General features: G+C 41.0%; 3 protein-coding genes and 1 long non-coding RNA gene across 7 annotated transcripts; 1 reads left to right on the top strand and 3 right to left on the bottom strand.

Moving 5' to 3' along the window:
• Nucleotides 1-17,413: 17,413 nt before the first annotated feature.
• CDCA7L (cell division cycle associated 7 like) lies at nt 17,414-37,708 on the top strand. Of its 3 annotated transcripts, none has more exons than XM_056336902.1 (10): nt 17,414-17,584; nt 24,216-24,365; nt 28,040-28,177; nt 28,620-28,979; nt 30,864-30,938; nt 32,360-32,545; nt 33,922-34,053; nt 34,898-35,047; nt 36,207-36,343; nt 36,705-37,708. In XM_056336902.1, the coding sequence occupies exons 1-10, from the start codon at nt 17,501-17,503 to the stop codon at nt 36,733-36,735; spliced, it is 1,443 nt and encodes a 480-aa protein (XP_056192877.1). In that variant the 5' UTR covers nt 17,414-17,500; the 3' UTR covers nt 36,736-37,708. The 3 variants fall into 3 exon arrangements, with proteins under 3 accessions (XP_056192877.1, XP_056192878.1, XP_056192876.1); XM_056336903.1 differs by having other exon boundaries at nt 17,417-17,584; nt 28,040-28,171; nt 33,919-34,053; XM_056336901.1 differs by having other exon boundaries at nt 17,421-17,584; nt 33,919-34,053.
• A 4,488-nt stretch (nt 37,709-42,196) lies between these two features.
• On the bottom strand, nt 42,197-174,441 carry DNAH11 (dynein axonemal heavy chain 11). The gene is given in 79 exon segments (XM_056338457.1): nt 42,197-42,434; nt 43,853-43,916; nt 43,918-44,093; nt 47,711-47,860; nt 51,697-51,876; nt 54,200-54,444; nt 57,092-57,127; nt 57,130-57,187; nt 57,189-57,226; nt 58,292-58,389; nt 58,833-58,883; nt 59,852-59,925; nt 59,927-60,048; nt 60,582-60,703; nt 62,554-62,653; nt 62,656-62,710; nt 63,301-63,359; nt 63,362-63,440; nt 63,938-64,040; nt 64,042-64,100; nt 65,379-65,583; nt 72,968-73,069; nt 74,303-74,568; nt 77,088-77,173; nt 77,176-77,269; nt 81,400-81,534; nt 90,651-90,755; nt 91,538-91,722; nt 92,190-92,298; nt 92,457-92,587; nt 99,688-99,838; nt 100,537-100,551; nt 101,823-101,982; nt 118,335-118,476; nt 119,295-119,418; nt 120,987-121,149; nt 123,638-123,659; nt 123,662-123,828; nt 125,250-125,410; nt 126,420-126,438; nt 126,440-126,521; nt 128,805-128,920; nt 128,922-128,964; nt 133,450-133,506; nt 133,509-133,544; nt 133,547-133,657; nt 134,768-134,776; nt 135,008-135,177; nt 137,117-137,141; nt 137,144-137,231; nt 141,209-141,279; nt 143,055-143,102; nt 143,105-143,195; nt 143,862-143,936; nt 145,372-145,506; nt 145,509-145,554; nt 145,681-145,751; nt 148,682-148,815; nt 152,137-152,252; nt 153,047-153,195; nt 153,312-153,470; nt 154,234-154,321; nt 154,323-154,390; nt 155,433-155,488; nt 155,491-155,560; nt 157,792-157,911; nt 157,913-157,999; nt 159,166-159,258; nt 160,918-161,044; nt 162,154-162,225; nt 163,407-163,650; nt 164,061-164,096; nt 164,487-164,595; nt 171,615-171,655; nt 171,658-171,769; nt 171,858-171,946; nt 171,949-172,105; nt 172,736-173,020; nt 174,334-174,441. Coding segments are annotated over 79 exon segments (8,373 nt in total). The 3' UTR covers nt 42,197-42,266.
• Nucleotides 174,442-205,078: 30,637 nt separating this feature from the next.
• On the bottom strand, nt 205,079-232,228 carry SP4 (Sp4 transcription factor). Of its 2 annotated transcripts, none has more exons than XM_056336128.1 (6): nt 231,623-232,228; nt 230,849-230,949; nt 228,797-230,354; nt 210,770-210,998; nt 210,350-210,549; nt 205,079-209,248 (listed from the first exon to the last, which is right to left on the bottom strand). In XM_056336128.1, the coding sequence occupies exons 1-6, from the start codon at nt 231,627-231,629 to the stop codon at nt 209,001-209,003; spliced, it is 2,343 nt and encodes a 780-aa protein (XP_056192103.1). In that variant the 5' UTR covers nt 231,630-232,228; the 3' UTR covers nt 205,079-209,000. The 2 variants fall into 2 exon arrangements, with proteins under 2 accessions (XP_056192103.1, XP_056192104.1); XM_056336129.1 differs by lacking the exon at nt 231,623-232,228 and adding an exon at nt 231,052-231,177.
• A 5,193-nt stretch (nt 232,229-237,421) lies between these two features.
• On the bottom strand, nt 237,422-245,804 carry LOC130148028 (uncharacterized). The gene is made up of 3 exons (XR_008821446.1): nt 245,392-245,804; nt 240,710-240,840; nt 237,422-238,903 (listed from the first exon to the last, which is right to left on the bottom strand). It is a non-coding gene; the product is annotated as an uncharacterized LOC130148028 (long non-coding RNA).
• Nucleotides 245,805-260,574: the final 14,770 nt, after the last annotated feature.

Here is a 260,574-nt window from a genome sequence, read left to right as displayed (position 1 = left end):
CCGAGAATGGCCTTTAGCTCGGGGCCAGCGCAGTGAGCATGCAGCTTGGCTGGTCCTGGCCCCGTGCTGGTGCTGTGCCTCTCTGCCTGAGCCCAGAAAGCATGAGCTGTATGGGAGAGCATGAGAAGCATACCCAAGTTGGCACAGCAGCGGCACAGCTCTGTTGTATTATCCAGGCTACCCGACCTTTCTCTCTCCCTCCGTTTCCCAAAGAGGTAGCACCAAGTTAACCTGAGCAAGCTGAGATGCTGCTCTCTGGGCTGCTCATTTGCCCCAGTCCTCCTATCCTTCTTTTTTCCCCTTCTGCTGACTGGTTGCTCAAATAAAGGAGTCTTTGCTGAAGCCAGCTTTGAAAAGCTAGTGCCAACCTGTTTTCACTTTGAGCCTAAATGAGCAAATGAATAATATGGTTACACAAGGCTGGCTGGGTGCCATCAGTCACACACAGTAGCACCGTTGTCTGGCATGCTGCAGAATTGGCAACGGTGCCTGGAAAAAATAATAAAGACATTTATATTTTTATTATGGAGAGATTGGGTGAATAACATCCTGGTGATGTACCATAATGCCTTGGCTGTCAGAGAAACTCAGAAAAGTCTAGACTGATGAAAAAGAGTTAAAGGGCATTATTATTCAGCAGCCAGGAAGATACTGAAGCAAGCAAACAAAAGCTATTTAGACCTTTAAGATACAACCCTTTCCTCCCTCTCTTTTTTCAATATTAATTTCTTCCTTGCTTGTCCCAGCTGTTACCTGCAGCAATAGCGGAGCACTCCTGGTTTTACTTTGGTCACTTGCAGTGCTGAATTCTTTGTCATATACCAAGAGCTAACATGGTATATGCACACAAAGCATGAAGTTATGTCCTATTCTGAGCCACAGTATTCAAACTGGACATACTTCAGGCTCAGGTTTTTAAAAACAAATCTCGTTAAATTAAATTAACGGTAAAATTAATTCAAGGTAAATTAATTAAGGTGAAATTAATTCAAAAAGGCTCTGAAGCTCCTTGGAGTGGAATGATGTGTAGCCCCAGATGAGCTGTGAGAGCCCTTAGCAGAGCCAGAAGTCAGATTTATGAATCCCTCATCAGCAAGAGCCCCCTGGGCTTTCCAGGCTGAAGGGCCAGGGCTGCGACTGCTGCTTCCCCCAGACAGTGCACTGTGGTCCACCTGGACCCATGTCAGCTGCCTCCCCTCTCCCGTACTAATGAAGAGAGGGATGGTGGCAGAGGCAGGTTCCTTTTTATCATTCCCCAGCTTCATCCTTTTTTTCAACAGTTTGAAGTGGAGGCGAAACTCCACTCTCCAAAGCATGGATAGGGAAGGGGGGGGAGCTGCTTCTTGGTCATCTCTGCCCAAGGAGATGCGACCTGCACCACACCTTCCTCCTAAAGGCCCTAGTCTTGGTGCACACCTCAATATTCAGAGATCTTACAGTTTGGGTGGTGTGTGGGTGGGCCACCAGCTGCCTGAATCCATTATTCCTCTCGATGAGGTGCCTGTAAGGTGAGATACAAGGTCGGGCAGAGGGAATGAAATGAAAGGTGAGGAGAGAATAGTAACAAACAAACTTTGTATATTTACTATGTCGTGCAGATGTTGCTCTTTGTCTTCTTAAACTGCAGATTCTTCAAAGTGGGGCTTATTATTCATTCTTTGTCAGTGAAGGGGATACATATTGCATCTAAACAGCATACAAAGGAATACAAAGACTTTTTAGAAGTATCGGTCTTCCATGCCTCCAGATTATCTATGTTTCCATGAAACAGAATGATGTCCATTCCTTGTCCTAAGCTGTAGATTTGTCCTGCACATTTTGTTCCAGGACTTACCCTAGGTATCACTGCATTTGCGTGTAACAAATATTTTGCAGATTACAAAATGCCAGCTTCTGCCTTTCTAAAATCTCTCATGGGAAGTCAAATTTCCCTGTGCTATGTGGAAATGCACAGAAACCTCTACCTTGGGCCCCAAGAAATAGAATTAAGCTTGCTATTTAAAAACTGAAAAGTGCATGGGGAAATCTAAATCAGAACTGACAGGAAGAAAGGGTTAATTGCCACAAAGACCGGCGTAATCCTGACCACATTGATTGTAGTAAGGTTTTCATTAGCAAACAATTAGCAACACCTACACCAAATAAAATGAATTTCTAAACAACAGGTAGTAATAACAAAATATGCTCCTTAGCCAAGAGTCATTAGAAGGTAGAGAAGGTCTATCCATAAAGAGAGGATTAGAAAAAAAAGAGAAACCCCTGATGTAGCAAAGGGAGCCCCAGCAGGCCAGCTGGCTAGATTGAGGTAATAATCCTGCATTTCTTCAAAGAAATAATAAAAGGAAAAAGAAAGATCAAAGCCAATAAAAGGAGCCCTTCATATGATACAGTGTGCTATGGATAAATGCATGTGCTTTTTTAACAATAGTTTGTAACGGGCAAACAAAGAAGAACCAGCAGTAGGGTTCAGTCATATTTAGAGACCCAGGAACCGATAATGCTGGAACACCACCGGCTTCTCGACGTACACCCATGTATTGGGGGGGGGGGGGACCGGGACCCACACGGTACGGCACAGGGTGCTGCAGGGCAGATGTTGCTCACGGCTTCTCCGACTGCCGGGGGCAGCTGCACCAAACTAACGGGCCTCTTCGGTGTTCTGGGATTGGTATTTTTTTCTCAGCAATGTTTTAGATCCCGGTTGTTTCCTTACTTCAGTGCTAATCGTCGTTCCGTCTGCTCTGCGCTGGGAAGAACAGCACGGCAGTTTGACTGGGCTGACCCTCACCCGGAGGTTGCCCACGCTGCTATGGGGCAGGTCGCTCGGGGCAGGGAGAAGGTCAGGGACAGAGGGCAGGAACGAGGGGCCTCTTCTCCCCGTGGCCAAAGCCCTCAGCCCGGCTGGGATGGCTCAGCCCGATTTTCACCGGGATAAGTTAGGCTCCGGTGGTCTGCTCCGGGTCCAGCTCGCCTCTCGGCTGCACGGGGCCCGCGCAGCGAGCCGCAGGGAGCCCCGCAGCGCACGGCGGGGGAGCTCGGCCGTGCGGGTGCCTCGGCCGAGCATCTCCCACCCGAGGCATCCCCGCAGGGGTCGCAGCAGTCTCGCTCAGCCTGGCGCACCCAGCCCGCTCGCCCCGGCGTCTGCCTCGCCTGCCGGGTTCCGCCAGCCGCCGGCCCTGCCCCGCTGCCGCCTCCGGCGCCGCCAAGCCCCGGGACGTGCCCCTGCCCTCCCCCTTCCCCCCCGGCTGGCCGGCGCTCCGCGCACCGGGTGCCACGGCAGCGAGGACAGCCCCGCGGCCCGCTCGCCCGGCCCCTCCGGCCCTGCGGCCGGGCCCTGCGCCTCGGCGTCCCGCCAGCAGGTGGCAGCATTGCAGCGCCCAGCGCCCGCAGCCCAACGGACGGCGGCGGCCCCGCCCGCAGGCAGAGCGCGGGAGCTCCCTCCCGCCGGCCCGGCTCGGCGCCCGCTCCCCCCCGCCGGCCCGGCTCGGCGCCCGCTCCCCCCCGCCGGCCCGGCTCGGCGCCCCCCTCCTCCCCCGGTGTTTTTTGTTTCCAGGTGGGTCTGAAGACCGAGGCGGCGAAGCAAATCCGAAGGTAGGTGCCAGGAAATTTCGAAGGCAAGTGCACCTGTGTGTACCTGAGAGGGAGGTTTCACGGGAAAAGGCTAAGGAATGTCTGTGGGAAAAGTACTGAATCTTCTGGGGTTTGTACCACACCTCCCACACGTGGCTTTGATCGAGAAGAGCAGGTTTGCATCTGATATAGGTGGCTCCACAAGGTGTGAGGAGGATGTATGGATTATCTCCCCCTACCCCACCATGACACCCTCTCGCTAACCCCGGCTTTGCCTGCATCTGCTTCCCATGCTGTCCCGAGGCCCGGAGCGGCATCTGAGACAACAGGAGCTTAAGACATTATTGTCTCTGCTTGCTTGTCGCTGTGCTGCTGCTGGAGGTTGTCACCCTGGCAGACAGTCACTGAACCTGTGTGTGCTCCTGCCGTCCCTGTAGGCTGCAGCTGCTGCAGCATCTCATCTGTGGGGAAACAACCTCTGGGCCGAAGGTGGGAAATGAAGAGCTCCCAACAAAGCCTCTCAAAGCGCTCCCCGGCAAGCCAGTCTGGCCTTGCTGCACTCTGTCTTCCACTCATAGCTCTAACTCTGCGTATGCTCGGAATTAGGAAGACATCTCAGATTCCTTCAGCTTCCACCATACCAAAATTTCAGGCTTTGAGCTTCACTTGCCCTCACAGCTCTAGTTTATGATGAGGGACTAAATTAACATGAAGCGCTAGTGAGAACAAGTCAACGGAGTTGACCTGTGGCATAGAGAACTGCAAAACTGTGCTGCAGAAGTGGACAGTAAAGTCAAAACTGGCTCCTGTCCTACCACAGCGCTTGGGCCACAGCCCCAGAGCCAAGAGGATGCGCTGCACGGCTGTCGAACCCCCCCACGCCCGGGAAGAAGGACAGGCACTGCTGTAGCAGTGATGCTGTGCTTCAGGCTTGACATTTCTGCGTGCCCAGCGAGCCACAAGCACAACAGCCGTGACAAGAAGAGCCCACATCTGCTCTGCTGGCCCTCCTGAGATGACACCCTCACCAAAATCTCCTCCAGGTGGAGCGTGCTTTTACACCCCCATTCACAGGCATGGGAGGAGAAGGCAGCCTGGGGGATGAGCATCTCCACCCTCAGGCAAAAGCTTAGGCACAGTCTCGAGGAGGCAAAACTTCCTGGAGAATTCCTCCCACTCTGCTCCCTCCTGTGTTTCTCCTGGAGGAGGGGGCAGCCAGGCCCATTATTTATTTAACACCAGATTGCTCAAAAAGAGGTTTGAGCTGACTGTATAAAGAAAAGTAGGTTTCACTACCTATAGTGCTTCACATTTCACAGGAACTTGTATTGTTACACAGTTTGAATTGTTTGACAACATAATTATTATTATTAGTCCATAATGTACACTAACAGGTCTGGTGGTGAAAGGCTGTATATTAACGCACAGTAACTATGTCTCTCTGGAGGGGGTTAAACAAAACTGTAACTAGGGTCAAAGCTATGCCTTTGCCTCCATCTGCTAGAAACCAAACATCCTTGCTTAAATTTTAATTACAAATTAATCAAACAAAAATATGGTACATTTTGCACTGGAGGAGTAAGTGCTAATTTTGCAGCTAACCAAGAAATATCTAATATGGGAACATGCTAATGCTAAAGGTTACTGTAGTTTGCTTTTGCAAATACACCTGATAAGATCCTTGAATTGGAACTGAACACTAAAAATCAGGAAAGAACGGCATAGCCAAGTGAACAAATTTTTACACCTTCTCTCTTTTTGAAGGTTCAGATAATTTCTTGGCAAGGGCTGTTAAACCAATATGTTTTTCTTAGTAAAGACTGACAAGTTTCTGGAGCTCTTCTATAGCTGCGCTAGTTTCTGGGAAGGAGAGATAAGCTCTTTCCTATTTGCCAAACAATGATGGCAAACAAAGCGGTATTCTACAGAAAGCAAAAGGCTTTTTAAAAAATGTGTTTTATTTGTTTGCCTCAAGGTAGTTGCCTGCTAGACTGAACAAGCGAATACATTTTGCTTGTATTTCTCTATAACCCATGTTCCAGTGCAATGTATAGGCAGTAAAATACAGGTACAGAACTGGTTTCAGGGTGACTGGTCTGGTTTTTCAAAGTAAAAGGTTTGTGTGGTAATAACGCTGGAGATACAGCACCCTAATAAGAGCCTTGAAGGTATTTTTCCTGCCTAGTCCCCTGCCAAGGGAGCAGCTTACAAAATGGCCATCTCTTGGGAGATGCAACAGCTGGTGGTCATTACTGCAATGCGCCATCCCTCCTTCTGGGCATCAAAAGCACACAAAACATGATGCTTCCTGAAAAGAAGCGGTACCCTTCAACAAATTTGTGAAACTCACCCAAAAATGGGCAGGAGGTGGAGGATGGAGGTGGTGGCTAGAGTATGTGAGTCCAAGAGATGGCCGGTCAGATAGGCTTTTGAAGGATCTCCATCAAAATACTAGTGAAACTTTATTTTTAGCAACAGGCTTAGGTTTAGGCCAATACAAATCTTCACGCCTCCTAATTTATTCAATATCCCACTAAAAGAACCTTTTGTTTCCCTGCATTTGGCAGGGTGCACACACACAGCCCAAGTTATTCAGCTTCTGCGGAGCTGGAACTCATGTTGCTTTGGCCTGTGCTGAACATCTCAGGCACCCATGACATGCTTTGCCATTGGAGACCGCCTTGTGCCCTCACTGCTCAGCGAGCTTCGCTGTATCAAATGCACCTTAGCACTGCACAGACCAGAGTGAAAACACATGCACTAGCGGCAGTTGCGCCATCACCCAGTTATCTTGAAGGAATCTTCCTTCCTGACAGGCTCTCCTGCGAGTGAGGACAACCCCAGCAGACAAATCTGAGTTTCCTCAAATCACAGTTTACTGGTGCCAAGCCATTCTGAGGAGATGTATTACTTCTGCTGTGGCTGTCACCGCCCCCTCTTTGCTGGGATGTGAGAACTCAGCTTCTTCCCGGTCTGCCAAAGTCCCACTTTCTCGGTCCAGCTGTTACCCTCCTGATGATGGAAGGAGAATTGCTGCCAAGAATCGATGAGAGAAGAAGGGGAAGGGGCACATGGCTGATGCCTTGCTGCAGGGGGGCAGGTGATCAGTGGAGAGAGGAAGGAAAAACCAGCTAGACTGGGCCAGCCCCCACTGCCTTCACGTCCTGCCAAGGCAGAGAGCTAGTGCCCTGCCAGCCACGCTAGCAGTCTGGTGGGACCAAAGCTGTGTGAGGAAAGGAGGGTAAGGCAGAGAGCTAGTGCTCATGCAAACCTGCCCCCATTCCTGCATTCCCTGTGTGACTACAGGGAAATAGCGAGTCTTTCTTTTCCTTGTGTTCCTGCCTGTTTCCAAGGGAGGTAGTATTTGAGAATAAATATTTGATGTCAGCCAAGGGTTTGGGTTTCAGAAAGACGGTAGAAGTGTTTGTTCCTCAGCCATCACCTGGATCCTTACTTTCTTTGAGCACAGTAGGAGCAGAGCCTGTCCTGGAGATCGGCCAAGCCAGCCATTAACACTCTTCTCATGGCATGCTTCCCCATGGAAAAATCCCAGGCTTTCGTTGCCGTTCGGTGTGGCAGGTTAGCAAAGGGTTCATCTTCTGACCTGAGGGATTTGGCGGATTTGGTGACTGATTTGCCACTTTTGTAACAGGAGCTTCCCAAAAGAAATCTAAGCACAGTGATCTGTCTCTCTACATTCTGTCAATCAAGCTGGATATAGGGTTTTTAACCATGTTGCCAGTTGCCTGGAGGCCTTACCTTGTTAGGCTCTGTCTAAACACGTGAGATACTGTCCCTGTCATGATGAGCTCTCTAACTAACCTGATGTATGTAGTGCTGTAACATGTAGGCAAAGCATGACCCAACCACCAAGGATACGTAAATGTTCTCTTGGATTTTTGCTGGTGTTTTAATTTCTGTGAAACTGTTCTCCTTCCCGTCTGTTCCTCTCTACGCTAGGCTCCAGCAGTACCTGCTGCCTTACGAATTGCTCAAAAGTAGATTCAGTATAATGTGCGTGCATATGGGGCAGGGCTCACTGGGGGCTACCGAGCATTATTAATGTTGGAAAAAGGTAGGCAGGATCAACAGGCTTCCCTGTTCTGCCCATCCATCTTTGACGCCTCTCGGGGAAAAGTTTGTGGTTTGGGAGCATAAAGGAGGTCAAGACCCCTCTTGAATATGCAAATCTTGCAGATTGCATCCCTTACTGCATCTCTTCCAGAGAAGGGGATGTATTCTTCTTTCAGTCAGTGGGTAATAGCTACTTAGCAGGAGACACAGCAGGAAGGGGAGATGCTAGAACAACACAGGGAGTCCTGGAATGGAGGCTTTGCTGCCCAGCAGAGTGTAGAAGCTTCTGTCTGTTTGTGGGGAGTGTGACCTTTCCCTCACCAATCCTTTGAACTCTGCTTTTGCTGAGGGCAGGTGAGAAGTGTGTGCAATTCACCTAATTACTACCTTACCCTCCTCTGAAGTGTGGAGCAAGCTTTACTTGTAATGAGTCTATAACAACTATTTAAAAGAAAAAAAGAGAGATCTTCACAAATGACATAAAGACTCTTAAATATAGAATATGCTCCTAATTGTAAACCTCTCTAATAGATATGCCCATAAGGCTTATGGATTACCTTTATTAAAGATAGGGTCTGATCCAGAGAGGCTTTGCACTGATACAGTAGAGAGGATAATTCTAGTTATCTATACATAAAAATAAAAAGAAAGAAGAGGGGCTGTTCCTATACTAGACTCTATTTTTACATTCTTGACTTCCTTGAGCCACAGTGCAATACTGATTGGCTAGGAAGATTTTTTAAACAGAACAAATTATGATTTTGTGCTTTAGAAGACAAGGTGGAGAATCTTATTGCACTCCTTTGTTTTAGTCAAAGAAAGCACTCACAATTTTTTCCACAAGATCCTGCTGACCTTACCGGTTACCTTACTGGTACCCCAGGTTAGGTACCTAGTGTTCAGGATCAAAAGAAAGTCAGATGCAATGTGATAGATGTGTCAAAAGATTCCCCTTGAACCATCCCATTGTGTGCACCATTTTTGTCCCAGAAAAGGAAATTGTGGTGGTTTGGGACCACAAATACCATTGGGACATGTCTTGAATTTGTGACTCTTCTTCTCATTCTCACTTATTGATCATTGCATCTACATATTCCTTCTCTTACACTGTGAGGGACAGAGAATTACTCCCTGGCAGCCAGCACCAGGTACTGATTAGGTACCGTGTGGGCTCTTGCTGGGGTTTGGCCTTCTTGCATTCAATGCTGCTAACGCCTTTCAAAACGTACGCCTAAAACATTGTTCTTAGAATATCAAAGAACCTTGATGTGTTTTCATAAGAGCTTTTTGATTTCACTTTAAAGTGATTTGAAGTGACCACTGGAGGCTCTATGGGCTGGATTTAATCCAGATTTAAATTAACTTGCCTAGTAGACAACATTTTCCAAGTTTTCTGCAGTAGAACAGAAATTCTCTTGACTTGAGCAACTTTTAAATGCAGATATTAAAATACTCAATACCTGCTTTCCAGAAGCATGTTACCTTCCTATGAAACCTATGAGATTCTGAAACTATTCTAGCAAGACAGTGTCGAAAAATCCCTTCATGATGGAGTTCTAATGAAATGCACTGCTAGTTGATTATTTTTCCCATGTGTTGTGAGAAGACTTACCTGCTCCTTTAGAAGCTGAAGGGTGGATGAAGCCAGGGGAAAAAAAGTTCATTCAAATAAGCTAATTCCACCGGGGCACTCTCCAGCCCTGTGTTTGCAATCTGTGCTCCAGCCAATGACAAAACATAGACAGATCCAACACAGGCAGTTGTGTCTACCAGGTGCTGAGCACTGGCTCACATTTCATTCTCTCCAGTGATAAGGCACAAGAGGATGGTGGTGAACAGTTTTTCACAGCTATGGCTCTAGATAACTCTTCCTGAGGGAGGGTGTATTGTTCCTTGGTGAGCTGGAGATGTAGGCAACACTCCTCACTGATGGGAAAGCCCATCTCACTGCAGTCACAGACTGCACCCTCGGCAAGACATGGAACACCTGACAGCCTATACGTTTCGCATGAGTAGACGGTACCTCTGGAGCTGTGTGAGGAGCTTGTTTTGACCCCACAGTTCTGACAGACTCGGGTGGAAAGAGGTAGAAGATGCTGGGCTGGATTGTTACAAGTGCCTGGCTAATCAGTTAGGAAGTGGCGAGTCACCCACTAACCCCATAGTTAGAGGTGCTTGCTGAAGGCAGGTAGTGCTTTGGTTCATTTGCAGGTGGCGAAAGAAGGGCAGTGTTCCCAAAGTAAGTGCAGGCTTTCAGTGAGCAGGGCCACTGAGGGCACATGGGAGGCCCTTATCTGCTTCCCTCTGGAGGAAGCCTACGGACACTTACCCACCAGCAGCTTCCAAGTGCCAAGAAATGATACCTGACAGGCAGCATGCTGGTAGTCTTCTACCATCTAATTCTTTGGGGCATGATGATCAGCTTGAATTTCAGACATCCAGCTGAAGGTTTTATGATGCCCTGAGCAGATGTGTGGTGCTGGCAGATTATCACTCAATGATCCTGCCCAGCCTATGGGAGGAAAAGGAGAAAGTGTTAGCAATGCTGGTTTTGGGGGTTTTTGGTTTTTTGTTTTTTTTAATGAGTACCAGGAGGCTGTTGAATGCACCTTGAGAATTTAGACTACATCCAGGAGAACTGGGAAATAACGCTGTTCCCACAAGAGTGGGCTGCGAGGAGAAGGTGCCTTAACATAAGTACCACTTTTGTGCTCTGTGTAAATTAATTTAGGAGGTATATGGAAAGTTGTGTGAGAGCCAGAGTTTCTGACTACTGAATGTAGTCACCTTAGTCCCACTTGCTAGAATTAAATGTGAGCCAGTAACAAAAAAACTCCTCTAAGAGGCTCTCTCTCTCCCACAGAGGCATTTATCAAGGCGTAGTGCAGCTGCCAGAAAATAAAGTACAGGCAAATAGGCAACAGTGATGCATTACCTAAGCCATCCGAGACCTGGGACAGCAGAGTGCCATGGCCCGTGGGGGAGTATTACAGACTGTCAGTATACTGGTCACAAGCTGGGGGTCCTGGGAACCTCTCATCTCATGCCATTCCCTCTGAGACAGGGCAGCTCAGCCTCTGGTGTGAGTTTCCAGCTGGCTGCCATAGCAAGGTAGAAAGGTGGTGGCATGGTCAGGACTAGGCTTGAATCCTCAAGGGATGTGTTGCACTGGCGGCCAGAGAAGAGGACAAGCAAAGACTGCAGGAGCCTATTCTCTGCCTCTGCACTTCCATCTCCCAGTTCTCCTCACCTCCAGATCCAGACCTGTGCTGCTGTGGCCTGATTTTCCAGCTTCACTTTGCACTTTGTTCAATCCACTCTGGCATGTTTTCTTGGCTCCTTTTCCTCCTGCTGCAAAGATTTAGTAAATGGTGCGCTGGTAGCAACTCCTGGTAATAAGGTAGTTCCACTTTCAGTTTAGTGGCTGTGGAAAGCAGTAGGACACTATATGATTTGGATTGTGGGGAGAATCCAGGTGGCACAATGCTCTGGATCACAGCAAGGCGAAATCTGACACTTTAACTTCATAGCACATTATACTTTGGTTTTGCATCCTCTACCCATGTCGCACTGGACACCGATGATATACCTGTTTATTATACGTTATTTAACGTGCAGTGCCATTCATAATATTACACTACTGCTTGCATACTTTACTGTGTGAGCTCCCAGAGGGCACCAGAAGGAAAGGGGAAGATTGCAGAATGAAGACACCACCTCCTTCACCTGAAATTTAAACTACCTGGACAGCAAAAACATTCTTCCTCCCTCCTTTCACTATACTCTCAGCCCTAATGTAGAGATGGGATATTCACAGGCAAACCCACATGGCAAGTGACAGTATGTGTGATGCTGAAACATACTGTTAGCTGCTAATGAGTGTGTCTAATACAGGTTGAATCTGATGGGTCCAGCAGCTGGATTCTAGGCATGCCATGTAAAAGAAGTGATTAAGCTTTTTATGGATTAAATGAGCTAGTGTATCAGAGACCACCTGCCAAAGCGTTGGCCATATGAAATGCCAGTGCAAAAATTCTCTCAGAGGAAAGAAGGGAGGCTTTCGCAGGAGTGTGAATACAAACACAGGACTGAGATATTGAGTGGTTTCAGAAGTAGAAAGCAGTGAGGGCACATGGCCTGAACAGACGCTAATAGAAAGTGAACTCTAGTTTTGGGTAGACAACTGGATGGGATGAAAGGGCTGGAACTATCCAGAATAAAACACTCTATTTTTTTTTTCTGTTTCCTGTTTGATTGCAGAGAAGGGTTTTTAAGCACACTGTAAGTAAAATGGAATGCACTGAAGAAGTACCTAGCACTTATCTTCATTTTCTACTTCTAAATGAAACAAGCTGTGATTTTCTGTGCTTTCAACTCATTGCTTAAATCATGCAGATGATTTTTAGGGGAGATGCAGAAGCCCAGGAGAAAACCCCATTGATTCAAGATGTAACTGAGCTGAAGAAACTCTTCTGTCAGGTGGTGGAAGTACTTGGAAAACTCAAATACTGACTAATATATTTGAAATTCAAACTGAACTTGCCAAAATCCATGAAAATAACAGCCTGAAGCATCCCAAGAAGTTGTGAACAGTGACCTTTCATACCAGAGAAGAGCTCTGATGCAAAGGCTTTGTTGGGTACGAGAAATCAGAGTGCACTGCCCTCCCAGCTTCAGATGTCAAAGTGGACTGGCAGTTGGTAGGGACATAGCAGATTTTTTGGAGGAAATTTATGCCAGGCAACTAACGACGATGATCTTCAGCAGGATTTACAGAACCGACAGATCAGCCTCAGAAAGAAATTAAAGGATGATGCAGGAGAAAGAATATGGATGGCATGGGGCATTGCCATATGGTCCTAGCCTTTTTTTCAACCCATGGAAAGCGGGGGGAGAAAGATCAGATGATCGTAGCTCATGAGATACAAAATGACACTTTCTCCAAAGGGAAAAGCCAAACCTCATTTCTCTGAAACAGTAAGACTCGTTTGTCCCAGATGAATGGCTGGGAAGGTAGGGGAGAGAAAGGGCATTTCCCATATCCAAGTGCAATGGACCAGCTCTGCTGATGCTGCAGAATTTACCCAAGGAAGAATTTGCTAAAGTTAACACAGCCCCCTCACAGACAGTTTGGAAGCATCCGTCCATCCGAGTTGTCCAAAATACAGCTAAGAATTAATAAAAACACATGGCGCCTCCAAATATCATCAAGGAATTTCAGGATGAATTAGCAAAGGACATGGCTGTTCAGCTTGACCCGAGACTTGCAGAATTAGATCAAGGAAAGGATGCCACGGATCCTCTTATAAATTTGGAGTGTGGATTTTTTGCTGCAGCAGTAGTGTACTGGAAAGGAAAATACGTCCTGTGAGGAAGGTAAAAGCTGGTGTTCGTCCACCTTGTAAGTACAGCTTGCTGCCTAGTAAGTGCAATGGAAAGGCTGAGGGGACACTAATCTTGGTTCATCTACTTTATGAATGACTGGAAACAAAATACTGGTTTGCAATATGAAACAAGAAAATGAAATTTCCAGCAATGCAAGCTTTATTGGTAACCCCCCCTGACACTGCAGCTCCTTTAAGGGCAATATGAGTGTATGCGAAGTCTCTCCTAGACAGCATCCATGCGACTATTGTAAGAGAATAAATAACCTGAGGCTTCATTTTCGGTTGGTGGCATAACATCACCCAGACTGCTGTCAGACTCACCCACAAGCCAATTTGTTGCAACAGCAACCACATGTGAGGAAAGGTTTTGAGATGGGTGGGTGGAAATCAACGTAGCAGGAACATTTGTGCTTTTGTTGTGCCAGGTATTGCTGGCCCCACTCTTGGAGCACAAACCTGCAGCAGCAGCAGCAGCATCTTTGGAGCCAGCTTTTGAAAATACTCTCAAAATTGACCTTAGGAAGATTGAAAAAACAGAGTGGTTTTTTTTTTATATAAGTTAAAAGTATGTTTCTGGGGTTTGTTAACAGAATATGTAATATTAAAAACTGGGTTCAAGTTAAGGCAATTCTGTATCTAGCTCTTTGTAGATACCTTTGAGAGAAGCATTTTGTCCTGAGCACCATTCCCATAGCCATTGTGCATGTATTCATACAGCTGTTAGAAACTAAAACAGAAAATATCAAAGCACCAAAAACAGTGATGGAAGATGCCAATGAGTTAATAGTCAGGGACACAGCTCCTGGACAAGCGTGACCACAAGTAAATCTTAGATTTGTTGTTTTCTTCTATACCTTCTGAGATGGTGATTTGCTCTGCACAGCAGAACAGATCTTGGCCTTTCTTTTTCACTTACTAGAGGATTTGCAGAGCAGGAAAAGAGGATTACAATTCCTCTCAGCAGAAAGTAATCCTTTTAAGTTAGGTATGTCAGCATTCATTGAGAAGTGTGGGAAAGTGCGTGCTACTTAAAATGCTTGACAGGTCTCAGAGAAACGTGGTGGCAGCAAGATGGGGGCAAAGCCCCCAGTTGTGATTACAATGGCCCCCAAATTAGAAACTGTTGGACGGAGCAGTGAAAAGAGAGCTCAGGAGCAAGGACTGATTTTAACGTTGATCCAGCTTGGTAAATTTACAGCACTAAAGCCCACAGTTATAACCTAGAGTGGTATTTGTTCATTTCAAACTAGTGGCAAATGAATTTTGTGTTTACAAGGCCACTTCAGAGAGATGGTGGTCCTGTCCTGTGATTTTAGTGTGCATCAGCACATTAGCGAGGTGGTCGCCATAAACCAATGGGTCTGCTATACATGATACGTATTCTGAGCGGGTCATAATTCCTTCAGTACCCATTTGTTCTGTTTGGAAAGTTATAGTCTGATTATAGTGGTCACACCGATCACAAAACAGAACTTACTGTTATGAGTTTCATTGTATATAGTTAGGAGTCTGAAGACCTGGACTGAGACGTAAGAAATGCTCTCACGGAATGATGAGCCAGGTCAGAACCTATTCTGGACCCAGCTGTCACAAAATAATTCAGGCTTAATATATAAGACTGAAGCTGAAGAGTACCCAGAATCCAGCTGAACTTCATCTGAGCAGCTGATGAGATCCTACTGACAAGGCAGTAATACAAAAACTATTGGGGGTTAGAAAAACAAACTGAAGTAGCATGAAAAAGAGGTAAAGAAAATGGGCAGGAATTCAGTGATGGAAAATCCACACTAAGAAGTATTTGAGGTACAGCTGCAGACAAATCAAACTAACAAAATTAAAAAAAAATACACTTCTAACGGAGCAACATAAAAAGCAATTGCTCACACGAAGGGCTTGAAAATGCTGGGAAGGAGAGTGATTGTGAAAGTACAAAACTAAGGAAAAAGTTAACAGGAAAAAAAGAGAAACCAACAAATTGCATAAAATAGCTGAAGACATTCTCAGGCAGTTCATAATGTATTTGTAACAGCATAATAGCTTCACATCTCTATTGTAACGGAATGCAATTTTATTCACTCTAATTTAGCACAGGACAGTCAACACAGCCACTTCAAATCTGTTGTTCGCAATCCAAGATAGCATCTTGACAGCTTTTAACAAACGAAGTGCTTCATAACATAGCCTGCTGGGGACAAGTGAAAGAACCAAATCCAGGGTCAGCAGTGGAATACGTAAAATGCACGTCTTTTAGGAACGTATCGCATAAGAGATCTTTATTCTTTCATGTTTTAAGAAGTCTGCATTTCAATTTTGCTGATATTACACATAATTCCCCATTTTGTCTTCCACTGAATTCCCTCCTCCCCACCTCATCCCCAAAGCTTCTTATTTCTGCAGCCTGAGTGACAACGGCAGGTGCCTCTATAGTGGATGCAATGCAAACCAGTATTTAAATGGCCTCCTTTGGCTAAACGGTTCTTTGTTTGCATGTAACTACTTTCCTCACATTCCCTCCTAACAAATACTCTCCGTGTGGCTGGAATAGAAAGGCTTGGAAGTACTTAAATGGGTAGTTAGTCCACTATGTGTTACACTGGGGATCAGATACCATGGCGCAAGGAGAGGCTTTTCTGCATTTTAGGGTGGCTGTTCAGAGAGGGGCAGAACATGGCCATTTCTCATCTGTCCTCCACTTTCCTACAAAAACATTACTTTTCTGTGACTTTTATTTTAACTTCGTATTTACAGTGCAGTATTTAAAATACCCAGTCAGGCCTGGGAACTCACAGTAGGCAGGCTCCATAACGCATTTTGGAGCGCTCTCCTAAATTAAAATATAACATTCAATTCAATGGCATCCAGAAAGTATTAAAATAGTCAAAACAATCTGAACATATTTTTGTTAGCATGGCAACTCACTATTGGGTTTGAAGGCAAGTTACAGTGGGCTGAAGTTGGCTCATCTGATTTGCTTTTATCAATGCAAGAACTATAAAGAACTATAAAGGCAGTTATCATGGGTTTATTTCAACCAGGTTATGTGGGCAAGTGAGTTTCTTGCTGTCTTGGTCCAACCATCCAGACTGGAGGGCTTGTGGAAGCTCACCCACGTGCTGCTAGACAGACACCTGAGTGTGGAACATGCCTGCAGACCTTACCCCTACAGCCCCCGGTTCAGAGCGAGCCGTTGAGCGTTCTGTTTTCTGGAATCCTAGCCAGAGAACGGTAAAGGCACATTGATTTCATGGCACTGCAAACACTGAAGGGGCTTCACCGCCGTCCCCGAGAGGGCTCTTTAGCTGTGAGCCGCCCGCAGAGGCCATCCTGCTGAGACGGATGGTGGCAGAGGCAGAGGGTGCTTCTCAGGCCCACCAAGGGAGAAATGTTTAGGCGCAAGAATGGGAAAAGGGAAGGGAACTTTATAAAATGTGCCCTAATTGCAGGCATTAACTTAATGACAACCATATTGGAAAGTGCACCGTTCTGTTACCAAAGCTGCAGGTGGGAAAATACCATCTCGAGATGTTCCTGCCTGGAGTGCTTCACCTTGCGTGCGACAAGCGAAGGCTCACGGTGTCAGCAGGACCGGGGGAGCTGGGCACCAACCTCCTTCTGCCGCCAGCCACCTTCGGGAGCGGGGCTAGCCTTCTCACTCATTCACCAAGTAATTGTAAGGTAAAGTGCCTTATCTAGTGCCACCCCCTTGATTAATAAAGCAATGCATATAATGGAAGTTAAAAAAAACCACAAACAAAACCCTGTTCATTCAGGAATACAGGTTATTCAGAGGAAACTAGTTTGCATGTCTTTGTGTTCATTTTTCTTTCTGCTAGCTGAAGCGTGGAAGAATACACTAAACCAGTAGGTTTATTGGAGGGAAAAATGCTTTTAAAATTGACACAGCCCCGGTTTTTTTCCCCAATTTAATTTCTCTGATCTGATTGACTTTCCACCATTTGTGATATTTTGAAATTTGAACTCTCCAGGTGCCGTTGAAAGGCATCAGCTCCGCTCCCCGTGGCTTTCACCTGGTACATTCGCTTGCCCAGTTCGGGGCAGTTGGCGGGGGGCACTGGGGAACGCTGGCACAAAGCGCTTAAACTCACGTCATCGCTACCCCCACCCCCGCTTCTTTTTGTTGTTGTTGTTGTTTTTTAGACTTTCGCAGAAGGCTCGCACTTCACACCCGGACCACCTAAATGAAGGTTGGTTTTTTTTTTTTTAATTATTCGGCGGAGGAAAGCGTACCCCCCCCAGGCAACACCGCTCCTTCCGGGCTCGCTGCCGTGCTGAGGGAAGCCACGAGGCCGCCCCCAGCGCCAGCTGCCCCCGCCAGGCCGCGAAGGCCCCGCACGGCCTTCCCCGGCCCCATCGCGCCTTTCCCGCCGCCGCCGCCCGGCTCCACCCCGCCGCCGCCCCCCGCTCCTCCTCCTCCCCCTCCCCCGGCAGCGCGGCCGCTTCCTTGCGCCATGGCGCGGCGCGGCCGGCGGCGGCGGCGGGCGGCGGGAGCGGCAGCGGCCCCGGCGGCGGCGGCAGCGGGGAGCCGCGGCGAGGTGAGGCGGCCTGAGGGCTGCGCGGGGCGGGCGGGCCTAGGCCGGGCCGCAGCGGTAAGGCGGCGGCCCGGCCGCTTTGCGCCTTGCCGGGGTAGCGGAGGCCTTTGTCCGCCGTCCCGCGGCGCGGGGGCCGCAAGCGTTGCCCGCCGCTGGCGGCGGCGCCGACCCCGGCGCCGCCGCCAGCGGCGGGCAACGCTTGCGGCCCCCGCGCCGCCGCCACACACGGTCCCGGTGAAGGCGGCGGCCCGCGGTCCCGCCGGGCGCCTTCCACGTGGCGCGGCGGCTCCGGGGCTGCGGAGAGGGGGTGGAAGCCGCCCGGAGGCGTTCGGCCCCGGCGCCCTGCAGCGTCCCGGAGAAAGGCAGCTGGGCTGCGCGTTGCTTGTGGTGGAGGAACTTTGTTAATTAACGAGTCTGTTGTCAGCCTGGGCGTGCCGGTTTTGAAATAGCTGATTAATTTTTTAAAATTTTTTTTTGTCGTTTTGGCCCATCATCTGTGTGGTGGGTTTTTTTTTTTTTGTTGTTGTTGTTGTTGAAATGCCGCCGTCACGTTGCTTGAGTCACCTGGTTATGGGTAAGGCTGGAGGGTTGGGGACAAAACGCCTGGTGGGTCAGTGCAACCAGCAGGTCCGAGCCTGACACACGTTTGGATACATCCACGAGTGCACCCACCTCGCTTCTCGTGGTGGGTGTCCCAGGTGGTGGGACGGAGCGAGGAGAAGCCCAGCGACTCAGGTCTTGCTGATGGAAGGGCCTGAGGTGGGTTTCTGTGGGACCCGGAGGGTTGTAGATGCGCTGTTAGGATCCCTGTCCTCTTGGGGACTTTGTGACCCTTCCACTCAGGCTCTCCATTGGCAGCGTGGAGATAAAGGTGCTGTAAAACCCTTGGGGAGAAACCCGATGGACATGATACACTAGAAGCAAATAGCACACGGTTCACACCTCTGGTGCTGTAAGGACATGCTTCCTGTCTGCTGGTCACCTCTGCCACACAGCTAAAAGGGCACACGTCATGTTCCTTGTAAGGCTCGGCAGAGGGGAGAAGGAAGCAGTCTGCTCTCGGTGCCCTCGTTTTTCTCATGGGAGCTCGTTTTTGGCAGAGCAAGGCCTTCTGCAGGCTCTTGCTTCTCCCTGTGAGGAGTGGGTTCAGCCCCGGCTGAGCCAGAAGGATGTGGTGGTGAAGGTTTCCATGTGTCTGAAGTCACCGGTCGTCTGCTGACAAACTGGCTGGTAAGTGGGTACGTGCCCCCATTGACAGCAGCTGCCAGGGAAGGCAGTGGTACGGAATTGTCCTCAACTGTAGGACCTTCGGTTCCATTTCCCATCCTAGAGTCTAATTTAACAGGTTCTTGGCACCACCGTTTCAGTACATGGGTTTCATTAAAGGGGTGCTGGCTGACAAAGCACCCAGAATGCTTGGCCGCTAGCGGTCCAGACACGAGCAGGGGATGCGTTGCATGCCTATGGTGGCGTACAGAAGTGTTTTCCTTGGAATGCCGGGGCTTGGAAAGTAATTAGGCACCGCCACAAATGAAAGGGATGCTCTTGAATTACACAGAATTAATTCGGAAATAACAGTGTGGATCAGTGAGGGATTAGATACTACAAAAGAAGAGATGGTAGTGGTTGACAGAGTGTTTGGACTGTGCTCATATGCCAGCATGCTGTTACTGACATTATTATCAGCGTTGTTGAAAAGTGGGGGTAGTTTCCAGGTAGATATTGCCTATGGAAGGTAACGTTTTAAATGACTTGCCGTGTGATTATGATAGTTGGGCATTCTTTACTTTATCAGTAGCTTACGTAATTGGGTTTTAGCTTATTTAATTATCATTTTTAAAAAAGCAACAATGTAGAAACCGTCCTCTACTGTTCTGAAAAGAGATGAATTTACTATAATTTCATGGAGTGCTTGGGTTTAGCAGCAGGTTGACTGAGGTAGAAATTACCGTAACTTTTTGCAGGGGCAGGGGAAACTACCCTGAAAGTCCCAGGAGTTGTTGCTGTGACAGATGTACAGGCTCAGGTACAATCTACTTTCACCTTTGGTGGAATCTAAGTACCCCTGCAAAGATCATGAAACTGTGTGATGACTGCGTATTTTATCACTTGTTCCTTCTTTTCTCTGAACACTCACTTGCCTTTCACCCTGCTGCCGCTTGTGCCAGGAATTGTCCAGAAGGTTTCAGGTTTTTGTGCTGTGAAGCTGTTGAGAAATTGCAGAGATCACCTGGGATCTTCCTTGCCTTCCTAGATTTAGTTGCGGCTTTTGAATCTCAGGCAGGTTGGATGGTGTTGACAGTCCTATTGACTCTGCATCTAGTTGTGTGGTCCTTTTGCACTGTAATACGACTTCGCCTCTCTTTGCCTTCCACATCCTTCAGGCGTTCGTATGATGTGTAAAATTAAGCTTCCGCACAATGCTGTTTGTCTTTGACTCCAGTGGAAACACCGAGATCTTGGCTTGTGAATAGTTGTGGGGTTTTGGTTTGGCACCTATCGGCATTCTGACTGGGGCCCTCTATTCTTGTGCTGCCCGTAATTGTCAGCCTTGGAGTGCTTCCCTCTTCGGTTGAGCCAAATCCAGTGCCTGTAACCCCTGAGAGACCTGCCCGGGGCTTGCCGCTGTACGGAGCCCGGGACAAGTCAAGAGGTTTTCCAGCGCACGTTGAAGGTGTGACTTTGGACAAGTTTGGTTTGTTGGGAGTATGTGTTTGGGATTCAGCTGGGATTATTTCAGTCTGACTGAGCCTGAACGTTAGAAATTATCTGTCCTCTGCTTCAAATAGCAGTGTCTATACATTGTGCAATTTTGAATGAGGGGAACACAGCCCAACTAATTTTTTTTCATGGTAGTTGCGAAAATAAAGAATTACATCTAGTCGTGCTTTTTCACACAGTATGTACTCACGATATATTGTCAGAGAAGAGTGTGCTGTTGTGACAATTGGCAGTATGTACAAATGCCTCTTTAAAAAAATCAAATATGTTTGACAGTGGTGTAGAAATAACTCTGATGCTTCCCCCCAAAGCTGCAGGTGTGCATGCAGGCAAGCATTCCGTCCTCACCGCCTGCCAGGGCACTGCCTGGCAGAAGGGCAAGTTGCACCTGTTTCGGCTTTGGTATCCAGAAAGTTGGTTTTTTGCTTGAGACACAAGAATTCTTCCTGTTGATGTGGAAAGTAAAACAGCTCACCGCAGGCTTTTCTTTCCTTGCCTCACAAGACAGGTGGAATTTGTGGGGATGGCACTTGGAACAATGTTGGTTTGACATTTGGTGGGCACCTCAGGTGCTTTACTTTTTCCATCACTCGTGGGGAGTATGGGAGCGTTGCCAAAACAGGTCTGACATCCCTGCCAGCCTTGCTTTCAGTCTCTGTCACCCTTGGTGACAGATCTGCCAGCCCCCGTGGGCACACACGAGCTGCCTGCTCTTGGTTCTGTGGGAACGGGAACTCTCCTCCATGCAGCCCGACGGATCCGGGTGCGCTCCTGGGTGTACTGCGGTGTTTTGTCAGCTTTAGCGAAGGGGAGACAGAGATGGGGCCATCTTGAACTTTGATCTTTTGTTGAAAGGAAATAGTTAGGGTTGGTTGTTGGCAATTGTTGGATTTGTATGCTGTTTGTAGTGGGGAATGTTTTCTGCTGCTTTTCAAAAGTACCTTGTGAGTGTTTTAAACAAGTAAGTGTATTTTATGTGCAAACATAACTGACCTCAGTAGGTGTAAAATTTCCTGCTAGAAATAAGACTTTGACTTTTTCAGCAGCTGTGATTTTATTTCAGCTTTTACTAGATTTTCAGTACTTTCAGTACTTGGCTTCTTGTAGCTGGTATCTTCAAAAGACAGTATTACTCACATCTCTGCAGCGTTTCTGCAAACCATTGTGTCTGGACCTGTGATCTGTTCATGTTGAAATGTTTTCCCTGGGCAAGCTTGAAATGTTAATCACCTCTCTGCCTTCCTGCCTTTTTCAGGGGTCCTTTCCTGAAGTGTGGGCATCTTTCAAGTGCTTAGAATAGATTAATATTTTGACATTTGTGTTCAGGCAAAAAGGTATTTTCTTTCTTGGCGTATGCTACTTTGTTGACAGAGTTTAAAATGCTGGACTCAGATGCTGATTATAAATTAGTTTCTGAATGTATCTTAATTGAGAGTTAAAAATGGAAATGTCTGTGGCTGCCAGGACTGCACAGGAGATAACAGCGAACCAACCCATCACAGCAGAGGTGTTTGGTGCAGGCGCGTCTTTGATGTCTGTCTGCTGCTGGCAGTGGGCTTCTCCTGGGAATAAACGTGACTTGTGATTTCAGGTGTAGAAATGCTGGATTTCAGGTGTAGAAACCCTGGCGATGAGCAAGCTTGGTCATGAGGGTGCTTTTTTTTAAACTCCTGGGCTACGCCCACGGTGAATGTGTCCGGTGTTACCTGCTATTAACCTAAGCCTTTTTGGTGAAATGGGGACTCGTCAGCGACGGAATGGGATTCTTTCATGGTCAGCCTGCGGGGAGCAAGTCACAAACTAAAAATCTTTGACGTTTTGCAGTAAGTTACTTAAATCCATACCTTAGTATTCAGGAACGCATGAAGATCAAAAGAGGTCTTCTACTTGGGAAGGAATTTTTTGTTTGTTTGTTTTTTGTTCAAAATCAGTAATTGCATGCCCATAATGGCTCCTCTGGTGCAGATGCAGAAATAATAGATGATGAAGAACAAGAAATTAGTTAGCCACTGCTGTGATTACTCTGTGCCTAACTTGGCTGTACAGTAGCACAAGAACTAACGCAGTGGTTCCTGGAAGCAATATATTCATAGCAACGAGGCTTAAAGCTCCTTGTATGTTTTCCCATTAAAATGCCTAATGCTTCATTTTTAACGCTGCTCTGTGCTGGGTGGATTCCGTCACAGCCATGGAGGCAGACTCTGGCTGCTCGTTGTGAGACGTGGGGGTGAGGGAATGTCCAAAGGGGTTCAAATGTAGACAGCATGCCTTCTGCAGCAGCGCTTGGGTCATGCTGTTTTACGCCTGTGAGGGTCAGTTGTTCAGAGGTGAGTTCTGCTCTTACTCAAGCAACAGGAGACCAGTTTTGCATCAGTCTACAGCAGCTTTATAAAAGCAGAGCAAGAATAAAATTAAGCCCAGGTATGCCCACTGCTGTAGCTTATTTCAGAGAGTGAAGCTTTGGTCAAGGTGCTGCTTGCTCTTTTAACGGAACTGGAATTTTGTCAGCAACATTATTTTTGGAGACTGAGCTGTTTAGGGCTATTCACCTTGGCACAAATAATAAAAAGGTAAAATAATAATAAAAATAATCATATGTGGCCCTGTGTGAGCAACCTTGGTTGTCTATGGCAGTGGACAAGGGCATGCTGCTCTCGGTTCTGGAGTTCGTCTTGGGGATGTTCTCCTGAATGTTCAGGGCTGGAGACTTTCTCCTTCAGAACTTTCTCCTTCAGATGAGGAACTGGCCCCTCCCACCAGGCAGCTGTTGATCTCATGTTCCTGTGAGTTAATGAGAGGAGTGGGAAGTCCACATGCAGATTTAGAAGCTGCAGAGAGGCTTGCTTCAGGTAGGAATAGTATACATGATGTGTACGTGTCCTGGGGATGTGGGAGAAATGTCAAGCTGGTGGTGAGTGATGCGGACACTCTTCTCCCCCAGCGTTTTTGTGAACGGCAGAATGGTTTTGTAAATGATACTGGGATGTGTAAAACCGTGTTCTGAAACTTGGCAAACTGCCTTCTGCCTCAGTTTTCAAGGATGGGTCTGTTCATCCCATCCTTCCACACACCAAATCCTGAAGCAGCCTAGGTGGGAGCTGTCTGAAGGCTTCCTTACTGGCCCATTACATGGAGAGGCTTATCCAAAGTGCTTGGTGCAGTGTGTGGCTGGGGGAATGGTTGGATGTGGTAGTATAAGTCCGCTTCCATGCCGTAACTGGACTTAGCAAACTCTGAAGTTGTGACCTTGGTCACCTCAGAAAGTGCCGCTGCCTGCCCTTGGCAGTGCATCTTCCTGGCAGGCTACATCACGGGCTTCTAGCAAACAAGAAATGTTCTCGGTTACAGTGGGTTTTCACTGTCTTGCCGATGGTCACAGAAAAAGCTCTGCAGCAGTACTGATGGAGGAGAATGAGTTGCATTGGTTTTATTTTTGGAGTTAGTTAAGCACCTGCTAAAACATGTAACAGTACTGGTACCGGATCTCCTGATAAGGTTTCTCTGTACTTGTTTAGCATATGTTATATTTGAAGGTGTACTCCCCACCGCTGAGCCATCCTTGCTCTGTGAGAGGAGGAGCAGTGGTGGATTTCACTAGGCATAAAGGGTGCCCTGAGCACGTGCTTGCAAAGATGAGGCAGACACGTTTTTATGTCCGAGAAGTACTGTTCTGTGGAGTTAAACACCACGCATGTCGTAGCCCCTTCCTAGCCCCACATCTGCAGTCTGTATTTAGGGATTGAAACTGTACGGAATTTTCCTGGAGTTTAGCTAAATGAGGTGCAGTTCACGCATAGCATGTTTGGTGATACAGATTTGCACCTGCATAGGAGTACAGAAATAAGTTGTACCGTTGAGTGTTGCTATTAAGTTGGCATGTCTGACTTGTATTCTCTGTCTCATTTTGGACCAGAAACAGATACCCAAGGACGTGACTGACATTTTTAATGCCCCCAGTGACACTGAAGATTTTCTGGGATTCCAAGATGATGCTTCCAGACAGAGGTGGCTGTCGTCAAAGGACGGCTATGCTAGTATTGATTCCGTGGACTCAGGAAAAAAGGTAGGAACAGATTGCCATGGCCTAGTTACACTGTTTGGGTGCAGTAGTACTCTAGCCTGTGTCAAGGCTGTGCGAGCCGTAACTCGCAGCAAAACCCATGATCTGTAGTCCTCGTGTTAAAAATAAATGTATAGAAACTGGCTGTCCTTTTTAGGGTTTGTATAAAAGGTAAGTGTAGCCAGCAGGAAAGAGAATTGCCATCCTGGACTGCTGCACCCTGGCCACATAAGACAGTGGAAATGCATAGTAATAGATGGGCATTTGTGAGCACGCAGATTCAAGGTATTTTTTCCAGAAATTTATCTCAGTGCTGTTTCTACACTAATTTGTCAGTGCTGTTTCTGCACGAAAATCATGTTTTAGTGGTGGTCACCAACAGAAACCATCAGCTTCTGGCTTTGGTCCTGAGACTTGCTGGTTGTCTGCTCTCTTAATGGTGAAGCAGCTTAGATCAGCATAATTATTTGGTATTTTTAATTCTCTGATTTGGTAGCTGGAGTTACCAGCTGAATTCGCAAGAAAGGAAGACACCTGGTGTGCTGTCTTGGCTGCCAGAAACTTTAGTTTTCAGTCTTTCAGAAGCTTATAATTATATACTTGGTAGATATGGGCTGATGTGCTAAAATATACCTTTGTCAGCTGTGCTCTTTAAAAGGTCCCGCCACTCCATTAATAACAACATTGAAAATTACTTTTTTTTTCTTTTTTTTCCTTTTTTTCTTTTCCCTTTTCCTAGTCCCTCAGGTCAGTACCTGGTAAAGAGGTGCTGAAGACAAGGAAGATGACTAGTGTTAGCAAAGGAAACAGACAGAGTGAGGCTTGTACAAGTGTGTACTATTCTTGAGCCTTTGGAGACGAATGGCCTCAGGAGGGTGCAGAAGCCATTTGGGGGTAGAGACACAGTCTGTCCTATGGAGAAAGGTGGTGGCTAAAATGTAGTGAAATAGACTGGGCTCTAAATTGCTTTGTAACCTTATTGTTAGATGGTACTGGTAACTTCAGAAAGCCAGGAGGTGGCTTGCCCTTACATTTGTGTGGAGCATGAAGAAGGATCAATGAGAAGTAGTGGTGGTGATGGCAGAGGGGGAGCCTTGTACGGGAGCCTGAGCTTCTGCCGCCTGCTTGGAGCCTGCAGGCACCTTCCTTTACTTCTCTGTGTCTTGGTTTCCCAACTTGTGAAATGGAGATACGATAATGATCTTTGCTGCAAAGCATTTTAAAATCCTGTGATGAAAAATGCTATGGGAGAGCTAGGTACTGTTACTTTAGCATGCGTTACTGGGAATCCCAGTGAGACTTGTTCCAAATTTACAGCTGGCACTGGAGCCTTTCTCACCATTCCTGTGTTTCCCTTGGCCTGAGAATTATTTTAAATCTCCGTCAGTATTGAGTTTAACTCCTTTACCACTAAATGGTACAATAAGCCCACCATTTTTCTTTATCCTGAGCTCCATCCATTTATGATGCCAAACACTACTGTCATTGAGAAAGACCATAGGTACCTGTTGTGCAGGAAACTAGAAGGTTTTGGTGTGAAGTGCATGATGGGAAGTTCAGTTCCAATTTGGAGTAAAGACACGCATTTAATCTTATACTTTAAACAAAATGTACATCTTAGAGCAGGCACTTGATGCAAATGGGACTTATGTATGCAACCAACCCCATTAATGGCTTTTGAGACTAGACCCAAGGAGCATAAAATTATTCTGGGATGATAAAGGGCTTGTGAGTGACTAACCCTGGTCCTGCCTGTGATGGATACTGCCATCACAGCTGGGAAGTGGGGAATTGTGGCTAGCGGATGCTGTGATTTGAGTACTTTTATCAGACTTGCTGGACGACCCAAAGCAAGAATTACTTTGTATGATTCAGTTTGCTCATCCATAAAAGTGCTCGTAATATGTACTTGCAGGAACATGAGAAAAGTGATGTTATTTTTGAATGCTTTGAGTTTCTTCAATACGGGGTGTTATGGGCATATTTCTGCAGCAGAAAAATTCCTGGGAGAAGAACAAGGCAGCTGCCCTACCAGGGTGGCAAATGGGATGTTAGTGCATCAGGTGTTCCCTTGGATGCTGAGGCGCAAATGCCTCATTTTTACATCCAGGCTGTTACCTCTGCATGTCTGCTTTTCCTCAGACCTTTCTGCAGTCCTGCTCCCATAATCTCTGCACTTCTGCTAAGTTTCAGCCATTTCTATAGGTATCCTGGATGTATATTTTACCTTGTGTAGAGCATTCTTCATAGGTGTAACAGCATAGCTCTAGCTGTCTTGGTTTTAGTCACTTCAGCTAACAAACAGCTTATTTCCGCCCCCTAACCTTCGCTCTGGAATTTCATGAAAACACAGCATGCATAAAAACTTCAGTTTTCTTCCAAGAAATGCAATTTTAACTTTAAGTAACTTTATGTTTGTTCCTTTCTGAAGCAGCTGCACTGCACCTATCAACAAAAGAATAAAGTAATTTTGCTCAGAGAAAACTCATTCCAATTACCCATAATAAGTTGTAGGAGATGTTTAAGTGTAAAGAAACAGCACATGCAGTAGTTCCCCCCTCCCATTCCCATATAAGTTTTTCCACTCATCTATTGTCTCTGTTTTTCACCAGATATTGTGTAATTAAAGTCAGGGAAGGGAGGGAATTGAAAGGAAGAATTGGCAAGTGCATTGTATGAGGTCTCTTCTCTTTTTTTTTTTTTTTTTGTTTTTTGTTTTTTTGTCTCGTGGGAGTTAAAAATAGCACAGGAAAATTGGGGAAATAAACATGAGTGTTGCTGACTTTGAAGAGGCAGATGTGGTGTGAACATGGGTTGTGTTCCTACCATAAACAGATCTTTCAGGACACTAAAGGGGACGAGTTGACAGATGGTCTTCTACTAATTCTGATTGGAAGTATGGAAATACATTTCTGATTTAGTAAGTGATTGGTATGTAACATGCGTATCATGAAGAGCGTTTTAACGAGATGTTAGTTTTTTTCATGGGCTGACTTTTTACTTCCTAGTCTGTAGGCAGAAATTTGTGATCTGTCTACCCTAGAACTTGTTTCAATTACAAACTGCACCATTAAAAAAGAGCTGGGCAGTTGGAAGGTGGAGGGATGTTAGTCAGGCTGTTCAAAGCTCCGTGGTTTTATGTTGGTGTCTGTCACTTCAATGATGGTGTAACAGCATGAGAAGGAGCAGAATCCATCTCGGAGCCCCGAGTCCTGCTGCAGCAAGCCCAGAGGACAGTGTTGTTTCTACTGCTAAGTGAAAAAAAGGAGGGCTCCTTTTTGCTGCAGTTGTGGTTTGTATTTTCTTCCGTTCAAGGCCTGTTTTTTTACATCCAGAAAAAAACACAAACCAACATAATTTACATGTAAGAAAACTGATAGTTTATTTTTATTGGGTAGTAGTGAAGAAGAGGAGAAAGGGATGAAGAAGAAATTTTCCCCAGCATCTCAGTGAAAGCCTTCAGCTCAACATGAGGAAAAAAACGCTGCCAACTTAAAATAACTCAGTCCTGACACTGTGAAAGTCTTCTGCTTTTTTCTTTTGATGGGCTTTGCCTTGAAAAGTGCTTTCACAGTATGTTGCCATCTAGTTGGTACCTGCTTGAACCTCCGAACTTGTTTATTGTGACTGCTCTGCATCTGACTGTCTCTAACAGCTACTGGCTGGTGTTTTTACAGGGGCGTCGATACCAGTCCAGGTACCTCACTGAAGAGCTGCAGAGGATTTTCACTGAAGACACTGACTCTGAAACAGAAGCGTTTGAAGGCTTCAATTCAAGTGAGGTGGATGTGAACAAGAAAGGAGTTCCGGTAAAGGTAGTTGCCTATGTGTGAATGTATATGTTGACTTCCTTTTTCTCTGTCTCTTCTTCGTAAACCTCATGTTCTGATACACTGTGATGTTTGTTCTTATGCTGAAGAAAAATGTGTTATCTTAAAAAGAGAAAGTAAGCTTTATTTAATGTAACATCACATATGAGAAGGGAGAACTTCTTCCCCAACTTCTACAGACTAACTGTGCTGGGCAAGATTGTTCCTCTGAAGACACTATGTCTGTATCCCAGACAATATGTAGATGTTGTGTTGGGCTCTGCACAAGGAGAAGGTGCGTACCCTGAACTTTTAAAAATCTGTTGATTTAGGTGCGTTTATGACAGTGTCTTTGGGTGGTGACACTGCTGCCTAGAATTAGTTTTTTTAAAAACGACATTTCTTGTGTCACAGCTAATAATGTAACATGGGATTCTTCTGCTTCTAGGCAATGGAGTCAGACTTGAGTGATGAAGAACGCGCTAATTTATTGGGTAGTGAGGAAGAAGAGGAGGAAGGGATGAAGAAGAAGGTTTCCCCCAAGAGAAGAAGCTTTGGCCTTCGTGTTGCCTTGCAGTTTCCCACCAGAAAGTCATCTGAGAAAAAAGTGCCTGAACAGGTTTTTTCTAACTTACCCCTAAAGGACAGTGAATCCCTTGTACCTCTTTCAGAAGAAATAAGTTGCAAGCGGTGGGACAAACTAGAGGGCTCTGCTTCAGAATCTGAAGAAGACGTTAAAGAAACACAGGAGGAAAGCTCCAGTGCTCTCCTTAAGAGAGCCATGAATATTAAAGAAAATAAAGCCATGGTAAGACTTACGAGCAGTGCTTTGCTCTCTGACGCTTACATCCAAGTACTTAGCTTCAGCATGCTTGAATTTTGGGGTCCCTGCGGGTGCTGTGCTGGCACTTTGGGAAAATCTCATAGTGGTTTGTGCTTGAATTTTCCTACCTGGGAAAACACTAGAGGACCATCAACACTCAGACATTTACCCTAAAATAGTCTCTATTTTTTTTTTTTTTAAAAAAAGTATTTTTAAAAAAGTAGGACTAGATAGCTCAAGTTTAAAACCAGAGCTGAACCAAGCATTTTGTATGTGGATGTCAACAAAGTGACAGATGCCCAAGTTGCAGTCATATCCAGAACGTGTCAGAAAACTGGCTGTTCCATTCAGGTGGCTGGTGGTAACATTTGCACAAGAGTTTGTACTTTTCATTTGTGTCTGACAGATCTGCGGTTACTGGTTGGAAAGCCAGCTAAAAACTGCTAAGGATGGTAAATGTACCTTTCCAGTTTTACGGGATATGAAGTTTACAGTTAACGCTTTGCTACTGAAAGCATGTGTGTGTGTGTGTGTAGGTGTGTAAGAGAGAGACACATTATTCCTTAGCACTTCTGCTGTCCAGTGTGACACCAGCTGCTGTGCAAATTTAATTATCACGCTGCTGTGCAAATCTGAGTTGATGTCGGATCCTCAGTGGCTCCTTCAGTTTTACTGTTTTCCATGAAAAATGGCAGCTTCCAAGCAGTCTTGGGTGTATACCTCTTGGGTGTGTGGGCTTGCAGCTCCCACATAAAAACGTGCTTTAGTTTTGTACCTGTGTATCTAATCTGTCTTGTACCCTCAGTGCTATTGTGTTGGTCTTGTCACCCTTCCACCCTTCCCACCTTTCACTTTTCCTTCTAGTTTCAACCGTTGTAAAATTCATTAGCATACTAATTGCAGTACTGTAATGATGTTAAATAGCTTTTAATAAATGCCACACTGAATTATTTACTGAGAAATGCTGTATCCAGCTTTTATTCTCGTGACTGGTATGGCGGTCTCGGAGACAGCCAGCAGCTTGGCTCATCCCTGCTGTTGCTGGCTTTTCAGAAGATAGCCTCATCCTGGCCTTCCAGAACAGGTCAGTATTTTTTTGGACCTGTCAGCCACTGCTTCTGTTGAAAGGTACCTCCAGGACATCTACACAGTGCATCAGGTCATCCTGCTGAAGCAGCTTCTGATGCTGCATACGCCATGGTTAGGGGAGCCGTCAGTGGGCCTTCGGTGGTTTATGACTTTGTAAATGAGCGTGTACCCATGTTGCTGTGTGTATCTGCACAAAGCAGTGCCATGTAGCATTACTGGCTGTGGTTTGCAGCATTTGTGAAATCAGCACTAGAGCTGTCATGACTGAAAACGGAATGTTTCTAGGCATTGCTACTAAGGACCAGTGGAAAAACAATGAGCAAAGTTTCCCTGCTGCAACGTCACTGCGGAAGGGGACGGTCTGAGTTCCCTGGCAGAAAGCAACATCTTACAGCCTTCTGACCAAGGGCACCTTGTCTTCCTTTTCTCCCTCATATGAACTATGCATTTCTTATCAGTCACAGATATTTTAACCATGTTGTAATGTGCTGCTTCAGTGCTGTTTCAACAAGATTGGACGTAATTCTAGCCAATTCTAATTCTCAGTAAGAATTAATGGGAGCTGTGAAGTCAGCACTGCCTACAGAGTTTTGCTCATTCAAGAGTAAATGAACCCTTTTTATGAGCCCCACTTAGATAAAATGCCTCCAGAAGGGTTTCATGCACTGAAACTTTATGTGTTTAGATATAATTTGGAGTGCATGTGAAGAGTGGATGGTAAGTGTTGCTTATTTGCAAGTTTGCAGTGAATTTTCAATGCAGCATCACTGTTGATTTCAGCTTGCCCAGCTGCTGGCAGAACTGAATTCCATACCCGACCTGTTCCCAGTGAAAACACCCACCTTGGCTCCTTCGGTAAGTCTCTGGTACTGGCTAGAAGTGACAGGCGTTTTTGCTAGACTGAGGATTAACGTGTGTTTCCTGGTGAAACGCTTTCACCAAGCTTGTTCTGATTTTCTTTGGGTTTGGTCGCTTTATTTGTATAGATTTGCTATTGGTCAGTATTGAAGTATCAGAGGTTATTTGAGGAAGTGGAATTTTATAAGATAATTTATGAAGAAATACAGAGACCAAGGTGAGATGATGTTATCATTTTTGCCCCAGAAATACTGTTGGGATGCTAGACAAATGTCTGTATGTGGGAATAAGGAAGAGTAGTTGCTTTCCTTTGGGTTTAGATCCTGTTAATTCCCCTCTTGCAGGCTTTTCTTATTGGTGAAATTGAACCACTTCAGCATGAATCTGGAATGATACTGACTTTTCTTGTCTAGAAGCAGGGAACTGTCAGCTTCTTTAGGTTCTTTATAATGTTCTTCCACATATATTATAAACTGAAGAGATCTGAGGAAAAACTGAAGGGCCGTGTCTTTGGGAAGCCCATGTGGAAATGCTGGTGTGGTGCTCAGGTGGAAAGGTGAAGCCAACTTACACTGTCTTTGAAAGGCTGGAACCTTGCTAGCTCTAGTTAAATGCTATAGAAATGTAAACATAATTTTAATACATAAGCCTGCTACTTTTATTTAGTATCTTTACTTGAGGAAGGGGGAGGGCATCAGAAGTATTTGTTACCTCATCTGCTTGGTTTTGACTTCCAGCCTGTCTCCTTGTAATGTGCCTTTCACTTCTTTTGACAGAAATAACTGAAGTGTGCGGTAGCAGGCAGACTTGCTTCCTACATCTTGTTTATATTGTCAGACTTAGTAGCTGCCTTTATGGAAAGTGTCCGTACAGGACTTCTGTAGCATGAATTCAGTCATGCAGTAGTGGGCAGGTGTGACAATGTGAAGAGGGTATCTTGTGCCTCATAGTAATTTCCAGGTCTTAGGAAACTGGAAGTAGGAGAAGCAGTTTGTTAATGCCCTTTCAATTTACAAGATACAAAAGAAAATAACCTAGAATTGGGATTATTCTTTGGAGTTATATTCAGATTGTGGGAAAATCTGAACATTTAGCTACTGGAGAACAGTGAGAGCTAGCTTCTACCTTAATATTCCGTACATAAAATTTTGATATAGTTCTGTGATGTTGATTGTAATAGAATTTTAACTGTGAAGGTGTGGTGTTTTAAAAGGAGCAAAAATGTATAGCATGTAGGGGGAACACTTAAAGAGTGCCAGAAATTGGTGAGGTTTGGCTTTACAAATAAGGGATGGGAGCAGAGCAGATTAATTCATGATAGTACAAGTGTGGTACAGACATTTTCAGATTATTTCTGGTGTTTTAATACAACAGACATAACTGCAAGGACAGTTACTGGAATCTTCTTCTCTTTCTAGAAACAGAAGAGAATCCCAAGGAGGACATTTTCTGAAGGCCAGATAGCACGTCGCATGAACCCAACCAGAAATGCTCGTCCACCAGAAAATTTTGCCTTGGAAAAATTTACTGTGCCGGCTGTCAAATTTGCAGAACAACTCCGTAGCTGTAGACAGCAAAACATCTTGAAGAAGAGACTCAGTGTGGTACTTGCCAGACTTGATCTCCCAGTCAGGGATTAGGAAACATTTGAATTGTTGGCCAGCTCTTAGAGCAGACATCACATCCTACAGGAAGTTAATGAGATTAGCTCATTAGTTAATGAGATTAGCTACAAAAGGAGTTATCTTCAGGCCTTTCTGCCTCCTATTTCACCCATTAACTGGGCTGTATTTGTGATCTCTGTTATCCAAACATAACAAGACAGTTTACTTATGATCTATTTATTACCTGAAAATTACTAGAGGGCACAATGCAGAAGGCCTCCGAGTGGCAAGGCAGTGGGGCTGGTGGAGGTGACAAAGCAGATCAACTCTATCTTCAGACTGAGAAAAAGATAGGAGTTATATAGCTGAACTGAAAACAAATGAAGGGAATCTGCACCCACGAACTGCTGACGTACTAGCTAGCCATTCAAAAGTTGCAGTTTTATTCTTCCCCACTTTTTTAAAATCTGGTTTTTTCCTCCCTTAGCTTATGGTAGTCATTTGTCTCGGTTATATTTACTATATGGTCTTTCTGAGGAAGACTCTTAAGTTTGCATCTGCACAGGCTGGATCCCAGTTCTGCTTGTGGGAGCGGGTGCTGGGTATAGTTGAAACTGTAGAGGAATTTGGCTATTAAAATAGGTGGAGTACCACTGAATGAGAACCCGGGCGGGTAAATGACTATTTTGAAGAGAACAGAGCTGATCTAGGGTGAAAAACAAATGAGGTGCTGAGAGTGGGGTAGGGGGAAGGCTAAGGATCAGGTGAGACTTGTACATGAAAAAGGGATCAAACAGAAAGATATTTGGAGGCAAAAACAAGAGCGCTCACTAGAGTGGAGGACTCTTCCAAAAACACAAGCAGGGAAAGGGCTGAGTATGACAGGACAAACCTAACTTCAGTGAAGGTTTTTTGCAGGACATTAGAGACTGTCACTGGAGAAGGCAATTGGAAAGTATGCTAGGAGATGGAAGAGGCAAACCATGGGAAGGCAAATGGTCATAGTTCCTTATTTTGAGAGGGAAGAAATGGAGTATGAAGTGTTACAGTGGAGGTGCGCAGGGAATGCAAAGAAAAGGAGGTAGCAGAAAAACATGTTAGGGATTGTGGAAATAGAGGTAGCAACGATGGGAAGGAAGAACATATAAAGAGAATGAATAATAAATGGAGTAGAGAAAAGATTAGGGAGGAGAGGGAGAGAAAGAGGTGGTGATAATTTGGGAACCATTCCCTTTTTTTTTTCTAGTGGTCCATGAGCCTGTAGTCCACCCTGTTTAGCTTGCATTGCATTATAAGTGAAAGAATTTGTCACCCAAGTGTGGTGACAGAGTCTTCATGACACCAGAAAAAGGTGTTGAGATGAGTTTGTTTAGCAGGGGGATTGTGGAGCACGCAAAAGAAGGAGATCATCGAAGTATTCATCTTACCGTTCAGTAGAGGATATTACTGAGGAGGACTTGGACAACATTGCAATCACTGTTAAAGACAAAATCTATGACAAAGTTCTGGTAAGTAGCTGCTGTATTTTTTAGTGTGTCCATGCGCTTGAAATTGAAAGTCTCTGAATAGTTCACGGGTGTTTGCTAAAAGGTAGGCTTTCCTGTCGCTCTGGAGGGTGCAGCTTGGCATTGTATTATACAAGCACAACTTTGAAAGTTTTGCCAGACTTCTGTGGGCTTGCCTGTGCTGGTTGATATGCCCCACCAACTTTCTGCCTCTGCAAAGTGCTTTCTTGTCATAGGGCTATTAAATGGAATTTGCTATAGCTATGACTCATCTCTGATAAGAGCTGACATCCCTTTTATTCTCACTTTAAATAAATGTGATGGTGGTGGTGGTTGTACCATTAAGTAGTAGTGATCCCGGCTGTTCTTTGTACCTCCTGGAAATGATGTTTCTGTAAGGGTTGGGTAGTTTCTGAAGGTTTTGGTGAAAGTCCTTCCTTTCCATCACTGGATCTGGCTGTTATTGTGAGGAAGATAGAGATGATCAAATTATGATATATTTTATGCTTCATTGTATGATGAGTCACAAGGTCATTTTCTGAATAGTTCTAGCTTTTTCCTAGACAGAAGAAAGAACCAGAACTATGACATGAGGTTAGTGTAGTTTGAAACTCCCAGTGCAACCGAGGCTGGGCACTGTCTCTGTAAAATTCCTGCCATCTCTCTAAATAACTGTATGATTTACCACAGCAACAGAACTTACGGTTCTTACTAAGATTTTCATTGCTGAATTTGAGTTTGGTTTGAAGTTTGTGCTTTGCTATCGGCAGATATATGAAGAAAGTTTGGTAACAAGCATTTAAGATGTCCTTCATACAGAGGTGTTTCTCCTCCTTTCCAACTTTAGGGCAGTACTTGCCACCAGTGTCGACAAAAGACAACTGATACAAAGACAATCTGTCGCAAGCAGGGCTGTGGAGGAGTAAGGGGGCAGTTTTGTGGACCATGTCTTCGAAATCGATATGGGGAAGATGTTAAATCAGCACTGCTTGATCCAGTAAGTATAATTACTTGGGCTTAGGAAGAAGGTGTAATGATTATGGTTTTGTTTGTAAGTTGTGATGAGTATACGCTCATGGTAACATGGTGTTCAAAGCTTTTTGCCATAAGAAGTTCTGTAGTACTGTTACAACTGACACTGATCTTAGAACTCAAGTGGAAGGTTCTGGACCTGGGTTATAATCCACCCGTCTTTGTACTTTGAAGCTCCATGTGCTTACCAGATAGTGGAGGGAAAGCATGACAGCTTTTAAGAAAAGGAATCTCTTAACTTCCAGAAAAATCAGAAAAATGCCAATTTTTTTTTTATTTTTAAGCGCTCTCAGTAATGTGGCATGCCAAGCACGTTCCTTGGTTTAGATCCTAATTTTTAGATATGAGAAAAAAGGAGAAAGATACCTAAAATTCTTGGGGTTGGTTCCCTTTTCTCTGTTGTCCCCAGAGGCCCTGAGCAAGGAGAGACCGCAGGCAGCTGCCAGGGAATGAGGTGCGTGGAAGGACCTCTCAGCAGAATAGTGTGCTCTGTGTTCAGCTTGTTCTGGGACCTCCTCTCCCCCACCTCTGCTGTAGAGCTGGGCTTCTGGGCTGTTCTGAAGGACAGTGGAGAACTAACAGCTCTGATGTGCTGGCCCAGTGTGGCAGTGGCTGCTATACTGTAATGCAGGCTGATAGCACCTGCCTGTCTATGTTTAGAAGCTGCGTCCTGGGCAGCTGGGAGATGCCTGACTTCACCTACTCGCTGGGTAATTCAGTCCCAGGCATCATGCTATACCAGCAGACAGAGACTTGTCACAGTGGGTACCCATCTTTTTCTAGGGAGTGTGCTATGGTCACCCTAGCAGGATGAGTTATCGTTAGGCATTACAGATGCCTTCATTTGAAAATTAATACTGAGCATGTCAGCGAACCAGAGTCTTCAGAGTAAGAAGTATTCAAGCCAACAGTGTAGTACTTAACAATTTCTTTAATCCCACAGCATTTGGGAAGTGTTAGGGTTGGTTGGCTGGCTGGCTGATGTGAGCTTTTCAAACCTTGCTCTGAAGAGTCGGTCACACAGAGGGAAGCCATAGCTGTGTGTGTCTGAGCCATGGGAAGGCAAATACAGCCTTACTCATGGCGTGCCGTTACCATCCCCTCCCACATTCTCCTCTTTGCAGGCCTGGATCTGTCCTCCTTGTCGTGGGGTGTGCAACTGCAGCTACTGCCGCCGGCGGGATGGGCGCTGTGCCACGGGCATGCTTATCCACCTGGCCAAGTTCTACGGCTACAACAACGTCAAGGAGTACCTGGAAAGGTGAGGGCCCTGCCCTGTGGTTATTCCTTTTTAAACCCTTGTAGCCCTTATTAATACTTGACTTCTGTGGCCTGGGGCAGATCCTGGACCTATGCAAAAAAAAAGTCTCTTGGACTTCAGGTTTTTCCTAGGCAGAAATCAGCTTCATTAAAGTGAGTTATACTGTCTATGTAAACAACTAATTTGCATAAGGATTTGAAATGCTTTTGCCTCTTTTGAACTCTGTATTGATTGCTTGAAGCATACAGAAGTGCGATTTTGGAAGCTGTCATCTTCAGCAATGGAAATTGTCTGAGTTTCCTAAATGGAACCTGAGTTTCCTAAAAAGCACTTTAACATTGTTTTCTCACATGTCTTCTAGTTTACAAAAACAACTGGCGGACGACAATTGAGAACACCGAACTCAAGCTGTGCCTGCGATTGGTTAATACGTTGACAAATTTTAACTTCAAAAGGTTATTACTATGTTTTATATAAGTTAGAATTGTAGAGTATAGTATATGCATTTCAGTGTTGGGAACTTCTTAATTGATGTGGTCTTATGCAAAAGATCTCTCAGGAAAACGTTTTGGTAGAGAAATCTACGTGCACAGACCTATACATTAAGTGAAATGGCACTCAAGCCTTGAGTGGTTAATTTCTAATAGAGCTACACAACCACATGTTAGAGAACTTCATCAGTTGGAGCAATATTTTTATTTATATAATTATCCAAGTTTGCAGAAAGGATGTTTTAATAACTACCTGTAAAGCATACCTTGCCTTTAAAGAAACAACACCCCCCTTCTTTTGAAACTTGACCATAAAGATCAAACTTGACCATAAAGATTCATTTTTTCAGCCGTCACTTTCTGAACCTACTCCTTCACCTGTAGTTTATGGAACTTGCCTCTGCAAGGACTGGAAGGCTACTTTCAGCCGAATGCCATTATATTCCAGCCAAAGCTGACGCAACCTGCCAGTGGGAGGATGACTTTTATTGCAAAGTGCAATTCATCACTGAAACATGAAAGTGGAAGACTGTTTTGTAAAAAAAAAAAAATTAAAAAAAAAAAATAATTAACTTTTAAACATCTTCACAATAAAGAAAAAGAATTGCTTACCAGCGTTTTTTGTGTGATGCACCTGCTGCCTGAACTAACTACCTTCCAGCAGTCATAACTGGTTACCTGGTTTAAATCGGAGTTCAGGATTATTTTTTTCACATACAGTTCATACTTAATGTTTTTTCATGTGTACACCCAAGTTTTCAAACAACATTGTTTAAATGCAACATGTTTGTATCGCAGTATGATTATGTTAAAATTCTGTTAAGATATATGTTTCCTTTTATGTAGAGAGAATAAAGAATAATCAAGAGGAGTATCCTGTGAGTCAAACTGCACCCCCATGCTGATGTTTCCCATTTACTTTCCTGTAGCTGGTGTAATAAAGGAATGCTTGCAGGCCAATAATCATTATGTGGAGAAACACATGAACACAACGCTGACGAATGAGGAAATAACAACACAGAGCACATAAGTGTTACACTAAGGATTGTAGTTTTGTGAGGCAAACCTCCTGCTCCAGCTGACTGAAAAATACTTACCTCCTTTTCTGTTAACTGCAAGGTAGATTGAGAAAGCAGCATGTATTAGTGAATGCTTTGTGCTAAAGCGCCAAGAGTAAAACTACTCCTGCCAGAACCCATTTAGCTGGCTTCTCCTTGCTTTTGTAAGTCGGCCCTCTGCTTTTGATAAACTTTTTTTATAAACTAGACATTCATAAACTTCCTTAGTTTCCTTTCGATCCACTGGAAGAAGCCTTACAAAAATGAGTGGCGTTGCTGGAGTCAGTTCCTTGAGCTGGGCTTCAACTGTGGTCTCCAGTTGGATGTCCCACTTGGGGCCTGGATTTGTTGTGTCTTTAACATAAACTATGTATATAAAATGTTGCAGATGTTTGTGGATTTTAGGAGTGTTTATGTAGCAACAGGAAAGTTCGTATTTGCAAATACCAACACTAAACACAGAAACTGCAGCTCACAAGGTTCCTTGATACCTTCCTCATATCCAGAGGAGGAATGAACAGTATTGCCCTTTGAGTGACAGATACCTTTAAAAAAATCTCTGGAAAATTTGGGCTACCATTTCTAAAAGCAACAGGCAAATGACATGTTCATCCTTGCTTCAGTCCCCCACCCTGACTTTCCCCTTGGGACTTACCTGCTACTGTAGCAGCAGGTTAGTTACTTCCAGAATAGTTAGTTACTTTTTATTATATTCAGGTCTGGTGAAGAGTACAAGTAAAAACAATGTTTCTCTAATTGCCTGTTGGAGTCCCTCGCCTGTCCCCTAATGAGCTGTAACTTAGTTGACAGCCTTTCTAAGTTAAAACTAAAATCTCATTTTGACTGCAGGTCTTAATTGTCATTCCTAAACTAGATGCTTCCATCTCAGGAAAACACAATTCCAAGAGCAAGGTACAATGTTTATCCTCTGAAAGTTGTTAAAAAGAGGGGTTGCAGCTCAAAAGATGACCATGATTTTCCTTCAGGGACAGCCTACAACCACGTTACAGCTGCTACAAAACCTGACTGCTTGGAAACCCTGATGAAAAAACCTACTCCTGTCATACTTGCGCATCAGACGCTCGGGTGTATCGTTACACCTCATGCTAATACAGGGGTTCTTGAGTATTTCCCTGCTGCTTGGTATGTCTCCCCAACAGCCTGTAACTATTATGGCCTAGCAAATGAAAAACTCAAGAGTTCTTTATATTTGTTTATTTAGAACTGCTGACTTCCTGCCAAGGTGGAAAGAAAAACAGGAGAAAGATTATTTTGAAAATAGCTTTTTTGAGGGTGGGTGGGTGGTGGTGTTTGTTTTGGCTGGGGTTTGGTTTGGGTTGGGTTTTATTTTTTTAAAAAATGCAACTGTGTAGATGGTTTGATCCAGGTTACCAACATCTGGTAACTCCTAACACTATTCTGCACCTCGGTAAGAGCTGCAGAAAATTTCTAGGTGATCAGTATCAGGGTGAAGTTTACAGTCTCTGGAAGAGTCTTTAAGCTTCTGAACCTCAACTACTTTACAGCAGCTGTTTTCCTACAATGCAGAGCTTGTTCAGACTCAGTTATTTAAATGCATGAAATACAGTTGGTGATTAGAACACCAAGCTGGTAGAAATTTAAGCTTGCAACAAACACCAATAATTCACCACCAATTTCTAAACTTCCTTGGTGCTGTTCATAGGATCACAACACTTCAATCCAACTCCTGATGGAACTTACCTACCTAACAAAGGGAGCTAGAGTCCCTGAACTAGGTTACTGAGATCACGTAATTCAAGTTTATTTCTTACCTTCCATGAAAAGCCTACGGAGCCCACCTCGTTCCCATGGTGGGTGGCCATAATCTGTGGTCTTTTTGGTAACATCTGCAGTCAAGCATATCTTGTCCAAAGGCCAGCTGTTCTGGCGTGCCATGCTCTGCATTACACATTTAAAAAACAAACAAACAAACCCCAACTTTTCAGTAATTCAATACCCAGACTAATTTTCATGTCAGAACTGTTAACATGGCCCTCTTGGGCCAGTTGTGCTCAAGGCTGAGACGAGGGTTTGTTTTGGTTTGGTTTTGATTTTTTTTTCCTTTGGCCATTATTGAAATAAGGCAAAAAAGGTGCATGAATGCAATTGTTTGGAAACAAAACCATTCTGCGCAGTACAGAACAAACCACGCACCCCTCCCCCCCCCCCCTCAGCAGGGGAGCCAGACTGCATTGCCTTCTGTGCTCAGAGACACTGCTGCTCCAGCCGAGTCCCTGCGCAGAACACGCCTGTGCTAACCTGTGGTCCTTACATCCCCCCAGCCTTCGGCAGGAACAAGTGCCCAGAGGAGATGGCTTGGGGAGAGGCAGTGAAAGGAATGAGAAATTCGGTGGCGTGTCTCTGCCTGTGGCACAGAGTGAGCACCATTTGGGGACCTTGACGTGAGCGGGAGAGGGAAGAAGTGCGTGCCAGCCCTCGTGTGCCAGCCCTCTTGCTGCCCATACCCTTCTGCTTCCGAGGACAGGGAGAGGCTTTTCAGTGTCGGGGCTGCAAATGCTCCCTGGGCCCCCATCTTCTCCAGGGAACAGTGGCAGCCCGGCCAAATTCCCCTGTGAGGACCTCCTGGCCACCTTTCTGCTAGGCCAGCAAAGGATTATCTCAGTGCCATTGGTGCTGTGCGGAGTATGAGATCCGCTGTTACGGGGGTGTCATGCGCCTTCGCTGTGGTCTTCAGAATAAATACACGGGTATGTGCTGTGATCCTGGCGAGAAGTGAGACATCGATACGCTGTTGAAGATTTTTCATCCCTTACGTGGCAACAGCTACACAAAGAAGATGGGGGGACTGATTTTTTTTTTTCACTTAGCCTGGTAACTGCACTAATACTAAGGAATAAACCAGAATAGTACTATTGATATATGCACTGAATTGGTTAAATAGTAACAGTAGGAAACGTTGCACTCTTTTAACTTTTTTTAAACTGAAATTCAAGCTTTTATTTCCTTAGTTGCCAAGTCTTCACACTTCTGAGTAGCCTGAAGATGAGTTTGGATTGTTCCCCCTGAGTTCAGGAGATGATAGTTACTCTGATACTTGGCTGATTTTTATCTTTTTATTTAAACTGTGCTTAACTCTTCAAACAGCATCATAACATAGCTAAGGCTAACGGTAAAAACTAAATGGCATTGAAAGCATACACCTGGCTCCTTACAGCCACCACTGCTCACCTGTCAGGACTGAGGATTAAACAAGCCAGAAAGCCACCAGCTGGCAGCACAAGGTCCTGTGTCCAGATGTCGCGTTCTCTGTGCTGCATGAGAAGATCAGCAACCCTAAAAGAGAAGAGGCAATAGCTTCTGCCTTATATGTACTACATTTTTAGACAAAATAAATTGCAGACTTCAGGAAGTGTAAGAGTCCTTTTGTCGACAGAGAAAGTACATGGTTGAAGTAACCAGAAAGTATATGCTTACGTAAGCATAAGGTAATCGTTTTACTGAAATTTGTTCTTTCCCTGATTTAGGTACGTCTGAAATCAATTGTAGGAGGTGATCAGCATGAGACAGGTTGCTGGCAGAGAATGTGGGTATGCTCAGTCCTGTAAAACTTGTTGTCTTGGGGAGAAACCTGAACATCACTGTAAGTCATGTTAAGACACCTTCAGAAACCTCCCAAAATTGGTTATGACAAATGCTGGTTTCTTAAAGTGCAAACTGATGCCATGTTCAGTGCTGCGTTTAAACTTCCAATAAGCCAGAGCAAGGTACAAATCGGGAGCACAAGAGAGTCTGGCAGAGATTGAACAATGTCATACTGCAGCATACATTGCCATGAAATACCAGAGGAATTTCCAAAACCACTTTGTATTTTATCCATATCTAACTGCCTGCGAGTGGATATTGCTGGTGGCAGGGTAGGGGAAAAGAAATCCTGCAAGATGCTGAGTACCCCTAGTACTTGTGGCAAAGGGAGGTGATGGAGCCTTTGCTTTAGCAAAGTGCTTAGCGATTTCTGCAAAACTCACTTCAAAGTAAAGCTGCCTTGCATTAAGACAAAAAAATAAATGGAATAAACCTGCTCGTTTTAGATGACTGGAATATCTCAGTGCGTAGCAGCTATGCCCGGCTGCTGCAGGGTACTTTAACAGTGGGCAGGGCTGTATGTAGATGGATATCCTAGTTCAGTCCACGTGTCTGGCACAGCATCATAGAAGAGTGTGGATTGCAGCACTTCCATGTGAGGAGAAAACATCAACTCCCCCTTTGTTTGGAGAAAAATACAAAGCGTACTGGCGTAAAGAATAGCTATTCTTTCATTTAAAAAAAAAAAGCAACAAAAAGCCTCAAAATACATAGAAGAGCAACAGTACTATTAAAAAAAGACACTTGCTTTCAGACTGAGGTCCAGCTATGGATCTCTGCAAGGAGAAGGTTCATCCTCTCACGATCTTGAGGGCAAACAAGAGCACAGGGGCTGCAGGCAGTAGTCTTCTGCATGATTTCTGCTACATTAAACTCCTCAGGAAGCATCTCAAGAATATCATCCAGAATATTCTTAACCTGTCCAGGCCAATACAGAGCCATTAGAAATCACTGCAATCAACTTTTTGCCTCTTAAGTCTGATTTCTTTTCCAGGAGAGTGCAAACATTCTTAGGCAGATGACAGATGCTCCTCCACCTTTGGCAGCAGTATTGAGAGAAATGACTGCAAACCAATTAACACTTAGGAACTTCTATTTGGCTTTACCATTTCCAAGTAACATTGACGCCCCAAATCTCACCAGCGTGTCGTCCCTGGGCTTGGGATGACTGCTCTTACAAGGATGTTCCCTGAGATTGCCTTGGGTTGTAGTCAAGTGTGATTAGTAGTTTATATTTCTATAGCACCTAACAGCTTCCATCACCCCCTCCACCACCCACAGCCCTTACTGTCTTGGCATTAGGGAAAACACAGCGCAGGCAGAGGCGCACGCAGTCTCACCCCCCCAAAAGTGCCTCTCTTCCTCCCTGCCCGCCTGCTCTGGAACTGAGACAACGTAAATGAAGAAAATTCCTAACAGTAATAATGAGCAGGAATGAAATCACAACATCAGTGCAGCTCAGTCTCCATTTCAGCCCTAGCTCTGGCAGAATTAATGATGAATGCCATATATAATTGTCCACATTCCCTAAAGTGGATGGTAACTGATGGTGAAGAGCACAAGCTCCCCCGGGGAAATGCAGCGTTGTTTGGCTACTTGTATGCAGAGCTGTCGCGTTCCCCCCTGCAAAACCTTCATGATCTGATGGTGGTAAGAGGGGGGCCGGGGGCAGGAGGGGCAGGGAAAAGGGTGCCCAGAGGAAAGGGAGAAAGGGATGGAGAGCTGCATAACAAAAGTGGCAGTCACAGAGGAATTTAACTCTCGTAAAGATGAGGAGCTGAAGGCTCAGTCCCATGATGTGCCAGCTTTTGGGGCATTTGGACATAGTTTCTCAGGTCTAAAAGGAAAGTGCAGAAGACAGCAGGGTCTGATAACAGAACTAGCTGAGATACATTCTCCTTTCCTGCTCATCCTTTATTAATTTAATCTAGTAAGTACAGCACCAGTGCTGTCCCATGCTTAAAAACCAGTCCTTTGCATTCTTCTGCAATCAGTTTGGCTTTACTAAGGTATCTGGGTGTCTGAGATACCTGGACTATGAACAGAACCACAGCGCCCCAGTTAACTCCCTATTAAGTGACAAAGCTTATCTTTATATTAGGGTTGGTCCCTTCAACCCAGCATCTGACAGTTTATAAGGTATTAACGTTACTGTTCTGCTAAACCTCAGATTTGGTACGAGAGAGGTGCTTTGGCTAAGAGATGGTCAGCCAGCCAGCCTCCTTGCCCAGATTTCACCTCTTCATACTACCAGAAAACAAAATCCCATAGAAATGAAGTCTCTTGCTGAAATAATAGTTGTTAACAGCGCTGACAACACACCAGATGAACTTTACCTTTTCCTCTGCAGACTGGCCTGATCTGTCTCCTGTGGATGAACTCATGGGTTGCATTTCCAAGAGTTTTGAAGAGATTATCTGGCGTTGCTGTCAAGTATCCCATCTCAGCATTGGGGTGCAGTCCGTACAGTACAGCGCTTTCAGATGGTAGCATTTCATCTGTGTATTCATGGTATCCAGCATAATCCAGATTTGATGGGGTGAAGAAACCTGGTGCCACAGCCAGTTCCCCTAAAAGCTTCAGTAAAAGAATCGATAATGTTATTGATAATGCTGTCACCAGTTCTCAAAACATTCTTCTGCACCTACAAAGTTTCAGAAATCTGTCTGGAGTTTATCAACATGACACCTGTATGTTCTGATACAGCAAAACAGGGTTACCAAACTATTTTTAGCAGTTATTATTTGCACACTTTTTAGACATTCCCATTTTCTGTAGTACTGAAATACTGTTGCTGCTTCCTTCATGAGGACGCGCTGAGTTTAAGGACTGTCATTACTGAGGCAAGCGTATTTTAAGTATTTCTGCATCCCCATAGCAGATAAGCAGGGGTTATCAGCCATTCTGCAGACCAGAGACTGACAGACACAGACAGTCACACAGGACACCTGTGCAAGAGGCACGACTGGAGCCTCAACTCACCTGAACCGCCATCCTAATACATGAGCCACAACATTAATTCTATTTAGTGTGTTGTTAACTAGGGGCTTTGCAGAAACACACTGCACTCACAAAAAAACCCAACAAAAACCCACAAAACCAAACCATTAAAGAGGTCACAGGGAGAGACAGGTAAGTGGAGTGTGGAAATGGGATAGCACACACCAGTATAAGAGCAATCTCAGCTTGTCAGGAACCGTGACCCCAATCCACTTTCCACAGAAATGGTTGCCACTTGGAGCACTTCTTTATGTGTTGATGTTCCCTTCCTTTCTCTTCTACCTTCTGTTAACACCCAGGAGCTGGACAAGAAAAGAAAAACAACCTACTCTCTCTCCGAAGAAAAACATCTCTCCGAAGGCAGAAGTCTTGCGCAGGGTTTTGTACTGCTGCTTGGCCTCAGTAAGATAGACAGTGGCAATCATTTTCACAGCAGAAAAAATTAAGGTCTTAATCAGCTTAATATTGAACCAAACACTATTAACTGCACCATTTCTGTAGAACAGGCAGGCCCCACCCCTGTCAGGATATTAAAGATAAGGCTCGGAACTTTGGAGCCGGTAAAGAATTAAGTAGGTAGAGAGGAGTTTGGAGAGATGTCCTCTTGGTGGGCTGCCCTCCTACCGACGACAGGACAGAATAAAAGCTGTAGCAATCACATTTATTTTCCAGGCTCCCCCAGCTCCTGCACTGCGAGGACCTCACTGGATTCAAAGAGTTTCTCTGAACTTACTGTCACAGAGCTGCCTGGGATTTAAAGCAGACTTGCAAGTTGTTTCTGCTGAAAAATATTTCTGGCTCTAAGTGGTACTTCTCACATGAGCTATTTCTTCCTAATGCAGGGTCCACTCCACAAAATCACAATAAAATTTAACGGCCTCTGGCATTTAGAACAGTCAACAACAAGCTGCTGCTCACAATAACACCAGTAAGCACTTATTTCTGAAGTAATTTTGGTTCTGCAACCAGCGATTTACCTGCGCCTGAACCTGCACCACTGACCTTACCCACAATAAGCTGCGTCTTAAGACACCACTTTGAAGTAGCGCTGAGGTTCTGACAAAAGCCCTGTTATCCACCTCGAGTGGAAGATCAATTCTGTCAGACAATCTGTACTCACCAGTCGCTCCGTTGGCACTTCAACTGGGTTTTACTGTATTCATGGGAGTCACGTACGCAGAGGGAGGCTGCAGGTTATGGGGGCTCAGAGCAGGAACTCACCATCCTTCTGTCCTTACAACAGATCCCAGATGAGGTACAGCAAAGGTGATGTATAGTGGTTTATTCTAACGCACCTTGTGGAATTAATTTATAGCTAGAAGAACTCATTGGTAATGCGAATAAGTAAAAGAGAAGGTGAAGTCCCCAGTGAACACAAAGCACCAGCGCTGACGAAAGGCATTGCCATCCTGTTTGCATTCATTTGGCTACCAGTCAATGAATAATTTTCTGGTTTTGCTTGTACTTCAGAGCTCTAACATTTTCCAGTTACAGCAAAAAGCCTGGAAAGCTATCTTACTGTTTAAAACACCAGTGGATCCACACTCAGGGTTGGGTCCCTAAACTTTCCGAAGGCCATACAAATAGCAGTGATTCTGCTCAGGTTTCACTACCTATACTTATTTTACAATTATTTGAATGAAAGTTCAGGCTTGTGAAGGTTAATGGACTGCCTAAACTGGAAGTAGTAATTCTTTACTTATCCACAGGCTAGAGGTAGAGCCGAAGCCGGCGGGATGAGCTTCCCACCATACCCTCCTGACCCCAGCTGTCATTTGGAGAAATCAGCCTCCGCTAAGGTCAGGAGCACAGTGGTGTTTAGCCTTTCCATCTCCATGGCAACTTACTCTGGGCATCTTCTTCTGAGCAGTTACTTCCAATTGCCTTCATCTGAGTGTGGCTCCTTGACATATGGACACCCGCGCGCTGGGGACCGGGGAGGCACCAGCAGGCTCCCCTTGCTTGCAGCTGAAAGGCCGGCTTCAGCCAAGGGTGAAAAGTGCACTTTGCCCAAGTTAGCCCGGCTCCGCAAATGACCTGCTCACGCGTAACATGTTGATTTTTTTTTTTTTTTCTTTTTTCTCCCAGCTAAGCTTTTTACGTTTGGACAATGAACTATAACAAGTCTTGGAAAGGGCCCTTGAAAAATCTCTTGGCTGTTTTTAGCAAATTGTGTACAATCAGTTCTCTAAAGTGACTAGTTCAGCAGCTTAGGAGAAGCAGCCAGTTGCTTTTTTCTTTATTATATATATATTTACTGACACACACACATATAAATCTATGTATGCAATACACATTTTATATAAATGTGTGTATATAGAAACAGATTAGTAGTTTACATGCAAGACTTTCGAGAGCTAAAGTTAAAGCAAGATTTTCTTTTTGTAGCCTCAAAAGTTCTAACGTTTGTTTCTGATTAGAAGCAACTTTGGCAATCTTGCACCTTGGACTCATGGATGCTCCACATACACTCCTGTCCAGGACGAAAACCCAGCCGTGAAATTTGAATAATTCAGTATATATCAACTGGTGATCATCTGATAAAGCTACAAAAACAGATATATGAGAGAGCGGTGGGAAAGGAGAAACAATTTTACAAGCTGTTTTCCACATTTTGGCATCAGGAAAACAGAAGGAAATGTATAGCATTTCCATTCTGTTATTTTTCTGGAGAAGAAAACATACGGACAGTAAATGTAAGGTTTGAGGATAGCACCATTCTGGATTGCTGTAATTGGTGAGTTAACTATCAGTCACGTTGATTAAAAAGCAGTTCCATAAAATATAGTCTCCTGTGTCCACCCAGACCCCTCCAAATGGAAGCACCTTAAAAGAGAATAGTTTTGTTAGGAAAATGGAAACCTAGAGGTACTACCTTCTAACGTCATTAAGCTGGCTATACAAGCAGTGTCACAAAACACTTAACTCGAGCTGCCAAGTAAGGGTGCTTCCAAAAGTATCTAACCAAGTCATAGGCCAAGTCAGAAACCCTCACAGTCAAAATCTGCTCATGATGAATCATTGCACTAATTACAAGTTGGAGAACATTTTCCCCCCACAGCCTGACAAGGGCTGCATAGATGAGAAAGTTTGTGGTCTCCTCCACAAGGGTCCCATTCTGAAAGATGACCTTCTCTTGGGCTGAACATACTATATACATGTTCGGAGCTTTAGGCATATATGAAAGTTCTTACCGCAGGTGGGCTGATGAGTTCTTGCAGATACATACAGCAGAGCCTGCGATTCCAGGCATCGGTGATGTGGCCAACATACATGATCTCGCTAAAGAGGTAACACAAGTCTTCCCGTGGAACCCACCCAGGGGAACAGAACGCATCACTGAATAAAACAGGTCAGCTTTCTAAAGGACAAACCAAAGCTGCTCAGAATAAAAGCTGTTAAAAGAAACAAAAGAAATTCAAATACTTCCTTCCAGAAAGCTTCATGGTTATGTATTCGTATTGCCAGGGTTTGCTTGTTTAGCAAATAATTACACTGAAACAGATTTGTTTCAGTCTGGTGAGAGGTATCTATAAATACCTGAGTAAAAATACCAAGTTTGCGACTAAAATTCAATAACGGTGTAAAGTGTGTCATCTGGGCCTTATGTCATGTTTTCTACCTTATCCCTTATAAAAAGCTTTTAAGTGAAAAGTACATTTTCAAAACACCACATGATATAAGAGAATATAACTCATTAACAAGTGCATGTATTTTCCCATACAGATCTTTAAAATCATAATCCTCTTGAGTGACAGGAAGGTAACCTACTGTGCCTTTCTTAGGGAAAAATAAAAAACTCGTATCTGATTGCAGTCTTTTATGTCTCCTCACTAGGAAACACTCAGTAACTGAAATTCTACGTTATTTGAATTTGGGATGTATTCAAGAACTTCAGAAAAAAATGAATTAATATTAATCCCATTACTACCACATCACATAAGCATTATGTTTATTGTAGAACTCTATTCATAATGCCACTGTTATAGCGTGTGATTAACAGTGGTAAAACATTTTATTCAAGGAACTACTGTCTCTGTTTTATTTGGCTTCACAGAGTTTGAAGCTTCTTTTTGATAGATACTCTTTGGTTTGCAAAATATGCCAGTCTGTGATGAAGCCTTTCCAGACAGGAACCTTTACACCCTTGAGGGCAGTATTTGCTTCCCAACAATTCAAAGAAAACTTAATTATAGGCTTTAAATATTGCATGATGTGACAGAACAGAACAAGTAAAATAGCTGCAGCTATTCCAGCCTGCTTGCTACAAGTTTATTTGAATTTGAATATGTGAAACACTAATCCATTTTTCTTTTAAACAGGTTTGAAGAGAATGGTAAAAGAAGGAAAAAAAAGGCCACTGGAACATAATATGCAATGCTGCGTGCTGGTGATGAGAAGCCTCAGCAGAGAATCCCCGTGAAAACGCCAACAACTTGGATTTAGAATGAAGCGTTCTTGTAGTTAGAATAAACCTGCTTTTCTCTTTGTTGGCAACTGAAACATGTTTCAAGTTTTCCTAATTCCATATATATTTATCTAAAGAAATGGCTTTTTCCTTTGTCTTTTAAAAAAGTATATCAATATTCTAACTCGGTACAAGCTCATTCAGCTGCACACTCTTGGGACATTGATTACACTGGGATAGTCAAATCTGGTGATCCAAAAGGGACACTTTTGCTAGCGTGAGAAAACTGAGGGGTTTGCATTAGAAATATTTCAGGCTCTCAGGTTTGCATAATTGCCATTGTACTCTATAGGAAACTGGTCTGTTGTACTCAAAAACCCACTGAGCCGTTGCTCAATGTATGGATATGGTGAGAATGGGGTCCATATCCCCCTCCCACATTGAATGATAGAACCCGTGTATGGGGATCAGAAGGCAGAGTGGGAAGAGCGGGACAACGAGGCAGGATCAGGCATTCTGCACTTCACCTGAGGGGACCTTAACTATCAGAGGTTGGTGTGGTGGAGCTTCTCTGGCAACAGGAAAATGGGTTAAGTCAGACTGAGGTGCAAGAAGATGAAATACTCACAGGGAAGCACCACGAACAAGTGATGAGGGAGTCAGAGCAATTTTCAGCAGCTGACGGGCTGACGGGCTGGCTCAGGTTTCCCAGTTTATGCTTTCTGGTCAATCCCTAATTGTCTTAAACAAAACTGTCCCCAAAAGATACTCAACTGGGAGATGTTTTTATATATATATATATACACACACACAAAAATACACACATACAGAGTCATATACATGTATATATACAGAAAAAGTCATGTTTTTTAAAAACTATTACCTCTTTTCTCTCTCCAATACCTATGTTAAACATGCTTACAAAGCCACAGGGTCATGAATCACTAACCAATGCAATGAGAAGGGCCAATAAGCAATATTACCAAGAGGAGAGAAGAAATAATTCTCACTCTTACAAGACCTTTCTAGTACTCCCTGTCATCAGAATTCTCCCTCTCATTAATTAGCAAAATTAATTACCCAGCTTATGAATTGTGGTTTGAAAAGAACAGAGCTTAAAGCAGCAAGATTTATTAGCAAAGAACACTACGGGCTGGAATAAGCTGATTTTATAGACTTGTTTTCTAAATGGGGCACATTATTAAATCATCACTATAAAATTAAGCAATTATTTCACTGACACCAAGTACCACAGAAAGGAAATACAATTTCATGTCCTGTTAGCTAAATAAAGGTCAGTAAGGGTAAGAAGAAAAAAAAGGAAAACTAATTTCTAAGACTAAATACAAGATGGGAGATATGGAAAAAATATCATCAAGGGGTGACATTTCTATCTCTTTTTTCTTTATAAATACCTCTTAAATGTCTTTAAATTACTAAAATGGGAGGACCTATTCAGTAATATCCTACATCATTCAGTAATAAATAATTATTGCTTTTATTTAAGCATTTCATATACAGAACTTACACAAATGACCTCAACTGAGTATTTAAACTATACAAGTGTGAAATATGCTGTAGCTTAGAAATAAAATCACTCATCTACCCTTAACTTTGACTCAAGGGGAACATTACTGAGAAAGTCACAACAAGGTGGCATCCTTAATACATAATAATGACACATGCAGGAAATGCACCATTATTTATACATGTGACGTGCTGTAAATTGCTTCCATCATCAGAACTAATTGTAGTGATTATTAATGTAGTGTTATGAACTGTCAGAATTGCTGTATGTAATTACATTTGTGCAAATGCTTCATTACCTGCCTAATGAATTTGGCATACATGCACATGTAAACCACTGTTTTTGTTAACATAATGAAGGGCATTTTTTTCCCCTTAGCTACCGATGTGGAACTGGTTTGACCTATATTACAAAGTTCAAGCATCCGCTGCCAGAACATAACCCACAATCCCACCCACCCCCTCCCCCTCTGATCTGGAGTATTTTCAACCTGTCCTGGTGTTGGCTGGGATAGAGTTAATTTTCTTCCTACTAGCTGGCATAGCACTGTGGTTTGGATTTAGGATGAGAATAATGTTGATTATACACTGATGTTTTAATTGTTGCTAAGCAGTCTTTAGACTAAGTCAGGGACTTTTCAGCTTCTCATAGTACCCCACCGGTGAGCAGGCTGGGGGGCACAAGAAGCTGGGAGCAAACACAGCCGGGACAGCTGACACATGCCCAGTGCACAAACTGGGGGAAAAGCGGGCTGGGGGCCCCTGCTTGGGAACTGGCTGGGCATCGGTCAGCAGGTGCTGAGCAATTGCATTGTGCATCGTTTGGTTTGTATATTCCAATCCTTTGCATTGTGCATCACTTGGTTTGTGTATTCCAGTTCTTTGCATTGTGCATCACTTGTTTTGTATATTCCAATTCTTTTATCATTATTATTATTTTCCCTTCCTTTTCTCTCCCATTAAACTGTCTTTATCTCAACCCATGGATTTTACATTTTTTACCAATTCTCTCCCCAGTCCCACCATGTGTGTGGGGAGTGACAGAACGGCTGTGTGGTGGTTAACTGCCCGTCGGGCTAAACCACGACACATACTTGGCGGCAGCATCCTGCAATGCCAGCTGCTTACACAGCAGCTTCAGAGGAAGAATCCTGTCCCCCTTATTCAGTATAAACAGCTGATTGAGTTGAAATGACCTTGGTGGGGGGTTACCCGACTACTTCTTACCTTTGTATGGGTCCTCTAAATAGCGGCAGAGGGCAGCGATACAGACGGCGGGCAAGATCTGCAGCACCGAACAGGATCCCTTCTATTCCAGCCCTGAAGGTCAAGCTTCAGAATCCCAGCAAGGCAAGTGTGAAAACAGCACAGAGGAAAAAGCACGCTTTCAAATTCCCCTTCTCCGGTGCACAGTTCAAGGGTATCCTGCCGAAGAAGACAGGAATGTATTTACCGAGTCAGCCAGCGGCAGCGTTACCGTTACCGATGGCGTGCCTGCCTCAGCTGCCCACAGCAGCACTCACAGGCCTGGGGTTTGAAAGAGAATGAGAAATGGGTTTCCTAGTGATCAGTGACTATTAGACTGTATTTTCTGGAGTGATCCCCAGATGCAGACGTGTTGATGGTTATCTTTTTATTTCCAGATGTCCCTTAGGAAAGGAGAGCCGTTTTGCTACTGAAACCAATAAAAATAGAGACTTGAACTAAGACTCTATAAATACTACTCAGGTAACTGCTATAGTTTCTTAGCATAAATCATCCACAGACTTTATCCCATGCAGAAAATTTGCCAGGTTAACATTCATTAAAACTACTCCTTCAAATTTTACATTGTTTTCCAAAGAGTCATGTCTGAAATTGAAGTTCAGGATATTTTCTTTTTGCCTCCTTTGCCTTTTTTTTTGCCTAGTAGAGAATCTTGGCAAGATGAGATCCTGCACAGGGCTTCAACTGGTTTTTAAATTACTGAGACAAACTATTTGGCATTTGCCTATAAAACCTGCAGGAATGCATTCTTAGCTTTCTTAATATTTTTCTACCTTTTAGTTTAAGAAGTAATCGACATCAAAAAATGACTTTTGATACCCCTAAAAACATAAATGTGTGGAATGAACTTCAGAGGGATAAACCCTTGCCTATCAAAAGGAAATAGGTCATCCTGAACTGAACAACATATAACGAAGTCTGAGCAAAGGTGAAGGATTTTATGTCTGACCAAAAGTCAGAATCCTGAGTTTAACCACAAAAAATACAACACAAGCTTCTATCCTGAAGAAAACCACAAAACATGAAATTCATTCCACCTGGATTAGATACAGTTTGATTATGACATATGTTTTTGTCATATGAAAAATATGACATATTTTTTTCCCCAAAAAATTAAAATACCTGAACTAGAAATATATTAAAGGCAGTGTCTGCACAGGAATTTGTAGTAAGCCACAAACACCCATGGCTCAAAATAATGGGGGAGAAAAGAGAGTTTTCTGAAGTATCAAATTTAGAAATTAGCTAATTAAAATACATACACATATATATTTTTCTTGAACTGAACACTGCCCGAAGTAGGATGACAATGTGTATGAATTGCCTTTATCTAGCTTCTTCTGCTTTCTTTCAAAAATATTATTATAATAAGTTATAAAAAAAAGAAAAACATGGCTGTATTAATTGCTGCCTGTTTAGCTACAAACCCACAGCCATTCTTCCTTCTCACGAGTGTATTTCTGAATCATCTCATACCATCAAAATCAATTAATTTGTAGCCAAGGTAGCTCTGACGTGGATCTTTTAGCGCACAGCTCTTTTTTCTAGGCATCGGTTAGCAGAGTTCCCTTTAACAGAAACGTAGCCTTTTCACATCCAGGCTCTGCCTTTATGTGCTCTGTGCTCAAATAAATGCATGTTGATGCGTTGCCGGAAGGCTGAAGTGTACAGTTATGGTTGCCTTTACCATGGTCTGCTTTGCTGACACGAATAAGCTCGCTGCCTCCAGCGCTTCCACTGCTGCAGGGAAGCTGACTTGCGCTGAGCCTGAAGATCTGCACACGCTCCCGGGGGGTAACAGGCAGGGAGCGTGTGCAGGGGGACCCAGGGGGAAGGAAGCCACGCACGTCCAGTGACACCCCTGTTCTCCACATTCTCACGTCTTCTTTCTCCTAGTTCTGCCCACCCACCCAGCAGCTCCACAGAAACTCATGCAGGAGAAGAGTGAAAGACAAAGCAACAAACGGTGCGTAACCCTTGCTCATTAATTTCTTTCTTTATGCCTGACTACAGGAACCCACACACAGGGTCCTCAGCCATGGCCCAAACATCCAGGTCCATCAATCCACTCTGCAAAGGGACACGGTCAGACCGAATTTAGAGCGGAGCAAAGTCTGCTAGTACCACCGAGTGAAAGAGCTCTGACTTCACAGCATAGACAGCTTTTTTGACGAGACTGAAAGCTGGTGTGATAAATGCACCTCTACCTTTGTAAGCATACCTATGCATGCCTATACTGGAGAACACAAACATATGCATCACTGTAATGCCCTTCCTCCTGCTCAACACTGACGGGCAACACGGAGGCAGCACGAGGCACAGAGGGTTGGCACCCTGCAGCTGTCAGGTTAGCTCGGAAGCACAAAGATCCAAAAGTTCTGGTCTCCTAGAAAGTGGTCATCAACGTTATCGCTTCTCCCCATGGGGAAAGGAGTAATTAAAACGACTGGGAAAAACAAAGAAAAGTACCTCATACTTTTACCTGGTCAGAACTGTAGAGCGCAGCATGTAAATTAGCCAGCATCCCTACAGGAGGCTCACTGGTAATTGTAATCGAGTTTCCTATTGTTCCTTGAGGAATAACGTGCTCTTCTGGGGTTGGAGCTGGTTCAGCACTAACACAGACATGGAGATCAGGATGACTTTTTTCACTGTATTGCTCAAGGAGTTTTTCCAAGGTTCCTAGCCACTTGGCTACTAGATGAATATTGTGTTGAAAAACAGCCACTATGGTTATTGTGAGAAAAATAATAAATGTGTTATCCTTAAGACATAGTTACTATGACTTTACTTTATAATGGAATATTGTTAATTAATTCAAAGCATCCTTTTATTATTAAATAAATTGATAATACAAAGAAACCCGAAGATTCTTAGCTACTGCCACTTCTTGATATGTGTTAAAATAGCAGAAGTTTCACCACTAGCCTCTGAAGTTTCAGGCCTTGATGCTGAAGCTAAAGAAAGTATTATAAACTCGGGTTTAAGTGATCTGGGGGCGTAGGTGATACCACATGTAAAGGTAAGCATAACTCAGCAGACACGTAGACTACTTAAATTTCCTGTAGAACTGGGACCTAGAACAAAACATGTTGAATGCACACCAGGAACAAGACTGAAGAAGTGCTAGACAAGGAAAAATGTTTACAGCTATCCTGCTACTTAAAAAATATGTTTCATACCACTTCAGAGCCTGATAGTCTTTAAGGTTCTTAATATATGAAGAGAGTGGAAAGTCATCGATAGATCAGAGTAGCGAGGTATAATGGAAAAGTATCTGCCTGCAAAGCATCTACTGGTGAAATATGGGAATATCAAGAGAAAGGTTTAAAATGTGGCTGGGCTACAGCTGTGTTCACCCTTCCATCAGCCCAGAGTCCACTTTCTTTCGTTACAACACTAGCATTTCAACTCAAATTGCAGCTCAGCCATTCAGCTTCTCTCCAGCTCTTCACTGCTGTGCCAGAACCTGCCGATGGCACTGGCCTCCACCTCTGTACACTGCAAGAGAAATTACAGTTCCATACACCAGCCAAGGAATACGATGTGTCCATCACACTGGCTCCTGCATCACTTTATGATGAGACCTGCTGAGGGAATGTTCCCAAATTGTCCCTTGATGCGTGGAAAAAGGAACAGGGGAATGGCAAGAGAGGAAAACTTCTATATCACATCACAAGATAGCAGCCTGGCAGCACCTGCGTTTTTCTATAGGCCACATCCATCCACTGCAAAGTGGAAATGATTCAAGCCTTAATATAATAACCATTCGATACATCAGATGCCTGAGTCTGAGAAATCAATTAAGTGTAACAGAAGAGTTTTACCAAAAAATTTCAAGCCAGTCTTTCTTCTGCCAGTTTACCAACCACTGTGCCAACTGTGTTTGCTAGGTTTGAAGCTACAGCAATTTTTAAAGTATTTTCTAGGTCACTCAGAACTTTTTAAATATCTTAATTATACACACCCTAGTCTCCAACAAAATGCATACTAAAATACTTCAACTTTTTGCTCCAGGATATTTTTTTAAACATAAACTTATAGGGTCTTGGGGCCAAAACCCAGAAGACTGAAGCTTGAGAAGCACTGAGTACATCCAAATCCCACTAGCTCTAGCTAGATTAGCACCATTTGGGATTTGGTCTAACATCTTTATGTAGTCTCCTTTTGGACTTTCCCCAGTCCTTCACTATCAAAAATCTTCACAGCAAAACTGTCACCTCTCTCCTCCCTCAGAAGCCAGGCACGAAGGGCTGGAAGATGCAGGAGGTCTGTAACACTCAAAGCCCCCCCGATGTTCCCCATTTATCCCTGTGGCTTCAGATACACAACACTGCTGATTTCCCATTTACCTGTCCCCAGGGCAGCTGAGAACTCTGAAATTCCCCTGAAAAACCAACTCTGCTCTTTCCTTCGTAACAACATTTCTATACTCCCTAGCAGAAAAGCAGGGTTATTTTCAGACTAGCGTGACTAGCTTACTTGTGCGAAACCCAGGTCGAGAATTCTTCCAGTTTCACTGTTGATGAAGGAGTCAGTTTGTACAGGTTCGCACAGTGCCAAGCACGCCAAAGTCCCGCCCCCCCCCAATCTCACAGTGATTTTATTTCAGCCGGCAGACAGCACTGAACCTAACCCATCTCCTCATTTGTTGCAGGCAACCCGGCTGGCAGCCAAACACTGCTGGGGTTAAAGCAGAGGAGGAGGGAATCCCCCCATCCCCACGACCTCCTGAATATCAAGGCCTGGAACATGCATTTCTTGTTTGGCTTCAGGGAAAAGGGGTTCCTACAAATATCCATTGGCTATTTAGCGTCAAATGGTGGGAGGGGAGCACCTTTCAGTAGCACTAACGATTGCAGTGCTCCTGTCTGCTGTCACTGCGCTGGGAACTGCAGCTCGCCAGGGCACTGCACACGGCTTTGTCCACTGCAGAGAGGTTCTCAGTCCACGCAATGCTGGCCAAAGCTGCGGCTGCTATCTCAGCAAAGCAGCACTCCAGGGCTAATTACACAGCTTCCTAAGGGGGAGTCAGACCCATTTTCATTAGAGTCTCCATTCTGGCCCACTGAATGAAACAGGAGCTCTTAATTACACGGGGGAAGCATACGCCCAAGGGCAGTCCTACCTACCCACCAGAGGCTTTCTGGTTTATTTCTCCTGTTCCTCCTGGGAGGGTGAGGACAACGTTCAGTGAAACATATCATACACTCTATTTATATGATGTTTATCTTGTTACAATCAAAAGCGAAAGCAAAAAGGAACAAGATTATTACCTCTTTAAAACTTTTTCCGTAATCCACTGCATCTTCTGCTTGCATTCTGGGAACATTCCATCAACTGGGAATTCCCCACCAAAGGGGCCGTTTGACACTCACTTGGAGAAGAACCCAATGGCCATGCCTGGCACCTTTTCAATTGCCTCCTCTGTGACCATCCCCTGCCCTTATCCTAGAGAGATGTTATGTATGAAATCTTCCAGAGTCTATAGCGAACCCAAGCTTTTTGCCTGTAAAAGAAGTAATTGGGGAAGGGTGAGTGACAGAGGGGGAGGGGAAAGGAAAATTAGCAGAGCAGAAAAGAAACAGAACGATAATGCCCCCATTAATTTCACTATCACTCGTGCAATGTATATTACTTCTTCTGAAGCACTTCACTAAATCCTTACAATTTCAACAAGCAAAATTGCAAGCTCTCAACAGTAGCCTTATTGCTGGTATTAGAAAAAGCCTGCAGAAATCTGTTCCCTTGGTTTTAAGATAATGAACCTTTTGACGTTTTGATAGATGCTCGGCATTGTTACTGAGCTTTAGAAACTCTTACAGGGGGTACAGAGCAATTCCCTTATGAAAAAGGGAGCAACATGTGGTAGATATCACATCAGTTTTTTAACTGATTGGTTCAGTGGGTAAATGCACAAGCCTCTCACCTTGTGAGGCCTGAGTTTAAATTGAGCACAGTGAGGTCACAGCTGTATTAACCTGGTATTCTCACCATTGTCTGTGGGGAATAGTAATCCTAAGTATAAAGCCACAGAGCCCTATACAATTGAATATAGTTTGTATAATGACCATTATTTAGTCACAGGGGGCACAAGATTACATGAGCATGGAGAAAATTGCCCTCTGGCCCTCATCTAGTCAAAAGGTAGAAAACAGTACAAAGGAAACCTGCATTATGCCAAGCAGAGGAATGCTCGGTCTAAAATTTTCTTCATACTGTAGTGCTTATGGCCTTACACTTTTCATCCACCCCATTTACCATGAATACGGTGGGGGTGAAGAAACTTCAGAACTTGAATCTTCTGCTGAAAATAAACTGTGCCCAACTTTCCCATAGTAATGCGTACTCCATCGTACTGACAGATGATTCCAGAAGGCTTTGTTCCTTTTCGTTAAAACGTACCCATACGCGTATGTATGTACAGACACCTACACATGAGCATATAACCATATATTGATTTATCTATGTTTCTAGCCCTGCATGCTCCATTTCACTTTTGAGCTCAATTTTTCTTTCTTTAATGGGAAGACGGTTGAGCGATCCTTACACCAGAGGCAAGTAGGAGGCTTACACAGTGTCTCAGTATCTTCAAGTGGGTCTGCTCCTGCAGATAGAACAAAAGACAAAGGAGTGGCTGGACTGCTCTACTCATAGACTTTTGCTAAATCTGTAGAGGAATTATAGAGGACTGTATGAAAAGTTTATTTGTTAAAAGGTTATGATGATTGTTAAATACCTAAGGGATGAAATGTTAAAAAGGAAAAGAAAAAAGAAAAGAAAAAAAAATGGGGGGGGGGGGGGGAGGGAATTGTAGAGGAATGAAGCTGGGTTAATTAGCATTGATAATATACAGCTGTGGGCTGGCTTCAGGGGCGGTGGGTTGGCCGATGTAGACAAGGTGCAGCTGTGGCTGGTTCTGGTAAGGGGTTGGGCAGCCAAGGAAGAGGGAGCAGCAGAGGAAGAGATGAGGAAGAAGCAGAAAGAGTGTGCATCCTGGATGAGGAGAGACTAGGAGAAGGCAGCAGAGCGACTGGCATGAACAGTATGTCAGTATGTGATGGTAAAAGACCTTGTTGCAGCTTGATAGTTTTGAGAGTGCTGCGACAAAATCCATCCTTGTTCTTTCCACATATCTTGAGCCAAGCTTTTTCTTCACGAAGTTCCTATACATATAAAAAACTATGCACTAAACACCCAAAACGTTTCCTGATAAAGGCTTCAAGTGTGCACTGTTCTTGGACTTGAGCAGCTGAGTGATGGGCTAACAGTTGCTTCATCAAAGAACTTGTCAGGGAAGTGAACTGAAGGCAAGAAGGGGAGGCAGGTGGTGAAATGAGAGAAGACTATCATTCTCATTTCTCATTTCTCTGTGGGATAGGAGCCACGCAACAAAACAGAAAGTTCTGAATGAAAAGGACCTCTTCAGTAACTGAATGCAAGAAGTCATTATAACACAGGCAATGCTGTCATGTCAAGTCAGGGCAGCTGGGCAAAATAAAAATCCAGGACACAAAACCTGCATTCTCAGGAGGCATGTAAATGGGTAAAAGCTGTGACTGTGGGATCAGAAGATCACTTGGGATCAGAAGATTAAAACAGTACAACTGGAAAACAGCTGGGAGAAGATCGCTAAGTATCCACAACTGAATCTTTCTTGGTATCACAGAATTTTAAAGAAGGGAGATCTGAAAAATTGTCATCTTGTGGGGCTAGCTACCAGCCCCAATACTATAATGAGAACTAACATTGAGAAATAAACTGTTAGCTATTAACAGCATAGCCTACTACATTTCCATTTATTAATGAGCGCTCCCCTCAGGGTACCTATACGTAATCTAAAAGGAATCGCAAGCACAGCTCACCAAACACGCTGCGACTCACGTCTCGCCACACTACCTCTCCAGAAACTCTTCGCCAGCAGAACAGGCGGGGAAGGACACAGTCACTGATTTCAAATTCTGGTTGATCACTCACTTTTATGTTATTTGCTTGGGAAAAACCCAAGTTTTCTCCACGCTGACACATACAAGCTACGCCCGCCCCCCCCCCCCCCCCCCACTTGCCCCGAAAGACGAAAAACAAGGATGGATTTTGTCACAGCACTCTCAAAAAAACCCCTCAGGTTTCATACCTGACAGCGTACGTTGTTCTGTCCAGACGGAGTGCCCCCAGTATGACCATTCTCTGAAGAGTTTCTTTTGTTTGTCCATTCCTGGGGAAGCTTTTCCTTTTCTGGACATTCTCAGTCCACCCATTTCTTCCACCTCTTGGTAGATCTTTCAATATATTTGTCTAACCCCCTGAATGCATCCACAACTGCCATGGCCTGGAAGCACACCAAAGACACACAGATGAGGTACCTTCGTGTGAAGACAGAAATGGGAAGACAAATACCGATACTTTTGGGGGTACGTAAAAAAAACCCATAGCTTAAACAATTACAAGGGACTTAGGACTTACTTTAGAATATTAAATTACATATATATAGACACACACATATAAAAATGCTGATAAAAGTTTACTTACTGTCTGCTCACTGTTAAACATCAAGATACAACAAACTGGAAACCTTGTATGGGACATTTATTCTAGTAAGGAGTGGTACGAAAATGAAAACTGTATTTCTAAGGGACTGGACAAATTATGGTAAAACAGAATTGCCTCACAAGGCACAGTACATGATGTCTAAGGAAAAATACACTCAAAAAGGTAAAGACAGCTCCTCTTTGAAAGCATCATTAATTCTACTAAAACTTAGGGTTGAATGTATGATTTTATCTGAAATTGTCTAGTTGTAGCATGCCTCCAGAAATAACATCAAAAAAGATTTAGAACTGAAAAGCAATTTTCCCAGTCTAGCCTAATGGCACTCCATGACCGAGCAGTTAAGAAGTCAACAGGACTCTTGTAAGTGTGTTCAACTCTGAATTGAAGAAGGAAATCCAATTCAAGGAGTTCCATCTCTTTACTTCTCAGAAGAATCCTGACAGCACACCAAATTGAAAAAGGTCATCAGACTTGCTTTAGAGCCACTTCTGCCTTAAAGTATTCACCGCTCCAAGTATTACTGCGTAGGGAGCTCAAAGCAACAAGAATTCCTACGACTGTATTTTTTTTTACTTCTAAGAATTTACATCTTGTTTTAAAAATATTTCAAAATATCTGAAATCTACTGCAAGTGGAATTATATTCTTTGATATTATTCACTAAAGGGTGTGACAGATTTTTTCAAAACCAGTCCTACCCACAGCAAGAACTGAACTTTCCTTTACCTGTTAAAAAAGACACCACGAAAACCAAATGCAACCCGTCAGTCGAAACTTTCTGCACAAAATAACTGCATTTTTCTATATACATAACATATATATTTTTAATATATATTACATATTTAGGTATTGAAAGATAAATTCACCCAGATTTTAAGATGAACTAACAAGAGCAGTTATTTTTCTTGAGCTTGTGGGAACATAAACAAATGTAACAATGTTAGCCTTGCACACTGAAGTTAACCTTAGATAAACTTGACCACAAATTACTTTACACTAATTCCTCCAAAAAAGTACAGATTTCTGAACTCCATCTAATTAACTCTATGTACCCTCTTAATGCCTAAGAAGATACAGAGAAGAACCAACAGTGCGTAGCTGTTTCCACCGCCATTCTAAACCCCCTTCAGACTGCAAGCTGTCACAAAGCTTTGGGAAATTTGCAGATCCTGAGTGGCTTCTCTCTGGGTTTTTTTTTGGGGTGCTGTTTTACACTCAACCAGTTCTGGCACATGAGCTGTATGTATGCTGAAGAAAACTCCTCAGGTTCAACAAGGGGGTTTTCTAGTTCTTTTATCACTTTAACCACATACAGTGGGAAAAAGAGACACCCTTGCCATGATACCATATATTCTCTCTCCTTTCTGATACAAATATGTTTCTCTTGCTGTATTAAAAGCCCTCTCTTTCCACCTAAAAATGTATCTAATAAACCAGAATTTTATTGTGGCTTTTACTCTGCTCTCTATCTGTTCTGTAATTATGATTGAATTTATTTTTAATTGCCATACAGATTGCCATTCTTCATGATCCATCCCAGCACCACTGCTACAAAAAAGATAAAAGTTAAGCAACACAGTGCTACAAACCTAGGTGATACGAATAAATCCATTGGCACCATGATGCAGAGACAACATCACTCGTTTTCATTCTTCCCTTTTTTCCTCCTTTCTCTTCCAGACATTTCCGTCTGCTATTTATACCCATTTATACACTGTGTAGAGTGATTTCTTTTTTCCTCTTCCTCCTCAAATCAGATTCCTCAATTTATAATTTTTTCCCTTCTTCCCAAATTGTTGGTGTCTAGTTTAATTCCTGCTTCTGTTACGGACCAGCCCTACAATACAACCTAAAGAGCTTGCTCTTCAGGGCAAAATCTGCCACCCAGAACAACTGAGCCCCGACTCTTTCTGGGGCATGCAGACACTAAAATTAAAAGGAAAAATTAGATCCTGAATGTGATATGGATATGTATTATTTCCTGAATTCTTACTTTACACACCACATAAATTTGAACCCTAATTATTCAACCAGAAGCAGCTAAGTCACGCTATTTATCCTCAGTGTAGCTTCACAAAGTCATTGCAACATTTTAAATGAAAAGAATTACATAAAAGCGTCTCTGGAATTTCTGCAATTATTATTGATACTGAAGCATCAGTCACACCATGTAAGAAACCGTACGGCCACAAGGTAACTAGATGACTTGTTTGGGCAGAGGCATCTAGTGAAGAAATAGCAAGTCCAGTAAATATCAGCATCACTGAGGTCAGAATTTTTCCTCACCTGAAAAGCTGTTTGGGCCAATAAAATGAGCTTATCCTTTTCAAAAGGTCCTTGGCTTGTGAAAAGAAAGGTTGAATATGTGACAGGTTGAAACAACACTATATATCCCTCGATTTTTCAGCCTGCTTAATTGCTTTGTGGAAGACTGTGCTGAAGGACTGAAAATAAGTACAATTATCTGAATTCTGCTTTTTTGCTTTTCTACTCATAAGATAAATGGTTTCTGACTGCAGGCTTCTAAGAAGAGCTGGCCTAAGCAATCTAAAAGCATTTCTGCCAAGCCAAAGAGGCTTTTGAGGAAACTTTCAGCAAATGGCAGCACTATTCTGCTTCCTCATTTAACTCAGCAGGTAGAACCTCTCACTTAAGCAAGCTGATCATTTTGTAGAGGGTGATCTCCCTTCCACACAGCGTTAGATCATGTGGTAAATTTGCCACAATTAAGTGTTTATACGGAACCCCCAAAACTCTTTCCACCTGACCCTGTGGGATGGCTTAACACAAGGACAGTAAACTTTGCATGCACAGTCAGAAAATGCCGTCAGAATGGAGACAGCCCACAAAGAGACCTGTGGGAATGTGCCGTTAGGGACCAGCAGGAGATGACACGGTGTCCTCCTTTCTCAGACACACAGCCCTGCGTATGTAAACATCTGCTACGCCAGTAACTAATACATCAGGCATCGCTGCTGCAGGCAGAATTCTGCTCATTGCACTTTGAAACCAAATCAGCAAGACACGTTTTTACCTTCTATGAAATCTGGTAGAGGGGGTTGAAGCCGCCCAGACTGTTACCAATGAAATAAGAATGGACACCCTTACGGCCGTTGGTCTGTAATGCTCTCTTGTCATATTAATCTGAGCTTAATTTTCTTTGGCTTCAGCTATCTATAGGATGACAGTTGTCTCATTTATTTTTTTTATATGCCTAGATAATCCAACACAGTTACCAAAACATTCCTGTCCATACAAAAAAGAACATGGAAACAGCCTAAAAAACTGACTTTACTTCAGACAGTAGCAAATATCCAAGGTAAGCAAGCTTCTTATCACAGACAAACGTTAGGGAATGACTGACCTCTGCAGCAATATGCCTGTTCACCTGTGAAAACACAGCAATTATATATGAATACATTTATTCGTATTGCATGCTGATACTTCTTTTATGCGTACTAACTCAAGCACCTGAGTCAAAAGGAAAAAAAATGAGTATGTGACAACTACACACCGTAGATACAAAACTGTGAATATGTGGGTGGACAGCCCTTGCTGGGCAGACAGGAATTTGACTATTCCTAGCTCATAGAAATGTTTTGCTAAAAATAATATAATAATACAAATTTTCCAGGTTTTAAGCTGTAAAAAAATAGTTCAAATATTATTACCTTGTGCTGTATTTCTGCTGCAGTTGGCTTCGCGGATTCCAGTTCCTCTGCAAGTTCACTGTCATCTAAGAAACTGCCCTGGGCAGCTGGCAGGCTGAGCAGCATCATCCTCCAGCTGCCTGAGCTCAGCCGTGAAACGGTTCTGCTGCTTGGCCAGGGCTGACTAGCAGAGGGAATGAAAAATCTGTATTTAACAATCACGGCAAGAAATAGTTTTATAACATTTGTGAGCTGTACTTTCTGTTTAATTACATCAGTTGATTTAATTTAATTTCTGAATGAGAAAGTTTATCTTCTGTCCCAGTACACTAGAATTAAGGTTCTGGGACACCCAAAGCGAGGTCAAGGTGACCAGGGACCAGAACTTTCTCTCTCTCCCAGCCTCCTTTCTCCTCAGACTACACAAAAGGACTTGGGATCTTGCCAGAGATGGCAAGTGGTAATCTACATGGCAGCTGAGAAAAGCAACAATAACACAAGGCTGGAGACCCCCACGTTGGCAGTAAGCAGTGTGGGAAAGCATGGTCATCATCTGCTCTGCCGGACTGACCTTCTGACGGTGAAAGAGCTTGACTAGCCTTACGGGGGGCTCTCCACCAGAATCTGACCCTCGGACCAGAACACCCGAGGTGATACAGACGTAAGCATACGGCCCCACATGGAACAATGTGCAGATGCAGAGGAAAATGGCCAGCTGTTCTCAGATCATGTTCCCAAGTTCTTCAAGGGGTAATTAAACTCTCTGACCCAGTTTGCCCTTGCACGAAGCAGCACTACCTCAAAGAGTTGTAGCAGATCTTTGCGGACGAAGTTAGTAAATTACATGAGATAACTGAAAAGACACACTGGAGAAATAGGAAGTATTCTTATTATTCATTTCACACCCCTAAGTATTTTTTCATTTTTTAGCTCATAGATCACAGTCTACTCAAAGTCTTTTCTATAACACCTATAAAAGCATTTCCCTTATATGCTACTATACATTGGTACGACCGCAGCAGCCACGGAACTGCAACTTTGCAGGAATAAATTATGATTAATTACCCAAATGCTCCAGGTCCTAACAGCGCCATCGTATCCTCTTATGGACTGGCACGAAATTTTATTCACACTTATTGGCTCAAGATCACCGAAGCACAAAGCACTGCAGAGGGCTTTAGTCCTGCACTGTAAATTAAATGTAATGCACAGAGCAAACTAAGCAGTACGGAGAAGCGTGGGAATGAGATCACAATAAATTTAACTTCTAGCAGAGCTTTAGGTCAAGTCCAGCCCTCTGGGAGCACAGATTTGAGCAAATCAGAAGTACTTTCTAGACTTTGCAGAATCTTTCTATTTTATGGGTTACTAACAAACATTGTATGGCCGATTCAAACAGATATATTAATGCTAGCCTTAAATCTCAGAAGGGGCAACGTACAGATCTAATGATAGTCTTTACCTTACGTTTTTCTACATTTGGCCTTTCAGCACTAATAACCTCAGCCAACAGCTGGTCCTCCAGCTCATCCCTGGTGACAGGGAAATTAATGAGGGTGGTCTGAGTCTGCAGTTCTGGCTTGAAGTGAGGGTTAGCCAGTTTAGTGTGAAGGATGACATGGAAATTCTTGTTGAATTCACATTCTTTGTCTTCAATCTTAATATATACGGGAAGGAATAAAATGCACAAGAATAGAGATCTCACTGAATTAAAAAAACATAAATACCTTAGATTGCAGAAGATGGGTACTGCATGATCTTGGCAGCATACAAAATGGATACAAACCAAAGTCTAGGTGCCTGCAGCTTAAGAAATAAAATGAGGATGATTGAACACACCAAAATTATATAAAGAATACACAGACCATTTCTTAATTGGCATAGTTTAATTTGCACATAGAGCAGACACCGGTAGGTTATTCACTGCTGTATTGAACGGGTAAATGTCTATCTTCGATACTTACCACAAACTTAGGAAAGTTTTAAAATAACCCTTAATGAGATAACTGTTAGTTCTTACAATAATTTCCTTAAATATAGCTCGCTTTTCCATCTTTTGAAAATAGCTTAGCAGTAAATCCTAAAAAATAAGCAGATGCGTATATTTATAACAAACTAATAGTGACCAAAGGAAAGAGAACGGCTGGTGAGTGAAATAATAAAAATATTTTTTTAAGGCAACCTACTGAATGTTCTGTTCCAAATAAATTGTTTACTGGGTGAAATAATATTTCACACTAGGTTTAAGTATAGGTATAAGATCCCTTACTTAAGAGGTGTCATTTCCTGACCCCTTGTCTTCAACAATTGGTGCCAGCCTGTCCCATACAACAACACTACTAAAGCTAAAGTACATTCTGGAGTCCAGCAGTGAGGCAACATTAAGTTCACCTTCTTACTTCTATGGCACAGCACCAAAAAAAATTGAAAGACTGCTTATAGACTACAGTGTGTGCTGTGCATCTGGTCTGGTGTGAGCAGGTGCCACAACTTTGTGGCACAGTGAGCAGTATGACAATCTTCAGCTATCACCTGCTACACACAAGCACAAGTACGGTATTTTCTGTACAGCAATGGCTTTGAATGTTCTCTGCCAAGAAAGGAGATCCAAACATTAGCAACAAAATTCTGTTTAAAAAAGGTCAGTAGAACATTTATAGAATAGAACATAGGCAGACACAAACCCTTTTCGCAAAATTCAAATTGACATTTGTTGAGTCAAATCAATTTCAAAGTGATTGCAACAATACAGGTACGAAACACTTAAGATGCAATTCATGAAAGTCACATCAGAACATGAATAAAACAAGTATTTTCTGTACAAATTTTAACATTGCTTTCTTTCTAGGATATAGGGCTTTCCAGAGTCAGGATCAACATATTATTGTTGTTGTAAGTCTCTCTACAGTGTAAGTATTAGTATTTTGCTATCTTGGGAATCAGATACAGGAGATCAGGGCACCTAGATTTCCTTCTTCGTTTTGCTGTCAGGATATTATGCTTTGTGTGATTATATCATGCTTTTTTGTATTTATCCTGTACCTTTGAAAGCAATGCATTGTCCCCTCCCTGGAGGAAACTGCAAGTAACTGAGCTTGCAATCAGAGCAAGGTTTATGGTTTACAGTTGGACTTGATGATCTTAAGGGTCTTTTCCAATCTAAATAATTCTATGACTATATATTTCAGCTCTTGGCATCTTTTCCCGCTTCTGACATCTCCTTAGCCAGAGGACACAGGCTAAATGAAATGGTGTGTTGAAAGCACTTCTGCATTTCACCAAGGAACAGGAAGAAAAGACAGTCACTTATATACTACAAGTGAATTCCTAAAAATAACCTAGTATGTCTAGTGCTAGGAAACCCATGACTCTATAAAACTCAACATCAGACATGTATGCTGTATACTACTGTCGTGCAAACTACCGGAGATGAGTTTTCCTGGGTTATGCTTGTATAATAGTGAAATTATTTAGCCATACAGTCATGTCCTTCAGATAATATAACCTTTCTCAGGTGAACACGAATTCACCTTCCAGTTCTGCAACATGGATTTCAATTCTGATACTTTGGTGTCTCTACAACCTTAAAAACTGGCCACAGCTGGAGGGAACAAAAAAAAGTAGAGCGTGACACAGAGCAATTTTGCTTTCCTTTCAATACACACACGGAGACAAGAGACAAGCAGATACCTGACAAAAGATGACTTTTTCAGTTTGCTTTGTCAGTTGGAAAAACCTTTGCTAAGGGAGACACTGTATTTCAGAAGGTCTATGTGGTGATACAAGCTTCAGAGTTCTGGATTCAAGCACTTACTTTATGGATTCTCAATTCACAGGAGCAATAAATTACCAATTTCTGTGATTATCATCTATGAAAGGCAAAAACTACATAATGACTCAGTGGGTTTTATTACTGCAGCTGTTCTAGGTTTTCTGTTAATTACAGATCCGGGAAAAATAAATGTTTTGTTATTGCTCTCATACGGTTCAAGGAGTATAAGCAGCAACGATAAACACAGAGATAGGGAAACCCAGTAGAATTGCTTCATTTTTTCAATGAAATGTAGCTGTTTAGAGGTTAATTCTGGATTTTGAAGAAATGTAGCAGATATAGGCATTATTTATGGAGTCCATGATAGAAGGTATATACAAAAAAATGGTCACAAAGAAATTACTGAAGTTCTAATTTTGGTAATTTTCCATTCATAATCTCCAATTCCACCAGCAGAAGTAGATAGAACAGACTGACTTAATGCACCATTCTACCCAGTAACAGAGCATCCTTCATGTGAGCTTCAGCTCCCTGTTATTTAAGAACATGCAAAGTAAATTAAAGAGAGATTGTCCTCTACTAGTTTTTTTCTGTCAAAACTCTTGTAGATCTTGAAATAAAGCAGATTACGGGATTTAAAAGGGATTTGCAACGCATTTTAAAAATCCTGTATACATTTTGAGGAATTACTGATTTTATCAGTAGCAAATACAAAACCAAATAAATTTCAGAAGTTAACATGAGCACTAAACTCTCTGCTATGAGAAGTACAGGAATACTGCAACATCTGGTCTGATTGTCAAATTTTGAGTTACCAGCATCAAGACTTGCTTTTCCCTTGCGTATGTGCTGCCTCAGGAAACAATGCCTAGGTCCTTCAAAGACCTGATCTCATAAAGACAAAAAAATATCTTGAGTATAGGAACATGAGTTCATGTCATGAAATGGCTCAATAATTTATGCAAAACCTTTTCTTAGCAGATACTTTTATGCAACTCAAAATTAAAAAGAGTACCTTTCAGGACAGGTGTTCTCCAAAACACGCCATGACTCTAAACAGCAGAAAGCAAACCGTTCTTATAGCTAATGTTTTGGATCAGCTCAGCAAGAATGAAAAGAAGTGATAAATTCTTGGACAAGAAAGGAAAGGGAAACAATATTTTTCAGTGTGAAGGAAGAGGGATAAACACATTTTCTGACAGAGCCTTCTTTCAGTTCCTGCTGCTTTAAATTAAAAGCTTCTGGAACCGACTTGCAAACTCCAACAAGTAATGTAGAGAATGAAGTTGAATAAATCAGGTGAAAACAAGTGCAGAATGGAGCTGTTACTAGGCAATCTCAGTAGGCAAACTGTGCAAGTTGGTCAAACTAGTTCAGTGGGAAAAGCACTGCCTTAAGTTGCACAGCTGGTGAGATGTTCAAGGCAAGGAATGCTTCTCCCTGTGAAGAAACCAAGTGAATTGTCTTGCTGTTTCATGAATAATAGTCATGCCTCATAAGAATGGAAACTCGTTCATACAAGCTACATTTGCACATAAATCAAATTTCAAGACATCTTAAAAAATCTTGTAATAACCTAATACTGCAACTGAAGAGACATGACTACCACTTTGTGAACATGCAAAGGATTTGAGCAGGTGTAATAGCTCACATAAATGCAAATAGGGGCCTTATGAACAAGGAATTTATTCCTCTATCTTCTCTGCTATGAGTGAAAAAGACATTGATCTATTACAGTTTATGCTCATATCCAGTGATGTCTGAAACAGTGGTGCTGGGGAGACAGCACAGGAAACACACAGATAAAACGTAAATACTAAAGCCTATCCATACCAAACCTACTCAATGGCCTCCTGCCTCTTAAAGAAAGCAAGGGCCAAAACCCAACACCATATAGATTCGGCAGCTGTTTACTTTCATGCCTTGATTTACATGCTCCAGAAAATTTAAGTACGTGCATTTTGAATCATTTTTGCATACATTGCTGATAAGCTGCACCCAAATTTTACTTACTTCTTTTGTGTGCCTTTCATGTTTACATAAAGCTACGTACTACAACTGGTATTTTTTGGAAGTTGTTTTACTCTCTTTTGTCTTTTCTCCTTTCTCTTAAAGCAAATATTCTAAAATTAATTCAATACAAATCTTTTAAACCCATTTGGAACATGAGTTCACAGTCTAAATTGTATTAAGACCCATTGAGCAGGTTTGCAGCTCCAAAATTGAAATTAAAAAAATATCCAAACTTGAACATCTAGAAATTATTAGGCTTCCAAATATATACTAAGGCACTTTAGCAAGAAGTCTAATTTTCAGAGATAACACCTGCAATTCATCCTATAATCACCCACATTTTGAGGAAAATATAAATTCATACATATATTTGAAGTCCTCTTAAGCTGAGAATTTCTTTTGCAGGCTTCATTCAGAAACAATGCCAGAGAAGCTGGTGTTACAGAACACTCAACACAAGAACAATCTTGGTAAACAAGGAAGGGGAGAGATACTTTTATGAAGCTGCTTCACAGATCAGCAAGTTCTCTAACACGCAGGCTAGTGAATTTGCTTTGGAAGGAGTACAAGTTGATAAATCTCCCTTGCTATGCTTTCTGTCGATTGATATGATAAGATATATTTTACTTAAAATTAGGATTGTCTGAAGCTCAGTGGATTTAATTATTTGTAATTATCCAGTTGTTGTCAGTATGTGGCCATTTTATGACAGTGGTATCTACTGTGTGGGTCAGGTTCAACTGTATATCTTTTCAAACACAGAATTAATGTACTATTGATGAAACCATTACTAGAACCAAATTAAAGTCTGGCCTGATGTATTGGTCCGCAGGGTGCTGTCAGACATGAAAGGAGTAATTAGTATTCATTACTTCATACTCTGCAACATTCCAATTATTAATGAACTTCAACTGCTGGACTGCACCATATCTATCACAAATACCTTTCTAGTCTTTCTTTATTAGGGAAAAAAAATTCAAGTGCCTGACACAACTACTAAAATAAACAAATAACAGAAATTGAGCCAGAATGAGGAAAACTCCGATTATTTGGTAATAAGGGGGTATATATATTATATGTGCTCCACAAAGCAGACCTGCCACATCTTCAATGAGCCACAAAATGCTAGGTCATGTAACACTGCTCAAAACATTCACCAGAAGAACCTACATTTGCGTATCTCTATATATCTGTGTTTGTGTCTGCGTGTACAGCTCTGTTGTGCTACATGAAAACCTTTGCTAAGTAAACACAAAACTGTATTGCTGTGACCCTTGTCCTTTCCAACCCAACTTCCTTCTGTTGTTTTACATCCCTCTGTCTCATGCCTTAAAGACTTGATAGCCCATGCAATTTCTGATCTCTCTTGCAGACCAGTATAATTCTAATTTTCAGTAGTTTCTTACTACAGGTTCTAAAAAGCAAGCTACATGGTCTTACTCTGAAATACTTCAAGCACCGCTACAGATACACGTAACAAAGAGGAATCTTTTCAAGATCTCATGATACAGGGCAAGAATGCATCTTCTAGGAGCTTTGTGTATGCAAGGAGATTTGAGCTGTTGTGTATTGCTTCGATTTACTGTGCAGGCACCAATGCCTGAAATATCGAAGGAGAGAAAGCTTGGGTCCAAAACTAGATACCATTTGTCCGAATCTAGATACTATTTGTCCAAAATAGATACCACATCTGTTCAAAACTAGATACCATTTTTATTTAACCTTTCTTTCATACTTTCTCTTTTAACAATCTGAAACTGTGCAAGCACTCTAAACACTCTTTGAGTAACACTGAGACCCATCCAGAAATGCTTCAGGGATATATCTGACTTTTTGTCAGAATAAACATAATATTCTTCCACATGAAACATCTAGGTTGTTGATCTGTTGTTTGAAAACTTAACTGGAAGACAGGAACAATTCCAGGCTTAAAAATTAATCCACATTTGAGCAGAGACAATAACATGGCATATCAGTTCATCAGATGAAACATTTAATGAGGTTTACTGAGTTTAGTCTCATGCAGCTACAAATCAACATTATTCCTTAGGCTGACGGCTGCACTGGAGACTCAACAATCACATTGGAAGTTTTTATGAAAAGCGATGGAAGACATTACAGACTGAAATTCTCTTGCACCAAGAACAATCTCCTTTACTTTTGCTACTATCATGCTGAAAATGTGTAGCTAAAGGTATCTTAATTAGATCTTGGGAAATACTCTTTATTGTATTTTCAAAAATTGACGACAATTTTTCAAAATCTAGGGAAAAAGGGGGCATGGTAATGAAAGATGAGATTCACAGACATCCCCCCCCAAAAAGGTCAGAACATAAGGCTACCCTCCCTTGCCCCATCTACCACTCCTGTCGCTGCAGTGTCAGAAGAGGGAAAACACATTAACTGGTGTTACCCAATTTGAATTTGACTCTCCCACTGAAACGCCCACCAGCTGCTGACCTCTGGGGTGGCGCTCCCCTGGCTGTCAGAGCTGTAGCCCTTTCATCAGGAGGGAGAGGTCAGAACAGTCCCAATACTTGGGTATTTGCAGCACTCACATGAGAAATGGGGCATGTGGGTTTTGGTGCTAGAAGACTAGGTTTCTGGGTGAAAATGAAGAGACAGTAACACCATTGCTCCATCTACCTCAATGGATTTGTGAACACTATCAGCTGGACTGGTTTGATGCATGGGACATCGGCCACGATACCGAGGCAGAGTCTCCATTTCTGGCTTGCTTATTTGTGCCCTGTCTTCTACCATATCAGTTTTTCCTCATTAGCCTTTTGTTTTCCTTTTCTCTTTTTAAACCAGTTCATTGATTTTTTTCATGGGGAAACTCTGTATTGGTAAATCCAAACCTAGCTTGTCATTTCCAATGCTTCTTTCCCTTTTTCTATAGATGTCTAACATGGAAACAAAATATTTTATTTTCTTTTGAGCCAAATTATAATATATGCTCCTTCTTGTTTTGTTCCTTTTTTGAAGCTAAAAAAGTAAAGACTTTCACTTTGGGTTGAGAAACTCACATGCATGCCTACACTGTATATCAAGTCAAATTTGCAAATCGAGAATATAGTTTTATCATCTAATCAGATGCATATACTAACATTTTAATATCCACTCATCACCAGATTTTAGCCATTACATTTTAAAAAGAAATAAATATCTTCATGAAAGGTTATGAATAGTAAGCAAAATATGGCAATCAAAGCAATATAGATCCAGTTGTCATGGAAAAATTCTGCTTACTCAAGAACACTTACTTTTCCTTTTTAACTGTATGTCTTCCAAGCAGGAGAACGAGTACCGGATCAATAGATTCACCGATGTTTTCAATTAGTAGAGTCTCTCCACAGGCCAAAGCTCTTTCAGTGGTCTTCACAAAAGTTAACATGAAAAATAAAAATAAAAAAAACTCTCAAATATTGGATAAGTGTTGGTAACAGAAATATTTCTTTTATATAACAGATTTTGAGAAGTTTTTCTAAGCATGGTTCAACCATGCAAAACTGTTCACAAAGAATTTCCCAGTGGTTAAATAGCTTGACAGTTTTGTGTTCAACATCTTTCTACCTATGCTCTGGCTAGTCCTCATATTAAACAAAAAATACATTGTTTAAGAAAATATGAGGATATAGCACCACATTGAAGACACTGGAATTGACACAGACAATTTGGGGGAGCACCTATCTTTTCCAGTTTTTTTTATTTTTTTAATGTTATGGTTTTGTGTTACAGCTTTTGGTATATCCTGATCTAAACGATAAACGCTTTCTTAAAGGGTTTAGAACCTGAATGACTTGGGAGAACTCTGTCTCAACAGACACCGAAAAGAAATTTGATAATAGTGGAAGGATTAGTAAGCAGACAACATCGTTTCACACAGAAGGGTGCTACAGGGTATGAACAAAAAAAAAATAATCACGATTATTTGTGAGTATTGGAAAAAGAATTAAAAAAAAAATCAGGGCAGGTGAAGGAAAAGATCTCATTCAGAGGAGCAGACAGGTTAAATGATTAACACTTATTTTAAAAATGAGGTATTACTGTGACCGTTTACTGTTCTGTGTTATAGCTGGAATTCAGTAAAATCAAGTCAGATAGCCCTTTGAAACCGTAATATCTTACCTAGTTGTCTCCCTAAATCAAAGAAAATGAGGTGAGATACAAAGAGATCAATTACAAGTGCTATGAACTTACATATAATTCAGTAACAGCAATGAGAATTAAAGGTATGTTTACCAGGAAAGGACCTGATTTTGCCTTGAGTGCCGTACGCTGGATTGAATCCTTCCCTCTGCAAGGTGCATGTGCTGTGTCCTGCTGACTAAACTGCACAGTATACTAAAGTCACATTGTCAGGCTTTGCACCTCAAGTGATTTGCCCCTCACAAGAAGTGCACCTCAACTTCCACTTTATTTCCTCCTCAGCACTTGAAAACAGCATAAAAAAGGTCCCCTTTAAAGCACCATTTTAAATAGAAAATGATGCTATGGTAAATAAGCAGCAGCGTTGTAATATTTCAAGTCTTCAAGTAAGTGCAGTCCGGTAAAAAACAATCCCTTACAAAAATTGGGGGAACTTGAGGGCAGTAAACGTGAAAGCCAATTCTTCAGCATGCACAAACCCTTTCTGTCCTAGACGTACGACTTTAATGTCAGGTCCATATTTATTCTTTATCCATTTAATTCCCTGTTCCTGGGGTTCTATCATCAGAGGCCAGCACTCACAGTTTGTTAGAATAGTGGCATTTTCTGTTGACACCCTATCACCGGGCAGTCCCTCGTTACCCCATGCTGCAATCATAGCATCATCCGTCAACGTGGCAAGCGGGTCCAGGCCCCCCATCACAGGAATAGGAACCTTTGAATCAGAGTGGAATATAATCATCCAGCAAGGTTATTAAGTAGCAAGACATGACGCAGTGCAACGCGCAAGGTAAGTGAGCTGGTAGAAATTAAGGCTTTCTAGGCAGAAAAGTAAGGAGGATCCCTGTGGAGTTTCAGATGCAAAAGAATGTACTAGGAAATATGATGAGAAGCAGTTTATCATATTTATAACAGATTTAAAAGAAAAAGTGTTTTCATTTAAGATGTTTACTTCATAAAAATATTTATTATTCAATAAAGTTAAAACCCCCGCCATATATTACAAATTTCAGTGTATACGGACTCTGATATTGCAAATTCAATGCTCATGCATGCTCTTGAGCAGGTATTTCTGGAACACAAATCAGTATTTATCCACACAAAAATTATAAAACCAGGATTCCCGTGGTATCTTCTTAATAAAGTTGTGCGTTAACAAGCTCAAGAGCCAGAGAAGGGAACCAGCGCCAGGGGCAGAGGCAGCTTTGGAGCCCCCCACGTGGCCCCAGCGGTGGCAATGCCCTTTGTGAGCGCTCGTTTGCTAAGAACGAAGCTGCAACCTCCGCGTACACTAGAGCAGCCATCAGACAGCCCCGTTTGCTGGGTACCAACTTGTCAGAGGCATTTACAAGGAGATGAAAGCAAAAAGAAACGGAACATCTGAAGTCTGTGCTTAGCAGATGGGTATGGCCAGGATGGGAAATGCCTAATGCAACACAACAGAGTAAGAGTGAATAACTAGGTTATTTTTGGGGAAAAAAAACAACCAACAGTGGCTAGTGAAAGCATAAAAAATCTATACTGGATGCCTGGAATTATTTTTTTCCTTACTAAAGCAAAGGGCAAACCCCCACCAATTCATTCAAGATGTTTTCCCAGGCTTCCTTATTTGTGATTTCTGGCTTGAATTCTAAGCCCATAAATTAAAGGAAAGCATGGCATCGTCAGTATTTACCCTGAACCATCTTCTACCTCATTCAGAAGTATTTTAAAAACTCTTCCAACAAAATTTTCCCCTTCCCTAGATACGTACAGTGCTTCATGCTGGCTCGTAGACTGGAGATTCTTTTAAAAGTGCACACTGAAATAAAAAAGCATGTAAATCTGGTGGTTATTTATAAAGAAAAGCATTACATATATTTACACTGAGCCAAATTTGCACAATTATTACTATTTATAAGAATGGCCCCATACCTTTAGTGCAGTTTCTGTGGCACAATATCACAGTTACCATATTCATACAAAATATATACCACTTTAAAATTCTCTAACCCCCTGAATCTAATCACAGAGCCTAAAATAAATCTAACTTTTTAAGAACTTGCTGAAAATACAAGCACAAAAGGATCAACAGGCACACGCTCCCCACTGCAAGCATGCAATGTATCTATCTTCTGTGTGTAACACGTTTAAATAGACCACAAGACTGAGAATACGATTTATTTTATCTCTGGACTGTAAGGCAAGCAATATAACCATTTCCATAAGTTGAAATACTTCCTCATGGAAAACACTAGCACTGGGGTATTATCAGGTTTTCTAATAAAAGTTTTCACACAATGCAAGAAAAATATTTTGATATACAGATACAGCTATTGTCCTCATATCTGTACAGAGCTGATACTTTACGGCACAGAACTACTTGTTCTTCTATAGAGGACTATTAATAAACCATCTCTTTTTAACATCACTCACCAAATGCATTTCTCTCCTCTTTTCTGTTCTTCCCCAGCTGCAGCAAAAACGTCAAAACCGAAACGAGGTATTTCATCTCATTGCTGTCCAGTGAAAGCATCTTAAAAAGTAAAAAGTTACAGTATGGATTATTTTTATTTATAAAAGTGTTCAACCCACTTCAGAGGATTCTTAAAAGAGCTAGGAATGACATTTATTTCCAGGGTCCCACTATTGAAAACAAACATATTGGGATAATGTTTTTACCTGTCAGCATTAGGCTGCAAGGTAGAAGGAGGTTTTTGAGAAAGAACTTTAACTGCAGACAATTTTTTGGTGGAAAAGGACAGGGAGATGTTCCAGGCAAAACAAAGCTACAGACAAATTAGTGATGGTTAAACTCTCACAGAAAGCAAGTGTCTACAAGAAGATGCCCTGGCAGTTCTGAGTGCTTGGAAAGCTTGGATTTGGCTGTAACTTCTCCAGAGTGTCCTCAGGCAACTCAGCTTGCACACCGTGCCTTAGCTTTGTGATGTAAACTGAAGTAAGAGCTCCACACACCACGTATTTCAGAGAATAAACGACATTAATTGTGATATAATGCTGTGATTTGTGGCACATGAGAAATAGGAAACAATTAGGAGGAAGTGAGGAGCAGTTGCAGCAGTATATATATATATATAATATAGACATATATATATATGTATACAGGAAAACAAATATATATATGTATACAGGAAAAGTGCAACAAGCCACTTTTAAATATAGATCTGTACTTCAAATTTTTGAAAGAAAAACTTTAACAAACCAGACTCTTCCGTGGAGACCCCCATTTCGTACAGTAAATTTTAACTTTTGTGACTTTAGAAAAGGAATCCAGAAATGTTTCATCACTTCCTGGCAATACTGTTTGGCGAAGGGTCCAAAGACACAACTGCTGCTGTTAATCAGACATTACTGCATAAAGTTTTCTTCTGTGCTTTGAAGTTTCCAATGAACTGGCTCCAACACATGTTTTCAGACTGCAAAGCAAAATCAGAAAATATTCTCTCCTGAAAAACTTGGAAGTGACAGAACGTTTAACCTTCCCACTAAAACCCAGAAGCACACAGAAGTACAACAGGAAAGGTACGCTGCCAGCCAGAGACACACTTCCTACGACTGCAAGGCTGGAAACAACCCATACTTTATGGAGGTGATTTGAAGCCTTTGAAACTGAAAAAACAGAACGGAGCTTTTCATGAAGCTTTTTGATTTTTTTCAGTAATTGGTGCTTTTGCCTAGATGGCAGGCACACGGCAATACTGGCAGCATCTGGCATCCTACTGCCAGGTACAGTATGGTACCACTGCTCTGAGCACAGTGCAGTCATTTCCAGCAAGACTGAGAAAAGGCAAGGAAACAAGAAAATTAAAAGAAAAAAAATGAAGAAAGAAGAAAAAACTGGTTTAATCTCAACAGAGATGTGACGTCTACTTTTTTCCTCACACTTTTTTCCAAGAGGTAAGGCAGAAGAGTTGCAGGTTTTTTTCTCGTCTGGTTTGTTTTACCTACTAGCCACAGAAGTTTTACTCAGTTAAGAGCTGTAATGATTTGGAATTTTGACAAGAGGAAAGACAAGGGTGGTCAAATACACAGTCACCCAGAGAGGCTGTGCAGTTTCCACCCTGGGAGATATTCATAATCTGACTAGTCATGGCCCTGGGCAATCTGGTCTAACAAACACCGTTTGAGCAGTGCGGGTGGATTAGATGATCTCAGAAGGTTCCTTCCAGCTTCAATGATTCTATCAAAGTTTAACTCTAGAAATTGTTTTATTCATATTCTCCACCCCCCACCCCCACGAGAGATCCAATTTCGGGAATCCCTTGTGCACTTTGCAGAGTTAATCTTAACCACGCTTACCCTGAGATATCATCAGGAATTGTCTCAGTTATTGATGATTTCATATTAGTAGCTCTATGGAAAGCTGTTGTTTTATTCCAGTTACGTTTTAAAGACAGCCTACCATCTATTTAAAATGTTGAAATGGTGACTAAAGAATTTCAGAGAAATGAGAGTACCTTCTTTAAAGAAAATTAATGTTTAAGACATGGATCAAATCATCATCTCTTTTTCAATCAGAATTTATGACATGGTATAAACCCCAAACTGGCAGTGTTTGGCACATTATACTTTGATTTGTTCCGTGAATACAATTCCCAGCAAAGGAATGAATGTATGCACGAATGTGTGCTCTAATAGTTTCAGTGTGGAAAGGAAGGTAAAAATTGATCAACCATTAGAGTCATCTTCAAAGTGATGAAATTCTAGATGTAAAATTGAAATAGACTGTCATAACCTTTCTTCCTTGTTTGTACTGTTTGAAATAAGATAAAATAAAAGTTGTTTCGCAGTTTGTCACTTGCATCAGGAAAACCTCAGGAAATCATTCTCCAGTGAGCAGAGGGACTGAAACAAAGAAAGGGCCAGCATGAAAGAAGGACACTGCTGAACAACTTATAAGAACCATCCTTTACCTGCTGTCCATACAGACATTTATTTTCCAGAGTAATGACAGTAAACAAAACATATTTTTCCAGTCCCTTACAAATTGTAATCAAAATCAATGAAAATCACTGAACAGACAGTATCTTCCAAGCTACAAATAATTTAATGTAAAATGCTCGCATCTTGTGGGTGCTAGCTGCTTAAAAGAGCAGTCTTAGATTTGCTCAGTCCTGAAAACCTTAAAAATGTATAAAATCAATCTCAAATAACAACCCTCATTTTAAAAATAAATTTCTATATGTGTAAAAAAATAACAAAATAACTGTTAAATTTTATTTAGTTTTTTCCATGATTGTTTGTGTAGAAAAACTCCAAAAAATATTTACTGAAATAGTTAAACATCATATCCTGCAAAGACAGACACAGAATTCTGCAGTAAAAGAAGACTCAAACTCTTTTGTTATAAAATAGGAATAAAAAATATCCAGTAAGAAAATGGAATTATCTTTAACCAAAGTACCATGCTTTAAAAAGTTAGCATTTAAATGTTTCACAGTGTAAATGCAGGAACTCAGCGTGCAGAGTCCCCCTAAACCTCAGTTGCATCCATAAGAGATGCCCGGGAAATGACAAGTAAAGGACTATTCCTGTCAAAAGCTCTAACAGCAATATTTGTAATGTAGCAGTTTTCTTTTGAAGTATTTTAGACATTCATTTTTGCCTACAGAAGTCATTGGATTCTTCTTTAAACCATTAACTGAAGGCAACAAGACAATAAATCCATTAATTTACAAGAGGGCTTTTTGATTTATCCATTCTCTCTTGTTGTCACTGCCTGGTAAGTCATAAACAATAAAGAGCACCCACCTCATTCTCCAAAATAGCTTTGAAATTTGAAGATTTACTAAACATAGAATGATTGTCTATTTAAATCTTCCGTAATTTTACCATACCACCCAAGCACCATAAATCACTAGTGACATTGGCTAACAAGGGTTTAAGAGTTGGAACATGCAGTGTAATAAATTTCCAGACAGTTAAAAATCGCTATAATTTTATTCTAATGCATTATAGATTGCCTGTAATGTCATCCTGGCCGGGGTGACCCATTTCTAATTTTGAACAGCTGTTCAGCTCGGGAGTTAGTTAATGATTAAATATAAATTGCCTGATTTATTAGTCTGAATGGTTGAGCTTCCAGGTCAATGCTATATAGACAAAATCATCAGTCTTGATGCTTTTCAGAAGTTAACTGTCTCCTGTTCTAGCAAAAAAGAATTTATTCTCAGAGGAAAAGACTTGACGTTCTCAATTAATCCTTTTAAATATTTTCCTCCTTAACTTACACAATAAGATCACTAATAAAAACCCAAATCTCAGAGAAAAACTTCTTTTAACTTTGTATAAACTATGAACCATCAGATCCAAGACCTGGAGACTACCCATGGGCAAAGGCCGTTGGCTTCCACAGAGCTTCCAAAGGCTTTGGGGGTCCGCAGGGTCAGACCAACAGTGACCGTCTCAGGTGTCTTGGGGCAAACAAAACTTTTCATATGCAGATAGTAACACGGACTTCACCGTTTTTTCTACTGAAGGAAAGATTACTTACATATTTTACATTTCTATACATATTAATTTCAGAATCGGGTATCAAAACCAGTTCTGTTTTAATTGCACAGGGGTTTTCGATTAGTTCTATACTCTTACAATAATTTTCTTCCAAACTGTTTTAAACTTGATTGTCAGCCTTTGCTGAGATTTGCAGAACCAAAAGTATTCAGTCTCTGATTTTCGAAAGCAAAGTCACAGGGACTTTTTGAAATCCAACTTGAAATATTTATTCAGACTGCCTTGGGAACTTACGTAGTAGTGTAAATATTCTTTGTACTTTTTATTTCTTGTTATTTACACTTATTTGTCAAAAAGGAATGGTAAAATTCTAGATGATAAATTGAGACAGCATGATTTCTGTAAAGACCTAGGAGAGACTGCATAGCAACACTGTGGCTTACTTGAATGGTTACTGACTGTTAAATAGGCATGTGTTAGCTTTAATGATGTTTGTCTGCTAATAAAGCTAATAACCACACTGAAATATATATAATTTTAACATAAATACATTTTATTCTTATTTAAAAATTAATAGTTTCTGCAAAAGGAAAAAGCCAAAAGCAAACAGTAAATCTCTGATTGGTGCCTTCCACTTATTTGCAATCTAAAGTGCAAAGAGGGCAGATGCAGGGTGACTCCATCCTGACCTAGAGGATTATTCAGTCTTTCTGCTCATTAACTGGAGGCCGCCCAGGCTGTCACAATGTGTTCACAGTTATGTATAAATGTAGTGACTCAGTTACTAAGACTTCTCTCTAGCCATCATGCCAAACTCAGTCGCTCAGCAATACACGTTTATTTAGGAAAAGCAATTGTGGTGCAGCACGTTTTACTTCTCAGGATTGTATTATGGGTTTATTTATGGTTTGGAGTTGGTTTTTCTTTTTTTCATTTAAATGATTTCTAATAAGGGTCATCTTGTCGCCTGTCACCCCCAGCCTTTTCCCCCCCCACAATCTTCAAGTATTTAAGTTTAACCTCATGCTCAACAAAACATTTCAAATGTTTCAAAACTCATACTAGGATGAAAATATAGGCAAAATCTTCTTACCTCAAGCCCCTTGACCAGCCTGATGGGCAGCTCAATAGTTTTGTTCGTTTGGTTCACACCATCTTGACATCAGACTCCCTTTGCGACTGCTTTCTCAAGTGAAGCTGCGGGCTTACGCAGATTGCTACACAGGACCTATTCAGAAAAGGGATGGTTAAATATTATAGCTTAAGATTTGCTGGGTTGTTTTGTGTTTTGGCTGGTTTTTTTGTTTGTTGGGGTTTTTTTAAATTTATTTTATTTTAAATAATGTATTTTAATGACAATAAATGTAGACAGTGCATTTAAGTCTGAAAGATAAAAACCTTAGAGGAAGGGTTTTTTTCACTCTGTGCTCCTGGCACAACATAAGTACGCTAACTAACAACAATTTGGAACAAAACCATTATTAGAATCCCTTACCAAATATCCAGTTAAATGGTGGAGATCAGGTGCTTGGAGATAATAATAGGAGGAGAAATTTTTCTGCTTGATGACAATGGTCTGTATTGCAATGGCCAGACCTGGAGGTCCCAGATAAAAGTATGAGATTCTTCTGCTAGGTTCAGTTACAGACATTCTAGGACACCCACTGTAACTATGTCCTATGCATTATGGAGCATTTAAAATTGTAACAGAGGAAAAAAAATGCAAGAATAGAATTATTGTTTTAATTTTGTATGTGAGCCTGGTGGCATAAGAAGATCCGGCAATTTGCTGTTGGGCAGACAGGATGGTTTCACTAGAGGCAGAAAACAAGCAGATCTCCTGCATGCTGATCCACACCTTCCCCAAAGATCTGTAACCACACTTTTACGCACTCTGCTCAAAAGGCAGTAACATGCCTTCTCTCTGCTTTTTTTTTTTCTGCTTTTTTGACTCAGTAGTAGCCACTGCCCACCCCCAGTGAACCTCTCAAAATTCCCTCTTAGATTTCTCAGACCTGTTATTTTTGTCAGTCACCATCACTCCTACCATATAACTGGTAATTCGCTGAGCTGCAGCATTTTCTCCAGATTCTCTTTACTGGGCAGCTAAAATGACATGGCATTTTTAGATAAAATAATGTAAAATTGGTTTTGTTAGTGCTTTCTTAACTAAAACAGCCAAAAGACACTTGAATGAGGAGTTACCTTATTATTGTTGTTGAAGATATAACAACCTGTCTTTCTGAAAAAGTCTAAGAAATACAGTAATAATCAGTCAAGAATAGTTAGTCAACAAAATGGGGAAGGAGGAGAATTTACAAGTTTCTTCTGGTTTTAAAAATAAAAACTCCAAACTACTGCATCTGCTCATCAAAAAGAACCAAAAAGAGGAAAACCACCCACAATGTGTTTATCTCAGTTTTCCCTTTCATCAGGTAAACACTTTGATTTTTTCCTACTCTATCAGAAAAAAAGAGAATCCTCTCCAGCTCAGCAAACTAAGAAGAACTAATGAAAAGAAAGGTGTAAAAGAGTCAGATTGTGGAGTGATATTAAAAAAAGCTAAGATATTAACACCTTGAAAAGTACTATTTTTACAAATAGTCAGGTGGGGCAAAAATTGAATACAAGAACAGAGCTTGAAAGGCCATTTTGAAAAAAAAAAAAAAAAAGAGAAGACAAGGCAAGACAACAGAGGCTGCAGCAGGCAAATTGCCTAAAACTATTTTGTTTCTCTGAGAGTGACTACAGAACTAAAAAGTGAGTTCCACTCTAGAGTAAAACTTCCCTATTTACCGGAATAGTTTACCAGAAGATCTACAACAGGAGCAAAGAATGCATACCTCCACAAAAGCTTGGTGGTTTTGCAGGATCAAAGAATTAGATCTCATCTGCCAAGTTTAGTGCCTGAATTGGTAGTGTGCAAACTGGAAATTTAAAAATAACATATAAATTGAAAATAAGAAATGAATTGGCAAAGGGGGAAAGATAAAATGACAACTTAGAGCTCAATAAAGAAGGCTGGCAGCCAATCCACTTTTTAATGGGGATGGATCTTAAATTAAGAGATGATAAGGACTTCTGTTAAATAAAGGCATCTCACAGATATGGGCTATAAGAAAAATTTCATTGGTCTAACATGCAAGGCATAAAAAGAACGAACACAAAGTTCTACGCTTTTTTTTTTTTGAGACTTATTTCTAGACATCTGCAGTTTGCCTGCATGATAACACAGATCTGACTGTAGTTCAAATACACTCATCCATCAAAGGCTCAGGTAGTAAAGATGGCAAGAATACTCTTCTGCAGTGAGACAAACAGTAAGGAATGCCCCAACATCTCTGTGGGGAGCTTTTTGGTACATAATAATCTCCTTTATCAGAGCACTTCCTAACTCATGACTTTTGAACAGGAAAATTGTCGCTACAAAACACGCCATTCCCTTTTGTCATTCTTTCATGGGATGTAACATAAATAAAAGTATAAGTCTAGCAACAGCAGGATTACATATTGCATTTTATACCCCAGTACTCTAAATTCTATGGAATAAATGACATGTTTTAAAAACTCTTGTTACTGAGAAAGTTAGTGCCAGGGAGCTAAGCTCTACAAATCACAGCAGAGAGCCATTACCCCCCATAGCAAGCCTGATGGACTGTGCTCTTGTATAATCCTTTCCAGGCGCAGAGTGTATTTTCACTGTATCTAAGTACTCTCATATGTTAATAAATGATAAATAATACAAATTGCACCATATCTGCCAAAAAGACGAACTTGGCCCAACTTTTTAGCATTAACACTAATAAACAGTCTGCCTTTCCTTTTTTTTTTTTTTTTTTTCATATTATTGGGCATACTTACTGTAATATATATACATGTGAATGTAAAGTCATAAGTTTCACAAATAATTTTAGCAGACAGTCTCTTGAAGGATGAAAATCTGATTTGATTTTACTCAAAATATTTAAAATAAAAGATTTTCTTGCAAAGAAACAATCCTTTTTTCTGTTTCCTAATCTGCTCTTCTTTCCATTTACTGTTAATATATAGCAACTCTTTTACTGCATTGATAAATGTATATGTTCATACATTAAAACTTTAACACATAAGAAAGAGTCAGCAGGCATCACCATCCAGAGTTGTTTTTTATGATCTTTAAAACATTGTAAATGTTTAAAATTACATACCATGTTAGTAGTAGTACAAGCCCATGTATATTTTATCTGAAAAAAAATACTGTGACAATATTAATTACAATATTTCCCATAGAATCATAGAACCATTTAGGTTGGAAAAGACCTTTAAGATCATCAGGTCCAGCCAGGTCCAACCATCAACCCAGGACTACCAAGTCCATCACTAAACCATGTCGCTAAGCACCGCACCTACACATTTTCTGAACAACCCCCAGGGATGGTGATTCTACCCACTCCCTGAGCAGCCTGTTCCAGTGCTTGACCACCCTTTGGGTGAACAATTTTTTCCTGATGTCTAATCTAAATCTCCCCGGTGCAACCCGAGGCCATTTCCTCTTGTCCTATCGCTTGTTACTTGGGAGAGGAGACTGACAGCCACCTCGCTACAGCCTCCTTGCAGGCAGTTGTAGAGAGCAGTAAGGTCTCCCCTGAGCCTCCTTTTCTCCAGGCTGAACAGCCCCAGTTCCCCCAGCTGCTCCTCAGAAGACTTGTGCTCCAGACCCTTCCCCAGCTTTGCTGCCTTTTTTCTAGACACGCTCCAGCACCTCAGCGTCCCTCTTGCAGTGAGGGGCCCAAACTGAACCCGGTATTCGAGCTGTGGCCTCACCAGTGCCGAGTACAGGGGGACGATCAGTCCCCTAGTCCTGCTGGCCACACAGTTTCAGATCCAAGCCAGGCTGCTGTTGGCCTTCTTGGCCACCTGGGCACACTGCTGGCTCATGTTCAGCTGGCTGTGGACCAACACCCCAGGTCCTTTCCCACCAGGCACTCTCAGCCACTCCTGCCCGAGCCTGTAGCTCTGTGGGGCTGGTGTGACCCAGGTGCAGGACCCGCGCTCAGCCTTGCTGAAGCTCACACAGTGGCCTCGGCCATCGGCCCAGCCTGCCCAGCCCCCTCTGCAGAGCCTCCTGCCCTCAGCAGATCAACTCTCCCGGCCAGCTTGGTGTCACCTGCAAACTGACTGAGGGTGCACTCGATCCCCTCGTTTAAAATTTCTCATTTAAAGATGTATTCTGGAAGCCACAAAAAGTGAAAGGAGGTTAACTTTACTGTGCTGTCTAGGCTGAAGATGCATTATTGATTACTAACAGCTGCAGCAATTATCATCGCTGAGAATTGCTGGCCACAAAAACTTCCACATGAAAAATATGTACAACTCTCCTCTTTCTCTTTGCCAAGAGAAAGAAGCTGAAATATGAGTCAGGGAACACAGAACGTCCATGAATGCAGGAGCAGAGATTACTAACAATGGATACTCTGCCTTCAAGTCTATTCTTCAGAAAATTGGATATAGGAAGATGGGCAATAAATAAACAACTAGAAGGGAAAAGGGCAAGACATGAACTGAAGGATAGGGGAAAACTGAATGTATGGATTGATGCTTGGATAATAAGAAAAACTCTAATGCCTCTTTAAAGGCATTTAAAAGAGACTAGATAGAAAAGTAACTGCTTCATTCCTCCTACTGAACTTGTCTAGCTCCAGAATGGTGAGGACTACTGAAAGGCTAGCATTCATAAAGGACATGCGAAACCTCTCTCTCTTCTGTACTGCTTGATTTCATGCAGAATCATATGAATTTGCACAGGTGGAGTACCTTCTTCTTGTGGGCTCTACATACTGGCCTTGTGCAAGCTTAAAAGAAGTTTGGCCCTTCAGAGGACTGATAGGGCTGCACAGCACTTCTACTGCTCCTGAAGAAGAGGTGAGGTGAAAGCTTCCCACAGGCTGGATACAGTCAGCAGGCAGCCCAGACAGAGAGACAGAGAAGAACGTCCATATATCAAGACTGACCTTCCTTCGATATTAGAGGAATTACTGGGTTTACAGACTACAGATGCATACAACTCAAGTAAGGAATAAGAGCTTTCTACATGCTGATGGGGTACAGAGGGTTATCAGCAGCTAAGGTAAATAAAACGTAGGCACTTGCCACTGAGAAGTGCCTGCATTGCTCGTTTTTTCCCCCCAGAAGAAATACAAGTTTGCCTTCTCTTTATACCCATTTCACAGACTCCCTTACACAACAAATCATACCTTTAAAAGACCTGACATGACCCAGCTGGAACACGTTACATAGGGCAGGGGTGCACATTAAGAAAACATTAAATGAAGCAGATCAAGAAGTTACCATGGCTGGAAAAATTGAGCTGATGAAACTACGCTAGATGTAAAACTCTCTGGAAGAATGGAAGACAACCGGTGAATATTTATATAGCACTTTAACTCTAAAAATGGATGCCAGCAAAAAGTCAGTGTTTCACTCTGAAGTTGCATCTTTTCATCAGCTAACCCTGTGTAACGCTACTGCTGTACGTAACAGCCTTCCTCGTAGGACATCACACGGAACATCATGTCCTATAATGTGTGGATTGATACAAGTTCCCAGCTAAGGAACTCAGGCTGATTTTAAATGTAAGATTGAACAGTGCAGATCCAGGTCATGGAATCAATGAAGTTATTCACTGTTGACCATGTTAGGCATGTTTAGATGGAGAAAAAGTCTGAGCCCAAAAGCTAAGTGGAGGCTCTGTGAAATGCCAGCTGCAAGTATGGTTAAAACAAACCCAAGCAAAGTGGTGAATTTGATGGAATTAATGGGTCAATTCTGTTAAAGGCCAAAAGTGCAAAGACAGGAGAGGATCTTGTTCTGTACCCACCAGTCTGTAGAGCTCATTCCACCCACTGAATCTTACTAGTGAACTCAGCCTCTCATCATCCTCCAACATTTCACAGGTAGGAGACTGGGCACTAACAATCAGGGAAATGCATCTCCCAGCTATACCATTTTCTACACTTGAAACTTCTTGGATTAACATTTTATAAAGTAGGTGTCACATCGGCAACTTGTTACAATTCTGGAAACTGAAACTTCCAATATTCCTAGATCGTTTGAAGTTCTGATGCATGCTAACTTGCAAATGTTTTTTTCCTTCTAGTTGCCAGTCCTGAGGAAAACAATCAATGGTTTTTATACATACATGTCTTCATGTTATGCACTACATTTTTATAGACACTTCAGTCATTTCCAGTTTGTCACACAGCTATTGGAAAAAATGTAACTTAAACATGTAATTAAAACTAGGTGAGAGTTCAATCACTTTCAAACCTTTTCTTTAAATAACATTTTAAATCCTCTCAATGAACAAGAAATTACATTCTTTCCTTTCTATGAGTAGAATAGATACATAAATTCTTGTTAGTCCAAGTGTACGTAAGCTTATGCTCAGCATACACATGTGCTGCATCCAAGCAGGGTAAGTAGTTTGTGGAAATGAGTAAGTTCAATTGCCTTACATATGGAAAAAAGCATGACAAATTAGTTGAGAATCCTTTTGCTAGCTGGAATTTGCAAGCATTTGAATGAACAACATTTGGCATTGGCTTGTGCAAAGAACTGCACTGTAACTGAGGCTTTTGAAGTGAAATATTTGGAGGCTGCATAGATGAATATTTAAAACTTATGACCATACGCGTTTTTCCTGAGAGATGACACGCAGCATGTGGACCATGAGAAGCAAACACAGAAATGTCCAAGAGGCTTAACACGCCTTCAAAACAAAATTTTACCAATAATCCTCAGTAATTAAATGATGGATTAAGACATGAATTATGGAAGTATATACATTTTTCAAGTTTCCTCATACATAAAAACTGAATCCATTTTGGCATCTTTAACTTTCTGGACTGCGTCACAGCTCAGTTATGAGAAACAAACTAAAAGCAACTTTTCCTGAGTGAGATGTGTGCAACAGTTTTTATTTTATCATTATAACACCCCCTTACTGCTCACTCTTCTAAGTATTACAAACCCATTTTAGCATACAAAATATACACACTGCATAGACAAGTATTTTCTTTTTATTCTTCTACTGAGGTTCATCTTGTGAAGTATTACTGGATTAACCAAATTTCTGCTTTATTTTTGGAATCGTGAGATGGTATAGGCCAGAAGGACTTTCTGGAGGTCATCCAGTCCAACTCTTAGCTCAAAACAGGGCTAACTTCACATTTTCCTTTGAACTCTGCACAGCCCCAGGTGTTCTTCCCTAAGCTACTAATGAATAAACAATGATCAAGAAGTATTCGTAAAAAGTTATTTTTTTTTATTACAATATGTATTACTTTGCATTTATCAACAGTGAATTTCACCAGCTATAGTGTTGTCCATTGAACAATCTCATAAGCTCTGGAGCTTATTATTGCTATGAGTAATACCTACCAGAGAATCAAAAATTACAGCTACAGCTCCTTAAAAATGTTCATCAGGTTGATCAGCTATGGTACATATCAGTTATAAGAATAATACAAGGGTTCTCCCACCTTGTAAAAGGAAGTCTGGTTGAACATGCAGTATGGATTTTATAAAGTGGTTAGGAAAAATATTCATAATAAATGGCAATGTGACAACTGTTGGCCTAACACAGGACACAGATAAAGCTGCAGGTCCCTCTGCAGTTGTCTGTGGTGCAGAATTCTTCCTACTAGGAACTAAGCATAGCTTAGAGGAAAAACTGCTGCTAACCACCTCCAGAAAAATTCATGAGGAGATGAAAGGGGAAGTAAATACATATAAAAAGAGGACAATCAGAAGCTGAAGGCTTCCTGCAAGATCACCTAAACCAGGAAAAGGCTCTTGGAGTTACTGTCAGGCAAGGAACAGGGATGCATTAGCGCTCTTCTCTAAGGAACACATTAAAATAATAAAAGATTCCATGAGTTTCAGGGGTGACTGCTGTGTATCAAAAATATTTTTTTAAAAAAAATCATTAAAATGCTGTTTTTGTCCAAAAAGTAAGTATTTGCACTTAATAAACATACATCAGTACAGAAGCATGAAATAAAACTCATGATCCTTCCACAAAGCTATCTTGTTAGTGTAGATACCTGCTTCATTAGGAAAAAATGCACTTTGATCTGAATAAGCAACTCCAAGGTCACAAAGCTAAGGCTGTATCATACAGAGGCAAATTACATGCCATAGCCGCTGATCCGGTTCTTGGGGTGCGGGGGCAGAGAGGCCAGAAGAGGAAGAGAGATGGTAAAGGCTATGTATGTTTACCCATTAAATGTGCATTTCCTCCAGAACAGGAAAAAAGTGGATACTACAATAGCAAGAGGAAAATCAGGGAACTGCTGAAATAAGGAATGAAATTCCCAGATACTGTAACTCACAGATTTCTGAGTTTCAGTAACATGAGTCTTGCTCATTCACTTAAACTGAAAAAAACATTCACTTAAACTGAGAAAATAGTGAGAATAACCCCCACATTACAGATCTGTTCAGCCTTCATTTATTGCTTGCTATCTTAAATTAAGAGATTTCAGATCTAAATATTACCAACAAAAAAGCCTTAAGTCAAGTCAAAACCTTCTAAACCTAATTAATGCCATCTCTTTCAAACCATTTGAAGCCTTCTTTGCCAAGGGTAATTAGCTTGCAGCAGAGAAATTCCTTCCAGCCACCATCTCCCAAGATACCATGAGATGTCTCTTCAAGAGCACTCTGTGTTGCAGTTGCTCCATTAAATGAATACTTAATAAACAACAAATAATCCCTTTCAAAAGTTCAATAGATACTTGGTGGTAAATATGGTCTTTAATTCAATTAACTCAAAAGATTTGTCAGTAAAACACTGATAAAGTTTTCCACTTCTATGCGCATGTGTACATGCATGTATATAAGTTTTTGGAGTTCTTCAAAAAAACCAAAGGAGATTTCATGTCACTTTTATGATATGTTTAATGACAAACATAAAGACAAGTGACCATGACCTTTCAAAGCCCTTTCTGGAAGTTGCTCCTGTATTCCAATAGATCATTACTCATATAAACACTCAGCGTATATTTCTTGTAAAAATCACAGCCAGTTACTTATATCAACTATCATCTCAGTTTACTAATCTTTTGGTTATAACATGCATAGATGGCTTTGAGGAAATTCAGGCATTTGTGCTAAACAGCTATGGAATGTTCTTCAGTAGGCTTGTGGGGAAAATAGTAATAATCCCTATGAAAACATATTTAGTACTTGAACTAGGAAATAATATAAATAAAATATTTTTTTTAAATGAAATAAATAAATAAAACTAATAAAAATAAGCGGGCTCAAGATACTAGAAAAGGATGCTTATTAATCAAGCAGTACTTACAAGAAGCTTTTTCCCCTGATGGATGCTAGCTGCTCTGTAGCTGCTGCTAATGCAGCATTTGCCTGAGCCAATGCACATTCTGGCTCTACCTCACAATACATCTTGAAAAAGACGTGCAACCCAGGCACATTAGACAAGAAGTTGGTATCACATTCATTAGAAAAATTACAAATGACTCCTGATGAAAGACTTTCAGATAATCCTGGTAGTCTCTCGTTACATGTATTTACTTTAGAGCCATCTTTCTACACAACGGTGAGAAAGCAGAGATTTCTTTCATTAATGACCTAAAACCTACAGTTTTTATTATAGCCTACATAAAGATACCTTAAGCAGAACTGAATGCATCCTTAGTGGGTCTACTCTCCAACTAAAATTAATGTATATGTATCATGGTTTTAGAATACAGATGAAATCACAGGCATTAAGCTTGAGAGGATTTGAACTAATAGTGATTTGTTTTTTACTATTTTGTAATTAAATGGTAACATGCTACAATACTAGGATGAATGGAGGAATCCCGCTGCCAGGTGCTCAAGGGACGCACAAGTGATAAGCTCTGTCTTACACTCAAGACAGCCAGCCTCAGATGGAGGTTTCAAGTGCAATGTGTACATCTGGAGAACAATATTTCCCAACTGTTGCATCACAATGATAACTGAAAAATGCTGGACAGCCACATCTTTTTTGCTATTTTCTACTGAAAATAAATACATGAGTATATACTGTTAAGCACTAAATACTTCCCACTTTATCTGTGGTTGCTGTTACATTCTTCCTAGAATACTAAGCAGAGCATACCATAATAATAAAATAAAAAACTTCCATAACAGAAATTCTCCCCTATCAGAGCCAGTCAAGAGGGGAACTGATACATATTAACGTCTATCTCATTGAATTTTTCTGTATTGATGAGGCAGGCACAAAGACCAGCTGCTGTAAAGGATTTTGTACAAACATAATTTGGATTGAAAGCTGGATCCTTCAAATAATGTCCCTTGACAACCTGCAGACAATACTGTATGTGCTCCTTATAGCTGATTAAACCTTGTAAGAAGTCATCAATCTCCAAGAAGAGACATTCCAGTTCACCAAAACTTTTCCATTTCAGAGAACCAGAAGCTGACTCCTATTGCCATCAGAAATGTAAAACTGGAATCCTGCACTAGCTTATTGTTTTAGAAACATTATGCAGTACAAAGCAAAAATACTATTTCCCCAAAAAGCCTAGGCCTTCACCCTCACTAACACATTTTGTGATTCGCTTGAGGAGTTTGGCAGATAAATACCATTAAATGCTTTCCCTTTGACTTTCCTGTATTTCTGCAATTAATAAATCCCAGTGGCACTCGGGCTGGCTTGAATTTGTCACCAAAGGTACACGGAAAAGAAGAACTCAGGGACGTTATCTTACGCCCCTAAATACAAACTGTAAGAAAATGAAGTTGCAATTTAGTTTCTCTTTCTCTAGCTCTCATATTTAACTGTTCTTTTTCTCTCTCAGATATTATATGATGTCCCATTCATCATTAGCTTTCCCATAAAGCCTTTTGCGGCTTTCCAGCTTCAGTCTTTGGGCAATTTCCCTTTATATACCAGTAAAACCATTACTGCAGAAATAACATTGATTACAGCCATTGGTGGCTGTCAGGTCAGGTACAGCAGTTGCTCACCTGTTGCTTTGGAGCACGCTGCCCAGAGAAGAGATGGAAATTTGATTGTGTTTGGCAGCTGAGCACTGGAATGACCATTTAGTAAGCCTGAACTATTTGAATGATAAACAATTCTTTTTTTTTGCAGACATCGAACTGATTGATCTTTACTTTATTAAACATGCCTAAGGCTGCTGTAGCGCCAACAAGAGCAGGTACAGCTTTCAGCAAGTCGTCTGCACACTCCTCCTGTCTCAGATATATGTCTCCTCAGATTGCTACTACATATTAAAACAATGACTCTTAAGATTTACGTTGAAAAATAAGGCTGTAAATCAAATCAGAGTTCCTTAAGCATTCACACTTGCAGTGTAATGTCTGTATACACAAAGATTTTTAACCCCATTATTTTATGTCATGCATAAAAAAGACCTCTAGAACTCTGACACTCAAGTGGGTTTGTGCTTGGCTCTAGAGTCCATCTGTTCTGCATGGTGAGGACTAACGTCTCCTGTTTATATCATCACACTGCAGAAGAGTCTGCCTCACCTCTATGCCCGGGAAGATCATGGAACAGATACTTCTAGAAGCTACTCTAAGGCACATGGAGGACAGGGAGGTGATTTGAGACAGGCAGTGTGGCTTTACCAAGGGCAAGTCCTGCCTCACCAACTCAGTGGCCTTCTACGAGGGAGTGACTACACCAGTGGACAAGGCAAGAGCTATGGCTGTCATCTATTTGGAATTCTGTAAGGCCTTTAACATGTCCCCCACAACATTCCTCTCGGAATTCAAGAGATAGGGATTTGATGGGTGGACTGTTTGGTGGATAAGGAATTGACTAGATAGTTACATCCACAGGCTCAGGGCCCAGATGGAGATCAGTGACAAGTGGTGTCCCTCAAGGGTCCGTATTGGGACCAGTACTGTTAAATATCTTCATCAGTGACACAGCGGGATCAAGGGCACCCTCAGCAAATTTGCGATTACACCAAGCTGAGGGTGCAGTTGACACAACTAAGGGAGAGGATATCATCCAGAGAGACCTTGACAAGCTTGAGAAGTGTGCCCATGTGAACCTCCTGAGGTTCAACATGGCCAGGTACAAGATCCTGCACCTGGGTTGAGGCAACCTCCAGTATCAACACAGGCTGGGGGATGAAGTGACAGAGAGCGGCCCTGCAGAGGAGGACTTGCAGGTACTGGTAGATGAAAAACCAGACAGGAGCTGGCAATGTATGCTCTCAGCCCAGAAAGCCAACCATACCCTGGGCTGCATAAAAAGAAGCTTGGCCAGCAGGTCAAGGGAGGTGATTCTACCCCTCTGCTCCACTCTCATGAGTACTGCATCCAGCTCTGAGTCCTCAGCACAGGAAAGACATGGACCTGTTGGAGCAAGTCCAAAGGAGGGCCACAAAAACCATCAGAGGGCTGGAGCACTTCTCCTATGAGGAAAGGCTGAGAGAGCTGGGGTTGTTCAGCCTGGAGCAGAGAAGGCTCCAGGGAGACCTTACAGTGGCCTTTCAATACTTGAAGGGGGCTTATAAGAAAGATGGGGACAGACTCCTGTTGAGACAGGACAAGGGATAATAATTTCAAACTAAAAGAGGGGAGATTCAGAATAGGTACAAGAAAGAAATTTTTTATGATGAGGGTGGTGAAACACTGGAACTGGTTGCCAGGAGAAGTGGTAGATGCCCCATCACTGGGAACATTTAAGGTCAGATCAGACAGGGCTCTGAGCAACGTGATCTAGTTGAAGATGTCCCTGCTCATTGCAGGGAAGGTGGGCTAGATGACTTTTAAAGGTCCCTTCCAACCCAAACCATTCTATGATTCCAAGATTCTAAGAGTGGGTGGGCTGGACCCTCAATGACAGCTGAGTTTTGCAGTGCCAGAACTTCCAGAAGGCAGTCACCACTGCTTGCTTCAGTAAAGCTCCTATATGCTCTATGCTGGCTAGCACACGCAGCTGCTCAGGAGTGAAGCCTTGGACATACTGAGGATAATAGGATATAGAGCTGGAGACAGAGGGGTGTGCTGGCAAATCAGCTACCTACAATCATTTCAAGTTAACAGGCATCTCGGTGACTTTATGACCTCATATTGTATCTGATATTTCTACTAAAGCAGTAGTTTAACCTCTGGGTAGCTAGGTCACATTTATTTTCATTGCTCCAGAAAGAAAACTTGGTACGCGAAGTTCCTTTATTCCCTGCTGCTCTGAATCACAAAGCATCCCTGCATGTTGCTCTGCCTTTTTTAAGGACAGTAGTGCAAGACAGGAGGTGGAAACCAGCTGACTAACCCTTTTGTGCAGAAAACACACTGAGAATTTAAAAGAGGTGAAGAAGAAACAGAATAGTTTTGGATTGGTGTACCAGAAACCATTTTTGTTTATATTTATGGACAAATGTCTGTATCATCATAAAGAATATCTAGGTGTCTACAACAACTGGATATTCTCCATCATCCTCTGCCACTCAGTTTTGCAAACTGAAAAGTAAGAAATTGGTACTGATGCTTTATCTGATAAAAATGGTTTATACTTGAAATAATTCATTTTTCAAATTCTCTTCTTCATAGGGTACTCTGATTCTGGCCTCAATGACTTTGCCTTATTATCATGTTAAATATACTTGCAGTTAACCTGATGAAAAAAACGTTTTACCTTTGGCTTACCAAAGAATATGGCACTTCCACACAATTTTGGTAGCACTCACCAGGTTGATGGTGAAAGGAATATGGAATATGGGTCTCTCAAAGACTAGTTCAGCATTCGTAAGACTAAACCTCTCAGGTTAATCAACCAACTATTGCTTAGCACAGCCTCCTCTCCTCCAGGGTAACAAGGGACAGCACACTACCACCACAATGTTGTGCAACGGCCATGCAACAACAGCTTTATGCAATTTCTGTTCCTTTCCGTGAGACTAAAATAGACTACATAAATTTTTCAAATGGATACCGGATTAACAGATTTTGTGTGATGCCCAGTTTCTTTCCGGTGTAGGACACTACAACATGAAATACTGCAATTAATGTTTTCTTTGCCATCTTGTTATCTAAGGACATAAAAGACAGGAACTATAAGGGTAATATGTATTTCAGTATTCTAGATAAGCTTTTAATATCTCTTGATGAACAACAGCTAGTATGAAGACTGTCCTTCTAGGACACGAACCAATCCACCAGACCATGATCAAGCATGTCTGTATGCATGTGAAATACCACCTATCTGCATGGATGCTTTTCAAAAAAGGAGCCTGTAAGCTGGTGAAGACATCAGGTAGCGAATGCTCCTGGTTGCCAACAGAAACCTGGAGATCACTGTCTGAGACATACAAGAACTTAGGACTCCTGAGTTTAGGACTCTGTGTAATACTGTGGGATGCAAAGGTGACAGATTTAGCAAAGCAGGGCAGGAGACCCGGTAAAGTATCTGTACAAAAAAAGCTGGGGAATATTAGGGCAGTCTCTTACTTCCGAGGAGTTACTGGACGCAGGAGAGAACTCAATAGCTTATGCCATTTCAGCAGGTAAGTTGCAAACATTTCATGATCTATGTTCAAATGCAGAAGCTGGAGCTAAACAAGAGACGGCAGAGAGAAAGTGAAGATTTTTCACTAAGATGTTGAGAGCCATGACCTTTTTTCCCCCCTCACTCCCTCATTTTTCCTCTTTAAAGGGCTCCCCTTTAGAAAATCAGAGAAAATACCAGGGAGCCGATGGTCAGTTCTAGTGACACACTGGGGATTTCCCTAACCAGCAAAACATCCACTGCATCTTTGGGGTATATGTAAATGTATCAGATTTGTCAAACCAGCCTCCATCTTTTGGTAAATTTGCCTCTTTCTTTTAATTCTTCAGTTCCAAGTCTGAAACCATAGGTCTCAATAAGGGTGAGAACAGGAGAAAAGGAAGTATCCTATATGAAAACACCGTACTTAATTTCAGGTTTGGAGATCAAACAGATTTGTCAAAATGCTTATTTCGGTTTAACAGTGGCTTAGATCAGTGACCTTATATCAGCTAGCAGCAGTTTTAAGTGAAAGCTGAGCACCTTCACAAATTTTTCTGCAATTATTTAATTATCTGTTTAAAAGCCGATTATGATTTCATTGGTGCAGCTTATTTGGTAAAGTAGCCCTGGAGGGTGTTCTGTATCATCTGCAACTGCATATTTGGAAGATTATCATACACGTTTTTAAGAACACATTACCTGGGGCTGAACTTAAGTTACATTTGGTTCATCTTTATCCTTGTACCTCATGCTCATCTCACAGGCTCATCTTCTGTCAGGTCTTGCTTAAACAAAATCTAATTACAGAGAAAGAGGATACTACAGTGATCAAGATGGTAATACGTGGATCAAGCAGTATGCATTGGCAGTAACAAGCTTCTGTAAGAACTTAATATCCTTACAAAACGTGTTTCTACAATTGTTGGGGGCACTTTTCATGTACACATTTATTACACGGGACACGGATAGACACTGTCCCTGGAAATAACAAAGACTAAAAACCTATATGCATTACATTACAAATGATGAGTTACTAATAAAAGTTAGTATTTCCCCCATCCCTTGTGATGTAGCTTGGAGAACGAAATCCCCAATGTTTATTGGTCAGCATCTTAGCCACAACATATTTTTTAAATTAAATACTGTACATACAGTTGCAGTTTTGGTTTAGTTTATATTTTCTCTATCATGGTTTGAGACCTGTTACTGAAATTAACTTGAAGCAAAAAGTTTGTAACAGCCAAACATTCCTTCTGTTATAGTTTTTAAGGATATAACCAGGCGAAAAAGTATTAAATTTACCATACATAGTGCTTCCAGTGTGACAATATTTTCCATTAAAACAAACAGCTAATTTAAGTCACACGAGTTCTGTCTCTTTTTTTCTTATGCTTAGTTATTCTTTGCTTGCTGATGCCCAAAGAAAATACAGGACAGGATGATTTTCTTTTTTAAGGGAGGAAAAATTAAATAAAGCAGGTTGCAGATAAGCCTTAGGACAGTATTTCTTAAATCTACTTCCTCTCACAAAGAGACGAAGGAGCTTTTAATTACTGTCTTCAGAAGTTTAGTCCCCTTTACATCAATAACTTCTACGGTACAGAGCTCTTCACGGATGGTTAAATTGTTAGAAAAGCTGGAAGCAGTGAGCCCTTAGAATCAGACCATGAGTAGAGTGGCTCAAATATACCATGCAAATAAAGAATGCACTGTAGCTGAGGAAGGTAAATCAAAAAAGCTAGTCAATCTGGATCCATCCTCGCTCCTACTCGTCAGGCGGTATCACTATCACCCATATACCTACACTATGCTCTGCATGTTTTCTTCCTTTGAAGGGGTAGGTCCCATTTTAAAAGGCAATGGCATATCCATCTGCATCTGTAACCCACTCTGGCTGGCATCATTCAGAGCACGCAAATGGCCAGTAAAGTGACAGCGGTATTACTGCCTACTATTTTAAAACCTCAGCAGTCATGTTCATAGTCAGACCTTTGTTGATTACTACACAGATACGTAGCTCTGCTGCATTTATGGGGCATCCAGGCTGACCCCACTTTTCCTGATGAGTCTGATCTAAAGTGACTTCCACTCTTCACCTTTTCTTAAGTAGTGCTTCATTCTAAGGCAATACCTCCCAATGGCTTACTGTTGTAAAACTCAAAACACTCTTATAAACTCCAGTCTGAAATCTATAGAACAGAAAGCCAAAATAATTTTTTAAAGGGTGACTAATTTTTATCCATTATGAACAGTATTCACAAATTACTTACCTGGAAGATGTATTCTCATTTGCTGGATTTTTTTTTTTTTGTAACAATAATTATAGAAGATTAATATTTAGAAACTACCATCCACTTTATGAAATAGTTCTAGACCAACGTAGCACAAAATGACACTTTTGTTTCCAATGAAAACATTTCAGAAGTGCAATAAAGCAATGAACAGGGGAGTACAGTAATCATTAGCGTCATGTGCTGAACTTCATCCCTGAAACAAAGTGGCCCAAAGATGTGATTATCCCACAATAATCACTCTGTGTGTTTCACCTAGTTGCTTAATGAGCTGATTAGAATTGTGTTAAGGGTGTATTTTCATCATCCAAATCCATCAGAAGCATATGGAACTAATACAGGAAAAGCACCACTGAAAAGTGGTTGGTAGGATGTTGAGCTGTTGGATCCAATTTGTGCAAGTTTAATTAATTGCACTATTTGGACTTCAAAATTCATAGCAATTTTTAAGTCCTGTGTAAGATATGGATAAGCAAAAGGCTGAAGTCCATAATTAGCATAAACCAGAGAAACATAAAGGTCCTCATCCAGGCTTCATTTATTTCAGCATCAAAAATCACCTTTCCCTCAATAAAATCAGGATGAGATACAAGGTCATTAGAAAACTATTAAATATCACCTAATAATAATATTTTTTTAAGAAACTAAACAGAAGAGAATGAAAGACCATTTTGATTGCTCACAGCATAGTCTTCCCTGTTGATCAGTATCTGAAAACTGTTTACAAAGTTTTTGGCACCTGAAGTTTCCTTAGCTCACAATCAGGCATTAACAACTATGACAAGTCAATTAAAAATTTCTCTCTGCGAGATTGATAAATGACACAACGTATATCAGTTTTCACAGCAAAACACCAGAGCTGAATCAGCTCTTTGGACTTTACAGGCAGAGGAACTTCAGTTTATAGCATTCCATACTGCTGGTGTTTTATTTTAAAAACTGAGCTTGTAACAGTAGATGAAAATCTTAAGAGTCCAGATGAAATTATGCATTTCTGTTCAGCCTGTGGTGAGGACTAATGCATGCAAACTTCTATATTTCCAACATGGATGTTGATAACTAATGTTAATAGGCTGAACTGAGAGCAAAAAGAAGGAGATTCAGCACTGATGACACATATTATTAGGAATGCTATTATAATCTTGAAAGTCAAGGTTTGCACCTTGTAATATTGCAAGATACTGGAATGAACTTCTGTATCAATTGAGTTGTTCAATTTACCTAGAGCCTCAAAGCCTTTAGAAACCTGAAGTGCTCAGAGATGACTCTCTGACCTTTACCGTATTACAAACAGGTCTGATTCTCAAGATCCACATCCATTAAATGCTTGAATGAGCTCAGTATTTATTGTTCTTTCATCTCATTAAAACAGCTAAAAGGTTGGGAAAAGGCATAATGTAAAGAAAGGTCAAGTGGTAATCACAGTGTGAAATGCCGTTACATGTGTAAGTATAATAATTCTTTAGACTTTATGCTCCCTGGAGAGGAAGTTGTTCAAAACTGCTCACCTAAAAAGGTTTATTTTCTGCTAAATATAGCTCAACAGCACTAAATAGGGGAATTAGACCAACCTTTCACTCCTCGGCATCTGCAATGGCCTTTTCTTGGCTCACTTTCTCAGTCTGAAACTCTATCTTAGCAATTAAAGCTTCAGCATCTTGATTTCTCAGTTGCAGTTCTACCTCTTGAGAAGCAAGTTTGGATTTTAGCTCTTGTACCTACAGGGCAAAAGGTAATGCGTTATTCAGGAGCATGGGTCATTAGGTATGGTTCTGGAATGATTATACCACATGAGCCCCAAAAATCTGAACTGAAAATAAAATTCACGTTTCATGGGTCTCAGTACTGGAAGTGCTGTCTTTTCCTTTTTTATTTTGTTTCCTTTGGTAGATCCTGTTTGTAGCTCACATAATTCTGTTGACATGAAGAATTTAATAAGAACAGCATAACTGCTCCCACCAGAGGCCCCACAGCTCCCCCGAGATGCTCAGATTGTCTGTCCAGCTGCTGAGGTTGTGTTTGTGACCAGGTGTCTCAGTGGTACAAGGCCCACCTGCAGCACCTAGCAAAGACGCAAATATAAAAGCAAAAGGAAATTATGGCAAATGCTTAGTAATCACTCCGAGCAGCTAATTCCAGTAGAGGTTTGCTGAAAGGTTAAGATAGACTCAGAGCCTGATGAACAAAGACTACCTGTTGGTTTGCTGAAATAGCAATTTATTGCCTGCCAGGCTAGAAACACATCTCAAAATATCCAGCGACAATATCTTTCCAAGTACAAATGACTTGTTTCAGATACCGGGGGGTTTGGGGGTTACCCACCCCCCCCACCCCCCCCCCCATCCCTCCATGCATTTTGTCTGGCAGCTATTCATTATAAAAGGCTGTATTTTAACCAGAGGAGGCTCTTACTAACCTGATTTGGATATGGCTGATAAGACAAAGAGGAAGACAAATCTGAGGGCTTAAACTTTCATCACATGGAAGATCCTGAGGGCTCTTCTTGTTTGGTGGGCTCCTGAAATCTTATAAAACTTACAAAATCTATCTTTTAAAAATCTGACCGTTTTGAAATGAGAAGACAAAGCTGTGATACTGACTTGTAACACATGACTGTAAAGATCCCAGATCTCTCCACTCGCTTTATTTTTCAATTTATTTAAGACTTTTATGTCTTTTTCTTTATAGAAAAAACCAAACGGTGCTGCATTTGATGTACTTGCATAGAGCTCCATAAAAATGGCTCAGTGTTCAAGCACCTGGCTAGATAGGAGCTTTGGTTTGTCTGCTAGCACAGCATGCAGCACTTGAAATTGTCAAATTATCTTTCGGTCATCATCAAATGAGAATTCAGAGAGAGAAAAAAAAAAGAGTATTTTAATAATTTTAAAAATTAATTTTAATAATGAAGCATGGGATAACTTATTAAAAAGAGACTTTAAAAATAGCAGTCACCCTTTTCTGTCGACCATTTATTTTTGCAGGTCTTCAGCTAGCAAAGTGGGAAAAAGCCAGCCAGCTCCCATTATTTATCTCACGCAGTAGCACCAAGATGCAACTTTATGCAAAGACTGCAGCCAAGTATTTAATTTGCACTTTTTTATAAAACCACATACTTTTTATTTTTAATTATGGATTATGTAATGGATTACGGCTTGTCTTCAGCATTTGCAAAAGGGATTAGGGAACACGTGTGTGTGTGCGGGGGGAAAGCTCCAAAGCAGTTTCCCCTCCCTTCTGTCTTTGTGGACTGACCAGCCACAAATGAACTGCAGGCGGAAGCACTGACAGGGGGCTAAGTGCCACCAGCCCCACAAGGAGGTGACAAGAGCTGATGGAAAGGCTCTACACTTGTTCCTCCTGCTTTTATTACCCCTCAGCTGGTCACTGGCCGCACACAAAATCTCCAGGTACAGAACTGCATCTTCTCTCTCCATGGTTTATCTTTTACTGTGGCACTTGCTTCCCCTCCCACACTTGTACTGTGGCACCATCACTCCCCCCCAGACATTGTCCTTGCTCAAATGGATGGACCCTTCATTCCAAAGACAGGTAAAGAACTCAAAGAGCTTCTACGTGAAGCAAAGAAACAAACCCCAGTTTCCAGTATCAGGTAATTAAATGGAGTTTAGAGTCACTCTAATCTGTGACAGTTGACACACTTCCCTACGTGCCACCCAGGCATCAAAACACAAAGTGTACCTCCGGCTCCGAGTAGATCTCAGCATGCTGCAGAAAGGATTCCAGAGCGGTCTGTGGCCCCAGGGGGCTGTGCTGGGTTCCACACACCACTGCATGGGGCTTCTGTCTCATCACAGGGAAGAAATGCAGCTCTGAGACTGGAAAACTCTTTTGACATACTCTATGATAAGCAAAACAGGCTAGGCATATTTAAAACAGCTCCAGATGGTCATTTGTCATGTATTTCTGAGCAAAATGCAAAGGTAAAATGCTTGTCTTTACCTCGCACAGCAAGAAGAGAGGTTGTTCCTGGACTGAAACTCAAAAGTCCGTTTTCCAAATTTTTTGAAAACTGACCTAGCAAATACAAGATACTACTACCCTACTTTGAATTACAGTATACTTCCCCATGATAAAGGTGAAATAAGGAACCGCCAAAATTCATTTTTCTTTGTTTTAAAAGATCCTAGCTACCTATATTGCTAGAATATATGCATATACATGTCCAAGCAAGAGTACTGTATGCAAAATTAACAGGGAAATATTAAGAAAACCTATTTAACACCATCACTGTAAGTAACTTCTATTTTGTCCTCTATGACTTCTAGCAAAGTTAAACTTTATAATTTGTGGAGTCACATCTCCCTCATTTTAATGATTATTTATTGCATTCTGTACAAGACAAACGCAGTTCAATTAATCAAGGGAAGCCTAAAAATCAATTAATATGAATTAAATGAGCTACACCAACTCTTAGGAAAGTCACACATAATTTACCAAAGCATTGTCAATAATGCTTAGGGAACTTTGGGAAAATTGCTCAAGAGTGGCTGTTGCTGCAGTTAAATGTTTTAAGCCTACATCATTAATATTACAATCAGGTTGATGCAGAAACACTTGCCATTTTTCTCAGTAAGAACCTCATTATTTTCTTGTGACTTTTAAAAGCTAGTTTAGAAGAATACCTATTTCACCTATGATTACAAAAACAGAAATTAAACCAAGAACCAAATAAAGAATGATCTGCATTTAGGGAAAGCAGAATTTAATTGCTTTACAAATAAAAAAAATCAGGACATCATTAGTTGAGGCCAAGCCAGCATAAATTTCTCTTTAAAAAAGTATTTCTAAAAGCAAGGCTAGTCAGCAGGAATGGATATTTTATGCAGATTTGCGCAGTGCTTGGCTTCCGACTGAAATGCGTTTCAGCCTTTTTCTCCTTTTTCCATTGTGTGTGGCACACATGCACCCTGCAGTACACCTCTTCCTAGCAAAAGACAACCTCCTTACACATGATCCTTATGAGAGGTCTCTACTCGGCGGCCCTGAAAAGCCCTCTAACAACAGTTTTATTTGTAAATCCGTGAGGGGAGAAGTGGGTTCCGGTAGAGCTGGAAGTGGCCCGAGACAACTTGTCTCAATGGGGCAAAATAACTATTGTTATCGAGCTTAACAAAATGGCACAGCATGGGAGACACGCCGAGCCAGAGAGCAGCTGGTTGTAATTCACACTGGTTTTCAGAAAACACTAATCGTTCCCGAACAGACCTCTTTGAGGCTTGGTCTTCCCTGCATTTTCAATTTGTCACTTTCTCTTATGATAAGGTCAGCAGTGACAGCACTTCCTGACATTAACAGCTGTGGCTTTTAAAAGGGTCATTGTGGAACTACTAATTGCAGTAATTTCATTAGCATAAATTATTTATTCTGCCATTCATTTATCTCCAGTTTGGGTTTGGGTTTTTTCTTTTAATACTACATTGTACTTTTCAATATATGCCCATTCAGGGTTGTAGGCAAAGGAAATTATTATTGCTAATGTAGCCTTCTTTATTAAAAAAAAGCAAACAAAGAAGACTTGATACATTAAAAAATAATCTGATATAACCGCAGTCCGCTAGAAACCATAAAGTAGTTTGAAGCCAATAATTAAGATTAAGCTGGTACAAATCAAATCCATTCAATAGTCCTAAAGAAGACTGAGCAATAAGCCTATATACAATCTGAAAGAAAATATAAGGGTGAAGTCTGTTCATTTTTATGCACTCTCTCTATCTAGTCCTTGGCTGACTGACTGTTAAGCATGCAAAAAACCCAGCCAAAACCAATGCAAGCTACAAAAAGAGTTTAGATGGGAGTTTTGCCTGCATTCTCCCCGTAACTCTCCTCAGGATGTAAAATAGCAATTGATACCAAATTGATAAATTATTGATAAATCTTTGCAGTTAAATTGAGCTAGCTGAAACATGCCAAGCAAAGAGGAAAAAAGACTGGTGACATTGAACTGGAACGCATCCCGCAGGCAGTTACCAAAACTGAGAATAAAACCAAGCCAGCATCTGTCTGAAGAAAGAGGTAACTGGGAAGTGTGTGGGGGTGGGCAGTGGGAAGTTTAAGCGGCAGAGGGAGAAGACAAAAATGTTACTTCAGGCTGCTTCTTTGCTGTACTACATGTTGTAAAACACTTTGGAGTACGATAAAATAAAGAGCATAATGAATTTATCCTTGGTATGCTTAACAGCGTGAGCTGTTTGGTGCTAAGCAGCAGAGGAGCAGCGTACAAGGCAGCAGCAGCAAAATACTCAAAGGAGATGGCAGAGATGTACATTGCTGTTATTTTCAGATGGATGGATTAAACAGTTCTGATTCGTTTAATCAGTGCTCAGTGCTGATATGTGACGCCAACTGAAAGTAAGGAAAAGAGACTGGACTGCCTGTCATGTTGAATTTGGAGACAGAGACATTATTTTAAAATATTATAGATCATGTTTTAGAGCAAAGGCACTTTTGTAAGTTCTTTAAGCTTAGTACATAGATTTCAGAACTACTGCACAGTGTTATTTTCTTGTGCCCTTTGAAAATTAAGTTTAGCAATTTGAGTACTGAAACAGAAGAGGGCTCGCTCTTCTCTCCCAAGAAATCAAAGACATCTGAATTGATTACATTTCTGATACTCTCCATTTCCCTCCAAATATCTCTGAACTCACCGTCTCTTCTCCTTAACCCACACGTTGACCAATGTCTTTCCAAGTGAAAATGGGCTCATGGGATGTATTTTCAACAGGCACCATAATTAGGGAGGATCAGTTGTTCTTTTTGTCCAGATACTTTCACACAGGGCTGAAGTGTTCACAGCACCCTTCAAAGCAAATAGTGACGCTGCAGCTCACCATCTCCCTGCAGAGCTCAGTCTGCTTCCCTGGATAAACTGGATCTTCCAGAAAAGTCCCTAGACTTGGTTTGAAGATAAAGAGATGGAGAATCTAAGACTCCCCTTCTCAACTCCCACAACCACTATGAATTTTTTATAGTTTTCTCTCACCATTTAAACCCAAAATTCTCTAGTTTTTGTTAAAGCAATGTAGATAAGATGTCGTATTTGTGTTGAACTTTTAAGAGGAAAAAAAAGATCATTAGCTTAACTTCAAACTACCCTAATTAAAAATAATCTGTAATATTGTTACACAGCGATGAACAAAAAATCTACCAGTTACTGTTGTTGTATTTTTGGAAACCCTGAAAAAGGAAAATTAGGAGCTAAGTGTCAATTATGCCAAAATAATCACTCAGTAATAGACCTTGCACTGCTCATCATAAGGGACAGCATGATTACAGTATGCTTCAGAATCCAGGCATACATGAGCCCTGGATAACAAGCTTTCTCTGCTAAGAGCAAACAAAAGGCTTTCCTGAAATATCTAAAATGGAGCAAGTGAAATGATGTATTAACACACCAGCACTAGAGAGGAGATCACCTCCCATAAATCTCTGACAGAGAGGGGACGGCAGACTGCAGCCAAGATTTCCTCTTCTTCAGGGTGGTCCTTTTCAACCCAGCCCCTCTCATTCTTTTGATATCCTAATACACCCCTGCAACTCTCCTGTTGTGTCCCCACCCCATCCCATCTCCTGTCTCGTTCCCCTCCCGCTCCGCCCCCCAACTATTTTTCTGTGATCATTTGTGATCATTCTCTCATCACCTCCCTTTTAACTCCTCTTCAGACTCCTTGCTGTATGCCTGTCCAACCTTTCTGGTTCAGTTTTGCTTTTGCGTCTCTCTTGCTGGAGTTCCCCTTCTGTTTCCCTATAACACTGTCATAGTTTCTCTGTTATTTCAGCATCTCTGTTCTGGGTTCACTTTTCCGTCACTTGCAAGTTTCCCCTGTCACCACCCATATTTTTTGCATTCTCCTGTCTTATCTTGGACTTCTCATCTACAGACATGATGCAGGCACCCAGTACTGCTTTACATATGTTGATGACACAGAAACCTTAACTCACTGTCAGTAAAGTGTCACATTATTTTGTGAGTTGCCATTTATTTCACCTGCTGGGAACTGAGCAGGAAAGGTATTTACCAGCAGCAGTTAACACCACTGTGAAAAAGAGACTCATCAACAGTTGCTTGGATTAGTGAAATCTTTCCTGAATATCTAAAAAATGAATTATATAAGAACATAATGCTTAAATTAAAAAAAAAGTTTTAAAGACCCCCAACAAAACAGTTTCGATATTAAAAGACTAAGTTCTGATGACCAGATGTATTTTCAAAGGGGAAAAATATAATTAGTTAAGGATCTGGAAAAGCAATATACTTAAGTCAAAATAAATTCCCTTCTCTTTTTTCCACATAATCCTATCTGTTTCTTTCAAATAAATGGGTATCTGTAAGTTGGTATCACATTAAAAATTAATGCAAGCGGGTGTCACACCCCCATGGCTCAGCAGACAACAACTACCCTAACAACACTTCAAATCTCTCGTGAGCTGTTAAAATAAAGCAGAAGGAGCTGATGGAAAATACAAATGACAAGGATTTGCAAACATCTCTCTTTCCCTTGCAGTCCTACAGGAGGCATCCGTACGCCGCCGGAGCGCGGGTACCAGCCTGCAGCCGTGTGAGCCCCCCCCAGCCCCCAGCCCCTTCCCTCACACAAGCCCCAGGGAGGGGAAGGCCCCCCCTGGAAACAGCCCCAGGGACCCCTGCAGCCTTCCCCTCTCCTTCCCCTTCATTTCACTACGACTCCATGTGTATTTTGCATGGGTTTGCAAGGACAAATGTCAGAGCATCAGTCTCTTACACCGAGATTTGCCCAGGGGCTGGTGCTGTCCTTGGCTAAAGCCAGCCGGCTCTTCCTTGGGCATTCCCGAAATCCTCAGCCTCTCATGGTTAAAAATCCCCTATACAAACAGGTGGTCCCAAGCCTAATAGCACTCCAGAATGAAAGTACTGCAACTGCAGAGGCAAGTAAATCTTTTTTAGATCGCTGTGAATTACTCCACCTGCAAATACCTGAGCAGTCTCACCGCCAGCACAACAGCATCGTCTCATGCTGGCTGGGACAACAGAGACAGCTTGTTAAAATGAAGAGCATAAGAACATTCCTTTCCCTGAAAGGAAACTCACTAATGCACAATTTTTTTCTGAAAAGAAACAAGTCACATTCCATATCAATCAGGAACAGAAAGAGAATAATCACCCAGATATTAAAACTCTAAATGCATTTGCCATATGGTTACAGGGGAAATTTTCATTGCTTAGCTGCTTGAACAGAGGGAAAACTCTTTTTTAGTTAGTCTGGACTGTGCCCTGCAATATTTCAGCCTTATTTGCTACAGCACTAGTGAGTTTATCTAACTGTATCGAAAAGGGTTAAATGCATTTTGCGTAAGATCCTAAAAAGCCTAGAACTGAAGGATTCTGCAAAGACAGGGCTATGAATTACATGCCTCTCCTTTCCTCACTTTTCTGCCTGTGCTAGACAGCTCTGAACTCTGCCGCAGGAACCAGGCAGCGACAGGGCACAAAAATCCAGGTTTTTTTTTAGCAGGGGTGAGCTGGAAACACCACAGAAGGCAACAAGTATGCAAGGAGGGGTACAAAGAGCCTTGGTTTTTTTAAGCTTATGAAGTTACCGATCCTTCAGTGATCTCCATTGCTTTCTTAGAAGCCTGACGAGCTTGAAAGTGTAGCCCAGCCCCCCCAGCCCCCTCAGCGAGGCACCTGCCACGGCCGCCCACGCAGCCCGTCTATAGCAGCGCAGGTGACGATGGCAGGGACCCCCAAGCCGGCTCTGGCAGCGTGGCACCAGCCGGGGAGAATCACGGAATGAACTGCAGAGAGGAGGCAGGCGAAGGGGAGACGATCATCACATGGCAAGCTGAGGCGATCAAAGGCAGGCACGCGGTGAGCCACGGGCCAGCGCCGGCCAGTGCACAGCTGAGGCTCCAAGCCAAAGCTGGTGGCTAATAAACTTCATCGGGTCCTTGGGCAAAGAGGTTGTACTCCCTCTCCAGTGTACAACCGCAGATTCCTTCCCCTCTCTCCACACTGGTATCAGTTACTCCGTCTGATAGCTGTAAGCAATAATGCCGCCACAGGGACCAGCTGGCACACAGACAGCCAGAAGGTGCACATCCAGTGGGTCACGGTGACACAAACCCAGCTCTTGAGTTTCTAAATCTATTCAAGCTGCTTCAACACGCACCACAACCCCAGTAAAAGAACGGGAAGAAAAGGAGATTCGGACCTTACTTTGTATGCAAATTTTTAGGGGCTATTCTTTACAAAGGTGGAAAGGGATGTCCAAACAAGCGTTGGCTAAAATATTCCAAGGAAAATAAATCTGTGACTGGCTGTTAATATCACCAGGCTTACATAGAGCAACTGACATTTGGGAAAGAAGGGTTATTCTAGTCCCTCAGTTGTATCTGCAGACCTACTTACTGGAGTTAGCACATGTTTTGGCCATTGTATTTGCTTTTGGTTAATTAGCAAAATGACAGATATCAGGCCTTTAAGACAGGACTGGAGTGTTTCCTGTACGCCTCTTATGAAATGAGCTATTTTTGCTGTACAGGGCTTCTCAAATCCTAAGGCATCTATATTGTTAATTCCAATAGAAAACAGCCAAATGGTATCAGAAGAGTTCATCACTTACCCCACAGCAACAAGAGCCAGGGCAGAGCCCAGTCAGGCATGCCAAGGGAGTGACACCTTCACTCTGCCTCTGGAGTAATCAGGAATTGCCATTGAGAGAAAATTGGATGAAGAAGGAAGAGCAGCACAAACCTGAAAGAAAAGAAGTAAAAAGAGGACTGAAGAAAGGAGGAGGTTGACCTGGGACAACACTTCCCAGGTTTGTAAGCAGCCAGAGAGGAGAGAAAGTGATGAGTGGATAGTAACGGTGGAAAAAGCTTCTATGGTATCTGGGAAGAAGATTACATGGAAAATGGAAAAGACTTGCCATTATCTTATAGTTTCCAAAAACACATCTCTGCACTAGAAAACACAAGACAACAGTTCCTGCAATTAACCTTTAGTTATGAGCAAAGAGGAGTAATTTCAGTAGAACTAAGTCAAAACAAGAAAATCTTTTACTATTATTCAAAATACCCTCTTGAAGAGAAACTCTTTCCTGGGACATTTATGCATTTTGTAAAGCAGCTTGAATTTTATGATTAATCACAGGGTATGTCCTTTTTTTTTTTTTTTTTTTACTACCACATTTTTTAGCAAAATCAGTTAAGAAATGGCCTGTGGTCACAAGCACTGGTCAGGCTATATCAGGTCACAAAAAACTCTCTCATGGCTGCACAAACTGCCTGGGATTTTGAGATTATTGAAGGCTTCTGATCAATGACACCATTTTCATAAGGCTGTGATACGGCCAAGTACAACAGCAAGAAAAGCACAAGTGATCCCTTCTCTTGGGAGCCATGGTGGAAACAGGGTAGGTGAAAGGCAGATGTGTGAAAATCTTAAAAGAAAAAAAGAGAAAGACATGAAAAAAGGTAAGAGGAAGAAGCAAGGAAGGCAAACAGAAGCAATGATAGCCTCCCATTTTATGACAGACAGGAAGAAAAATGATGCAGAGTAAAATACTAAATGGGGCATAAAAGAGAGGAGAATTCACTGAAATCTTTACTGGTGAGTGAACCATAAATATTCAATAAATCAGAGCCCCCAAGCCATTGCTTTAGACTGCACTGTGAATTAACTGCATGTTCCACTAATTTTTAGTCCATTTACTTCTTTATATTTCTAAATGGAGAGAATTCACTAGTGCCTGTTCCATTTCCAACATGCTTACCAGCTTCCCAGAGACACAAGATCTCGCAGTACATTTTCCTCTGTCTCATGGAATGGGATGTGGAGGACTATTTCATGTTAAAACAGTTTTGAATTGCTGTAGCTATTCTGGCCCCCCTACTGATCGCACTTATTGTCAAATGGAGAAAAATACTTGTCTTACATGAACCTAAAACAACTTCTAACCATAGGCAATTTGCACATTTGTCTAGGAAGTACTTGAGAATGTGTCAGCAAGAGAAACCACTGGTTTTAAATCACTGGTGACCTTTGACTCCTGCAAGAATTACAAACAGCGGTGCATGTTCTCATATTTGTAAGAAGTAACGTTCTTCCCTATCTTCAAGAATTTAGGCAGAAATGTAGTAGACAGCCATGCAAAAACACCACGGAGGCCAGGTTGTCCAGGGATGTTACAAAGACAGGCCGATCAGTAAGCTGGTCTAAAGGTACAGAAGAAAACATCACCTACTTTGAAAGTGTTCAGCATAGAGAGGCAAATGGCAGAAACGTCTATGTAGAAATCCGTTGTAGCCAAGGGATGAAAACTACACTAAAACTGTCCAAAGACCACAGAAAGATCTTGGAACTTACAGAAAAATTTTATCAGGCTGAAAAGAAAGAAAGGCAAACACAGGAGAAACAATCAAAACCATACAAGAATAAATGCTCTCCACCCCAAAACTCTGAATCAGAGATGAAATATACATGAAGAATCTGCTAGGTATGTTTTGTGATTCTCAAAGACCTTGGACACTTCTGTGAGTTTTCTGAAATTTCTTCTCTGTTATATCTTCAATTAGACATATATATCCTTTGGTTAGACATTGTTTCTCCCTCTCATTTTCTGATAAAATTCTGCGTGCAGTCATAACACCAGAGATACAGTGAGTAACGCTGATGCTTGGGGCACCCCATTTTCTCCTCTCTTATTCCTCTAGTAGCCACCTTCTCCAATCTGCACACCATCCCTGCTATGGTAGCACCAGCAACGGAGAGCCTACAGATATCCATCGCTGCTTTGATGTGCTTCTCACAAGTGCCCTTGCTACAGCAGTGGTGCCAAACTGAATCTATCACACCTCCAAAGCTGCAAACCATTCACAGTCTTTCTAGAAGTTACATCTTCTACACCCTCCTACACTCATATTGCTCATATTTGGACCTAACTCTCTAAGTACTGGACTTGACTAGAAAAGTCAAATCAAAGTCCTGGACCATTTGTCAAACACAAATCAGAATTTAGTGTTTTCCTTAGTCTTGTAGTGTAACTAATATTTTATCCTACCTAAATATTATAAATTTGTTTGTATGGAATGATTACTATTTATGCCCTATTCATATCAATCTTCTATTGAACTTCAGGGCAGAAGGTGCTTTCTCTACCCAATGTAATTCATTAGGAGTGATTTAAAAGAACTACTTGCATCTACAAGTTTCTGCACTAGTTTATATGAACTGGAGATCCCTGAGAAGGTAATACTGACCTTTCAGGATTGTTTACTTTTAATTTTATCCTAGCATCTAAATTCTACATTTACTAATTCATACCCAGAACTTGTCTGTTCTCTCCTTGCCTGTGGTCACTCCTCAAAAAGATTTCTGAAAATGTTAGAGTACATTTAGTAGTACGTTCTAATCTTCATTCTAATCTTGTGCTTATCCAGCACAGTACTACTGGAGCTCATGTGGATAACCACTGTCATGGGGATAACAAAAGCCTCTCAACACTGAACAACGACATACCAAGCAAGCACGGAACAGGAGGTGAACAGAGTGATGAGTGAAGGCAGACAGGAGAGAAACAGTTGAAGTTGCTGAACATGGTAAGCAAGTCCCAGTGAAAGTCTTTGGAAGAAGCACCAGGCACAGACTAGTCCTACCAAAGTTATTCACCCTGAAAACTCTACCAAGAAAAAGGAAAGATACTTGAGTGAGTATCCTGGACTCAACTGTCAGTTATACTGTGAACAGCCCTGAAAACAGCAAGTTTAAAGGCAGGTGAACTATGCACAAAACACAAATACACCAATCTTTTGCTTGCAGTGGAGACTTATTCAAATACAGAGCCGTAATTTTACAAGCGCAGATTACAAAGCAGAAGACAACAGTTAAAAAGAACGGCTATGAAGCCTAAGAAGAGAGGGACTAGATGAGAGGATCTGGAAAACTGAATTCTAGAAACCTTGCAGTGAATAAAGAGAAACAATTAAATCCAATAACAAAGCAGCAATAGGTAAAATTAGTTACTTACAAATTCTGTAGATTATCATGTCAGGATGAGGATTAGAAGAATAATTTCTCAATCCTTTGATAAATTAATTCTTGGAATAGCTAATTCTAGAGCTCAAATTCAAACACACTTTTTATAATTTCCATTACTTCTCTCTAAAACACAAAGTGACAACTGAGTGATTTTTACTATATCATATTGTTAGGGAGGAAATTCCAGCACAGCCCTAGCTATAACATAATGTAACATCCAAATTAGATAATTACGTCTTTTTTAACTATTTTTTGTGGACAATAAAAATCTAGGATACAGCATATACTTGAAAATGTAGTCATAAAAAGAAGGTAATCAGATCCTCACCATGGCATAACCTTTCTATCTCCTTTAGCTTCAGTGAAGTTTGGTAAAATCACGCCAGGCATGGATATGATGTGGCATATTTGCAGAGTTCATTTGCATTCCCCCCAGTGAATTCCCAGTATTATGAAAGACCTTGTGCACTGCTTCCTTTGAATACAGAATAATGAAGGTGCCATGTGATCTGATAACAAGAGAGCTGTGAGGAAAAATGAGTAATTATTACTGTCTACATTTTGAACAATCTTTGCTTAAGCAAGAAGGTCACATTTTGGAAACATTTATCTTCCGCGCAGGCCATAAATGACAGCCTAATTTGACATGAGGGAAAAAAAAAAGAATAGGAAATGCTCCATGTAAGAAAAGCTTCATTTTTGGCAAGACAACTAGGATATAAATATTACAGTGATGGTATTTCATATAGTAATAGAAAAAATTGGGAAGTTCTCCAAGATAGAGCCATCCCCTTATTTGAAAGAAATGTGGATTGAAAAGGACTATGCAAGAGTCTTTCATCTGACAATTTTAAGACTTAAATTTGCACAAGAGAGTAATGGAGACAATCGGTGCGGACAAAAGACCTGGTATCATAGGAAATTAATATCAACTTCCATGTAGCATTCACAACCCCTAAGAACACCAAAATCCTCTGTTCTCAAATGTCCCATTTGAGCCTCACACTCACATGTCACTCTCACTACAGACATGTCTCTTATACCATATTTTTTGGCTCAACGACCTCTGCTTATCTCAAGATATGCAAGCTTTCTAGGTTCACCAAGTGCTTCCAAGACAGCAAGACAGACAAACAGCGTATCTTAATACTGATGAACTGAACAGCGCCTCGGCACACGCTTGACCACTGGTCTGACAGGGCCCATCCTATTTAAGAGTAAGCACACTCGCTCCCATGGTTTTCCCACGTGAAACTACGCAGCGCTGCAGCAGAAGGAAGGAGCTGTACAGACCAGGAATTGTTCCTAGCCAGCTCTGCGCTGCTGCCGTCGTTTGGTGAGCAGAGCAAACGAAAAGCTAACACACGTTGATGCCAGCCATGTCATGCTACTAGTCCTCAGGATGACAAAACAAACCTCATAAACTTGCTGATATAGATGTATCCTTAAAAATCAGCTCTCTAAGTACTCAAGAAGAGATGGCTGACATCCAAATAATAAAAACCTGGAGTTTTTCATAGACAGAAACTCTGTAAGAGCCAGCCAACTGCAGAAGCAGCTGGTTTATGTGCGACGGAACTTGGAAAGCCTCAATAGCTTCTTGGCTGTCCAATACCATAACTGAGCTTTCACTCAGTGGTGGGGCAGTAACTGTGTCTGTCCCTGACCCACCTGCTTCCTTGTTGGCAACTGGTTGGCAAGTTCATAAATTATTTGGGAGGTGAGACTGACCAAGTGATAAGAGTGTATGATCAACTGAACCCTGATTTCTGATGGAATCAAATACAATCACATCTGGCATTAGTATTAGTTTAACATAGAACCAGAATCCCTAAAAACGTGGCTCTTTCTAGCTAGGAGTAAAGCAGTCAAGCTGACAGGCATGTGTGTTTATGCCCTCAAAGGAAAAATCACGAGAGCTAGCCAAAAGCTAAGTTGTGATGGGGCTACATAAGTTCCTCTCAGATTCACAGATAAAGAGAGATGTTCTGTCAGTGGCAAAAGAGACCACAAGGAAAAGGCTAATATGTCCTGATGAAAGAGGATTTCAAAATGAAAGGCAATGATTAAAAAAAAAAAAAAAATGGACAAGACGGCCTGTGGTGATGCGGGGCACCTGCTCTGCCTGTGTTTGATGTTCATTCTGGCTGACATGGAACTACAGTACTGCTGAGTTCCGCAGAAAATGGGGAGCCAGCTAAATACTGACAGGACTATGCAAGGAGGAGACCATTCTAAGGATGTGATGACTAAAGCAGTTCAGCCAGGTTTGCTTATTGGAATAAAATTGGAGAAATGGCATTACCCTAAAACTAGCAAATCTAGTACTTAACGCTGGGACTTCACACTGGCCACTGAGGGACAGTAAACTTTGAAACATGAGGAAAACAGACAGTGAGGAAACTTACTCAAAAAAGGAGGAGCATGTATCTGTAGCAGAGATCAGCAGCTCATGAAGAAAACAAGCTGCACACAGACTGAGTAACAGAGAAAAAGAGTTCAGAAGAAAAGCCATGTAACATGTATGGCTTTAGAATATATTGTAATGTTTATGAGCAGTGAGGAAGCCGAGATGAGGTAGTAGGAAACACAGAACTTGGAAAACATGTAGGTATGTTTGAGAGTATGTTTGCGTAGGGCATGTGGGCTACAAGGCATTTAGGCACAGTGTTTCCATTTTTGAGAAAAAGTTGAAGGGTTGCTATGACCAAAAGAATAAAATAAAATCAGACAGAGCTCAGGTGACAGCAAGACTGACTGACCTTGTCTCATACCCATGCTTTTGAGAAATAGTTGGTTCTTCTGGCCTTTACTTTCCTAAGAAATTCTGGTAACGTGCAGAGTATTTAAGAGCAATTACTGCTGAGAGATGGGATACTGAAAAAACTTTTGGATCTCCAGTAAATCACTGTGAGCCTTAGAAACCTCTCAGCTCATGACATGCCTTAGTACTGTCGGCACCTTACCATTTACAATGTTTGGCCATTGGTTTTGTTAAGTTAAAAAAGAAGACTGCTACTTATTTCATCATTCATCATGAAAGCTTTTGAAATCCTCAGATGCATTTATGTCCTCGCACACACTTCAGCTGTGGACCCATATTTTACAATGGTGCAATCCACTGTCTTCAGCTGACATACTTCCAATTTACACTGGCATAAATTTGCATCTACATACATGGCATGTTCTCAGTACGTTAACAACAGAACTGACTGCAAGTTCCAGGCTGAAAGCAATTGAAACAAAACCAACACAAAGCCAAATTGCTATGGTGGTTCAAAGAATAGCGCTGTGTAGTTTTGGTTCCAGAGACACAGATTCCTCATCATAAACAGAACTTGAGGCTTTAAGATGATGGGTGAGCACAAGTGAAACATGCCTACTGTAGAATGTTGATTTTTTTTAAATGAAATGGAAAAATGAGACTATATCACTTCACTGAGCTTTAACATTCTGAAACAGCCTAAATTCTCCCTTTTGTTCTCTTTCACATTTTATGAGTCTTTTATTCTTCAAATCTAGGGAAAGGAGGAGGTGATAGGTCACCCAACACTAAAGTCCATACAGATATCTGCCAGTGTGTTAACTCATGAAATTTATGTCTCCCTCAGTACTATAATGTCTCTGCTTTGCTTCCCTGCAACATGAATAGGTATCTCCTGTTCTGGCCTCTAGAAGTGCTAATTTGCACAGTGGGGGACTGGTGAAATGGTTGCAAGTTAAAAGGCACTTGAAAGCTGTCTTTCAAAAAGCTGGTTTAAAAAAAAAAAAAGGAAGAAACTGCTGGGGGAATAAGAAGAAAACAAAGGGAAAGAAATGGACAAGAAAAAAATTAAGAGAGATATTAGGTATTATTTTTCCAGTCCTCTCTTAAAAATGTACACAAATGCAATAGTCATGAAACAGAGACAAACAGCACTCATTAGAAATAGATATATGGAAGGTAAGCACCACTATTGTCCATATTACTGAAGTCCAGCAAAAGTGAAAACAATACAGAAGATGTCACACTACATCCTATACAAGTCTCCACTGACCCTGAAGTTACAGAATAAATTCGTGGAGGGACAGTAGTCATGGCAACAAAATTAGAGATAGGAAGGAACATCTGCAAAACTAAAGCAGGATAGGAAAAAGAAGATAAGAAAAAAAAAAGATAAATTAGTATGTTATAAAGTGTAAGAACTTGAAAAAAATCTCATAACCAAATAGGAATGGTCTTTAAATCAGTGGTAGTTAAACACTTCAGAACATGGAGAAAAAACTTGCACAGAAGACTACTGTGGAATAACCTGCTATGGGAAGGCTCTTCTCATCCCCAATCAAGCAGATCAGTTTAATAGACAAAGTATGGGGCATATATTCCCTTCAAAACATTTTCTTTCTAAAGGGTGAATGGTTTTCAGACTTCTAATTTTCTTATCAACCACACGCATTTCAGATTATGTTTAAAACTGAAGGCTGCATAAACTTAAAGTTCCTCAATGCCACTCCAAAAGCAATGTACCCAGATTTCTGCTTTCCAGCTTTCAGGAGAGAACTGCAGCCTGCCTCAGCAACATTGCCTCTAAAACGGGGTTCAAGAGAGACACTTGTTGCAACTGTGGTATCATATTAACGTATATTGCTAAACAGCTTTTGACCTGAAAACAGCTACATGGATATTTTTTCCTCAGTTTTAAATGGCACAGGAAAAATGGAAAGTATTAACATTTACTGTGAAATATCAATTATTTGTGCAAATGCTTAAGATTTGACTACATATACAGAATTACTGTATGTGTGTTACAGATCTGCTAATAAGTTAGAATTAATTGACTTTATAAAATCATTTGGAATAAGAAATATATTTTAATGAAACTTGTAGTTGCACAGCAAAAGCTGTTATGAAATCCTTTGTACAGCCCTGTACCAAGGCCAGAAGAATGGGCTAGAATCATTGTTTAAAATTTGGGATTTTACAGATTTCTTTGTATTTGACTAGTCTTCTGTATGTAGAAAGTGTATTGAAATGTCAGAATATGAGATTAATGGAAACCGGGGAGAGTCGACTGGAACAGCTTGTGGTTACCTGCCAAGAAATTGTGAACTTTAGTAGCAGGGAATTCCGGCAGGGGGAGATCGCGACCACTGACTCACATACCACCTACCCAAATCGCACCCCAGACCCATTTCTAGACCTTTCTAACCTTTACTGCGCAGGATCGGATATGGGAGGAGAATATGTTAATGATTTACGGGAAATACTATGATTATGCATGAATACTTAATGAATATGCATGAATAAGTTCTATATATGGTGCATGATTCTGAAGCTTGGTGTGCGTTGATCGTGAGAGGACTCACTCACACACCTGGCCGTCAGTAAAGAAGTGTCTGCTTATCTACACCACATTGGTGTCGGTAAGTGTGGATAACTGGCTAGCTGAAAAAAGGTCTCATAGACATAGTCCAGCTGGCTGAACAAAAATGCACATCGCTCTCAGCTTATCTGAAGTAAAGCAAAATACACTGTCTTTGGCTGTCCTTGTTACTAATAACAGGAAGATCGTGGTGGGAAAAGAATGTTGCAGGTGGGAACAGATAACTACAGAAGAGAAACAAGGGGCGGGCTTGGTATTTAGGCAACTAACCAATAATGAGCTTAACTTTTGTAATATGTATGAGCTAATTATAACAAGGCATAAAAGGTGACTGTAAGGTGCAATAAACAAAGTCTGCTGATCACTCATATTGAGTGACTGTGTCTTCCCTCCGTCGCAACAGGTAAGTTCTTCATTCTGAGATTTCGGTAACATGTGTAATTAGGGAACGTATTTACAATTGCACCAACTGCACCACTAAATCCTCATCAGCACCTCACTTCTCTCTGAAACGCTTTGTTATGTTCAAAACGTAAGACCATGAAACTAAGCCACATAGCAGCTACGTGACTGTCCTATGAACAGGCAGAAAGTCAACAGTCAGATCTCAAAGAAAAACTCGCTGTGCACCACGTCTCCACACAGAGAAGGCCATGACAGGGGTAACATGACAGAGGCAAATTCGGTGTCACAAGTCAGAGAGCAAGCCTTTCAAGAGAAGTATGCCAACATATGCTGGGTTATGAGATAACTGAAATATGTTGTTATTTTGACCAGCTCAGCACCGCCTCTTGTCCCTGAAACATGCCTTACTTTAACTGCAGCTGCACTTTACTCAAGAAGAACCTCCAGCAGCTTTCTCTGGTGTCCATCAGGCCCAGATCTGGGACTTCTTTTCTAACTTCTGTAACTATGCCCTCCACATCTTCATCACTGAACAGATCTGGAACCACTCCTGCAACAAGACAAAGGGGCAGTTAGGAGAAGCCTTACACAACACAACCTGAGAAATAATCTTCTACATGGTATTTAACACAATGGGGTTTAGGCGTATAACTGGAGTTATGCTGTGATAATAGCCAGATCAAGTACAAAACAGTTTCCTCCTGTTCCCCACACTTTTTCACCTAAAAAGAACAACTTTTTTTTTTTAAGGGAGAAGAAACAACATTGTTTAAAAAGACAAAAATATTTGCCCTGATAGGAAGTTCACTCATAAATTATGTATCCCTCAGAACAGTGGTTCCTTTTTTTACGGGCTGTTAGAAACCTGTTTTCCAGTCAAGCTGCAAAAAATAAATAATTTCTAAAATACCTTTTAAGATACTCTCCAATGTACAGCATAGTATTATTCCCATTTGTCTTCCACCCTATCTCCAGATCCCCACGTTCAAAATCCAGAGCCTCTAACTCTCAAAACGTGGGTGAAACTGCATTGCTGTCTGTTACACTGTGACTGTGCAGTCATAAAGACATCGTCTAATGTCAGTGAAATCCTATCAAAGCAAACAGTATTAAGTCAAAGAGAGAGTCCCATCTCTCCCCAGACCAATGCACTTATGAATGATAAACCTCAGCAATTCATCTCCTCAGCGGGCAATGCCTTCTTCAGCAAATGAGACTCAATGCTCGAGTTGAACGGGTTGACTTGGCCTCTCTAAAAACTCCCCCTACAAATACCTGAAAGAGAAATAATCTCTTTGAAGTTTAATGAAATCACAGATCATTTGTCATTGGAAAAAGATCTTTCAAGAAATGTGTTAGTCTAATCACCTGATGCCAACAAGTCATTAATCAGCACAAGAAAGCGTTCGTCTGGAACCTGGGCATCTGTCAGCAAAAACATGGTGGGCATGTTCTTGGCACCAGTCTTGATGTACAAACTGGCAAGATCTACCTGTAAGGAAAGGAGGCAATCACTCATATTCTGTTAAAATGTTGATACAGGAAAAGTGTGAAATGCATGTTAGTGGATGGCAATGCATTGCTGACTTCTTGTTTTTTTCAGTTTATTTACACATTGCTAATTTGCTGCATAACATCCAAAGGGAAAAGCAGCTTACCTCTGTTTTCCATATTAAACACTGAGGTTTTGACTTGACCTAGTGATAAAGATCAAAACGGACTACTAATCAAGGAAATACCACCACCACCACCGCCCCCTGAACGTACTAAAAAAGGGATGTCATGAAACTACCTATCAAGAACAGCCACAACCACATCAATAATGTCTGGGAATTGCACTGAAGAGTCAGATCCATTTTAAACTCTGATATTTCTGCAAGACATTTTGCATGCACATGTGTGCGTGATTTTATTTAGGAGAGCTTTCTCATGCTCAAAAAATAAAAAAGACTGAGTAGTGAACTGGTGCACTGTTACTTTTGCTGTCAGACATGGGTGGCCCAGAGAGACATGGCATGGGACCATTGCGCTAATAGGGGTACAAACACCGAATGCTTTTTGGCATGGGGTTCCAGATAAAAACAACCCACATCAGTTGCATTTGAGTGTGGTCACATTTGAACACACAGAATAAAGTCAACACCAAATTGCCACCTAACCTAGCAGAAAACAAATCCTCAGGCTTAGAAGTTTCTCTGCTTGGAAACAGTATGGTGGAAACGATCACTTCAGCCCACATCTTACGCTACACCTCATTTGCCCAGGGAAGGAGGGCACAAGAACCTAGTCACCATGTAAGACACTGAAGAACATGCAGCACTTTTCCAAAATAATCCAGCATGTACCTCCCTCTGAAAACTGATGCCTTGGGCTGCACAAACTGTGGTGGTTTGGCCATGGCCCACGGCAAAAAGAAGGGCTTTCTGGGGACCACCATCCACCAAATTTAGCCATAGTCAGATCCTTATTTAGCTGTGTCTGACATTCAGAAGCAGTGCCCGCTGTCCGCGTAGAATGAGGAGGAAGAAAATGTTCCTCAACTTCCCTGTTTGCTCACATAGACAGGACTCAGCCCTGCCGTGTCCTGAAGCCTGTAAGCCTGACAGAGCACCTCACAACTGTATTCCCTATCTTTGCATATGACCAGTTTAATTGACTGAGTGACTTGCATGCCACGAGGACAAAATTTTGCCCTGAGTTTACCCACATCAATTTCATTCCACTATATTAATACACATGCAATGACACGCATAAATTTGTAACAAACTGCTAACTTTAAATACCAAAACTCCAACCACATCTTTGTAGTATGTGAAGTAGTTGCCTTAGAAAAAGTGGAGAAACTACCAATATTCTATTAAGCGTATAAACAGACACTGAAATATTTTTTGACCATTCATTTTTCAAATATAAACCAGAGGTATAGCTGAAAACCACAGGAACAACAGGGGTTGTTACTGTAAATCATACTGTTTTGTGATTTTATCAAGCCCATGCAACAACAAAACTACACATTCTTGTAGTGAACTCAACAAACTCCAAGAGTATCTATCAGTTTACCCTCAGGTCCTGGATCCCATAGTCTTTCTTCAGCGTGATTTGGAAAACCTCCAGGGAGCAGATGCATGCCGCCAGCCTTGACAAGCTTTGTTTACCACTACCACCTACTCCAGTCAGAAGTGCATAAACCCTCGGGGCTTCTAGGATATGTCTGATCCAGCACCTGATGGTAAAAAAACAGCAACATAACATAGACTTCAACAACCTTGTTAGCCAAGATTCTCAATTTCTTTTTATTGCACCAAGCTTTCTTTTTTAATCTTTCTTCTTTAATTTTTTTTTCTATTTTTGTGGTAATGTGCTTCTGACACCTAAAGGTATATTATGTTTGCATGAGCATTTTGTTTCTTTCTGATATTTGAGCAAGAGGAAAGAAAAGCTGTTTGTCAAATAATGAAGGTCTGCACCGACTTCTACAATGACCAGCACTGCCCACTTGCTCATTCTTTACACTGAGCTGCTCCAAAGCATTGCTCCAGGATCCTGATGGACCCTGACTGGACTCAGAACAAAGACCTAGTTAACCTGAAGGGAGGTTGACTGGGTCCTAGGAGTCCATAAGAACTGCACATCTGGCAGTTTACATCACAAAGGTTGAAGGATGATGAATCATTTTGTGAAAAACGTGCATCAAACTTGAATTTACCCCTGGAATATCTAGCCCAGACTACTTCAGGCATGCTTTTATTTGCTGATTATGGAATACTATAGGATGAATGAGGCCAGATGAGAATCTGGACCCAAATTAGACAGGATTTAAGTTGTTAGAATTTTCAAATGTATGTATCAGGGTAATTCTTCCCCCAAAAAACTATGCTTGAGACATAAAAACAACTTTCTAGCAATCGATATTTTAATAATTCATAAAAGCACCTAATTTTTTTTTATTTAAAATTTATTTTTTTTAAATCAGATGCAGATTCTAAGGAATAACAGCCTAGCATGAGCATGGATTTTCAGAGAATTCAGAGATAGCATGTTGGACCTTCAGATTCTTTTTTCTTCCACATATCAATGAAACCAACCAAAAAGCAATCCCATCCCTGAATCAAATTGATGAGAATCTTCTTAAATAAAGGGATAATTGTCTAATCTGGTTGCATCTAATAAAGCGGTAGAAACCTGTTCAACAAAACATTACTGGAAGCCAATTCTCTCTGACCTCACTGTAGAACTTTGTCAGCCTTATTCATGATTTCACAATGGATCCATTAAAAAATAAAACAAAACACAACAAAGAAAACCAAAACAAACAACCCTCATAAAAAGTGTGGAAAAAATTTACAGGATTTAATTTCACATACACTTTTCTAGGACTGTCAAACTGTAAGGCTAAGACACCCTGCCACTTTGTTTGCCAAATTGGGATACTACGCTTGGTCACTAGATTTCAGAGAGAAGATAATGGCTTACCAACATTTTTAAGCAAAACTAGCGATACCTGAGAAGGCTTCTGTCTGCAATTCTGATGATTATCACATCAACCTCTAAATCAACAGAACAAAATCTACAGTTCCTATGAAAGATCCATATGATTATCTCCGTAACTTAACCTCTTTTTTAATCCTCTTGGAGAGAAACTTCTATAATAGACTGCTTTGTCAAGAGTGTCTCCTCTTATATAGTTTCTGCCTGAATACGTGCAAAGTGAAAAATCCTGAAATCCTAGTCTGTCTCAATGAGAAGAAAAAGTTCCATGTTAAACTATTTGACACTGCAAATAAAAGAAACTGCTTTAACAAAACTATGCTCTGCCAGCATGGGCCTCTGTCTCTTTCTGGAAATCACTGGTAATGTACACGACCACAACAACGATGCTGAAGGAAGATCACAAATAATGAAATGAGCAACAAGGAAGTCTGTGCCTCATTTATTTAGCAAAATCTTCACTTCATCTTCTGAAAACTCTTTTTTGCAGTGCAGGAAAATAAAGCAAATGTAGTTAATCAGATTTCAGAAATTGAGATTTTGGACCACGATGGATACTAAGATATTGCCCAACACGAGAAGAACAAATTATATCAAACTGAGATAAGAATACATTAAAAAAAAAACTATGGTTAAATAAAATAAAATAATTCTATGATGATGGGACTTAGAAGCCTGGGCTGGTTCATATTTTAAAAAGTGTAAGGCTAGGCAGCAAAGCAACTTCAAGTCTGCCATACAGTGGCATAATTTAGTATATGCTTAAGGTATTATTTACCCTTGTTTTGAATTAATGTAATTTTTAAAGCATTTTCCTTTTCTTGGTAACAAAGGATAATTTTCACTTTTCTTATAAAAGCCTGTTACATCATTAACTGATTAAAAGGTAAGGCACAGTATCTACAGCATTATAGATTATCTTGCCAACCTCAGAGAGTAAGTGGTGTTAATTTCTGTGCAGCACAAAAAAGGATGAATCTCTGTTTAAACAAACAAGATGAAGGTTAGCTTTAACACTGAGCCACAACCTACTGTTCCATAATGACGCCAATAAAGCCTACTTAGAGGGCTATTACTGCACGGTACCCTCGCGTAAGCCTTCCATTAAGAATGTTACAAGTCTGTACTGCAACAGCCTCCGAACAGTAAAAAGTAATAACTTCACGCAAACATCGGTAGCATCATGATGAACTGTTTGTTCCCTTTAGAGATATTCCACTTACACATGCTGCATGGCACCCTCAGTAAGACTAGGTTCACAGAAGCATGCATTTCATTGCAGCTTTCTAGGAACTCAAGTGTATTCCTTCGTCATTCCCACTCTTTCACCGGCTCGTAGCAAGCGTCTGCTCCACTGTTCGCAAAACAGTAATAGATGAGTGGGAGATTGCAGCAACACGCTGTCTTCCACATTCTACCACATAGTGAGAGAGAAAAATAATAGTTAAAAAATGCCACAAACACAGCACATGAAAAACGTTTACATGAAAAAATCATCCATTAGTGACTGATGTACCCATCCACTGTGCTCTGAAAGACTAAAAAGAGGTGCAAGAATGGGCTTAAAGCATTTGCACAGTACATCCAAACAGGATCCAAACAATCTACTAGTAAAGCTGTCTACTTCTTTAATTGTTTGTGTCTAAACTACTTAGAATTAAGGAACAATAATTTCTTTATGATAGGAAGTCGTTGCTCAACCTAGAATCAAACACTCCCAAATATTTAAAATTTTCTGTTTCAGTGTCCTCATTCCTATCCTTATTCTTTTTCTTTTCACTCCTTTCTTACTAGCAAATAGAAATTATAAAGGAAAGGAAAAAAGGACTAGTAAACAAAGCTGATGTTTTCCAGTTACCATATTTTTTGTCAAATAAATTCAAATTTTCCCTCTCTTCCTCCTGCCCCTCATCAGGAAAACTTTTTTTTTTTTTAAGTGAAACATATGTACCTAATATGTTCATATTAGTTCATATTCCCACTACTTTGTCTGCTTGTAATTTTTTAGTTTTTGAAGGGCAAGTAGAAACAGTATTGTGGTCCTCACTAGTTAATCCATCCTGGTATTGGCACCAACACACATTAATTCCAGAAGAAACTGTATATGCAATACTACTATATAACATGTGACATTATTTTGTCTTCCTTGTACAGTGAACAATACTGAGAGGTACTACATTTCATAGCATAAGACAGGTTAAAAAAACAAGAGGCATACATAAGAAAACTTAACTAAGAACATTAAGACAAAGGAACATGTATCCTGGCTTATATTTGAAGTGTTTCCACTATGAAAAACAGATGGGTGTATTACCTTTTACCCCCACACAGCAGAAAGAACAAAATGTAACCTGCATATCTATTTCATGTGTCTTGCAATTTACAGTGCCTTAACTCTTTAAATAGTTTAATTCTGACAACACATATTTTTATTCAGATAACCAGTGCTCACAGTTCAAAAAGTACATGCTGTTTTACTGACGTGCTCTGAAGTCCAAAGAGAGACTGCAATTTAAAATTATTTGAAAACACAATTCAAATTTTTAATGTATAGGCATATATATAAACATATATACACACAGTTAATATGTTAAACTATTCAGGGAAAGAAAACTAATACAAGAGGAACAATTAGTAAAGGAAAATGAAAGTTTATTATCCTTGTGGTTTGAAGCACAGAATCACAGAATTCCTCTGCGAGGAAGATGCTTGCATTGGGGGCCGAGGATAAGAAAGTGTGCTACTGCTACTTACAGTTCCAGTAAATAAGAGCTTTCACTATCCGGTTTTTAACTTGCTGGCATCAGGCAAAATAGTTTCAAGCCACCAACGCACCTCAAATACATGTGCATAGTGTCCATCATCACTTTATAAAAGAAATTACAGTCTCTGTTTTCCACTAGTTTATCCCCATAGACACGTGATGATTCATGAAGCCAGACATGTTGAAGATAATTTGGTTGCTATAAACACTTGGGTGTAGCAAACAGAATGCCCTAAAGATAACGCTTTTTTTTCTTTTTTTTCTTTTTATGCCGTCAGCTGGCATCAAAATAGGCCACTCAAGGGAGACAAAGACATTAATCACACTGAGTAGATACCCAATATGCATTGTTCTTGAAAGTATATTTTCTTTAACATGAACCAGAATGTCTCTAATTTAGCAAGTTTGCCAGCCAACTGAGTGTGCAAAATATAATTAAAACAATTATCTCTTCTCTGGGACACTTAGGTGACTCATTATGGTTTGAGGCCATGGTGCAGTATAGGACACAGGGAAGTATCAGCACTGCCAGGATATTATGTGTTCACTAGCCCTGTTTTGCAATACCACTCAAGAAAACAGGACACAGTTTATCATGAAAAAATTAGCACTTTCTCAACTGTCACCTCAAACTTCCTTCCCTAAACAAATTCCATGCCAGGATGAGTGCAAACGTGGATGATGGGCTAGCACATCCCCATCAAACCAAGGTATGTGTGATAACAGGAGACCTGACAAATCCTCACCTCCTTGCTAATAGCTGATGATGATCCATGGGGTGGGCAGGCAACAAAAATATTCTGGAAGAAAAAAAGAGCTGCGCTTCAAGGAACAGGAAAGCATGTAAAACCAAACCAGATCAGACTCACCTGATTTTACAAGAAGGACCGGGATTTGCTGACCATATTATAACCTTCCCTCATTTTTCTCTTCAATCCATGCTCTGCTTTTTGGCTACTGGTTTCAGCCCCTGCTTCATCAAAAGGGTTGTCAAGCACTGAAGGACCACACGAGACTGTAATTGTTATGAAGTTCAGGGGAATCTCAATATCATAATAAATATGGTGTGTCTCTTTCCTTTTAGCTATAGGAACAGCAGGGGTTTGAACTTGTACTAAATGTCAGACGCTGTGTTTTCTCCTGTCCCCTTTTGTCTCCTACCTATTGCAGTGAAAAGCTAAACAGTAATTATTTCATGTATTAAATACAGGATCACTATAGTATGACACTTCAAACCATACCTGGAGTCCAGGGCTGACTGAAGCTGCCAGCAGCTGGATTCATACAGGCGATATACTGACAATTGTAACTTGTTTTAATAGTTAGCTTCTGCCTATCATACCCAAGGAAGAAAATGTAGCTTGGTTAATATGAATGACAAAATACTTTACATTTTTCAGGCTTAGCCTTGGTTGAAGAATCACCATTTCTGCCCTATGGGAAATCTGGAAGACAAAAGTATCAAATTAGGATTGACATTTTAAAATTAAGAAGCCCACCCCCACATTTCTACCACATAATAATTTGTTCAACATTTGTGTTGAAATGAAGATACTACATTCTCGCAAAGTATGCTCCTGATGATATATCTTCTAATGAAACTGGCTCCAAACAAACTTGAATGAGTACAACATGGCCAAAAGAAGTTCAAATCAGTTTGAGAATGCACACCACCATCATAGGTAAGAGAAGGCAAAATTAACATACCTCAGCAAGAAAAAAACCCAGCAAAGATCATCACTGAGTGGCATGCTTAAAGATCACTCCTTTTTTTGCAGCCCCACACAACAGATACTGTTGCTGGCTTTCCAGATGACAGAGCTCCAGGTGAATTAAAAGGAAGCCACTTTAAAAAAAAAATATTAAAAATTTGAGGCTGTCAGCAGCTGGCAATTTGAGTTCCGATTGCCAAAAAAAGAGTCTTGTTTCTTTAGCAGTTGGCACACAGCGGATCTAGGCCAAGCAGGTACCATCTTTAAAAAAGCACACTGTAAAAGAAAGGCTCATAAATAATGCAGCCATTCCCTGCTTAAATCAATAAATCCTTCCCAGAACTTCACAGTGTAACGTATTCTCTTTCTTTCCACACATTCACAACAAATTTTACCCTATTTTAGAATTCTCAAATGGTTATGTTTAAAATTCCCGAATAGCATGGTCAACTTTTTTCCTAATTTGACTTGTTTTGTAAAACGGAGATTTTAAAGTTTTTGGTTTGTTTTTCTTTTAAAACAATGCAAAACAATTCAAAAGAAAGAAGCAACGGTGTTAAACAGTAGGGACTTTTAAGATCTGAAGTTTGAAATCTCTGTGAGGGAACAAAAAGATTCCTGGTGAGAATACCATATAGCTCTGGGAAGAAAACAGGGCATGGAGGTGTTAGCTTTGTATGTCGCTGAGTTAGACTTGATGGATTTCTCCAAGCTAGAGATGTTTCAGATCTGAGCTGCCACTTCTTTTTTTCTCTTTATGTCTTGGTCCTTAATAAGATGTTCTGCTGACACCTGGTATTCCTTCCTTCGTGAGATGAAGTGTAACCTAGCAAAAGCGCCTGTAGGATTCAACAGAATCTGCATTAAAAGATGCTAGAACAGTACAGACGTTATTGCCTCACCTTGGTCACAATTACAGTCAGATCACAGTGTACATGCCAGTGAAAAGAAGAACCTTCTATGAAACAAAAGTTCTAAGGGCAATGGTAAAATCCTTGCACACATTCCAAAGGAGCAGACGACTGAGTAGATACACTCAGCCTCTTAATACCACTGAAGTACGGCTGGTTTTGTGCAGAGTGCTTGTCACTGTGCCCCTCCTTCTGGCAACACACAGACAGCTAGCTAGGTGGATTTAGTTTACTTTTTCCTTTTTTAACGTCTGATTACTTCTCTCCTTTACTCACCAGATCATTCACAATGTATTCTTCGTATGTCACATTTTCTTTATGTCATGTAGAAGTGCCATGCCTGTATACAAACAAGAATCTAATATGCATTTATAGTAACAATGAAGTATTTACTAAAGATATAGATCCTCCTGTAACACAGTGGAATCAACATTAAACAGTTGCTTTTAAACGGAAAAAATTCTCTTCCACAGACCCTAGTGAAAGGATACTAATATATTTTAACTGCCAAAATATTAAATTGTCCTTTGGAAAGTAAGGAGGGAATGAGTTTAATTGCCCAAATTAACTTTTTATCCTTCAGTGGCCATCTTCTGTGGTTTTCTTCTCATGGCAGACAGAGAGCGTTAATCTGAAGCATGAAATTTCTGTGGATTTTGTCTGTTGTCTTTACAGGGTGATGACAGAGGGTGGCACAGGCTAAACATCCAGCAAGCTGCAATTTAGGGAATCAGTTTCTGTATCTCAGACATCCCTGTTCTTATCAGGTCAATCAATGGGATCAACCTCCAGCAGCTCCAGCAGCAGCAGCTAAAGGATACTTTCCTTCCAAGACTCTCTATAGTCCCTTCACTTTCTGCTTCTCTTTTCTAAAACTGTTTATAACCTCCAAGGATAGTATGCTTTTCTAAGCGACTTACCTTGAAGTGTTCTGTTTCTATCCCACCATGGACCACAACACAAAAATTATAGCGTAACGTTAATTATGAAGTGAATGGTCACCAGTGTTCATAATCTGCTGCCAAATCAATGCATGGTTGAATGGTTCCAAATCCATCCACTTCAGGCATATTCAAATCATCAATAAAACAGGTAAGTTTTTGATTTCCTACCGGACCAGTTATGACCACCTTTTTTCTCCAGCTTATTTTTTTCAAGCACCTCTGAAATGTAACACAACATACATAAAAATTATTACCATAATAAGCAATACTGAAACTAAACAAAACCAAGAATTCAAAATCATGCTGGCTAACATTTATGAAGCATTTCACCACCTACAAGGATTTTTGAACTACTGAAGTCCTCAGTAATCAGTGAAACTCATGGAGTGTCTTTGAAAAAACATCATACTGGGATTCTGAATTCCAAAGGAGTCTTGTTGATTTAGTTGGTCGACTACTTCACAGCTTTCGAAAATCTTACTGCATATCCACCCGCCTCCTTTGGAACTGAAATGCTTTAAATGTAAAATCACCAGGTATCCTGACACTGAGCAAGTTTATCAGTGAAGATTATTTTCTTCTTCTCCTGGGAAGGATTACACAAGGACTTTACCATATGTAAAGTGTAAAAATATGAATGATAAATAATAATTAATCAGGTCATCTAATGGGGAAACTAGTGTGCCATTCCCATACTAAGGAATATTAAGCTGATTGCATTAAATTTCAGCCTATTCCCCAAAACAAGGTGCTTATTCATTTTTTCACTGTTGTAGTAATTTTGTTATCCAATGATCTGCGTTCAACAACAGTGAAAAAAATAATACAAATACTTTTATGTATTCATCAAAACTCCAAAATCTTGAGACATAAATTTTGAGTTTATGTAATTTTTATCCAATGGCACTGCTCCCCTTAGAGGTGTACGGGAAAGAATAACAGAAAGTTTCTAAATAATCTTGAAAATACAGAAGAAAACCACTTGTATGAAGCATTATTAAAATATTGAACTTTAGCATGATGTGATTCTCAACTTTTTCCACTTTGTGAAGTTTTCTGCAGATTCAGAAGAAAGGATTAATTGTCCACAGAAGTTTGATTTCTAATTGCACTGCTTCTATTTTGTGCATGGAAATAAGAACCTGCATAAATCATTAAGAATTTATTAAAGCAGGACTGGAAACTAACAATCGTATCACCCTTCCTAGGTCATACATTTTTGTTGTCCAAATGATCACACAGTGTTCTGCACAAAATGAAACCACAGTAATAGGTGGACTTCAAGGAAAACTTTTCAGTATGCCCCAGTGATGGGAGCTCTCCTCTTCAGTGAGTAGCATAATTTCAAAAGCTCTTTCTTCCTCATTCAGAGCAGGGACTTGACGCAAAGATGGTTATGAAACATTCAGGGAAGATGGTGGTTATAACCTTCACAGCACAGGAGGGAATTTAATTCAGATTTTATATGCATGAGATTTCCCACTAAACATTGCTGGGCAAGAGGAAAAAGATGTCTCAAAAATTTTGCACATCTAGCCCAGATATTTTTTTGTCCAGTCAATATTATCATGAATTTGGGATACACCTGCTATTAGTTTTCAGATGACCAATCCCATTATTTTTTAAGATTTTAATATTTGTCAAAAAGAAAGGAGGGTGAGGAAGAAAAAAAAAATCATCAGTTCCATGTATAATAAGTAGAACTGGGAAAAAATGCAGGGTATAGACTTCTTTTTTCCATTGAACTAGGCTGTATGTTAAAATTCTTTGGATTAGGTAAAAAAAAAAAAAAAAGGTGAAATGTAAGCATATGTGTTTGAACTTTTCTTGTTGTTTGTTTTTTTTTTTTAAATTGGGCAACATGTTCATGAGAGCTTGTAGGATATGGAAACTACGCTTGCATGCTCACAGCTGAATGCGGTATGTCACAGCACCACCAGGGTTCTGACTTGCAGCAGACTTTTTGGTTTCTTAGGCAAAGCAGCATGAACAAATACATCACTGCAAGCAGTTTCCATTAGGACAAAAGGAGCATTGTGTTGTCATCTTAGATTCTTCAAACAGTGAAATAAATCTTTTGCAAACCTCAACAGTGATTTTGTCTGGCCGATTCAAGAAAGGTTAACAAAAGCTTCCAAAGACATTTGCATCTAGTCACAGTCAGCCAAAAGGATGGTTACTGACTGGAAAAGAAAAATAACCAAATAAAAAGTGAAGGTGTGCTGGAGGACAAGACAGAAATGTAGAACCTCAACATATTTGCAACTGGTTGATCATAAATAGGGTGCAAAAAAGCCATGGCTACACCTAATCCTGCTTTTCTACCACAAAAGGGAGAAAAATGTGTGTATGAAAGGCTTAAAGTATTTTAAAAACCTTAAAATCTTAGCTAGAGGAAGAAAATCTTCTTATACCTAGGTATGTATACACCTGTACTTTTAAAACCAGAAGTAGGAATATTCCTTCTTGATTCTTAAACTTATCGAATATTTAAATAATGTCCACAACTATAATCTATTACTTTTTTAAAATACTGCATTATTACAATACAATAAGGAAACACATTTTATTAAATTCCACTGTACCTGAATGTTTATGCAAATGCCTTCTCTGTGGCGCTGTTCCAGACTTCAGTACCATTGAAGACCCCAAGCTTAATGTACGAATATGAGTTTGCATCAAAACCTGCCTCTATCAAGTAACATTTTGAATTTTTCTGCTGTTACAGAGACAGAGCGGGTGAGTCATATGCCTTGGGGGAATGCTAAATAAAACCCAACACTACATGCTAATCTCACCCACTCTAGCAGATACCTCAAAAAAAGTTATGTGGATACAGATAAGATGGGATTTGCAAGGAAATACTGCAGAATAAAACTGATGTGAACTGTAAGAAAAAATCTTTTAACCTCTAAACTATGAAAAGAACCTGGCTATGTACTGAATAACTGTATTTCAAGTTAGCTCTTTAGCTCTTCTTTTTGAACTGCGACAATTTAAAGTGCTTGTTTGTGGGTTTTTTTACGGGAGTGCCTCTTTCCATTAAAAAGAAAGGAAAAAAAAAATCCATCAATTTAATTATTCCAAACAAGTGCTTGGAGTAGTAGCCTAAAACACATGAAGGCATTTCAGCGTATCACTTGAGTGCATTTTATGGGAAGAAGCATTGGTACACAGAAACAACACGAGGCAGACATTCGGAGCTATACATGACAGTATAAAATCATTCCATCACAGTTCACCAAAAAAATGTTTGCAACCTTTGCTGCCCAGGAGTTCACCAGCTTTTGTGTGCAATGGGAAGTGTTATGCTTTTGTGATTTAGTGCCTTGGTCATGGTTGCTGCTGGAATGGCAATCATTAGCTAAAAATTCCCTCTCTGATCAGAGGAACACCTGAAAACTTTTTAAAGCCCATTCCCCATTAAAGACCTATGACGCTTTACAACAGCTCATGATTTCGCTCTGATGCACAGCAGAGTTATTTTCTCTTAATCTCTCCATTCATTTTGAGCGGCAAAAAGGATTAAGTTCGGTTAATGCAGGATTCTATGTTAACGTGAATTTGGGAACACTTCAAAGAACAAACTAAGGTACAAAGCAAACAGAAAGTGGTATTTCCTTATCTGACCTGAATACAGAAGAAATCAACATGAGACAGGAAAGAAAAAAAGAGGGTAAAAACTTATTCAATGGAGATTTGTAGATTTATACTTATTTTTTTAGGCTTAGTGACAATTTGGTCCACTAGCAGCAATGCAGATTGGCTAGAAAATGAAGAACATGACTGCACAAGTAGTTAAATGAAGCATCAAGCAAACTTAATGCTTCTAAAGATTTTACCTGAAGACTTCTTAAACTTTGGAAAAAAATTTAGAAGTGAGATGTTGCTTTCTGTAGCTTCTCCTAGACACATGAAAGGATAAGCCAGTGTATTAACTTCTTTCTCAAGTGCTTTTTCCAGCTGTGAAAAGCTGTATAACGGATAGGGCATGTATATTTTTTTTTTTCTGTATAGTTCATCAGTTCAAGTTACTCTAAGGATAAAAAAACAGAAGGCAAAGAGGGCATATCCACCGACAGCTGGGCTCTCCCTTGATTGTGTTGTTTACAAAACGCAGAATGGACACGGAGCTTTTTATGAGTTTATTTTACTTTGACTATCTGACTCCTCTTGTTCCAAAACTTAGCACCAGTATAACGTTTTTGACCAACATACTAGTCCCCTCTGCTTGTGTGTTATGTGAACATTTCCTTTGCTCTGCATCCACCCTGCCTTTGGAGACACCAAACCTCCCTAGACAGGGATGGCCCCTCCTTGGGCATTGTATGGCGCATAGCAAAAGCAACCCCGACCCCTGACTGTCCTTTTCGGCACATCTACGGGCACAGTACAGAGACACCCAGGCTAGCCAAGTTGGCTTAAGGCTTCTCGTTAACATAGGTAAAGCCAAATTTTCTCTTGTCCACGAGCACAGAGCAACGTGTGGGAACGCAGTGTCAGTTTGCCCCAAACAGTTTCATCCTCCTCCTTTCCTCTTACCTGCTCCAACTTCGCAAGTTTTGCATTTCGCAAAGTACTAAGCTTGCCAAGACCCAGACAACAGCAGTAGCCAACAACTACAATAAGACTGTAATAACCACATAATATTTTTCACCTTTGCTGTTGAGAAAGACAGGTTTCTTGCACCTATATGGAACTTACTCTGAAGCACCGCTGCTGCTGTGTAGTAGTTGAGAGGGATGGTAGCCAGGAGGTAGCCTCAGAGAGAGGGGCAAGCCTATTGCCCAAAAACACTTTTTTCCTACTCCAGCATTTCCAACAAGTATGACTGGTTTGCCTTTTGTTAAGAGCAAATCGATAAAATAATTAAGACGTGCAGTCTTATATGTGTGAACAAAGATTGTCCGAAACCGAAAAGAAAAAAAAGTTGAAAAGAAAAACCCAAAACCATCAGACACTTGCACAACACAGTTTAGTTTTAAAAGCAAACAGTAATTTTTGTCTCTCTGGCTAGGACTGAATTCTAAAAAGCAATGAAATGGGATACACCATTCTCTCATTCTCAGGCATAATTACTAGAACAAAATGTTCTACTGGATTACTTTTTACACAGCATTTCTACTTGAAAATTTGTATTCAATTTCTTCTTATAAGAATATTTTGAAATCAGGTTGCAGCTGAAATGCATTGGTTCCATCTCAACCTTTACAGAATGCCAGTCTCCCAAAAACTGGTAGAGAAACAAAGGCTGTTGCAACCAGCAGTTGGTTTCATTTTTTCAAGTAGTATTTCCATTTATTTTTTGGCCTGGCTTTCAGCATAGCTAAAACTGTTTGGGCAAATAGTTGGCAATAGAATGGCTTTACTTACTGTGAGCACCCAAAATCTGTACTGCCTGACAAAGCTTTCTTTTCCAAGCTCTGTATTTTCCTACCTAATATTCACCCTCAAAGAGAACTTGTTACAGGATAGATGATAATGTCTTTTGATCATCGGCTCCACGTTTCTATGCCCACAAACTTCTAATCTCCCCAGGGAAATCCCTACTCATGTAAGCATTTAAAAAGAAAAAGACCTACAAGTTAATGCAATCAAAAAACAATGAAACATTTAAGAATATTTTATGTGAAACACACTAAAAAAAAGAGCAAAGCTAACCAAACCCCAGCTGAGGCAATTGCAACTACTAGCTCATGCTTTCTATTTCTCCACTGACAGGTATATATCATACTATCATAACTTCTACAACCTCTGTTCCACAAATATAATTCCAGCTTTGTAAGTTGATCAAAGGCATAGCGGAAAGGTGATAAAGTGATTTGCTTCCCCTAGACCTCATACCCTTCTGGTAGCATGAAGGGAGTTTAGCTGGCAAAAATAAAGCTGGCAATAGAAAAACATTAAGGCTTCAATTTGTGGTGTACAGTTGCTGTGGGCATTATCTTCAATGATTAAATGGACTTGGAGACTGAATTTCTCCTACTGTGGAAAAAGTGTACAAGCCACTACCAAATGGAATGTGGTACATCTTCAGGAATGCTTTAATTATATAAAAATCAATAAAAGCATTGCTGTATCGTCAATCCTCAACACTCAACTAAAGGCACGTGGCCCAGATAGCAGGGATTTATCCAAAAACATCTAGAGTGTTACTTCCAGGACATTGAAGAGGACATCAGAAATTGCGACAAGACTCTAAAACGTTCCTGCATCTAGCAACGCTCAGCGTGTGGACACTGTGGTCACCACAGCAGTGTACCTGGATCCACAGCAGGACTCAGGACCTTATCCACCCCGGGCAGGAACTTTCTCATCCCTGGATCAAGGTAATAATTGAATACTGTGCCCTAGGATGGGAACTTCACTGCCTTCATCTTCTTAAGCCACCAACAGCTGAATTCAGCTTCGTAATTTGAAAGCGATAAAATGCTGCATTAATTGTTTACAGTACATTTTTCACATCTAGACATTCACGTGAAGCACACATGAAAAACAGACTTGCAAATAAATCTCATTTTTAAATGCGTACACATGTAGACTGTGATGAAATTACCAAGAACATCGGAGCAATATCCTAGTGCTCCTGCTGTTTAAGGGGCTAAAGACAGGCCGCCTTCCGATGACACCCTGGATTGAGTGCAGGTGTCAAGCTGTTGGCAGTGGGGGCTGCAGGGTGGCCTCCGTGAGGAGAGGGTGGGGGCTGCCCTGTGTGGGACACGGCCAGCTCCAACAGACCCACTGCAGGACACTGCGGAGCCCCTCAGCCAGGCTGGTGCCTCCCCAGGGAAAAGGTATTCGAGAAAGGGCAGAAAGACTGCGAAACAGCAGAATGCCGAGGTCAGGTAAGGAGGAGGAGGAGGAAGCGGAGGACAAAGGAGCTCCACATTACTGGAACAGATACCCACACTGCAGCACCCTGAGGACCCAATGCTGGAGCAAATGAATATGCCCTGAAAGACTGCAGCCCATGGACAGCTTTGTAATAATTCCATATATTACACGGCATTCCAATTACCATGGACAGGGTAAAGCATGAGAAGGAAGGAGTAGCAGAGAGAAACCACTGTGTACTGACCATAACCCCGCAGTCACCTACACCGCTGGGAGTCGGGGAGAAGAAGAGTCAGGAGTGAAGGAGGCTGAACGTGGGAGACAGGAGGGGGAAAGGTTTTGTTTTAGTTTTTTGCCTTTGTTTCTCGCTACTCGAATCAATTGTAATTGGCAACAAATGTCATTTTCCCCAAAGTCTGTTTTGCCCATGACAGTGCTTACCAATCTCCCTGTCTTCATCTTGACCCACAAGCTTTTTCAGCCTATTTTCTCCCCCTACCAGTGAGTGAGAGGCCAGGCAGGTGTCTGGCTATTCACCAAGGCTAACCCACCACACATGCAGCCCAAATATTTTATTTCCTAAAACTCCTAAATCCAGTTTAAATTTATATAGCTGTGAGACCACAGAGGTGATTTGCTTCAGACAAGACCTTCCCGAGTGTGTTCGCGGAACAGCAAGCCTTTTTGAAGGACAGGAAAGTAGATGTTACTATGATCAAAAAGATCTTCCCAGTCTCTTGATATGCTGCTTCTGATTCTTCAACTTAAGCAAGGTGCTCCTTTACCTATGGATGATGCACATATAAATTTGTTCCTTCACAAGGGGTTAATCTAATTTAAACAGTAGTAAAGCCAACCATATGTTTTTGTTCTTTAGAAGGCAAGTATGACTAGCTATTTCTCAAGAATTTGGAGTCTATCTCAGCAAAACACTGACAAGTAATTATAGAGTTTTAGGACTTTCTTCTCCAAGCCTTTTAGCATCACAATAAAATATCTCATTAATTAGAACATGTTATAATGCCTTGTTTATATCTACATATCTCAGTATGAATCCAACAGGTGAAATTAAACACACATCTGTCTAGTCCTTTACTAAAAGCTTTAATTCTGGTAGTCGTGACCCTCGTATCTCATTTTGTTGCTTGCCAGGGACTTTAGTATAGATGAAAATGTACAACCAGTAACTTTTCCCTAAGTAAACAGTTTCATCTAGAAATGGTAAATGACTCTGCACACAGTCTTGCGCTGGAGGCAGTCAGTTCCCTCTGGTCAAGTCAGCTCACTTACAGATGAGCTCTGATAGCAAAAGTACACAGTACTGCAGGCCAACAAATCAGATGCATGGACCATTGCTCTGCACCTCTTACCAGTATTAGTGAGTAGAAACCTGCATATACATATATTCACACACATGCACATATGTATTTACACCTATTTAAATAGGTAGGTAGGCGTGTATACATATTATCTGTGTTTTTCAAGCACAGTGAGATACTGTGATCATTGTCATTAACTTACCCAATCTTGAAAGAACACCTCACCAAACACGCAAATACAAGAAAGACAAAATACATCTCATAGAGTTCTCCAGGACAATCCACTGGCACATTTTCAGGGGTCAGTAAACAATCCAGCAGAGAACAGACTGCCTGCGATAAATAAATATGTGAAGAGAGCAACCTGTGAGTCTTACTGCCCAGGAAGGTGACACTGACCTCAAGAAGGAATTTAAATTTCAGTAGCGAGATTTCAATTCCTTGCTGTGCTTCATTATTGTCTAGGAGCTCCTTTCAGAGGGCAAAGAAATGAAGAGTTCTTCTGATAAAATGCAGCAAAGTACTTCATTCTACACTACTTAAAGCAAGGTATATGAAGAAGACGATGCAGTTTAGCCATGTATATAATGGCAAATTCTTAACACTCGTCTTCAATAATTAGTTTTCTTCTCTCATACTAACTTATTTAGAAGCAGGCAAACAGAAGAGTTTAGAATAACAAGGTATATTAAGTAAATTTAAAATGTCAACATCTGGATGTGCAGTATCAGATCATTTATATATTAAACAAACAGAGCTCAGTTCCATTCCTTAATAATGTTTAATAATGTAGCGCCTCATTATCAGAGTACAAGAGCAACCAACACTAATGAATTTAGCAAGCATTTAATTAGAGAGAGGCAGAATGCTTGTACAGAGAGATGAAATGGCTAGCCCCAAGCTACCTAAGGCATTACTAACAGAAGCAACACATGAACTGAGAAGTCAAGGAATTACGTGCAATGCCATAAATATGCTGTATTTCTTGTTACGGCGGACTGCTGCAATACAAAACCTCTGAATCCCTGTGGGCCTCCAAAATAAGGGTCCAGGTTCAATATATAAGAGCCTCTCAAATTTCATCTCACGTATGTTTCACATATGCAGTAATTTTAAGCATTTTTTACTCCTGCATAGGATCCCATTTTTTCTCTCTCCATCTTTGAAATGCAAACTTGTGTTGACTTTTTAGAACTGTTTATGGCTGCCTTTAGTGCGATATACAAATATTACTGCACTGGCTGTAAGTCAGAAATAAGTGCCACCAGCCTTACAATATTTTTGTTTGTTCCTGCAAAGGTCATCACGCTGCGGCATTTCTAAGAGCTGTTACGACAGCCGAGCATACTGGTATATAGCTAAACTCCTTTTCCTGGACTGCATCCTTTTTTCCCAGGGAGGGCAGGGAGAAAGGACCTAGATGATGGTTTGCTCCCACTTTCAGAGGGCTGCACCACGAAAAAGCAGGGGGAGCAAGGATTCTGTATTTGTTTTATGCTGTTTGAGAACAGACCATTTAAAATACCAGTGTGTAAACTGTACACAAGACTGAAGATTATGTGACACCCAAGTTCAACATAACTTGCTGTGCAGATATCTACAGCAGTATATATATAGCCAGAAAAAGTCTGGCTCTATGCAACTGAAGACAAACAAGTAAACTTTCTCATCTGCTAGTTCTTATCACAACCAAGTCTAAAATTCCTCATCATTACGCTAAATATAGCACATGCTTCAGATTAGCAGCCAGACGCCTCTCTACGTTCCAAAGAATTAGGGAGTTTTATCCCCTGCTCATGTTCACACAGTATTAGTCAAACACAGTCTAAACTGATCATTTACTCATTCACAGCTATTGTACTTGGACAGTTTGTTGCCTGCTGCTTCCATCTCTATGCTCCTCTGCTTGAGAGATCACGTTGCTTCTCTCTGTCCTCACCAGTCCTCTGATCCTCATCACCCTAAGCAGGCAGATTGTACAGACTCACGCTGTTCAATTAAATTCTCGTACTGACAAGATTTCTCTGGGAAATACGTGCACTGAAGGCTTCTGGTCCCAGCAGCATGCAACTCTAAGACAGACAGACAGACCTGACTGAAATGCTGATGACACACTAGAATGCTGCAAAATTGAATTTTGACATGGAACAGCAGTCATGCTGCTTTTTCAAGCATTTTCAAATACAACATTTATGGTGTATTTTCATAAAAACACCAACCGACACGTCAAAAAGATTCACTTCCTACTAAAATTTGTAGGAATCATTCTGGATCAGCTCAACAAATGCAAAAGGAAAAGATCCCATTGCACTGCTTCAAGGTAATGTGTTGTGCCTTGACCAGCTAAATTCCCATTTATGCATGGAAACTCATATTCTTTATAAAATATTGTTCTCCTAATTAATTTGCATGAATATATCTATGAATAGACATAAAACGAGTTAAAAGAGAAGTACTGTGATCCAAAGGAGCAAGAGAAATGAAAAGCCAAGCTATTATATATATTAACTACATACTGTTAAGTGTCCTTAACAGTATCAGACAGTGACAATTATTAAAAAGCTGTCAGAGAACAGTAGCCAAGTTACTCAGCTCTGGCTACTGCCAGATCTCATTACAAAAAGCAGATGGTCAGTTCACTGCTTGTATGGGGCTTGCGTGACAAGGTTTTGGTAGCGGTGGGGGCTACAGGGGTGTCTTCTGTTAGAAGATGCCAGAAGCCTCCCCTGTGTCTGATGGAGCAATGCCAGCTGACTCCAAGACAGCCCCACCGCTGGCCAAGGCGGAGCCCATCAGCAATGATGGAGGTGCCTCTGGGACAACAGATTCAAGAAGGGGGGAACACTGCTGCAAAACAGCAGCCCGAGAGAGGAGTGAGACTATGGGAAAGAGAGATAAGACAGACACCAAGGTCGGTGCAGAAGGAGGGGGCAGAGGTGTTCCAGGCACCAGAGCAGAGATTCCCCTGCAGCCCCTGGTGAAGCCCACGGAGACGCAGGCTGTGCCCCTCAGCTCATGGAGGTTAACGATGGGGCAGATCCCCACCTGCAGCCCATGCAGGACCCCACACTGGAGTAGGTGGATGCCCGAAGGAGGCTGCGACCCCCTGGGAAGCCACATTGGAGCAGGGTTCTGGCAGGACCCATGGCCCCATGGAGAGAGGAGCCCGGGCTGGAGCAGGTTTTCTGGCAGGACCCGTGACCCCACAGGGGATCCATGCTGGAGCTGCCTGTTCCTGAAGGACTGCACCCCATGGAAGGACTCACGCTGGAGCAGTTTGTGAAGAACTGCAGCCCGTGGGAAGGACTCACGTTGGAGAAGTTAATGGAGAACTGTCTCCCATGGGAGGGACTCCACGCTGGAGCAGGGAAAGAGTGTGAGGAGGAAGGAGCAGCAGAGTCAACATGTGATGAACTGACCACAACTGCCATTCCCTGTCCCCCTGTACCACTCAGGGGGAGGAGATAGAGAAATCGGGAGTGAGATTGAGCCTGGGAAGAAGGGAAGGGCGGGTGGAAGCTGTTGTAAGACAGAATTATAGAATCATTTAGATTGGAAAAGACCTTTGAGACCAAGTAGTCCAACCATCAACCCACGACTGCCAAGTCCATCACTAAACCATATCACTAAGCACCGTATCTACACATTTTTTAAATACCTTCAGGGATGGTGACTCCACCACGTCCCTAGACAGCCCATTTCAATGCTTGACCACCCTTTCAGTGAAGAAAACTTTTCCTAATATCCAATCTAAACCTCCCCTGGCACAACTTGAGGCCACTTCCTCCTGTCCTGTCACTTGTTACCTGGGAGAAGAGACCTGCCCCCATCTGCCTACAACCTCATTCCAGGTAGTTGTAGAAAGCCAGGAGAACCCCACTGAGTCTCCTCCAGGCTAAACGACCCCAGTTCCCTCAGCTGCTCCTCGTAAAACTTGTTCTCTAGACTCTTCACCAGCTTCACTGCCCTTCCTTGGACACACTCCAGCATGTCTATGTCCCCCTTGAAGTGAGGGGCCCAAAAGTGAAGTATACATAGTAGGGGGAAATAAAATATTTAATCGATGGGTGAAATTTTCCTGTCTGCATATTTGAGAATATATATGGCCACCAACTAAATCATTCCACTATCAGAATAGAAACTAGAAGGAAGAATCAATACCAATATAATGAAGTCTATTCCCATTAATCTTCAAGATGAATCTTAAAAATGTTAATTATCATAATCAGACAGTCACAGATCCCACCTCAGGTACTGGGTGTTCAGACAGAGGACACCAGCTCTGGATACTGCAGCTGGGGCAGCAGTACATGGTGCACCTCAAATAGCAGCCGCATGACCCGAGTCATAGGCACACGTTCACTCCCGTAAGGGTCAGAACCTAGAAATCATCAGTAAATTGTTCAGCAAAAGCAAACAAAGATACACTAACAGGAATACGATGAGGGCGATCACATGCTTATTATAGCCCCCAAAGGAGCAAGGATTCCCTGCAACACCATGCACAAATGCCATTTCTCAAATGTAGCTCAACAAACTTGATTCAAACATGGCTATAGTCTTTTTTCTACTTTAGAAACACCTAGAAAGACAAATTCAAAAGATTTTACTTGATCTTGTATGAGTTTCTGACATCTAATTCATTCAAAAGATGACCAGCCTGTTTCGCCAACGTGAGTTCTGGAAGCTGTTCAAAGCCGGGGAGGGACAGCCTCTCTCAGCGGCAATGGAAACACACAGAAACCGGTTCAGAACAGGAGCCTGCGCTTGGGCACCCTGAGAGGTCCCTTGGGAAAGCCCCTTTCTGTTCACGAGCTGAAGTCAGGCTGCGTGGCCAGCCCCAGGCAGACCCCTTGCTGAGTAACTGGAGGCTGCCACCAGATAGCTTTAAGTTCTTAAGACAGGAAAGCTTAAGAGAATGGACTAGAATGGGCTAAACTACAGTCACCTTCCAAGGTTACATTCAGATTATTTGGATTTCATTACATTACAGTGCTTCGGACAGCCAAAAAAATTAGTTTAGCTGTATAATTACTAAAATAGGAATAAGATGTCTGGATACTACTGCTAGCTCTTAAACTGACTTATTTACATTTCCTAACACTAGCTTTCCTTAGTACAGTGATGTGATGTCTTCATTCATGGAATCTTAAATCTATTTTACTGAGAGGCTTTCAAAACACCAGTTTCAATAATCTTATGACTGACATCTTGAATTACATCAACTCATACACTAGGAGGCACAATCACCCTTATATGCAGGGTACTTTAAGTCTTTTTGTTGTACAAAATAAGCAAGACATAATGTGCTAGTCAGATGCTAAAATATTACTTAGCAATAGTGAAAACAAAAGAAATTACAAAATTAGAAGAAAAAAGGAATGCATACTGCAAAACTACCTCCAGAAAAATAAAGGAAGAGGAAAATGTGAAAACAGGTAGAAGGAGAAGCCACTGTACTTGCTTCTCAGTTGCTCGCCTTTTTATCATCCGAAAGTGTTGACCAACTTAAGCCACATAGGGTCTATATACCCATCTAAAACTAAACATTTTGGCCCCTCATGGGTATCTTGGGCTCTCAGAAGAGATGACAGATCTGCAGATTATATTACAGCAGAATCCCATCACTGTAGTGCTTAACTAACACCACCACAGCAATTAAAGCTTCAGAAGACTTGGCGCATCACTGAAACAAGAAGCTTTTGTAGTATCAAAACCAGGCTTTTTTCCTTTGCTTGCTTATTAGGTGGTTATTCCAGATAAAATAAAAAAGTATTTTCAGTGAACACCTGACACAGCAAAATGAGTGCATTTCATATAATAACAACCTATTTCTATTTCGGTTACAGGAGAGTATGTCATTAGTCTTAATAATATGGGTGAAATATGGAAGTTTTCATGGGTCTGAGGAGAGAATAATTTGCCCTTTGAAGCAGATGAATCGGCATTGTTTGGGCTTTCTGCCTGCTAGCATCCTGCCCTGCCTCCAGTCTTTCCACAGGCATCAGTGTTCTGCACCCACATCTCATTGCAGCAAAACACAGAAAACTGCAAGAATTTGGTCTCTAACACCTTCTCTGAATTCTGGCATTGACCATTTCTGACTGAGAAAGATGCCTACAGGAATAGGCCTTAGTAAGAACACATGTTACTTGCCATCTTTCCATTCTCAGGTTGCATGGTGTACAAAACCAAAAACCAAACAGCTGTCAGAACTTTTGGATTAAAGTCATTCCAAACAGGCTTTTTTATTTTTTTTTCCATGTTCACATACATGTGATGCAGAACTTTCAGCACCTGAAGAGGAGGCACAGGCAGCATGGGAGTGACACAGTTTTGACACAATAGGCTTCTTTTGTCTTTTTTTCCTGAATTGGGTCTCTGACTGCAAATCCCTGCACTCAGTCAACTGTTCACCTTGATTTACTCACACCTCTGTGCTAGTCTAGTCCCAAATTTCCGTTAAGCCTAAGGATAGGAAAGGAGACTCCTGTTCTGGAACAGCTGTACTCTGCAGACGATTCTAATAGAAAGTGTTAAATGGGGAATAAAATCCATGCAGCTGCCAACATTTAGTAGCAGAAATGGGCAAGCGTTACCATTAGAAGTATTTGTCTAGTGTTTTGGCAATATATTCCACTATTTCTGTCTAGAAGCCGAATTAAACCATCCTGCTTTTCCTTCCAGAACAAAGTATTACTCAGTCTATCTGTCAAATTGAATGCTCATTACTTGGTGTCACGATTAATTTTCCTTTGGGACATGCAAACAACACATAAAATGCAGAACTTGCATACAACTTTTGAGCTTTGCCCTTGTACATCAGGTGGCTGGCTGGCCTGAACTGCATATTATTACACTGCAGCCTAAGGCGAAGGCAATAGGTAGAATGTTTTCTGCAAGAACCATGGAAATTTCTTTGCTGCGTAAGACAGAACACGTGCTGCATAGCTAGGCAGGTGCCTTACTCCTTCCAGTCCTCACATTTCTGATCATAACACAGTGACACACTGCCAGTAGCTCTTCCAGCTGAAGAACCTACCACACAAGGGATACACCGCGAGCACCATTCCTCTCCTGTTGCCCTACTTATTACAGAGACACAGTTATTAACAAAAAATTCTCCCCCCCTCCATGTTCCTTTAACGGGAAAAATAGGACTTACACCTCCTCAGCAGATTTGCATCAGCTGAGCTCATGTTGCACCAAGCAACATTGTTTGTCTCCCAGAAAATGGAAAGAGAATTGGCTTAAATTAACGAATACAGTTACCTCAACAAGTAAGAACAAATCCTGTTCTGCTGGAGAACCATACAGTCCAGTGGGATTGTGCCAACCCAGGGATACAGAACACATCGCAATTTTGCCATCACTTTAGCAGAGTGAATTCCACACTCAGAACAGTTGTGCAGCTATAATTTGGTAAAATACAAAATCAGTCCACTAAAGTAATATATTTCTTCCAAAGAAATAGTTCTGTGAGCCACAGAACAAAAATGGCTTGGCTGCTTACAGATTTCTGTCTTAGCAAAGAGCATCCACACTGATTTTCTAAAGTCGAACAGGAACACGCCCATGTTCCTCAGCGCTCATCTTCGGATTCACCCAGTTAGCACGAATCAAAGTTAGCAGGCTGATTGCAAAGTTCATAATGCCCCAAGGTATAGCATGTTGTCTTTCACCATTCTGTCAGGATAACGGAACAAGGTAAGAGAAGAGCAGAAAATCCTTTATAAATCCTGAGATCAGTCACATTTAACTAACCCAGTTATTTCAGTTTCCAATATACCTTAACAAAGGTAAGGAGTGTGCTGTCGCATACAGCAAATGTGGATGTTCCTTGAAGGAGGGTGGGAATATACTTTCTAGTAGTGCTAACAGGCACACCTTTTATTTGGTCCGGATACTAAACCGGCATTTCTGTTCCACCTTTTCAACCTGTCTGTAATTCAAACTAAATCTAGTGTTTAAATTTAGCTTATTGACTACTAATCCTTTTAACTATACATGCATACATACATGTACATGCATGTTTTTAATGCGCATAAGCACAATGTGCAGTATACTATATGGAAATACCAGAACACACAAAATTCATATGTAGCCGTGCACATTCCAAAGCCATGCTTTCTGATTTATATGTTTTTGCTCCCTTACTCTTTTTTCCTCCCTATAAATAATCACCAATGATTAATTTGCTACCAAGTACAAATGCTGGGTACTGAACATAAACAAACATGTTTGTCACTGTAGACAGCTTTTTTGAACAGGATACGTTTCCTTACGGGCATATTTATCATACTGAGGAGTATTACTGCCATAACAAAATGCCTTTGAAATACCGAGACACTGAGGACACCTTATCAATACTGTAACATACTCAAAAATAACCTTCATGTCTAATACAACCCATTTGCAATTATTTTGATTGAAATTCTTAAGGGGAGTAATTAAAGGCAATGAATTCTTTTACTTCGAGAATAAAGCTCTGTTCAGGCTGAGAGTGAAGCTCCAGGGTAGATTGTTTAACCATCTGTTCAAATTTCAGGTTCCTCTTCCTCGGAACATCCAGAGCTGGAAACAGGTCACTGATCAGACCCGTGAAACTCAGGATATATCACCTGTCACTATTTTAAGCAACTGAAGTCTCTTCAGGCTTGCAAAAGCACCGGGAAAAGGATAGTAAACTACAATTCACGAGAGCATTAAATCCTTCTCTTTTTAAGATTCTGTTTTTATTCAAAGGCAAAACACCAGATGCACCTCCTTAGATGCTTTAAACGAAGATTTTACCTGATCTTCAGGTCTGTTCTTGTCTCCTCGTTTCAGTGAGCCGGCAACTACCAAAACTGACTTGAAGCACAAAGTCCCTGCTCACAATGGTCCTGTGAAAACATTTTAACTAGTCATGTTAGCACAGAAAATAAAAGTGGTAGTGTTTACAGAGAAAACATTCAGTTTACACATAGAGTAAAATGACACTTTTTTTATTCCCTTGTCGTCTTGCACTGGCTTTAGACCAGTAAAGAAACAACAAAACAGGGCGAAATGTATATATCTATCTATTTTTTCGTATTCTACCACTTCATTCCTTATTTTTAAATGATAACATTTGCACCATCAAGTATTATTGTATTCATTGCAACTATACCTCTATGATGAAACAAGGCAAGCAAAAGGCTGCCAAGCTTCTCCTAACTTGACTTGATGCTAGCAATGCTTCTCTGTTTCCAAAAGAGAAGACTGGACAGACTACAAATATATTTTGCACCCAGCTCCAACACCAACGTTAAAGGAAGAAAGAAACAGCGAAGTCAGCCTAGAAGAAAAGCCTAGAAACATTTGGTCAGTGAAGGGCAGAGAAAAAGCCCGTAACCTCCACCAGGCCCTGTCGGTGGGAAGGCAGATATCCAACACAGAAGGCACAAGTTTTCCATCACACGTACGCTCTTCAGTCCCTCTTCCTCCTTTTTCCAGAGCTGTGTAAGAGCTCACCTCTTTCCCCCTCCTTCTTTGGTAACACACAAATAGGAGGAGTTTGAACCACTTTTGAGATTTAAACAATTTGAACAGCACCCCAATAAAACATTTTGCAATTTGAAGCGGTCTGTCATGAGGTTACAGCTCTCTAAACGTAAGGTTGCACCTACGCTTCAATGTGTTCTTGCAGCTCACAGAGATACCAGAGGGTTAATTCCGGCATAACCAGCAGTGGGACCGGCTACTATAAGGGCAGCTGGCTAAGTATGGATAACCAGCTCCTCCCTGACCTCTGTGCTGCTGCAGCCAGGAGTTACACAGCCACCATCTCTCCACCTCAGCATGCATCACTCCCCTTGTGATGTTCTACAGTTTCCTCGGGGTGTGCACACCACCCCTCCCTTCCAAAAATCTCTCTGGGGGTGTAACCACCCTGCTGTCAGCACCCAAACTGACCACCAGTCAGGCAGGATTTGAGAACATTTGCTGCAACCACACCTAAAACTTCAATATAAACACAGCCTACTTAGTATTATCATCCAAACAAAAAAGAAAAAAGAAAAAAAGGAAAAAAACGCCACCAAAACAGTGGCAAACTCACAATTTAACAATATACAATTTTTAAAGTTGACACATTACTATCCTCTTCCATGACAGTGACACTATAATTGTGAATCAAATGCACTAAACAGATCACAAAGAATTAAAAATAAGAAGCCATTTTCAACATCAGAACAGTTCATCATCAGTAAGAAAAATGGCCATTATTTTCTAAGGTACTAAAGATGCTGAGTGTCTGCAATGAAAACGAATCTCCACATTTTAGAAATGGTACACCTAGGCAAAGAAGTTAAACATAGAGCCGATTAGGAAAATAGGAAATTTAGGAATATGCTGGGCTTTTGCTTAGATTTAGGAAAGATTTCATTTTATTTTTTTTTTTTACCAAATTTTTTATTGGTTTGCTGTCTGATGGGCTGTTGAAGAGCAAGCTATGCATCTTTACACCAGCCTGCTGTGCTGATTATCCAGTGTACAAGGACTTTAAGACATCCAGACTATTTGCCATGGTATGACAGGACCACAAGTCCCTTCCTTCACAGCATAAGCACTGGAAGCCCTGACAACCCTGTTCTGAAGGAGTTTTCATAGCCTAGGAACCTCATGCCCCAAAGGTATGTTGAAAGTCCTGAAAGCCCCAACACTGGACCATTATTTTCAGAGCTCTCTGAATTGCTGTACATTTTCTGCAGCAGCCCACAATTTTTGTCAAAGGGATTTGATTTCTCCCATTTCCATTAAAAGTAAAACAAGTAGGATTTTAAAAGTAAACAAACAAGAACATTCTACCTTCAAATTATGTTGTTATTATTACTATTAATAATATTGAAGCGGCAAACAATGCTATAAATGATTTTCCTGAATTCAGAAAATGACTCCAGGACAAAGTAATCGTTAGAGTTGAGGAATCCTTGTTCTAGTAAAGCAGACAATATCTTAAGAGATATGATGTTTAAAATAATTCTCTCTAGGTACATTGCAAGATTGTGTCAGGAAAAATTGGCACTGAGAGATAATTTCAAAATTATGCAGGTGTGAAAACAGTTGCTTTTGCTTTCATGATGGCCCTACTTGTTAGAGTTTACATCTTAAGGTTGAAACGTTCTCCAAGATCTTGTTCCACTAATAAAATGAATATTAAGAAAGTCTTGTGAAAGTTTATACAGTTTGAAATGAGTAAATAGCACATATACAGGGAAGGAATTATAAGCCTTCCAAGTTTTACAAGTTGGACATTTTAAAGATAACTATTCTGAATATTAATTATTTCCAGTAGAATAATTATTTAGCAATGCTTTATTTCTATTTTTCAAACATATCTCCACTGTATTTACTGGGGAAAGTTTAGAGGAATATTCACCGAAATAGAACACATTATTTGTTTTTCAGAAGATTTCCTACTTTGCTATAAGGTTTTTGTCTTCTCTAACAGATAGTTTTATAAGAAATACAGGTATTACACAACAGTACCATGTAGTTCAGCCATCCCAGGTATGAAGCAGTAATATACAATTGTTTAATGCAGAATTAACGCACTACCAATGTCCCAAGATCAGAGGGAAGGGCGCTTTCTTGTAAATTTGTATCAATTTAATAAGGATGGACATATGATTTAAAGTGCCTTCAAAATGAAAGATAAGACCACGTACATTAAAAAAAAATTATTATCATAAAACATCCAGCCTTCACGAGTATGTGTTAACTAACACTTATCAAACCCATAAGCCCAAAGAGATGCTCACTGATTCAGAAAGTTCCCTGCAGAGAGTGTACACAATAAACTTCCTGGCTAACAGACACGCGTCAATAAACCCTCCAGCAACCAACATAATTTCAGAGATCAATTCAACATCAGGGATACCTGTGGCACAGGGTCCAAGGAAGAAAACAAACCCCATAATCCAAATACACAGATTAGTATTTAAACATGGTAAGGGTAAGTCACTTAAATCAAATGACTGATGTGTGCAAACATTTTTAAAAACAGAGCTCAAGAGAGTCACAATTAAGAGTGCCAGTCAAAGCTAACAAGTACCTTATTTCAAAGTAAAAAGGAGCTAATTAGGCACTGTTGATTGTTAGTATTCAGTAACATTGCTGCACACAAAGAAGGCAGCTGAGCAACACAGGGCTTGTAGGACAGGTACTACCCAACCTTGGCGCAGGCACAGTCTGCAGCAGCGTCACTTGCCACCACCGACCAGAGGACACCGTCGGCAGCTGTACTGGGTCTGCATGTCAAGTGCAGTGCCATGCCACTGCTAAAACGCCATCGTTTTTTAAAGGACTTCGATCTTTGGAAGGCTTTAATGCTTTTACATGAAGCTATGGTTGGTTTGGGAGATTTTGCTGTTTGCTTCTTTTATTAAATATAACTGTTAGTTCAAACTTTTAGAATAAAGCCACAGCCATTTTAACGATACCCGAAAAATCTCCAATTCAAAAAGTAACACAAAGCAGCAATGCAAAGGCTAAACAATTCCCTCATTAAAAATCACTACTTAAGTTACATAGTAGCAGAGAAGAGATCTTGAATTTTATGTTCAGGTCAGTTACAAACCAGCAAACTTGTGCCTCAGAGCACTTTTCTTACTACTGACAAATACAAAGATTTCTTTTGTTCCCCATTCATACTTAAATATGACAAAATGAAGACCAGTGGTTTAGTCCAGCAGTATATTTCTGACAGAAATCAGTAACATACAGTCAAGAAAAAGGGTAAGCACCCTTCTGTTGAACAATATTAAAGGAAACTGTTCCCTAAGAAGCATTTCTTCATAAGCCCAAACAGAGGCTGCTATATGCATTGCAGTTAATTATAAAAAATTATATGCTCTTCTACCTACCATAACCAATACCCTTCTTACAAATACAATAACTGCTTGCACAAGAAATATCAAGCTAGTAGTATTTAATAGATCTTCTCTCCCTTGTTAGATTTTATTAGGTGGCAAACATGTGGAGTCAATGCTTTACCAGTCACCTCCTGCCTTTCCCGTGCGCTGTACGATGGCTAAGAGCTACTGCCGACATCTGCTGCAGGGCTGTACTCCAGAGTCCCGAACACAGCAATTCACAGGTTAATTCCAAAGGCTTTTTATTTTACATGACAACCAAGTCAAGGTAACACTTCAGCTCTATGTAGCGAGTATATTTTGAAAATTTAAAAAAAGCAACCAAGACCAAAAGGAAACCAGAACAGAGAGCACATCAAATAAAGCAGTAATTCAACTTTATCTTTCAGTAGAGAAATTGTTAATTAATATTATTTCATATCCCTTCCTTTTTTCTTCCCAAATAAAAAAAAGGAACAACAAAACTAATGAAACTAACAAAAATAAATCACATACATTTTCCATCCTCTTGTAGTCCACTGACAGAGAAAATGCCTGGTAGCAACACAGAGTGATGCCTCCTGCTTTTTTCTCAAATTCCACGCCTAGCTGGTTGCTGAAGACGTGGCCGCCAGAGCAGGTGACCGCCAGAAAGCAGAACGGGTGGCAGCCACGCCGCACCGACACGGGCGGATGGGCTCCCCGCCACCCCATCCTCCTCTGAGCAAGTTCTGAACCGAGGGGCTGCCCGACAGCTTTGGTGCGTACCAACCCTGCTTTGCCTTGAAGAGTTCTTAGATGGCAATTGACGACAAGACTTCACAAAGCAATAGCTAAGTTGTGAAATATTAAAAAAAGAACTTAAGGGGAAGCGGGATGCACCTCTCAGGGTCTCCCTCCAATGTTTGCTAAGACCCAACTAATACAGTCTTATTCAGCAACAGTCTTTGCAGAGGCACGCGAATTCAAATCCTAACCTCCTCCCTATAAACAGACGTTACTTACTGCTTGTTACAAATGGTTGCAATTTAGGCTCAAAGAACAAGAAAGCTCATTGCTGCTGTTGCCCCAGCCAACAATCTGAAGCAGGACACTTGGCTGGCGAGGGGATGAGGTGTGCCTGAGAAAACAGCTTTCTAACTTTATCAGACTGTGTGCCTTCCCACAGTAAAATCACGAAGGAGTATGGGTGTCAGGAATTCCATGGCTAAAGCAGAAATAATCAAATACACCAAAACCTTGATGTATTTTTAATACAGAAGAAAGTAGTACCTGTGTTTCAACTTGCTCACAGAAGCAACAGTGATGCCTGGTTCTGCTCTAAGTTTCTATCTTTTAAAAACCAAAGGGATTTACTGCTCAGAGCAGCAGATCCCAGACAGCATGTCTATACCTGCGCCTCCCCAGACAGCCCGGCAATGCCTGGCTTGCCCCATTGAACTTCAATATGTTGAGAAATGGAATCACAGAATCTTTTTTTTCTCAAGTTTTGATTAAATCAGTGAAAAGTGTTCATGCAAGAGCAAGGATTTCAAGTGACAACTTTTTTTTCAAGCAAGCCCTGCACCATTTAAGTCAAAGACCATTACCACGTAGTCCACAGTGCATCTCCAACACTTTGTCAGGATAAATTGGCATCATTTTACCACCCATCATGCCAGAGTAACCGCTTGTGGAATTAATTCACTCTCTGAAACACCACTTTGATACAAACTCACCGCGCACGGCAGGCAAAATACAGATCTTTCAAATTCAAAACTTTCTTCCTTGAAATATTAATGTTAAGATATAAAGTATAAGTATGTACTTCAAGAAAAAGATAATGGACTGTCCTACAGTGTCCAAAAGTATATGATTTTTTATGCTGTGCACTATACTTTTCACAGCTTCTCAACAATTACATATTGAGTATCTTACTAGGTTGAAGTATGCGGTTTCATTTTCAACTGGTAGTTATGAAACATCTACGAACACTTGCATGCCCGCACCCTTGGAAGGCTGTGATAGCTACAGGCTTGTCAAATGGTCATTTTGCTAGGTTAAGCCAGCTGTGAGGATTCCCGTTTACCACAAAACTGTGAATATTCTTGCACGTATTTTAGGCACATTCTATGTGTTCACAGGTACCTTAAATTTTTTAGATTTAAAAAAGGCAAGATTTTCATTTGATCTCCCCTGCCATTACGGTGTACAGGCAGGTACAACGCAAATATTGATTTTTTTTTTTTTTCACAGAAATTCTGACGCAAAAAGAAACTGCATTTCATGGCACAGCAAGATGAGTAACATTAGGTGGGATATGTACTCTAGATGTAGACTTGATATATTAGTATACAATAAAAGTATACTATAGCATGCTTGCCTGAACAGAACTCTGAGGTTTTCAGATAATTCTGTCCGACCTGCATATCCTGGGTTCATGCTAATAAATCTTCCAGCTGACGACTTCCATCTAGTGTTTTCACCAAAGAATAAAAACATCTGTTACAAGAAAGATAACGCTCAGAAAAACTTTACAGTCGCATTAGATGTGAACAACTGCATCATACAAGGCCAGCCATCAGGGTCAGATGACAAGGGTGCATCTGGGCTTGGATCCCATCTCTCACGACGGCCAAAAGAAAATACCTAGGGAAGTTTACCAGAGCTGAGCAAACAGAGGCACTACCTTGGCGGGCAACAGTGTTTAGTGATCTGTGGCTCCTCCGGCCAGCACTGAACTTAAAAGGAAAAGACTGAAAGACTGGACTGAGCAACAAAGAATGCATATGGGTGAAGTATGTCAATAGGAGGAATTATCATTTGAAATGTAGAATAAATGAGACTGGTAGGGATTTGGTGCATTTGAAAAGGCCAGAAGACAGCACTGAGTAAAGGAAGCGGAGGAAGGAGAACATGGGACAGGGGAAACACAAGGCATGCCTCAAAAGCACCAAGAAACCCTGGAACTCCTGGGAGTCTCTTTCTTGCAAAGCTGGATCCTGCCAAACTTCTCACCCACACGATGCAATGATTTCACATGGTGGGACTTGAACAGTATCAGAGTTTCCACTGCAAAGCTTTAATTGAATTCCTGTAGTTCACTCGCTTTTACTGCTACATTTTGAAGAGAAAGTTATTGTAAGGTAGTATATTACACAGGTGATGTAGTGTTACCATCTACTCTCTCACCGCATTTATAAAGGGTTGCAGAGGAACTTTGGGAAGAAGATTTTACTGGTTTAGTATTTAAGCCTGCAAAGGACAATAAAGAAGTACTGCTAAAATAATCACTTCTTTTTCTTGTTCCTAATAGCATCACAAATAGAATTTACCTGTACTGCCACCACTAACAGAACTTCCACTGAGATGCAATGGAATTCATCAAAGCATCCCCTTAAGCTCCTGTCTGGACCAAACCTTTTTTAGATATTCCCTACAGACTAAAATCAAAAGTGGAAGTTTTGATGTTTTTTCTTGAAAGTGACAATTTCCAATGTGTGTCATACCAAAAAGAAACCAAACAACAACTTCCACACTGCTTAGTAGAACATCTCACCTTGTAATCCATCTGCTCAGAACAGTAGGAGACATATGCCATCACCCCAAGGGCATGGCCCTGATCTGTGGTGGTCTCTGTTCTACCTGTGCCAGCTGGTTCTGCAGGAGCACCGCTCACTGTGAGGCGGGGAGACTGGGTTACAGTAACGTACCACCGTAACATCAGAAACGTGATTGTTAGCATTGCTAGGGACACGTACAATGGCAGGAGGTTTCATGGGTGATTTATTCTGAGACTCTCCTCTCATCATAATTTAATGTCCTAAACCACAAATTTACCTTATTCATCCAAAATCATGATGTGACACTACCTGGAAAACACTTATTTCAGATATGAAAACCAGCTACGTCAACATTTTTTAGCAAGAAGGATTATCTTATCAGTGGCCACACAGGACAGGAATCAGGAGGCTGTAGCTGCTGCTTTGCCTGTTTCAAGGACTTGAGCCCCAGAACTGTCCCCTCCTGCTGAGGGTCAGTAAGCACTAAGCCAGCCAGGGTTGCTAGGCGCATCTTTGGATCACCGACGTTGACAAGAAATTCCCTTCTGGAGCCAAAACATCTCCAGGAAAAAAAAAGTACTTGTTTGGACTTTACACACACACAAAAAAAATTTTGCTGAAAACTCCTGATTAACCTTAGTATAGATCCACACATATTCTTCTTCAGACTAGACATGGAATATAAACATGAAGTTATGCAAGAAATATTTCAGTTATTTTAAAAGTAATAGACATTAAAATCATACCATTACTTAAGTATGCACACCTACATGCATACACATGCTCAAAGATATTGTCTTAATAACCTTATAAAATACATACGAGGTATGAAAGAACACTGAATTTCTATAAAACATTTAACTTTTTATTCAGTGAAACCAATAAAGCAGACACTGTTATTAGCAACAGTCATTACCTGTCAGTCAAAGGTGTAATAACTAGCCGAGGGGTATTTCCTCAAGTTCTCGTAAAAGTATGAAACTGAGCATCGTAAATGTTGGCAAAAATGTTTCTGGGCATTGTCCCATCTGTGGCATAGCTGTGACAGCCAAGCGAAAGCGTGGGAATTGGTGACCTCAAAGGCCATCGCAGAGCCATTACACCAGGTAGGAGCTATTCAGATAAAAGAAACATGACCTATCACGAAAGCTACAGCTGTCATCAGTAAGTCTCACACCTCATGCCTAGCCACTTGTGACTAACAACTACTACAACCAATTATAAAGAATTAGATGCACCTCGAGGCATTTGTGTTTTTATACAGATGCAAGTGTAACAGAAGATCTTTTTAATAGAGCTGTTACAGCAGAACACTTGGTCGCTTCCAAAGCCAAGACCTCTCCTTACAAACAACGCAGTCTTTGCATGACAGCAGGTGTTACTTTGCCCAGACTGAGTTTCATTTTACTCCTCAAGCCTTGTTTCTTCTTGTCTTAATGCCATCTTAGAAACCTGTTTTCTTTCTGAGGCCTGTGTGGTCACCAGGAAAACGAGATTCTTCCCTGCTTCAGTGCCCATCCATGAACCGCCCTGTGCATTCACCCCAGTAGCACCTGCCAGCCGCCTCGGTTCTACCTGCACCCAGTTACACACAGGCTGAGCACTCTGGGTTAAATAAACAGTCAAAATTGCAATTGTATGCACTTGCAGAGTCACCACAGGAGAGGAGTGCCTTGCCCTATAGATGCACATGCATGCCTCTACGGGGAGAGGAAAACACGCTGTGAACGACCGAAGGCAAAATAAGTAAAGACGTTTGAGAAAAATCCTCAGAATGCCCAAGCATTGCCTGCACTCGGTTTTGTGATCTGAAAGTTAAGGAAGTATCTTGCTGCTCACAGAAAACCTGCTACAAGTTTGAAAGGTTCCCAGAAGTAAAGTAAAAGTTGACACCTGACTTTTTTTTTTTTCAGGTGACTTTTATATTCAGAAGGCAGTAGCCCATAAAAACGCAGGCACGGCACACAGATCTGAAGCAGGCTGTCTTCATGACTATACCTACTCCACCTCCAGCATCCTGCTGCCCACGTGCAGATCCAAACTTGGCTTAAGTACTATTAATACCCATAAAAACCGCAACAACTATGCATGCACAATATACCTGACCAAACATACACCTTCTGAGCTACACAGCTTGCTAATACATCTCTAGCATGAAGATCTATGGCACAAACATGATTTTCTGTTGATCACCCAGGGAAATTTCTCCGGGCAGCACGGTGATAATGGCACTTAGCCGAGTGACCTGAAAAGATTTAGGTAACCTCCAAGTCCAGACAGATCCCAGTACCATCCACCATTATTGCCACTAGAAATTAGTTCTGCCTACATCATGAATTAAATCACCACCAAAACTGGCTTGTATGTACAGATTTACTGATACTAAACATGAGATGCCAGAAGAAATCCTGGTTTAAACACATCTGAACCACCTCCAAAACAACAATCCAGCTGAGCACAAATACTGAAGGTGGTCAGCTAGACAGGGTAGGAGGAATAGATGGATAAGATGATGTGCATGAAGTGTAAATTTTGTGGCTACAATCTCCATAGTGATATGCAACAGCCTCTTTATAAATTTTACTAGTCGCATGAGAACATTTATTGACAAACTGAAAACAGACTGTAGGAAAGATCAGTGACTTATGTTTTAAAAATAGGCAAAGCAACGAAGGAAAGATCACAAAGTAAGGTACGAATGATTATACAGAGTTACATAGTAGAAAGACTCTAAGGAATTTTTCAGGTTTCATACTAATAAGAAAAAAATCCATACACAGCTACTGCATGTAATTTAAGGAGGCAAACACAACTAACTTTAATAGAAAAACACTATTTACTGGGTAGCTGCTGTGAGACAATGATGCTTGTACATTTTTTAATACACTATGGCTTTAAAATGGGAGGGAGAATTAGTGAGACCTTAAACCCTACACTTTCTGCATTAATTTATATAAAACACAAAACCACCTACGAGTGCTGTTTTTACTGAGAGTTTAAGGCCCAGAAGGTAATACCCCATGCAAATGTTACTTGATAATCACATTCTAAGCCCTAATAGATTCTGAAAATGCCTACAAAAATAAAACCAGCAGGCAATTTCACCATGTTTCCGATTTTTCTCTATCATATCATGAAGGATATACCAACAGCAACATTCTGACTGAAATTATCAAATATCCTGAAATATCTCTGGCATCTTCCTTTAAACACACCCAAAGCTCTCCTCCTTTACGGCAGTGAGCTGCTATCTGCAGAGCGGTCCAGATAATCTTTCCTCGTCCACTCTGTACCGCAGAACCAGTCCAAGGTCCCCACCACAGGTCACCCCAGCGGGGAGCAGCAGCAGTGTAGGACAGCGCGCTCTGCTCTGCTGGCAAAGTGACCACAGGAACAGCCCGAGTGGACCACGCAGAGGTTCACCATGGACCAGTCCCTGCCTTCCACAGAAGCTCGCAGAGATTGTTTAAAAACAAACCACCCCAAAAAGAACATAAAAAGCCCTGGAGCTGGGTATCCTGGGAACACACGGCACAATATACCACAAATACATCAGCCCAAAGTTACTAAACAAACAAAAAAATCCAACCCAACAAAACCAAACCCCCTAAAAACCATGCTAGCTCTTTTATCAAAATATTTAATAGTCATGAACTAGACTGAAATTTGGCTAACCCTTTACTTCACCTTTTTATTTATACATCTGTCATTCTGTAGCCAGAAGTTCTGCATTTAAAACCGTACACAGTATGGAATGTTTCTTTTGTTTGAAGTCTGCTACCTAATAGCTTCAGGTAGTGCCTGTTAGCTCTTGTATTATGAGAAACAGCAAACAAAGATTAATCTTTATCCACCTTCTCTATTACGGGGATAACCTTAGACACCTTTATCAGATTTCCACCCCCACTTTGAGGTCTCTTTCCAATTTTGCATGTCCCTTTGGCAGATTTTTCTAGGTTGGAAAAGAAAACCAAAGCGACTTAAAATTTTCAAAAAGCGAATATTGAAGAGAAGGTGGAGGTAAACAAGGGCAAAACAAAAATCAAATGGCAGAAGGTACCCTTCTGAAGTGGGACTAAACCTAATAATATTAGAAGTAAACTGTTCAGTTTGACACAAACAAGCCCAACAGTTTTGGCTTCCTTAGGCAAATATATGGGTATTTGTATACATACTGGTTGCATACTTTATTCTTGCCACGCTATCATGAGTGATGTTTGGCAGTATTTTTGCTTTTACCTTTCAGCCCGGTTCAGAATAATCCCACAGAAAACCCAGAAATTAATAAGTGACAAAACCGCCCATGAGATAACAGAAATGGAAGTAAAAAGCATTTTTTTTTTTTTGGTAGATGCTAATAGCACTTCATTTACTACAGGATTAAAATTATTAAAAATGCCACTCCTTTCTTTTTAATGAGACCATTTTCACATGTATTTACTTGCGCTGAATTAAACAAAAAGAAAATATTCAGACCCGCTTCTTGTGGCAGTCCTCCAGGGCTGATGCCAAGCCCTCGTCCAGCCTGACAAATGGCATTTCTACACCTGAAACCCACCAGGTTTGTGAACCAGTAAGTGCCACCTGGGCTGGGTAGACCAAAACGCCACTGTTCCCTCTGCTTCCCTTCACAGGCCGCTATGGCCTCCATGATGCAGAGGCACCCTGGTTTACATACCATTTCCTTGAGGTGTTGCAACCAAGACTCCACTTTTTGAGGACAAAACCCCAAACACGCATAAATTTGTGCAGGTAACATAAATGGTACATTTTATACTAACAATACAAGAGTCTCATCTCATTAATCTTCACAAAGGATTTTCTTTACATCAACATTGCTTACAAACTTAAAGTGAGAGTGGGTTGTTTTCTTCCACTTTCCCTCTCCGACTGCCGGCCCCTTCAGTAGGGTTTAGCTCAGAGGAGCCCTCCCCAGCCCCCCAGACATCAGACGTTGTTTTGTTTTCCACATTCACTTGACTTGGACACACAGGCATACTGTCTTAGAGCTCCAAATATGAAAGTCTGAAGGTTTTCTGTTCACAGACACGGAGTAAACACAGACAATATGCTTTCCTATGTTTCTGCACTCAAACGTAGCTGTATCTTGGAGAAACTATCTCCAAGAGGCAAGCTGCATACATTTGCCCATTCAGTCTGGGGCCTCCCTGCTGAGACAATCAATCATTAGAACCACATGCAACATTGATTTTATGCAATGTGAATGCTTATCCATTCAGCACTGTTCCGAGAACAATGAGTTATTGTCTCAGAAGCTGCTGATCTGTTCTTTCTGACCTGCCAGTACCCAGTTAGCACACACAGTGGCTGGCCAATTAGCAAATGGGAGACTCCAAACCAGCTAAAACCCTGCTCAGCTGACAGGGGATGCAGGAGGGAGCTGGAGGTCTGCAGAGGTGTGTGCTAAAGGATAAGAGAGCAAGGCATCTGAAAGTATAATGGAAGATGAAATCAAAGGGCAGAAGAAGAGAGGAGGTATGAGAAATGCAACAGTCAACCATAGACTTCATCAGTTCTGTGGCTTTTAGGACATTTTTTTTTTTTTTTGCATTTCTCCTAAACACTTAACTTTCTACACTTCTTTTAAAAAAACCCACCAAAATCATCACATACAAGGAGCAGGTAGACAATTTGATAAATTATTAGTTTATTACACAGTTTTGGGCCAGAAAATGCTTTGAAATTTGGAAAAAATAGTTGTAAGGTTTTTCAATTATTATTTTTTATAAACTGACATTTTTAAAGCAGCAGTTCATGCCATTGAAATGGTCTATTTAATCTACATCCCAAAGAGTGCAACATCTGTGAAGGAAATTTCATATAACATACCTGGCCACTGCATCCACACTCATGGAACAGAACAAACTCCTTTTCTCTGCTGTACGCCTCGAGGGAAACATTTATACATTCTGCTATATTCTCCTGAAATTTAAGACCAGCAACACTGTAAAAAGTTTGGCAAGACAATGGGCTACCTGTACCCCAAAATACCAGGTGTATAAGGAAACAATTTACCTTAGATTTGTGTTAATCACACTAATACATATCTCTATTAAAGTGGATGACTACCATGCTAACATTTGCTATACACAGTAAGATTTGGTGGTTCAACAAAGTTTAACCTATTTCTTGGCAACTAACTGGATAAGGTGAAGTCTTTGCACTAATCTTACAACTGTGTTTCTTATTCTAATGTTTTCAGCACACGGTGTTTCAATTGACCTTAGCAAGGAAATGCACTGAAGCATTTAAGTTTTAAAGACAATAAACGAAGTAAACCCCATTTCCCCCCCACAGTATTAGAACACTTATGCCAATCAAAGAAATAAGAAGGGTCCTTCTGATCTCCCTTAGGGTGCAGACTGACACGGCAACACTACCTGACCGTTGCACAATCACTACACAGAGGTTTTTATGGGAAAAGCTGGGGGAAAATGGTCACAGATACAGTCAGTAGAGTTATTTGTGCTGTTGTCGGTTGTTAGAAGAGTCTGAAGGCCAAAGATGGCTTGGTATAAAACTGAAAAGTCTTGAAATTGTTATTAATTATGGCTAATGCTTATTTAACAAATTGTTGATTCAGGTCTAAATGCCGTGTGTTACCACACACCTCTCCAAAGGCCATGGAGTCTGAAGATCACCGTCCATCCACCAGCATGCTGAGCCTGACAACTACAATAGAAGGTTTGTTTGGCTGCTCTTTTTACATGTAGCGTATAGCAACGAGCAGGCGAAACAAATGACTGAGATTTAGTTACGTGAAGAAGCTATGGGAGTCTACAATCATGTCTGAGAAGACTCGGTGTTGTTCAAGCCTCACAAGTCCCTCATCCTCTTGGAAAGTATCCGTTCTTCTGTTACACGTCACTTCCCTTCAAAAAAGGCTTTTCCCCAGACACACCAGTAACACTAGCACTCAAGAGAATTAATGGCTGTGGCTGGATAGTCAGTGAGGCCAGGAGTATCATCTGGCATGTAGATAACATAGTATAAAGCTTCTGAAATACATCAAAGTGCCTGTGCTTTTATACAAATTGGTCTCAAAGTGTCACAAAACCTAGCAGATCATTGTTCAAGGGGGCAAAACAGAAGGGTAGCTACAAAAACATTCCTCGTTCAATGGTCAGCCGCTCAGTCGGTAACAGCCTAACAGAGACCATAGATCTTTCAGCCTTACTTATCACCACTATGCATAGCATGCCTGAAATTCAATCAATCCGTGCCAGAAGAATAGACTTGATGATCTCACTGACCTTTTCCATTTCTAATTCCTGCAAACCTACAATCCAAAAATCCAAACAACTGCAAATTGCATGCGGCTAAATTTCCAGCAAGAGACAGCACAGGATTTGTAACACTTCTCAGAATGATGGTTTCATCTCTCCCTTGCTGAACACCTTGTACTTGACCTAGCTGGGTGGCAAACATTTACTACCTTCCTTACACAAAATGTTCCTATTTGCAAAGCAAATGAACACTCAGAAACAAAGGTGCAGTTCTATGATACTATCGCCTAACACAGCTGGAAAACTTGCCTTTCTGTAGACAAAATGAAGTACATTAATACAAAAAGAGGCTCACCTGTTTTGGCCATGTCCCTTTTGAAAGGATGTCTAGCACATCTGCTGAAGAAACAAAATAAAAGTGAGGAAAAGCTATGTGCTTGGTTTCTAGCTATTCAGCCAGAGCTTTTTCACAAAGGGAAAGTCTGAAAATAAGATGGGTTTTAATGACATTAGCCTTTAATCACCCCAAAGCCAAAAATACCCTCCCAGTTATGTAAAAAATCAGACCAAACAGTAAACTAGACCAATATAATTCACTTTTGATTTAAAATAATAATGATGAATATGGCTGTAAGGAACAGAGAAGATAGCAAGCCTTACGTGTTTCCTTTCCAGAAACCAAAAGGGAACATGTTCTTTTTACTTACTCAGACCAAGGAACCCAAGAGAATGGAATTGTGCCCGAAAGGTCCCTGAAAAGGTAAGTTTGGCTAAGTGGAAACTCCCCTTCAACTTTCCAAAGAGTCCAGCCTTAGAAAATAAGGGACAAGAACAGAATTCCTTACTTGAGAAACCAGTCTAATGGGACAGCAAAGTAACCACTTTTTTAAAGATGCACATACATTATGTATGAAGGATAACAAACATGAGAACAAATGCTGGTATTGACACAAAAAGTATTAAGAATCAAAATACTCAAGTACATGCCTATCTGGAAAGGAAAAACACACATTAATTTGCGTGACTGATGCACTTCAGCTATTTGCTTGGTATTTCTCATAACAAAAGTGACATCTCAAAAAAATAGGTTTGTGTTTTGGGTGGTTTTTAACTTCCTGTTACAACTTTTTCCATGGAGAAACAGGCTGTGACTCCAAACATTGCTGCCTGTACAGGCAGGCAGAGTGAACGTCAGTGGGAAGTTCAAGGCAGACCTTTAAGTGTGTTGACGCAGAACCTTTGCTGTACACATGAAAGCAAAGAAAGCTGTAAGCATGAAAGAAAGACTCCCAGCTCCCAGGTTGCGGATGGGGAGAAAATGAATTTAATACAAATTGAACACATTTTTAAGCCCTTTGACAATTTTACATGATGCAATACATGAATAGTGAACCTCAAAAGTCATCAATGCCTCAAATGTAATCAATCATCTAAAAAGCAGCAAAAATCCAATATGCCAAATAGAAACAAATGACAGAAATACCATCAGATCTCACAGCTAAACAAAAAGCAAATATGAGCTGACAGCTCTCATTTCCTGACTTCCAGAACTACGCTTTAGAACAACTCATAACCATACTGGAAATTTTACCTGTGCTGTAAAGCTTCAAAATTTTCATACACCTCTGGCTTGGTTGTAGCTTCCATCACGTTTTTGGCTTTTCTGTGTCAGTCACCAACTCCTGTACAGAAGTGCAAGGAAGTGGGTTTTTTTCTACTTTATACTGTTTACTATACTGGGACAACAAAGGCACTGGGAAAAAGAGCTGGAAGAAGGCACCTCATCAGATTTTAGCTTCCATTTCTTAAATGGAAAAAGAAAAAAAAATCCACAGACACCTATTTTGACAGTGTTTAGACTGAACAGGAAGGAAATGGAAAAGGAACAGAGAGAACTGTGCTGGAGGAAAGCAGATACAACTGATTATACTATTAGAACTCTTCTAACAAGATATAAATGACAGATTGTAATAGAAGCATTAAGTTGTACAATAATTCTGCTCGTGCCACATAAGCCCAATGCCTTTTTCAACACGTACTGAGAAGAAACGTCGCATGTTAAAAGCTGTGAACAATTTCACTGCTCTTAACAGGGTTCTCAACTCATACAAAAGGTGTGAATATAGATTATTATTTTTTTTTGGCATATAGTTAGACATACTGCTGCCCACAGTTTAAATTGCAGTTTTAAAAAATTAGAAATGTATTTGAAATTTTAAATGTAGAACCTCCCTACAGAACTGTATCTTAGTGCTTCAGAATTGTACGTAAGAAGAACTTCCCCTGACATACCCGGATTGAATTACAGGTACATCAATAACACACAAGTTGTTCTCTTCACTAAGCAAGGGTTCAGTGACTTTTCTTGGTCAGAATGAAAAATTAAGGCACGATATTTTGTGCAAGTTCAAATGTTTAGCTTGATTGCTGTAATTACCTTTGGCCAATAATAGAGGATATACTTGTATTTCAACCACTGTTGCCCTAAATGCGATGGAGCTTGGCAGCGGGGATTTCGGAAACTCAGAAGTATCATAGCTCTATGTGACTCCAGGAGGTTAAAAAGCTAACAAGGAGTAAATAAAAGAAATAAAGTTAAGCAAAGGAACAACCTGCAGAACTTTGTCACAAATCATCGTTGATTTTAATAATAAAGAATGCAAAATCCACTTCTGATATTCTCCCAAGTAAGCCTGAGACTCTAATAATAATGTTACTTCAGTGGGTTAGAAATAAGCCTAGCAAAGAAATACTCAAACTAAACTGCCCATATGGTATCATTTAGAAAAATATCTGTCTAAATACCCACTCTAAGTAATTCAAACGCAAGATATAAATGGACACAAAACACTAATTCTACTAACTTTCAAGTCTCTGTTCATTTCAACAAATCTGTTTGCATCTTCAGGCAGCTGGCTTCTGATGTCTTCAGAGCCAGTGAAAATACTTCCTAGATGTGACCACATGTGTTGAACTTCCACCCAAGTGGAAATGACAGAATCTGCCATGTTTAATTTATTTTGCCAACTTTTCACTTGTTCAGTGAAATATACCACATATTTACTTTTCAGAATTGTTTGCAGCTGAATCCGGAAAAAAAAACCCCAGTGAAAATCAGCACTAAAAGAATTTATCAAACAGAGGAGGGAGAGCTAGTAAGAGTTTAACAAATTCTCCTGTAACTTGTTATTATTGTATATCATAACAGAAGGCATCCTTAAACACTGCAAATGGACAGCATATTATTAATTTTTTTTTTTTTAAATGTAAGAAAATATAAGCTTAGAAAGCTGTAATTTTGTTTAACTCCTACATGGAGACAGGATATTTTTTTAGAATATATGTAGTTACATAGCATACCTATAATTTTTCAGGACTAACACCTGGAGAAAACACAACTACACAACAAGACTCAGGAAAAAAGTTTTAATAACCAAGTGTATCAAGGGAGTGAATAATATTGGTATACTAATAGTATTTTCATGAATTAAGTCCTTACTTGGTTGTTATCTAAAGTTTCAAGCAGCTCTTAATCTGAATTTTATTAAAGGAGCTTTGTTCCTGTGACACTCTTCATATGAAAATTCCATGGCAGCTCATGTGTTTGGCTGATTTCTGGCAAAATCTGGGAACAGGAGGAGTAGTAATTACATCCGTCTGTATATATTACATTTCATATTTTGAGTTGAGAATTTTAATTAAATTATATCTAATATCTAATGCACGCTTTAGATGGTAAACTACACCACAGACAAGAAGTTAGTTTCACTAGGCTCTGAATTTTGCTCCCTAGGTTAAGTCACGTGAAAATATTCACTTCTATTGTTAATTTCCTGAAACAAAACTAAATCAAACAAATAATTTGTTACATACCATTCTGAAAAAACAGAAGGAAAAAATGGGCACCTCTCGCCTTCTCAGTACCCAGCTCTTTGACAGGATTTTCAACTATACTTTGGACTTCATCTGCCTTATGAAGCGGGAGTCCCAGAAGGTCTGTCAAGGCAGAACTTTCTGCTACCAACAGCCTGACCTATAAGGCAAAGGGACAGTAGAGAGAAAAATAAGTAAACGAATAAGAAAAATCAGACATAAGCATATAAACAAAGTGTTCAAATGAAATCCAAGTAAAAACCAACAGAGTAAGTCATATGCACTCTAGATACTGGATATGCCTTCAGAGTTGCACCCAAACTGAATTTAGTCAGCCTAGATGAAATACTTCTTGATGCTGTTATTGTTTTGGGGTTTTTTTCTCTTGTACTGTGACATATTGTGTACCATAACACTAAAAGACAAGTTTATTTGCACTGCTGCCATCAAAGTTGATGTAAACTACAGACACAATATTTGCACACTAGAAATCCTGGGGAGGGGTGGGAGTATTTGCCATATTTTGTTACTGCTTTGTAATATATTATTTAAAATCAAAACCTTAAAATTTTGATCAAGGCTTTGAGAAGGTGACAGTCGACCATTTTTTTCAATTTTTGTTTAAAAACTCAAAATTTTTGTGCTAGGCCTGTTTAGGAGACTTTTTCATTAAAAATAACATAAAACATGCTTTTATTAAAACTGCATGTAAAATTGCTTGGTATATTGGAAAATAAACATGCTGTTATGCTCACTCACTTCTGTGTTTTTATTTCAGCTTTCCAGTTTTCTTCATTTAAAAAATTATTTGTAATTGAACTTCAATATTTTTTTTCAAAATGGTTAAGAAAGTTTTTATTCAAATTTTGAAAATCAACAACTGGTCTGTCATATCTTAGAAACCACTGGGATTCTTTTTGAGAAATTGAAATTACTTTTTATTTTATTATTCATACAAACTTCTTTCTTTTTCCAGCTATATGATTGACAGTTGAGTAAAGCATATAAATCTCTACCCCTTTTGGCACCTCCCTTTTTTTTTTGTTTTTTTGTTTGGGTTTTTTTTTTGTTTTTCCTTCCATCTACTGTCAGGTCAACAGTGTCCCTATGCATTAACTCTTAAAAAATGTACTAGCATGCTAATGTTTCAGGTGGCCTTTCTTCTTACCTTCCATTTCCCTCTGCCCATCATTTCTTCTGTTCACTATTAAGAAACAATCTCTTTTGCTCTCCAGGAAAGTTTCCAGTCACTTTGCTCAGTTTACTTATAAATATTGAATGGAAATTATTACTGGGAAGTATTCCCCTGTCCCAAACCAGGCAGGGAATCTTTCAAGCTTAGTGCTGTTTCCAGGCTCAGCAGGGAGACAGCCAGGCACAGAAGAGCCCTCTAACATAGCAAGCCAGGTCTCCTTCAGAGAATCGGTCCTTTTGTCTGAGCAGAGACTAAAAATTCAGTTCTCAACCCATGAGACGGCTCTGTCTGAAACTTAAATCTGTGCTTCCCTTACACGTTGAATAGCTGGCAGCTGTGGCTCTACCACACGCCTGACAGCACTGCTGCATCTATCTGCAGAGCATGAAAAACCGTCGCCAAGGTCCCTGGCTGAACACTTACTCCTGTCCCATTCACAACCTGGGACCAGTGTGTGTTTTTGCAGCTTCAATATTGCTCTCCACAATGACATCAGATTCTTCACCTTTCACCCCAACCCTCTACGTACATCGCAGGAAGAGACTTTTTTTATCCAAAGACCATGCTTCCGAAGGAACAGGATTAAAATAATCGCAATAATTACTTCCCATTAACGGCCACCTTGATAACTTTAAGAACAATGTGGATAGTTTGTCAGAAAGCTCTGCTTCCCTGCTTCACGTGCAGATGCGTGGGACAGCAGTGGATAGCACAAGACTAGGGAAGACGTTATTGTGGTCATTTGTTTATGTGGCAGACAAAGCAAAGGCTCTGGAAATGTACTTTCCAGTATGTCACTCAAAGTAATGGAACTGTGTTAACACTGCATTTACACAGCGATTTTATGACTCCGGTTGGATCAGTGCCAGATGCTCTGATGATTTAAATCTATTTTTCACTGCAGATAAAAGTACCCATAAAATTCATACACTCAAAACCACCGCTCAGAGGGGTAACGGAGACTCACACCCACCAGAGCGTGATGAACATGACACAAGCGATCAGCTCGCGGACAGCGATCAGCATGCTCTCCCTTCCAGGACCTGGCACGTGTACCACAGCGCATGACGCACAGTAATGAGCATGCGGCTATCTCAACCCTCCCCTTGCTTTTGCCACCCCTATCACAGCGTGACCACACTTAGTATGAGAATTGACCAGGTGGAGCCTGGAACTTTGAAGCAATTTAAGCCAAGACACCTGCTGTAAAGTCTGATTCTTCTCTTAAAGCACTACTGATTGCACATGCAATTAAACTTATTTATTCCTGAACAAGAAGAAACTTGATACCCATTAGGTTCAAGATTTCCTTCCTTCCATACTCCCTTGCTATACGACCTGTGAACCACAGCTATTCCTCTAGCGTCCTGCAAATAGTCTGGGGGCTTTATTACCATTTTTGCTTCATACGTCCCTTGTCCCATTGGAACCATCTTCCGCAGGGATACCGTCAACAAAACATTGCAAATGCTTCAAGGAAAGAAAGTTCCTTCCCTTTAAAAATGAGCACCTTTGCTGCAATTCCCAGCACTCTGGAGCTATGCCCAAGAGCAGAGCAGACAAACCTCTGCAGATTCCACCTGTCTCTAAAAATAATGGCTTTCATCTGGTGGGACCTGTCATAAATCCCCACCCTCTTTATTCTGTCACAAACTGCCTCAATTCAGAGAAGCGACAGCACGGTTTTACCATGTACCTCCGCAGGGACTGGAAACTTACCCAGGAAAATAAAGTTTTAAAGGAAAACCCCCCAAAACAAAACACGTTCCAGAACATTCAGTTTGGAGATGAGTAACAAATCCACTGAAACATCAAAGTGGGTGGGAAGAGTGAGGAAGGGGTGGCACCAAGACAGATAAATTGCAGAAAGAGACAGCTATGGAACCTGCCTTGGCAAACCCTCTGAGCTGCAGATCCATCTGTTCCTCATTAATCTGCCTCCGCTGGATTTCAGTCCAACCACCAATGCTGCTCTAAAACTACAGATAAAACTACAGATAAAAGCGTCAATAACATTTGGCAAAGACAAGTTTCTGCTACATGACAGATCAATGGTTGCAGGGGAAAGCCCCTCGCACAGCAACAGCTCCTGGACCCCATTCTTTTCCAACCCTACACCACCACTCCCTAGAAAGCACACGAAATTATCCAGCTTCTCAAAATTCAACCCAAAAGCCAAGCTTTTAAACAGTTTCATACTTTAGTATCTGATAGGTGTGCATACATACCTTTCTTGCACTATTGAACACACACCTGTATCTACTGAGGACATACAGGTACACCTGGAAGATGTGGGAGAACTGCCCCGCACCCCCTCCTCGCCATACAAATGCTACACACAAAATTATGGAAAGAAAATCTAGTATATACATTTCTGTCCTTGCTGATGAAAAACAACTGTTTGAGGGAAACAGAACGGTACAAGGCTGATTTCCCATACAGGTCTCTACACGGACTTTTCTGGACTCTGGCTTCTAGACTTCTACAGCTTTCTAATGTAGAGTCTTCAGTTCTGCAGTGGAATTTTCCAGCTTTCTGAATTTTTATTCAATGATTTTAACTATTCAAGCAAGCTATTGGTATTTAAAAAGCTCAAAATGAAACTACAGAGGTTGTTTTGCTTTGGGATTATCTTGAAACCGGTTAACTTGAGAACAGAGATGTTTTTGCTCCGGGTATCCTAAAACATAGCAACTGTATTTTCAACACCAAAAGGAATATAAAAATCTTCAGTATTTTAAAGTTCTTTTTTCTAAATCAAAAGTCTAACACTTCCAGGATCAACTTAAAAGTACAACATTCAAAACTTATTCTAACTTCATAATTACTTTTTTATATAAAAAAAAATCTTACATTAATATAAACACTAATACCCAACATTTCTTTAGCAACTGCACTTCTTTTTGACATTGTTTCATTTGCTTGAATCTGGAACAGCTACTTCAAGTAGTTTTGCAGATTCCTGCATCAGTAACATTTCTTTTTCCAGCATCTCAACCTCTTGATTTGCCTTGAAGAAGAAAAGAGGACTCAAAGTACAGTTACAGGGTGTATTGAGCTTACCTAAACCTGGCAGTGAAATCTATAGAGTCTGGGTATATGATTCAATGTAAACACAGCTGAGAGCAATTAATGCAAAGAAGTTAAAACCCTGCATTTGCATTGTCTCTGAAAGCACCCAAAAGGCATACAAAGGACTCTATATTTGAACCATAAAAAGAAAAGTTGCATAGAAAACAGTTAAATTATACTTTTGCAATAAATCCCTTAACTTATTAAACCACTTTTCCTTACTTTAAAGTTGTATAAATCTTAACAAAGTCCCATCGTGACATTTTAAAAAGATCCACTAAATAGTCCACTTTAGACTACTGTATTCAAGAGCATATTATGCTGACTTTTCAAAAAAAGAACAAGAACAAAGAATATGAGCAAGTACTCTGATTTTTGTTATTTTATCAGTAAGCATACGTAACATTGGAAGAGAAACAGGAGAAATCCAGATTTGCCAAAAATACAAAAGAAAGCAAAACAAAAACCCACAAACAACCCCCAAAAAACCCCAAGCCACAAACCACAAATATTTTAGTAAGTACACTGAAATATCATTAGATATAGTACTGGAATATTTACAAGTATGTATGTTTTTCTGAGATTCCCTATTACCTTATCAAAACAAGCATATGCATTTTCTGCACCACACTGAAAGGGAGCTTCCATTTTAAATCTTTCTCTGAATTCCATCTGCTTCCCCGATGAAACACACCTGTCACTATTGTATTCTCATTAAAAAAGCAGATTAAAAAAAAAAAAAGTCTGATCCCAGAATTCAACACACATCAAGTAAAGTGAATTTTCTTTTGATAACTGCAACATCAGATGCCTGAAGAGGAGTTATTTGTGCTTTACTGACACAGCTCTCTTCTGTAACAGCATTCCGTTTTTCAGGCAATTCTTAAGTTAACAGAGTAGCATTATCTTGAAAGAAAAAATGTCAGATGCGGCAGAAATGTATCAGCAAAATTTGTGTGTTAAAGAGTGAAGACACCTCAAAACCTGTCTATAAAAAACAAATTCAAGTGTCGGATCTCTTTAACCACAAGCTATACTCTACGTCACAGATTTTACTAGAATTTTTGTCAACTTTAAAATAATTACTTGCATGGATCATTGGTAATCAAACTACTTGAACTTAATGGACTCAGTTATTTTATGTACAATGACATAAAAATTCATTCAAAAATATGCTGGGGATCTTCCACGCAGTCAAACAGGCAGCTCCACCCCTGCTGCTTTAACACATTTCAAATATATAAAGCTGACCTGGAAATAGCTTTCTCATTCTACAAACCTCTCCAAGATCTCTAGTAAAACCCTTCAGTGAGCCATGTGGAAAAAAAAAACAACCAAAAAAAACCCCAACAACATTCCGTCATGATGAAAAAAATACCCTGACAGGTTTTTTGTCTGTGTCAAAAGTACAAGAAAGAGAAGCCCAAGCCCAAGTTGCTTCAGAGCCATTAGAAGACTAGTTTAAGGCCCATGTCAGAAATCCTACATTTATTTTCCTAGTCATCACCTCAGTCTGGTTTGGACAAGATTGACACAGAAATAGAAATCCTACTGCAGACTGGAAACCTCACTGAAACTGATGAGAAGTTTTCGTTTTGACTGATTAGCTTATCTGATGAAAAACGTTAGTTGAACCTCTACCCAGTTATATTTAATGCTATTTACAGTGTAGCACATCTCCCAAACCAGGCCAAATAAAGGTGTCTCGTACGCAAACGCTGATCTCAAAGCCACAGCTTCACAAGCTCTTCTAGTGTCAGCAGGAACCACCGCAGCCGCGGGGCTTTTTAAAACCCAGTTTTGCTTACTTCAGATAATCCGCCCAAATTTCACTTGCCACCCAAAAGAATTGTAACTGGGATATGGGTGCAGGCAGAATACTTACAGAAACAAACAGCTGAGGATGTCTGAAAGACAGCATCACCCAGCAGGCATCAGATCCCAGCTTTTGCACCCAGGCTGGGACGCAGCCCCAGACTACTGCTCACTGCATTAAGGAAGGCAGAGCAGCGTAGGAAGTACGCTTACTGGAGTTTCTGTATGGCTCTGCTTCTGGGAGGAGGCTTATGAATGTGAATGTGGCTTGATCATTAATTAAAAAAATAAAATAGCAAAAACTCACTACGGACCTCATCAGAACAAAACGTAACAGCTCTTTTGAACTGATTTTCCATCATTTGCGTAAAACAGATCTTTTAAAGGACATAAGCTACCTGGTTTTATTGCTGGCAGTTGAGAAGGAACAAGGAGAATGGAATTATTTTACATCGCTGAGATCAAATACTGCTATTTTAGGACTATATACACATGTGTAAACATGAAATATTTCTTTTGATACGGTACCCCTAATGGAGTTTAAACGTTGCCTGGCATCTTACATCCAAATTAGGTTTCCTTAGGTTTCTAACAGTGCAACCATCTCTTTTAAAGGTTCAAAGACTTCATCGGCAGTTGTCTGCCTCACCTGCACAGCGAAGAGGTGCCCCATGATTTCTACCAGAACACAATAACCTCCCTTGGTCACCTCTCCTTTGAGCGCGGCATCTGTCACTTTTATACATTCTTGTAAGTCAGTTAGACTACCAAAGAGAGAGAGGTAGGATGACAAATATTCCTTTCTGTAGCGAATAAGAATGTTATTTATAAGAGAAAACAAATACAGTTTTACTACATTATTTTAAGACGCTCTGGTCCTGATTTTCAGAGGTGGCAAGTGCTACTACTGAGAATTATCCCAACAGGATAAGCAAGTAAAAGATCTGGAAAACAAAACACCACTAAGAAAATAAAGATTTAAAAAGCTGCAAACCCAGCTCATTGAATTATTACATGTAAAAACACCCCAAGCTTACATTTATATCTTTAGTGCACGTAAACATGCACACACACCCTCCATTTTAACAAACAATGACAAATTGCAGGAGATACTCCTTAAACATCCAGCTCCATTCTTAATGCTTAGCAATCTCATTTTGAAAGGCTTCATATCTGCTTTAAACCAACTATCAAAAACATTTGAGCCTTCAAAGCTGCTTATCTGAACATACATGTTTTCATAGATGTCAACCTAGAACAGGAGAGAAATAGATATATCTACTCCTCAAATTTCACACACACACTAAATAGCCAATTACTAGGACTAGTTGCTTTCTTGCCTGCTCTTTAAACAGTTCCATAGTGGGAGGCTGTTGAGAAAATTCACCAGTAAGGGGCATCTTTGTGGATGCTAAACCATGACCATAGGAAGGAATTCCTTCATAAAGTCAGACCAGCCCTCCAGCCAGAGATGCACAGGGCTAGCAAGTGATCTTCTGTACTCCAGGGTGTCGTCGGTAACATTTGCCACACTCTCCATAATCTCTTGGTTGATCTGTCAGAAATCAGACATGTTGTCCGTATCATTCTAGGCATCAAACCAAAAGTTTTCTTATTTCAGTAGGTGAGACAGTAGTATCAATTGCTTAAATTTATATGCAGATGAAAGACCGGAATTCCATCCCTTTTCCCCAGAGATCTATTAACAATAAAAACTACAATTCATGCAGCTCTTCTAATTTCAGGTTTAACATTTCGTTACATGAACACAAAACCAAACTGTATACACACCCTTTGCAAGTTACTCAACTCCAAATAACAACTTTCATGGCCAATATATAATTCTGCCCAGCAGTTCAGTGGAGAATCCCTTACTCGTCCAAGAGGTCAAGTTTCCACTACGTGCAGATTTACAGAGTTCAACACGCCACCCAAGGTGGAAGCTTACAGCGCAGGAACCGAGAGATGAATATTCAGCTCATTTCAATGAGCTCTGTGGAAAACGGACAACTTCATTCTGCTGCTCACGGGTGCAGAAGTGGGTGGAAGCACGTCTAACTCCCGTTAGAAGTTAACGGGACTGTGCCTCTATAAACCGCATAACTGAGAGAACAGGTGAGGCTCAGGATTTGAAGACTGATGCTATTAAATGAGTTTGCAACTAAAAATAAACTTCTTGCATGGTAGGATTAATTGGATTCATTGTTTACAGACACACCTGGTACTGTTCTGATCCCAGGTGTGCTGCTGTCTTTTTCACCTGGGCAGACATTTGGAAAACATCACCCAGGTGTTCATCTACTAGGTTATAAAAGCCATCACCAGCCTCTTTATCCAGAGAAGGTTCAAATTCAATCTCTGGACTATTAAGGTTCATTTATGCTTGGAAAAGTGGAGCTGGCTTCAAACTATCTTCTATGTTCTCCAAAAAGAAGTCTAAAGAATGCATTATGGTGTTAAATATAACATTGACCGCAATGTCATCAACATATTCTATATAAATCTTCCGAGGCAGAGAAATCTTATTTGAAGAGCTTTAAATCTCCCTAAACAAGCAAATAAAGAAAAAAACAATTGAAAAGTACAATAATATAGGGCTGTGTTAAAGTGTATCTTCATTCAATACACCTCCTTGTTTCAGTATTACTTTATATAATTGATGTACATCATAAACCAATGCTCTCTAATATTTCTTGTATCAGGTGTGCTCCTGGACCGTACCTTGGTCAGTGTAGGAGACTCCTGAAACTCCTTCGAATTGCATTTACACTACCTAAACTCAGTGCAAAGGTGAAGGCAGCCCTGCACTGACAGGACTACAGGTTGGCATAAAACTGTCGTACAATACAGCATCACATTTTGTAAGACACTTCTGCATGTTTGTTCTGCGTTGCAGTACCAACCCTTGTTATATTTAATTAAACATTAAAGAGACCTTTATTCTGATCTTTTTAAATAAATATAAATAGTATAAATAAAGGCAGTATTACAAATAAAATTAGAACTGAAACTGACCTAAAAGGTACTCCAGAGAGTAACACTACCATTAATATTGATAACAGACACAGAAATTTGCTGCAGTAGTCACAGAAGCAGGTTCCTCAAAAAATTAGCAAAACTGGGGCAAAAAGACAAAAAACCCCCCTGCTCCTGCATTCACACCTTATTCAAGTTCTTTGTCACTGTATGGCATATCACTTGTAGTCATGTAATGCAGCAGTTCAAAACTAAGGATATCATAATTTGATTCAGCATTCATAAACAAACTGTAAAGTTATCTGTTGCATATTTTTAATTATATGTATATATAAAAGGATGGAATATTCACATTTCAAATTAAAATTATTTCACAATATATCTAATGCAAGAAAGTGTTTCTGCACAATTTCTCCAGCTGCAGAAATTTACCTATGGGGATCACAGGAACAACACAGCTCAGAGTTACAAAAATGAGACAGCAGCGCTATCATGACTGCAGCTTGCCATTCATTCCCCATCTACCAATTTTCAAAAGCACTAACGTTGCTCTCAAATGCTGCCCAAAAGTATTCTCCCTTCTTGCTATTTGTCTTCAAACATCAGTCTTCAAGAACTTTTATGTGGTTTGTGCAATAATGCAAATAATTGAACAAAACCACAAATGACTAAGCATTAATAGTCAAATATTTAACACACGTATCACCACATCAAATACAGCTCACTTGGCTGTGGCCTCAACAAGATGATGGAGCTGGTAGCTATCTTCTTGCAGCATTTTCTGTATCTTAGCAAGTCTTTCTCCTTCATCATCCAGCTATAACAGAACTTCTTTCTTACCTTTCCTGAAAAAGAGGGCATGTTCCATCCGAGCACTCGTAATTCCCCGGATTGACTAACATTTTCCTTCGGTTGCTGAACACCCTGCTCCAAATCACACACTGACATTTTCACTTGTTTGATGTGGTCTCAGTGGGCTGTCGCCTGCCACACGCACGTTTCCTCTGCTTCTCTTAGCTGGTCATCGATAGTTCGCAGCTGCTTTTCAACCAGAGAATATTCTACCTGTAGAGTAGCCCGCATTAGCCTGCTCTACAGCTGAGTGACGATTTCAAGGCTTCTGATACATTGTTCACGAGAAAGACACACAAAGGATGAAATCCCTGCAATGTCCCACACATGATGGCCCATTACTGGGCAGAACAGCTATTTGAGGGAGGTCTATACACTGTGAAAGGGAAAGCATGCGGACCTTCAGTCTCTCAGGACAGAAGAGGCTGCTGGACAGAAGGTAAGCTACAGGAGGGCAACTGGACCCACAGCCTGGAAGCTCCAGACTGGCAGTGCCCCCAGGGATCTCGTGCTCAGCTGCAGCCAGCACGGCAAGCTGAAGGGTAAAACGTGGGCAGGATTCTGTTAGACAAAGATGCAGTATTTCCTTTCAGCAACAGGACACTTAGAGCCATGCACATGCTCACACATACGCACACAAGTTGCAAGGGACCGGAGGAAGAAAAAAAAAAAAAAAAAAAAAAAAGAAACCACACTTTGCTAACACATCCCACCACCATGAACATTTGCAGAATTGTTCCTTTTGTCACGTACAGCTACAGCAGAATCTGCAATGCTGGGTCGGCTCAACAACTAGACACGTTTCACCTCTCTCCAAAAAGCCACTAGTTACAAGAAGGAAAGAAACAGTTTATCTTACATTTATCCTTGCAGAAGCCTCAACACAATGACTTTTTGTTTACTTTGCATTTAAATCTCAGACACGAAGGCATTAGAATACCTTTTTGATGACTGGAGTATAAGAAAGCATACAGGAGACATCTTTAAATTAGTATTCAACAATCTAAGGGTAGGGATCTAAGGGCTTTTTTTGAAGTTTGATAACTTAACCGCTGCATTTTACAGGGAAAGAGCTAATTGTCATTATTATATTCCTCCGTGCGTCTCTGGGGAAACCACTTACTACTGTAATAAACTTCTCTACCATTTAAAGTAAGAACAAAGACAACAAGATAAGCAAGATTTAAGATTTACTCATACCCTAGAATATTACTGTCATCTTATGAATATGGAGTCAAAGAGAAACATCAGATACAGATTTAGTTACAATTATACATACATACCTTAGGATCAAAACTCACACTCAGAAGGTTATTTTTGGGATTACGCTTCATTAGAGGTTGGTCTAAATTAAACTGACAGACTTCGTCCACCTGCACTTTCCATTCACAGCAGGTCCAATCTACATATTGGTCATGGAATTTCAACACGTCTACATATTTCTGAGAAATAAAAGGAGCTTCTGGACTTTCTAAGACTCTGCAAGTTAAAAACCACACCTAAGCAGTTTTCTCCTGTTGATTATAGCAATTCACGAACAAATTCTGGCGAAAAATTGTAGCTTCCCACATCAGTCATTTTTAGATGAAGGTCTGTGGATGCTGGCCGTTTTTAAGCTATCCATTGATTTACCAAATTGAACTAGAGGGAAAAGATGCATAAAAGAAGTGAGAACACTGGGAACAATTAAAATTCCGGGAAAACAGGAGCATATGTGTGTGTGTGTCCCCTTGCACATTACTAGCTATGTCAGTGGTCCACAGTTGGAATTGTTATTACTCAATAATTTAATTCAGGTATGCCTAAGACACCTACTGTAGCTTTCCGTCCTTTGTGCTGCCACCTAAAACACATTTTCTGAAGGATTAGGAAAGGAAAGAGAGATGAAGCACAATTTTTAAATAACTTGGATGTCCAGGTCCTCCATAAGTATCTCTGAAAGTGCTGTCACCATAGACCACCACCACTGTTTATGTGGGATATGTTAGTGTTGATCGGAAGCAGAGAAACTCCTGGGTTTGCTAGTCACTGACTCACCCAAACAACCATCAAGCAAACCTCTCACAGTTATTAAAAAGCAATTCCGAGAGTCCTGCTGAGTGCATTTCAATGCAGAAACAGGAATTTTCCAGACTATACCATAAAATTTGAACTGTACACATGCAAAACACGGATTCTTATATTTACTTTGAGTAAGAGACCACATTATGCAGATCACACACTTGCTCAGTGATTAGCAACGCCTTATTTAAAGGCTCTTAGCTTTCCACTAAAGCACTGACTGTGTGAACGCTCACAGGCGAGCCAGGTGAGTAGGACCAAAATGCCTGTATTCATTCCTTCCACTCTCCAGACCATTTAAGGCTTCCTGAAGTAACTGGCATAGTTTTGTTAATTATTTCATTCCCTTCTTCCACCTGCTTATTAAAACAGAAATTAAGCCATTATGAACCAACAAGAAAATAATCTTTTACTTTTGCATTGTGCAATACCTTTTTAATGTGTTCATCATGTGTATGTCTTAAATTATCCAGTTCTTCATCAAACATTTCCAATAAAATATTGTAATTTGGGCTAAATATCTGCATGACAACAGGGTTTTTTTGAAAGCTTCCAAAGATCATTAACATTTTTAAAAGGAAATATTTTTTTAAAAAAGGGGGGGGGGAAACAAACAGCAAAGTAAGAGTAGGTTACTTTCTGTAATACTCTCAACTTGAAACCTCATCAAAAATGCTTCTGAAGTAGAAGTATTGGAACTGTACCAAGCTATAATGTATGTATATAAGGTATGTGCCATGTGCTGATAGACCACAGATTTCCAAATATGTTCTTAAATTGTACTAAACAGATGAATTCTAGAATGCTGAAGAGTAACAGGTTACCTTAGATCCTAGATAGTATGGAACTAGGATTTCTAGATCCAGGCACATACCCCACACTCTAAACCTACATTTCTAAATCCTGCCCTGCATTTTTCTAACCTGTGTGTTTTCTCCCCTTTTCCAGCTATATCCTCTGTCATAAGTCACTAGCCCCTTCCTGCAGCATCTCACACAATTTCAAACTCTTAATTGTAAGTAAATGTTTTCTGGGTGAAAAAGAATGCCTACTGCTGTAAAAAAATTACCAAACAAGGGGCAAGTAGGCAACTTCTGTGAGGATGTCACCTTCCATTCTCATTGCTATGTCTAAAGACAAGTTATCTGCCTTTTGAAAGAGTAGATTTAATACTGTATTATCTGAACTCAGCGAGAAAATAAGTTTGTAAAGGAACAGGGTAAACACCAGCACTAAATGCAAGAAACTCACTTAACAGCTAACAATGCCAAAAGTGACAACCTATGGATAATTAATTTACTCAGGCTTTGTAGTTCAGTATTAATCATTACTGCCTCACACCTACTACAACCAATTTGCAATCCTTTTACACGGTTTGAGTGCGATGTATACAATGTCATAGAAACGTATGTGTAAAAGGCACTTCAGGAGTAATTAGTCCATCTTCCTGCCCCACAAAGAGGTCTGCTATACCTATGCCATTTCCAAGAGATGTATTTCTAGCCTTCCTGAAAGATTTTTCAGTATCAAAGAGCCTGTCACCACCCCTAGCAAGCTATTTCGGTAATTCATTACGCTTGGCATAAAGTGGTTTTCCCAGTCATCAGGCTTGAACCTTCTGCACTTTAAGTTAATTCTGTTCTGGATGTAGAGAACAGACTATTTCCTTCCTGTATGTAGAAATATTTAATGTACTTTAATGCCTGTCCTCTGTCTTTTCTTCTTCAGCCTCAATGACCATCAACAGATCCTCTTTCCCCAAGTGTAACACTTGTACCTGGGCACAATACTCCATTGGAGGCCTCATCAAGGGTAATTAAAATGTGAGATTTCACCTTGTGCCTTTCAGGACAACCACCCATTTGAACATCTTATATACTTAACTCTTTCTTAATAACGTGACATCACTTATTCAGGTTCTATTTATGACAGCTCCTAAATTGTATTTTAAAGAACTGTTTCTAATTAGTTGTTCCCTGTCTTTCTAAATTTTTAACTATTTTAAATTTTATTTTAAATTTTATTTTTAAACTATTTATTATATTTATTTATAATATAAAATAGTCATAATATTTATTGTATCATTTTATATTGTATATAATTAAATTAAGCAAATAATTTAAAATTAATTTAATTAAAAATTAATTATTCCTGCTTAAGAATAATACATACTACTGCAGAAACATGTTCCAGCTACCCAGGTTAACTATGTGCTACACTGGAAGGAGAGCCTGGACACATCTGCCATCCACGACATTCTCCATGCCTCGTGCGGTGAAGTGCAAATGCCAAATGGTAGTGAGCGGGGAATCCATCTGAATTACATTTTAGACCTGGCCATAGCTATGGGCTAACTTCTGGAAAGAATCTGTATTCAGATCCTCATGAAAACAAGAATAGATTCCAAGACCTGTTTGATTCTGCAGCTGAAATATGTTAGTCAGTGCTCCGAGGCATTCAATTCACAAGTAGCTTACCTAGAGATATAAAGGATATTTTAAGCAATGTACAAAATTCTAATAATAAATGAAGAACAGTTTCATGTGTATGGGTACTGACATCAACATGGATTCTAAACCCAAACGACCATGAAATCCTAACAAAGAACTGAGGCAAGATGTCTGTCAGGATCCAGAGCTTTGGCTTTACATTCAGTATAATCATCTTCAAACTCCTGTAATGTTACAAAAAAAAAAAAAAAAAAAAAAAGTAAGTCTTCCCAATGGGAAGAAAAGCTGATGGGCAGCATATAGCTGCGCTCAACTTATGTCTCACCTCTGTCACTGAACAAACTTCTGAGATTTTTCAGTACTATTTTAACTGATGAGCAACGATCAATGCTATCTAACAGTGATGCTTTCAGGTTTTTTACAGAAACTGAGTTAACAACTGAAGCATCTGCTTAGCAATACAGATCATTTTTAAATAACAGTGTAAGTTCTACATGCGTGTGTACCAGTGCAAGACTAATACACATGTGACACCTCTGTTTGGGAAGCTTGATAAAGAGGGATAACCAACTATGCCAGGTAACATTACTCCTTACTTTTACGCTGTTTCATCCTGTTAACCCTCCTGCTAAACAAAGAACTTCTCAACAAGTTTTTACAAGCCCAAATTATCTCTACATATTATCATTAAGTAGGATATTACAAGCATCAAACTTCAGCTACTCAAATACTTGAAGTCAGCTCACTAAGTAAACAATGTCTTTTGACTCTCACTGTTACATTTAATTAGATTATCTTAAGAATCTGCAGCTGCCACGTGCATTAGGCAACAGAACAACAGTCGTTTTCAATAGCACAGCTGTACTTTCTTAATACTGAAGGTAATTAACCACATTCATAGATGAGGACTTTTGGAAAAATAATACCGGAGCAGAAAGTACAGGTGCATATTAATGCAAGTTCACACAGGCTCTAAAGGGAGAGCTCCAGCACCTCCTGCTTTGTCCTGTTAGCAACACAAACACTCACACACACACATAAAACTACATTTGCTCCTTTTTTAGATATGTTAAACATTCATCATCTCTGAGAAAATATTTTTTTCTTTACAACTTGGCGGCACCTCTCTTCTGTTGCAAGCCACTTGAAAAATAAATAAATAGAAGTACCAATAGTCAAGGTAAACATTTAAATAAAACCCAGCACCTTTAGGAAGGCATATCGAATTAACTTGTTTATTTAAGACATGTCTCCCCTCATCTAACTTGGGGTTTGTTTGTTTGGGGTTGGTTTTTTTAAGCACACTGCACAAACCCACAGATACCCACAGCACGTAACAGGGCAAACTACATGCACGTCTCCATAGCAAATAAAGAAATTCAGGTTCAGTTCTGTGACTGGGTGTGATATGTGTTTAAAAACATATATACTTAACACATCAAGAATCCATTTAAGACGATCAGTCTGAGAAGCCCACATTCCTGCCCTGAAAGCTAAGCATCCTCCAGTCCTCTTTGATGTCAGACCCCCCATCCATGCCACAATCCAGACTACTGCTCTGTTCTGGATTTCAGGCAATTCCAGCCACATATCAATCAAACACATACTACACATTACCTACCCAGAAGCACGTACAATTTGTTCTAGAAAATATGTGGACGCTATCCAGATATCATACGTAGAAGAGCATGGACCTTGAAGCTTCTGACACGTAAATCAGCTATAAGATGACAGCTGTTTTTTGATAAAGCTCCTGATTAGTATTGTCAAACCCAAAGGTAAATAGTTTCTGAAGAACCTGGGATAAAAAAAGAAAAAAAAAGTATTCTAGTGATGACAGCAGCACAGTGTAACTGGTGCTTGGTATTCCATGGTATTCCACTTGTACTTCTGTCAACACCAAGCAGGCATACATAAGGAAGAGTGGCTCAGACTTGAAAACTAATACTCATTGATGGTGCTTCACTTAGCAAGAAGCTGGAAAGTCAACAAACTTACAAGACAGAATGATCATTCAGAAGCATGCTGTAACTATTGCTTTTTGTCCCGAGTCAGTCAAATCACTACAGAAGGACTCTGCTTCAAAAATGGAACAGCTCAAACCATCTTCCTTATCTACCTCTGGCCAAATATGATAATTGCTGTACTCTACCGAGAGGCTTAAAACTCGAATTTATTCAAGTGTTTCACCAACATTTACACACCAAGCATGCAGGGAATCCTCCACAGAGGTAAAGGCAAAAGCAGGCAAAATACATACAGATCTGAGAAGGGGTGTCTTGAAACTACAGCTCCTGCAGAAAAGGATGTTTCAGAGCATCCTGTTGCCTCAATGGGGGGGGGTGTGGGGGTGTGGGGTAGAAAAGGAAAAAAAAAAAGCAGCAATAGGTTTCTGCTGCCACTTATTTCGTTCCGCGGCTTTCTTCTTTCTTGTAGCTTTGTGTAACAGGAATTTAGTGTGAATCGTAAGGGATTTTATCAGGAGCGATGAAGTTTAGAAGCACAGCATACAAAGTCCTGACCTTAAGACATGGGAAGCTTTGCAATGGATTTTAAAGCAGTACCAGGAATTTACCCCACAGACATTAAGAACTTTGCAAGGCTTCTGCATGAATTAAAACTCTGCTATTCATTTAGTTCAAATCCAGTTTACAACTGGGTTTTTAACCACCTAGATTAAGCCACATATTTGCAAGAAAAATCAGTGTGCACACATAGAGAATATATTTCCTACCACATCTAACAGAACAGTATATTTCTATATTCTACTAATAGTTACATTGTTATTAATATATATTATTTTAATAGTAACAACTTCTAAGATTTCGGTCATTCGGACATTGCTATACCAACATTTTAAAATCCTTCTCTATCTTTCAAGTAGAATCAACTGATTTATTATTTACATCAGAACTGTATATAAATTACATCCCAACACTCATGAAAAAAAGCTCACAGAGCTGACTCTCAGGTCTGTACATTGTATGTCAATACTTAACTTTTTTTTTTTTAATTTTGGGCAAAGTTGGTGGGGAATTTTGTTTCACTTTATGTAAATTGTTTATTTTATTCACTCAAATTCTTTGGCGAGAGCCATCTGAATGCTTCTCCACATGCAGCACTTCTAAGTAATTCAGTCATAAGGATCATAAGGAAAGCATCCAGAAATACAGAAATATTTTCTCAAGAGAATGAAGTGGTAGACACTGAACCCAGCTGTGCCTGAAGCCTGTCCCATGCCTAGTTTCATTTAGCACTATAAAATTCACAGTTTCACAACCTCCAAGTTCACAGATACTTTTAAATAAACGAGGAAATCGCAGCACAAATGCCTATGGGCAGGGTGCAATATTACCATGTTACTGTAGTCTGAAGGCTCATGCCCTTTCTGAAAACTTCACAGCTTTCCAGAAACTCTTCATTCATTCTGCAGACCTGCTTGCTTAACATTTTCCCCTTGATTCCACCAAACTCCAGCTTTTTCAGCTTTTGAAATTCCAACATGTTAATGAAAATTTCTTAGATCAAATGAATAAAAATTAATTAATAGTATGCCTCTACAAAACCCAGGAATGAACCTAATGTTTGAGATGTTTTTTGCCTCATTTGACCGTCTCTCTTCTAGTCTGGCAGAACACGAAGTTAGAACCTGTGCCATCTTAAATAACTGATATGAAAAAAAGTGGAGAAGCAACAAGTAATTCCAGCAAGGCTTTATCCTGGTTGAGTCACTTACAGGATTAAAATACAAGTGGAAACGATTGTCCCATAGAACACACAAATCGAGCTTCATTTTGATTTTATCAGATTAAGTTAAGAAAAGGCCAAGATAAAAAAGAGCAAGCCCTACGAAACATGTACTTTTGTGCATAAACACGATTCATTATCATAACACAAAACGCTGCTATGAAAATCAAGCCCAAATCTTTCTCAGAGGAGTAAAATTGAACCTACTTTAACCTCCTCTGCGACATGTGCCAAATGAATGTGGTCTCTGATTTCACTTAAAGTAATTGTTTTATGCCCCAAAGGGAAGAAAATAAGTGGTTTATTGTGCGTTTAGAAATATACAACACCCGTTCTTTTAGGAGCAAAGCAGTGGTGGGTTCCCCAGCAGGCTCCTGGCAGACTGCAGACCCTTGGCTCAGTCCCACGATCTACAAGGGCTTTGCTCAGCTGCCCCCTCATCCCAAAGGGGCCTGCTTGCGCGAGGCAGGGCTCTCGGTGGGCCCACCTCAACCGAGACGGTCAGCAGGAGTTCGCTCATGCGCCATAGCTGTATGTGATGCCTCTGATGGGCTCGGGCAGCCGCGCCTGCAGGACCGGGGCACGGGGTGCTGCTCCCAAGCACCTACAGCAGCCGCCAGCCTGACGCCCCCATCTGCCTGCCCACGGACAGCCAAAAGGCATGCACCCCAAACCCTTCCAGAGATGGCTCTGGTAGGCACCATCAGGCTCTGTAAGACTGGACTTCTCTACTCTCTGGTAGTATTTTAAAGGGGTGGTTTGGAGCGGCACACTAGCTACATCGCTGCAGAACTAAGTACATTGTTTTCCCGCTGAGATCCCAAGAGTGAATCCCCCACCTCTCAGAAGGGCATCCTAATCTGCAGCCAGTCCAGACTCCTACTGCAACTGCTTCCAGGCTCAGGAGCCATAAAAAAAAGGCCCTAGGAACAGGAACAAGAAGCTACGACTGTTCCCATCTGACTCAATTACCCTGTGTAGAAAAATATTCCACAACCCTTTCCTGACCTCAGGTTTTCATCTTCCCTTGCCTGTTGGCACAGATTTAAAAGGCAAGGTGAAAAGCGTTCTGGCTCACCCAAGGACTAGCTTAAAACACTGAATTCTTTCTAGCTATGAACAGATGACTCCTCCTCAGTTCTTAGAAAAAAACGGAGGCAGGTGCCATGCTCAGGAGAAAGTCCTTGCCGTGGGCTGCACACGAAGAGTAGCACTTTACTCAAGCAACTTTAAAAACGCTGGAGAGGGCTGGACTTAGTGTTTTTCTTACTGCTAATACTAGTCTACTCCTTGCACACCATGCAATATTTGCACCCTATTCAACACTCCTGACTCTTCTTATGCACTGTAATTTCACACGCTGGATAGTAGAAACCTGAGTCTTGCTGTCTGTATAGCCGAGAACAGCCCGTATTCCTCAGATGCTGCGTTTATCCAGCAACACAAATGACAAGTAATACCTCAGTCTTCACTACGTGGTTGAGGAACACACCAAATCTGGAAACCCACATCTCGGACCTGAAATTCCGTGGTTTAAATTCCTTGCCACAGATGAAGTAACTCTTCAGTTTATTTCTGTGACCAAAGAATGAATCCTTAAAGCTTTTTTTAATGTCGTTTTAGCTATTTCCGTGTGCTCCAATGCTACTCCAGTTACTCCTTTGAAAAGATTTTCTGCTGCAAGACACAACTTAGACTAGAATGTAAATAAATGCACAGCAGAAGAAAAAAATTCTAAGTAACTTTTTAAAATGCAGTTGTGACATCAGTCATATTCCTACTTTATATATGAACACCAAAAATAATATATATTATCTTTTAAAATTATTATCTCTAACTATTCTAGTTTGTCAGTTAACTCATAATACTTCTGAGATGATTCCAAAATACATTCAACCTGTTCAACAAATCTTTCCAGCTAGACTGCCCTTATGTACCTTCTTTTGTGCAGTGAATGTTTCAGGAAATAACAAAGTGAAGGGACTTCCCCCCCACCCCCCAATAAAAGTCATATTTGAAATTTATTCCCCTGTTTGCCATAACACCTCCGTAGCCTTTGGGTACTAATTCTCACGTAGCATATGTTGTGCCAGCATGTTCACAAGTGGCAACACAAGTCCCCCTAGCTCTTTTCATTTAGTAAATTAGTGGAAGAGGGCTTCCCCCAAACCCAGAATAAAACCTAGATCACATGTGTACCTAATTCTGGACAGACACATGAATAACATGAAAGAGACAACCAGGATCCACGGATAACACTGCATGTAGTGAGATGGGGTGGGGGCAGCAGTGATGAGGACAGGACTATAGGTTGGTTTTTTTGCTCTTCTTGCTTCATCAGTTTATCCAAAACTGGTATAACTTAAATTTATTGCAGATTCACATCAGACACATGATGTTAATGTCTTTAATTAACCTAATGCAAGTAGGGTTGGCAGGGTGGGTGGGTGGAAATAAAGAAAATTTCCTGGTCATAGTTTTCATTTTATTTGCCACTTCCATGCCCCCTCCCCATATTCTTTTAGCTTCCCACTGCCACCCCTCCTAAGTACTTCTTGCCCTCTCTTCCTCCCCACCTTACAAACTAAGCATTTTATATGGCTCCATCCAAACCTTTTGGCATCGCTTCAAAACCTGCTGGTTTGGGCTGAGATCAGAATGCACAGGCTCTGTCACTCATCAGTAGTTGCCTAAGGGACAGCACTAATTTGCCAGGCATTCAGATCATTTTCAATGAAAATTTTATGTTAGCCTGCTATTAATGTCCAGGTTAAACATAGAAGGAAGGAGATGGTGCAAAGTCGAAGAAGCGCCAAATGGGGCCTTGCCATATATAACAGACGTTTGAGAAAGTAAAAATAAACAGAGACCTGATAGCATAGTGCTGTGGGACATGGGAAACAATGATTTCTGCAGATCAGCTTCCCTTCCAAAGCAAATCTAAGCACTTCTAAGCACAAATATAGGGAAACCTAAGCACAGATCTAAGCATCCAGTTCCCATCCTGCCAGAGAGGATTCCTCCAGCGCACAGATGTTCACAGCATTTTTCCCCCCCCTGAAAAAAACAAACAAACAACCCATATGAAAAAGTGAAGTACCCTATACCCACTCACCACTTCAACACTGCTGTAAGCCTGTAACAGAGGAAGCGGGTTCACTCCCGCAGGTGCTCTCAGGGGACTTGTGTCCAGCGACAAGCCCTGCCGAGCCTCCTCCGACTTGGCCAGCGTGACCCATCAGCTGTTTCTTGCAGAAGGGAACGGGGTCTCTGCGCTCGCTGCCGGCTCAGGTGGCCCTGGTGACAGGTGACACCTGTCCCCTCCAGCAGGGCTCCTAGGGCAGGAGCCTGATGACCATGTAGAAAGTCCAACAAGCTGGCTTCAAAGGGAATTCTCCTGTTTCTTGACCAACAGGACTGCCTCTAGAACAGTGAATCCTACAGAACAGCTTTGCTTGCCAACATTTACGTTGTCATACTCCCCCCAAAACAGTGGGTTTCGGTAGAAGCATGGGGAAAGCTTACTGGTGACAGAAAATGCATCAAGGTGGCTCGTTCACAGCTGGTTTGCAAACCCCCTGTTTTCTTCATTTGTGTAGCTCTGACCAGCATTTTGCAATTCACGAAAGGAAATACCTACCAAGAAATGCCAAAAGAAAAGACACAGTAAACTTATACCAACAGGAAGGGGATAAGGAGCAACAAAATGACCTGAAAAGGTTACGTGGCTTCCGAAGAATATTTCTCCTTCACTAGATGAGAAATGTGTTTCATCCCTAAACACAGTATTTATACTATACTGTATAAACTATACTAATTTATACAGCTAAAATTCCAATTTAATAATCTAATACTGGTCGAAAGTATCGGTAATATAATTATGGTGATTATTAGACAACTACAGACTAAATCCATGTCTTTGTTATTGATGTACTGTATATCAAGTAACATTTATTTATCAGGTACTTACATGGTTTGCTGCCCTTACCTGTGAAGCTACCTGGTCAATAAGCAGATTGCAAAACTCCTGCGGCAGAACACCTACACCATTCACACAGGTGTGCTGCAGAACTCGGAGTGGCTCCACATCAGTTAGAGGGTGTGAAATAAAGATAGGATTAAATTATGGATCTTAGGGAATTCCATCTCCCGTACGAGCTGACTGTATTTTTCCAGTGGCCTCAGGTACAGATCAGTATCTTAGGCTTCTACAAGTGCTGTAAAAATATAAAAGTGAAAAAATACTACATCGTAAGAGATGGAAATTTCCAAACTAACCTCAATGAGGAATGCAGTTATCCGTTATGTATTTAAAAGAGAAAGGTATGTAGGTTTTAGTGGCATGTTACAGCCAAAGATTGCTCATGAAACTGCACAGAGGCTCATCAAACAGCTCTGATGGTTCCCATTCCACTTCTGCTCGTTAACCTTCCTCTGACCAGTCTGCTGTTGCTCTCACCGCTGCCAACCAGACCAAGAGGAAGCAGGAACCACTGCAGCTGCCTAGGTCATGGGAATTTGAAATTTTACCTTGGAATGAAAGTCTGAAGCCTACAATCGGTTGGAAGAGAGTGCACGTTGGACAGGCCAGGACCGATCACAGGAGGTCGAACGATGCTCAGTTAATACCCGTGACTAGTCCGGCACCAAGAGGCCAGAGCATCTTGACGTTCTGGAAAGGGCTGTGTGCTCCGCTGCACCTCCCAATGCTGTGCTCAGCAGCTTGGCGTTTTTCGTCAAAGAGCAAGAGGACTCCACGTTTGCTTCAAGCTGGATGCTTAACAAACACCGACAACTTATTTCTTTTCACAGACTGCAGAAGCTTGTGCTGTTTTTCCCTTCAGCAGAAGGGACAACAGGCAGGCTCTGGGCTGGCACAGGATGACCTGGGAAGGATTCCGACACATACAAGCATTTTGGTCTCTGCTCAACACAGATGAAGTCTGCTCTTTCACTGCTCAAAACTTTTATTAAAATCAAAGTTGTAGACCAATGCTAGCCTCTGCAGGTGGCAAGATCCTGCTGAATAATGTCTTTCCCTTGCCTAGTAGGTACTTCACACATCTCTGGCCTCAAAAGTTCAGAAGAGACCTGAAAATTTGTGTACTTTCACTGCAGTTTATTTACTAAAGAGAGGCACCTGATGAACTACAGCATTTCAATCCTTTCTTCTAGTCATACGTCAACAGAAAAAATTTAAATATATTTTAGTTCACTAATACAAAACTATCACCTCCATCAAGAAACAAAAATGTTAACACTGGAATTAAAAATAAATAAATAAAATATGTCCGTGTGTGAGTATTTTAAGGTTTTATCTCAAAACTTTAACAGTGATCTTTAATCATAAGTAAAATAGGCAAGACAATACTTGTGAGTATAAGCTGTTTGCAGAGCTAGTATCTCCTAAAACTGAATAACATTATAGAAGTTGGCAATTTATTATATTCCATTAAAGTTTAATTTAATACACAAAGTAGTATATTGGCTAAGTATTTCTTTATTGCTAACTGCCTTATTTAATTTCTTTTAGTAGTAGAATTTATCTATCTACAGATTTACTGCAGCTAAAGAATCAAAAACTATGCTGAAAAAACGCACGTATTAATTGATTTTACTACTGCTGTATCTCTCACCTATTTTTATGACAGGAAAAGTATCCACATAAAGTTTACCAAAAAAACCAACCAAAAAAACCCCCCAAAAACAAACTACAAAGAGTGAACCAGCTGAGCACACAAAGGAGCTTGATTTAGTATGTGTATGCTCTTGCAGCCCTGATATATCTCACCATCATGACTCACACTGTTATGTCAAGACAAATTATAGATTATTCTGTAACATACACATATAAGCACAGACAAAATATATACCTCATTCACTCTACCCTTACCATCTTCTACTTCCTTGAAAATGTCCTGAGAAGCAGGATAATAGCTGCTTTCTTTGGCTTTTCAGATCTTAATCATTTTCTGAACAACAGGACTCCGAAGCTATAATTTAACAGAGGAGAAAGAAAGCAATTAAAGATCACGGTCACCTGTCAAAAGAGTAGAAGGGAGAACTCGAGCAACTTACAATTACACTCAGAGAATTAATGAATAAATATGTCTTGAGTCTACCAGCAGATAAAGGCTTATCCATGCCAGCTGAAATCCACGAAAAGGCCCCAAAAGCTTTCTGTGGGGAATAAACTGGGCTCTTCATAACGTCCACTTACCTGACATCGCAGCGTCACTAATAACAAGCACAGAAGAAATAAAGGATTAAACTCAGATCCCAGTAACATGTATTTGGAAGGTAAATCCCCTTGCGTATCTTTTCCAATTAAAAAGAGCTGTTTCGTTTATAAGAAGCGATGATTATTATCATTAAACAGCATCAGTTTCATAGCCAAATTTGGAAATAATTTCCCAAACAAAGTTTGTTCACAACCTCATTTTCTCCACAGTTTCAGAAATGTCAAGGGAAGAAATTCAGAAGAAATGGACAAGAACAACAGAATTCCTTACAGTTACGTAGCCTTCATCACTGACTTTTTACTGTCCTCTAATGTTTAACTCTGTTTTAATTTGGAAATTCACACTACGTCTGATTACTTTGGGAAACCACTGAGCTATCTGCAAAAATAAAACAACAACAACAAAAAAAATTGCATCTCATTTTTCAGAGTACATGAGGAAAGGCAAACCAAAAGAAAATTCTCCTTGGTGTTTACAATAATACACAAAATCACTTACTTATTTTTATATAAAAGATTGTCTTTTCTTGCTTTCCAGAAGTTCAGCTTGGTTTGGGGGACTGGACGAAGGCCACAGAGAAGAGGTTCAGCCGAATCCCTGTTCGCCGTGTCATGAATCTGATGTGACCACCAAATAACCATTGATCCGATGGCATGTAGTACTGCCCTGGAACCAGGATCTTGTCTGCAAAATATGAAAAAAAGCCCCTGAATTTCAAAGCAAGTCTTGTCCCGTGATAGTACAGAGCCCTTCTCCCCTCACTCCCCTTTACACTGAAGGATGGACAACAACGAAGTTTCGAATTTAGTTCTGACCAGAGGGAAATGGTAAGAAAAAACCCTGAGGACAGAGATAAAAGGCTGTTTATGAAGACACAGATCACACTTCCAGATGTATTTACTAATCAAAACCATGGCCAAACACCCTCTCAGAAATCACTGGCAGCAGATTCTTTCAATGGTTCCTTGCAATTATTCCAGAGGTAAAAAATCTGCATTTTACTGCTTAATTTTCTAATAAGTAAGTTACATGGTAATTTGGTGTTTGAATGAACGCTGGTAGTTAACATAAATATTAAATAGATTTTTAAAAATATATTTTTATTCCACTTTGACAGCATGTACAAAAAGAGGAACTAACAATACCCAGCAAAGCATTTTAATAAAATATTAATGGCACATTAAAATTTACATTCTCCCTTTCACACTCTATTTTTTCCCCTGCAGTCCTTTCATTTAGGCTAATTCATCTGTTCTGCCTCAATTTTAGCTCCATACTTTCTCTCCTGCCTGGCACCGCTGCTTCACTGCCAGGACACCAGCAAGGAGCTGACTCTGACCAGAGCCTTCAAAAATCATTCGTTATTGCCAGGATTATAAATCTTCGCGTCACTGGCAACCGATTACCGATTATCTCTGTACACAGTCAGTCCTAAACTGAAACAAATCCTTTGGTTTATGTAAACCGCGAGTTCTCTGGGACAGAGCTCGTATTATTACTGTTTCTACATCCCAGTGTAGAAACACCACATCCCAGTGACTAGTGCCATGCTCCTTTTTGATGCCATCCTTGGGGATTAGTACCAACCTCATTGAAAACGCTAAGATACCTTTTATGATAAGAGTTCAGTTCACACGCAAGTCTCAAGGTAACAGAGAAGTGCCATCTATTGGAAACATATTTAAAGGGTAATTCAACAGAATAACCCTATTTTGCACTCTGGAAGCAAAACTTCACGTGATTCCAAATTCTGGTGACTCTACAGACAGCTTAAGTCCTGGCTCTGAAATTAATAAGCCCAAAATATAAATTCCTGGAAATTCACATTTTCATAGGACAGAGCAATTACAGTGTTTAAAATATATTAATCACACAGAAAATACACATACTATGTTTGGAACACTAAGAATTTAATTACTATCTCATTAATGGAATTTACTACTGCCAGTTTACATTTGAGACGAAACCCCACCAAAAGCAGCATGGGGGTTTGGGCTCTTTTCCCCCTCCTGTGTTGCATAGGTCACATGCTAGTCTTTCCTTACTTATTTTCAGCATATATTTGATGCAAGTCAGTCTTTGCTGCAGCTGTGGGAATGGGAAGGTGAGTTCTTCCTCACATCAGTCCTTTCATAATTTGTGTTTTATTTTTCATGATTTCCACATGATGCTACCTATCTTAGGAAGCACAACCTGGCCAGGATGTATGGTTTTCCTTATTGCTTAGAACAGGCATTAACACCTGGAGGCAAAGTGGGAGAAGTAACATTACAAATCAGTAGTTAGCAGTAACTTGGCCATTAGGGACACTCTGCAAACTGCTTCTTTAAATCTGAGAACATGCTAACCCAAGCCATACTTCTCAAATTCATGATTATCTGAATCGAAATCAGCTTTATATTTTCTTCTTCTATCAACATAAATCTGTACTTGACTCTCAGTCAAATTGTACTGTAGATGGAAATTAGGTTTTGGGACAGTATTACTTCTCAGCCAGCTGAAAATGGAAACTGAGCAGCTTCAGAAAGGCCGAAGTTTACAACACTTTTGTTACCTCTTTCCTCCTTCCCTCAGAAAACAGAACCAGATGTGCAGTATGGGGAGAGGGGAGCAGGCATGGTTCTATATCCCCTATACCCAGCATTTTCCTCAAAGGAGAAATAAATCCTATCAGCAGCCCAAACCCTCCTTTCTGCTGTGTAATAGCTAGCAATATCTAATGTTTAAAGCCAGTTCACTTGCAGGCTATAAGCTCACATTTAAAATTATATCCTAGAAATATGCACCTGTGACAGATATTCTGTGGAAAGGTATTTTTTTTCTGTGGTGCAAATGCATGACACTGATGACAGATTTTGCTCCAGTATACACGTTTACTTTAAATCCTTCATCTTCTTTCACTACATAAAGCTTTCCTAACTTCTCTCCACGTAGTTTCTTAAACCATGTCAGTACAGAGTTCTGCTTGGGAAAGCACGTGGGAACGTGAGGTATGTTACTATTTGTCATGACAAAATTAAGCACCTGCTCAAATCAAAGTACTTTGCTGAATCGGGTCCAAGCCACAGATTAATTAAACTGCACACCAGCATCCCAATTGAGCTTCTCAGAGGAACGTCTTCATCACTGTACAGACTGCAGTCACTTCATGCCCTCATAAGGCTCAAAGTACTTTACTGCCAAACATTAAAATCAACGAATAACCTTTGAGCGACACAATTCAGGGAGAAGGAGCCTTGCTGATGTGCTGCTGTGCCCATGCCGTGCCCCGTTTACTCCTCTGTTCCAGGCCGATTTACAAACAAGAAACTGAGAAGTAACAGAAAGGGAAGCAATAAGGAAAATAGCGATGCAAGTCTGCTCTTGCACAAGTAGTTACAAACCCAAAGTCTGCTTTTAGGGTTCCGTTTTGCTTGTTTTGATGGTGAAGACATGAACAGTACAAGCGCAGCCTCAGCATACCTGTTGCTCTGCAATTATTTCTCAGCTGTGATGTGTGAGCCAGTGGGCAATAACACAAGCCGGAGAAGCTACCACGAGCAGCACGGTGCTTCTGTTTAGCTGGTTTAACCACCAACCCTCTGCCAAGACCTAACTTATTAGGCCCTGATAGAGTAACGAACGGGTTCTTCAGCAGTTCGAAGCTCACGCTCCATCCCAGCCCTCGCCCCAGCCCCCCCAGCTGCCCCCACCGCAGCTCCACTCCCCCTCCCCCGGAAAAAAAAAAAAAAAAAAAAGCGCGCCTCCCTGAGACCTGTCACTCAGGCCAGTTCCCATCTCGTCCACCAAGAGGGCATGCCTCGAGCTGCTTATACGCTCCCTAGAGACTTGCAAGGCAGACATTTATTTAATGAGCTCATTTATGGCTTTATGAAGGAAGTTATGCTCCCTTAACAGAAGAAATCCCTTAAACTTCCCAAACTTCCTAAACCTGATGGGGTTTGGGTTTAGCCCACTATGGAAAAGAGGGGCAAAACTGACCTTTTGGGGGGTTATTTTTTCTGTTGTTGAACACTGAAGTCAGGGTATAAGATGTCACTGAATTTTAGAGACTAGATTTAAATATCAAGGCTATAAATGCAACTCATGTATATACCGAGCAAGCACTAACCTCATGTCAGCATCTCTAAACTTCCATTTCTCATTTAGTCTCTCCTTTGCAAAAGGTTTTAAAATATTTTTATTTTAAAATAAATTTTAAGCACTTTTTGCTGAAGACTACTTCCTTTATAACACAGGTGAGCAACACATGGAGACTGGAAGTTACGAGATATTTAAGTTAAAAACTTGAGCAGGTGCTGCTGGGAAGTGCTGGCTTCTCTCTGCAGAACATGCCAGTTAAGTAAACAGCCACAACAGCGCTACAGATACTGCTGGCGACAATGAAGCCTTAGCCGTTTGTTCCCATAACATCAAACCAGAGGAGAAATAATCCCACTCTCACTTTAGGCAGAAATACCTGAGCCAGCTGAATGCCTGTGTCAGGTTTCACAAAAATCAGCTTCTTTAATAAACACAGATTTAGCAATGAACTGTGAACTTAGTTGTCAGCTTCCTCTTTCCTTTATGCTGGTCACGGTTTGCTCTCAGTCTTTTTCTCTTCCTTACTAATCTTTGACAAAACCTTGACCTTTCAAAACTGCCCAACAGTGGATTTCAGATGCATTCAGGTTGCTGTGCTTGAAATCCTCCTCCTTTGAAGTTGATGGGAGTTTTGTCATGGGCTTCAATCAGGAAGAGATTTCTGTGGCAGGAGAATTGCCCCCTATTGATAACCGCTGTCTCTCAAGATCAAACCACCGAGATAATGACCAGCCTGAAATCTGAATGCTGCTAACAAAGTACTAAAGGACAGGAAGATGAAAACCATTCTTTTTGTCATTGCCATCCATATTTATACACAGTAAATGGCACACATTTATTCCCTTCCTGAAACATCAGTTTTTCATAGAAATGCAGCAGTAACAACTAAAACTATTCTGCGAAACCTGTCTGACTGTCCTGGTCTCGGATTTGGGTTTCCTGAATCCCAGCTACGGACATGAACCACTACACTGGTCTCTTCCTCAATCCAAAATTTGATCCTGGATTGGTAATTACAAAAATTTACTCAGAACTAGAGTATTTCCATTTTAAAAATATTCTTTTGATAAGCCAACACTTCTCAAAATTTTGGGAAGGAGTCCCGTATAATCAGGATCAGGACCACTGGCATGACTGAGGACCGGGAAAGAACAGTACGACACCTTTACACCCATGACATTGCCTTTTTGAAACAAGCTTAGATCCAGCATCGGTTTAAAGCAGAGCTTCAAATACAATTTGACGGGAATTGTTATTGCAAAAGTAGGAGTCTCATCTGAATTACAGTCTCTCTGTACTTTTTCTTTAAGATATTTACATAGTCTCTGCTACCCTTCACATCAAAGTATTTCATGTTATTCTCAGAACTTCTACAAGACAAAAAAAAAAAACCCAAAACCAAACAGTTGTATCCAGCCCCAATTCTGACTCTCTACTACACAGTGTTGTTAATAAAGAGGTTTCTAAGCAACTTTAAGACATGTACATTAAAAGAAATTGCACATAAATGAATTTGATTACTTATGCCTTGTTCGTTAAGAAAATCTCATATAAGCACTTGTTTTCATAGCTTAATCCTAATAACTCTTATAAGACAAGTTTTGAAACGTATACAAATCTCTTGCGATTTACATTTCAGAAACCACAATTTTGTGAAAACTGCTGGAAAACTAAATACTTGTTCAGTTTCTTATTACCTTCTTATGAGCTGTAAAACCCTTTAACCATGTCAATAAGTATTTTTACACCATCTAGTCAGCAGAGAGCTGCTTTGAGATGATGATTCCCCGTGTGCCTAACCACTGGTGTGGTAGCTTCACCACGTCATCGCTCCCAAAGGAGCAGCAGTTAGTCATCGCTGCCCACGAGGGAAGTGACTCATCCCTCATCTTTCACAATGACGTCCACTGGACAAGAAGTACAACACTGATCACCACACTGAGGATGGCTCTAGAGACCTGAGCACAGGAAAGAATATGTCTCATGTAAACAATTCAGATGACAGCATTCACATGCCTTATACAAAAAGCAACAAAAAGAAAGCAAGAGCGACACGCTACACAGAACCAAGCCTCCAGCAACAAGTTGTCTCTGATGATTATATACAGTGAGGCAGCTAATTTTTTAGAGGCCTTTTTTTTTCCTTTCATATGAATTATTTTGCATCAGTTGTCCCCAGTGCCAGTTAAAATCTCATCCTTGTTTTTGCTGTTTTATTACAAGTATTTCGCTATAAATACTTCTATGAAAGGTACTGTATGCTGGAGCAGAGCTTGACACAACTCCCCAGGCTGAAGGTGCTTTCTGCTGTTCTCCATTCCAAGGCATTCTGCGGTGTTCCTCACAGCACAGGCAGCTTTCTGCACCACCTCACATGCAAGATGCAGGTTATCGGTTTGACAGTATCACTGTTGCACTACTGTTTAGACAGAATAAATAAGAGGACTGCCTCAGGTACCCATCAGAGCCCTCCAACGACCAATGCATCCAAGTCAAAGTCTCAGCATGTTTTCTTGGGACCGAGTGGAGAAAGCATGATAAGTAAATAGGCAAGTTCCAGATTCAAAGAATGTTTTCCAGAACACCTATATTACATGGGCATATATATACACCTTGGTCTTGCTCCTAAACCTGCTTTTCCAGCTTCCCGATGGATGTGCATTGACCCTTTCCAAGCCTCTGGGCCTGGAAACATGACCACGCAAGTCATTTGAAAACCATCCCTGGATACTCCACACCACCTTTCCTCACTTCCATATTTCAACATATGTAATTGCACTTAGTCATCTACACTCCGCTCTGCCAAAAATCTGTGTGTTCTCCCTCCCAGAGAGCCTGCTTTGTCGCTAACAGACACAGCATCTGGGTCACGCTTCCAGATACCAGTGAGGTTGCATTTTAGGGCATGAGATGAGATCGCCACAGACCTAACTCTGTCCACCTCTACACACAACTCCTCCTTAAGTTAGCAAGAACTAAAAGAATATTTGTGACAACGTAATCTCACTGTAAATTATGTTTTCATGTCCAAAACTAAACTCTCTCTTCAAAATCTTGTTTGCCAGGGCTTTGTATTTCCTAACTTGGCAGCTGTGCCAGTGACCATGAATTTCACTGCTTGGTCTGAAATACAGAATCTAAGTTTTCATTGAAGCAAAATACTTTTATCCTACCTGAAAAAGTTCAAAGTCATAACTGAGTACGGGCTGAAGTGGGTGCAGCCTGGGACCATGCTGGCAAGAGTTTGGTTTGCTCCATCACACCGACAAGCTTATATAGCGTTGTACCCTCACAATCAGGTCGTAGCCCCACTGGACAGTATCAGGCGGAGGGCTAAGAAGGACAGAGGCAGCTCCTCTGGGCTGAGGCCAGAGGACCTCGGAGAAGGACCTCAGAGAAGGTCAGCATGCTCCTGGCATAGATCAGCACCTAGAGGTAAGAAACAGCAAGAGTCCTGGCCACAGCAACCAGCATAACTCCATCGGCAGAGAAGATGGGGGAGAAGGGGAGTGATGCTACGCACAGCTAAAGCCTTCACAGAATTTCCATTCGGCCACTACAGTCATGAAAATAACTCATTTGCCACAAAGCATTTCAGCTGGGACCCAGCCTCACACGGTTCTCATCTTTCCAGCTCCCAACGCAGATGCCACAGAGCTAGTGCAGCGGAGGAGAAATCAATGACCTTTGTCAAAGTAGACGGCGCAGAAGATCTCCATACCCACATACATCCAAGCAGGGAGAAGGAAGGAGAAGACGGGAGGGTGACTGCCACTGTAAAGCGCCAGCACTCCCACCCCTTGGTTTCTGCCATGAAGGTTAACCACCCTCCCAGCGCATTCACCTTATCTGGGAGGGACAGGCACCTCGCGGGGTGCACGGGCTGTTACTTAACTTAACACGGAGTTAATGCTCGAGCCTGCTGGGCAAGAGTCTGGAATCAGCCCGAGGTTTTGACCATCCCCTCCAAAGGGAAAAAAAAACAACTGACCAACCAACAACCACAACCAACCAACAAAACAGACAAGCACAGAAAACAACTTTCTCGTTTCGGGCTACAACGGAATTCCGCCGAGGGACGGCACTGCTCGGCTGCGGCCGCTACGCGCTGCTGCCTTCCAGAGCCACCCGACGCTCGCAACTGGAAAAACCGAACACGGCCGGGGGCTTCTGCCACTGCTCACCGGGGCGGGCACAGCAACCCCCCCCCAGCTCCCCGGAAAAAGCCCACCGCGAGCGCGGCGCGGTGCCCCGCGGGCCAGCAGGAGGCCCCCGCGGAACGGCGGCACCGGGGGCTCCGCGGCCGGGGAGGGGGGGGCTCCGCCACCCGCGCCAACCGGCCCCGCTCACCTGCCGCGCCCGGGGCCGCCTCGCGTAGCCGCGGCGAGGGGCACCGCCGTCGCTCCGCTGCCTCCGCCGCGGCGATGTATTGCCCCCCGGCGCACACACCCCCGCCGCCCCGGCCCCCCCGCCCGTACTTGCCGCCCGCCGCGTCCCGCCTCGCTGGGGATGGCGGCTCCCGGCCCCCGCCCGCTCCTGCCGCCCCTGCGCCGCCGAGCCCGGGGGCCGCGCTGCTCCGGCCCGGCTGAGCTGAGCGGGGGCGGCCCGGCTCGCACACCGCCTGCGGCAGCCGCGGGGGCGGGCGGCGGAGCCCCGGCGGGAGAGGGCGGAGGGCACCGGCCGGAGACGAAGGAATTCGTGATCGTTACAGCGCCGGGTCCTTACGGAGCAGCGCTTCTGCATCACCGCCCCGCCGCCGGGGAAGTGTGAAACACGGGACTCTGCCGCAGCATCCCCGCCCGCAAACGTTTGCAAAACTGCCGTACATGCACAGTTCGCCGCCTGCCCGTACCCGGTACCCGGAGCTGCCAGGGCCAGGCGGAAGCTGTTACAGAGAAACCCCACCGCGGGTGCGGGGCTCCCCGCCGGGACCAGCGCCGCCCCCTCCCGCCCGTGCGGGACCGCCGGGGGACGGGGCTCTGGGGGGAGGGGAGGGGGCGCTGCGGCTGCCGCGGTTTTGCTCGGGCAGCTCTTGGGTAAAACTTCGGGTCGTGAGAAGAGGAACATCCCGCGGCGCGGCAGTGCGAGGGCAGCCGCTCCCTGGAGCTGCCGCCGCGGCGCGGTGTTTCCTACCGGGAGTTACCGCCGCGCCTCGGCGGGCGTTCTGCAGCGGGAACGGGCACCAGCGTTTGCCTCCCCAGCCCGCCGCCGCCAGAACTGCCCATTGGTATGTGATCAAGCACTAACAAAATACAGATATTTGCGGAATGTGTTTTCAACCCAGTGAAAGCAAAAAAGCTGTAGGTATTTGAGGAAAACCATCCACTCTGTCAGCTGCGAAGGAAGCCGGTTCCATCTGGGGTGTGACAGGTTTCTGTCTGAGGTTTCTTCAGTTTGGCACTTGCCAGGCTGCTCTCGCCAGCCCGGGGTGCCGGGGTGTTCAACCCGCTTGCTGGTCTGCCAGGCTGCAGAGCACCTCTGTAGACGGCTACTCATCTCAGAACAAATTGGTTTTTCCCCCACGTGACTAATGCAACAACATCCTCATAAAGTACGTGCGTGCTCCTGGCACAGGCCACTGTGATCGTGAAGCTTTTTTCGAGAAAAACGGGTTGTGTCTAGGAAAAACAAAAGGGTTAACAAAATGGGTTAACAAAATGGTGACTGAGTTGAGCTCTGCTAGCAGTGTGCCCTAGGAACCAGTACCTGTAGGTGGGCAGAGCAGTGACTGCGCTGGCTCTGCTCTGCCCCGTGGGAAGCTCCCCCGAAAGCTGAGCACAGAGTGCAGCAGAGCCAGCGCAGTGATCCACCGTGGGCCAGGCTCCTGCCCAGCAGACCTTTGGGGCTGGCTTGCCTTCTCACTTCGTGCAAGAAACTGCAGTGCTCCTTGATGAATTTTCCTGTCGTTCTTCTGCAGCACAGGGGACATCTCATCTCTTCTCCTAGTTTATTTTCTGTGAGCACCTTTGTCCTTATACCCTTAGAAAGGGGGATCGCTTCCCCCTCTGCAGGGGCCAGCCAGAGCTCAGCACTGTTGCAAGGTCCTGGCGTTTGGCTCTTGCCAGTGACGTTTGCTGTTCATGCCTCATTTGGTTGACATTTAGCACATAACCGACTTGTAGAGCACTTGCCACCTCTCTCAAGAAAACAGCAAGAGAACTCTCTTCTTTCAACTTCTCTTGCTGTTTGGAGCCATCCATCTGTGCAATAGAGCTCCTCACTGCCAGGCTAGGTCTGCTTCTCTTTTCTGGGATCAGAGAATGGCAGAGAAAATAGCTGTCCTGGTCCAGGTGCCAGGGTTTTTCAAGGCTTCCCCACAGACAAACAAACCTGGCTCTTGGGTTAAATCGAAAGCGGTCTACAGAATTTAATGGGCTCTGGTGAAAAAGTCCTCCCGTCTGCCCTCCCTCCCTCCCTCCCTACCCACCTACCTCTCTACGTCCCTACCTACCCACCTACCCACCTACCCACCCACCTACCTACTTACCTACCTACCTACCTACCAACCTACCTCTCTACGTCCCTACCTACCCACCTACCCACCTTCCCACCCACCTACCTACTTACCTACCTACCTACCAACCTACCTCTCTACGTCCCTACCTACCCACCTACCCACCTACCCACCCACCTACCTACTTACCTACCTACCTACCTACCTACCTACCTACCTACCTACCAACCTACCTCTCTACGTCCCTACCTACCCACCTACCCACCCACCTACCTACTTACCTACCTACCTACCTACCAACCTACCTCTCTACATCCCTACCTACCCACCTACCCACCTACCCACCTACCCACCTACCCACCTACCCACCCACCTACCTACCTACCTACCTACCTACCTACCTACCTACCTACCAACCTACCTCTCTACGTCCCTACCTACCTACCTGTTGAATGCAAGTAATTTCCCCATGTCCTTGGGGGGAAAGCAGGTGCAATATTCTTTAAAGAAAAGAAAATAATTCTACCATTAAAGAAGGGCTAAAAATCCTAAACATTGACCCTAAGTATTTTACTGACTTCTGTGACCTTGGTGACTGATGTGAATTTTCCTCAAGTTTTGCCTTATGTTTTTCTGATAATCCTTTTGTTTCTTTAAATCATCTCAAATATTCAGCAAAGCAGGTCTTTTACCCGTGCAATTCAGCAAGAGTTTGATGGAACACTTCAGTGTAAATTTTGTAGTTAGCTGTTGCAGCTATAGCACAAGGAATAGACACTTTCAACAAGATACGTAGAGTGGATATTTGAATCTCTTAGTTGGCCAGCCAGAAGGACAATTAACAGATGTTTAACAGACAAATTCAATGGTAATTTGAGGTCATGATCTTAAATGTTGAAGGACATACGGTGAGAATTGACTAGATGTACATGAAATAGATATCAAACCCTAAGATCTCAGTGAAGTAGTTGAATAGAAGCTTTGCCTCTCTGAAATGAAAAGGGTTCCAAAAGTCACTTTCTGACCCTTATTATAGACTCCTGTTTGTAGAATCTTTGTGGAAAGCTTTGGCTAGCTGGTTCACCTGAGGGATTACACGGGGCATTTTGTGAAGTCATTTAAATGAAGGGATTCATACAGATCACCGTGATACATGAAGTTTCATTTCCTCAATATGACAAAAATGTAATCCTCCAAAATTCCTTCTCTGAACCTGTGACACATTTGAAATCTGTTACCATTTTTCCCAATAAATTTCACTTTCGATTTTCTTCAGCATATTATTGCTGTCCAACTGGCAGGGGGCGGTTGCAATAAATATTTGTCTCAGCCAACTTTTTTCACTGCTTGTGTTCCTGTGTGTTTGCTAGACATCTTCTCAAGACCAAGGATAATGATTTTATTTTTCTGCAGGCCATGTGCAGAACTTGAAAGAATGGAAGAGATCAGATATAGACAGGATTAAATTTAGCATTTTTGCGTGTAATGCTTCTTTATATATTGGCTTGTTACATACTCCATTGCTCTTCAGCTCTCAACTCTTCACGTGCATGCTACTGGGTGATCAGTCAGCTACCTCCAATTAATTAGATAACAATCTAATACAGGCTAGAGCTCTTAAAAGACTAAGAAATTTTATTGCAACTGTGGTTGGTAACAGACTGCTGTGCTAAAACAAATATAAGATAGAAGCTATTGAACAGTCATAACTAAAGGAAGAAGGTGCAATCACTGGCTCAATAGCAATAATAAATAGCAATCAGAGTGGTTTCAAAGTGATCCCCAAAGGCAAACTAGTTTTGAAACCTTAACGTGTAAAAAGAGAGGGCTACCCAAAGCTTTCAATATTAGTTTCAAAAGAGGCTTCGGGCATTTAGTTCAACAGAATTGAAATTTATAAACGTTCGTGTGGAAGTGTGGATTGTGTTTAATGTGAAAGCCATATTGACCATAATACATTTGAATTACCTAATTTGAACTTTTTTAGTAAATTGTTGTTGGAAGACAGTGAAATCAGTTTTGCCCATATGTAAGAGCAGGAGCTTAAATGTATTGCCATTTCACGTCTGAAGGTCTTAGCATTTAATCCAGAGTATTTTTATTCCATCAGGGTTATGGACTTGATTTCTGCATAGTTTCAAGCTGCTATAAAAGAGGAGGGGGGAAAAGCTGAGGGAAATTGAATTTTTTTCTATGTCAGTAGAAAAATCTTTCTGTTTTATGACAGCCTGTAAAAATTGATTGCTTGTCTTAATGTAAACAGATGGTAACAGATCCAGGATGATTGACATTTACTATGTCCATGCACAGCTCCCAGGGGACTCTACTTATAATGTATTTCCACTGTGCCTGCAAATCCAGCAGTTTAGAAAAATAAACACTAACAAGGATTTCCACTTTTAAACAACTTTTAGCAGTGAGTCTACTGAGTACTCAGTTACTGATGCTGCTCATCAAAATAGCAAGAAGCTGCCTGCATCATGTGCACGACCAGTCAAAAGCATTAAAAAAAAGTGTATTTGCAAAGGGACAATCCTATGTATTCTCCACCTCCTTCTAGCTCAAAATGGGAACTACTACTTTTCCTACTCCTCTGTTATCATTCTAGATCCCATTCAGGTTTGTTCCTGTTCTTTATTCTCCTGTTTTCTAATTTACTCTTTTATATCACCCTCTTTTCTGCTAATTAGATATTTTTTCATCCCTCTCATCCCACTCTCAAGTAACTCTTGCCTCCTTCAGTTATTTTGACCATTTTGCACTTCACCAGCAGCAGTAAGCTTTAACAGCAACTGTCGATAGAAAGCTAAGACTGTAGGGGGAAAAGGTACACCAACCAGAATCCTGGCGAAGTTCTAGCTACCTTTTTTTCCTTTAAATAAACACTTCTTCCACATCTAGTTATGGAAGTTTCCTGTTAGGAACTGACAAAAGAAGGTGATGAAAACTTGGCATGCCTAAGTAAAAAATGTAACAAGATAAAAGTAAAATATGTGCCTAGAAAATGTTAATTCTCTCGGTTTGGCTTTCACTTTCTTGGCTTTGTTCCACCTACCTGTGTAATTCTATGTATTCCTTAGATTTTTAGAACTGTAAGCAGAGGATATGTATTTGTAAGACTGAAGTGGAACTGACTAAAAGGAGTTAGGAAGAAGGTAGTGTTTTATGTATGTGCTGATGGACAAACTCAAAAATCTTTCAAGTAACTCCTGAAAGGTGCGTATGCATCACTTGGCAGACACACGCCTCACCTACCCACAGGACTTTTAAGTCATCAAGTTGAGCTGTGAAAGTAAATCAATACCTCATTAATTTCATCACATTTTTTTAAGTTCTAAACGTGTCCAAGTCTATGGAGAGCATGCTTCTCTTAACGCTTGTTTTTAGTTGTTTTAAAAATCATCCAAAACTTTGACAAACATGTCAACACGAAAAGGTCAGCCAGCTTTGAGATGGGGCTTTTCCTGGAATTTGTCCCAAACTTTCCTTTAAAATACATGCAAGTGACACAGTGCTATGCATTGAACTTCAAACAGCTTAAAAATTAACACTTAACAGAATTTCAGACCAGAAATACAAACATTTTTTGAGAAACGTCCTCTGCCCTGCAAATTTATATTCCATTTTACACTCTACCCTGGCCTATGCTTCCATAATATGTGGGGATGGAACAGAGACCTCGCTCAAATACTTTCCAAAAGTGTTTTCCAAAATAAATATTTGAGACAAAGTACTTCTTTTGTCCAGTCTATGTGTTTCTGCAATAGTTTCAGCAAGAAATTAAAATAAAAAGCTATAGCGTCTGAGAATGCAGTAGAGAGGTACTAATGGAAACCTAGGCTAGGATACAGCACTGGAGACAGATGCCAGAAAGTGAAAAATTCTAGAAATGCTGTAAAATGTATTGCTGGTAAAGGAACCTCTGAATACTCACGGTCTCCAATACACTTCATTTTAGAACAGAAAGGGTTTCTTCCTAGGGGAAAGTCTAAAGGTTGACATAATTTTTATTGTCTTAACAAAAAGTTGTGCTAAAAACATCACCGTAAGAAGTTTTTAAATGGTTCAAGGCTAGGCATTTTCCATACATGAAAGTATAAATGATAGGCAAAGCTTGGAATCTACACATTATAGATATACATATTATAGATATGTATTTGTCTTACATAGCACACTGCTGCTCAGGTAAGTCAAAGAAATGCCTACGTTCCTTAATCTGGCAATTTAGGAGCAGGCAGGTTTTGATCCTTGCTAAAGAGAACACCCAACAAGCCAAAAAAAACCCAAACCCTAGACAGAAAAAAATACCTCAGCAATACTAGTGGCACGATTTGAAGAAACGTTTCACTTGAACAATTCCCAAATATCAGAGCCTGTTAAAAATCCTTTGCAAGCTATACATCTTCTATCCCAAACACTTCTGGAGAAGAGACGGACAATTCCATGGCAAAACGAGGGACCTTACAACATTTCTGTTAATGGTAAACAGCTTGCATTATGGAGTGGCCGCAGGGAACCAAATCCCCCGGCTCACGGTGGGTTACCAAGTTGAAGAAAGCGCCTTTAGCGACAGTCGTATCGGTTAGTTACATCTCCAGTCTTGCTGCCGGTAATGATGTCTGGCCACTTCTAGAGTGAAGCACTTCTGCTAGAAGAGGTACCCTGCTGTCCTCTCCCTGCAACAGTTACTCTAGCAAAGGTGGTGTGTGCTGGCCGTTGGCCCCCACAGTATTTCTACGAGCATTTGGAAGTCTCAGGGTATCTGGAAACGATGCAAGTAGCTTTGGGGGAAGGAAAAGGAAAGGGACATGGGTAGCATAAGGAAGTGAAGGTGACAGCAGGAAGTTCAGTATGATTTAAATATGAACATTACATAGAGAAGAAACACCAAGCTATTTGCTATCTAGCTAGACACAAAATTAAGCTAGTGGAATAAATGTAAAATTTCAGAAAATTATAGCAATGGTACTGAATTTAAAGCTGCAGAAGAAATGAGTCAATTCGGTATTACACTTTGCTTCACAGAGTAGAATAATCACATTTAAAGGACTGAAAGGGTAAAATGCAACATGTATATTCATCCTTAACATCCTTAGATTTTGTTACGTTTTCTGATACTGTACAATGATGGCTGTGTTAAGTGGAAGACTACTCTTAACAATAACCTAGAAACTGCTTCAAAACCCCATGTATTTATTAACAATAAAAATGCCAGTGCCACAATACTGAAGGATTGGCCAACAGATGTATTAGTTGGCCAGATACAGTTACTTTGAATTATGACATCATTCAGCTTAAGTTTGTATGACATTAGAATCATTGCATTCAAATAGAGGTTAATGAGACAAAATTAAACAGGTATTTAATCAAACATACAATAAAGATAATTGATTTTAGGTCTCCATTAGGAAAGAAGAAAGATTATTCTGTCTTGCAGTACAAGGCTAGAAGCCAACTTTTAAAATTCAATCTTCTTTTGGAAGATGGAACAAGCAAGTGGTCTTCTTCAGTGTAGATGTGGCACTTGAGGACATGGTTTAATGGTGGACCTGGCAGTGCTAGGTGAACAGCTGGACTCAAGGATCTTAAGGGTCTTCCCAACCTAAACGATACGTGATTCTACATTTATTTCTTCGTTTGTGAAATACTACTGCTTGTTCACTGCAAAAGTATGGCAAGGCTTACCATAGAAATTATTAAGAAAAAAAGTAGTATAGCATTATAATTAGCAATGTAATATACCATCAGTTATTTTAATATAACACAACGCAGGAACCTGTTAACATTTCACTAAGAAAAGCTCAATGTATTTTCTACGAGTTGAAGTCAGTACTTTCAAATTTCTGTTTGTTTTATTCATTCCCTGTCTGCAACACAATCGTGCCACTTCATTTCTCTCACTCTCAAACGGAATTATCTTTCTTTTATTATTATTAATTATTTTTCTGTGTGCGCACGTGTGTGTGTACATACTCCTTACCTTAGAAAAGTTCTTCCTTTGGTACGTTCAGGAATAACCATTAACTTCCATTTGCAAGAGCTGAACAAACCCCACAGAATTCATGCTGAGCTAGAATCTGCTGGTTTAATTCCCTGCTGGGAGTCTGCCAGTTGGGAAACGCTGACCAGCAAGTACAGGTCTTAATTACACAAATCCAGAAGCTGCTGCCAACCTTTCCCCATTGAGAAGCATTTGCTTTCTAGTGTTCTTCTTGATAAACAGATTATCACCCAAACATAATTTATTGCTGCTTTATATTGAAAGTAATTAAATGAAGAAACCTTTTAAACTCAAGGGAATTTTAATAGGTTACTTGCAAAATGTTATTGCAGGCAACAACTTGTACATGATTTTAGTTCCAAACCCACCAAAAAATTATACAAATCAGCATTGTAAAAGTGTCAAATTAATGCCTTACAGGCTTTGCTGGCAGAATTAATTTCTAAATTCTAGATGTGGGGAAATGTTACTCTCATTTTTTTCCTTTTCTTTTTTTTTTTTTTTTTTTTTAGAAAAATTTACAAGTGAAATATTACTACAAAACTTTTTTTATAAGGAATTTTTGCAAAACATTTACATTTTTACCATCAACTATTTTTCTGTTTCAAAATCATTATGTAGATTTAATACCCTATGCTGCACATCAATTCTTGCAGGATGACAATTCAGTGACATGCATAAAAAAACACCACAAGGCATTAAAATGAAGACTTAAATACAAATATTGTTGCAATAAAACAGTTATAAAATTGAAAAATAGGACCTAAACATCATGCTTACTTAACTTTGACAAATTAACTTTTTCTCCTAGATTACACACTTTTATTACTGCTCTCGTGAAAGAATGTGATAAATAATGACTTAACACCAATTTCTAATGTAATCGGCAACACATACACAAACCTAACCAAAGAAAGTATATTGTAAGAAAAAAACTATTCTAACACTGGAGTTCTACCATGGTAAATACACTTTGCACTGATAATTACAATAAAGCAAAAATTTTAATGGTGGCAAAGGGAATGAACAGTGAAATGCCATTAAACAAGATACTACTGCACATCTGTGCCCTATTACTTACAACAGCTATATCCCACTGAGTCAAATAAAGGACATTGAAATTTACGATCCTTTTAAGACAGAAAAGTGGATTCAGAATGGTATGCAGAACAGACTGTCAAAATGTTTCTAATTCCAGCGGTAAAATGTGCACCTGCTAACACAAGTTAATGTACTTGAGATGCTATGAAGCCAACCAGATTTAGATTTTGATACATCTATAATAGGGATTCATTGCAGATTAAAAATGACTTGTTTCCTATCTGCATACATAAGTATGCATGAAAAAATTATATATGAAATGGCTGTGCAGAATGCTCGTAACTTCAGTTTACAAAAATTGTTAACTTCTAGGAAACATGATATTAATATTAGGAAACTTCTTCTTTAGAAGAATTTATAGCACTGATTGTGAAGCATAATGATAAAATATATATTTGACGTTTCATTTCCTATATAATAAAATTAACAGTTAATACTACCTAATGTTCATCTGTATTAAATGTAACATCTAATTGATTCTGATGTTTTAAATCCAGATACATCAGTTAAGAGTACTTTAAATAAAATATACAAAATAATGTACAAAACCCAACTAAAATTTAAAGACTCTGTTACAAGTCTACAAAAGCTTTAAGAAACTTGAAATTTTTAACCACAGTGTAAAATTGTTTTTCTTTAATCTCAAAGCTTTTTATGTAAACTGAAAGTATAAAATACCTTCAGCTTAGTATTTTGCTACAAAGGGCTGGCCTAAAGTGTACACAGTGTAAACAATGATTGGTATTTCTCTTGCTTCAAAAATACAGAAAACACCACAAGATTGATAAAGTATTCAGATGAGAAGTATATGTTTTGTGAGGGAATGCACAAGGTAGCTGTTATGTCTCTCAAACCAACAGCTACCAAACACATTCTTCCTTTTGTGATTTGCAGGGAAAAAAAAACCAACTTATCCTTTTTGCACTGTACTTCCTTTAGTTACATCAAAAATATTTTGGTATAGAAATCTTTTAAAAAACTGGTCATGAGAATTATTACCAAATGACTGCATGTGTAAAAGGTTACATTTATGTCTATGGGAAGTAATTAAAAATCCTGAGTATGAAATATTTGGCCATCTTTCCTCCTTGTACATACTGGAGTTGTCACATAGAAAATGCAGTTTGTTTTTGTTGTTTTTCATTTCCTCTATATTCCTATCAGACTGGCACATCTGAGAATGTAATCAAGCTTTGAAGTCAAAAATTGTGTGGTAAAAAGATAACTAAATTCCTCTTTCCCCAGTCTGCTTTGTGGTTGGAGGCTCAATGTACAATTTGATAGGTAACATATTTATTACCAGCCCACATATTAACTTTGAAGAGAAAATAAAGACAGTAATATTTAGGGGAAAAGAGAGAAAACATTTACTTTAAGTATTTTTTTTTTGGTTAAAATGTGATAATTAATTCTTTTCTTTGGCTATTAAGTCAAAGCATAAAGAACCCAGCACATCAACCACAATATAATAAACTAGTATTTACAGAGAGAAGATACTGGAGAATGAGCTACAACACTCAATTGTCTGATTAATTTCCATGAATTCTAGCAAAATTTAAAAACATTTAAATTAAAAAAAACATTTAAATATTTAAAATCGAGGTTTTATCATTCATGTTACCTATGAGTTAGAAATGGACCACAGATGTTTTAAAATATAATGAAATGAAATTCCAAAAATTGACACAAAAATTGCCATATTAATTTTTCATCCTACATAAAGATACCATTACTTTTGTAAAATCTTACATTAATATCTTTCTATGCTTTGTCTTTCCTACTGTATACACTATTCTACATAACCTTAGCTCTCCAAACAAAGAGAGGAATTAGAACTCACTGATTGTCATTTATACACACTACTATAATGTAGTGGTCAAAATTAATCTGAGGTCCACCTCAGAACCACTTTGCAGCATGCATCATCCAGCTGCTATTTGAGTAATTCCAAAACTTGAGAAAAGACGGCCAAAATCAACTGATGTGTTCTACGGACTGAGCAAAAACCTAAAATATTTCCACTATTGTTCAATCTGTATTAGTTTTGCTATGCCTTATGGGAAAAGGATGCTCTCATGAAAATATAACAAATTTATTTTAAAAACAAAGTACCTTCATCAAATGATATTAATCCTAGTCAAGGTCCACCCTGTTTTACATTGATATTATCTTGATTTTATAAACACGTTAACATACAATGCTAAAATAGCAGGGGAAAGTTCATTTAAAATCATTACATGATATACAGACATATAACTAAAAAAGTACAGTATGGAAATAATATTCCCCCATCTGTTTATCTAGTACATCAATTTGCGCTGTTTGTATTTTTGAAATTTTTGTCTTGTTGCACCGGTGTACACTTCCCATGCTGACCCTCCAACCTGGAACACTTACAGAAGTCATGACTGAAAACATGATTTCCTGCTCTGTAATCCACTTTACCAGCCCACTCCCATATCCTGAAAGGTATGTAAACTTAAGTGCAGCACTAGGCGTCCATAGAAATGATCCTTTCAGAATTCTTCCATGTTTGTTGAAACATTAGGGGTTGCTGGGTTTGAATCTTGAGAAATGGCAGCAACAGTGACAATTCTTGGAGAACCAAGAACCTCAGTAACTGAAGAGTCCAGTTCTCCTGAGGTAACAATAGCTAGGGCTGTTCCACCACCCTTCTTGTTCTGATGAGTCTTGACGTGTTTTGAGAGATGGTCACTTCGCATAAACCTTTTAGAACATTCTGGGCATTCAAATCTCTTTTCACCTTTTTTAAAAGAAGAACAAAACCAAAATGTTACTGAAGGAGAGCACTGAACACTGCTTAATCATTTGAATCTGACCCTTTTCTATTCAACATATGAAGTCTCGTTAAAATAATATATTTTCTTCTCTACCTGTCTAATCTCCAGGTGTGATCAGTTTAGTCATAGGCTTTTTGCAATCTACGCTTCACTACTGAAATGTTTGCAACAAATATTTGCTATGCTATGATTATCTGGCGAGATGTTTGAATTTCAGGTCACCAGAGAATTTTCATAGACTTCCAAAAACCTGGCAGAGAAGGAGAGGTAAAAGCCCTGAAAGAACGACTTGATAACAAAAGTATAGCAAAACTGCTATTTAGATTACAGTGATGAGAAGGGAATTTGGAAACATGAATCCCAAAGTTCCATGAGGATGCATGAAATCTATGTCAAAATAGAAATTCAGCCTACTAATGTATACATTACATTACATGCATACATTACATACAAATGTAATTAGCACTTATGCTTCAAGTGCTCTCTGCTGATGCTGTAAAGTTGGGAGGGGAGGAATGACAGGTAGACACCTTCTGGGGGCTAAAAATATGAAGGCTGATAAAATTTTTGGTTTCTAAGAGGTCCATCTTTCCAATATGAACAGTTAAGAGAACTTGCTTTATCAGTTCTCACTTGAAACTTTATGAAACTTCATGAGAACACAAACTCAGATGTACGGACGAGGTCAGTAAGTTTCTTAAGGATTGAGCTAGTCCAAGTGAGGAAATGATGACCCTGGTCCACGGCCAATTCTGCATGCCTGATCTAAATTTGTCAAATTTTGATCAGACACTAGCTACTGCGCATCACCTATCTGTGAAGAAAGTCATCTTTTTCTAGCATAGGTACAGAAGAACAGTTTGAACAGATCTGATTTATTTGATTTCACAGTTTGAATTGATCAAAACTGACATCTACCACTTCCTCTCTCTCAAAATTAATTTATTTAGGTTTAAAAGTAGTTTTCAGAGATCCTAATAAGTGAGAACTTTGACATCAGTGTGTAACCATGGCCACTATGATTCAGACTTGCTGTACTATGCATACAGAGAGGGCTGACCAACCTGTGTGGGTTCTTCGATGTCTTTGTAACTCATCACTCCTTGTAAATCGCTTGCCACAAAAAATCCAGTTGCATACAAATGGTCTTTCACCAGTATGCCAGCGCAGGTGTGCTCGAAGATGAGATGTCTTGCCATAAACTTTTCCACATCCTTCAATATGGCAGATATGTTGCTTCTTTTTTCCTGGCTCATTGCTGCCTCTAAAAAGATCAAATTTAAACAGGTAATTATATTGCTAGGTATTAGAAAATATATTTCATGCTAACAGAGGCAATTATAATCCTCTGTCTAAAAAGAAATACACAAACATACTTTTTAATAGAATCATTAAAAATGTAGGCAATATAAGAAAATCTCATGCCCAAATGAGGCAAGTGGTGATAAGGTGCCCAAATACATACTGGTAAAATTTACATTTACCTTCCTTCTCCCTCTCTGCAATTAGGACACGAGCAGGCAACTCTTCTCAGTCTCTTGCCAGGCTGCACTTCCTGGTCAGAAGCCTGCTGAGCTTGCTGCAGCTGCACTTGTGTGATCTGATCAGGACTAACAGCACCAATTGCTGCATTAGCAATGCCACCTACTGCTACAGTAACAGGAGCTATTGTGGCTTGTTGTACTTTCATTCCATCCTGTCCTTGCTGCTGACCTGTAAAATAAGAAAGTGTTTGTACCTTTCATTTGTCATTTCAACAAGTGGAATGCAGAAATAAACTTGACATGTTTTATAGAAGAAAAATCCATCTAAAGTTAGGAAAAGCCACAAAACAAGTTATAAATCCGGCCTTTTTCCTGAAGCACTAACAGAGTACTTACCTGCTAGCTTAAGATAGTGCTGTTTAATGTCATTTGTTATTAGAACAGTACAAGACTGCAAATTACTGATACTAAGAAATGTGAACTAGTTTAACGAGCGTTTTATTTTTCTCAAAAGCTGAAATAAATAAACCATTAAACACGAAATAAATGAGAAACCATTAAACGAAAATCTTAAGACAGAAATATTGTTAAATCTATTGCCAATTAATGTCCCTCTAATAACCTTTGAAAACATATCTACATTCAGAAAATAAAAATTACCTAATTTTAGAAGTTGCTTTATGGCACACACAGAATTGCCTCTTCTCCTACAATCTGTCCTGAATCAACATTGAGCCACAAAGGAAAAGGAATGTTGTAGGATTAAACTTGACCAAGCTAGCATACCAGGGCTTTGTTGTTGTTGTTGTTTTGCAGGATTCTCTACCTGGGATGGGCAATCATGGTTATACACACAAACTGTGGGGGGGGAGGAGGTGGGGGAGGGGATAAGAGGCTGGAGAGCAGCTCTGTGCAAAGAGGTCTGGGGCCTGGGTTGATGGCAAGTTCAGTATGAGCCAACAGTGTGCCCTGGCAGCCAAAAGGCCAACCACGTCCTGGGGTGCATCCAGCACGGCATAGCCAGGTGGTCGCGGGAGGTGACTGTCCTACTCTACACTGCACTGGTGCAGCCCCACCTCAAACACTGTGTGCAGTTCTGGTCACCTCAACAGAAGACGGACATCAAATGATTAGAGTGTGTCCAGAGGAGGGCAACCAAGATTGTGAAAGGCCCCGAGGGCAAGACTTACGAGGAGCAGCTGAGGTCACTTGGTTTGTTCTTCTTGGAGAAGACAAGGCTGAGGAGTGACCTCATCACAGTCTACAACTTCCTCAAGGTGGGCAGTGGAGGGGGAGGTGCTGATGTTCTCTCTCTGGTGACCAGTGAAAGGACACAAGGAAATGGAATGAAGCTGCATCAGGGGAAGTTCAGGTTGGATATTAAGAAAAGATTTTTCACTGACAGGGGGGTCAGTCACTGGAACAGGCTCCCCAGAGAAGCGGTCATGACACCAAGCCTGTCAAGATCTCAAGAAGTATCTGGTACAACGCGCTTAGTCATCTGATTTAGTTTTAGGTTGTTCTGTGAGGAGCAGGGAGCTGGATGCAGTGATCCTTATGGGTGCCTTCCAACTTGAGATATTCAATCATTTTGTTTTGCAGAAGGGAGTATGTTTTCAAGAATACTGGAAAAGCAGCTTGACTGAATCAAATAGAATTCTAAGATTGACTTGATAAATTAAGAATTCAGTTTCACTACATAAGTACATTGATCTCATTGGCTTTCTTGATCAAAGGAAATCAGGATTACTGTCTTAATATTAAAGCAAAATAAAGACTATGCTATTATAGGTAAGAAGTGTAGTTTCTTAAGCAGTAGGGTCATATTATATTTGGTTTAAAATGTAGTACTATATGGTCTAAGAAAATAACGTGACAAATGAAATCTGACACAGAGATCTGACTTCCAGCCATGCTCTGACAACACTGAAGGCCAGTTCCGCAGTAACAAGAATGGGACAAAACATCATTAGATGCTGCCATTTTCAAAAATTCAGTGCCTTCATACAAATGGGAAATAAGAGGAAATATTACCTACTTATTGAGAAAGCGTAGTGACTGACCAAAATTCCTTAGAATAAACTATAATATTTTAAGATTTGTAAGTCCTCAGTATTGAAGTATTAATTTAAAACTTAGAAATCCTTTGGAGGTAACACAATTCAGAGAGATTCTAATTGATACTCTAACTTACTTCTCGGGCATCTGTAACAGACATCATCAACGGGGATAAGATTGAGAACACTCTCTCTGAAGTCTAAACTGCCTAGACACCAAGTGAGTTCATATACAACACAGCACAGGACCATGGCTACTTCATTCACAATAGCTGAAGAGATATATATGCTTGGACAGGCTATCTTGTGTAACATCATGATAACAGCCATAGATGAAACCTAACACACACCACTTAACACCACCATGTACATGCAGATAGGTTAGGACTAAAGAACATGACATACTGAGAATCTCCCAAAGTGACCTGACTGTCATCTAACAGGCCACTGTTGGCTACGGGAAACAGAATAAGTCTCTCTTGTGCTTAGGGTCAGTATCAGGCTATTTTCACCAGAAGCGCTAACCAAATTTTCTCAGTTATCTCTCTTGGCTTCCATCTGGAACTTGCACCTGATCTGCCTAGATATGAATAAACATGAATTCCTTGTTTTCTTAGGCAGGCCACAAATATTGACAGATGCTGAGTACTTTCGGTTCACTGAAAAGAGCAAGGACAAACCCAGAAGAGACAATGTTTGAATCCCACTTGCTGTGGGCAGATAGATAATAAAATAAAAGAAAACAAAAAAGTTTGGTATTCGCAGCAGAGGAACCATAGAAAAAGAATGACAGGCTTAATCATGAGTGCGAAGTCTCAGTATGTCTAGGACAGAACAAAGTCTTTCTTTTTGCAATAGCAACGTACTGGAAATAAATTTATTTCCTATATACTTATGGGAAAGAAAAGTGCTTATGAGAATCCTTGATGGAGAATATGATAGGGTAAGGAGAGCATTGTGGTATAAACACAAATAGTAACATTTAGTACTTGGGTCTAACAGTGGCAGAAGAGGACACAAACTTCCAAAGAAATTGTCAGTCCAGGGGCAATTCCTTGTGAGGCAGTTAAGCTGCTGAAGTGCTGGCCAAGTGCTATGAATAGTTGCAGTCAAAAAGACTGATCATTTTTGTTATATCTAATGCTCATCATAACATGATAATGTGAGCACTTGTGTTGAGAACCAGCTGCAGGTTTTGGTTAGCCAAAGGTAAATAAATAACAGGAAGAACTTGGTCAGCTCGTAGTCTTTTGCAGAGCACAAAATCTGTTCATTAAACATACCCAAGATGTAACTCTGAATTCACAGAGCAGCACTATAAATGACGAGTCTACAAGTGGTCACTGCAAAAATTAAAGATGTAACAGATATTACAGCCACACCTACTGCAGAGAACACACCTGAAGAGCATAATTTCCTCTCAGTTTTCCCTTTCTCTCCGAGTTTCTTGAATTGATATTAAAGTTTCAATGCAACTTCCCCCCAGGATGCCAGACCAAGGAAGATGTGAATTGAGGAACTCGAACCCTGAGGTGGATGACTCCTTGTTTTCACTCTGACTAGCACCACAGTGATGAACGTCCAGCACACAAATCTTGCTGGACCTGACTATTCCACATTTATGGGGAAACCTTTTCAGCATTTCTGAGAATCTGATACATTGTGCTGATGCAATAGAAACCAACTTGCAGCCTCTAAGTCATGAGATAACCAACCACTCAAGGGTCTTCTGACACTTCTTCAGAATATCAAGTACCACTGTTGACACATACTTTATCTGCTCCAAACTCTCCCTCCCCGCCACGAGGGCCATGCATACCTCTCAGTATAGGATATAGGGCACACACCAGTGAGCTACCACCTTAATCTATTCATTAAACACGATACAGTATGATACATCTGAGTAGAAATTCTTCACAATAACTTTAAAGGTGACAATAAACACACAAAAGAGAAAATGCCAATAGTAAAGTTGCTTGGGCAACTTTAATTGCATAAAACAAATGCATTTAATTGCATTATCGATATGGTTTCAGTAAACAGTAATTAAATGACTGCTCTTTAGATAGCATTAACAAAGTTATTACATTTTCTAATGTGAATTTTGATGTCTTTAATCTCACAGAGTTGCTATTTTAAACTCCCTTCCCTTGGATTCCACTTCCTAAATTCAGAAATGAAGGTTCCAAAACTCTCAAAATACCACAAAATACCCTTATTTAAAGACCTAGGCCACAATATTAAATAAGCAAATCTCTACTTTTTGAGGAAAGACTAACTGAAAGAAGCACACATATCTGATAAATACTCTCTGCCAGAGATTTACATAGTTATCAGAAAACACTGGCAAGTTCAGTAATGTAATTTCTGGACTTAGTTTTTGTTTGGAACTCCTGGAAGAGCATCCCAGCAAGCTAGCACACTAGTAGCATCCAGGACAACAAGAAATGCGTCTATTCTCATTTTAAAGTTGTTAAACATAAAATTCTTTACTCTTGTCCTTTGAGAGTATCATGAATGCATTTTAGACTAGTTAAGAAAATAATTTCTCTTGAAGAAAAATAAGAAATTTTTCACAAAAAAAACCTGACAGAACATGCCCTAGTCTAAAACTTAAAGTGAGCCTTCTATGGTCTTGACTTGTATGGGATTTTAATTTTTTTTAAATTATGTAGTAGAATCCACTACGGATCACTAAGGGTTTTAACTTTTACATCATTTATACATATTAAAGGAAGATAAAGGAATTTCATATTTTCTTAAATCAAGTTTACTGAAGAAAAGATACGAGAACAAATAACTGTTGATATGAGTTTGTCAGCAGCCTACAAAATTAAATCAGGGCAGCTTAAAAAAAGTTTATAAAAATGACAGTTTTTCAATAGGGATGTTCTAGATATAAATCAGCTTTTTATTTGAAACAAACCCTGCTTATTCTAAAAACAGGTGACTGAGAGGTTATCCATACAGGAAAAGAATGACCCGACACTTTCTAGATGGAGAAAAAAGACCTATTAAAAATAATCCACATGACTTCTTACTAGGGGCATTAAAACACCATTTAAAGACTTCCAGAAATTCTGCTACAATCATGAGATCACTTGACATCGCCTCCAAACCACAAGACCTGATATCACTACACTTCACCATTCAAACCTTTCAGTAACAAGAGCTCTCATGTTTCAACACACATTTCAGAAAGCGTTCTAAACAAATCATTTCAGGAGGGCGCAGTCACACTTCAGTTCATTTATGCTATTCTATATGAGTTGTCAAAGCAGTCACGGCACATTTACACTTGCTTTTAGAAGACACAAAGTTTTTCTCTAGTTTCCATTATTTCTTTAATAGTAATTTCCTGAAACTGGGAAACATTCTTGATTAACAAAATCATCACTGAACTTGTGTATGACCGAACTTCATTGTGCATGCTGTTGGGTCATAATGTTAAGTTACAGCAAAATTTAGGTGCACAGAGCAACACTGATACCCAACTACTCCATTTAATTTCATTTTCTCTCAGGTCCAAGTTCTGTCCTTCTTTTGCATAGTACCCATTTATCTGACCACAGGACAACATGCAAAGAACAAGGCAACCTGGTACTTATTTTGCAAATCATGTGTAATAAGACTCTCACTCATTGCAATATTGCATATATGACTATGACTGAACGTAACTGAGACTAACATCACAGAAACTTCCAAAGCTTTTCAAACAGAAGAACCTGCATCATTTCAGTCACTATTTTTTTCCATTTAAGCAGTTAAGTAAATGCATTACTTATTACCACAAGATACAGGATTATCAAGCTAAGGGATTGCACATCCTTTCTTTTTCAGCATCACTTACTCAGCTTTGCAATTTTGCAGTAAAACTGCATCTTAGCAGTTACAACTTGTATACACATGAGTCTATTAGCACATTCATGCAAGAAAACACGACAATTTTAAGTAATTACTATGAAGCCAAATAACTACACACATATGTATTTCAATCAGTTTTAGGCTTTGTCCTGTTTTCAGCGGGGATGGACTTAATTATCTTCTGAAGGAGCTAGTGCGGTGCTCTGTTTTGGCTTTGATGTGAGACTTTTCAGTTCCTCACGCCTTGTTAGCAAAAAGGCTGGAGGGGCGCAAGGAACTGGGAGGGGACACAGCCAAGGCAGTTGACCCGAACTAGCCAAAGAGGTATTCCATACCATGGGATGTCATGCCCAGGTGTATATACCTGGAGGGATGGCCAGGGTGGGCAGATTGTTGCTCAGGGAGGGGCTGGGCATCTGCTGGCAGGCGGTGAGCAGTTGCATTGTGTGCCCTGTGTTCCTTTCTTCCTTTCCCTCTGGAATTTATTCTTTTCCTTGCCCTTTTCATTGTAACTGTTATTATCATCGTTATTATTGTTCTTTCGTTGTTATTCTATTTCAATTATTAAGTTGTTCTTATCTCAACCCTTGAGTTTTACATTCCTTTCCAGCTCTCCTCCCCATCCCTCTCGGTGAGGGGGGAGTGAGCAAATGGCTTCATGGTACTTAATTACTAGCTAGGGTTAAACTATGACAGGCTTCAAAGCTAATTTGCAAAACAATAACTCCTATAACACCACCTGAATTATTAAAGAAAGCTACTTTCCTATAGAAAGTAGGGCAAACATTTAGGTTATTAGGCTTGGCCACCCATCATAAGCCAAAACAAGTTTCCTTTCAGTACTTATTGCACCTGCATCCCTATTCTCATTCACCTGAAGTAGCAAGCATGAAAAACTACTCTGAGGCAAACAGGGCAGAAAGGGAAGAAAAAGATTTAACTGTAATGATCCACAGAAATCATGGTTATAAACGTGGATCTTTGAAGGATGAGAAATTTAAGACTAAGAAAAGGACACTAACTTTCTGGTACTTAGTTCCCCAGAATAATTTGTTTAGATTTCCTGTTGCTGTTGTGTAACCGGCATTCAGCAGCCAAAAAGATGACAGCAGTAATGACAGAAGTTCTCTCAGTTGTGTGCACCTTACTGAAAAATCTGAGAAACGCAAGTGCAAATTGCACTTGTACCTAAAGCCAGAGCAGCTAACGTTGAGAGGAAAAAAAAATAATAAAATTGTTCAACTGCAAACTCTAAAAGTGAAACACAAGGTTGCAACTGACATTCATAATTCCATGTATATTACTACAGAACAACTAAGTAATGTTAATGACAGTCCGCAGAGTCCCAGAGCTCTACAAACACCAGAGCTGATGCAGCAACTCCCCCATTCAACAACTTACTAATGCAAGGCAATGGGGGAAAAGAGGTTTCTAATTTATATATGTTTGTATATATATAGATAAGTATATTATGAAGACTATGCAATTCAGTGCTACATATATGGCACGCAGACAATTCTGCTCTCTCTTCTACCCTGAAGCAGTGGTTTATAAAGACTTAGGAAGAAACACTATGTGCAGAGGAAAAAATTCCCAGAACTGAAACTGTAGAAGAACTGATGAAAGGGACCCACACAGTCTGTACAGATCAGTTTGGAGTAGAGTGAGGAACTTGGATTCACCCAACTACTACAAGAAATTTGGGTCATCACAGCACATCACTGCGTCCAGATGCTACTACAAGCAGAAAGCTTCCAGTGCGAACTGCAGCATCAACTAGATATCTGTCTTTTCTACCTTGTACAGGGGCTTGGCAGCAAGTTTCTATCTTTTGTCTGTTGCTGACTTGTACAAGATTTGTGAGTACTTATCCTCTCCTCCAAAATTTTCCTATATCAAATATCTTAGTGTGTTCAAGAATCAGTGAACAGCATCATAATTAAGCTTACCTTCTGTGCAAAATACGACTTAAAAGCAGGAGATTTAAGGAAAGTAAAAAGCAAGTTTAAGGGTTTTAAACACCTTAAAAAACCTGAAATTATCTCCTTTTGTGGAAGAATCTTACTGGCAATGCAAAGACAAAACACAATGCCCAAAGCTTCATGACTGTAAAGTTTTACCTAAGTGCTTTAGGATAAAGTGTTGAAATAACTTCAGGTTGAGACAGAAAAGGGCTTTTCCCAGCTGTTGGTATCTTCCATTAAACTGAAAGCTAGTTTTCTTTTTATTACTCTATTAAACACAGAAAAGAGCTACCACAAATACAATACAAAGACCTACATAGAAACAACAATGTAGTCTTGCACAACAAAATAGAGGTTTCAGTCAAAGCAAGGCAATACCTCTGATCGATCTGGATGCTGTGACTTCAGATGGAAAGAAAATATGGTCAATTTATTAGGTATACTAAAGAAGGAGATGGAATCAGAAAAGTGACTTGTTATACTGCTGCTAAGGCAAAAGATCCTTCCAAAACCCCCTGATTTTCATCACCATTGAAAAAAAAAAAACCCAAAAGAAAACAGTCAAAAAGAAAAGTCTATTTAGGATGAGTGTTCAAGAATACTTCTCTGCAGATGAACACAAGTAGTTCCCTAATACTGAACCTTAGAGCAAGCAAATGACTGAAAACCCAAGTACCAGCTGTGCTGTAGAATGTCAGATGCACTAGACGTACACTAGTAGTGGATCTAAGAAATTGAGGTTTTCAAAGTTACTTTCATGGAACATCTCCTACTACCCCATCACCTCACCCCAACTCTCAGGTTACCCTACAGCTTACAGGCACAACAGGACATGGCCCAGTTCTTTTTCCAACTCTTCCCCTTAACTCTGAGAGAGATAGGGCTAGAAAGAAACTTGTTGACTATTAGTCTCCACAGTCTGACTACAGGAGCTCAATACCTGACTAACTGTAACAAAATTAAAAACAAAGGAAAAAAAACAGTCCCAAAGAAATGCCTGTGTTACACACTTCTGCCATATGGAGACAAACCCACTGGTCTCAGGAATTGGGTTTTTTTAGCATCTTACTTCATTTTCTGTATATTAACATGGAAATAGTAATAGCCTAACGTTGAAAGGACAGAAGGAGGCTGACATGAAAAAATGCAAGCTAAGTTTCCAATCCTTTATTTGGTTTTTTGGCAGTAGGGGTGGGGTTTTGTGTTTTGTTGGTTTTTGGTTTTTTGTTTGTTTGTTTTTTACTATGTAAGTTTAGCTAGCTTACGTATTTGACACTTGAGCAGAAGGTTTATGAATGCTCTTGAAGTAAACATTTTGGCTATATGAAACTATCTTCATATTGATCAAGATAACTAATCCCTCCTGTGCAGAGGTGTATTTACTGTTAACAGGTACATACATGGAAAATCCTTTCAACAGAAAGATAGCCAACTTTAAAACCAGGTAAAGTTGTACACCAGTTGAAAATCTACTCAGAATAAAAAAAAAAAAACACCAAACACTGGCAACATTATTAAAAATTATCAGAAAAACAAGATTCGTAAAGCATCCTTAAAGACCTTTTACAATAAGAGTAAACATGAGACACAAACCTTGGTTTTATAACCAACTATGGGCAAATAGGCTAACCAACAAAAGATCAATTTGTTTATTAAAGATGCAAAAACTGTAACTTTGTTACAGCCTTCGCTGTGCAAGGACCAAAGCAGCTACATATTACAGAAACACAAAAGAAGGGTGATGCAAAGATCTAAGATGCAAAGATCTCCAGGATCCCTTCGAAGTTTGCCATCTTCTTCCGTAACATTGTTATCCCTATAAAAACATAAGCTTAATCAATCTTGTTGATTCAGAATGAACGGAAGAGCTCAAGGTTTTCATCAGTTACCTCCTGCTGACCAACGAAAAAAAGACAATAAATACCCGCGTTTTCTTAAACTGCAGCATCTTGCTTAAGGGAAAAGCAGACACATCATCACTTGAAACTACTCCATATTTAAGGAAAGTCAAGACTTGCACCTAACATGTAGGTTAAAACAAGGCAGGTTTTTTGGCAGAAGGATATTAACTGATCATTTTCTCTTCAAAACACAATGATACTAAGTATGCACGCTGGGATAACATGGTTTACCAATGACCAGCCAATCAAGGTGCATGACTGGTATCCACTATCAGTAGTATTAAACATCACTGGAAACTCCATTCTTAAGAATGGATGCATACAGAAATCCATGTAACCATACAACTATACCCCAAATTAACCTAGGATGTGCTGAGACACTACAATTCTCAAGAGACTACAGATATCCAGAGCTATTGTTTTGGTGAAAGTGTTATGACAAGAGCAAAATACTAAATTACATTTCATTACTCAGTCCTTACTACTTCCAAAGCCACTATGCTACAGCATATAAAAAAAACAACTCTTATTAATTATCCATTAAAATCACAGACCATTGAAAAGTGTAGTTATTTTTCAGTAACTACAGTTGATACTTTAAATTAACATTCCCCTTAGAACATGACATTCCATTCCATATATAGTTATATTTTTCAAAAATCATAATTGCCATTAAACATTTTTAATATACTAACACAGTAATAATTGATCCATCTTACCTACCGGTACCAAAATCATATGAAGCTTAGTACTCCATAATTTAAGGTACACTGAGGAAGCTATTGAAATCAGATTTAGATTATGGTTCTTGCAGAGTCCTCACTCTGGGTGGTAATGGAAGAACAAAAAGGTTGGCTTAGTGTGGATCTAACCACCCTTAAAATAAAAATATTTCACATCTTCATCAGCCTGTTAGTATCACTTGGTTAGTTTCCTTGACACATTCTGAACAAGAAAATTCAGCCAATTCATTTCCTGCTCTATATGCTCTGATTTCTGATAATAGGCAACCAGAGAGGGGAGAGCAAAACCAGATATTCTCTGAGAGTGCACCTGTATTGATGAAACATTTTTATAAGACCACATACTCTAATAGGGAAATAGTTTTATTAACACTCTTTGAAGACTAAAGAAATTGCATTTAATTCTTGAAGTTAATAGCATAGAAACAGCTCATTAGAAACCTATTTCACCTGGCAATCACGAGCAAAGTTGGTACTCAAAATGTTTCCCCCTTCCTACTTTATCTACAGGCAATGATGAAGTCATGCCTTGCTAGCGAGTCATTGTTACCAGGTTGTTCTCCATAGGCAAATTAGCTGAACAGGTAGATTGCACATGCCTTATGCACCAATTTCAGGAATAGTATATTGATATTTTTTTGTTAAGCTACCATCACAAAGGCCAACGTTTGTTTTTACCAGCATAGTTTGTTGTTGAACTGTTTCTGCCACTATTTTGGCATTTCAGTTTAAGAAAATCCCACAACCAAAGCAATTTTGTCATTAGAAGACTAAATGCTTCTCCCATAATTACTCTGAAGCATTTGAGAAGGATGCCAATCTTACAGTATTTAGAACACTGTGGTTCTACAACAATTCTCAGCTCAAGGCAACCTGAGAACAGTTGTAAGTGACCTTTCATGACTTTGGAAAAAGCATGCTCAATTTCTATACTCCTCCCAACTACACCATCAGAATGCCAAGCAACACACTATGAAGTGAAAAACTAAGACAGACTCTGCATTTTTTTTTTCTGGTTGGTTTTTTGGTTGGTTTTTTTTTTGTTTGTTTGGGGTTTTTTTTGTGGAAAATAGCTCATTTCTTTGTACTTATCTTTTTACTGCAGATTCCATAGCTTGCAGCTTCCTTCTTTCAAGATGTTTGCTGCAGCTTGCTTGCCAATGAACATCCAGGGAAACACTGGATGTTATTCAAAAAAGAAAGATCATGCAACCACCACTCTTCAGCTCCTTTGACTTCCACCCTTGGTATTTATATTTGCCAGTTTGCTTGCATATACCATGGCTATTTTAAACCCTTTTCAGCTTGTTACCACTTACAGACATCCCTCCTTACTTTGCTACACAACTTACCGAGTTCTGCTCATACATAAAGCACATTAACGCAAGCAGTGAGACCCACAGGTTACATGTCATGAAAATGCATTTTCTACAGTTCAACAACGTAAAGTGTAATATTCTAGGACTTCAGACTAAACACTTTCCCCTCCCTTGATAACAAGCATATGTGATAGAGATAATAGAAGACTGAGTGGTATAAAGGTGAATCAAACTTTTAATTTTTCACAATACAGGAGTTTGAGAACATTAAATAAAAATGTATCTTACATAACAATTAAGACTATTTATTGCAGACTTGTATTGAACATGTAAAAAAATTACTCAGACTCAAAAAAGACAAATTCACAGAAGATAAATTAATCGAGGATCATTAAATATATTTTTTTAAAAAAATCCCACTTCTGGCTCAGGAAGATCTGAGGTGCAGATCACTGAATAGTGGGAGAGTATCTGAGCAGATTATTCTTGCATGCATCACCTGCAGTCAGCATCAGACAGGGTCAGAAACACCTTTGATTCTTACATTCATAGAAGCACAGAATGGTTTGGGTCAGACAGGACCTTTAAATATCATGTCGTTCCAACTCCTCTGCCACTGAACAATGGTCCCTGAGGAACATCACCGATTCTCCATTTGGAAACTGAGCCATTGATGGCAACTCTTTGTGGCCAATCCAGCCAATTCCTTACCCATCAAGCAGCTAATCCATACAACCCGTATCTCTCAAAGGCTATCTTGTGGGGCCGTGTCAAAGGCCTTGTGTAAGTCATGCTAGATGATAATCAACTGCTCTTCCCTTACCTACCAACACCATCACAGAAGGCAGCCAGATTGGTCAGCACAATTTGCCTTTTGTAAAGCCATGCTCGCTGTCTCTAAACATCTTTGTCACCCACATGCCTCAAACATAGCTTCCAGGAGGATCTGTTTCATGATCTTACCAGGCAGAGAGGTGAGGCTGCCTGGTTGGTAGCTCCCAGGCTCCTCCTTTTTACTCTTTCTAAAAAGGGGTGTAATATTTCCTCTTTTCCTATTCCTGAGTTACATGCATCAAATCTTATGTATAATGTTATTTCTGTTTGAAGAATTTGGTAGAATGTTTCAAACTCCTCTGCAAAGTTTGAACCAGAATGACAGTAATATCTAAACAATGTCCTCAGCCTTTGAACAGTAAGTCATAAAACTAGCGACTGTCACACAAGAAGAGTTACGAAAGAAAGAAAGGGAAGAGAAAGCCTTGAAGAATGGCTGAAGCTGGATGGAGACAAATAAGAAAAGGCACAAGAAAATGGGAGGCCTGAGGTACAACTACCTCAAAGTGCATAACTACAAAGAACAGTGCAAGGAAAGTAGCTACTCAAAGAGAAAAGTGCCTTAGTGACTCACATTACTACAGCATATGAAACAGAAGGGTAAGGTTCATGATGTTTTTAAAGTGCCCCAATAGGAACACTTGATATTGAACTTAATTGTCATTAGTAACAGGTTTAGAGTACACAGCACACCCTGGTTATTTTGGTGGATGAACCCCAAATGCCCCATAATTCAGACCATGCCACTCCTCATCTTAAACAAAATGGCTTGGAGTTGAGTTGCAAAATGATGGAATCTGGTGACTTTTGGCTAAAGCAACTAACAAAGCTTGGACTAACCACACAAGTAATATTTTCCACTATTTTTAAAACAAAAGTGTCTCATACACTTTGGTATGGAACAAGCACCTTCATCATCATGTATCAAAATCTCTTCAAGATAAATAATTAAGCTAGACACAAGTCTGATCTATTACTTCCCCCCCCCCCCCCAAGAAACAGGAAGTTATTCTGAAAAGACATCATCTCCACAACTACCATTAGATTCCCACTGTCAGCAAAAACAATTAACAAGTTCAGAAAAAGCTTGTGACCTCTTCTGAAGGCTCCAGTGAAAGAAACCCTACATGCAGAATGCAAAATTCTACAGAGAAGCCATTAATACTCAGCATTTTCTTACAGTTTAACTGGTCTGTTTTATCTCACCCCATATTCTTCAGCATCCACAAATGTCCACATTTTGTGCTATTCCTAAAACAAACTCCAGTGTGCCGAGTTACAAAAAACAACTTAGCCCACCAAAAGGAAATGGTTTTATGAAGTACATATTTTTCTTAGAAGCATCTAGTACTAAAATAAGTTCCTCCCACATAGTCACTTACATTGTCAATTAACACATCCAGATAAATAGTGCCTGAAAATAAGCTTCAAGGCGGCAAAGGATATGTTCTTTTAAGAAGGGGATGCGGGACAGGAATCCTTTGAACTCGCATCTACAGCTATCACAGCAGAAGCCTCAAAAAAAGGCAAAGGAACTAGTACCTGCTTGTCCCGAAGCTCACAGGGGCTAAATTCAAGAAGTCACCACCTATCAACATTAAAGGCCATGTCATTCCACCCAGAATCGTGTATAAACCAACAACAATTCACACAGCACTGAAGAACGGCAGTTTCCTTTGTACAGAACTAGGCTGCTTAAAGGCCGTGACAGGTACTGATCTCATAGCAAGGCAGGTATTTGTAGATCCCTGCATGCTGAAATAAACACAGTTGCTTTTATGAAGTCCATTGATTGTTTGATTAGTACTTAATTAAATAATTGTTTAAAGAATCTGTTTTTAAGGCTCAGATACTTAGGTTCTATTTCTCATCCAGCTTTCTTCTATACATCTAATTACTCCTTTGACTAACACTCTGCACATCTCAACAAAACTTCACAGAATAACGTAGACTGGAAGGGTTCTCTGGAGGTCATCTGGTCCAGCCACCCTGCTCAAGCAGGCCTATCTACAGCAAGTTGTCCAGAACCATGTCCAGACAGCTTTTGAATATCTCCAAAGATGGACAGTCCACAACCTCTCCGAGCAATCTGTCAGTGCTTAGTCACTCTACCAGGAAAAAAATTATTTTCCTCTACATCATAAATAAGAGTTCTCCCTCAAGCCAGAAAGTGAAAGGACGGGAGAACTTCTCTTGGTTTGCCCTGCTTTTTGCCCACACACAACATACAACCCAAACTACCACACTTACAAGAACAACGGTTGAATTTTTACTGAAAAAGACAAGAACAACAAAATCTAAATGCACTTACTCATCTTGCTTGGTTTACAGTAGAGCCTACACACCTTGGGACCAGAGACTTTGAGTAACAACATTTACAAAAAGCAGACCAAAATATAGTATTTACTTGCAGATTTTAATATTTTTTTCTTCCCAATGTGAAAACTGTCTCTTTTGAAATTTGTAATTCATTCAAAAAAAAAAACCAAAAAAACCCTCTCAAACTAGTTCTATAGCTTATTTCCAGAACAATTTTAAGCTAAGAATTTTTGTTATTTGCAGTTATTTCAAATTTTATTGCTTTACTAATTAATTTAGTAATATGAAAAGCTAAGAAAAAGGTACCTGAAATTACCCCATTGTAGAAATAACTAGGAAAACCAATGTTCATGGAACAGAACTACAACACAAATAAAAGAACAGTTATTTCAGACAACTACTTACTGTGATTTCTGTGGGGTTCCCCTCCCTGAAACTCAGCTGCCTTGATCATCTGGGTTTGCTTTAAAGACAAAGGAACTTCAGGGTTTTTTTCCCCTAACAAAGTCAGAGCACCTGAATCAATGCAAGGGGATGAGTCCTTCCCTCAGTCTCTTCCCTGACACTTTCTGCACATCCTCCATATGGCTCATTTCTAACAGCTACTTCCACTCCTCATTTCTAGCTAATGATCCACTTCTGGATAATTCAATTAATGTACAAAAGAGTTCACACTGACAAGCTCAGGTACTGCAGAAAAAGAATGGAAATACCAGTCTGCAGACGTTGAGGTAATCAAGTGGTTTATTTTTTCAAAAGGTTTCCTGTAACAATAATAGCAAAAAACATTTCAAATAAAAAACAGCAAATCTGAGGAAGTTAGTAGCCCTGATCAAGACAGCTTATTTCTTATAAGTGGCAAGCAAACTTTAGATTTTGCCATGTTTGTAATCTTCTATTTAATAACCATTCTTTCCTTGAATACTTAATATAGCATGAAGAACTGCACATCAAGCTCCTCGTTCTCCTTTCCATGCTACCATGTCTCCCATTCCCAGAGTGTAGCATCAGGAAGTTTCATAGGAAAGAAGTAGAGATAAACAAGAGAAGGAAATAACAACTAATCTCTCACGTTCTGAAAGATTGTTCTTTCTCCATAACCTCAAGCCTTGGGGAACAGAAATAGTACCTTTTATATGAAGAAATGGTCACTTTATATGAGGATTAACTGCTGCTAGCATCAAATTAAAAGTGCTATGGAAACAGCCATGGGAGGGGGCAAAAGGTGGAGGGGAATTCAATGGTCACAAAACTTATTAGTTAACATACGAATCCTGTATGACTAAGGCTTGGCTTCACTAGGACCATACTTGTGACTCATTCCCCTTCTTTCATCCTCAGTTACAAATATCAATCCCTTCATTTTCCAAAAGACATCACCTGCAAGCAGAGGTGCAGTCAAGATACCTGAGCAAAATTATATTCAGAATCTCTTGTTCTAATATCTACTAGTGCGTACTGAAGAGTTGTACACCATTAGTAAGAAGGAAAAAAACCAATAGAACTGCATGCAGAAAAGTTTCTTCCTGCACCCACAAATCCAGGCTGTTCTCAAAGCATGCTTCCTATGAAGTCCCTTATTGAAGTAGGGACTTCTGTCTACAATAGTCAACCACCACCTTCTCATAAAGAAAAAAATTTGTCCAAGGCAAATTGGACTGCAAGATGTAGCAGCTGGTCAGCTCCGGCTAACAGAAACTTTTGAACCATTACAGCTAAACACAAGGTCAAGATTTTAATTCTTATTACCCAGATTAAGATTTCTGTAACGCTCCTTAAGTACGCCAGGTTTAGTGCAACCCAGCTCTTAGTATTTCAACCTGCCATCAAGTGCCAAAGCGTACCACAGCAGAGGGAATTCTCCTAATGGCATATTTCTTATTACCAAACTATGCTTAGCATCCTCAGTAATGTTTCAATTAAAGGGAACAATCCTTTGCCCAGTTAAACATTTTTCATTTAGCACAGGATTATCAAAAAACCCACAACCAATTAAGAGTCAATATGATACTAACACTTGTTTATGGAGACTGGACAGTAGGTAAACACGAGGGTTTTTTCTTACAGTTTTATCCTAAAACACTGTGTCTATAGTCAGGTTGCTGTTAAGACAAGAGTCTATTGTAACTACTACAAGAGAAGACTTTTACTTGTATGAAATAAAACCAAGCTCATGTAAGCAGTTATCAGACTGACAGAGAGAACCCCTAAATCAAGTTTAACCTGAAAGGTTAAAAGTCTGCAAATTTTACATATAGTTGCCCTTGCAGGTCGTCGCAGAGATCTTGCTCAGAATTTGCTTTAGAACTAAGCTCTGTTATCTGTCCTAGACCTTTTAATAGCTCCTTTCCCAACTATTAGACCAGCATAACCAAACAGGCATTTCATAATACATATCAAAAGTTCATCAACAAGTACTGGGGTACAGTTACCAGTATTGTATTTTTTTTAAAAAAAAAAAGTCACAGAAGCTATGCTGTGCATAAGCATACCTTATTCCACTCCATCTCTTTGCAGAGCTCAAACTTTTAAGGAAACAACTTTAGAAGCTAGTCCAGAATGCAACAAATAGTTCCACACAAACACATGCCATGCCAAGATATCCCAGTTCACATACTGTCACTCTTCTCACCCTATATCCCCCAAGCAAAGAATGGGATTACGGCTTGGTTGGAAAATGCTTTTTGTTATTTTTTTAAACCTATCAAAGCTCTAACAGTAAAGTTTCATGTTCACTCCCACAGCTTACAAATCTTTACTAAGATGGAGAACAGGATCGTTTAAGGATAGTTATCCAATACAAAGTTCCATTTCAATTGTCCCAACTCAATGTTTAGGAGAAGCGTCAGCTATTTTAAAACCTGAATTTTAGAGATAAGTATAAGGTATTTCCTCACAGTTAAGGGTTTGATGTTCGTTACGGAAAATCCTGAAGATAGTATTAATTTCAAACTGTCCAGTATTCTTGCAATAGTAAAAACACCCAACAAAACAAAATGAATCTGAAACTTTGTCAGACCACTCACCCGCAACACTGGTAATGGTAACAGGAACTCCTTGAACTTGCACACCCGCAGCACCCAGGTTGGCAACACTTACTGTTTGAAGATTAGGTACTGAAGCAAGCTGGGCAGCGTTCAGAGTGATGGGGGTACCAGCAACAGCCACTGGTGCAATCTGGGCAATGGTTGTGCCACCACTTGAAGACACAGGGGTAATGGTTAGCTGTTGGGGTAACCCAGCATTTTGAACTTGAAGATTTGAAAGGCTTTGCAGATTCTGAACCTGTACAGTTTGCCAGCTGATTTGCCCTGATGGTGTTAAAGTTGGAGCCCTGATGAGCACCTGAGTTGGACTTACTGCCTGCAGCTGAACGTTCTGCAAAGGCTGCTGCTGGATGGTCTGTATAGTCTGCCCTGACTGGAGCTGAAATGACTGTGGAGGAATGGCCTGAATAATCTGCTGTTGAGGCTGCTGGATCTGGATCTGCTGCAGAATAGGCTGACCTACGATTTGGACCTGCTGAAGCGAACCTGACTGATCCTGGACGTTCTGTAGTCCATTGGATTGCAGCTGACTGGAGCTCTGGGCTTCAGATTCTGTAGCAGGTGTCTGAGATTCTTCAGTGGTCTGCTCTGAACTGCTGCCTGCTGTGCTTGTGTATTGGCCTGTTTCTGCAGAGCTTACTAGCGTGTCACTGCTAGTTAGAGATGTCGAGGCAGTTGTTGTAGAGGTGGAAGATGAGGAGGGAGACTCTGGCATTGTACTGACAGAGGCAGAAGTGACGGGTGTAGAAGCCAGCTGATTTCCGTTGGAAACTCCGCTCTCTGTAGACTGGCCAACTTGACCTGAGCCTCCTCCAGCTGCCACATTATTTATCACAGGCAATGCTAGCGTTACCCCACCAATGTTTATAGGTAACGTCGTTACAACTTGCGCCTGAGTACCAGGAATAGTTTGCAGTTGTAGTGGTATGGAAACACCAGGCCTAATTTGGACTGGAACTGTCTGATTTGCTAGGTTTTGAGCAATAACGTTCCCCGAAGCTGTCCTGTTTGCAGTTGTGAGGATAGCTTGATTATTCCCTGCAGGAATAAGCTGAATTTGACCCTGTATGTCTTGCAGACCAGTAGCATTAGATGGATTGATTTGAAGTTGTTGACCTTCTGTTGTCTGAATCTGTGGAATCACTTGGTATTGGACACTACCGCTTGGATTTTGTACTTGAATGACCTGGAATTGTCCAGGGGTTGTTGCAGAAGAATTGCCCGATTTGGTTTTTGAAGGAGATGCACTTCCATTGTTACTGCTGGAGGGACTTGCTGCACTTGAGGCAACAGAAGATCCTTGTTGAGCAACATTATTTTCTTTTGAAGCAGAAGGAGCAGCAGCAACAAGCTGCCAAGCATTTCCAGCAAGCTGAGTTGTTACCAATTCTAACTGCTGTGGCTGATTCTGAAGCTGCACCAAACCTTGATTTGGATCTATAATAATCTGCTGCTGTCCAGTTCCTTGATTCTCGCCAGGAGTTCCTATTTTGCTGCAAGTGGCTGCTAACAAAGCGAGAGGTGAAGGCTGAGAATCCTATCCGTAAAGAGAGAAAACAGAACAGATTCAGAAGAGCATGAGTACGAACCATCAGAAGTAAGCATTAAGGTTTACACAGGAAGCAGAAAAAAAAAAGTGCTTCTGCACAGAGACCAATAAGACAGCTCTGATTAAGGAAGTGTGTATTTCTGTAAATAATTTTTAAACGTAAAGCCCTCAATCATCAACGAGTATGTGACAGCCATGACCTCAACTGCATCCTCAATCTAGTCTTCCCCACCCCCTAAAATAAAGAAAAATACTAAAAATCTTTCTATTACAGAAGAAGCAGCTGATCACTAAAAAACACAATAAAAAAATTAAAAAACAAACGAAAAACCAAACATGTCCAGGCAGTAAAATTATTGCACTAAACCATGTTTCATCCAACTCAAAGAAAGATGCCCTGAGCAGGAAATGCTGTTAGCTGAACATTTCATTTTAAATGCTAATAGTTTGGGCACTTCCCTATTCGGGTGTGTGTGCTTTACCTGTGAGCCTCCAGTTTTCCCTTTTTTATTATTATTGTTGTTATTCTCTGCCTCAGGAGATTTCTCTCCCTCTGTGGGCATAGTTTCCTCCTTCTTTTGATCTGCAAAAATATCAAGTGTAACAGGTTAATTATTCACCTTCATTTATACAGTAACAAAACCTCCGAGCATATCCTTTTTGGTTCCCAGCTTGTCGCCTTTACCTCTCCATAAAAACAACAGGGCAAATCGCTATTACAAAAGAACGAGTCCTAAGAAACGTGGTTTGAAACCCAACCCATGGGGGCTGGAGAGTTAACACCCAGAAAGGGGAGGTTTGGTTTCCTCTCCCAGAGACAGCAGGAAAAAACCACCCACAACCCTCCTCCTCCTCCTGCCCCCTAAAGCATCGACGGCCACTGAGTGGCCGTCGATGCTTTAGGGGGCAGGAGGAGGGTTGTGCATGGGAGGGAAAGAGGGAGGAAAAGAGGAATGAAGGAGGGAGGGATGTGCACAGGAGGGAGGGTTAGCGAAGAAAGGGGGAATGGAGGAGGGAGGTACGGAGGAGGCAAGTCGGAGGGGCAGGCAGGGGAGGCAGAGAAGAAAGGGGGCATGAGAGGAAGCAGCACGGATGGGCGGAGGGGCAGCAAGCGAAGAGCGGGGTAAGAAGGGGGAGAAGCGGGGATGAAAAGGGGGAACCCGGGAGGGCGGGATAGAGGGGGGATGAAGGGTGGAGGGAGGAGCGGAGGGAGGGAGGGGTGTGCACAGGAGGGAGAGAGGGAGGGGGTTACATACCGCTCATCCCGCATTAATGCCCCGCTGAGGCGCCGCTCTAGGGGGGAGGAGAAGGAGGAGGAGGAGGCGGAGGGTGGGGTGGGGGTAGCGGGGAGAAGGCCGGTCGCAGCCGGAGCTGGGAGGAGCGGGACGGCCTATTTTTCCACGAATGGCCGCCGCTGGGTTGTGGCGTAGCTGCCTCTCTCTCCGCCCGCCGCCGCCGCCGGCCTCAGCCCGCCGCCTTGAGTGACAGCTGCGGGCCGGGCGGGCGGTGCGGGGGAGGGCGGGCGAGCGGCGGCGGGGGCGGGGCCCGTCGGGGCCCGGCTGACGCCCACTGAGCAGGAAACCGAGCCCCGCCGCCAGCCCCTCGGCCGCCCCTCTCCGCCTCAGCCCGGCTCCCCACGCCGGAGGCAGAGGAGGCGGGGCGGAGGCGGGACGCGGCTCCCCGGGAGCCCGGCCCCGACAGGCAGCGGGGCAGGCCGAGCGCCCTCGTCTTCCTCCTCCTCCTCGTCTTCTGGTCGCCCGCGCCGGGCGCGAGGGGGCGTGGCCGCCGGGGCGCGCGCGCTTCGGGGTGGGGGCGGGGGCGGCCGTTGCCCTCGGTGCGGGCGGGCGGCCCCGGCTCCCGCGCTCGTGCCGCTCTTGACAGCGCGAGGGGCGGGCGGGCGGAGGGCGGGGCTCGGCAGCCGCGGGGCGGGGCCCGACCGAGCCGTAGCCTCGGGGACGCCCGAGGGCCGCCGCGGCTCGAGCGCTGATTGACAGCGCGCGCGCCGCCCGCCAGCAAACCCGGCGAGGGGCGGGCGGGGCCGTGCGCGGCGCTGGCCAACCCGGTGGCACCTGCCGGCCTCGCGCGCTCGTAACTGACAGCGCGCGGGAAGCCGCGCCGCAGCTTCCCCTGGGGCGCGGCCCCCCCCGCTCCGCGCGCTGCCGCGCCGGCGGCCCCCCGCCCGGGAAGGGGGACGCGGGACCCGCCGTGGTGTGTGTATCGACGCCAGAGCCCCTCGCCTGCTTGCTCCTTCCTAACAGCCTCCCGAGCCCGCCCTCCGCCTGCGCACCCGGCTCGGCGGGGGGAGGGCGGCCCTGGAGCCCCTTCCACACCTGCCGGGGATATTGCCCGCAGCCGGGGGCGAGGGGGCGGGAACCGGCCTCCTCCCTCCCCATTGGCTCGGCCGCGGTGCCGGGCGCGCGGGGCACGCCGGGATATGTAGTTCAGGGCTGGAGCCGCGGCGGTGGCGGCGCATGCGCAAAGAGGAGGGGGCGGTCGGGGGGGCGCCCTCCCCGGCAGGTGCCGTTCGGCGTAGTCTGCTGCCGGCGTGGGCCTGTAGGCCGGGCGGGGGGGCTTGGCTCGGCTCGGCTCGGCTCGGCTCGGCCCGGCCCGGGCTGGCTCGGCGCTGTGCGTAGCCTCGCGGCAGATTTACACAGTGGGAGCCAGCCTGCCCGCCCGCGGCCTGTGGTGGGTCAGGCTGGTCGTCCTTGCATTAGAACCAGATAAATTATGGGTGGTGCTGTTGGCTTCCTCCAGTGCCTGTACTGGCTCCCCGCGGAGCAGGCCCCGGTGTGCGTGCAAGTGGGCCAGCGGGGTTGCCTCCCGAACCTGGCTGGTTTGGAAGGACAGCTAGCTATGCCACAACCGGTGGTGGCTGTGCTGTGGTGCAAGAAGCAGTGGATCTGTAAAAAAAGGCAGCATGGCAAAGCCTGCTAACCCCATTCAAACTTGGAAAAAATTTGACTGTAGTGGTGTACATATGCAGCTCTGCGAGTTTAAATTTTCTGTACTACATGCCCAAATTGTTTGTCAAGTAATACAGAGCACTCGCTAACCACAAGTCAGTGATGAAAGTGCCAAAGAGTTTCTTTTACCAGCTGTAAAACAGTTTTATCCTTCAGAGGAAAGAAGATGCTCCTAATCTCTGTCCCAGGCCACCAGCACACCTTCTGGAAGATGGGAAATGTAGGAATGTCAACCTTGTCCATCGCAGTGATCGGAGGCCCCTGTGATTGCTTCCCATGAGGGGATTCTGCGAGGAGTCCCTGTGAGGGGATCCTGCCAAGGGTCCCTGTGAGGAGATCCTGTGAGCAAGGCCCACCCAGCAGCCGCCTGCAGCAGGGCCTGGCCCAGTCCCTCAGCCGCAGCAACGATGTGTGAGGGAAAGGAATGTGAGGAAGGGCCCTGCGAGCATGGAGGGCAGGGAAGGAGGGAGCTGCAGGCGGGGGATTGCCCTGCAGCCCCCGGAGAGGAGGCCTGTTCATCCTGAGGGACTGCAGCCCACGGGGGGTACTCACGCTGGGGCAGAGGAGAAGCGCAGGCGGGAAGGAGTGGCAGAGAGGAGCAGCCAAGAGCTGAGCAGAGCCCCCATCCCCACCCAGAGGGGGCAGAGGAGGTGGGTGATGCAAGAAAATACAGTGAAAAACCTAAAACTACAGACAGGAGTTGCATAGATAACAGGAACCATCAACAGGCAGGCAGGAGCCTCACTGTCTTCAAGAGAAGGTCTGGAGCTCGGCCGCTGAGCACTTCAGAAGGGACAGTCAGTACAGATGCAGATGAGCTCCACAAGAATGTCAATCAGTAGCCTTCTGACAAGGATGTGCTAATTGCTAAAAGAAAAACTACTGAAGTGATAAGACTCAACGACACTAGGATAAAAAAATTGTGGTAGTGGGAGATCACGACCTCCTACTCAAATGCCCCCCCCCCCCAAGAGAGTGAATCCCCTGCTCGGGAGCATGCCCAGTAAATTTAAAATTAATGTACCTTTAAACTGAAGCGAGAAAGCAACTAACTGGTAATTAGTAGATGTAGACTTTCAGCAGACCTAACCAGCTTCACTGTATAAATATGTATTGTGAGTACAACTAGGTATACAAGTTAGAAGGATCGATCCCCCTTACACCTGGCACCGCAATAAACATACCTGCTTTATAACTTACCCTGAGTTATAGAGTTTAATTCTACACGTCAGCAGAGTAAGAAAATGATCAGAAATAAACATGGCACAGGCTGTTACTATGTGTTGTATGAGGCAAAACACACAGGTCCTGAGTAGTAAATGACCTTACAAATGCCGAATAAATTGCGTTCAGATAAGCAAGTGGTAAAAGCTCCCAGTTTACAGCTCAGCCGGATCTCGGTGCCGCCTTCTAGGCAGTGCCGGGGCACAGAAACACAGCTGCCCTGGGAGGGAGCTGGCCCAGCAGGGCAGCGCCCGTGTGGCCAGGGCACCATTCCCCATGTCTGAGCAGGGCCCCGGTGGTGACCAGGCCTGCTGATGGTGGTCATCAGATGACCAGAAGATGGGGCCACCTCCACCACAGGGCAGGGTCTGGGGCCGGGGCTGAGCTCTGGTGGAGCTCCAGCCCCATGGGCAGTGGGTGGGGGTCCTGGGAGAGGGTGGTCTGAGCACCGCAGCCTGCCCGTGCGCTCAGGGCTCTTGAGAAGCAGAGTACAGAGCATCTTCTGAATGAAGCGTTGCATGAAGCATGGACAAATGTATTAGCAAGGCCACTGGGTTGTTTTTAGTGAGAGACAGTGAGTTTCAAGTCCTATGGAAGCTTTTAAACTTTCACTGGATTCTCTTGGAAAATCTGGCTCTAGGGTGCAAAGAGCAAAAGCTCTGTCTCAACTCGGTGAGTGATTAAAGCAACAGATAAAAGATGGTGGTGGTGTAGGTGGTTTTAGTAGGGGCATCATGATTTTTATGTATTTTTACTATCCACAGTTACTCCTATACCACCTACTCCTTCCCAAATTCCAAATGTCACTCTCACTCAAATTCTTTCTGCCGACTTAGGCTTTCGGAGTCTGCCTTTTTCAGCATTGTTCCCACGTGATCCAGTACCTACCCTCTGCACCCTGATACTGGTTCTCTGTGGGCTGTCATAGAAGTCAGCAGAAGTTACCTGTTGAGTTACATGGAAGCAGGATTATGTCTGAGGATGTATATGTGTTGACACAGGAGTCCCCAATGCTATTGGAATATCAGATGAAAGAAAAATATCAGAAATCAGGAAAAAATAAAAAGTTTTGATCACCACTTCCTTTCAGGCTGAGAACTTCAAAAGTGTGTTGACACTCAGAAAGAGAGCACAACATGAAAATGTGTGGGTGAGCAAAGACCCACTGAAATGTGAGGTTCCTGGCAAGATGTAGCTCAGGTGTAGTATCATTTGAGGGCGGCTGGTTTGCACAGTAGCCCAAACTAAGAAAATCCACGTAGTGCTGAGTCTCTACTCAGGCACGGCCTCTCTCGCAGTGTATTTATATTTTATTTAATTACAAAGAGTTTAGCTCCATTTTAATATTTGAATTATCTTTTCTCTGTATCTATATATGTAGCTTTTTCTCTCTCTTGTTTATCAGCTTTTACATTTTGTTTCTGTTTTTCTAATCCTTTGATGACATTCCTTAGTACCTTGATTTCATTCATTTTCTTTATTTTCTCCAACTTTTGCTTCTTGTGAAGTTATATCCATATCCCTGGATTTGCTTTTCCCATTATTTTTTGCTACATTCTTTCCTGGTTCTAACACCCATTCTTATCTCCACCTCAGAAATATTCTTTCGTCCAAATTCTCCACCTGTGTTTTGCCTTTTTTTTTTTTTTTTTAAGCTTCTAAACTATCTTGTATCTTCTTTTATGTCACTTGTGGCTTGCTTTCTAAGCTGTCCTTAGCACTCATTAATTTTTCACCTAACACTCTGACTGATATTTTTGAACCTATTTGGGCATTATTCTACAGGGCACAGTGAGGCTCATAATGCTGAACAGAGCAACACCTTAATATCTTTACAAAGAAAAAAAAAATAAAAAAGAGGGGGGCGTGAAGGGGGAGGGAGAGACAGCTGGCTGCATGCTCCAGTTTCATTGGTTACCCTCTGTACTGTCTGCCAGCGCTTACATAGGTTGCATTTGGACAGAGAGAGGCAAGAGGCCAGCAGCTGTAAACAGCAGAGACAGTAATGAGGCAGTGGCTTCACAAAACTGTAAATCCAGTTGTAAGGTAGCTAGTGTTAGATTAAAAACGCTGCAGCCTTTAGATATAAGATGCTGAACTAGTATGAGACCACTCTGACTGAAGGTAGGGATGGTAGTGAGAATATTTAAATAAACAAATGAGGGAATAATTTTTATCTGGCAGGAGTATGCAAGATCAGGTATCAGATAACCGCATTTCTGAATGAACCTTATTTGCCAGCCCACAGGCTCTTTTGTCAATTCTTTCATGCCCCCTTTCTGCTCTTGATGCTGCTTTGTCATGAAACCCATGTTTCCAAGAAATCTCTTTTCCTGTATATATGCAGTTTTAGTGCCTATTTTTCCTCTTTTATTTGGGCCCTTGCTGGAGTCTGGTGTTTTGTGGTAAACTGTCTTGGCTCCAACAACAGCAGCTTTGAAGAATTTCATGATGGCATAGTGTTACTGATCAGACAGAGCCTGGACCAAAGCCACAGTGGAAATCACGTACTTGGCAAGCACACTCCTTAGGCATTGTTCCACATGATCCCAGGTGGACGAAGTCAGAGATATTTGACCTGCTTGGATTCTGTGGAAAGCGTCTATTGACAATACCATGGGAACTCAAGGCATTAATTCTTCTGTAGCATCCTTTCTTTGCAAATACATCAACCTGGGGGACCTCAAACAGTGCAGGACTGGGTTAGGAATCCTGCCTCCAGGAAAACCCATGGTAAAAATGAACATTCCAGATTTGCCTGCCATGGCCCTAACTTGTCCAGGCCTGAAACACAAAGCTCCCCTTCCCTTCTACCACATCTATACGCATTGCACCTGCTTCATACTCACCTGATATTCTCCTAGGATATCAGGTCATAACTATGTGGTAGTAACTATGAGAAACCAGGAATGTCTTAGACACTGAATCAAACATTTATTTATTCTGAACAGAATGCATGCAATAATATGAGTCTAGACAGGGCCCATGCTCTCCCCACCCTGCTACCATATCAACTCTGACCATTGGATGACAGCACATCAGACATTGTAAAACTGAGCTTTTGGCTTATGATAGAAAACTGGAGTTCACCTGACATTACTCAAGACATCAGACTTTATTCCTTGTCAAGTAACAGGTTACAGCTGTTATCCATGACTTCGGCACTTCCAAGAACACAGCATGGACATCAACTTCAGGGCATTAATTAATGAGCTTCCCCTGGCTTAGTCAAATGTATGCTCTTTCACTTCTCAGAATCATGTCAGCCAACGTAAGGGTGACGTGCATACCTTAAGGAGGTGATCATTCTCTTCTGTATACTTTTATATACCTGATCTATCACAAATTTGAAAACTAAAATGAAGTGTGGGAATGTATTTGGAAGAAAAGGGACACCTGGCCTTATCAAAAGTCGCTCTTGCTTTAGCAGCTTGATGTGATTAAAAGTTTTATCTGCTCAGCAAGGCCACATGGTTGTGTGAGAAAGACACCTGGAAGAGGAAAACACAATCTTTGGCAGTTAAGCAGGCAGAAAAACAGGAGCTGATCTGGGAACTGATTACCGCAAGAATGTCAACAATTTTAGTGATGACACTAACTGCTTGTATGCTTTTAATCAATTAGTATCTATACAGATACAGATACAGCAGCATGTGAACAGTGTATGTAACCAATAGAATTAAGATGTGACGTGTGTATGAATATTAAAATTGTATATAAGTTTGCAGAAACTTAAGTAAAGTGGCTTCAACTAGGATCATATTGATATGTCATTGAGTCCGTGATTTTGCTCCTGCAGTGAAGTCTTGCCCAAAGTCCGTTTGAACTCAAGAAGCTACTTGACTCTGTCATTGTTGTGAAGTGGTTTTGGCTTCTCTTCTTTTGTCCCTCACTTTTGGCAGATCTAAGTTTCTGCAGACATCTTGCCTTCTCCTTTCTCCCAAACCAGAGAGCCCCCATTGCCAAATATGGGGCATAACCCACCACCATCAGTGATAAATCAAGTAGGGAAGGAAAAATCTTGGGATGCACATCCTCACAACCGGGAGATTAGATACTGTTAAATATGTTTGAAAAATGTAGGAAGGCTGTGGGTAGAATCAAGTTTGACAGAAGATCAATGATTTTTCTTTGAGCTGGACAAGCACACACATCCAGCTACCATTTGACAGCAACTTAAGCAGTAATTGAAAAGGTCTCAGTGGAGATTTCAATGGATGAGATCAGAAGCTTGGATATCGGGGTGCAGGCACAGTCACTAGTGGCTTTTGATGGGTGAGTCTGTTGATCGCAGCGTGCTGGGAACTTGGGGGATCATAGCCTGCTTCTGTCAGCATGGTCAGGAGAGAGCTGTGGGACACCCGATAATGATAAAGATTTAGCACCTTGCTAAATCACCCACACTGGCTTTGTCTTCCATGGTTATCTACAACAGCTTGCAACACAACTACTCCTTTCTTTTGATCTAGAGCATGGAGACCTGAGTACGTGGAAAGTATTTTTTGTCCTTCAGTGACCCTGATGCAGCTGAGAAAGTATCCAAGAAAAATCTACTACCACTTCTTATCAAAATGATTTTCATTTCCTAAATTAACCTTGCTTGCTGTTGATTTTCCAGTCCTAACATGCTGCCAGAGCACTGATATAGTGGACTTATTCTTTGGGTCTCTGCATGGCTAGTTATCCTCCTCTACTTTTTCAACAGCATGTTTATACTAGTCATTATCTCACCAAACAAGGACTGAACTTACATAAATGTACTGTTAATATTGTAATTCCCATTCTACAAATCTCTTTTCACTGCTAAGCTGCTGCACCTGCATTTGCAGAACTCTTCTCATAGAGCCACACATGATGCTCAAAGGGATCCTGCCTTTGTCATCAGTGACAGGATCTGATTACACAGAAAGTCGTGCCTGATGTAACACCAGCTTTGCAGTTTCTTTTTATGTGGCCCATTGTGTGCAGGAAACGGCGCTTCTGGCTCAGGAAGTCTGCATGCATCTGTGCTGCCACTGACAGCACTGCTGCCGTGCCCAGATAGTGCTGCTTGCTCAGATCATCTTGCAAAAATGGAGAGGCCCTGATGGTGGCTGTGGTGACAGGTCCATGGCATTTTATATGAGGTTTTTAAAATTGTTAAGCACTTCAAAGACAAAAGCATGATCCCTGTTCCCTATTCCCTGCAGTGAAACCAGGCTGGCAGCTTATGAAGTAACAGAGGATAGGAAAGTGAGACGCAGTTCAAGCTAGGATACTAGTTAACGTGCCTGTTAGACACATAAGCATAAACAGGATATACTGCGCTCTGCGTAATTTGCAGTTTGTGATCTAGATTTTGTACATGCTACCAGTGACCCAGTTCTGCACAAATCTTGTATTAATAAATGTAAAAATGCTGCATGAGAGAAGTGTCGATAACAATGCTGGTTCTTGTTTGAGAAAATCTATGAATATACCTGGAAATTCAAATCTACAAGTACAGCAGGTATATGAGGTATGTGAGGTAGATTTTTTAACTGTGAACTCTAATAGAAAAAAACCCTGACAAAACAAGCACATTCCATAGTCTCAAATGTATTTTCTAATCTTGACTATGCAATATGATACAGTTTTGCTTTAATGAAGTTTCTGAGGTGAGAGAACTGAGAACATGAGCCACAGATGCTGGTTTCGTCTAGATCCAAGTCTCAGTGCATTTTGTGGTAGAAGAATGACCCTTGTAAGAGAAGTGCACAAAGAAGGGTACAAGTCGAAGTAAACTACTACTAGTAGATAATTTCCACCCAGGATTAGTGGCTCAAATGCCACTGAAGGATATAGCTAAGAGTAGCAAATTCTTGTTACCACAAATGAGTGCTTTAAGCAGTAGATAGCTTTGCTGGTGCACAAGAGGTTTAGTCCTAAGTAACAAATGAGATCTGATTTAAGAAGTAATTACAGCTGACTCCCTCTGTCACAGTAGCTGCAAGATAGTGAAGATTAGTGATCTTAACTGCAGAAAGGGTGTCCAAAGGCATAAAACCATGAAACCAAAGGCAAAATATTTAAGAAAATAAAATCCTTAAAATTAATTGGTAAATATTTAAGCACACCACAGTGAAATGGTAAAACAAGAAACGTATTGCATTGGATAATGGATAAAAATAAGCCTACCAGGAATCAACAGCAGCCCCAGTGATGCCAGGAGGAAGCAACATGAACAATGGCAGATGAATTCTGTAGCTGATGTGTGTATCAGAGGGGCTCTGTGGGGAAATGTAAAATTCAAGTGGCCAGAAACAAATCTGAAAGAAGATAAATATTTGGAATCAAAGACCTGCAGGCATCAAGAGGTGCATTAAGCTGTCTTGAGAGAACGGATCAAAGTTAGTAGCTATCCAACCTCTCTGCAGATGTTGCTACTTTTAAGGAGAAGACCACCAGGGCATGAATTTCATTTTGCAGATAAGAAAGGCAAGTCACTGTCAGAAACCAGCATGAAAATATTTAGTTTTAAAACAAAAGAGCTAATTTGAGTTACAAGTTCCTGTTTCTTTGATACTGTAACAACAGTAGCTAGCATGAAAAAAACTGCAGGAGCTCATACTGTTTGCCTCGTGCTCCAAGGAACGGAGAATCTCTGATGAATATTTTTCTAATCTCTACTTAAAAAGCTGAATGATGAAGATTATACATCTTTAGGTGACCTATTTCTGTCCATAGCTACCCTTAGACTTAGAAGTTTTTTGGTTTAGCCTAAACCCTTCCTGTTGCAATTGAAGCCAGTTAGGTTTTGTCCTGCCCTCAGTGTCATGAAGAACAGTCAATAGTATCCCTGCTTATAAGAACCTTCTACATATTGAAAGGTTGTTATGAAATCACCTCCACACCCGCTATCAACCTTTATTTTTAAAAGAGATACTTTCCCCTATTCAATCACTCTCCATCTTTTAAACCTCCTTTTGTTTAAACTTTATTTTGTACTATCCTATTAAACTATACCAAATGAAGACTTCCGAGAGGTGAGCTAAAAAACTCAATTACTAACCCTGTCTTGCATATGACACATCTATTAAAATTTCCCAGGATGAGTTTTTCTGGTTTTGCATGAGCATCATATTGTTGACTCATTATCAATATGTGGTTTACTGTAACACCTAGGTCTCTTTCTGTAGTGCTGTTACTATTCTCCATTTTGTATTTATGCATTTCATTTTTTTTCTTGCTGCAATACAGTGCTTGGTACTTGTGTTTATTGAGTTTCATCTTATTGATTACAGACCCTTCTCCCATTTATCAAAGTAATTTTGAATTCTAATCCTTCAGCTCCCTTCCAGGCCGTTCTGCTTTGGCATCGTGTAAGTGCTCTCTGTACCATCAACCAAGTCATGAATGAAAATATTACATTGTATCGTATCTTGGCTAGACCCCAGCAGAATTCTGTATCATATATATATCCCTTTTCTTTGAAAAGACAATATAAATAAGACTTGAAGTATTTTATGCAAGCAATTGTGCACCTACTGTGTAGCAATTTAGCCCAGAAGAAAATATTTCTGTACACTGTCTATGAGAATGTCACGTGAGATAGTGCCCAGAGATTCCCTAAAGTCGATCGATACACATCACTTCTACTGCCTCTTTCACTGCAGGCCAGATACTCTGTTAAAGAAGGAAAATACAGCAGTTTAACAAACGTTTGTTTGCAATAAATCTTTGCTTGCTGTTTCTTTTTCACTGACCCTTCAAGTGCTTTTAATGTGGCTGTTTACTAATTTATTAGAGTATTGTTCTTGATGTTGAAATTATGTTGACTGCTTTTCCTCCTTTCTTTATGAAAATAATATTGTATTCTCCTCTATTCAGACTCACCCATCTTTCATGAATTCTTGAAGATAGTGATGGCAATGAGGTGTTATGAATGTTTTAATTCTAGAACCACTCCACAGAAAAATACTAAGGTAAATGCTTAGATAATGAGTGAATGTAGAAATGACATATCTGTGCTTAAAATGAGTATTTTACTCTTGGTTTAAGAAGAGATAAATTAGGTAAGCATTGTTAAAGACAAAAATCTACAAGACAGAAAAGAATAAAGCAAAGTAACTTATCAGAAGAAAAATTGCATGACCAGTGTATTAGTATTCTTTGTAGCTGTAACAGATTTTTCCTTCTAAATATTGCCAAAGGTTGTTTAAAGAAGCTATTTAAACAGTTATTAATTTTCTTTACCAAAACTATGCTATCATATAGTGCTGGTTGCCAAATTGCTTACTTGAAATAAGTCAATGGGCAAAAGGAGTGAAAAAGTTGAACAAAATGTTGGGATACAGATAGTGAGAGGTAGAAATACTGAAATATACATTATTTACATGCAACCGGCTCTTGTTATCCCCTTATCCCTCAGTTTTCCCACTCTTGTTCCTCCCCAGCTGAACCTCTCCCTTTTCCTGCATTTTGTTCCTCCACTAAACATCCCATACTAAGTCCTTTACAATTCCATACTGCTTTTCTCCTGCACCTATGATGTACCCCACCCCTGGGCAGCAACCCTCCACAGTGCTGCTCACTTGCAGCACCTCATTGTGATGGGTTTTTCACCTGGACACTGGGGCTAATGCTCTGTTGGGATGGCCCACGGAGGGGCCTGGGCAAGGTGTTCATTCCTTGGTTCAGGTTCCTTCCTGCCACTCTGCTCCTCGGGGCTTGTGGAGGTGGGTCTTCAGTGGGCTGGTGGCCCCTGTGATGGGCCTGAGGGTAGCCTGGCAGGGTATTAGTTGGGTTCCCCCCCTCCTGCTGCTGTCTCACTGAGCATCTTGGTGGGTGTGCAGGTGAGCTTTGTCACAGAAACATGCACAGAATAGCTCTTCTGCCGCAGATGGGACTCCAGATTAAAAAAAAAATAAAACCCCCAGTTGGAACCTTTCAAATGTAACTGATTTTTGTTAGTGCAATTTAAACCTCTCTGGAAAGCACCCATTTGCTGTTGGCCTTGTAAGCAAAGCTATCTCCGTTTGATGTTATGGGTTGTGGAAGGTCCAATGATTACTTGAATCTGTTCCTTCTTCTGTTTTATGGGGAAAAAATGTCAACAAACCAGTGAAGAAAATGTGCCATTTTACATTGGTCATATTTCATTTTGGTATTTTTTCACCTTGGTTTTGCATTGAATTATGATGGGAATGTAAAAAGTGCTTTCTGTTTTATAAAAAGCCTCATGCAGATTGCCAAGATTCACCTCCAAAGTGTTAAAAGTCACATTCTAAATCATTACAAAAGTCTTCTCTTTTCATCAAGTTTTAGTTATTATGTGAGAGAAAAAAGGAAATTGCTTTTGGATACTCCTTGGAATTATGTGATGCTATAAGAAGAAGCTGTTGCTAAGAAATAGGAGAGTTCAAGCTTTTCTGCTTGGCAAAAGAATGTGGCCATGAACAGCTCTCCATCTGACTTAGAAGAGCACCTTAATTTATAGCTGCATGTTTATAAATTTTTATTTTAGAGCACAGGCACGGTTGCCTGGCATCAAAGGCAGCTTTCCTAGGCTGCAAATTTATTGTACTTTGCTGTCTTGGTAGCTGCACATTGCAACAAGCAGCTCACAGAAGTGGACAGAACCAATTTGACACCATGTAACCCATTCACGTTAGTCTTCCGATGAGGAAGAACCAAGGAGTTGTAATGTCAGAGTTGTATCTCCTGCAATGGCAGATAACAACTCTGAACTAGCTAGATGCATCAATAGCCTTCTGCTACTCTCTAAACTGAACAGGAAATCTAATTCATCTGTGCGGTTTCCTGCTGAAACACATATTTGCAATGACAAATGTATGAGCACTGCAAAATTCAGTTACTGGATAGTGAAAGATATCTTTCATATTTTGGCTTGGTTTGTTTTGTTTTGTTTTCCTACAGTGAAACATAAACTTGCCAAACAAGTGACTAAACTCAACATAAAACATAACAATAGAAATTGTTTCTCTCTTTACCTGCTTGAAAAATAATAATTAAAAGATAATTAAGAGAAAGATATATAAGGCTGTGCTGCCTGGCTGAGATGACTAAAAAGCATGCATGAACAGCCAAACTCTTTGGGTGCCATTAAGTCTCCCTCTGGGGGAATGCAGCATTCAATCACTAGGGAGAGGTTAAGGGCAGAAAACAGCTGGGCAGTGGCTGCTGTAATCACAGTGGTGCAGGTGAAAGATTCAGCTCCCAGCAGCTAAACTATTTTGTCAGGTTTACAAGAAATTACATTGTAGGTAGAATTCCCTGGTCCCCAGCCCTATGCTGACATTACTTATTTTTCCTGTTTTGAACAAAGTGTGAGAAAGTGAATGACAGGGATAACCAAAGTCAAACCTGACACCTTCTGTTTCATGTGACCAGCATACACTTTGTGCAAAGTTCTTGCAGAGTATCTTTGTAAAGCTGAGATGGCCACTGACAAACACAACAAAGCAGGAGGCATCTCTAGAAGCAGAAAACTGGCACACTGTAGCTTATGTGAGTTTGATCCCTTCTGCTATCCTGTATTAGAGGACATATTTGGGATTCCTCAGTTACAACTCTTAAAAATTTTTGCCAGAGTTTATAATCTCCCATTGTTAGAAACAGAAAGACTTCAGAAACATTTAACATATATGCCTTCTCTCAGCTGGCTTGTTCTTGACAATACTCCTCTCACAATCAAAAAAGCCATGATCTTCATGCAAATCACAGTGATCTATACCAATCCCCATGGTCGTTGCAGCACTAGTCATTAGTAACCGCAGTGCGACATTAACAATAGCCTAGTTAAAGTCTTCTGGGTTCGGCATTTATTTCTATGTGCTGATTCACAGCCACATACTTACCTGTGCTGGGCTCATATCCAGCTGTGTAGTTTCCCAACTATCTTTAGCCACCTTGAGAAGGTGGTCTTCCAAAAAGAATGATTCTCCTTCTTGCCCTGCTGTACATCACCATTGACTCCCTTGTGGTAGTACCGGCACTTCTGCGTCTGTGCAGTGACTCAGAGAAAGCTCATTTAACCCAGCTGGAAAAAACAATCATAAAAAAAGGCATTTTCTCAGCTAGGTCAGCAAGCTGTTTCAACTGCCTGTGCTGATGAAGCAGCACAGCCCCAACACAGAGGGAAGGTGAGATGTGGCCAGGCAGAGACTGGAATCGCACATTTCAGCAGCAGTGGAGATCAGCTACAAGAGGTGTGAAACCCCTCCTTCACCATGGGGTTAGCAGCATACCTCTGCACCCATTTTCCTTACTATCATGAGGCCTTTTCTCCTCTTCCTCCTTTATAATAGGCTTAGCCATGCAGTGAGACTGTACTTGTAGCAGAGCTGAGAACAGAGGCATTCTATGTTTGGGCCCTTTGCTGGCAGCGTGACCCACGTGAGAACCTCATGGCTGTTACTTCAGCATCAGGTTTCAAGCCCAGACTCCATATTTATGCACACTGGTTTTTGCTTCAGCTTTCGTATAAGAACAACTTAATTGATGTGCTAGGAGGGGAAACTCAACTAGGAAGTGTGGACAGGAGAAATTGGTCTGACCTTCATATGCTGCATGGGGCAGGGTTAACTTAAGTCATACATAACAAAGAATCAACCCCAGAATGAGGAATGTGTATCTCACAAGGGCTCTGCATGAGACATGGTGTACCAGCAGCTTCAGGATATGTGGTGGCCTCACAGGGATTTTAAAGCATATAATTTGAATTTCATAGAGTATGTGGATGAGCCTACAAATAAGCAATAAGGATGAAACAAATACCATTACTTCTCAAAACATGTTTGAAAGTTGATCCTCTGTCTACCATGTTGCTGATACAGATGTTTACAGGGAGAGGATAATGCTGCTTTAACTGGTACAGCACAGTAACACTCCCCGGAAAGCTACTATGGCACGTGAGAATAGCTGCTCCAGCACGCTCTGGCCTTGCTCCCAGCCATTTCTCTTATGCCATAAGCTGAGCTGAGTGATCAAGCACTGCTATTCCACTGGTTTTAGAAGTCTCAAAGTATTCTGTAATTTGGAGAAGCTCCTTGCCTGAAAGTTTCATGTTGTTTAAGAATTTCAGGCCTAAAGTCTGTTAGCTGTTTTTGGGGTTTGGTTTGTGGTTTGTTTGTGGGTTTGGTTTTTTTTAATTATCATTGCAGACCTCTTATTATTTGTTTTCAAGAAAAAAACCCCAAACCAACAGTTCTTGATCATCCCAGTACCTCCCAGCCACACACACAAGTTAAGGACCATCATTGCCACATCCTACTATATGGCTTCTGGGGAGAAGGTGCTTGTGCCATTAGCTGTGCCTGCAGTTTGGGGAGAACCTGTCAGGGTTGCTGTTAGCCCAAGTGTCTGATATTCTAGTTCACCAGAAGAAGACCCAAAATCTGAAGAATGTGCCTGGGATGTGACTCAGAAGCAGATATCAAACACTCCAGAAAATAATCACTGAAAGTACCACTTCAGCATGAACAAGCCTGCCCTGCCTTCTGATCTTTTTAGCTTATATTTGCTATTAGTGAAAGAACACACTAAGATGAGTCAGTAGTGAGTGAAAGTGATCTCAGTGGCCCAGAAAGCCTTACTCCCCAGCCCCTTGATCCAAGTTTTCCTCATCCACATGTTTCTGTCCCCTCAAGTACCCATCCTTCCTTGTTCCAGCAGGACTTGTTGATCTGACTGCCTGCTGATTAATACTGGCTCCCAGGAAAAAACACGTTAGCTTCGGAGCTGGCATGCTGTAAGCAGCAGGAGTGAGTGGCTAGCACTGGGGCAGAAAGGAGCAGTGGGAAGGGCACAAAGCAGTGTGTGCATCAGCCGTGGTGGGGTGTTAATTCAGCTTTCTAGAGCTGTGAAACCATCCGTTGAAGCTGAGGCCTGTCTTGCAATCAAAGGCAAGAGTATGATACCTATGAGTAAGGTTCTATAAACTGTGGTTAACAGTGTTGTTGCAGTTACTAATGTAGGCAAAAACTGGAAGGTAATGTTATTCAGGTCTTCCTTCACTGCAGGTGTACCACTGATAATAGAGTAATATGCAGCTGAAACATAATTGGAACACTGAGGAAAGCTTGAGCTATTTATAGTATTTAGTAATTTAATAGGATAAAGTGCACTGATTGTAGTATTCATTTTCCTATTTAATTTAATTATTACTTCTATTTCTTAATTAATAATGCAATAGCTTATTTTTGTATAACACCTTTTTTGCATAATTCCCATTTTGTATCAGAATTTAAGCAAGATTTTTCTGCTGTTCATAAAAAATGTATACCTACATACATACATTCTGAACAACTGCTTGAGACTCTAGACATTGTAACCTATGAGAGCTCTGTGAGATTTGTAAAGGTGATCTTATCTCTAAATCTTTGTTCTAGGATGTGTGAGAGACCTCTAATTTTTTACATTCTTACGTTCACAACACTCTAGTAAAACCAGAGTTTTATTACCCCCTAGTACAGATGGGATATCAAAGCACGGAGATGTTAAAGCCTGTATTCCAAAAAGATGTTAAAGTGCACGGATCCTGCTAGCTGACTTGCCTAAGGCGCTAAGAAAAGCCTCTGTGGAACAGACACTGAACTGAAACCTGCCAACTCCAAGATGATCTTCCTTACTGCTGGACTTCATTGTCTCATTAAGATTGCAACAAAGAGTTCATTTGAGGCTGGGTTTAGAGACTACTTCATTGAGTGTATAGAAAGATTTTCATGTAATGGGAGTTTTGGGTGTCTGTCACAGGAGGGCAGAAAGGCTGTAAAATAGCTGCTGGTGTCCATGATGCCTTTTATGATTAAGGAGAATGAAAGTTTTAAAGTTTTGAACAATATAATATCTGTGACATCAAAAACAAGCTTAAATTAAGGAATTCTGGGTTATGCTGAAGCCCTGAGGGATTGAAGTCAGGGAGGCAGAGGCATTCCTCTGGAAAAAAAAAAGGAGGAGGTACTCCATAGATTGATTTATTAGCACTGCTTTAGAACAAGTTGTTGTTACTCAGAAAGCCAATGTGGTGACAGCCTGTGCACCTATTTGGGATGTAAAACATGGATTAAAAAAACCAACCAAACAAACGAAGAATCCGTTTTAAGGTTAAGTCTAAACTGAAAAAATAGGATGCTGTTATCTTTATATCTATGTGTTATGGGCTGGCTTTGCTATATTAATCATAGAATCATTTTGATTGGAAAAGACCTTTAAGATCCCCAAATACAACCATTACCTCAGGACTGCCAAGTCCATCACTAAACCATGTCCCTAAGCACCACATCTGAGGCCACACCTTGAATACTGGATTCAATTTGGGCCCCTCACTGCAAGAGGGACGTTGAGGTGCTGGAGTGTGTCCAGAGAAGAGCAATGAAGCTGGGGAAGGGTCTGGAGCACAAGTCTTCTGAGGAGCAGCTGAGGGAACTGGGGGTGTTTAGCCTGGAGAAAAGGAGGCTCAGGGGGGACCTTGCTGCTCTCTACAACTGCCTGAGAGGATGCTGTAGGCAGCTGGGGGTAGATCTCTTTTCCCAGACAACAAGCGATAGGGAAAGAGGAAATGGCCTCCAGTTGCACCAGGGGAGGTTTAGATTGGATATTAGGAAAAATTTCCTCACCAAAAGGGTGGTCAAGCATTGGAATAGGCTGCCCAGGGAGGTGGTGGAGTCACCATGATAAAATTCTTGTCAGTGTTTCAGGTCATTTATGAATATTATCATGGCTCTAGATTTTGTGGCTTTATTTTATATGAAGTCAATGTGGTGGAGATATTTGGAGGTGGCTTGCATACGTTTTTTATGGCTGTGAAAGGAAATTTAAAAAGGAAGTGCATAAAGCATGGAATAAATATTTTCCAAAGGAATTTTCCCTGTCATGAAAGGAATTCTTGATGGGACTTCTGATTTCCTATGCTTGCTGTAGGAGACCAACCTAAAGGAACAAAAAAGTTGAATTCCTAACAGGTGACATAAAGAAAATGTAGTAGACAGAATATGCTTTATCCTGGCATGCCTTGTTCTGGGAGTTTTAGGTATCACTAGTAACAGAATAGGAATTTGGAGATGTGCATGATCTTCCCCAGGCCTCTAATGTGGTCTGCAGATACACGCATGGATATGTTGATATTGCCCCTTGAGAACGGTGCCAAGGTTGACCTCAGGGTTCACTCTCGATGCTCAGAAATGCTGTCCATTGGTAGCCCACAGAAGTCCTCAGGCTTTGCATGAACCAGCTTCATGCCCAGCAAGGTAGAAGGAGGGGAAGAACGCCATACTTATGGCTTGTTGGAAGCCACTTTCAGGCTGGTGTTTAGGTGGTTGCCCTGTGGATCTCAAAATCATGTAATTATTTGTTACTATTTTTATCTAAGCATTAAGATTATTAAAGCTGAACAAAATAGACAACATACACTAGTCTTACTTTACAGAATAAGTTTAAGCTCAATAAATTGTTCATATTTTCGTAATGTAATAATTGGGGTTTTATTTTGTTTTAATTTTATTATAAAATTTTATTAATAAAACTGGTTTTCTGAAATGCTTAGTGTATAGAAAATCAGTATTTAGGTGTTGTTATTTTACCAGTCCTATGGGTAATAGGTTTGGTTTTATTTGGTGCTGTAATAATAAATTATTCTTTTCAGAACATTCAGAGTATACTTGATTTAATAAGTGATAACCAGGTTTAAATCCAGAATTGGAGACAGATACTGTTAGGTAATCTTGAAACAACAAAAAATATTAAATACATGAAACTTGTCAGAAAGCAGGAATATATTAAAAGAAAAATATGTGCTGAACACATGCAGTCATTATTTTGTTCTTATACTTGTGCAGGTTAATACTGTTCCAGTGATTTTACAAATAAAATTCTGTTTTCACTGTATTTCATCTTTTCTTCCTTTCTCTTAGCATTATTCCTGGCAGTAGTCACACAAGTAAACACTGACACATTTGAAAAAAACACAGAGGATTTTTTGGAGGGTGTGTTTCTATAAGCCTCTGGGCTTTTCTAACATCTCCCCTGAGAAGGGGAGGTCTTGCTCCTTCTGTGTTTGGAGGGTCTCCTTGCAAGTCTGTCTTCTACAAGCACTGCTGGCCACCACAAAGTCCTTTCTCCTCCTCTTCTTGCTCTAATGCTTGTCAGTCCCTTCCTTGAGCCAACTGAACTCGCTATTTGAGCAGAATATACTCTTTTTTTCTTTTTTTCTGGGCTTTTGTGCTGGGTGACTGAGCTGAACAGGTCACAAAGAGGTCCCCAGTGCTACATACATTGTGGGAGCAGGTGCTAGAGAGCACAGAGGAAAGGAAAGACGAGGAGTGGTTTCCATTTTCAGTGGTGAAGAGTGGTTTCACCAGCTCACCCTCTTCAATGTAACTTCACCCTCCAAGTAGGTTTAGTGACAAAAGAAAATAAAGGGCTTTATTTTTCTGAGGTCAATTGGAGTGAAGACAGAGAGGTAGGGGAGCTGCTGGTGGGACTGTAGCCTGGGTGACTCCCAGCAGAATGCTGACCATGATTAGACAATCATGAATGTATTGTGTTGATATGACATTTATTATTGTACTGAATTAACTAGTAAGACATTTCAGAAATTATTTTGCTGGAGATACTGTAATGAAGACCTTTTAACAACAAGAATGTCCTTTTTATTAATTTTTTAGTATTTTATTTTTAATGAGGTTCTTGCACATTTCCTAACACAGGTGGTATTTAGTTCTCTGAGATTCTGTCAGTGTACACAGTAACAGCATCAGCTTTTCACAGCAGCCTAGCAAAGTTTTGAGAATTAAGCAAGTCTTCTCCCAGCAGCCTCACTACCTACTGAGGGTACGGTTCAAAGCACAGTGAGCACCTACCGGGCTGTCTCTCTAGTCTCTGGATATTACTGAGGTAATTATGTAGCTGGTGTTCAGAATGACTGGGGAACTGAAATTGCAAGAAAGCAGAGCTGTATTTCAGTTTCTGTAGCTTCTGTTCCACATAGACTGACATGGTTTGTTGCTTCCACCAGGTGTGATAGGAACTGCAGCTGCTCCATCTCCTCCTGAGCTAGCCCCTCATCACCGCTCAGGGTGAAGGCCTGCGTAACTGCAGACAGTGGTAAAGGTCAGGCATATGTTAGCGAAGGCATGAAAACAAGCTAAAGCAGAGCCAAAGGTTTGCTAGAGTTGGGCTGATGCCCCAAGCCTGTCGGTGTTTAAGAGGCATTTGGACAACGCCCTTGATAACAGGCTTTAACTTCTGGTCAGCCCTGAAGAGGTCAGGCCGTTGGGCTAGGTGATTGTTGTAGGTCCCTTCCAACTGAACAAATAACCAGAAAAAAACTAAAACAAAGCATGAGTTCAGGGCGGCTGATCATCTGAGACTCATGGGGCTGGCGGGGCCCTTGCACGGTGTGAGGGGCAGCAGCCCAGGCCAGCCCCGGCCCTGCCCAGCCGGCTCCCCCTCGGCTTCGGGGAAGGTACAAGAAGGGGCTAGGTTTACAAACAGACAGCTCTTCCAGAGCCAAAAAGATCAATTTTGCACTAATGAAGTACTGTTAAAAAATGAGCAGTTTTCTCTTTTAAAAGAAAGTAACATGTAGCAGTTATTTAAAAGGATATTAAATCTATCAGGAAGTGCAAGTTTCAAGAGGCTGTAAGCAATGTCAGTTGTGGCTGTCAGACACCTTAAGTATGTGTGATTAGGCTTGAAGGGGAAGAATAACAAGTGTGGCTGTTTAAATTAAAAGAGCCAATGGCTTTTCTTTTCAGCACTGAAAAGATAGGATCCAGTACTTTGGCATTAAATAAGTCATCTTTCTGTGTGCCTGATTGAAAAGAAGAGTGAATGAAGAGAGAATGACAAGCTCAGAACACAGATCCTTCTGTTAGCTTACTGAGGTGGAAAAAAATAGAACGGTTATGAAGAAGAAGAGGTAAGTTACAAGTATATCAGATTGCAAACAACACGAAAGATGATTTTCTAATGACAGATAGCAAAGCCAACTTACCAATGTTTTCTGGAAATATTATGTTTTCATTTTATGAGGCAGACGCTTCCAGAGAATATTGTAAACACTTTTGGTTATTTCTTCGGTGGCTATAAAACCAACATCTTATCATAGACAGATTGACCTAATCGCATTAAAAAAACACAAGCCTCAGTTCCTTGAGCTGTATTCAGTTTCAGATCGCACTACTTGCATAATGCAAATATGAAGATTTTGACTTAATTTAAAGTAATTCTTAATGTTATAATTTTGTTAGTGCTTTTCTGCTTTACTCAAGCTAGGACATACTCTCCAAAATAGCCTATCTTAGACTAGTCCCAAGTTCTGGTCACAGTCCATGTATTGGGATAAGCTCTGGTTTGCTGCATGAGTAAAAATCTGTTCAGTCGGTAGGAGTGTACAGCTTTCTTGTAGCTTCCTTTTGTAACCTGTCTATATGGTCAGGACAAATGTAAGACAGCAACAGAAGTCAAAGTCATTTGGAGTAATGGTAGGCTTGAGTGGGGAGATGGAGGTGGCAGAAGCTGAAGGATGAGGAGTGATCAGGAGAGAATGAGGCACAGAAGGACTGTGGTGACATGGCCTTGCAACACTACCATTAATGCAAACTCACCAGAGGACTCTCGGTAACCATATTCTGCCCCTAAACTCCCCCCTAAACTCCCCAGCTTTCTCTCAGCAAGGTGGTCTATCCAGCCTTTCCTTAGCCACAGCTCTGTATTTGTTACCACTGTAAGGGAACGAAACCAAAACATACTGATTTAAGTACCCAGAACCAGGATGGACAGCCCCTTGGGATGGTATGCCCTAACATTTCCATCTGTTTCAGAGTGAAAGCAGGTATCTTCTGCAGGAACTTCCAGGCAGATGAGGAAAAGACATAGAAGACAGGCAAACAATATATTATTCTCCCTTAACTGTGTGGTAGCGTAGAAATATCAGAAACTAATTGGAATTTCCATGGTCACAGGCACCATGTGGCCACAGATGAAAATAACTCCTTTCCAACCAAATTTTGCAATGTTGTCTCAGCTGAAAAAGGAACTAGTAAGCTGATGGCTAAAAAGGGATCACTTGGTCTACATAAATATATCATTTTAGCATGGGTGCATCCTGGAAAACTATATGCCACAAACAGATGATGTATATATGAATGACGACAGATAACAGTACTGCAAGCATTTGTTGCCTCGGCAGAAGCCATCTTGTCATTTTCTATATTTTTCATGTGTGTCAGAAGCATAAACATTGCAAGAGGAATTACTGTTATTAAGCATCTCAATTTGTATGCTGTCTTATGATAGTCCTTGACAGGCACCTCTGCATAAACTTCATTAGGTTTTATCTCAATCTTTGGTATTTTTAGCCCTCTATGCAAAATAAGTTTTCCATTTATTCAGTTAAGAGAAAGATTGGGTTTTTTCCTTTTAAAGGGTGGAACAGTTACCATCAGTGTTTTCATTCAAGTAGAGAAAACTTGGCTAATAAAAAATACAAAGATGATGTTTTCCATCATCCTCAGGTCTGCACCTATCTTTACACAGAACAACTGTATATAAAGCCGGTAGGTTTAGATACTTGGGCCTTTAATTGCTAGTATTCACTATGTGACAAATATTTGGGATAAGAATCTGACCAGCATGTGAAAAGATAAATACACAAAAAGGTTGACTGTATAGGTGTGATTGGTGGATTGAACTTACAATAGGTATTCAAACATACCTTAAAAAGATTTAGTAGCAATGGGATTAATTTCCATAGAAAGTTTGTAAAGGTGTGATAGATCTTTTGTCTTAAAGTTCCTACGTAAGTGTTATCTGTTGTTTGACATCAAATCTGTGAGATACTTAAGAGTTACTATCTTCTAGTAGCATGGATCAAAGATTCTGCATTTGACTGTAAAGTTGGAAAAGGCAGTCACCAAAATTTGTGTGCATATCCTTTCCCTTGCTGAAAAATAATCTCAATTTGCTATTATGCTCTTTTGCTGACAAACAGAATCACATTTGGAAGATAATTTACTTCAAAATAGAAACATCGATCCATTACCTAAAATAGACCACATTTTTAGATTCATTCCTCCTCTCCATTTTAATTTTAGAGTTTATTATTGGTACTAGTGGTTTTAAATAGGTTGGTTTTGTGGCAGAATCCCACATACACGTGACTCCTGACAAAAAATAGTTCCTGGCAAAAAAATCACAAAAACGGAGACCACCCTAAAGCTAGGGTAAAAACATCTTCTGTGTATTGACACTAAATGTGGAGAGTGACTCAGTCTGGAGAGGGAAATTTAGGGAGAAAGGAAGGCAGTTCTGTAAAAAGATGATATTGTATTCTCTAGAAATCATTTTCTAGAACACCTGTGGCAGTGACTCAGTAGAAGAGAATGAGTAGTAACCATCACTTATGGCTTCTGGACTTTCCTCCTAACTTTGGCTCTAGAAATAGATTGTACTTGCTCTAACATGGACCCCATCAGCAGCTATCCCACCTACTGAAGACAAGCACAGCAGATCATCATTTCAGCAGAAATACCAAGAAGGATATGTCATACCCATCTTGGGTAAAATCCCTCAATTGTCTATTAAAAGCTTGTATATTCATTCACTCCGTGGTTCTCCACATTTGAATTACTATTCTAGTGAGGGAGCTACATGTACAGTTATTACTGTATCTGTGGTGAGGAGCTGAATATTTTTTAACCATTTATTTTCTCAAATTTTGGTGATTGGTCTTTTCAGAAACTGCGTTAAGCAAATTAGCCAGTTCTGGATCAGAACTAGCGTAGTGAGATCATGAAGCAGTTCAACTGCACATGCAGAAGGACTGATAATACTGGGATGTTAGTACACAGATACTGAATTCAGCGCTCTGGGTTATAAGAAGCAAATAAAGGCTGTCGGTTCCTTCACTGAATCTCATACTCCTTCCTTTTTCTGCAACCTACCAGTCATTATCAAACTGAAGACAAATGAACAAGCCAGCTTCCTTCAGGCTTTAGCAGGAGAGAATGACAGCTCTTTCTAACAACCATCCCTCATAGTCTTATAGCTCATGTTACTGATTAACAGTCCATAACTATTAGCTTCAGTTTAATCATCTGAATTATTCTGGGTCTTTAGCTTGCATCTTACACTTTAATTTTACTGTAATTGCCTAATTTAATGTTAGTAAACATGTGCCTCCAATATCAATGTAAATATCATCAACTTGCTGAAAAATAGTCAGCTTGATGTCAAGGTGACCTGTGAACCCCCGACTGTGCAGGGCAGCAGAAAAGGGGTAGGAGAATTAATTAAGGCTGGGAAAACCATAGAAAGGCCTTACAATGATGAAGAAGAAGAAGAAGAAGAAATGAAATGGATATGATGGAATGGATATGACAAAAATCTGTCATATTATTGTTTCCAGAAAATTCACAAGGTGGATGGCCTTGGACCAGGACAGGGGTAGACATGTCTGAGCACTGACACTTAGCTGTCTGTGGGGTAAATTCTGTGAAGAAACAGGGAGCTGGTCAATGCTACCATTTTACCTGATCTGTCATTGCTACAGGGCAAGGAGCAGCAGGGGAGAAGATGAGGTTTACTGAAAGTGTATGTTACCACTGCTTTTTGAAAACCAAGTTGCAGCACAGAAGTCATACAGGTCCCTGAAAGATCTACATCTCCACCTGTGGATAGACGGGTGATAAGTACTTAAGCAACTATATAGCTGTCTGGTCTTCAACACTTTTATTGGGTTTCTCTGTATGCACTAGAGAAAACACAGCTATAGACTTGCACAGACTAATCTGACAGCTCTAGAGGGTGGTTATTGTATCCCAGGAAATTCTACACAACTAGGAGCATCCTGATCCATTTCAGGAGGTGCTTAAGCACAGATCAGGAGGAACAGGGCACCAGACTCCGTTTAGCAACCAAGACCACTGTGAAACAGGGCTTTTTGCTTGCCTGTTTGTTTAGAAACTACTTTTCTAAAGGTAATTGTCAGATTTTCTACCTTAAAGTACACGGGATCTGATCCAAACCCACAGCCAGGTTACAGAGTTTGTAAGTGGAATGCAGTGGTCTGTTCCCTTCAGTCTCATCCCAGCATGGTGATGAGTGCCACCAGTTCCCATTAAACCCAATACAACCACAATGGCAGTTGAGACCACTCAGTTGAGAATTGTCCCTCTTAAAGAAATGGTAAGTTGTAACATAATGTTCATGTAGCCTTTAGGCCTTTAGTAAAACTGTGTCCTGGTTTCAGCTGGGGCAGGGTTTATTTTCTTCTTAGTAGCTGGTGCAGTGCTGTGTTCTGGATTTAGTATGAAAATAATACTGATAACACACTGATGGTTTTGGTTGTTGCTGGGTGGTGTTTATACAAAGTCAAGGACTTTTCAGTTCCTTGGGCCCGGCCAGCAAGAGGGCTGGAGGGGCACGGGAAACTGGGAGGGGGCACAGCCAAGACAGTTGGCCCAAACTAAGGGATATTCCATACCATACGATGTAAGGTGGGACATCCAACATTATGGCGTTTGTCTTCCCAAGTAACCATTATGTGTGATGGAGCCCTGCTTTCCTGGGGATGGACGAACACCTGCCTGCCCATGGGAAGTGGGGAATGAATTCCTTGTTTTGCTTTACCTATTAAACTGTTCTTATCTCAACCCTCGAGTTTTACATCCCTTTCCGATTGCCCTCCCTGTCCCTCTGGGTGAGGGGGAGTGAGTGAGCAGCTATGTGGGGCTGGGTTGCCGGCTGGGGTTGAACCATGACAAACTCAAATATGGCCTTTTGAACTGATGTCTTCTTTCCTGACATAGCTGTAGTCCTAGAGGCACTATTTGATGGTCTAGTAGCAAGAAGTCTTATTCATATGCCTGTGAAAGAAAGGTGTACAGAAAGAGGTTTAGTGCACTTTACTATAAGAGAATTTACTAGCTGTGTACCTTCATGAGTCACATATGTTGAGTATAGTATTTACGATGAGGTTAAGAACTAAGATACATTAACACGTAAATGAAAATTACTTCTCCTGTCTTTTTGCAATTAATCTCTGGCATAAATCTGGAATGAGATACATAGAAATTTCAACACGAAAACCTGAAATATGAGTACTAACCTGAAATCGTGTACTGCTATTGAGTTGTAGATAGAAATATTGTATCTTTAAATGTAATTAATTTCATTCAAATTCTGCATACATAAATGATGAATGTGCTGCAGGACAGTATTAAGAAAAGATGGATTAACACATACTGCAGATCTTAGCATACAATGTTAGTTTTTCTGCAACAACCTTAGATACAGGGCGATTCTAGCTAAGGGATAAAGTTTGGATTTCCCTTTAAAAAGAAGTCATCACACTGTCATCTTTTACTTTTTTAAAAAATACTTGCAAAAAATAAAATCTCTACTTTAAAGCATATCTAATTAATTTCCGTCCTTTTTTTATCTATCTTTTTTTATTCACTTTCTGAATAATGAAAGTGTGGAAGTGATCACTGTGATGACCCTAAATAACAGTCCTCAGATTTCCTCAGATGGCTCCCTTAGACTCAATATTTCTCTGAAACTTATTTTCTTGGCAGGTACTGATACTGCTTAGGAAGAGTTAAGTGAAGCCTTCAGACTTTTTTTGGCAAGTTGCCCATAACCTCATTCAAATGGAAGGATCAAAGAGTGAAATGAGAATGAAATGGTAGGTAGAAGAGGCCTGAGAAAGTATTTTTAGGAAAAAACCATACATGGGGAAAGAGTGGCCTCTGCATCTTTGCTAATTTACAGCCTCATGAATTAAGTCCCAGAGAGAGGATGAATTTGGACTGTACACAGTGTGCAGTTTTTGGGCTGGTCACACTAGAAAATAAATCCACCTTAAAAATCCTAAATCAGCTTTCACTGACTCCCAAAACCTAATCAAACTTTTCAGATATGGCTGTCTTTAAAAATTGGCTCAGAATTGGAAATAAACGCTCTTTTATCTCTAAAAGTCATATCAACTTAATTTGAATTTCCCCTGGATGTATTTTTGTAAGCCTTTTATAAAGGCTTTTATAAAACTTTGTAATTTTTTTTTCTATTTGGCTTGTATCTTGCCATTTTTAACACTATTACATTTGAAACTTGCAGGCTGGCTGAAAACTTGTTCTTGGCTGGCTTTATTTGTCTTTCTCTGTAGACAAAACATTATTTTACATGTTATAGATAGGTCCATACTGAGAAAGTCTGCTGAAGTTTTGTTTTCTAAACTTTAATATAGGAGTAATTTTTAATTGTTTTTTCATATAATTCAAGCTTCATGCCTGGCAAGCTGACAGATGAAAACCACAAGCTCTCCAGTTAATTAGAGGGAGGTACCAGTAATCTCACTTTCCTGATTTGTATCTGCTCTTTCCTGGCAAGTATTGTCCTGTGATGTAGAAGAATGTGTGCAACTATTAGCATATGGTATTGTGAAGAATTGCTACTTGATAAATATTTTTCATCAATATAGTAATTATTCAACATAGAAACACAATAAAATAGGGCTAGAAGAGAGTTCCAGGGCAATCTTATCTGTCTCAGCACCTGAGGAGCCAAACTGTAACTGCACAGCTGTTTGTACGAGCTGTTTCAGGGCCACTGCCTGGGCAAAGACAGTTGACCAGAGAAAGGATTTTACCTAAAAAATGCCAGGGGTGTTTCTTGTTGCTGCTTCTGGAGGAGGAGCTTCTCAAAGAACAGCTGGGAAGTAAATGGATATATAGGCTGGAAGGAAATTGGGCAAGTAGATCTGAAGATAAAAAGGTGACAAAGACATTGGCAGACTACGGTCAGTCTGGGATTATCACTTGGGAACAGGATCATGAGACAGGAGTGGTGGCAGAGTATCAAAACAGTAGAGTGAGAAGGATGGAAATGCATGAGAATGGTGAATTAGCACATACCAGGAATGAAGAAACAGTTAAACATGGCCCTTTTCTTCAGGCTACATTTTCAAATTGACATAACCTCCACAGTACTCAGGGTGAAAGGGTTTAGAAATTTAAAAATTTAGAACTTTAGAGACTAATATAATGCCACCTACTCATTTAAATGTTGTATTTTAAACATAGAGGGGAAGGAATGATCTAATTCCCACAAATGATGGTGTTGTCAATAATGTTGAAATGCTGATGACAAACAGGTAGTGCTTATCCCCTGATCTACATCAGGAGTCCATAGGATTAAAAATCCGGGATGAAAGTCCCTACAGTAACAGGTGGCAACTATAAGTCAGCATGTAAGGCAACTGACTAATGGGCTGTGTATATATGGAGAGAATGAAAGTGCAGGAATAATGCTTTAATTGCCCTTGGTAGCCAGTACAGTGCACCAGTACAGAACAAGCTTTCCTTCTTGTTGTGACATTTGGTAAAACAAAGCTATTTCCTCTGGAGGCTGTGATCTATATTTTATTCCCATGAAAGGTTGAAACTTCTGCATCAGCCTAGTAGATGGCAGATAATAACTGTACGTAAAGGAAGATGAAGTTCAAGTTGCTATGTCAACATACTGGTAGCTCTGTGGAAATGTAATGGGCTGTTGACAAAATGTCTTCTGGCTTAGTACCCACCAAGTTCCCCACTGAGGAACTTTTTAATCAGTGACAAGAGGATTAACTAATTGCACCCTTCTGCAAGAGAATATCTAGGAAGAAATTACTGTACTGCATGGTTTCAGAGTAAACAGATATTTGCAGGGAGAGTGCTGGAGAATAATGACACCAAAATGCAGAAGGAAAGCAGAACAGTTTTAGGAATTTTCTAGCAAATGTAGTCTTCATGCCTGCGTTGTACCTAGTTCAAATGTAAAGATAGATATATTTTTTTTTCTGTGAAACTTCTCACCTCTTACAGTCCCAGGAGAAAGTGGCATTTTGAAGGAATTGAGAGGATTCTCCAAAGTCTGTTGCTCTGTCTGTGTCTTAGAGGCTAGAGAGGCAGTATTTGAGGATAACCAGATGCTCAGAATGGGAAGTTCTTCCTGTGGCTTTGTTTGCAAAACACAGATAGATACTGTGCCTGCCCAAT

This window comes from Falco biarmicus, chromosome 4, assembly GCF_023638135.1.
Source record: "Falco biarmicus isolate bFalBia1 chromosome 4, bFalBia1.pri, whole genome shotgun sequence".
NCBI lineage: Eukaryota > Metazoa > Chordata > Aves > Falconiformes > Falconidae > Falco > Falco biarmicus.
The sequence above is the reverse complement of the archived record's forward strand: the minus strand, read 5'-3'. Positions and strand labels throughout refer to the sequence as shown.

What these genes read in the sequence shown, in the direction of transcription:
- CDCA7L (XM_056336901.1), top strand. Translation starts at nt 17,501, where the DNA reads ATGGCGCGGCGCGGCCGGCGGCGGCGGCGGGCGGCGGGAGCGGCAGCG. An exon ending in CACCCACCTTGGCTCCTTCG is followed by an intron (nt 30,939 to 32,359) that starts GTAAGTCTCTGG and finishes TTCTCTTTCTAG; the next exon opens with AAACAGAAGAGAATCCCAAG. An exon ending in AATCAGCACTGCTTGATCCA is followed by an intron (nt 35,048 to 36,206) that starts GTAAGTATAATT and finishes TCCTCTTTGCAG; the next exon opens with GCCTGGATCTGTCCTCCTTG.
- SP4 (XM_056336128.1), bottom strand. An exon ending in TGCAGAGAGGGAGAAGGAAG is followed by an intron (nt 210,550 to 210,769) that starts GTAAATGTAAAT and finishes TGATCTTTTTAG; the next exon opens with AGGCAGCAATGAGCCAGGAA. An exon ending in ACATCGAAGAACCCACACAG is followed by an intron (nt 209,249 to 210,349) that starts GTTGGTCAGCCC and finishes CTTTTAAAAAAG; the next exon opens with GTGAAAAGAGATTTGAATGC.